At 38.4% G+C, this 288,358-nt stretch overlaps 4 protein-coding genes and 1 long non-coding RNA gene across 14 annotated transcripts; 2 read left to right on the plus strand and 3 right to left on the minus strand.

Moving 5' to 3' along the window:
- Nucleotides 1-3,779: 3,779 nt before the first annotated feature.
- Nucleotides 3,780-13,916, minus strand: FABP2 (fatty acid binding protein 2). 2 transcript variants are annotated; one of them, XM_075751047.1, is made up of 4 exons: nt 13,365-13,916; nt 5,886-6,058; nt 5,200-5,307; nt 3,780-4,241 (listed from the first exon to the last, which is right to left on the minus strand). In XM_075751047.1, the coding sequence occupies exons 2-4, from the start codon at nt 6,048-6,050 to the stop codon at nt 4,191-4,193; spliced, it is 324 nt and encodes a 107-aa protein (XP_075607162.1). In that variant the 5' UTR covers nt 6,051-6,058; nt 13,365-13,916; the 3' UTR covers nt 3,780-4,190. The 2 variants fall into 2 exon arrangements, with proteins under 2 accessions (XP_075607162.1, XP_010301872.1); XM_010303570.2 differs by lacking the exon at nt 13,365-13,916 and adding an exon at nt 6,743-9,767.
- A 158-nt stretch (nt 13,917-14,074) lies between these two features.
- PDE5A (phosphodiesterase 5A) lies at nt 14,075-150,647 on the minus strand. Of its 8 annotated transcripts, XM_075751039.1 has the most exons (22): nt 150,066-150,647; nt 87,575-87,677; nt 64,034-64,616; nt 62,409-62,498; nt 52,848-52,919; nt 51,936-52,025; nt 50,561-50,698; nt 49,172-49,239; nt 46,913-47,021; nt 43,659-43,743; nt 39,357-39,532; nt 37,839-37,898; nt 33,164-33,310; nt 31,224-31,349; nt 29,055-29,149; nt 25,655-25,742; nt 24,420-24,520; nt 24,248-24,325; nt 23,320-23,383; nt 22,640-22,714; nt 22,026-22,109; nt 14,075-19,453 (listed from the first exon to the last, which is right to left on the minus strand). In XM_075751039.1, the coding sequence occupies exons 2-22, from the start codon at nt 87,655-87,657 to the stop codon at nt 19,316-19,318; spliced, it is 2,550 nt and encodes an 849-aa protein (XP_075607154.1). In that variant the 5' UTR covers nt 87,658-87,677; nt 150,066-150,647; the 3' UTR covers nt 14,075-19,315. The 8 variants fall into 8 exon arrangements, with proteins under 8 accessions (XP_075607154.1, XP_075607153.1, XP_075607152.1 ...); XM_075751038.1 differs by lacking the exons at nt 87,575-87,677; nt 150,066-150,647 and adding an exon at nt 78,601-78,990 and having other exon boundaries at nt 37,848-37,898; XM_075751037.1 differs by lacking the exons at nt 87,575-87,677; nt 150,066-150,647 and adding an exon at nt 78,601-78,988.
- LOC142601642 (uncharacterized) lies at nt 55,197-179,705 on the plus strand. Of its 2 annotated transcripts, XR_012835173.1 has the most exons (4): nt 55,197-55,989; nt 65,791-65,844; nt 166,412-166,531; nt 179,386-179,705. It is a non-coding gene; the product is annotated as an uncharacterized LOC142601642 (long non-coding RNA). The 2 variants fall into 2 exon arrangements; XR_012835174.1 differs by lacking the exons at nt 166,412-166,531; nt 179,386-179,705 and adding an exon at nt 76,308-77,462.
- Nucleotides 179,706-180,830: 1,125 nt separating this feature from the next.
- RPL7L1 (ribosomal protein L7 like 1) lies at nt 180,831-186,342 on the plus strand. The gene is made up of 8 exons (XM_075751045.1): nt 180,831-181,038; nt 181,242-181,876; nt 182,021-182,129; nt 184,083-184,246; nt 184,417-184,554; nt 184,823-184,932; nt 185,157-185,369; nt 185,626-186,342. Exons 2-7 carry the CDS (start codon nt 181,824-181,826, stop codon nt 185,363-185,365), a joined length of 783 nt encoding a protein of 260 aa, XP_075607160.1. The 5' UTR covers nt 180,831-181,038; nt 181,242-181,823; the 3' UTR covers nt 185,366-185,369; nt 185,626-186,342.
- Nucleotides 186,146-189,593, minus strand: MAD2L1 (mitotic arrest deficient 2 like 1). Its single transcript, XM_075751046.1, has 5 exons — nt 189,441-189,593; nt 189,156-189,302; nt 188,886-189,006; nt 188,221-188,324; nt 186,146-187,646 (listed from the first exon to the last, which is right to left on the minus strand). The coding sequence occupies exons 1-5, from the start codon at nt 189,514-189,516 to the stop codon at nt 187,474-187,476; spliced, it is 621 nt and encodes a 206-aa protein (XP_075607161.1). The 5' UTR covers nt 189,517-189,593; the 3' UTR covers nt 186,146-187,473.
- Nucleotides 189,594-288,358: the final 98,765 nt, after the last annotated feature.

The raw sequence follows: 288,358 nt of genomic DNA on the forward strand, positions 1-288,358 counted from the left end.
CTCCCTCCCGTCACCCCCAGGCCAACGGATGGGTGGAAACCCAGGCCCTCCCCGCCGAGAGCCGGCCCTCCCCGGGCGGTGGGTGGGAGCCTGGCCCGAGCGCACCCTCTCCTGGCGGCGGCGGCTGACCTGGGCCTGGCGCCCTCAGGGCAGCAGGTAGATGACCACGAAGAGCGCGAAGTCGAAGAGGACGAAGAGCCACAGGTCCAGCCAGTAGGACTGCCCCGACAGCGCCCGGCCGCCATCCGCCGCCGCCGCCGCACCCCGCTGCTGTTGCTGTTGCTGCTGTTGCTGCTGCTGCTGGCGCTGCTCGCGCCTCACCGCCGCCTCCATCTCCTCAGCCGTCGCTGCGCGGCGGCAGGCACCAGCTCCTCTTCCGGGCGGAGAGCCAATCAGAGCGCAGCGCACGTACTGCCGCCACGCCCGTGGCGGCACCGCCCTTGCCGCCTCACGTAGCGCCCCGCCCTGCTGGGGGCGGCGGTCGGTGACGGTTAGTGATTCTTAAGGCGCGAGCGGCGCTGTGGTGGCGGCTTCTCTCGCCACCCGGTGGTGACTCTGGTGCTTTCCCGCCTGCCCTAAGCACGGCTGCGCTCCCTCGGTGCGCTCTCGGCAGACAGCTGCCGCAGTGGCCCCTTTTACCGCTCGCTGCTGAGGGTCTAATGGCGACGCCAGGCCGAGCTCGTGTGGTAAAGATACTGGGCATGGAGGGAGCTCCCGCTTCTCCTGCTGGTGGGAGAAGTGGTGCGTGTGGAGGCTTGCTCCGAGCTGCTGACTGACATTTCTGTGGTAGTACCTGGGTACTACTGCTTGCTGCTCCCTGCTAGTCGTCAGGGTGCTTGCCCAGGTGAGACAAGGGTGTGGGGAAATGCAGGCAAGTCAATCCTGTCAAACTGTGTTGGCCTTGTCTTAAGCTGTATTGGGACTTGAGTGGCAATAAACATTCACAAGTTGTTTGTGATACTGGTTCTTGGAGAGCAGATGATGCCCTGGGAGAAAGTAAAAGACCTTTTGGGAAATTCTGTTGTGAGGAAGTTTAGGAAAATTGAAATTGTTTTGAGACATGCTCTTGTCCTTGAAGGTTGGTTGGAGCTTGTACACCCTAAACTATCATGGAGAAGTTTATGTAGGTAGTGTGTGCTGCCTGCTTTATTTACACAACACACAGCTGCATAAGTAATGAAATTAAGCTGCACAACTGGATGCCATACTTATAGTTGGGATATACTACCCTCAGTCCAGCCGGTTCCCTCAGTATTGAAAGCAGCGTGACCATTTTCATTGTGTCTAGAAGAGCGTGACTGAAAACAGAGTATACTGAACAAAAACTTCCTCACTGTAGCTATTAACCTGTCTTAACCTCCTATTAAAAGGTAATACTTGTTGCAGAATGCAGAGCAGGTGTAGCTGATCAGAGTGTAACTTCTCACAAGCATGCATTTAGGGGTAACTATTTTCCTTAACAAGTTGTATCATTAGCAATAAGGATGAAGTTGAATGTGTCTTTATATAGCAAGTATTGGTTAAGTATATGTGTGTTAGGTGAAGTATATTAGAGGTTTGTGGGGGAAACAAAGACAGTACTTCCCCTTTAAGTCTTGTAGCCATCTGTATTACCTCATTTGAGCAAAAGGAACTGTGGATTGTAGGTTTCCAAAAGCAATTTATTTCCTATTAGGCTGCAAAGTATCATAATTCTGAAATTCCTGCCGAGGAAACAAAAGTCTGCTAGTCAAATTTACTATGATATCTCATTCACATTCTAATACAATGATCTTATTTGTTAGTTAAAGAAGCTGTACCACTCTCCTCCATCCCTTTAATTGATGATCTTATCTCAAGTATTGGAGACCGAGTCTTTAAAGATTTTTCCTTATTTTTTAAGTACAGCTGCTAACCATATCTGTCTGCAGTATTTGGAGTTGTTAAATACTGTTAAGCTCTCATCTTTTTTTTCTTAAATAATTACCTGATTATTTTTCAGTTTGTGGCCTTATATGTAATCCAGAATTATCTGAAATAATTTCTCAAAATACTTGATAAAAAAAATACCCTACAGGTTAATTGTAGCCAATCAAGCAAACAAATCTGGTAACCTAGATCAAAATAACCATGAATGAGAGTGTTTCTGGGCTGGGTGTGGCAGAGGTAAGTGCATTGATACCAGGCGTGGGCTAGAGCTTGACTTTCTGAACCAGAAAGGTGCAAGACTTGAAGGGTTGGCATACTCAGGGAAGAAAAAGAGAACACATTTAGAAACTTAATACAGCTTTCATTCCAGTCAGTAAAGTCTCTAAAAAGATATAAAATGGCATTCTCCAATTTCCTGAAACCTTTGATATGTAATTATTAAGATACTTCTATGCAGTTTAGAAGCAATAATGACATGCAGCTGATAATGAAGGTCAAACTCTGTAACAGCATTTCAATGGTTAGGGCTTCTGTCTCCTAGTTTAGTTGGCTTTTTCAGCATGCATAGCTTAAAGAATCTGTCAGACAGCTTGCTGCAAGCCATTATTCCTTATCCCTCTCTCTTTTAAAGGCTTTAGTATCTAAATAAAATAGCCTAGAGATAGACAGAATTTTGTAATAGTCTTGTTTCCAGATTCTAGGGTGGTGGTTTGGGTTGGGGGGGGGTGGTTTGGGTTTTTTTTGTTTTGTTGGTTTGGGTTTTTTTGTTCTTGTTTTTCATGCCTTTGCTTTTCAGCTTTACATCTCTTCGTAATTAAAAATTGAAGGACTATTTAAAATAGTATTATTTTCATTGCGATGTTTATGGTTTATCTGTCCACGGAAAGATGATTATATAAAAAAAATCAACACTGAAAGTTGCATACAATCAATATCTGGGGAAGGAAATGCATAAAGAAGGGTGAGCTGTCCTACTAACTCAAACACAGTTTGCGTCATGAGAGCATTTTGACAGTAGAGGGAGCTATGAGACGCTGAAGACCACAGAAATACAGGCTAGGAGAGGGTTTAGTTGTAAAAATAACTAAAGGAAAAATGTTTTTCGGTTTTTTTCATTTAAGGCCAGCAACATGACAATCAAGGACAGCCAAGAAAACAGGGGAGTATATTTTGCGAGATATTTTAAAAACCCATTAAAATCATAATGTAAATATACCCGTTCAGAAGTTATATTTGAAATTGGACCTGTAACAGCACGTGAATAAACACAGAAGATTATCTAGCTGTTTACCTTCATCAGGGAATTCTGTGATGAAGTGCTGTGAGACTTGACAGATACGGCTGCTTCAAGGGGCAGTTTTACTGCAACCCTGAAGAAATAGTGCAACTCAAGGGAGGTGAGGCTGGGTTGAAAATAGTGTTTACAGTCTTAACAACATGAGCAGAACATGGTGTGTGTTTGTCACCCATCGGAAACACCAGTGATTGAAGTCAACATAGTCTGAAATCATTCCTTATCTTGTTAAAATACCTTCAATATTTTTAGTCATGTCCTGAAAGAAACTCAATCAGAGCCTGCTCTAATACTTTTCCTGAAGCAGAATGATTTGAACGCCTAATAATTTGGAACAACTCAAAATCTGCGTGTTTAAAAGTATGGTCATACTTTTAGAAACAAATACTATGAAATACTAGTTTATGTGAGATATCTGTATATCATCAGTACGTGCTTTGTATTATTTCTCTTGATATGAGCAAGGTATCAATGGGATATCATTGAAGTCCTCCAAATTAGCTGTATTATCACACCACGCTTTGTTTATTCCATATTTATTTTTACACAGAATAGTCTTAGAGACTTGGGCGTTGTCAGGTTTATTTTAGGTTTTGCCTTCATTATTACACAATATTGAATACACAGAGAAACTGTTTATCAATATAAATATTATGGTAAGGAAACTAAGTTGTCGTTTGAGAACCAGTGCAAAAAAATATGTAAGTTCTGCTTATAGAAAATAGTTTCTGCAGCCTTTTACAGTATGGCACTCAGGTAGGACTTGGTACAAATAACGGTTTAGCATTTGTATCAAATTATAATTGGAGTTTGTTTATTCAAGGCAAAACAATAAACATAAGGAATTAGCCTTTGTTTTCAACAGGTCAAAGTAATTGCAGCTTAGGAGGTGCTGTGAGGGGATAAAAGGGGGAAAAAAAGCCCTGAGGATATGTAGGAAAATGGTCTTTTTTCATTGGTTTTTGATTCTGGTGCTGTTCTGGGTGAATTAGCCCCTCCTGAAGATTCTCTTGGCTTCAACTCCTTCATATACATAGGTCTGTTAGGAAATGAAGAAGAAAAATCATTGGCTGCTATTACAAAGTTTTGTTTCACAGATGCTATTGAGAGATGGTTAATAGTGATTTAACTAATCGTGACTGGTGGCCCTGTGGGGCCTACCAGCCCTTGTGCAGGCTCTGAGGAAAAAAATGTAAGAAAAGCAGCCTGTTGTCAATAGGCATAAATTTTCTATGCAACCATTTAAACCCCTGCGGGACAGCTTTTGGGGGCTCCAGAAAAAAACCCAAAGTGTTGAAGTGCCATATTCCCAATACCGCTAATTAACAAGTTTCATCTATGTGACTGCTTTTATTAGAAGTGTGAAGAAGTACTGAAGGGTTGGACTGTATGTTTTTGACATCTCAAACCTCACACCTGTCCGTAAAGTTGGTGGGTTTTTTTGATTTACTCTTTTAAGAAGCTTGTGACTCAGTAGCTGAGAGGATCTTAAAACATTGCAGGTCAGTTCAGTTTCTGGCTTTACTGCAGGGCTGTGAAACATTTTCCTTTTGTCTCAAATGGATGGCCTCTGGGCCATCATCCTCTGCCCCAACCCCAAACTTTGTTTTAAAAGGGTGTTTATCAGCCATTGACAACATTACTGTGTAGTAAGCTCCTCTGGTAAGGCTTTCACAGGAAAAGGGCCTTCAGTCAGCACACATCTATATTGTGTGTATATATCTATCCTCATATATATATCTTCCATGTACAGCTTGTATTCACAGGCTTCAGAATGCATTGATAAGATACAATTCACATGGATAGAAAAACATAAAACTCACAGATTGTGAGTTTTATTTTAAAGTTTTAAATTTTGATACATTATTCAACTTGAGAATTTTAACTAAAGATAAATGAGGTTATTTGGCTTGATGAAAATATCGCCTACTTTCAGAACAGCTTTTAAATTTTTTTTAGACCATTATATTGTAGTTTTATGTGACTGCTTAACTCACCTGAACAAGTTCTTCACCTATGATTTCTCTGTATGCTGTGAGTACTTTTCCATTATCTTTTCTAGTAAATGTTCCTACAAGTTTATTTCCTTCCATGTTCCAAGAACCCTATAATGGGAAAAAAACCCAAATATTTTGCAATAGATATGATATTGAGTTGATTTAAAGACTGCAGGAATGCTTAAAAGTGAGAAGAGATTATAGCAGTGTAATAATGCTTTTTTGGACATTGATGGAAAGGCCGCAAAAATGAAATTTTAATAAAACCACTAGTTTAATTGCATAATAGTCAAGCTAGATTTTTTTTTAGTGCTCAGTACACCTTCTTTTAGTTAATTTTATCAACAAAGTAATTTCTTCTCAATACCCACTCTACACTCTAGGTGGTGTACTTGAGTATTATAAGAAGTAAAATTAATCACCTAGATTTCATCATCTGAAAATTGCTACATCCTCTGCTTTTTGGGCACTCTATGGAACCCTGAGCTTCACGGTGCAGAGTTGAACCATCAGCAGTTAAGACTACCTTGCGTTTTTGTATATAAGCTGAAAGTATTCCTGAACAGTCACATTTTAAAAGTAAAATTTAAATTACAAATTAGGAAGACAAATCATTCATCTTGAAACTGTACTTCATAAAGTTATTATCATATCATAAATATATACTTATATAAAAAGTCTCTTACAGTAAGTTCAGTCCCATCAGCCAGACTGTATTCAAAATTGGCTCCCAGAGTGAATTCAATATCAATGGTACGGAAGTTGCTTGATTCTTTGACAGTAAATTTGTTTCCATCTTGCTGAATAGTGATCTTCAGATTATCATGGGCTCCTAACTTTCTTTTCACCATGTTAACACCTAGAAAAATCAATTAACATCAATCAGAAAAAACCAAAACCCTAGAGCATCATAATTGTCTCTCTTCAGTGACTTTTATGTAGTCAGGTGAGTTTATTCCAGCATTCTGACCTGAATTTTTTTATTTTTCACTTTTTATTGAGGCCATATTTACCAGTACAGATATAATACAAACCACTATCCAACTGGAATGGTTATGTTTATATCCGTATAATGCAGTTTGTACAAATTTAATGTAAATATCAGGATGTTAAAATGACTTGAATTGTGTGTTTTTATAAAATTGAAGAATGCTGATTTCCTCCCTATGCAATTTTTAAACTAGTTTCATGTTACCAAAATAATCTTCCTGATACAGAATTCTGCTTCAAGTTTATCATTCAAATTCTCTGATCCTTTTCTTCAAATGTAGACCTAGAGAGTCTCCTCTGCTGAAATAAATCTGCTGGAATTAGTTAAGTTTCTTAAGATTAACATAATGTAATTAGAATCAGAACATTTCCCAGTATTTCCCTCCCCTGCCCTGTGGAATCTTTGGAAAATAAATGCAGTACACTACACAAGGGCAGAGCAGCAAACAGCAAAAGGACAGGCTGGCTGGAAGGTAGTTCACCCATAACTCGAGTTCGTATTTAGCTGTAGAAGTAGTATTCTTGAAGAAGGCATTGGAAAAATAAGACTTACCCATCGCCTCCATGAACTTTTCATAGTTTTCATTTCTCTCTATTTTCCAAGTACCATTAAATGCCATGTTTTGTCTGTAGGAGGACTACTCTGAAGTAACAGATCTTTGCAAAGAGAATTTATGTACTGGCTTATCTTGAAAGCAATTTACAAGATGATGTGGCTGACTAAAGCTCAACTGATGCACTGATCTTTTCAAGGAGAAGTTTACTGTAGTTAATCAAATTTCCAACTGTGACCACACTGCTTGCTGAATTTCTCCCTTGTTGCCCCCAAATCATGACAGTATCTTTATTGCTCATCTTAATAAAGGATTGCTAAGCCATTCACTTTGTTCACCATATTTGAGTCATAGTAAAAATCAGCTATCTAGTGAAAGCAATAATTAGACTAAGAAAATTTCTTGAGAATTTTCAATATCTGTGTTCTATCTTCATGCTTGACAGTCTTTATGCAACTGGAGAAAATATATTTATCCAAACAGCCAAACGCAAATCTCTGCCTTGTCTGTTATAATTTGGTAGAGATCTGTTCTGCTCAACGTAATAAGCATGGGGCAGAGGATTTACTGAATGTCTACAGGTTGTTTCAGAAAACTATCCACTTGCTTCTTGTCTAGTGCCGAGTAGTGAAAATTGGGATGATATTCTGTACTCATGTGCTCACTGTTTACTATATAGTTTAAATTCTGAGCAGTTTCTACAAATTCTGTTTGTTATAACACATTCAGTGAATGCTATGTGCATCTAACCCATTCCTAAAACAGGAAAAGATAAGTGAATTTACCTGATGTGGTGGATTTCCATAGGTCCCAGATTTTGTCGGTTCAAGGATTATGCAGAACATGAGTCTTCCCTGACTTAGCTGCTTCTTCCCCCACTCCCCTTCCCCTATAATTGGTGCTATTTGAAACTAAGCAAAACTATCGACCCAGCTGTTGTCTTCACCAAGTTTAGAGTTATCATTATTCTGTTCACGTGGATGGCATCAGCTTTCCTGTCTGTTAGCTTCAAAATGTAACTGTAAATCCTGATGCTGAACTGGATTTTTCTTAGCACACAGGTGATTGGTTGTGCTTTACTTACCAAATTTTAACAGTGTCTCATGTTATCATAATCTTGTACATCTATGCATTGCAGCCTGGAAGAGGTTTTACTAAGTGTAACTATAAATTCAGAACTTTGCTAGCGATACCAGAATACTGTGGCTTTTCACTCCAGTCAGCTTTATTTTGAAATCAATAGTAATCTAGCTAACAGACTGGAGAGGAAAAATAGCTCAACAAGTATTTCTCACTTGATGAAAAGAAAAAAGAATGTAGGTTCATATTGTTGCAAGTGATGTAGGGGAAAGTGCCATGTACCTGCAGCCAAAACAGGGTGCTAGAAGCTGACCATGCACTAGAGTTAATTTTGTTTCCCTTTGGTCTTTTGAAAGATAGCATTTGGTGCAAACTAGTCTGTTGTAGTTGTGAATGCCTCATGTTCCAACTACGACTATTCCAGTTCAAGAAGACTGTCCCAGCAGTAACTTGCAGAGGTTATCTCAGATCTGCCAACAGAGTTCCTTCTGTGAGTGTTTACTAATTCATTTCATTTGAAGTGAGCCACCTCCTCTTACACAGCAGATGTTTGAAACCTGTCGTTTGCCTTCCTCAAAGCCGCGGTCTTCCTTCTTAGAAATGCTTTTTTTTTTTTTTTTTTTTTTTGCCCCTCTAAGGCTAGGAAGAAGCAGAGCCTGCCATTCTTCCTGTACTAGCTACCTGTTCTTTCCTCTTTCCACCTCTTATTTTCCTGTCTTGCAGGGTAAAGGAGCCTCCCAAGGAACGGTGGCCAGGCTATTTAGTCTTAATGGCAATGAGGGAAGCACCTCACAATATCTATTTAACACCACCATTTAGGTCTCGTTATGTAGTTTTTACATGTAGTTTCTTCATGCAGTTTTTTATCATCTTGATTTACATAAAAATTCTAAAATAAAATTTGTACGGAAGTAGGGATAATTTTGTTAGGAAAAATTCCTGCTTCTGTAAAAATATTAGAATTCCAGAATTACCATCTTTTGTGAAGGACAAAATTGAAATACTGCATCTCACTGTGAACTGGAGCATTGTCAGGTACAGGCAAGACATTTGACTTTGGGAAATACATACATGCTAGCTCCTGTAATTGGAACTGGGCAAAAATCAGCCAACTGTAAAATGGAAGATGAGTAATTGTGTTAGCATGGTGTTGAATCCAAACTCAGAGTCTCAAAAAGTGTCATAGCCCATGCCCAGCGCTGTGCTAATCATGGATGCCTATCTTACCCCTCAGCCAGCTCAGAAAATGGGCAAAATGAGTTTCTGTTAGAGTCAGATTATCTCTTTTTATTGCATTGGAGCGTATCTTTATAGTTATCATTGTGTATATATATTATTTATTCAGTGCATATACATAAATAAAAATACCTGATGTCTGGTTATAGTTCATCGAATTTATTGTTGTTTAACAAAATTATTAACTCTTTTTACAGTCTTAGCAGAAGGGTTCTTTGTGACAGTGATGTAGTGCAACTTTTGAACCATTTCTGTTGTATCCAGTAGAAAATCGAGGCCTGAAATAATGGGAATCATTCACGTTATTTCAGGCATGTATGAAATCTAACAAATAGGAAATGACCTTTTATTTTGAGCATTTCAGCAGAGCTTTTCTGCTTTTTAGGCGAGTTCTGCATTCTCTCCAAGAACCTGCTGATTTATTTCATTTAAGAAATGTTAAGGTATCTGAAGTAGTGTTTATATATTTAAACAAAACTAATGTTACTGATTATTCTCCTCATTTGAATCCAGTCCATCATCTTAACCTCTGAAAAAATAACTGAGAGTAGTAACATTCTGCAGGTTAATAAGAATTTCTACATCAAACTTACTTCAGCAGTTTTTCTGAACCTTAAAAAGGGAGGACGGTCTTTTAGAGCAAGTCATCAACTAACAGGAAACTCTCTCAGATCTGCTTTTCCAGTCAGTTGTCTCACAATTTACCTTTTCACCATGGGAGCAGTGACTAGCTGGGCCCTGAATTGCACATCAAAGCTTGCTGCTCCATATCTGTCCCATTTTTCCCTTCCTTAACATTTCTTTTCACTGGGCATGAATCCTTAGGATCCTGTTCAGATCAGGCCCACAGATCTGTCTGTTAAGTAAGAATCTCCACAGGTGGTCAATATTTATGAGTTTCATGGTGTCTCTACATTGGTGTAGCACTGACAGCATAAAGAACTGTTCTTCTCTGAGGTCTGATGGAATGTCAGTGGTAGCACAAGCAGCCGTCTTTTTGATCTCTCACAATTTAAAGGAGTTACTTAGGACTGTTAACGTACTAAAATCTGACTTCAGTTTTCTTACATGTGCTAGAATCATATGATATACACTTTATTCAGAGTTCTTTTGAGTTCCTATAAAAGCTGAGTTTTGTTCTAAAATTAGAATTAAAATTGTTTTTATAGGTTTTTTTTTAATGTTGGAATGTTCCACCACCTTTTTCCTTCTTCTGTCTACCTCTTCCTTCTGTGGTTTTCAAAACTACAATTTTTGCTTAGATGGTGCATTGAAAAAACTTGTTTTTTCAGTATTGCTGGTTGCATGAAAGTCATGAAAGCTAAGGGTGTGTATTCTTGGCTTCGTTGCTTCCTTCAACGTGCCAGCTTCAGAGCACTGAAAATTGACAAACTTTGAAGTTTGATCTTTATATGAGGTGGATGGAAATAAATTATTAACTTTTATAGTTATGCCAATCTCATCGTGCCAGTCTGTGATAATCATACCGAACTGTATTATGATGGTAACTGACAATGAGGTTCCAAAGATCAGGGTGAAAAAAATGCTTTTGCAGTGGGTTATATTTGTCTGTCCTATTTATTATTTGGTATCTTGTCTTCAAGTTGTTCTGCCTAAAATTAGCTAGAACAGTAGAACTTACCTTTGCCATGGAGTGATAATGACTTGGTGCCAGCCTAAACATAATATACTTATGTCAATGTTGTTATATAATATTATATATTGAGAGATTAATCCCTGTTAAAACCATGCAGATTAACTGATTTCTGTCAGGTAGTTGTGAACTGATTTATCGGTGTTTATGCATGTTTCCTGCTGCACGATTCTTTTATATGTCTTGGGATGGATTGCAAAGTTGGTTGGGCACTTGAATCATTTAAGTGCCCCTGGATCCCTTATTGTGAGGTTTTGCTAAACATTTAAACCACAATACTCTAATTTATATCGATATGGTAAATAGGTATTTCTATGCCAGTAAAACCAACATTAGCGTAAGTATGGGTGGCCTTGATGTTGTAGCTCGATGGATCCTAACTAATACCATCTCTTGAATAAATAATTTCAAAGTACATATTGCAATTGGATGTTCTATTGCAGCAGGATTAGATCGTACTTGAGCTAGATTTTGTCCTGCTCCAGCTGCCTGTTTGCTAAGTTTCTGGTTTTATCTTGGTTCAAGGAGAATTTCCTGGATGCTGCTAGTATGCAAGCTGTTCAACATGAAGATTCAACATTTGGAGATTACTGAGAAATTTCCAGTGAGTATAGATCCATTTGTCTGATGAGTTAATAGTGGGCTGTGGATCTTAAAACTTGCTCTTAAGTGTCTGTATACACTCCTTTTTAGTGTCTGTGTAATAGTTCTGATCCATAAAGTGCTGTGAGTTTTTGAGAGTTGTTTATTGGAGAGAACTGAAGTGCATGAGCTAATAAGCTCCAGGTTAAAAAAATGTAGAAGCAAAATGCATGATTTTCTTTAAGCAATAACAACTCTGGTATTTACTGCATGCTAAAATGAATCCTAGGATTACCTAGAATAGTAGAATCTAGCCTAGTTTCAATGAAAAGAGGCTGACAGTGAACAATTGCCAATAAAAATGTGTGCTTTTCCAGTAAAGGTTATATGAATATCTGAGTATTAGTGCCATTTCTCACTTTTCACATAGAGACTGATATGTCAGTTGACCTGTAAAGCTTTGTGTCAGGCTTATCTAAAGTATTTAAATGTATATCTTAATATTCTTTTCCTGTATTTTCCAGGCAAAAACTTAGTAGCAGGCAAATTTAGGGAAGTAGTTTCTTTTTGTTCAGAATATGAAATGTGATCAAAAGGTGGGGTTGAGTTATAGTCCAATGAGCTAATAATGTACAGTATTGAAACTCTGCATCAGTTTTTTCAGTTTCTCCAAAATTTGAACTGGACTTCTAGTTCATTTCAACATAGCTATTTGCTGATCATACACTTCTGCTCTTGATTATGATATAGCTCCAAACTCCAACAAAGATTATTGTGATTATCTGGATTAGTGACTTGAATCTAATCTCATCTGTAAAATAGTGAGCTTCAGAGTTCTTCTGAGCTCAGCATAATAGCAAGAGAGCACCCTATGAGACCCAGATATTTAAATATTTGTATATCCATAAAGAAAAGATGGCTTCAAGACAAAACATTCTTTTCTTAATGTCTCAGATAAAGCAGAATGGACACCCAGATCCTGGTTCTATTTCCAACTCAGAAATGGACTTTCTATGTGACCTTGATCAAATTAACGCCTTCACTTATCCGTAAAATGAACTTCCCTTCCATAAAAAAGCCGTATATATCATAAATTAATGTGCCGATGACTTGATTAACTACTACAAAAAAGGATTCTGAAAAATGTCTATATGTGATGTATCGTGTGTAAACTAATGGTATGATTTAACCATGGATTTTACTCCTAGTTTTTGTTAAAGATCTTTGATGATGTTAAACAAAAGAAACCGGTGTATAGATCTATTTATCAGACATTATGAACCACTGGGTGGGCAGTAGCAGGCTACGGCTGCATTGATTATCCTTATATTTCATCAGGGAAGAGGATTTTATCTTTAATTGATGGTACAGATTCAGAACAGAAAATAACGCAGCTATTTGGAGAACAGTTCAATCTCTCAGGAAGTGTAAAATAAATTTCCGTGTTAAATAAAACAAGAGCTTTGGAATAATGGGGGGGAAACATGCAGCCGGGTATTGCAAGAAATTCTGAATTGTAAATAATGGAGTCAAAATTTACTGTTTATAACTTGTGATATTTTTCAACTAAAATTGAAGTTTTAAAGTTCTGTATGTGCTAAGAAATGCTACTGTCCTCTGAAGGGCTGAAAAACTTAATGGCTGATTCCATAAATTTAGATACAAAAGCTTACTACTGTAACAAACTCGCACATTTGAATGATTTCCAAAAAATCTTAAAGGGTGAGATTTCACAGGAAAGTGAAATGCATGTCAGCAATAGCTGTCACCACTGTTACTAAAAATATGGCAGGAGGAAGGAGCTATTGTCTTTTCCATTTGTTAAAAAGTCATCGTAGTTGTGCAACATGTGAGAGACCGAGTGTAATATTCTTTTTCACCTCTTAATAAAAATGCCCTCATTCTTTTCTGGGCTGGGTAAAAATGTATTCCAGTACTGTTGAAAACCGTGCCATTTCTCAGAAATGAATTCAAACGTTCAATAGGCCAGCTTAGTCTTCACTAAGCAGAAGCATGACTAGATTGGTGAGTGGGCTGGAAAGATTGTAGTCCCAACAGCAAATGGTTACCTGATATATGTAGATATCCATAGACAGTTGTTCAGTTGCAATCATAAATTGCAGTTGGTTTGAGCAAACAGTGCTTGTGTTTTGTGCTGAACTAAATCTGGCCCTTCATAACTTTTTGAATGAGACTGTTGTTTGTCAGGGATGTACATACTTTTTGGTTTTGCCTAGAGCTAAAAAAAGTCGAGCCAGAAGTGTTGCTGTGGAGAACCTAATAGGCAAAGAACAGAAATTGCCAAGAAGCCCAGTGGTCTAGAATTACTTCTAGGATCAGCAGTTCGCACATGATGAGGCTTTTGTTGTCAAAAATATTCTTTTCACAGTTTTGTTTGATGTCATTGGGTTGACTATTTCCATCTCTTACATGCTACCCCAGGAATTGATATCTGGGGGCAAAGGATGAGGGTGGATCTGAGTAACAGTTGTATTTGCCAGTTCTACTTATCCAGTAAACAAACTGGTTTCTGACAGCTTCTACTAAGTGAAGCTGCAGTGCTCTCTAGTGGTTAGTAGCAGTGAATTATTTCTTGCTGGTTTTAAGTGAGAAGTACTTTACCACTGTTGTAAGTATCTTGATATTAATCGTGAAGTTTTTCTCTTCAGGATTTCTAGGGCCTAGAGAAGTTGTTATAAAATATCAATTTACAGAAGCAATGATCTGAATCAGGGAACAATGAAGTGTTGAAAATTCAACCTCAATAATTAACAAACAGTAAAATTTGACATTGCCCTTTTTATTTTAAAAAGCATGAAAACAGTATGAATAGAAGTATGAGAAAATAAGTAATAAGCAGTTTGAGCATAGAAAATAACCTGACTCTACATTCTCTATCAGCTGTACAGTAATTAGGACTAATGATTCTCTTAAGTGATGTATCTAGTTTTACTACGTAGTCATAGGACAGAAGCAAGTGAGAACACATAACATTCAGAAGACTTTAATACTGCTTAAAGGCAAAACATAATATACAGAGTAACCCCCTTAACCTAGTACAAAAATACTGTGCCCAGAAACTATATATTTGTTCAAATATTTTTAAAAGATAAAAGAATACAAATGGACAAACTCAGTGGCTAGTGACTGATTAAGAGTTTTATTAAACTATAATAGAAATGTATACTAAAACTATTTACAGTGCATTTCACACTACATTCTTTGAGACACACGAAGGTGTCTGTCATGTGAACACATAGAGGGCTCAAATTCTAACTTCAGTTACATCTGTACAGCACCTTGGGCATCAGCAGGAATAGCTGAATACAGCAAAGAGCAGGTGAGGCAGGTGTTACCAAGGGTAAGAGTTTGGTCCCTCTTTATAGCTAAAAAAGGTGGATTTGACCCATTCTTTCATTTTCTATACAGCTCAATCCAACTCCCACTGAGGTAAATGGGAATCATATAATTGACTTCAAATGGGCATTTGGGCATGCCTCAGGCCATGGCATGACAAGCTCATGCTGTGAAAGTTAGTGGAAACTAGCTATTATATAGCATTGTCACATAAATATACATTTACAAACAGTGGTACTTAGATATGAGTTTCTCTATGGAAACAATCTTCTTTATGTGGAAAATAAACTTTCCCATGCAATTTCCATTCATCTAGCAATGACAAAGATAAAATATCCTGCTGTCACAATTTGCTGTATTTAGCAAGTGTCACTAATTACCAGGCCAGATTCTGTGATGTTTCTTCTTCCTGTGAAAGTCCAAACCAAAAAATCCAGCCCTCATTATTTATCATACTCTGGCCAAACTAATTTTTTTATTCAAGCTCCAGTGTTCAGGCTTATCTTTCAAATTAGTGCAAGTCCCTGAATAAGTACAGCAGGGAACTGTGAAATAAAGCTGAAACCTTGTGGAACGTAAACTGCATGTGATTTGACATGAAGAAACTACAGCATCACAGAGGCAAGACTTCTAACTAAAGCTAATGTATAAATTTTCCTGAAATCCTAGGCCTCTATAAAACCTTTAAAAATGTATGGATTTATGGAGTGAGGCGTTTTTTCCATCAAAACTCTCTACTGTCTTCTCATGCATAACTGCAAGGGGCACCAACCAGACCACTCAGGCAGCATCCCCTAATTTTAAGGGGCTAGATCTGACTTTTCATAATCTTTCTGTATAATGGGTTGGAAAGTCAGTTACCTAGTAATTTTGAAAAATCTTATGTATGAATTAATGTTCTGATTTTGTCAGTTAGTGCCGCTGCCAGATAAAATGCATTGGATTGGAGTTCAGAAGTTCATCTGTACATACACACAGTTGTCAGAGGGTGATGCATAAAATCAGGCTTCAGTCCTCTCTTCTGAAGAGAGATCAGCTGGTCATCAATGGAATAGATTATTCACTTTTATTCACTAGCCCACTTGTATTTTATGAGATATGACAGTAATCTCTTGTTAACTTTAAACTACTACAAATTCAAAATCAATACCATCTCCAAAATCAACATCACATTATTTTCCCCTCCTTTCTTTTATTGTGTGAGATAATAGAAAATCTAGACAATCTACAGCTAACATTGGACGTGTGACTAACTTGTTGGAAAAGCAGTACTACCTACAGCTTAAGAGCCTCACTGTTATTTTTAATTAGAAGAGGTAGGGTTAATAAGTAATTTTGTGTATGTTAATACATATGACAACTAATTTTTTCAGACAGGGAACAAAAATAGAAAGAAAAGTGTACTTTAAACATTAAACTGTGCTGTGGAGTTACTTTAAAAGAAAATATGTCCGTGTCTGAGAACAAGTGGGATACTAACTTAGATGTCTTCATTGAGACAAGTATTAAAAATTAGGAACAAATTCTGTACCCGAAGACTTAAATATCAGATTTCACAATGGCTTTAATGGACTTTAGACAGGACTGACAAAGTGATAAGATCCATTTCAGCTTGTTTCTTGTATAATCCACACTGATTGCTTATACTAGACAATATATGTTGGGGAGAATATGTTTGAGACCCGACTAAAATAATTAGATACACAACTCGTGATGAAATTAATGGCAGCTGCATGGCTGTAATCTACTAGCTGCGTGTGAAAATGTTGAATTCTGAAGGCAATGAATTTCAGGCAGAAAACAGCATGGCTTTTTTTCCCTATTGTCACTTACCTACATTATGAAACGAATGAGCAATTTCTGCAAACAGATCATACAAAGCTATGACACAAAACCATCACACTCTGACTATATAAACAATTTGATCACAATCTAACATTTCATGAAGTACAGCAATCTATGCTTTTAAGGTTCTTAAACCAGTCGTTTAAGAGATTTGATTTTGTAGAAATATATACAGATACAGGTGTATTATGACATTTAAATGGTTTATTTACTAGGAACTGTATTTCTATGCATGTTCCAATCTTTGTAGTGGAAGAGATTCTGTGGGATAAATGTGTACAGACATGTAATTAAATATACGCACATACTTTATAAGTGCGTTGATTTTAAGTAAACCTTTGAAAAAATGCAACATCATGTCCATTTTTTTCAAGTCAAAGATATGAAACCAGCACTCCTTTAGTAGTTATAAATTTATGTCATAATAAGGGTTTGCTAACACACAATATAGCAAAGAAATACTGGGATCTTAATGTGAATGATAAGTCACTGCACTGTAATATCACCATAGATGATTTGCTGTGTTGTCACCATGAATTACTAGTCTCAACCATACTAGCAAGAATACACCTTTATATACATATACTTTATTCATATTTATATTAAATATGTATCTCATCAGCGTAATAATTATATTTCAGTATCTCAAGCATTCAAGGAAAAGAATATACAAGGACTACGTGAATCCTGAAGCAAAATTTCCCATTTATCAAAAAGTACCTAAAACCTTTTTTTGGAGGGGTATGTTGGCGGGGCAGTCTGCTGTCATTTTTCTGCATAGTTATGACATACTACATACATATATTGTACTTTATATGCATATAAATACACATTTGGAGCACTGCAGAACAGTAGCCCTGGAATTCTTAATTATTGTGAATTCCATAATTTTTCTGAAAACCTGGAAAAAAAAAATCAGGAGAAATACTTTTGTAGAAAAAGGTTTTCAAATTCAGCTGCAATAATATATTATTGGTACTCATTAGAGAAGTTTGAGATAGGATTTAATCATTGACAAATAATTTAGGTTGGCGGAAATGCTGCAGACTATCAGAATACCTTATTCTACATTTTTAAAAAAAGTGACTATGAAACTCAGTATCGTCAAACATTTTGAAACATTTGCTTCATCTTTTGTTAGCTTTTGGCATTATCTAAATGCAGAGACTGATAAAAAGAGGTTTTTGTCACTGTCTTTCTGACCACCTCTTACAAGGAGGAATTGATAGTCTCCTGGGAAGAAGAATGTATTGCAGTTTCCAACTAGTATTTTCTGGATTACTGTAATAGAAATAAACTCCCATGTTTCAAAGTACAATCCCAAATGTATTACTTTTGCCTAATACTATTGCTGATTTTAACTGAAAAATCATTACTACAGATCAAAAAAAAAAACAAACCCAAAAACATTTTCTGTGTCTCTGTGCAGCCGGAGTTACACCTACTTAATCTCCCAATCCTGTCTACCCAAAGAATAGTATACTCTCGATGTTACCCTTTTGGGGTTCTCTAATGTGTATAGTTTCTTGAACTGGTTCCCAATTCAAAACAGTTTTTATTAGTCATCTTCATTTACATAAAATATCAATGTTGGTTTTTTTACTAGTGCAAGTTAATCGATTTTTTACTTTTCTGAACATTAATACCTCATATACAAATGGCAAATCTCTGTAGCATTCTTGGCTATTTTTGCTTTCAGTATTCTTTTTTTCCTATTCCTTTAAGATGTTGTGATTAATCATTGTTAATATTAACTAATACTAAAAATTATTTTTAAAAGATGTTAACAGAAAACTTTCTTCAAAGTGGTCATAGCCATTTCATAATAGCACTGGCCTAAAGAATCAGTCATTGTTAGTCACCAAAAGTGTGCCATTCCTGCATCATTCTGATTCAGATTTTCATCTCTTGCTCTTGCTGTCACATTCTCTTCTACTCTTCCTGCCTGTGATTCAGTCTGTTGGTTATGATGATGTTAAATTCAACTTCCAAATGAAGTTAAAACCAGCATATAAAAATGATTGTGTTTAGTTTCCATTTCTCTGTGCAGCTTTCTATGGGAGCCATTCTTCCATGGCAGCCTGTCAGTTATATTGTGACATTTCATCAATCTTCACGCAGTGTCCATTATTCATGGATAATTATGACACTTCCACCACAAAATTCATAAGACCCCTGTTGCCTAATAATTCAAAGGGGTTTTAAAAATTTGTCCAAATGTAAGACATTTGCTAAGACATTCCTCTAAAATGAAAAAAACCTACTGGGTGCAGAGATTCTGGGGCTTTTTCACTTTGAAGCCCAATTCTTTCTCCTGAAGGAGATTAGCATAGTATATGCTGGATTAGGCTCCTCAGAGTTAGTCCTAATCTTTGCTCTGAACCTCTGGGAAGAGAGCAGGCGAGACTGCTCATTACTTTTATAACATAACACAGCAAGATTGGAAGAGGAAAAAAGGTGCGAAATGCAGTAGTCTTTAAGATACTGGCCACAACATGATCGTTAAACAACTATATACATCTATAAAGTAACAGGCTCTCAGGGACAGTCGAGTAACTGCACTCGTACCTTCTTGTGGAATAGGTAGTAGCAAAAACTACCCTCTCAGATCTTTTTCCATCTCAATCAGATGTAATAAAAGAAACAAACTATCTTTATATAACTTTGGCATATACATGGTCGTGCTATATCTTGAAATGTGGAAAAACAGCAGTGGTAAAACATAAGCCAAATTCGTACAGTGTTTAGCAAAATGCAGTACTCCCCTATTACTATGTCTTCTATGTGAACTTAAGCTTGTGGTTGTTAAATCAGCATCTCAGTTCCGTTTGGCTTGATTGCTTTCTCCATTGATCAGATTCTTCTCTTGTTGTTCAGCTAAGGATTGCCATTTCTGCCTATTTTTTCTACAGCCATCCAGTAAAGGGTAGCAGGCCTCTGACACATGCGTTAGGGCCTGAAATAAATTAAGAACGTGTAAAACAGGTTACATTTTACAACAAAGTAAGTGTTCTTAAAGATGACCATGACAGAGACCAGAATGATTGAAATACGAGGTCTATCTATAATTAAAATCAAACTTGTTTTTTTGACCTTAAAGGAAGGCTTTCTGCTGCACACCAAATGTGAACACTATTACCTGGCACTAATGCAGATTCAACTGAGTGGCAGTGTTCATACAGCACTTGATACATAGGTGCAGAGGGAACCACGGTAAGAGTGTTGTATTAGACACAAGTAACCTGTCCAGTATTCCTAGTGAAGTCCTGTGCACGGGCTTTGTTTGCAAGCTAGTCTTTTGAATGTATAGCAATTTAAAACTTGTAAATGGTACTTTTTTCAATTAAAAAATGAAGAGAATGAAACACATTTTTCTTATTTTTTCAGATTTCTGAACTTAAAGGGAAGACTTGTAGCTCACTCAGTTTAACTGCACTGGTTACCTAGCTAATACAAGCCACAAGACTTCAGTTCATTGGGATCTGACCTACTCCGAAGAACATGGTAAGTCACATATTTGCAGTGCTGCATTGGGAACTCATCTCTGTTTGCGTTGTGTGTCAAACTCCTACTGTCTGGATGAAAGCTAAGAAAACAGTGAAAAGGCTGTCGTTACAACCCTGTTTATTGTTTGCTTTTATGGCATTAGAATGTTGGAGAGTGCTTGTTCATTTTCAAAGTAACATTTTGTTTATATGTTTTGCCATTTATTACTCATTGAAGAAAACAAAAATCTGTGTAAGCAGGTAATATCCCCTACTTGTACTCCAGTCAAAATAAACACTGGATCAGCTCAAACCATAGCCCCTTCCTTGCATTTACCAGCACTGTTACGGGTTTTGTCACTTCCTCATAGGCTCCCCATCCTCTTTAGTGCCCCTGCAGGTAAGTCACGCTCACTTATTTCTCAGGTTAGGAGACACGTTAGCATACTCTGAGCCTACATAAAGTCCCTGACACTGTCAGCCTGCTACACGCTGTTCCAGTTCAGGTCAGACTTTGAGACAAGATGACAAGTAAAAGTGATACACTGAAAGCTCTAAGAGGCAACATACTCTGAACAAAACAATGCTGCTTAGACCCCCTCTTGTGGACATAGCATGTCCTCCTTTCTTCCCCAATTAAAAGAGAAGGGAGAAGACTTGAAATATTTGTAGGTGCTTTTGGCTGCTAACCAGGAATGGCTTTGTATTCATTGTGGCATAACTAAGCTGCAGTTACAAAGCAGGGGCACAGTAGGTAAAAATTACTCATGTACCTCATTTCCTTGCAGGAACTGTACAGGAGCTGGGTACAGTTTGGACTAGTATCACTTGGTAACTGTTGATGTAAACTGCAGTGCACATTTCAGACTAAATAACTGAAAATTTTCTGGTCTTCTCATAAATGGGAAGGTAAAGCCTTCTCCCAACAAGAAAAAGTATAGACATTCAGGCTCTGGAGCAGTGAGCATTCAAACCTGCTCAGGTGTATTGTTCAAAGAATTGTCTGTATAGTCTGCACCTTTCCACAGACATTCAGTCTTCTTTCAGTGGCCTGCCTACCTACTACTGGAGACAGTTTTCTGAGGCTTCCCAGCAAATGCTGCTTTATTTTCCTGACACACAGTTTCTACAGCACAGAAACATCTGAGTTTCAGAGGCAGCAGCTAGTATCTCCCTCTCCTTCCTCTATCCTGTTTCCTTCCAATTGGGGGGTATGAATTCTTTTTAGAAAAGTTTACTGTGTAAGAGGGAAAAATTTGAGTAATCGCCTTGTTCCTGCCACTGGAAGATTCTTAAGAGTTAGGCTATCCATTCCTCAGCTTGCTTTTTCTCACCTCAGTTCCTGTAAAATACTTGCTACAGTCCCTATGAACAGGCTTTCACTCTACTGCTTTTCTGGTTTAAAAAAATCAGAAATCATTATGTTTTGTATCACGCTATATCTGACCAAGTATCTGCGTATACAGTGTGTGACCAGGATGAAAAACATTTCAATGAATTATCTCATGCATTGCTTTTGTGTGTGATGAAAGAGAAATTAAAAAATGGGATGGGAAATGTTAGACTCGGATAAATTTCCCATACATAAAACATCACTTTTCACATGAAGAATACTGAATTCTTTAAAACTCTTAAACAACACTTTTCATCGATGCACTACATGGATACCATTCTTTTCCTAGATAGCAAAACATTAGTTTTGTGACTTTCCCTGATGATCATAGCAGCTCACTGGAGCTGCTGGAATCCAGAATATAACCTAGGGATCCAACACCAAGTGCACAGAGCACAGCAATTACCACTAGGTTTTAAAAAATTATAACAAAATACATTAATTGGACAAACATTAATGATAAAAACTAAAATAATAATTTCTTCAACTGAATAATGAACCATATGTAATATATAACAAACAAAATATTTTTTAACTAAGGGACTAGTTTTTTCTTTGATTTTTATTCTAATTTTACATGTGCATTTATTAGAGGCTACAGTGAGCAGTTCTGGTTTTAGATATTTGCAATTCTCTCTTAGGCACCATACCTCATACAGCTGCAAACAAACAGCATCTATGAATCCAACCTGCATGCTGGGAATTTTATTTTTCTTCTCTCTGTTCATTAGATCCTGCAGATAAGAAGTAAACAAGCTCTGTGTTTAAATACATTAAATAAAAAACCCAATCAAAACCAAAGAGTTTTGGAATTAAATTCCGGAATTAAAAAGCAGCACCTTAAAAAGCACAGGAAGCTCAGCACAGCAGGGTATCAGTACATGTGTTACAGTGCAGGTAATTTGACTGCATGCCTTGCCTTAGGAGATTGTCTTTGGACTGACAGAGCCCAAATAGCTAGACAAATAGACAAGCTTACTGGTTTTGGGTAGGTTGCAAATAGGTCCTGATTTAGGAATGTACTTCCTAGGCAATTTAGTAATACTGATGTAGAAGAAATAATGCTGTCTGTTCCAGCTCGGAGATAAAGACACACTGTTGGTGTTTGGGAACCACAGAAGAAAACTGACTACTGGGAAGGCAGGGAGGGAGTTGGTTCTGTATTCTGGTCTGTGGGAGAAACTGTGGCTTTTGAAAGGAATGCAAAGTGCTGTTTGTAGAAGCCATTTTGAAAGAGGCGATTCTGCATGATTCTGCCACTTACTGTTGGTTCTATGTTGAGTTCCTTCCGCTCTTTATCTCCTTGATCAAAGAACTCCGTAGCTACAAGCTCAGCAATCTGTAAGAGATTTCACACATTGAGAGCTCTAAAAGTTTGCATGCCACCTACAATCAAAACTGATTCCTGTGTTTCCTATCTCTCCTTAGGATATATCAAATTGAGACCCCCCATAATGTGACTCTCCAGCTTAACCACTAGCTTTTAGAATTCTTCATGCCCACATGTGTGCACAAACAAAACATGTGCGTGTGCTGATATTTACTCTGACAAAGCAAAGTGAATAGAAAGGCATATAGGCATCTTACCACTGATACCAGTTGGGATGATAAACACGTATAAAAAGGTCATACTAGAGTGTTGTATCAATTGATCAGATACTAGTGTGTTGTATCAATTGACTGCCTTGTAGTAACACAGGAGTGTTGGAAAGAACAAAGATTCCTGATTTACCTTCAGATTATTGCTTAACATGGTGACATAGCTAAATGCACAGATCTTGCTACAAAGACCTGAGAAAGTCTTCAATCCACATACCGCACTTTGAAGGACTGCTTCCTAAGGCTCTGCATTCCTCCACTGCCTTTACAATAAGGACTGGATGGAGGAAGCAGAAGCTGTTGGGTGGAGTTTGTATTTAGCAAATCTTAAAATTAAGCATATACCCGTTGCTGAACTGGCCATGGTTTGGTTATGGCTGATAAATCACAAGCAGTCATCAGCATTGCTCTGTAGAAAAAAACAGAGAGAAATCTATGAATTACTGTATTGTGAAATGTATGTAGCCACCAAGTCAAGTGATTAGGAAAATAGAATATAAAATTTCAAAGAATGTCAAAGTCAGAAAAACAAGTGAAATTAAAGCAAAGTTATAAAGGTTGCCACAGCTCGATGATGCGGTAGACTTTCACCTGTGTGAAATGAGCAAATGTGGACTGGCTCATTTGGTGGATTCATATCAAATGAACTGTTTCATTCTATTTGCTATGGGACAGACAGCACATCTATTTCTGACATTAGCAGTGACTGCCATCTTTATTGACAGTATAAGGGCCAAGGACTGAAATAGAAATAGACATAGAACATGACTAAATTAGACTGGTTTTTAACGGCACTGAATTTGAAATACGGCATCCTTCCTTTCTGAGACAGCCTATGTAAGCCTGCTTTTCTGTAGCCGTGCATTACAATATGTGTCTCTATTCTTAATCTTCTTTTTTCTTCACTGCCCGTAAGGAATTAGCTTCAAAACAAACTGCCTGTCCTGAATCTTTAGTTATTGGTTTCAGCAATTCAATATTTAAGTACAAAGTATCAACAGCAAAAGAACATGGTACCGAAACAGGAACCCTACACTCTTTAGGAAGGACAGAAATACTCATGTAACTCCAGGTGCTACTTAACAAAGTTTATTATACAGGTTGCAGACTTAGTAATTCAGGCCCAGGGAGTCATTCAGTGACCTATGTGCTAGTGCCAGTTTGTACAGGCCCAGAGCAGAGAGATCTACTGGTTTTAATGACATTCACAGCAACATGGCATGGAAAACTGGGTACCTAATAATATTAATGGACTTCTTAATCATTTACTTACAAAAACAGCTCCTTCTGTGTAGGATCTTCCCAGTTAAATTGTTTCTTCCTTAGAAGTTCAAAAAATTCTCCTCTCCTCCTTTAAAATAAGTTAAACCAAAAGATTTTGCAGCTTACTGACACAATCCAAACATCCAGCAATGACTATCCAGCCAAACTTGCCCTTGACTTACTTTATGTATAGTGCTAGGTCTGTGGCAAGAATGGCTTGCTTTATCATTTTCAGTGTGGCCTTGTATTCTTCAATGGAAAGGCTGCTGAGAATCTGATTTCCCTTTACAAAAAAACAAAACCAGTGTTATCAGTAAAATGGGCAACAGCACACCAGTTTGGTAAAATGTCTCTTAGATACTAAATCATTATGAGTTGCTTGCTGATGTCTGATGTCATTCTTTTACCCTGCTTCCTTTTGCAGATTCCCCAATTTAAAAATAAAAATTCCAGTCTTCTTGAGTAATGGCAAAAAGCCGCACAGCAACAGCATCATAATTGACTATTACAAAATGAAACTGCAAGCAGAGCAACATCAAAGCCTTTAAGTCCATTTCATTCATCAAAATTAAATTTGCCACTAGCTGTATCGTAGCATTTCTCTTTCCTCTTCCTCCTCTTCCTGAAGCAGAGGAACTCTAATAGATTCCAGTACCTGCCTATACACCTCACGTAAATGAAAATATTTTCCTTTTATGAAGCAATATAAATAATAAGCTATTACATAAAAATATAAGCTCAGCAGCCCACTGTTAAACCAAAGCGCTATGGAGCTGGTGAAATGGCAACTTGCCTCCACTTTTCTTCCGTATTTTCCTGTCTGAATAGGAAATAATTACAATACAAAGGATGCCAGAGGTACCATGCCCGTGATGTGAAATGAGCAGTGAAAATATACTGCTTTGAAATGATTGTGCATGCTGAAGAACTGATCTTAGAATTAGTTAATAATATAAGCCAAGAAGAATGTATTTTTATTTGCATATTTACTTAACTTAGGTTTGGCTTCACTTTGGAATGTCAACATTAGCAGTGTTTGGTTTGGTCTCATCAGGACTGCTTTGTATATGTGTAGGCCAGAACGTGTTTTTGAAATGAGAGCAAGGACTTGGGTTTGTTTGGTAGTTCATAAGAGGTCATGAAAATGGCAACAAAGCCTTTTGTTTCCTTTGGTCCAAGGAAGCAGGTACTCAAAAGGATATTAGCAAGGCTTCCCTTATCAGACAACACTTGGAAAGGTTTGGTGGCACTCAGCAATGGAACTGTGATTTCAAAACTGCTGCATTTGCTTTCTTTACCCAAAAAGGAATAAAGATCACTTAGGAATGTATAAGGGTGGGAATCTATCCAAAAGCTAAAAATAAAAAGTAAAATAGCAAATAGTTTCCTTCAGCATACGTGAAAATGTGGCACTCACTGGACTATTCAGGATCATAAGGCATTGATCAAAATGATGATGCTCCATGATTGAGTGGCAATACAGTTGAGCCAGTGGATGTTCGCTTCTGAGGAGTAAAAAGACCCATCAGAGGAAGAAATCAAACACTCTACTAATCCAGAAATAACTTCCCTTTTAATGTCCTCTTCTCATTATCAGTTTACCCCCACCCATCCACCCGTGCTTGTTCTTAACCAGTTTCTTTCCCCCTTCTGTGTAACTGGCCAAACAAAATGAATACATTTGGAAGGATGGAGGGGAGTACAGACAATGCTGTTACTTTGCCAGAGCACTGACAACTCTGGTTTTCTGCCTCCTGTTACCTGTACAGACCAGCTGCACACAAGGATTGAGAATGTAATACAAGGTTTTATAAAGAGTGAAAGTTCTTGTAGGAAAGGAAGACAACAAGAAGGGTTCATTCACAAGCAAGATTTAAGTGACAGTTCTGGGGTTTGTAACATTTTAAACACCTGCCTGGCTTATTTAGTCAGCTTAACTACCAAGCTTGTAAGTAATAATGCAAACCTAATTGGAAACTCACTGATACCAATGGAAAAATTCCTGCTGATCTCAGTGGGCTCTGCTGCAGGGCCCAAAATGTTGATCAAGTAATCTTCCAGTGTTAGCAACTGTATTGGTACTTCATTCATCAGCACTCTCTTCATGGTCAAATTACTGCAATATCGTTACCTACCTTTTGCCCAGGGTAAAAATCCAAAAGGGAAACAAAACGTTGGTTGTACTACAGGTAGTGAAAAACTGCATGAAAGCAACTGTGTGGATTCAGAATTTAAAGTTATCTTAGTCTAGAAAATAGAATTTACTGTTTGAGTAGCTTTAGACAAAATACAGAAATTACTCTTCTCTGAGGATTTCTAATTTCCCCTTGTTCCTCATTACATAATACAGTTCTTAGCTTTTGCTACTGTATCTTCATTTTCAGCCCCTGGTCCCATGTTGCTTATGTCATGTCTTCAACTAACAGGATTCATTTTGAAGTCTGTTCTGCTGATGATCCTGAATCTATTGCTCTAATTATAATCTGACCTACAAATGTTTAATCATGTAAGAAATTTTTTTTTAGCATATAGTTTCCTGGGACTTTTTGTATGGTTAGAGATCATTCACATGAATTAGTGGCTGCAGGACTGGGTTCCTATGTAAGTCAATGCACACAGAGACTCAAATAAAAGTCGTAAGACGAGATTCTGGGGATTTAAGAAGCACAAAAATGTGGAGAGAAAGATGGAAAGACAAACAAAAAAGCGGAAAGGGAGATTAAAGGATGCGAGCCCCTGAGGATTATGGGCTGGCTGCCCAGCACCTCCTCTGAGACCACTGCAAAAGGAGTATAGAGCAAATACGCTTGCGTGTTTCTGTGAGGAAACCAATTGTAGGATGGTGCCAACACACGCTGGGTGAAATTCCCATTGAGTTAAGTGGGATGCATACTGTGTCCCCTAAAGTTCATCCTGACTGAAGAGAGAAATATGTGAGAAATATCTGAGGTTATCTTCCCAAGTACTGCACCAAACTAGAGCTTGCTCAGTACTTACAGACCCTGGCTGTCTGGGAAGACACAAGTGCTGGAAATAAACTCAGGTCCTACTTCTGCAGTACATAGCGTTTCTGTTAAACCACCATGCCAGGCCAAAGGACACCATTGCTTTCTGAACACAGTGCTTTGGTTATGCAGTTTTCATACCCTGTGCTTGCCTACCTTGCATGTGGGTTTGAAAGAAAAAGAAAATAAACCCCCTGCCTATCTACCAAAAGACCTTTAAGCATTTCATTTCTGGTAATTACTACCAGGACCATTTTAATTTTTGAAACCCTGTTGCTTAAGAAAAGAATCTCTCTGCTTTCAAGGAAGAAACAAAAGGGATCTGTTCCTGGAAAAAATAACTTTAAATTTAAATGAGGGATTTAAAAACAAAATGCATGGAACTTTCTATTGAGAAAGAATTATTAAGCTGTAATCATCTCCGCTTTACAGCATGTGTGAATGTTAGATTTTGCTGTCTATGACACTTTCCCAGGACATTTTTGAGAGGAGATGACGCATCTCCAGATGTCTTCCAGGAAATTTATTTTTAAATAAATAAAGCAAAAAATAGCTAACCAGTTCCAATCACTGCAAGGCTACAGTTACTGCTGGAATCCCCTAGTAAAGAACTAGAAAAAGGTTACTCTTTCAATTTTGTGGGGTTTTGGGGTTTGGGGTTTTTTTGCTTTACACATCAGTCTTAGTGTTATTCTGAACATGTATCTGAAAGGCAGGAATTCCGCTTCAGCTTACTTATTTTCTGCCTTTCAATATTCTCTGCCTCAAACAAACTTTTCCTCCCCTAGTATCTTACTTTACACACAGCGAGAACAGCAGATCACTTCTTCCAAAGGTAGCTTCAAAACCACTCTCCAACTCTGCCAGAAAAAGATACAAGTATACGTTTCTGGGTATCTTTTCCTCATCTCTGGTCAGATCAGGACACATTGCCATATCATAGTAATCACATTATACCATGTTTTAAGTCAAGCTATTTATTTAATCAAAGAATCATATACTGTTATTTGAAGTGAATACTAAATTCACTGAAAAACACATTTTGGACAGATCTGAAACTATTAATAAATTCTAAAAAACCCCAAGGTTTTTTAGTTAAAATATGGAGAAAATTTTAGAAGAGTTCAGATGCTTCATTTTGATAACTTCAAAGTGAAATAGTTTGTTAGTAAAAATATTTTGTTTCAAGATTGTAAAACATATTTTGACTTTTTGCATTGTAAAGGTTTTTCTGTAGTTCTAGAATTGATCAAAGTTAAAGAGTACAGATAACCCCAAATAATGCAAAGCAGTCATATATTTTTAATGTCATTTTAAATACGTATCTTATCCAAATCAACTTAGAATTCTGGAAAAAACATCCCTAATTCATGAGTAAAACAATCAGAGTTCAAAATGGTAGGGAGACACCTTTGTATCAGACGGCTGCAGATCTCAGCTCTGTGCTGGCCTGGGGAACAGCTGGTTGGGCAGAGCAATCTGAAAAGCTGCACGTTTCCCACGTGCTGTCCCGGAGAAACTGAGACCTTTTGCTGTCACTGTATGGGAAATAGAGAGTGGGACATCCGAACAGGAGCAGGAAGATGCTGCCCTTGCACAGCCTACAAAGAGTTCACTTCATCTGCCATCGTAGTTAGTCAACAGCTGAGGTTGTGGATCTTTGGACTCTTGAATGTTTCTGGCTGTTCTTGCACTTTCTGCTTTGTAAACACCTGCGCCTTTCATAGCCTCACATCATCACGTTGTATGTTATTTAGCTCTGTGATTTTGGTATTCATTTGGTTTTATTTAACTTCTCTCAGACTTACTTACCTTTGTATGTAAGAGTTGTTCACTCCCCTGTGATCCAAATCATGGCTTAGAGTTGCTATCAGCAAAGCCAGTGTTTCTAAGTCAGTCAGTTTACTCTACATGTAAAGAGTAACACAAGAAGTGAGTTAGCTTTGTGATGGGGATTTATTTTGCACAACGTTTTTTATATCTGCTGTCTTGTCTTTACCAATATAGCAGATACAGTTCTGGCCCAGGGAAGACAAGGACATAAAATGGAATGCTGAGAATAAGGGTTATCTCTGAAGTTGTGGTACACAGTAATAGTAATTCTCCACAGGCCTCAATGCAGTTTTCAGAGGGAACATCATCTAGCCCTATATATACTGATGAGAAAACGGATACAGAAGAAGAGGAAGTGACTTGCATAATGTCACCTGGCAGCCAGAGAAAGCATGAGGAATTTTTTTTAAATTCTGGCCCCATGACTTTTAGCTCAGCTCCTCTATTAGCTCAAAGGAGTTAGGCTACATTCCCTAAGTAGGTATAATATAAATTAATTATACAAATGTCCTTGGTATAACCAGAAGGGGAAAATGTCATGCTTTTCATTAATTACTGGGCAAATAAATTAACAGAAGTTTAAAACCATGGAAAACAAAATTAACCAACATCTGACTCTTTACTAATGAGTTTATTCTGGATCTCCAACAATGATTAGTGGAGAGGTTACAGTTTCTCTTTTATGACTATTTTGTATCTTTAATATTGTTCAATAGAATGTATAGAAAATTTATTTAACTCTGCCCAGTGAGAAACAGAGGCTGGACCAAGCTACAGTATTCAGGCAGCATTTCGTAATGGGACAAGAATAGCAGCCCAAGAGTCAGGACAGGAATGGGAAGAACAGCTAGTGACAGCACTGCCGCTGGGGGGCTGTACCCTCTGTACAGTCAAATCCAAATTTTCTTTAAGCAGTTACAACTTCTGTAGATTTGCATCTGCTTTCTAGATGATGAAACCTGACCTTAGTCTAAAGACAAATCAGTTTGGAAATGACTGTTATGTTTCTTCTAGGAAGATGTGTCCCCCCAGTGCTTGCTTTTCCTCTCAAACTAGAGAAAATTGAGAGACACGTTCAATGCTGTTCTGACTGTAGAATCTAGGACATGAAAATCAGTGTGGAATGAATCCAATGTAGTTAGGAATAAAACAATTTATGGAAATTGCAGTGGAGACTGACAGGATTCCAAAGATAGCAAGCAAGCCATCAGGACCATCAGAGATTGCTAGACCACACACAGAGCAAAACTACCACATCCATTTCAGTACAGAAGGAATATGAAAGCTTTGTCTCTTCCAGCACCTTTTGTCTTTTTTTTTAGTGAGACAAAGTTTGTAGAGGAAGGGCATGCCTCTTTCTTTGTTATTGGTATTGGGCTTTGGTCTACAAATAGGATTTATTTATTCTCCTAGAAGTGCTTACTGTAAAATAGTATAAACAAATAATAATTGTCTGTATTCAAACTGAAGAAACATGTTAATGTAGAATGAACAGAAATATTTTGTTTTCTTCAAGAATATAAACCCAAAATCTAAAAAAATATTTTGGAAAAATCTTGAATCAATCTCGTTCTTATTTTGGAGTTCATCTAGCCCTTCAGTATTTGCAATAAAGAATGATTAGGTTGTTTTTTAAGTTATTATGTGTCTTAAGAGGAAGGTTGAAACATTGTTCAAAAGCACTGAAATAAGCATTTAAATCTTTATTTCCAAAAAATGTTCTATTGTTTGTCTAAAGCTGTATTCAGCTCTACGTTTGAACTTAAAAAATTTCCTGTTGAATATTATAAGGAAACACCCTGGAATAGGGTCAGTCCTTTTCTTCTCCACCTTTTTGGCTTGCTTGTAGCAAAAGCATTAACTTTTAAAAAGGACATAATCATGTACGTGCCTTATTTGAGATGTTTCCATTGGGAACATCCACCTGATCATTTCCAGAGGATTTAACTGAAACTGGGTACATTAACAACATGACAACAATTGCACAAACCAAGTCCTTAAACCCAGAAGTCTTCAGCAGAAATATTTTGATTTCACTAGCAATACCACGGAATGATGAACATCTTACTGACGGGACAATCATAACTATGCATCATTATAGAATTTGTTTAGCCAGAAGATTTTTAATGTAGAAACAGCAAAATGTACCTGAATTTTACCAGATTTTAAAGCAGCAAACATGCACTGCGCTGTATTAAAGGCATGTCTCCAATTGTGATAAGCAACATTTTTCCGATAATTTTTCTTTACACTTAAAATCCATCTGCAGAGAACCTTTAAGAAACAGCATCACATAGTTAACTGTAAATATATTAGAAATCTATTCTTTTTATGAGGACAAATCTTTCTCTAATCCCACTGTCTTGAAAACTGTCTCTCTTACAGAAAAAAAATAAAATCCTTTTAACTCAACTAAGTTCAAATATAACATATTTGTAACTCTGACCATAGATAAGAATATGCTTACAGCCACTAGTTCAGCCTCTCATTGAGTATATAATACTTGTGGGTTTGGGGTTTAATTACTAATGGCTAAACATTAGTGTCGGATGCACTGCTGTTAATTCAGAAACTGAGTTATTCTGGGCTAAATGGGAGAAAAAAAATCCTTGTTTGTAATGACATATTTGATAGAGAAAATTTATTTTTTTTAATTAGAGTTCTCTTAAGAGCTGTTTTGATAATCAACATGTGGCTTTTCCCTCATATCAGCTTTCAGAAGACAAGCTGAATTGGACTTTGGAAAGCAAATAAATATGATAGACAGCAATTACTATATTGCTGGGTAGTATTTTTTTATGCAGGAAGAAAGTATGTCCTGGATGTTTTACATAACAGTATTACAAGTTGTGGATTATACTTTACTTCAAAGAAAGTGAAAGGTATGAAGGTCAGATAGTAATTGGATGTGTACTAGAACAGGTCCCTTGGTTTAAATGGATACAGCATACTGTTCTATGTTAAATGCTGGCTGAGAATCCAGACCTTGGTTTGTTCAAGAAAATTTTTAGTGTTTCTAGTGAAAGAAGTTGTACTGACAGAAATGAAAATCCAGTATCATTCACTCACATAAACGATTCCACACAGACAAAAGCAGCAGTGTTCTCTGCTTTTCCACTGTTAAAAAAGGAGTGCTAGCCTACTGCCAGTTTTCTTTACCTCTAGTATGGAAAGTTGAAAGTGTAGCTTCAAAGCTGTCGATGTTCTCTCACCTCTGTTGAGATGTGTAATTATGTGTCTATTGTCATGGTGTTATTTTAGTTTTGCAAATCCATTTCAATCACTCCACTAGGAACTAGAAGCCCACCCATTACTGGGCTACCTGACACTCACTCTTCTGCTAGGACTTATCCCTTAAGGAAGTACAAGTTCTTGGCTTTATGACAAAGGTGAAACTAAGTCCTGGGATATTCAAGAGGTCTTTATAACAGTCCTCTTTATAACAGTCTTTCACTTACTGAAAAGTTGCTATCATCTCCCTCCTCAATATTCTGTTTTCTGGAGAAAACCAGCTTAATTCATTCAAGCTTTGCTCCATCTCCTAAATTGCTATTTTTTAAAATTACTTTGTATCTCTGTGTGTCTCTTAAACTATAAGCTACAATATAATTACTCCAGTAAAAAAAGAAATTTGCCCCTTTTTGCTACTATGGCACATTATTGATACTTACACAGTTTCCGATACTAATAGCTGTGAAATGTTTTTCTCTGTTACCACTAGCTATTAGTTTGTTCAGCATTTTTAATTTATGCTGTTTTCCTTAGTCTTTATATATTTATTCTTGCTAGTTTTGAAATATTGCTATACATTTTCATAGTCATTTGAATTTTAACCAAGTCCTCTACCTCCACTCCCCAAGTTTTCTAAAAGCATTTTACTGTCCATTAACCAAATTCTTAATCATTCAGTAGAACCAAACTGAAGACAAACCCCAGTTCCACCCACTTTATATACCTTCCTAGTTTGCTAACTACTCTGTAATACAGATTTACAATTATATTTACTGTAAGCTCATTTCACTATTCTCCTGATTTTCTAATAATTAAGTTGTCTTTTTCTGTGAAGCAGCATTTGACAGCATTCATACCTCATGTTTCATTTGGAAATTTTGCACCAAGTTGAGGTCTGTGAACATTCGAATTGTACACAGTGTTGTTTCAAAATCCGACAGCTCAAAATCACTGAAGTTGAAGTCAGTTAGGTTGAGAGATTGTGCGGATGGTACTACAGCAGCCTAGAGAATAAGAGAACACAACTTAGCATTTGGAAAGAGAAAGCATAACATAAATATCTGCTTTTTCAATGTTATTACCATAACATTACCTTATTTGCTTAGATTTGACACACACTTTTCCATAGCTCAAGGGAACAAGAAAAGGATTACCTAGTCAGTCAGTTATCTAAATCACCTAAGTACTCTTGGTTACAATTTGCCTTATGAAGTTGGGAGATTGAGAAAATAAGGCAGTGGAGTTATATGTTTGTTTTTACGGATGTGCAGACATCAAAATCTGTAACTGTTGGACATTTTTCTAAAAATGGTGAGGAAAGAGATGTCAGCAGAACAGAATTCCTAATAGAATCCACATTCAGCACTATGGTAGTCTGAACGTGCCCACAGGCAGAGCTTTCTCAGGCTAGAAACCTGAAAAAATAGAGTTAACCTGTGATGAATAATCTTTAAAACCTTTGGACAATGTTTTTGATGTGATTTGAGTACAATCATAAACCTTCAATGTGAAATTTGAAGTTATAAAGTAGACAAAAACCCCCAACTCTATACTTTTGAAAATCTGTGTCTTTTATTATCAGTAATATCTCCATATATTATATGTATTAGAACTCTGTGTATTACAACTCTACTTCTAGTTATAAAATTCAGAGTATAGCTATTTGTTTCCTTTCAAAACACAGATGTTAATGTTGCTAACAAAATAAATGGTAAGTCTTACATGATAGAACGAAAATTAGTAAACAGTTTTTTTCAGTAAAAGAAAAGGTGGAGTTCTCAGTGCTACCTCTTTACAGTTGTTTCACCTCAGTATGAGTGTGGTTTAAAAGAAAATCAGGTAAAACTGAAATGGTGAAAGAAATAAACTATGTGTTTATCTTCCTCTTTGTAATTCGAGGAGAAAACATTTCTCCAGCATGGGGAACTGTGTCCTAGAAGGCTGAGACACTTAAAAGAAAGCATGTGTCATAATCTACAGTATTATTACAGGTAGTATGCAAATCAGCTCTCCCCATAACTATGTCTACCAATCTCTGCTCCATATAAGATTGCTCTTATCTTTCCTGTGTATCAGAATCAGAAAGTCATGAAAGAATATAAAAAATAGTATCTACACAGGAAAAAAAATCCAACATTCTTACACATTTCTTGTACTGGTGATTTTGTGTCCCTCAGTTTGGATTCATGTGGTATTTCACCTCTGAGCATGTGAAAGAACCACTAGGCCTGTATGTTCAGTGGAAAATAATGCAACCATTCAGGAACTCTAATGACATAATTTTGAAAAACTGCAACTGCAGTTTGGTATTTCATGAGGAAAGGGGCTGGAAGGACACAGTAGGAGCTCAACAGATCACCTCATGCTTGTGTTCTGACTTCATTCATAATTTATCTTTCCCTTCCTTGATCTCCTGCCTTTGACAGCCACAACAAAATGTTTCATTTCAGCTGAGACTGCAAAAACGGCGCTCTGTAGCTATTCAAGTGTTATTTAACTGGATTTGATATTTCCTCTTTCACTTACTGAAGCCAGTAGAGCTATCTGCCCCACGTTTTACAGCATGAAAGTTCATCAGCTATTTTAATTTCCAGTTATTGAACTATGGTCAGCTTCTGTAAGCACTGAGCAAACTACAACCTCTTGTTTGATTTCTCCACCTCAGGAATATTATAAAGAGCATGAAATAGTCAAGAAAAAAAGAAAATGTGCCAATTAATTCCCCTCTTTGCATAACTGTGGCTTTCTAATTACTATTGCTTACTATAGGCACTGTATTAATAGTAATTAGTAGCAAATAATTAATTAATTACTCCATTTCATTACCTGGTTAAGTATAGAAAATAATTTTAAACCTTGTCTTCTATTATGAATGAAAAACCTACAGATAAAGCTTATAACTTCATTTCATACTCCAAGGCATTATCTTCAGGGAAAGCCTAAAGCACAAGAACAGTCCGTTCTGGCATGCAGGAAGTCAAGCGAGCATGGTAAAAGGCCAGCATGGACAAACAGGGAATCCAAATGCAAAAATGAAGTACACAGGAGGAAGAAGTGGGGATGGGCTACCTGGGAAGAATGTAGAGACATTACCGAAGAGTGCAGGGATGAAGATGGGAAAACCAAAGCTCAGCTTGAGTTGGAACTATTGAGGGATGGGAATGGCAACAAAAATGGTTTCTGTAAATACACTGGCAGCAAAAGGAAGGCTAAGGAAAATGTGGGATCACTGTGGTAACTTGGGTGGCAACTATAAACAGTTGTGTTTGTTTCATTTGCTTTGTATGACAAAACGCAGGTTGCAGAGAATATCCAGGCTCAAATGAGGTGACTGATGCAAAATGACATTCTGTAGTTTGTGGAAATGATGATGAAAGTGAAAAAATTGACTGCAGCTTATTACACAAGGCAGATAATAAATGGAATGGAATAGCTCCAGTTGGAAGGGACCTACAATCCTCATCTACATCAGGCAAATAGTATACTGGAGATCATATACATGGTAGTAGCTAGTAAAATCATTTAACATGAAGACAATCCACAAAGAACAATTTTGAGCAACTTCTACCATAATAGTAATAGCACTTCCATAATGCTTGGCATGTGAAGATCTCAAATTAGCTCACAGTCAGTAACTGAGAAAGAAAATCAAGGATCGATGTTTTCTTTTGTACGACACGCCCCATAAATTTCATGTTGAAATCTAAGCTGGTCTGTTCTTGAGAAGAAAGAGGAGTGACAACTATGAAGAAATTAAATCATTGCAATTTACAAAGAAAAACAAACTGGAAAAAAGAAGAGAACTACTTTCATGAAAGGCAACACAATTAGAAAGTCCATATGCCATAAGGGAAGTTCTGAGTAATGAAAGTGGTGGAAACTGGCACCAAAGAAAGAAATTAAGCTTTCTAAAGAAAAGAATAATGCCTAAAAGAGCAATTTTAGGAATGGTCACTGAATTAGGTATCTTGTACACAAATTGTCAATGAGGTGGTCAGATCTATACTGCTATATAAAACAGGATAGGGATCATTCTCTAGCACTGAGACGAAATACCACAAACTGAGTTGTCCATACTACACAGCACTTGGTCCACGGTTTGCTTTGGGATCTATGTGGTGCCCTGAAGTTCTAAGATACCATTATTTTTAATGCCTATTTTCTTTTTTCAGCTCAAATTATCTAAACTAATCTGATTGCTCTGTTAAAGTTCAGAGTGATGGCTTCATCGCATGAAAATAAGGGTATTTATTTCATGCCTTGGGATGTGACGTGAGGATATGTGATCCTCACATATCCAAGGGTGCAACCCCTGCTCAAATAGCCCTCCAAGACAGTAGGCTAGAGGAAGCCAAATCTGGTGCACTCAGCCGCACTGGCTATTGCAGATGGCCTGTGCTATGTCCTCTGGTATTGCCTTGGAAAGTGGTGGTTAACATGGGCCAGGATTGTGCTAGGAAGCACATGGACAGTTAAGCAGTAGAGGTGGACACTGGTTCCGTGCTAGGTTTATTGTGGTTCCATTTAATTTAGCAGTAAACATGTAATCACAGAGATTACAACACAAGCCCTGAAGAGAAACCATCGGAGATGTGTCACATGCTGGTCTTGTCAGTGCCTCTTTATCAATGAGCAACAGCATAGTAGGACTGAGGTTCAAAATCTGTGTGACGCTAACCATTCTAGAACTTAATGATCTTAAAGGTCTTTTCCAATCATAACAATTCTATGATTCTATGATTCCAACCTTAGTCTTCTGCCTTGTTCAAGCAAGGCACCTTGCTTGTCCAGTCCAGTCCCATACTACCCAGCTTGCGGTCCCATATGTCTACCTTCCTCTCCATTCCTCCATCCCTCCCTTTTTTTTTTTTCATACAGCAAGGGTGATGCTATTTCCCCAGAATGTTCGCTCCAACAGAGAGAACTGGAGAGACTAAGCACAGGCTGCGCTTTGAACTACACTTGAAATCATAGCTATAGTTATTCCTTAAGCAGTGGTTTCTAAACATAGAATTAAACATGAGCAGACCAGGACACTGCACAGAAAAGTAACCATAAAAATAAAAAAAGATGTTCCATTAACAATTAAATACAGAATTTCTGTGTAAGGCCATAAAGCTGCTCCCATACTTAGGATGCTTGAAGTGTACCAAAGATACAAAATACACAACAGAGTTAGCTGCAGAAAGAAGGTTCTCAGTATTTTGCTTCTAAAATACTTCTTCACTGTGAGTTGATACTAACATTGCATCAGCTGTTACTATCACTTAAACTCATGAGAAAGGCAGTCAGTATACTTCTGGTTCTCCTGTAATTGCAGCTCTCTGGCCAACCTGTATCCCTCATTGTAATGTTTGTCTTTTATGTGATGTATTGATTCAACTCAGGAACCGATCTGTTTAAGCTTCACTATAATTTTTATTTCTGGAAGATGTGCTTCTGCATGTTTAGGGATCACATCTGTGTAAAGGATTGCCCTTTGTTGTTCTATTAATGGAATATTTCTAAAGTAATAGTAAAAAATTCAATTACCGCTGTTACCTGCAGCTCCCTCGTTTCCTCCTCAGCAGCAGAAGCATGGTATGAGAGAACCTACATAAAGAGAAAAGTGGCCCTTAGTACAAACAAAAGAACAATGTGATAAAAAGATATTTTCCCTAAAGCGGAAGTTTCAGCTTGCAGCTGCACTGCATTACATTGCAGCTGCTCATGAAATCTAGTGCCCATGCAGGGCCCGCACTGGTTTTAAGGGAGCTCTCTGAAAGCATATGGGGAGATATCTGTAGCTTTCACCTATCTCCCACAGCACAGAATCTTCTTGAGATAATTAGGCCAAGAAAACGTAAATAGTTTCTATAAAAGAGCAAAGAACTCTGATTTTCTCTTTGGAAAATTTTCATGCCCCACTTTCAAAGACAAATAATATGTGAAACAGCTATAATTATGAGCCTGACATTGTTGCCATTATAATCCTTCCAGTTTATTCAAACATGAAAGAAAGTTTTGCCTTAACTTAAACTTGGCAAAAAAGTCTGAAAGACAATATATTTGTTTTAAATTAACAAAATAAGCTCATATTTTTTAGCTATTGAGAACACAGGACATGAAAATGTTACGGTGTTTTTTTAGCAACTACAGACTGACTTTTTTTTGTAAAGAAGCCATCTTATGTATGAACCTATAATCTGTCTGGACTTCCTATATTATCTATAAAGTGTTATAGTATGAGAGAGAATTGCTAATTTGCCATGTAAACAAACAGCTCTTTTTTTTTTAAAGCACTGAAATTATTTTGACAAAAATTATACCACCTTTTTATTTAATATGACTTAATACAGATTTATTTGAGAGTTGTAACATTTCTTTTAGAGACTACAGGGTACATAATCCCCATTTTAGGAATTCTGCGAACACTCTGTTTACATAAGGCATGTTAGGAGATCCAAAATCTACAAATTTTTCACTTTCAGCTTCAAGTTATCACCTCTGAGTAATTCAGCTTCTCAGACTAAAGCCCTCTTTAGCTATTAAACTTAACAGTAACCAATTCAAAGGCTGAGACCAGATGACGTTCATCTTGATATGGTTTGATGGAGTTTGTGGAAATTGCTGAAAACCTACAATAATGCTGCTGTTACTCCACAAACCGGTTTGTCTAAAGGACTGAGCCAAAATCATCACAGAAAACCTCAGACAAGAAAAGGAAGCCCCTAATCCCCCAAACCATTTCCTCTTCCTACGCAACAGAACAAACCCGCTATGTTGCCAACGTGTAGCCTCATGTAGTGGAAAAGATGCATTCAGCTCACCACTAAATCTCATGAGTAAAGTTAAAATACAATACCAAATAAAATAGTCTGCTGGCAGATACAGAAACAAGCAGAAAAATTCCTGTGCGACTCAACAGGCCAAACGCCGTTCTCCTGGGGGAGAACAACTTCTGTTCAGTATCCATGTGAGTAGCTGCGCTTATGTGTAGAACAGTCAGGGTTTGGAGAAAATTAGGATCTGTCTGGGGCTAATTGAGGACCACCTAGATTTTGAGCTCACCTCTAATGTCACCATCTGTTTGGCCATGGCTCTTTCTACAGCTTCGTACATCTGTGTATTCTGGATCCCCAAGCCACAAAAGATGACAAATGCTTCCAGGAACTGTTCATCATTTCTGTTGAAAGCCTTGATTTTGCCTGAGTTTTCTTCCATCTTGTTCACAAGCTGGCAAACCCCTATGCCAGGACACAGAAATTAAAAGAATTAATAGAGAGAACTGCCAAAATGTCACGTATTGTATGGAACATCAACAGAAAAATTAAGTTTAGGATAGTTTAGCCCACAGTACAAACCACCAATATACATAAAAATGACACACAGCAGTGCTGTAGGATCTTCCCTCAAGTTTTTTAGAGTAATTTCACTATATTATGGAATAAATACTAAAATGTTATATATTACTTAGTAGACTCAAAAATATTTATTAGGATGTGTAAAACAAAAATACAGGGCTTTACAGACTTGATTATCTTGTGAAATTCCAGGGTAGTTTTCATCCTAACTTTTATTATTAATAGTATTCTAGATTGATTTAATCCCTAAAGACAATTTGTCCTTTGGAGGCTAATTAAATTTTTGTAACCATGCCAAAAGAACATTTATGAAAGTCAGAACAGCGGTACACAGAGTTTTCACTTCCTTATTTAAGTCAGTACTGGATTTTTTTTTTTTTTTAATAAATGAACTAAACAGAGAATACCCAAGTTGAGGCTCAAAGCTTAAGTATACTCACTGATTCTATGAGGATGTGATTGAATTACAGCCTGCTCCAAAGACTGCTGAAGTCACTGAAAAGCATCTTACTGAATTCAGCTTGTTAATAGTTGCATCTGTTTATTTTCGGTGAAGAGTTTCTGACTTTTCTGTGCACGTGCCATTGAAAGGTCTGACAGGTAACTTCTAGCAAACCTTGCTGCAGCTTAAAGCCCTGACACAATTTTAAGCAGAGGGCAATTCACACATATACTTCTCTTTAGTTTTACCTAGTGGATGGCAATTTCTACTAAGAAATCAGAATATTAGTTAAAGCAGCTGCATTGTAAGTATATGTTGTCTTTGGCCAAAACTGCTTTGGGGTTGATTGTTGTCTTAAGTGAGTCCAAATATTTTCTCACTCTCATGAGTGTGAGTACTAACAGATTTAAGCATAAAAGCTAGCATTTTCCTGGCCAACTGCAAATAATTATCCCAATGAAAATAATAGTTGCAAATTAAAAATTCTGAAAAAAATTACTAAATGAAAAAGTCTTCATTTTCTATAAATTTGTATTGCGTACCCATTTGTATACTTTGTGTATTTTATGAAGAACATTTTGCATCACAAAGAGCAAAATATGTATTTAACCAGCAAAGAGAAGATAAGTATTTAGCATGATGTTTTCAGAACACTCTTAATTTTTAGGTTTTCTTGCGTCAGTAGAGCTACTTCTAATTTACACAGGATCTATGAACAGAATCTGGACGCCTTACACTTCACCACCATAAGGTCAGGGAGGCTCTGCTTATGGGTAGGGAAGAAATTATAATGAATACTATTTTACAGCAATACCAACAGTGAACATAATCAGCAGCTACTGGAAGGTCTTGTCAGTGATAATAATTTTTATATGAAATTATTGCCAGCATTTTAGTACTCCATATTTACAGACTAAAAAAAGCTCACTGGGGTTTTTAATTAAAAGGAAAAAAAGTCCGTGAGGGAGAAAGCGTGCATCTTCCCTCTTACAGTAGGTAGAAAAACTGAGGAAAAGAGTGTACCACACACAAGCAAACCATGTTTTTTGGAGAACATTGGCCTTGCCTGTAGAAGTTTTAATGTCTGGCGACAGTGTAACACTGTCCTGTTTCCAAATTAGGTTCTGTTTGGGGAACTTATTTTAGTATCAGAGTCTCCTCTAGAGAGATCAGTAAGAATCACTGTAGCTCTAAACTGTTGTGGCAGGGGTTGTGGTATCTGAATATTGTCAACAGGATTCTGAACCTTAATGGAAAGAGATGACTTGGTACTTGAATGATAGTAAAAATACATAATCCCAGCAAATAAGGATTCATGAAGAACAAGATTAACTTTCTCTGGGAAAAAGAAGCTGACTTATAAACCTTATAGGAAAATCTCATGGAATTCACTTTCAGATCTCTGTTTAGTGCTGTTTATGACATTATAATTATTTCCATAGCAACTGTGGTGTGATGAACACAAGAGTAAGAGTCAACAGTGAATAAGCCGCAAAAGCAAATGAATTCTTAAAAGACACAGCATTTTGATGCACGTTAATGTCTCTTAAAAAAAGAGAGAACTGTAGTAAATATACTGTGCAGTACATAAGATTCTTTAACTGTAACCTTTTTCAAAAGCTCCCCTAAAGCATTGAGGGGTCCATACATTACAATTAAAGGAATTCAAAATTCTTTTATTGGGACATACTTATAAAACCACAGAAAGATTCTGTAAAGCTTTCACCACATACCTGAAAAATGCACAAGTCAGGAGACTAAAAAAGTTCTTTTCATCTTTCTTGCTGGTAAGATTTGCTCGGTTTTGCTGTGGACAGTTTTTTCCACCCTACACCCATCTGCACACCCCACTTCCCAAATTCTGGTTTGGGCTATACTAATCTTAAAAATAAAAAAGTAGACTTATAATAATAGTCTTATATAGTATACAGTATGCTAAAGAAATTTCTGAGTATTGTCCCAAAGACAACTTCTTGACCTTGCTCTATTAAAGATCTGAACATTAGGCAGGCTTTGAAACCTCAGTGGACTTCAAAGAACATTTCCCAGTGAGAATTACTCAGATTTGAAAAACCCACCTAAGTGGGTGGCCTGACTGAAGCTTTCAGTTTGAACTTCCACAGAAAATAACAATAGAAAAAAACTATATGAGATCAGATGCAACTGTTTTATCAGTAGCTAACAGCATAGTGAAATATCTCTAATCAAAACGCAACCCAGCTCAGGGTCTGGTAGAATATTTACAACCAAGTAATAAAAGAACTCATTAAAGAAGCTGATATCAGAAGAAATTTCAGATAATTCCTTTAGGTAAAGATGATGTTTCTCTTTCTGCTTCAGGAGTTAAAAAAAAAAAAGATCTGTCTTTATGGAAAAGGGACCTCATATTTACTACATACATTGGTAATGCAGTTTTGTCATACTTCTCAAGGAAAATTATTTTAAGACCATTAAAAAAATTGTATTCTTGGAATTCTTAACATTTACTTGCCAAATTTTGTAAAGCTAAGGAAGTTGGATTCATGCTGCTCTTTAGAAATCAGTATATTTTATGTTCTGTTTGCTTGTGGAACTTACTGATACCAGGAAAGCAGGCTGACACTCATTCTGCTCTTCATGGGACAGGGAAGTCCTGGTAATTCCCAAAAGCATCATCATCCCTTTGTTTCAGGTGAATCTGAAACTCACTGAAAGACTTAAAGCTCCTTAAGCTTACTCCCTGACCAGATCCTCAAAACTATTTAGGTGTATTCTTATCTTTGAGCATCCAGGCCGTGGCTACCTAAATATTTTTCGGGAATTATAGATAACTAGGCTCCTCATTTTCCACAAGCATCTAGGCTTATGTGGACCTATGTGTCAAATTATTACTGAAAACGTTACTCCAGGAAACCAGTGCTACTACGGCTACTCTATAAAATAGAAGAAAAGCAAAGGAGATGCTGCAGAGATATTTACACTGGGTAGCTTTAGACACTTAAAGTAGTGTCTTAAGATAGGACTGTAATCCACAGATAGAGGCAGGCATCCCCACAGGGCTATTCGTAGCACCAAAATTGCACAGCAGCTGGCCTTCTAATGTATGAATCTTTCCATAGCTGAGTCTCGTTTGAGGAAACTGTCAATGTCTGTGCAGTTCGGCTTGCCTTTCCACACGCCACCACTGTTGCCTGAAAACCCAGCACTACTGACAGCTCAGGCCTGAAAAGCTTATTTAATGATTTATATCTTCTCTTCTTTTCACTGCCTTGTAAAAAATCTACGCAAGCAAGAGTAGTAAGTGACCCTCTCAACAGGAAGTGTTATTTTATGAAAATAATTTTACTTACAGAAAATTTTCAAATGCAAAGAAGCTGTAAAAATGGTGAAGTATCACAAAAGAGCATTGATACTTGGTAACTTATTAGGTAAGCAATTTACAGTCAGGGTTGCAGTAGACTTATAGCTGAAAACATGATTATTAAGGATCTTTTCCCCTGGGTTGAGATTCCATGTTGCTGAGATTTTACTGTTGAGCACAGAAATATTTCTATGAAATGTATAAAAAATTTTTTTAAAGATACCTACCTATCACCTTATTCTTTTTCCCATTTTTTATTGGTGTACACAGCAAACTCTTTATGTGTTGACTTACATTTTCTGCATTGTCATTCTGTTAAACAAACAAAAAATACAGTTACAATTTTAAAGACTAATGGTCAAGTGGCTGAAGTGAAAAAGCTGTAGAGCTGGGGTCTACAACTATCCTTGGTTTACGTACTCTTTCAAAAAGCAACCACATCTTGAAAGAGTTTGCACATCTTTGGCTGGATGGTATAATAAACATTGTATCTGATACAAACTTTGGTGAATAATAATACAGCTAATGACGATAATCTTAATTCAGTAGGAATTTACAGTGACTTGTGTAATTGTGCTAAAAATGTGTTATAATAGGTTCTTTCATTAGAAGGTACCACCTCTATGAAAATGACAAGTTTGCACCTTCCACTGGGTGCAGTGGAAAAGATCAGCTGGGCTTTAGGACACTTTTTACTCTTGTCAGGTGATGAGCTGTAAAAGGAACTGACTCTCCCCTTTCCAGCCTATCCCCTCACTTGCAATACGGCAATGTAAGGAACAAATGTCAGAAACCAAGAGTAACTACCTGGCATTAAGCTAACTGTGTATTTTGTGGCACTAAAATTTTCATAAACTCTTTGAGATGCCTCGATTAACCCAGCAACGCAATGAAAGGGGGCTTAGCGGAGACCAAATTGCGATCCGAAGAACAACAGGCAGGAAAACTACCACCAACTAGGTCAACATTCTGCAGTCTTCCAAAGACCTTTTATCATTGCTAGGTTGGATATGTTTTGCTATCAGTTTGTCTCATACTCCAAGAGAAGGAAACTGAATTTTTGGGGGGAGTGAAAGGCTGGAACGGTAGAACAAAAAGAGAACACATCTTTTCCAAATATCTGGTGAGGAAAGGATGTCGTTCTGCTCTGACTGCTCCTTAATAACCTGGCAGTTGCTGAGAAGTAAATTTGGTCCAATCTCTAATTGTATGCGATACAAAAAAATGGGTACACACTAATATTACAGATGAAAAGGTTATTTGGGTTTTTTTTTTTTTTTAACTACTGTTGCTCTGCTCTCTGGTGCTGTGTAAGGATTGAAGACTGTTTCTTTACAGGCAAATGCACAAACACTATAATGCTTATAAGTGACAATAGGAAGTGTGATTCTTTAAGAAAACATTAAAGGATGACAACATGCCAGATATTTGACCCCAGGAACTTAAGTACTACTACTTAATAGTAGCCCATTATCAAGACAGTATATGGAATAATTCAAGAGTAGGATTTGCTGGTTTCTGAACTGTGTCATACCTGTGAAATCAGCTGTAAAAAAAGATATAAGAATTAGCATCTCTCCCTCAACCTCTCTAGCAAGGGCAGCTGAAAAACACTAAGTCAAGCTTGCAGGAAAATTGGTTTATGGCTACCCTAAGAAGAACCTGCTGTTTCACGGTAATGTTCAGATCCACTGAAAGTCAAACTGGACTGGATAGGAGATAGGACCACAGTGCATAGTGCTTCATTAATACTGGGTCAGGTATTTTTATTAACAGGAAGGAGATTAAGCAAAAACAGGCTTAAATTGCTTTAAGGAGTCTTACAGATATTTGAACTTTGTCTCCACTGCACTAACTTTGTTGGTTCAGGGAAGGACCTGTACACACAACTGCTGAAGCATAGCATTTGGCTTCCATACTGTCCTTGTAGGTAGCCTGAACCTGAGGCAGGCAGCATCAGTGCTCTTCCACAAATAAACCCAAGCTGTTGTTCAGCCTCATGTCACTACCTAGGTAGTTGAGGCCACCAAAGCATTTAGAAAGCACAAAGTTATTTTCATAAGGTGAGGAAGCATGCTGTTGAATGTCCTCCAAAGAAAGAGCCAAGCCAGGGTTCCTAGGGCACTAGGTACACCTGGGATTTCCCTCATGTCAGGGTTCATCAGATTTCAAAACATTTAGCCTACAGCCCAGCCTTGAGACTGCTCCTACACAGTGGTGGAGATGCAACCACTCTGTGTTGAAAAACATTATCCAAAATTCCTTCTGGCAGTACTATTATTTTCTTTTTATGAGTTTCTTTTACATGCATAGGGTGTAAGTCATCTAGATTCCGAGGAAAAATGCAAAAGAACTCCTACCCTACTGACAAAGTGAAAGGCCCATTTCAGACAAACAAGTGGTTGGATGACTCTCAAGGTATTACTTTTATTTTAAAATGTCTTCAAAATAATCACCTCTTTCTTTATTAACCTAATACAGTATATCTGTCCAATTCTGGTTTTACTTCCATTCCTGCAGTTAAGATAGCTTTGAGCTCTGCAAAGCGTTGAGCACTCAATTCCTGTGTTGCTCAACCCTTCACAGAAACCCACTCTAGAACATCCATGAAGCCTTGCACAGAGAAAAAGGGAAGCAACGCAGCTCCCCACCATGAGCCTGCCCCTTCTTTCCACTTACTGGAAGGATCACGTTGAACACTGTATCTTCTGACCTTTTCATTGTGCATCTCAGAACAAAGAGTTTGGTAAAAACCTATCTGCTGATCGTAACTCCTCTCCCTCTTATTACCCTCTCCCTGAGCCCCTCTAGTCAACAGGCTTAAATATAATAGGAGCAGACATCTTTCTAATTTCTGCATTGACAGGAAAATACAGAATTACAAGTTTGCTTTTTGTTGACGATGACTTTGAAGGCAACCTGACTGTAATCTGAGTCTTGCCAAGTGACCTTCCCTCGTGTGTTCAGTAGTACACCATACCACAAGCTTACACTTGATGAAATGTGAAGCAAAAGCTTCCAAAGAAAAGTGAAGTTGTTCCTTCTCAAAGCAGCAAAGAACTTGCACCTATAACATTAATCTTTGTCAGTACAAGAAGGGAAAGGAGAGGATAAAAGGGAAAGACCTTCTGAAAGCCTTCCAACACTCACAGTAAACTACAGAGGGTTACTGCGAAAACCTCCAGCTGTTCTTCACTTAAACGTTTTCCATAGAACATATTGCAAGCTCTACACATCACACTATTTATTGGCAAATAAATCTCAGACTTTTTTAATAATGGCTGCTCACTGTGTGTGAGTATTGTGCGATTTCTTCACTGATAATGAACTTTACCAAGCAAATGTACCTTCCTTTGTGTTTGTGTAATTCTGTGGCCATTAAATTAATGGAGATAATAAGGGGAAACCAAAAAACGTTGAAAAGGTAAACAGAAAAACATTTTCCATTTCTCAATTTTAAATCTAAGCTTATTTTACTTACTGTCCAGGGAAATCTTCTGTCTTTGCAGACGTCTGGGATGTTGAGAGGCTCCATTGTATTCTTGACATACTGAGCATACATATAATTGATTTTGTTTGTATCATAGTCCCTGAAGGATACATGATTATTATTATTAGGTGCTTAGTATGACAACAGGTCGTTTCATTATGCAAAGCAGGTAATTGTAATATTTTTCCTGTATGAGGAAAGGATATAACCAGTAGCTATATAATGGAATTGAGTTCAAATCCTGTATCTTAATCCAGCTGTCACCACAAAACTGCAGAGTGTATTGTTTTATACATTCCACCATTTCTTTAATATTCAACAACCTTAACACTGAACACCAAACTTAAGATATAAACAAATCAGTACAGTTTATGCAGATGAAGGATAAAGAATGAACAACTGGGTTTATATTGAAATAAACAGAACTTTTTTTTAAACAAACTCCATTCACAAATTTGACACACTTGAAAAATCAATACTGGTTGAAATTCACATGTTCTTTAAATGGAGTTCAGCAGGTAACATTTGTGAATTTTCTGCTTCTAAGTTAATTTTAAATTCATTCTAAAAGTAAAGGCATAATCAAGTGCATGGGGATTCTGTTACTGAAATAGAACTGTTTATTCCAAATCAGGACATAAGATATCTTTACAGAATTAATAATCTCCTGCTTTTTTAGCCAAGATGTATTTAAGGCATTTGAATTCTCTTGGACCCTTTGCCTGCTTTGAAGGACATAGGTCCTAGTAATAAACCTATTCATATCAAACTCCTGTAGTTTTCCTCCATTTGACTTGACTTTACTTATCTTTCTGGTGTAAGGAAGTTCACAGTGCTGGAGGAAGGGAATTATTCTTTTGTTATTTCACAAACTTGGTTATACAAGTCAGTGCCCCAGAATTCTGAAAACCAGTCTGATTTGGGGTTTGATTCAGGGGCCTTGATTACATAATAAGCCTGAAATTTTATTATGTAAAGTAATAACTTCCCATCTAATCCATGTCATTATATTTCTGCTATTGCCCGAAATCGTGCCCTTCAAGCACAGCAGAAGTTCTAACTTCAATGGTTGACTCATAGTACAGTCCTTGGCATATAATTGTGCTGTCTCATGAACAAGATTCAGATATGGAATTAAGCTTCCGAGATTCTTTCCCTATCAGTTATGAGAAATAATTTACTGATGGCTCATGTAAGCAGTAAATGACATTTTGAGTATTTACTAGTAACCATGAAAGGGATAATGAATAGGAAGGGTAAAGTCTGTTTACCATTCCCATAGTGTAGAAGAGGAAGTAAACAGGAACTTTCTCTTTCACCCTGTGATCTTACTAGCCTGTTGTACCTCTGTACTTTCTGGTTGCACATTGTCTAAAATCATAATACAGCTCAACAGCTTTGAGTTGCTCAAGCCACACACTTTGGACATAAGTTTCTAATACATGGAATGAAATTTAATATAATGTTCACTGCAAAAAAGATCAAAGGGGTACAGAAATCTTCATTTTATCTCTGCACACTATATCTATAGTAGTACATTTTATATACAACCGTGTCCCACTCTTTTGACGTTATTTGAAACAAGTGTTTTTGATGACAGAGAAAGGTAACAGAGAAAGTAATTTTCAAACTTCAATACAGAGGTTCAGACTAAATTTAGAAACTAGTTAATATGGGCATTTTAATTTAACTATTTCTACATCTTTCCCTTCCTCCCAGTTGAACCTCTTAATTTCTCAAGGATGATGGAAAGTTTGAACTTTAGAACTTTATTCTTGGTTTAGTCAGTCATGTTCTTTGAGTCAGCTTCCCTATCTATGAAGTAAGACTAATGATTAAAATAATTGATTAAAATAATAAATAGGATTAGTATCTACTAATATGTCTACTCTACAATATAGTAATCTACACAGATTTCTTACAGATCAGTTTTAGATCAGCCCACCAACTTAGATTTTTACTTCTCACATTTTGTACATTTCCATTGCTAGCCTTGCAATACAACTATGTACTTAGACCTGACAAAGTGAAGAGTTCAGGCCCTCCTCTCCTATTCTGCTCAGTGTGACCCTTTTAAGGCAATCAAATTTGTCTATGTACATTTCAGGGCAAAACCTGCTCTATAAAAACAGCCGTCATACATGATACCCAGTGGAAATAAGGTCTGTTGTTATGGAAAAAAAAATATTAAAAGCATAGTTTCTTCAACATTCTCCTGGGATGAATAAAAGTCTGAAATCATTGTTTTACCTCTTCAGATTTTCAGCTGAATCTTCTAATTCCTCAGATTCCATGTGAAACACACTAGAAAATGAATCCTGGAATACCGAGATGATATTTTAATATATAGATGTATAAGGTTGTTGTAAGTTAGAATAGTAGTATTCATTAAAAGCTTGTTGCAGTTACCAAAACCTAATCTCTAATAAAGACACGTATAAAAGTATTTAACTTCATTTCACATTGAGCAGCAAGCATACAGGATCCTACCACAAAAATTTCTTTTGATACAACTTTAAATATCATTGAAGTGTCTTGAATCTCTACTGATCACTCTGAGAAGAAATGCCAGTATTTACAAACTGTGCCAAATTTATCTGTCAGCACAGAACTTTAGTAACATTCATCCAATTCTAGACCTGCTTTCCTTGGACAGGTGAGGACATCAAAACCTTTTAAACATATTCGCTGATCTCTCTGTTGCTTTTCATGCAGCTTTTTTTAACAGTTGAGAAGCCTAAAGGTAGTGAGAAATTAGATTCTCTCTGTACTAAAGATTCAAACTACAGACTGCAAACTAGGTGCTGGAGTTTATCTAATTTGCAAGGACCGTGAATATGAGAATACAAAAATTATGGAAATTCCTCTTCTGTATTCTTGTGTGCAGGAGTGACTCTTCTAAATACAGGGAGAGATGGGATTGTGGTAGATGATCACAAGTGCTGTGTGCTATTTCTGTGCTACAGAACCTGGAAATGCTTCCTTACTTCCAGATCTTAGTACACCCATATCTATAAAGAGTAGTAAAGGTAAAACTAGCAATGCCAGTACAAGACTGAGGCATGCAACATAATATCCTGCTCCTCCTTCTGCAGCCTATTTTCAATGGGAAGGAAATACAGGTGGGCAGATTGGAAAGGAGTTATGCTTTACTTCAGTGAGCCAGGATCTTGGGACAGACCATGACTCTGTTCAGATACCTTGTTTAGATACTCCCTGCTTAGATAAATAAAATAATAAAAAAATAAAAAGTGCCATCAAAACTGATTCTGCACAGGCAGCAAAGGCCACATAGTTTTTCTCCCAGCCTTTTTCCTTTTTTCCATCCTACATCAGTAGCCAAGAAAATGAGTCATGAAGGAGTTCAACATTCAAGATCTATGCCACAGGAGAGAGCTTAGAGCCATAGTTTACCAACAGGTAATGCAAAATGGCTGCATAAAATGGCAGTCTGGCCTACACAAAGACCAAAGCCTCCCAAGTTAATAACCTGAGTAGATGTTGTAGAAGAAAAGGCAGAGGATGAAAAGGCAACAGAGCATACTATGGGTTTGAAACACTATTGAGTCAAAATGGAGGGAAGCCCTCACTGCTTCCAGGGAATAAACACTTCTGCCTTTAAACAAAAACCATACTCACTGTACAATCTTCATCCACTATGAAGATGGTACACCTCTGCACTTGCATGAAGGATATTATAGTGGCAGCTATCTTCTTCAGAATTACTTCCAAAGACTGCTGCTCTTCAAAAATCAGGCTGGCAAGATCAAGAAGCACCTGGGGAAAAGGTCTTTTGTGAAATTTCAACTAATTGTGATTTAAGCAATAATCAGCATTACTACAGTCCTCGATTCTTCTCCTCTTCCCTGAATCAAGGGAATCAACGTGTATATCTGTGACCAAAACTAGGTTTTGGCTCTCACACAGACTGCAAGACAACAGTAAGCAATAGCCAGTTTGACACTTTTGATGGAAGAAATAAATAGCATATTTAGCTGTCTGATGTTTTCAGTTAGAGAGACAGAATAGATTTAGGCATTAACAGTTCATCAAATGAAACCTGAGAAAACCAGACAACACGCAGTTATTTCTCCTTAGGAAACCTAATAGTTTCCTATGGCTCATGTGTGCATTCTAAAACCAGTGATATTTACATTTCTTAAGACTTTTGAACCCAATTATTATCTGTTGTAATTCTAACAAATCCTAATAAACTCATTTGGTGAAAACATCATTTAGATACAGCTGCTGTATTTCAGAGCTTCTGCTGAAGGACTTAGCTGCTTAGATGTGCTCATATTATATTCCTTTTTCCCTCACAAGCAGCATAGAGCCAATTTGAAAAAGATTATCTAAATTTGTACCACTTTACAAACACAGATAGTCACTTGGAAACTCAGACCTACCAGAAAATTTTTAAAACAACTGCTGCCTAGTTGTTTCTCCAAAACCTTTTCATACCGTATATGGCTGACATATTCACCCATAAAGGCAATGGCAATAATAACTCATCAGTTATAAAGATGACTGCAAGATACAGTAACATTAATCAGAAGGAGATTCAGTTTTCCATCTGATCATTACTGAAAATATGGTTAGTGACTATTTATAGTTGTAGTAGACTAAAAGAGCAATCTGTATAACCTCTACTGTTCTGTAGGGATAATTCTATCTGAAATTTCTGGAGTATATACACCTCTGGTTGTATAATACATACAGTGAGCCACAGGAGAACTTCAGGCAATATTGAGTATATTGACATGGAATGAGTTTTCTGACATGTAGCTTTACCTTCCTCCCCTGGATACTCCACTTCTCATAGCCCAAGCTGGAATGTGCCCACCTGCTTCTCAGTGCAGTTAATTAGAGCTTTATCAGCAATACACAGCATTCAATTAGAGTAATTAAAAATAGCTAAGGAATAACTACCATATGAAAAATATCAGGAGCAGGCACTGATTACTAGCTAACGATTGTAATTGCTGTATTCTTGAGACAAATGTGTTGACCATACCTGATTACGCCTGTTCTCAAGCAAAGATGTCTCATACAATTGAGCGTTGTGAAGAACAATTCCACAAAATGCCAAATACGCGGCAAAATCCTGAAGACAAATGAAGACCAACACCTCATGAAGATAATGTCTCACAGCATGTTAACTCTGTTCAAAAGATAAGCTACTACAATTTTTTGTTTTCACTTTGAAGTATTAATTGATAGTTTTAAGTTATCTTTGGCAACCACACATTTAGGTTTGGGTTTTCTTCAGTTACTGATAATTTGTTATTATTCCCTCAAGAATCTCTTCTCCCTTTTTTAAACTAATGAGAATTAAGTCAACATCATCAGCCTGAGTGCAGCCTGTTTTTTGCTATACCAATCTGAATGTGAAGTCTGGAAGTGTTTGAAAAGCAACAGCAGTGTGAGAATTAGGAATCAAGGTGCTGTCTGCTCTACTGATTATCTCATATATTGTCCATAATTTATCCAAAGCTTTTTCTCATCCTGCAATTGCTATATTGAGAAGCGATACAGTATTTTAAAAATAATCACCACACAAAGTTTAATATTCAAAATATGTTTGTTGGGGATACCAGGAGAGTTAGAACCAATTAATAAAAAATTATATTAATAAAATATTATTAAGTTATGAAACCATTTTACAATGCATTTCAGTAGAGTAAGCCTGTGTTTCAGAGATGTATGAGAGATACCATGCTGATCCAGAAATCTAACTATTTCACATCCACCTTTCTCATAGCCTCATAAAGAAAGAAATTTGCAGTGTTACCAGGAAATTTGACTTTTTCAGATGTGTTTAATTTTTAATAACTTTCAAATTTCTGATCATCACAAAAAGTAATAACATATCCATCCCCCATTCCCCTATGAAAATAGAAGAGACATAAATGTCCAGCTTTTATACCTTTTCATCTTGTTCAGTGAAAGTGCCACCAATTCCAGATTTCTTATTGATTGCTTGAGCCACACCAACAACCTAGTGCATTCAAAATGGAGTCATTAGATAATTTTTAGGAGTCTGTTATTGGATTCTATTTCTGAACATATTTATAGAAGATAATAAATTATAATTATAGGTATTCATTTGGTTGACCTTTGGATAACAGAAGATATTTAAGCCTGTTTTTTCCTAATTTGTTCATATTACAAATAGCTGAGCATGAACCTGAAATATCCTAAAATATAAGTAGCATGAGTCCTGGATGCTCTTATGAAGAGGGGTTGATATGATCCAAAATTATTTCTATGAATTGGAACAATCACCTCCCAAGAAAGACAACAGTCTTCCCCTCTGCAGTCATGAGCCAGACCGCACAACAGCTCTCTCTGAAGTTCATCTGTCTGTGTGTGTAGAAAAAAACGTTCCTGCTAGCTCTGACGAAATTTCCAAAACACAGCCTCCTCACCGGATCTAGAGTTTGGCCACAGTAATCTTTTTGCATTTTGTATCTCTCTGAATCTGACCGGATTAATTTTCATATGCTGAAAAATAGTATACAAAGGTTGTGTTCCTGCCAGACTCGAGTTTGTTACTCAAACTTAGTATGGAATCTGTGTAACAATAAACCAAGCCAGATTACACATCTAATTTTATTCTTATAAAGTTCTGTCTAAATTATGTTAAATTTCAGATGATGGTTTTTTTAGTATAGAAATAATCTGTGGTAAAATTTGATTTCAAGTTTCTGGACATAATTCCAGAATTGACAGACTAAAACATGATTTCTTACAAAATAGAAAACGGTCCCTTTAAGGACAGTCAATTCAAGTCCAAGCTACTGGTGCTTTTGTAACTTTCTACATAGAGGATAGTTAGCCAATAAACATAATTTCTCAATACAGGATTTTGGTTTAGATTTAAAAAAAAAAAAGTAAAATGAATGTGAGAGAACAACACAGCTGTTTAAGCATGATGCTTTTGTTACTGCCACTCTTTGTGGAGTTTGCGTGCTCCCAGGAAACCAATCTGCTCTGCAAACAGCAAAAGTCCTTACAAAAATGAAAGTGGAGTTCAGATCTTTGCTTAGTATTGATTCCAGTTTCTAGTGCAGGCTCTGACTCTGACATTTGGAAAGAAATGAAAATTGAGTGGTTGCATTGGACTTACTCTTACATATTCAACATAGATGTCTTCTCTGGTAACTTGGGTCTGTTTTTCAGATTCCAAGGAAAACAAGAGAATTTAAAGAGACCTTCATACAAGTCAGTATGAAGAGAAAGTGGGCATTTCTTTAAAAAATTAATTCACTGGGATAGTATTTCTGTAGATTCCGCACTGCAGTTATTCAAGCTGTGTACTGGCAGTTACCATTCTGTCCTGTAAACTAGTTCAAATTTCTTCTGGATTCTGTGCTTATCATTGTACTTCCAGGCTTCTGCTCTTCTGAGTCGTAAATTCACCATGTATTTTCACAGCACAATAAAATTGGAAGGCTTTCAGAAGGAGAGGTTAATGTCAGTTGAGATACTTCTGACTTTCACTGTCGATAAGGTGAAAATGAGAGGTTTTCTAACTCAAATATTTTGTCATTCCATTAAAAAAGGTTATTTATTTGTATTATTATATTGCACATTACTAATACACAGTCTTGTTTGCTATTAAATCAAATTGTTACTATAATAAATGCTTCTCTCTGATGCATAAACATTTCCTAGATTATAGGATTTCAAGGCCTTAACGTTTCCCTAATATAATTCAGTATGTTTCCACTCCTTTTGACACTTTGCAAATTATTACTAATCTGATTTTAGCCTTAAAAGAACTGGAAAAAGTACAGTTTCCTTGACCTGTGAAGTAAAAAACAAATGTCCTGACTGTTAGTGAGTAATGACTGGTTTCTGTAATTGATATCAAGAGTAGGAGCTATAAGGTGGTGAACCCAATGCTGTTTATCAGGATGGATGAGAAAGCCACCAAAGTAGATGACCTTCTGAGGAAGGTGCCAAGTGGAGGGTAGGGATGCTGATGTCTGAGCCATTACTTATATTGGTACCCAGAAATGAAGTCCACAGTTCATGCTATCAAGCTGAATAGCCACTAGCAGCTCCTGGAATGGATTTAAATTAAAGCAGAGCTTAAGGAGAGGAGTAGCGCCAGAGCAACAGGGAGGAGAGGGAGGCTGGAAACTGGGAGGAGCTGGAAGTCACTCACTAAAAACCTGCACTTCCTTAAAGTTAGACCGTTCATCTATTTAATGGCTAGATCTTATCTTCTGCTAAACTCAGTAAATCTGCTGTGCAGTAAACTCAGATGAAGCCCACCTAGCCAAGTACGGTAACATGAAAGAGTGTGTGGTAAGAAGCCATAAAGTATATGTAAAGATTTTGATTCTTTTCATATTTTTTTGGCACACTTACACCAAATTATTGACAAAGCTGCAAAGAACTTCCTGTGTTTGAGATCCAAATAGTGTAAGACCAGTACAAGGTGTTAATGATGGTATTTTTTTCATCTTGTTTTTTGGGGATGAACAATATCAGAAGAACTGTGTGATGTGCATGTTTAAAAAGTTCTACTTAACTATTAATAATTAAATTTATAATTGCTAAACTGATGGAAGGCATACAGTTTTATTTTTGTAATGGAAGACAATTTACTATCTCTCAGCCTAGCCTTCCTAAAATACTGATGTTACAAATAAGGTCATTGTTCTGCAGCATGAATCCCTGCCAACTGTGGGCTCAAAAATGTCTGTCTGAAATAAAGCTTAACTGTCAGCTCCATTCCATACAACCCAGTTTTTCCCACAGTCAACCTCTCATTTACTTCAGTGAGGGATGTTTCTTATCCAGTGAACTTTCTTACTGTAATAACAATATACAACTAGTATTATATACTTCTATAGCAGACTGAATAGTAAGCAAATCCTTTAACCAGGCAATATGCTTTTATGTTAACCTACATGTGCAGAGATTAATGGTTAGGCCTTTTCTCATACCACTGTCTTCTGTGGGTATTTATTTTATTTATTTTTTTTTTCAGTTTTGATCCAGCATGAGCTAAGACAACTTTAATGAGGTCAGAGGCTTTTTAAGGCATCCAAAAGGTGAGTACTTTCATCTTGTGTAAACATATCCCCTCCATGAAAGGAAAGCCTGTGCTTATAGCTTAAAAAAGCTATAAGAAAACAGTAAAAGGAACGTATTAACATAGCAAAAAGACTATTTAGCCTCCTTTTATTAGCACTGCAAGTTTCTGATAAATTAACAAAGGCATGTGTTCTAAGATGAATGCTCATTTTTTAGATCTTTGTTAGGGCCTTTCAGTAAAAGCTTTTAACTGAAGAGTAACAAGGAGAATAAACCTGCTAAAAATTAATGGTTGTCTTGATGATGATAAAAATTTTGTGCAGATGCAAACTTTTGTTGTTGTTGTTTCAGTGGCATTTTAAGCTTTTAAAGACAGCTTTGTAGTATGTGCCATTTTTTCATACAAAATAAACAGTTTTAAAAATTAAACTGCTCCAAATTCTGGCCTCATTTATATCAGTACAAATTCCAGTCAACTTCACTAAATTCTGTAGAATGTGGTATAGAGACAGTAATGAGAAAAAACTCAGATGGATATTATTCAGCCATTGGAGTCTTGCCGGCAACCAGGTAATTAGGAGGAGATGTAGGAAACTCAAGAGGATCTGTTTCTGTTACTAAAGTAATTATGTAATTAGGACAAAAGTAAATCATGTGGTAGCATTTTAGGCCATGGAGAACATATGCCTGCATTTTAGAGAATACTAAGCATAGTATGAAACCCAAATCCTCATGTTTAAAACTTACTATAAATAAATCTGAAATAACAATAGGCCTATCTGTGATCTCCAGCTGGGAGTTATGTTCGCACCAGCAGAAAAATTGAATCAATTGCTCTGAGCTCAGCTATACAGAAAACTTTTTGAGATAATGGGTACATTAAAAGTATGAAATCTTTGTGGCAATAAACAAGACCTATCTGCGATAAAGCTAATTCTTTGTAAAGCTTGGAGAATATTGTAAAAAAATGATAGTCTACTCAAACACTTGTTCATGAAAGCACTGTTCTGGTCTAACAAAAAGGTAGTTTTTAAGTTACTTAGGCACAATATTTTACATTTATATTTAATTTTATATTTAATTCTCTAACAGGCACGTTTCTTTAAAGTCAGTTGGAAAAATTCCCCTTGGATCAGAAACCAAGTACTTTGCTATTTTCCATTCAGATCACATAAGATAGACATACACTGTGAATACAAAAAACGATTTTAATGACGGAATTGTTTTCTTACTTTCAGTCCTAAAAAGAGGGGAAGAAACCCTCCAAAATTACTGGGTCAATATTCACACCTGTTTTACCACATCTGAACACAGCTTTCCAAATTGTGTTCTTGCTGGCAACACAGGTAATCTTCCAGTGCTGCTACTGGGTCTGTAACCTTTCTTCTACCAGTTATCCCATTTAATAAAGCCTGATCCACGTTACAAGGAAAGATTTCTTCTAATTATCAGGGAGAATTATTTTTACTATTTTCTTGCAATAGCTGACTCCTGCCTCTAAAAGTAGCAGGCTACCTAGAGTATTTCCCAGTAGGTGACGACTGATGACTTCAGTGCTGAGGACTGTGCTCTGAATTTTATCTGGATTGTTTCATGCTGCAGTTTATGGCACATTAAGATTACAGGCCTAACTCTGTGAAAGCTGTTCCAGTTCTACAGGCAGCTAGTGCCCTTTTTACTTGGTTCTTACTTCAGCTGACTTAAGAATATAATTAATATAATTTTGCTTCCTAAGAAGATATATTTTTTTATTTACTTTGCTGGCACCTGTAGAAAAATTACATTAAGCCAACAAATGGTAACAGGAAGAGGGAAACTCAACTCCTATCTCATTTTAAAGATGGGAACACATCCACTTGAGAAGACAGACAAAGTGGTTTTAACCTTAATTTGCTCTCTTGGTCTTGTAGAGGTTTGGTTCAGGCTTATAAAATTATCCTACGGGGACAGAACTGTATTTACAGACTTTCATTTTTAATCAACAAAACTTTCACATCCTCTTCCAGCATTCATGCCAACAGTAGCCTGCATGATTTCCAGCAGTCTAGCTACTGTAACACATGTCTCAGCATAAGCTGAAAATCCACCCAAGAAGCAAATTACTGATCTCCATAATCCTGCAGCAAGACTGCTACTGGAACTTGAGTTAGTTTGTTTAAAGTTAGCTTGGCTAGACCTACACTAGACTGCAGCGACTGTGATATATTATACATAAAGTGTTCACTGTGGGAGAAAATAACTTAGCTGGCTAACAGTAACATGCCTGGTCACATCTTACACAATAAAATTCAACAGGACATTTTCAAAGGCAGTTGTAAATAGAGTAGCATCCCTGATTTGTTGGGAAGGGCTTCCCAGTGACAGGAGATAGGGCAAAGTAAACAACAAACTGAACGATTGGAGTGAGCATTGCCAGAATAAAACATTTCCCTAGCCAATTAGTAGGAAGTTCATACTCAGAGCCTGGGAGATAGGCCTCAGTTAATTCAGCTTAAAACTCCTGTATGAGAAAATCCTACCGATTTTAGTAGAAATTAAGCTGAAATAGAATTTTATGGAAATTATTTTGCACAGCTGAAAGAAAAAAATGCAGAAATATCAGAAAATTATGTAATTCCTATAGGTGTTCTATGGCAGCTGTGATGACTTCATGCATCAGAGACCATTCGTTCCACAGATACTCCAAACCAGTTAGAAAGCTGTACTGAGTCTTGTGACAGTTCTGGCTAACTCTGCAAATTGGTTTAAGCTAAGGACTTCAATTCTCTATTCAGTTCTGTCAAATTTTGTCAAAATGACTGTTTGTTTACAAATGTCTACAAAACCAGATGGAGAAATGCAAGGTGATAATTATTTGCAACAACTTCTGTAGTCCTTTGTCTGCGTCTCTGAATCCAAGACCAAAGAAAATCACAAGAAAGTGCCACTGCATTTATTGACTTTATTACGGGAGCTCTAGAAGGCAAACCAGTACCATTTCAAGCTTCTGAAAGAGTAAAGGTTTAAGGACACAGCAGGAATGAAAAGCTGCTTTTTGAGATACACAATGCTGAACTGCCACAACCTTAGGTCTTCTGCCAGTAGTGGTAAAACCCTGATTTCTGTATAAGCACAGAAATGGTTAGCATTAATAGCTACACCTAAAGCCTGTGGCCAGCAATACTAGTGTTCTCTTGCAAAAGAAATAACCATGGTAACTCTGTGGTACAAGCTGGCTAATACTAACTTTTCATTGGTGGCTTTTGTGCTACTGAGGATAAAAAAATCAGCGTTTTGAAGGCTTTGATGTGTTCTCTGATATACATCAATAATCCAAGTAACGAGTCTTACATACTGATGTCTAGATAACTGTGTATCATTATCTGCTCTTACAGAAGAATCACCAGAAGGCAAAATCTTTCATGATCAAAATGGAATCTTTGCTATAGGTTCACATTCACCTTAGGACAAATTCAAATACAGAAATAGATGATTAAATTATTTGACTTAGAAAGAAAACCAAAATGGTTCTAAGTAGAATACAGTTCAGGTTACCCGAGGCCCTTCTTCCTCCTTGTTTTCATCAGTGGTGATAACCAGCAAATGATATAGCCTTGTATGCCGGAAAGCATCATGTGGCAATACTTTTGAAGTATGATGGGATGGAAAGAATTTCTGTTTAGTTATTAGAGATTGTGTAGCAAGGGTTTACAGATATCAGAACTTTGTTCAAAGCCCCTGAAGTCAGATGCAAAGCTCAGTCAGTTTGCATTTGAAATTTTTCAGGGGAAAATGAGAGCTCTTCATAAAGCTAACACTACACAAGCCTCTATGATTTGATACCAAAGGACATAATCAGCAGAATTTTATGAATCTGAAATGCAGTGTTTCTGTGGAATTTCAGTCAGCGAGAATAGGTTTGATTGAGAAAAGTTCTATTACTATTAAGTGAACATAATTCCATTCATCATGTGCATCTGAGCAGAGGTAAAGTCCTCTTACTGCACTGCTTTTTTCTCATTGTTACCAGTTCCTGGGTCCTTTTTATGAGCTCTTCTGTGAATCAAACTGTTTTCTTCTTTTCATCTATGGAATTTCTTACTAGCTGTTATTTTTAAGTAAGACTTTGGTTTCTCACATGCCTCATGGAAATATAGGCAAATGTGAAAAACATCTACTGGAAAAATCTCCATACTTCAGCAGGCCCAGAGGATTTAATAATCAGCATGAGATTTTCTTCCTCTCAATTACTGACTCTTCTGTTTTAAAAAAATAGTACTAATATTAAACAAACAAACAGAAACCCCCAGTTGCTTCTCTTTCTCAGTGTTTATTTTTGGATGTCTTCCAGAATCGTCTTTTGACTGTGGTTGCTGACATCCTGGGCTAAGGCAGCATTCACTATCCTCAGTATTAATAAACAGACATTGGGGACTTTATGTTGTTGGTTTTGTGGTTTTTTTAATGGGGAGGAGCCAGTATTCTGGTTTTGTTGTTTGGTGGGATTTTTTTAAACAGAAAAAGCAGCAGAATGCAAATGGAAAATTAAGGACTGATTCACTTACTCCAACATCTGTCCAGAAACATGTCAGTCATGTGTTATGGTGAAAGGGAGAAAAACCTTCTGGTAGAGACTTTAAAATCAGAAAGAATTAAAAAGTGCCGTCGTTCACTATAAGAAATCTTATAGTTTAGCCCCTTCAAATTATTGCATATGAGTAGAGTGTAATACTCTCCTTAAACTTCAGGTTGGCTGAACTTTTCAAAATAAACAAATTCCTGCTTCATTTCCACTTGCTGATGCACTTAGGAGTGGAAAGCTAGCTGAAGATACGGCCAATTGCAGGTTTATTCAGCCTGTAAGTCATGGTGTATTGGACCAACAGACTACACTCTTACTTCTTCCCCCACCTGCCACCAGGACCCAGTGAGAAGTAAGCACTTTCACACTCCCTGGCCAGCAAGATTGCGTAACTAATTTCTGATCCCAGTTACACAGAGCATACCATTTTTTCCATTCAACAAAAAGAAAATGGGATGGCTTGAGTAAAATTTAAAGCGTTGCACCAGCCTGACATGGACCACTGGTCCCTGACAGCTCTTCGCACAACATCTGCTTTGCTTATTGGCTGGCCCAGGGCCAGCAGTGGCTGCTGCTGGTTAGAAAGGGGAAGATTCGTTAAGCGGGAGTGGGAGTAGGAGAGGATCAAGCGTTGTCCTTGGAAGAACTGAAAAAAAAAATTTAAACCAAAATTAGCAGTAGGTGAAGAAAGGAAATCCTGGCTGATCATCTGGGTTAGCTAGAGTAAGATTCAACAAACAAGTTAAATCAAGAATTTAATCAATTTATTTAATGAAAAAAAAGGTTCAGTGCAATAAGAGTCAAGGTGACACATTCCATAAGAGGAATAAAAGATGGAAGAGCAAGAAAAAGAAGGTATGATGTCTTCAAACCAATCTTGGCAGCATTTCTTTTTGGAGTTTGAGTTTTTCTGGAAGCAAATTATAAATACTCTAAAAAATAAAGGAATTTCAGGAGAGAAAAATATCCATCTTAAAGCTCTGACACACTCTATAGAGAGCCTTACTCTTTGTATTCTAAGAACTGGTGATGTGGCTGAAGGCTACTACATTCAGGATAAAAAAACCCCCAAACATACTTTACTTACTCCCTAAGTGAAACAGTGGACCTCACTTTTTTTCCATTCATTTGCTTTCATTGACTTTACTGAATTCACTCTTCAACTACTCAGTGCAAGAAGAGGTGGTTAGTCCATAAAATAATTCTCCCTATTGCATTGCATCAAACAGGAAGACAGAACTTCTGTGAGAAGTAGCATGGATCGGAAGTAGGTACAAGAGTTCAATGAGCAGATTCACATTGTTTTAAATTAAGAGTGATTTAAGTTATATGACTTGTGGATAACTTTTCTGAATCACATCAGCACCATGTGTTTTCAAAGCCTGCTGTTAAGCAGGCTTAACATGTTTCTTAGTTTATTACTTATGAGCTGAGTTAATAGAATGTAAAAACCAACCTTTTACACAATGATAAAACTCAATTTGTGTCCTCTGAAGAAAGTAATGTAGATACAAGCTAAACTGAAGTACAGTAACTCTTAGTTGCAATCTGAACGTGCACTGAGATAGACCAATGAGTGTGCAGAGAACTTTAATGCTGACAGATACTTGGTACAGGAACCAGGAACAGCACTTGTAGAGTTAAATACATATATTCTACTTCTGCATCTGGGATTAAACTCTTCTTGACAATTCCCTTTGGCTTACATTACTGAACTAGATAAGAGAAAATTAAAGTCCAAGCAAACATAAACAGTCTTTTTAAAAAAGACATGGTTTTATACTATAAGATAATGACTGCCAGCTAATAAAAGTTTAAAGCATTAGCATAGCTGGAAACAGTATTACATGAAATTATCTCAATACTGCAACTTACCTCTTCCCTATGATTCTTTATTGGCATACAGAGAATACTCTGAGTCTTATACCCTGTGATCTGGTCAACTTCTGCATTGAATCTTGGATCCTGATACAAGAAAAAAACCACAATTATTTGACTACTTGCCTAAAGACCAGTTCTTTTTCTTCCCTGGTTTAAAGGTTAAGAAAAGTACAATATTTGACTTAACTGTTACCTGGGATAACAAAGATTCCATTACTAGCTAATAATTGTATAAAGTTGTTACTATCAGTGTGTTAAAACAACAACAAAAAAGCATTTATGTGGAACACGAGTGCCTGTCGATAAATACTACTGCCAGAAAGAACAAAAAAAACCCCAAACCTTAGGAGAAGCCTTTCTTGAGCCTAGACCATCATTATAACAAATGTATACATGGACTAACCATCCTTAGTACAGCTTTTATCATCAAGAAGAAATTACAGAAATATACTGAAAGACATATGGCCACAGAGGAGCAAAGTTTCATGAATGTGGTTAATGTTTTTGCTTTTACCAGAGAATGCTTGTTTCAGCTGAATTCAGCTGAATATTGTTATAAAACTCTGATTTTTTTAAAATCTTACTAAAATAAATCAGACTATTTTTAAAGGCTGCTGTTCTTTCTCTGGTAATTGATTTCAAGTTGAGCATGGTGGACCCAATTCGAGAATGAACTTTTAGACTATAAGGACAAGTGGTGTCCCACTGGAAACATGTACTTAGCAAATGTTTAGACAGTTTCTGAGGCAGCAAACAAGTATTTCTTGAAAATGAAACCATGTGAAATCATACTGCTCTTTTTGCTTCTGAAAAAAATCTACTCAGTAATGTTACCTAATTATGTAAACATGCTCAGATTAACTGAGAGGTGATCAATCAGAAGCAGTAATTTTCAGCTCTGTATGCCTTTGTTAATTAATCAACTAAAAGTAATTCATTAAAATTTCCATGTTCCCTAAATTCAAAGCACAAAATCATCATATCCAAAGAGCTTGGAATGACGAGACGTTAAGCTGAGATGTAAGAGATGTCCTCTCCCAGTGCTGGCTTCTCTTCCTTTTTTTCATCTGGCCTTGTATTAAATAACTGGAATTGCAGAGTATCATTTCATTTAGGAGACCTCTATACAGTTCAAACCCTCATCCTGTTCTTGTTCATTCAGCTCCTACTCCTTGTACCTCAGGTATGATAAAATTCTCCAAAGTATTTTTAGTCACAGGACTCCACTTTTCAGACAATTACACGCACAATTTCATTCATTTTGGTGCAGAAGTATCTTACGTCCTTACACAAGCAGAAATGTAAACATTTAAGTGTCCAAATCTAGAAATGCAAATACTGATGTTCACATAGCTGGTTAAGACAGGGCTGGTATCTGACTGCTACTATCAAACTTACATAATTTATTTTGATGTTAGCATTCCTCTAGCATTAGCACGTATATGCACGTATCTGTAATATATGCATTATAACCAAAACTGTGTCATCAGGTTTGCATCTTGACTGGTTTAAGTCAACATAGCTCCAAATACATATACTAAAATGGCAATATTACAACAGCTGCTAATATGCCTTTTTCTTTTTTCAAGAGTTGTTCAAGATAAATTTTCTCTGTTTACCTCATACGCGTTCTTGATGTTCAGAGGCTGACCTATAGCTGCTACATGACCCACAATGCCCTTGTTCCACTCCAGGCGAATGCAGTTGTTAGAAGCTTCTTCCAGGGTGGAGCCTTCTGCCACATCAAACAGCCTGCTTACAAGAAACTTCTCATTAGAGCTATCCTCACAGACCAAGAAGAGGGAATAGCGATCAGCTGCTATAAGCTCATGGATATGTAGGAAAATTTTATGGCAAAGCGCTGTGACATCTAAGTGACTAGAAATATCTTTCACAAGTTCTAATAGTCTTGAGCACTGATCCCCTGCACTGGTCTCAATCCTTGGAGATTGCAGAGGCATCTGTTCCTTCTTTTCAGAGCCGGAGAGGAAGCTCACTGCTCCTACTGAGTCCTTGACAAAAATAGGCCTTAAGGGTCTGTCAAATTCAGAAGCAGATATTTTCCTCGCTGGCGTCCCGGAGTTGGTGGTCTCAGCACAGGCAGGCTGGTGACAAGCACAGGATTCACTCTGGGACTTGGTTCCCTCCTTGCAGACTGGGATGGTATGAACTCTCTCAGCAAACCATGCATTAACCATTTCTCTGTAGAACGAAAATAGAAATACAGTGAATGATGTAAGTTAAAAATTCTCAGGAACTAATACATATTTTGAAGAGGACTCTGCAAAGAGGGTAACTTTAAACCTTTTCATACAGTGGACGAGAGTGCACCTTTAGTGCTCATCTGTATCAATATCCTTCAATTTTACACAGCACTTAGCCTAGATTAAGCAGTAATGTTTTATGCCCCATAAAAAGGAAGCTATTTCTGCCTAAAGGAAATACCTGAACAGGGCAGAGGAAGAGTGCTCACGCTGTGGCTTTCAGAATATTTCAGATCAGAAGTTTACACCATAATTTGTGCTTGAAAAGTTCTGGTCCTTCCCATTCCTAAGTTTTGGATTTCTGTACAAGATGTATGTATATTCATATGAAGACAAAACATTCTCATTTAATTCTGTTTTTATAGACCATTTCTAACTTTTAAAAAGATAATTTTGAACTTTAATTCTCTCTGTCAAATCACCTGCAGCCCCTCCTATTCTTATGTCACCTATAGACTATTTTTAAGTTAACTTCCCCTGTTCTCTCAGAGTTAATGAAAAATGCTGTTTTGACTCAAAGCACAAAAGCTTTGCTTAAAAGCTGTCAGAAACATGAACATTTCTAATGCAATCCCCTTCAAAATAATGAAAAGACACTGTTTTCATGCATCTCTCCTATTTCCTTTCCTTGCAGGTGAAACTTATTGCCTAACTCAACTCAAAAGACTGAATACCCACAAAATTGTATTTTTGAAGAGTTTACCATTAATTAAAGAATGTTATGCATCTCTAGGATTTAACTGTTTCTCAAATTAACTTAGCACTAGAATGCCAACCCTAATAATGTTCTCACTCAATACAGCAAATCTTGAATTATCCATAAGCACACACTTTTTCTTATCACTATAATATTTTCTTGTCCAAAATCTATTGGGTTTTATTTGGGTTTGTTTTGGTTTGGTTTTTTTTTTTAAATACAGGGCTTTTTATTTCATTTTCTCAGTGTCAAGGATTCCTCATAGCACATGATCTACTCTCAGAAGAATTTTTTTTTTCTAAATTACATAATGTATGGACCTATGAACAGCAAAAATCCTATTAAAAAGTCTGATCTTTTGGAAACCTTTCATGGTGGTCATGTTTTAAATTTGGGATATTTCTTATTTGCTCAGCAGACCACAGGAATTTCAAGAGTGAAGCTGAATGAAACCATGGAAATTAGTCAGGTTAGTCAGTCGCTGATCGGTTACATGCATCAGTATATGTTATATATGAAAAGCACTGTACGTAGCCTTTTTTTCCTTACCAAACAGCTTCATTTGTGTCGTAGAATGCAATACTGCAAGTGTAATTAACCATTAATTCAAAGTAAAGTAATCAATTAAAATCTAAAGTCCACCAATATTATTTTTATTAGCAAGCAATCCTCCAAGGAAACTTATTTGTCTTCTGTAGGGAAAGTTTGAAAGAGTTTTTCAGATTTTGAAATCACATATCATTTAGAGACCTCAACTGTAGGCAAATACGCTATAAAAAATTGTATTGATTTAGGAAACTGTGAGTGTAAAGGGAGCACTGGGGCAAAAGAAAGTCATTATGGTACTGTACCCATTCCACTTCAGTGCAAGCTATAATTTTTTTCTCCTCAAAAAAAAATGTCTGAGGTAAGTATCACTCACTGTAGCACTGTAAAACCAAATTATCTTATTCACACTAGTGCAACTCCAAATAAATGCATGATAAACTATTCTTTATTTTGGCTTCTGTTTGTGTACTGTGGTCCTGATGATGCAAGACCTTACATACATGGTTAATATCATTTATAGCCCCAGAGATCTTCATTCAAGGCTGAATGGTTAGTGTGGTCACATGGCACATTTGTGAATCTTCTGATGATAAAGAGTCCAAAACCACTGAATGAAAAGTTGGACACAATTAAGGGGGTGGGAGTTTTGTCTCTGAGTTCCACAGAGCTAGGATTTCATTCCATGTTTTTATATTTTCCATGAAGCTCCTGGAACAATGCTTGCCGTAGCAATAATATACCTCAATCAACATCTCTTATAAATTTCCCAGCAATCTAAAACTAGTCCAATTACTGGAAACGTGGTGCCAGAAAACACAATGAAATTCCATTGTTATTCTGAAAGAGTTTTGGTTCATTGCTTAGTTACTTATTTTTAAAGGAAGTAAACTCTGGTTTTTAAGTATATTAATAAGAACTACCAATGGGCCTTCTTTATTACAGCAGTGATACGTATTTTTTGTGGAGTTACCTCATCCAAATGTTTCTTGTAGTGAAGAAGCATAAAGAACAATTAATCTATTATTAGAAGTTTGACTTTAACAAGATTACTTTATAACACTTAAACAGGATAAATATTAAATGTGGGAGTCGTGACCTTGTATTACTGAAATGCATAATAAAATTTGCATAAGGCAATATCACATTAGCAGAAGCTGTTTCAATGAGAGTCAAAATAAGAAGCTAGGATTCGATAACATTTGGAATTAAACTGAATGAGAGAACAGAATAAAAATTTGTGGTGAAAATGACCAAAAGTATCCTTAAGAAAAATAAAAAGCTGAAAGTGCAGAAAATTTGTAAGTAAACACAGTATAACCTCTAAAATCAGTGCTGATAACTCTTGTCATCATATGTATTATGTTATATGTGGGTTCTTTTTGTTTTACTCTAATCTCCTCAAGAAAAGAAATTGCCTGGAAATTTTATTTTTTTCTAAACAAAACTTAGCATCTAGCACTAAGGCTGCAGAAAAGAACCTGAAAATGCGAGTTGGGTGCATTTAACGCCTCAGACACAAGAAAGTACATAGGGAATAATCAATAGTTTTAAAAAAAGGCTTGTGACTTGACCAGTTTCATAATTGTGTTTGCTGACTTGATTTTTGAACATTGAGGACTGGCATTAATGTAAAATAAGAATTAAAAGTAACTGTAGTAACTTAGTATCAGTTGGAGAGCGTTCCTAAACTAGCAAGTGGTTAAGAATAGGATGCTGTGTACTTGGTCTAGGCATGTTTGAAAACACACAGACATGAACCTGTACTATTGCTGAGTGACAGCAATTTGTAGAGCAATCTGATTCACTGCTTGTTTACACACGAGGAGAGGACAATATAAAATGCTATCATTTCACCTAGCTCTGTTTTACACTGAATTTACATACACGGATGAGTTGACGTAAGATACAAGGCAGAGAAAGAATCAGGTACCCTTTGTAGACAAAGCAAAAGCTAAAGCAGAAATTTGGTTTATCAGTTGAAACCTGACATTTTATTTATTCTGGAGTGCTGTGGAATGATGTCGCCTGGCCTTAATGGTGTAGTAATAGTAATCAGTAAGAACAATGTATTCTGAATTCTAATACCAGTTCTCAAACTGTGGCCATGAGATAATTTAGTTTGTACCTTCTTGCCTTTTTGCTATGTAAAATAAGCATTCATTTCTCTATCTTGTGGAGGTTATTGAGTGATGTGAAACATAACTGTAAAATCTTTCACATGAAAGTAATTACATTTCTTTAATAAGAAACTTGTTAGGTATCTGCACTATTTATGAAGCACTTTGACATTGAACAGAACTATATGTGGAGCTGTGTGATTATGAGTAACATATTCCTGTCCCCTTTAATGTCTCTTAGATGATGGTCCAATAACTTGCCAACATAGTATGCGATTCTCAGAAAGCTCTGTATGTTAACAACAACAACAAATCCTTCACTATACTGTTTAAAGCATGGTTTTCAACTTCAAACCATTTAGGCATTTTTATTTGGGCAACAGGAAAGCCGTTCAAATTCAGCTGGAATAAGAACAGTGTTCACTGACCTTTACTGAATGCCTCTTCTAACAAGGAAACTATTTAGCTCCTTTTACTGACACAGCTATGCACACGGGTAGAAGAACTAGCATTGCACATTAACTGACGTATTCTAGCTCTATTTAAAATCTATCAAAGTCTTGACTTGCGTTTGCTTGTTGACGCTCAATCCTAATTAACAGTGCATGACAAGAAGAGTATTATTACTAACACAACTACTTTCTCAGCACAGAATTAGCTCAACAGATACGCAATACCAGACACAGACTGAACTACAAGTGAGGTTACTGGAAATTAGTGACAAGTGCTATGTATGATTAAGACGTCATTTTGAAAGGACTATGGGAAGAAACAACCTCTTGTGACTACTCTATTCATATGTATAGTCTTCAGTAAGCACTGGCATTGTCAAGAGCTGATTGTAAGGACAAGACCCTTGCTGTAGAAGTAAGTTTAGAGGTTGCAGCAGTGTATTAAACAGGAGCAGATACGGATGCATAGTGATCTACGCAGATAGTTAAAACCAATGCAATGTCTCCATTCCAGCATAGCAATGACTGCATGCTGAGGAGTTACAGGCATCAGCATCCATTCCTCAGGAGCAGCATGCATCCTTTACTGCACTACGATCCTTTACTGCAGTATAAGCCTCCACTCAGGAAAGGTGTAATTTATCCCAGAGTTCATAAACAGGAATAGTTGCATATGTCACCATTTTTTAGTCACTTCTGTCAGCCAAATCCAGTCTTTCTTCTATAAAACACAATTTCAAAGGAGCATGACAATAGTGACTGCTGAATTTGGCTGGTGACCTCATTAGCAGATGACAAAACTGGAGAGGAATTTTGAAGAGATAGGGATGAGAAGGGGATAAAAATACAATTGCAGGTAAAACATGTGAAGAAAAAAAAAAAAAGATTGTGTGATCCTCCCCTCTATAATCACTTGTATACAAGTACACATTATCTGCATTACTTGAGAACTCAGAAACTTCAGAGGAATTAAGACTCTTTGGCCCTGATTTGTTAAACACTGTACAGAAAGTTGACCTGTCTCTAAAGCAAGAAGTTTTCAGTATGAATAGGCAACAAAAATAGAAAATCACTGGGTGAGAAAACACAGGCACAAGGAAGCGACATGGCTTGAGCCAGGTCATGCAGAAGGGCACAAGTAGACCTGAAGACAACCTCGGGTGTAAGACCTGAAGAGAACCTTGCTTTATTTCCTGTGCCGTATGTATCAAACCATGCTGACCTGGTACTAATTACAATTCTACTCATACACTGGGAATATTAAATAATTTATTGTATCCGTCTTTGCTTCATTATGATTATCTACAAAAAACACAGCATACTTCTCAAAAAAGCCCCAACCCCAAAAGCCAGTGAAGATTGGAGATGTTTAAAGAGTAACAGCCAGATTATAATTGTTTTGCTCATGCATTTACCATGCTACATATATATGTAAGACCACACCAGTGTGACCATTCAGCAAGAATTTGGTAACTTTGGACAAAATGTGCAAAAACAGCACAAAAGTAATACCAAGATGCAACAATGATAGCATACTGCATCTTCCTTATCGTACACACAGAATGCATAATAATTCCTGTACCATAGAAGTACTGAGTTATGAGTCGCTTTCAGTGAAACAACAAATAATTCCCCATTTTCTCTGTTGCTCGTAAATCTTTCATCTACACAATGTGTAATGGTTTAGTAGTTGTGTGGACTGTTACACTAATTTTTCATTCAGACCAGCAGTTACTGATAACGCACTTCAGGAGAGGGATTCAATCCAAACTTGCCTACTAGAGAATGCCAGCTTTCAAGTATCTGAATTCCTATGGCCTAATCCTGCTAGTGTTGAAATCAACAATATTTCAAGCCAAGCTTTGCAACTATTTTCTCAATTGCTTTCCTTTAAAAAAACACTAGATGTCTTCAAATTTCTTTCCTGCGTCATGACGTAATTTAGACATAGAAATCATTTAAAGTATTAGCAACAACTTGAAAACTATTCAGTTTTAACAAATGAGTTTGAAAGTCAAAGTCGCTTGGATATTATATTTGCCTTCCCATTTTCTTTCCAGTACTTCCTATTTCACAATCATGTTCTAAGTGGTTTTGTCTCCTTTCTGGCCATGGAACGGTTTAAATAAACTGTATTTATCCTCATTAGATGGAAACAGTAAACTGACTAAAAGTTTTAAACTAACTAAAAAAGTAGATTGACAAAGACAATAGTTGTTTTTCCTTAAATTCTTTCCAGTTATAGTTACTAGAGATGCTATTTCTAACAGTGGTAGACAAACAGTTTTTGAAGACTAAGTATGACTTAAAGTTGGTGCCAATTTTTTGGCACAACTCAGTCAAATATATAAGCATACATTTAGCTTTAAACATGTTAAGTAGCCTGACTGACTTCTGTTTGAATACAGATCTAAATTAAGAACTCTAATTCTTGATTCAAACCATGCTTGTGGAAGAGTGAAATAACAACTTTTTAGAACTATGAAATAATGTCAATCTTGTCTGAATGCTCATATTATTTTTTTAAAATAGGAGGCAGAGGTTGCTTTATTATTTGAAGCAAAAGCATTCAAAACGGAGGACTAACACTAACAGGCTGTTCTTGGCTATTTTCAAGTTTTCTTTAACAACAAAACTGCAAGCTTAACTTTTCACAAGAAAGCTTTCCTCCATAGAAGGGACTTTCTATTCACACTATAAAGAAAGACAAAATGAATCCTCAGGGACTGAAGATCACATTCTAAGACATGATCTTTATTTCTCCTCCAAATGTTTACTTCTTGTTCCAAGCTCAAAAAAATTAAAAATAACTATGCACCTAATGATTTTGTTGTGGAAAGCAACAGGACAATGCCAGTGACTTTGGTCAAAGATGGATTAAAAGTTAAGTTCACACCTGCCTGGAGACCTCCTAAGCCTTAGGCACCACTTCAGTTCCACTTAAATTCCTAAAATAGGGGTTAAGTAGGACTTAAGTGGTGTAGAGGCTTTGGGATGGCTCTCTGTGCTGGGGTGAGTTCACCATAATGCACAAATAAATGGGAAAATACATATCTTTTACTAAGCAAATATATTTTGTGGGTATATTTTCAGTGCCAGACCTAATGTGAAATTACAACCATTGAGTTATTCACAAGGGCCATTTGAGTAGGGCTTCTTTTCTGGCACCTCATAAATACCTCCTTTTGTATTTAATGCCTTTTTTTTTTTCTTTTCTTCAAGTAAATCATATAAAAGCAAAAGCATTCCTTGTAAATTTATGTATGTTTCTTTGACAGTAAGGAAGAGAAAGACTTGTATTCTGTGGGTTTATTAATTATATTTATTCATGACAAAAGCAAAATGCTTCCTCTTTAATGGTGAAAATGAAAATAGGTGGTAGCATATTAGTTCAAGTCAAGAATGTATTGTCTAAAATGGCTTTATTTGTAATTCTTGATCTGAGTCATATATGCCCACACAATTTAGCTTTAATCTAGTATTCAAACAAGCATGAACATAGGCTATGATGTATTTTATTTGATCTGAAGACATCATAGGTGATGTATCATGAATTTTATCCTTGTGCAGGGAGCTAGCACAATGTCTGCACACCATGGAAGTCTCACTTCAGCATCAAAATTAGACTGACTGGTATTTTTACTTTGTATATGTAGTCTTTGTCCTAATCCTGTACAAAGACATGAATTTCCTCCTCACATGATGATTCTTCAACAGATGCCCAACAGAAAACTTCCATGAACTCCTACAATTAAGAAATAAAAGAATCTAACTTTCTTGTCTCCCACAGAGGCAACGTATGCCTCAGCTCCACTTTTCATCTGCCAGAAATTTGACCCTGTTCTCTAAAGTCTCCCTAGTAAGAGCAAAAAAAAAAATGGAAATGAGATTTCAAATGCCTATGGGCATTATCAAAAGTACTGTAATATGATAATACAGTTACCGTGAAACAAAAGAAGGCAAAAAGAGATGTTAACTGTTAAAGTAGTTCACCTCATCTTGTTTTCTACCTGTCCTCTAAGGTTTACCAATTGTATTTTAATTAATGGATTGCGCATGCCTGTTTGTGTCATTATTACCTAGGGCCACCAGTATGTAGTAAAAGCACATTCTCCTTGTAGCTGCTAGTACTATCTGCTGACCAGTTTATCATCACACCAAAGATTCTGTATAGGAGTTTACATTATGGCTTTTTGGGAATTAAAAATGCAAGTTGCTAGTAAGTGATTTCTTATCGTTTCTCAAATGACAGTTTCTTCAGTCTATGGTAATTGCCGGTTTAGACATTGTTTCCAAAATACTCCGGCACACACCTAGCTTTATTTCCAAGAATAAATGCCAAAAATACTTAATCACATTTACAACTTCATGAATGTGGGTAATATTCCTTACCTTCCTGAGTGCTTTTTGAATCAGGAGTTTAAAATATTTTGGGATGATCTTAATCCTTTGCAGTTATGAAGAAGGGCATAAGGATATGGATACATTATTTATAAGTGGGACAACTATGGAGATCATTAGACCAACAAGAAAACTTTCCAAGATGTCATAGAAATCTTTTTTTTTTCTGCACTTCATTCTCAGAAAAGCTCTGTAAACATCTAATAAAACCAAGTAAGTGGGAGAAAATATTCTGATCCCTGCATTAACACCACTACTTCCTGTGGTTTTCAAGCCATGGTCCAAAGAATCAGTGGGTCTGCAGTCCTCTTGTAAATGTTCCGCATCAGGTAACTTGGAAAAGCAAGTCCCCTTTCAGCATATTCAAACAATTTGCATAGGATTCTGTGCCTCCGCTGGAAAACTGTTAGGTATCCTTCAATCATAGAAATTTAAAACCCACTGCCTACTTACCAAGGTCATGTCAGGGATGAATATGGCTCATACCTGTGTATTTTTAGGATTTTTTTTTTTTTGGTATGTCAGTAATATCTGTTTAAGAAAAAACACAGGCCAAAGCACATTTCAATGCAGAAAATCTTCCATAGCTCTGTCTTTGAAAATCTGAATTTTCATACACTTTCCCTTCAATTAGAAAAAATTAAGCACTCGTATATTAGCAAGCAAAACAACAACATAAGGCATATGACATATAATATTTATGTGATTAAACATCAAATAGCCGGCTCAAAATGAAAGACATTTTTTAAAGCCCTCTGGACACAGAGATTAGAAGGCAAATGCCCTAACTAATTTAGTACTGCAGGCAGCACATTACAAACTGATTGTCTACCAGCCATCAAGAAGGAAAAAAACCCAAACAACAGTACTTGAGTTTTTTCAAACTAATAAAGGTAATTGATATATTCAAGTTGTGCGATCTCTGAATTCCAGCAAAGTACAGTTTCCCAGTAAATGCCACTTCTGGAATCCTCAGTGAAGCGCTATGAAGTACCATGCTGTTAAGGACATTTATTTTTCCAAATACAACCCCACCTTAATTCATTTGTAAATATTTCCCAACCCTGCTAATAAGCCAAGATGTATTTATAACAAAATAATCTTATTTCCAGTGAAAGGCATATAAGACTTGAGTTAATAATTTGTATCTATCATGCCATACTTTTAGGAAACCAGGGAAAAACTGCCTGGAACAATGCAGTTGCCTCTAACCGAGAGGAGAATTTTTACTTGGGCTGTTTTGGCAGTCTGCTGCTTCTGATCGCAAAGAGCATTAAGATGGAATCACTCCCGTATTTTTAAGAGTAGCGACAAACAGGAAGTCAGAAATACAGAAGTATTCCATAGGGGGTTAAAATAAGTATGATATTTGAACATCACAATGCATGGATTTTATTTTTTAAAGGAATATAAAAAGATAAAACTTCAGGAAGACAGAAAGGATAACAAATTCAGCCGTAAATGCAGTACAATTTTGTGACAAAAAAGGCTGGAGATTATAACTTTTTAACATCTAGGTAGAACAATTGTATTCATAGCAGCAGCTACAAAGAGCCTTTAAAAACAGTATGGGTAAAGATAAGACACAATCCAAAAGAAGAATCATTTTACTTCAAAATGTTTCTGCTTTCTGGGAAGCCAGAATATGATAGGCAATTCTAAAACTTTGACAGGGGAAAAATACCAAGAGGACCTGAAAAAAAGGAATAAAATAAAAAGCTTAAATTTAGTAGGAGCTAGGCATGTAGAAACTCGTGAACCCGTAAGTGTGCAGTAACAAACTCTCCAGCCAGAAGGTTTGTCAACCAGCACACTGTATCACTAAGTGAACCAAATTCATCTCTTTCACGCTTTCCTTTTCTTGTTCTGCACTTTGATCATACTGTAACAACACTTCATGGAGAATAGCTATTTATATTATATCTGTATACCACTTGTCTCCCTGCTACAAAATAAAGTCACAAATAACTGATTCTGTAGCTTCCTACTCATGGGATCACAGTTTATTCACATACTTAAAGGAGGGAGCAATTCAAAGCTATTCACCTGGATTACATGCTTGCAGGATTGCACCCTTGCGCTGTACAGGTGAACGTCAATCACCATAGCTTTGTCGCAGAATATGTCAGTCCATCTAGCCGTCAGAGATTGAGGAAGGCAGTAATGTGGCCTGCCTGTAGGCGCTATCAGCCTCAGGGCATTGCAGGATCAAAATACAAGGTGTAAGCCATTTGTATATATTTATCTTCTACAACACATTTTAGGGGAGAGGAGGAAAGCTGGTGCAAATTTGTTAAGTAGATGACCTGCAGCCCTTCTCCCCAAGAATCCAGAGTATGGATTGGGGAGCCTAGTGACTCTAACAGTAGTCACGTTATGAACAATACTTAATACAAACTGATTGTGAATAAAAAGAAATGTTTTCTTTTAAAGTGCCACCTTACCAGAAAATAGAGTTTTTATTTAAACCATGAAAACAGATATCAAACTGACCTATGCAAAATGGAACAAGAAGTAACTATTCAATGACTATATGAGATGATGAGACTCCCACACTTTAAAAAGAAACAACAAAACCAATCTGCAGGCATAAGACCACCCAAAGCCTTTATTTTGTAAGTATTACTTAAACAATTTTTGTGGGAATTACCAAAAGAACTACTTTATAAACCACTATGGGAATTAATTAATTCCAGAGGAAAAAAAATAAAATTTTTAATACCTATCATAAAAGTGCTAAATTAGGTTCTGATTCAAAGCTCATTACTATCAGTGGAAAGGGCTTGTATTAATCTGTAATAAATGGTTGAGATGGTGATCTTTTCTTACTCCTGTGTATAAATATTTGAGAAACAGATACAGAAACTAGCTTTATCCATTGGCAATTATGCCTCGCAATGTGAAGTAGAATATGCCTCTGTGCTCCGCAAGATACCAAATTAACTAAACTTCTTGGTCTGTTGCTTTTAGGAACTGTGAGAACTTTGGCATATCATGAAGCAAAACAAAAAATAAGCAGTAGTAAATTAAGATTAAAAAAGAGTTGCAAGTAGTTCAAGGAACGCCGCTTTACTTGACAAAGTAAATATAATGCTGAGTAACAAAACATTAACAGCATCATCTTTGTTCAATGTATTGCTGTTGTACAAAGATTCAACTAAAGCAAAGCATGGCATTACATTTTAGGGTTTTTCTCTTTTCAAGCTCTAAATAACACTACCATGTAGAACATTAAATCTTTTGACGAAGTACATCAGTTCTTTCAAGCTGCTCAGTTTTACAGGATGTCATTTTAGTGACTAAAATTTGAACCAACATACAGTCAAGTAACTTGTCATTTGTCTTTTAAAATACAAGCTTACATATAAAAGAAGTATTCCTTATTATATAGTTATAGTTTTCTATTTATACAGTAAAGACAAAAATTCCCCACCAACATTCCATGCAAGACAGCAGAGAAGAGTTTTGAGACAAATGCAACGTTTCCATCCCTTCAAAAACAACACAGAATTGTTGCCAAGCAAGAATTCAAAGTTAACAGTTTTTCTGCAAAACCCTCTCTAAATGCAGAGGCATTGCTATCATAGAGACATGACTGAATTGTATTTTGTGAACTACTGCCTATTTCAGATCCACACAAACACAAAACTGTGTCTCAGCATGAAAAAAAAACACCAAAAATGCACGACTAACCAAACCTCTCCATGGGGAAAACAAATCTGACAGAGCGGTTACTTTTAATTAGCATTCCTATTTGTTCAATACTACTTCCAGTTTCCAAAGGAAGTGTGACAGGCTGAACTAATAAAATGCTACTTCTCAAAGCTGCTAACACCCTATTTCCTGGGCAAACAAGCTACCCTTCAGTTACGTACCATGCACTAGTGTTCTGGAGAATATCAAGGTTAACTACCTCCATCTATGCATCCTACACCTATGCATAGCCTTTTTTTAAAAAAAAAAAAATAATCAACATTTAAAAGACATTTTTAAAGGCATTTTTATTAATTTTCTATTAAATGAGCCTAAGAAAGAAGCAGCAGAAGAAAGAGGACTGCATGACAGATGGTCACAAGAAAGCAGGTGACCCCTGAAGCTTTCTAGCTTGCTGCAAGTCAATTATTAATGGGGATTTCTCTTCTTACCGCCCCATCCCATGCAGAGAGGAGCAGCAGCAAAACCTCATTCAGAATGCATCCATCCCTGCTAAGTGACTTGGGAAAGAAGTAAATCAGCAGCAGTGAGCAGATGGTGCAAGCGGCTCAGGAACAGGAGAGAGTGGAGAAGAGGAGAAGCGAGCCCGCGGAGATGGCGTGTCCGAAGAACAAACCACAGGACTTACTAACCCGAGCTCTCCACTAAGATATATCGTGGGAGTTGCAGATCGCCTCTGCTCTGCATCCCCACTGCTTTGTTTATCGGAAAATATTCAAAATGGAAACCTGACTCCACTTCTAAAAATAGCCGAATTTACTCGATTTCAACTTGAAGTCCCGCTGCTGAAGTGTGACAACGGTGAGCAAATACCTCGTCTTATCTCCAAAAGGCAGCATGTCAAGCCAAGGGGGGGGGGAAAAAAAGCCCAGACGAGCTCTTCAGGTCTTTACATGAGATTCTTTGCAAGAACCAACACCAAAGCAAGCCGAGCGCGGAGAAGCCGCCCCCGACCAGCGGCGCGGGGCGCTCGCCAGCTCCGCGGGCCCCGCGCTGCCCCCTGCCGGGGAGGCTGCCCCCTGCGGCGGGGGGTGTCCCCCTCCCGGAGAGGCTGCCCCCCTTCCCGGGGAAGCTGTCCCCCTCCCGCAGAGGCTGCTCCCTGCGGAACCCCTGCGCTGTACGGCCGTCCCCGCCCGCGCTTCCGAGGGCAGCGATCCCCTGCTTGCTGCCTTTCCCCCGGCGCTGCTGTTCCCTCCCACCCTCAGCCCCGAGGTGCAGCGCGGCGTCCCCAGCTGCAGGAGCCCGCTCCCCTCAGCATCTTGCGCCCCACCGGACAGACCCCCCGCGCCCCCCTCCTCGGGCGGAGCTCTGCTCTCAAATGCATCACGTACGGCTTTAGCGGCCGCTCCCGGCTCCTCAGCTCCCTTGGCACTTAACCCGTCGCCCTCTCCGTCCGGTTACCGCCGAGATGTCAAAAAGGTGACAAGCCCACAGGGCGACTGAGGTCCTCAAGAGCAGCGCTTTGTTTCGAGATTGCTAAGTAATGACATAACCCGACCTCCCGAAGAGGTTAGATGTTATCTGAGGCTTCGACATATTTCTATCTAGTTTGCAGGGCAGGGAAAAAATACATTGCTTGCTACTCACGAAAAGTTGACTGTGTCTGTTTTAAACCAAGGAGAACAGAAAGAAATAAATAAAAGCCCCGGGCAGGGCGCTCTGAGGCTGGGGAACAGCTTCATGGGTCTGCGAGCGCTCGGCTCCCGTTGCCGGGCGGGCGCGTCCCCGCAGCCAAGCGGCAGCGGCCCGGGGGAACGAGGCGAAAACCCCCGGCGCTCCGCGGAGAAGCGCCTGCATGTGCAGTCCGGTGGCAGCCGAACGGAGCTGCTGCTTGTTGCTTTCAGTTTTTGCTCTTTCGAGCGTGAGGGCGGCGGGGGGCGGGGATCGCTTTTTTTTTTTTTTTTTCCTTTTATTTTCTTTGGAGACAGCAAAGGGAAATGGAAGAGCGGGGAAGAAAGGATTTGCCTCTATCCGCCGCCGCTCCGGTCTTACCTTGTAGCTTTCCTAACAAAGTAAGAGCGGGTAAAGTCGCCGTGATCGTCCAGCCACGCTTCCACCGCTTCCTGCTCCAGCGGGGGGGGGCAGCTGCGCTCCATGCTCCGCGCCGCCGCTCCCGCCGCCGCTCTGCCTCCTCCTGCCGCGGCTGCCGTTGGTTTCCCCCCTCCCGGCCCTCCTGCCGCCGATGCCCTCGGCCCGGCGGGGGGCCGGCTCCCACCCCCTGCTCTCGCCCCTCTCCCAGGTGTGCGGAGGGCAGGAAGCCCGGTGTCCGGCCCCAGCGCCGCGCCGGCGGTACCTCAGCGCATCTCCGGCCCGGCAGCCCGTCCCGCAGCGGGCAACCGGCTCCACCTCCGCCACCGCCCCGCAGCGCCCCGGGGGGCTGCCGCACCCCTGCCCCGCCCCGCCGCGCCCCGCCCGGCCCCGCCGCGGGGCACCGGCGGGAACCCCCGGCCCCGGCCCCGGCGATGCCCAGCGCGGCGGCGAGGGAGGGCAGGCGGGAGGGAGGCAGAGGGAGGCGTCTGTGTGCGCGGCCCCGGGGCTGGCGGCTCTTCTGCGCCTACGCTGAGCCGGAGCGCTTGGCCCAGGCAGTCCCCACGGGGCTGGGGAAAAAAAGAAAAATGATGAAAAAGTAAATTGTTCTCCCGGAGACTGGCAAAGGGATTTTTTTCTCCCCCGCCCCCACGTCACGGTTAATTTTCTTTTCAAGGTATGGCCTGTTTCAGCCTGCTTTGAAAAAGTGGTAAATCAGACGTCACTTTAGAGTATTTCACTGTTGGGTGTCAATATATGATCTTTGATAGACCTCAGCCTGGGTATAAGTACTAAAGCCCTGGCGTTTCCATCCTTAATGCCCACAGAGAGGCTTTTAGATCCATTTTCGACATTTAATAAGCACAGCCTAGCTTTGAAGATGCTCCAGACTCGCAGCTCTTACTTTCTCTAATATTAGACAGCCAGCATTGAAATTTTGGTTAATGCTGAGCATCGCTTTCATGTATTGTAGTTCCATTCTAAGATATACATATGCAAACATTTATAATAATTTATAACCTGCATTCACAAAAGACCTTATGCAAAGTACGATGCACATGTATGGTTTCCTGTGTCGTCACGTGCAGTATCTTTGAAGGTAAGATATCAGTAACAAATAGCAACATGTTTCTGGGGAAAGGGATATATATAGGGTCTTTAAAATTATTCTCCTCTGTAATCAATTGAGAAATATAATATAAAATGTTTTCTGCTACCCTTAAACCATATTCAGTGTATGCACGGCAGCGTGCTTCACTTGGAAGAGACATCCCTGCATATCTTAGCAATTTTTTTGCCGTGCTTATTGAGGCTTGATTTAGAGAGGTGGGACTCTGCAGCCTGAGAAGGGGCAGCAGCAGGAACTACACAGCAAAGTGATTAAGAGCCTGTCCATGAGCTTGGGGGAAAAGTTTTCTCTTCTGTGTCTTTGTGTCACATCTGTGCGTAACACTCACTTGGACATGTGTGTCTTTTGGCTAGAAGAGTTTGTGTTGTAATATGAGGCACACAGAAAGGGCAGTTTTACATGAACATTAATCTGTTATAAAAGGAATCTCAGGAGAAATGTGCATGGTGACCAAGGAGCAAATGTGAAGATAAAGTATAAACCAGTTAAGACATGCTGCAAGAGTCAAGCGGCTATTGAAGGCAAAGAGAAATCTTTCAGCAGGGCAATACAGAATTACCATAATAAATAGACAACATGGCAATAAATGAAGCTGATATTTAGTGTCAAAACCTGGAAAATGTGGTGTGTTAGAAAAAAAGAAAATAAACCTGTCATGTAACTCACAGGTTTCTAAATTAACCGTTTCATTTCAAGGGTTACAGTAGACATGGCAATAAAAGCTAGGCAAAGCTTTTGGAAAATAACTCTATGTTAGAATGCTTACGAAGTATAACAGAAATGTAAAACATACAATTATAAAATGCAGATTTTATAAATGTCTGAAATGCCATTCCCTGGTCTCATATGGAATATTGATCATAGTACTGCTGATCCCATATCAAAAAGCAATCACAGAATTATCAGAGGTAATCTAAACAGGAAAACCAAGAATGACCAAACACATGGAAATATCTTTTCTGTAAAGAGGCAGAAAGAGTTTGTTTACAAAAGGATGAATACCAATATATAATTTAATTACTGGTATTTAAAAAGTAAGATAGGATTTTCTCTCTGTCTCATAGGAGAATAACAAGGTAATGGCCAATGAAATTATGTCAGCTGCAATACATAGCGTCTCATTTCATGTAATTAGGAGTAGCACTAATAGAAATAAGCATTTATACTGTAGTAACATCCAGTACGGCCCAGTCAAGAACAGATATTGTACTGAGCACTGTAATCATGTAATATTAAATACTAGGCTAGCTGAGAAGCATACAGCATCCCTGTACTTCACATCACAAGGTACTGGGACCCTTGGGTGAAGCTGCCTTTACTGTGGACAGCTGCCCAGGCTGGGCCAGTATATGTACAACGGTGTACCAAAGGAGCGGGAAGTTCGGCAGTGCAACAGCACCATGTGCTTTGCTCCGGCTTGACAGCCACACTATTATTTAGCCTGCAGATAAGAATCAGTAAAGCCAATGCAAATGATTATCTTCCTGTGAATTCAATGGCAAAGCAGCAGTTCAAAGGATTGCTACCCAAGCAAAGAATAGCATAGTCCTTCCCAAAAGAAATAAAAATGTAACAGTTGGGGGAAAAAAGGGATACTTTCTCCGTATCCGATGAATTTCCATGAATAATAATGAACATGCTGTTTTCATTTTCAAGGTGACAGGAGGGGATGAAGGCCAAGCATAACAAAGAAGTGAAGGGTAAAAGTGGAAAAAGTCTTCCATAATTTTGGCTTCCAAAGTGCTCTGAAAAAGCTCCGTGTATCTTAGCTCACGCCCAGCTTTCTAGTTTGTTTCCAGAACTCAGATGACAGAACTGATGTGCGGTAGCTATAAACCTGAAAAGGATTTATAGTAATGATACACAAATTGATTTGTCCAGTTCAAGTTTAAAAGCTGCTTGTGGCGAAGCAGTATGCTTGAGAGCTCAGTATAGAAGCCGGAATAGTTTTCCAGCAGTAGGCCATTCTATAGCAGGACTGGGTGACGTAAAAGCTTTTTAGCTGAAGTCTTTCATTTGTATGTTTTGCAAATATTGTCAGGTAAGGAGATAAGAAAGGTGAGGGGTTTTTTGTATGTCCAGGGCAGATAAATTAGAAATGCTGCTAACTCATGATAAGTAGTAAGAACAAATATGGAAGTATGTAATCAGAGAAGTATTTATGTGATATTTTATGCTCAAAGAACTCTAGGTTTATTTAAACTTATTTGAAAGTAATTTATTTCTATATCATTTCCCTTTGAAAGAGAAGAAAATAAGGTTTCAAATGTCACCATAGTTGACTTATTTGTCTGACTAACTCATTAGATGAATTGGAGCAGCATTTAGCTTTGCTAAGAAGTGGGAATTGGCTGTCTTTCTACCATCCCTTAAATCTGGAAAACAGTCGGTCCATTTTGGCTCCTAAAACAAGCTCAGGGCTGTGCTATATTGCCAGTGAGGCTAGAATATGATAAGGTAGAGGAAACTATTCCACTTCTTTATTAGCCAGCACTTTTACACACACATGCAAACACACACGCAGTGGAAGAATCCTAATATTAGTAAAGCAAGTTTCCATTTCCCTTCCATTATTTAAGTTGCATAAAGAGAGTGAAATAGCAACCAAAATCAAATTAATTTTAAATCTAATTGTTGCTTTAGTGATGAAAATACTAAATCATGAGAATGTCTTATCAGTTTATTCTCTCAGTCCTTTACAAATAATTACTGGAAATGCTTCCCAAATAAACATAGCTATGCAGAGCTGCTCAGTCATTGCATAACCTGCCTTCTCCTCTGGGATAACATTGCATACGTCCTACAGGAAGCCATGTAAAATAGTAGCTTCCTCCTATTTTGATTTGAATGTGATTGAGCATGTGCGTCAATCAAAGTAGCATGCAAAATTATTGTTAACCTCAGGAAAAGATCAGCTTCTCAGACTCGTTTGTAATGCACAGATATTTGTCTGGAAAATACTGTCTAACTTTATCTCCTGAAAAATGTAATTTAGAATTTGAGTTTAACGTGTCAGCCGACCAGTATGCTCAAATTTTAACCTTTTCTACTTTCTGTTGGAAGTCTCAAGACTGTTACAAAGTCTCTCTCTCTGTCTTTCTCAGCTTTCTCTCCTTTAAGCTAAGTAGTGCCATGTCTTTCAGTTCTTCCTTGAACGTCATGTTTTCCAGCCCTCTGATCATTCTTGGGACGTTTCCCAGATCATCTCTACCATTCCTGCGGCATCTCACCGAGCTAGAATCAAGTAATCCAGTTGAATGCATATCAATACTAAATGAAGTGGAAGGGATGTTTTGGGTACCTTGCAGGCTATATTCCTGCTAATACAGTCACCCTTGGATATGCCTACTTAGTAACAGCCTGATATTGTTGACTTGTGGTGACCGACTGTACTCTCTGTTCCCTTTTTCGAAATACTTGCCATGTAGTCAGGTGTGGCCTGTGCACCTCCTCGCTTCAGCTTAACTATATTCTTTTGCTCTTGGACCTTTTTAATTTCATCCTGTGCTTGCAATCCATTTCTCTAATTTATCAAGATTATTTTGAATTCTATGGCTCACCAAGCTTAGTGCAAATTTGCTGAAGGGCAATGATTGGGTATGATGCAAGTAGGTGAAATATTGTAGGTGGATTTCTCAGCGTCATTACTGGTTTAAGTACCTAGAGCTTCTGGTGCCTACATGCTAGAAGCACATCTTCAGTGAACATGAAGACACAGCCCTGATCTAAGGAGGGAAATTACGCCATGGTTGTATTGTGTGGGGTAACAACAAACGCAATACATCGACTGGTTCAAATGGGCTACAATCCCCAGTAACTGTGCACCCACATAGTCCATTTCCAGTTGCATTCAGCAACATGTTGAACATTGAAGCTGTGATCAACCTGTTCTTTCTTTGAATGTATACGTGGAGTTTGGCAGAGTTTAAAAACGAGTAGGTAAGTAGGAAACTTGTGTAGGTCAGATTTCATTCCAGGCCCTTCTCAAGTGCATAACAAACCCTTTCTTTATTTACATGATACATAGCTTATTTTTAAACAGCTTTTTAGTAACTACTGACCAGTTAGTTATTTTCAATTAATAGTTGCTCTTATTAGCACTTTTACTAGTAATTGTGATTTTGAATTGAAGTATTGGTTTTGTACTTAGACTTACAGATAATTATGAGGTCAAATAATAAGGGGCTTTTTTTCCTAATTGTGGTTGTTGGGAGAAGGATAGAGTGATGAACTATATAAAATAAAAGATCAGTCAGATGTTTTTTCAGGTACACATCCTTGCAATTTGGACTGCGCTGTTTAGGATTGTATGGGCTGCTTAAGCATGTGTGAGGAGGAGAACCCTGGCTCCACTGGAATAGCGCAATAGCTTTCACCCATGTCAATGGATCCAGAATTTAATTCAAGTCACAGCTTCAGCCTCTCTTGGCATTCTCAACTGACAGTTATAAAGAGTTGCCCCAGTGCCCAGTAGCTAAAGGCATCTTTCCCAGCACCATGCAGCTCAATGCTATTCTACTCTTTATTTCATGTTTTATAAACATAATGCTGCTTCACTCAAGGCTTTGTAGCAGTTAATTCTGTATCTGCAGAAGAGAGCAGGGTACACATCAAAATCTGTTGAGGATCAGACCAGCATTGGCACAGTGGGCAGCAGGATGTACAGCTCAATGTTTTCTGCCGTGAGTATTTGCATAACATAGCGTGCCAGGAACGGAACATGGGGGGAATGCTCTCGCGGGGGAAAACAAGAAGTTTTCAAAACCTCAGCAGTTTGAAATACATTACCCTTACGATGATCTCCTCATGTTTTCCTAATAAAAGGTCATGGAACCTAAACCAGCAATTCAGCATTAATGCAAGGTTTTGGAAAGACTGTTGTTTTTATATAGGGATTTGAATCCAACATGTCCCCGAGTATGTTGTTCACACAGTTAGTTTTCCTTGCTGCTGAACATTTCTGCTGGTTTTGCTTTGCATTTATCTGTCTTCAGTAGCGTGTATGGAGCCTATCACGTTTTTTTCCCAATAGATTAGAAAGCCATCTACTCTCCCATTTCTGTATTCATAGACCATAATTCTCTGTTAAACTTCTCACATATTAACCTAACAATTGGAGTTTCTGAAGGTTTCCTATCATCACAAATTAGTAGTATCATTTATCTCAGTAAGGCCCTTGGTTTACTGGAGATGTTTTTTTCAGCACATTTTCCCAGTAATGATCTCTCTGAAACCACAGAGAGGTATAATAGCACCAACAACTCCTCCCAGCTATCCCCCTTCTTGTATAATAAGAATAACTTTTGCCTGCACTATGCTCTGAGAACACGTCTGCTTGGGTCTACTATTACTGTTTGTTTCTTTTCAGAGTCACTGCTTTTCACAAAATCATTTTCCATCTTGGACATGAGACCAATTTTCTTCTTTTAATGAACAACTTTGTCTTCTCTGTGTTAAAATATACCAGACCTTACTAAGTGATCTTGGTTGGCCTGCCCTTCCTGTTACTTATCACTTTATAACTTTTTGTAATTTTCAGCTTTTTCTAGAAATCATTTTATATTTTTGTTCAGATCATTCAGTTTGGTTAGCTCCATTTAGTATTGTAACCCCATATATTGCTGGGGTTTTTACCAAAATGCTGACAAGTTGTGAGCCAAAGCCCTACAGAAATCTTACAGAAGTTTCCTTTACCAAAGTAATTCATAATCTCATGGGAAAATAGGAAGTTGGGGGTTTTTTTCTGACAAAACTAATTTTCTATGTTGACTGGCGTTAATTGTACTATCATCCTTTAATTGTACACTGATTGTTTCCTGTACCAGCCTTTCCATCAGTTTTCCTGACATTGATGTCAGGCAAAATGATCTGCAATTTCCTTATTAAATAATGGAACAATGCTTGCTTCTCCTCTGTCTTTGGGAACTCGTGTGGCATTTCAGGACACACTTTTCTTAGTTTGGTTCTTTTTAATTTTATCTTTCTGAGGTTTAGGGTTAATACTGCTAAACAGGTATTATTTTACTTCCTGATATTTTGGAATCTTAGTAGTGAACATATGAATTTCTGCTTCGATAGATCACATGATGAATATTTTAGTGGCACAGAGCTGGTTAATCTTTCTAGTACTGTTTGTTACTATCACTATGAAATCTTCATAACCCAGGAGACAGCATTCACAAAAGTGTATATGCAGTTAATTTCATTGTTTTCTATCTTACCATAATGAGTAAACCTGCTGTTTAGTCATTGCCCTGGAAACTCTGTGAAGCATCTGCTGTACACTGCGTAAGGTGCCCAGAAAATTTGTATCACAATGCAGTCCTGCTACAAATAGATAAAAGTAATAAAGTTGGCTAGTGCCAAAGTTTTAAAGCATTTTATGAATCTAAAATGATACTCTCTTACTGACATTATTTACTTAGAGTACTAGAAAACTTGATCTTGACCAGAGCTCAAAGTAATTAAACTGTTGAACATTTCCTATTGATCTACGTGGAAGACATTTTTGAAAGATGAGGTGTTCCTTTGACCCAGCTTGCCCTGTACTTAACTGAATAAATTAACTCTTTTTGACCCATTAGGAGGAAACATACTTTAGTAAGACTGTGATCTGATTTACTCATGAGAACAAACATCATTTGTATTCTATATGCATCACTGGTTCTGGAAAAAATAATTATGAATGAAAATCATCACTATACTTTCTAAAGACCACAACTGGAGTCAGGACTTCTTTGCACTGGAAGCTGTACCACAAATATATCTCTTGCTTGGGGGGGGTATGTCATCAAATATTCACATATTTTTTTAATTTATGGAAAGGGGAGGGGGCAGGGAATGGAGGTTTGTACCCAGTCCAATACAGAGCCTACAAGTACACACAGAATATATGACTGAAGTATTATGCAGTGGGCATAAAAATTGTTTTCAGGGAATTTTAGGAATGTACAGGCATATTCTGGTAATTAAGTAAAGCGTTAATCTGTGATTGTGAAAGATCAACAAAAAATTAAACAGTAAACAAGTGAATAGATTGATTACTTATGTATAACATATATCAATATTATATCAGATAACCTAAAGGTATAACCACAAAATCTTTACTGTTCTGAACAAGCAAGGGAAACGTGTAAGAGATTAGTTTGTAACTAAGGCTAACTGCAGCACTGCTAAATGAATATATTGGGCTTGCATGGCATTTTGATTATACGCAAGAACAAAATGTATGAGAACAGTCAGATTGAAAAGAGGTTGTTGTACATGAATGTGTGTCTATTTCTGGATCCCATTTGATTTTTTTCGGAGGGGTATGGCATGCTCAGGATCCTTCCATTTTCTCCTTCAGTTTTCATGCCTATCCCTCAAGACATCTGTGGTGTAGACATTTGTTCAGCCACGGGAGGCTGAATGAGTGTATTCGTAATGAACCATTGCTGATCCCAAATCAGCTGCAATCTGATGAAGAGATAGTTCCCCACAGCGGCTGTTCCTGCTGCCTCATCTCTTTATTTTTTTAAGCTTTAAGCCTTGGCTGACCTGAGGACCTGGAGACTTGAAAACCTTTTGATACTAGGTAACTGGTTTCTATCTAGTAAATAAAAGAAGAAAACTATTAGAGCATATCAGTGAAATGGATCTTTAGACTCGCATCAAATAGCTTAGGGTCAGCACCACCCTGCCTTCCTGAAGAAGTGAAGCTGTATTTCTCAGGAAAATAGTGAGTGATCCAAGAGCTACCAGGTCAAACTGTCATGGCTACATATCTTTTCACACTTGGTGCTCCATTTCTGAAATATTGCTACTTACATTTCATCACTGGCAGGTTGCCCACTGTTATGTTTCTCAGGCAGGGGTTGTCCATGGCCGTGTGTTTCTGCAGCATTTAGCATAGCTGGTGCTTCATGTGCTGCTGTAAAACCAATACAAATGACAAAAAGTAAAACATTTTTTGTTGGAACCCAAATACCATTTGCATGTCTTAAAAGCTTTTCTATTAATCAGTGTCTCCCCATTAGATCAGTGAGGTCAGCAATAGTTGTCACTGGTCCTATACTACAGATGGCCATAACAAAGTGGAAAGATTATGTGATTTGACTTAGGCTATACAAAAAGTTTCTGTCATAGCTAAAATTGCATCAGATGAGTCATTTGTTTTTAGTATTGCATTTAGTCTTCTAAACCACTGGGGAGCTGTTTTTTAATCTACCTGTGCTTTCTATAGCCATGGGGGTTACACAGCTGCTTCTGGCAGCTTATACCATGCCCTAGAAGAGACAGAAAAAGTTACAGCAGCAGCGTGTTGTGGGGTGCAGGTGACACCGCCCAGTTCTCAAATGTGACACACCCCATTGGTGTCTTTGCTCCCAAATGGATAATGTGAGCATCTGAAAACAACATGTACCTCACCGGTGACTGCCTGATCAGCTAGCCTTTGGGCTCGTGGTGAAGGATAAAGTCAGCCACTCAGCCCTGAAAACTGGTAGCTGGCTCATCCATGAGCGGGGCCAAGCTCATCGGGGTGCTCTGAGGGAGCTTGGCAATAGGCATTTCTGGAGTGTAACAGGGGGTTCGTGCCTGAATGGGACACCGGTGTGGATGTAGGTGGCTCTGTTCATGTCTTCAAGCAGGCAGTTAGATACGTTGGGATTTAAAATGCCGGCAGTGCCACATGTAAGTACTCCTAGAACGCACAGCCAAGCACCAGTGACCAGCTACCTGGGATTTTTCACTTTAAAGATTTAGGCATAAATTTATTTTAGTAGAATATGAAGATGTGAACTGTGGCTTTCATCCTTCAAAAGCAAAAAATTTCATATCCAATAAAGGAGGTGAGCACCTGCATGTCAGCTGTTGTGGCACCCCACTCTTAAGGCCTTCAGTGTAGATTTTAGACCAGGGGAGACTCAAACTGTGTGAGAACAGAGCTGCCAGAAAGAGCTAGGTACACGGGGACAGGGATACAGAAATAAGCACATATTTTGCTAGACTGTTCCAGTTTGGAACAGCAATATTAAGGAGACTCTTGATGAGCCTAGAACTCCTTGCAGCTGCTTGTGAGCTACTGGCTGCGCCTGATATTCCTGCTTTCCGGCTGCAAAGTCTGGTCTCTTTTTAGAAACCTGAAGAAAAAACATTTAATTTTTATTTGAGCTTATTGAATTCATTTTAATTTTATTTATTTCCCAAGTAAAATGGTTATGTGGAAACAGAAGTTCGTGTGGTGTTCTCACGGCTCAAATAATAATAATGATAATAATAATAAGAGCACCCTTGAGGAAATGAAATGTGACACAGCATGGGCCAGCCTGTGAGGACAGCTGGGTGCTTGCAGGCTGTGGCCTGGCTTCTCCGTTCATCTTCCACTGAACACATACATATCCCCTGCTATTTTCCTCCTTTTATTATGAGACTGCATGACAAGAGGTGCAAAATGGACTGAAAGGCAGGAATTTTGTGTGTGTGGTACATGGCCTTTATCTGTCATTTTATTTTCCTTTGTTAATTATATAGAAGAGGGACTTTCTGGTTTTTTATCAGAATTTTGTGCTACCTAGAGCACATGGTAAACACTGCCAGTACATGATATTAACAGATAAAAGCATATGCAGAAATTGCAGTACTCGACTTCAATACATTTACACAGACTTGAGCTTCATTTATACTGCATGATCTGAATTTGCAGTGTACACATTTTGATTATAACTGCCAAAATCTGTTTTATCTTTGACAGATGACTTTCTGGGTTTTGTGAGGAAGAACCACTGCTGATAAAATTTGTATTAACAGGATTGGATTCTGTATTTACAGGAAAATGGTTATCACAGCCCCCCCGAATCACATCTCTTCCTCTGTTCTTACTTTAAGGTCCTGAAAACCCAGGATAAATCAGGAAACATTTGCCACTGTATGTTCTTTCAGTGTAAAGGAAACCAAATGTGTTATTGATAATTGACCAGAAGAGTTCTTTTGATAAATTTATGTCTTCCATCAATCTGCTGTTTAAGTGTCTTTCAGATGTGGATTGATTAATCCTTCCAGTAGTTCTGTCTTAGGCAAAATCTTTTTCTTAGTTAATAGGAGATAAATCACAGCTATTCCCTTTAGTTACTTAGTGGCTGACTCAATTTCTTGATGTCTGTCTGTGTGCGAATAAAAATATGACCTTCTTTTGCTACTTAAAAGTAGTTCAGGGAGATAAGAGAATACAGTTGTATGGAAGGAAAACTTGCAAAAGGAAAAAACCCAGATCAGTCTTCTTCATGGTTTCGAATTTTTTGTGAGGTTGAAAGGTGTTAATTTTGTTTGGACTAATATTCAATTTAACTGATGCATGGAGTTTAATATTACTACTAGGAAAAACAAATGTTGCTATTGCTGTAATCTTGTAATTCTATTGCTTGCTATGGTATGAATTATTTAGAATGGAAAATGTGTAACAAAAAGGATACAAATATATATATATATAAACAAAAGGATCAGAAATTGGAATTCTGTAATGCTTATAGTTGCTAACAAGGGGAGAAAATAAAGAAATTACGTTTTTCTTAAACTAGTCAGTAAAGTTGAAAGTGAATGCTGCAAGTTCTCCCAAGTGCTTTCCAGCCATAAAAACTTGTAGAATGTAGATTTTAACCCAGACACAATCCCACTGAGCATAGAGCTGAAACATGCACAGTACTATTGTTTTCATTTGTTAACAGTCTTTACTTGCTGCAGTGGTCCCTGAAGGTTCAGGGTTTTTTTCATTCAGAGTGGCTCAAAGCATTAGGACAGTTTGGTCACTTTACATCTCAGTAGGAAGCTTCAGATTGAAACAACCTCCCTCATTCCAAAAGAGAGCTTCTTTCTTTTTTCTTCCCCCCCCCCCCCCCCCCCCCCCCCGATTCTTGCTGTTTCTGAAGAGCTATGCTCATGAATAGTAATATAAAATAAATTCTGAACCTCTCACTACAAGTTAATAATAAAAAAAAGTGAAACGTCTTTCAGTTTATGTGTTTATCTGTGTCTTTGCATATCTGTCAGTTCCTTTAACTCCAGGATCCTTCAAATCCACTAGCCAGCATCAGGCGAATTTGGTGGAAAGATAAAGCTAATAAAATAGTGTGAACATCTCAAAAAATAAGAGCCCCATTGAGAAGAGGCACAGTGTTTACAGCCTCATTGAGAGTCAAGGTGTCACTGAACATCTCAGGAGAGGACGGTGACCATGCAGCAGAGAGCTTTGCAGGCGCTGGAGCTTCAGCTGGAGCTCTGTACAGTCCCAGATAGGTGTCAGACAGTGAGGTCCTTCCTGCGCAGGCTCTTCGCTGTCTGCAGTGTTAGTATAATTCAATTAAAAATCTGTCAGTCACAAAATACAAATAGAGAAAACGCAGCTGGATTTAGTCTGATGCTCCCAGAACAAACAGCTCTCCTGCTTCAGGCTGGAATGTAGCTGCTCTCTTGCTTCTTTCCCTCTGCTAAGGTTGAGCTTAAACATTTTTTTACCCACTACTGTGTGGAGACAGCCTAACTTTCATTTGCCCTCCTATTTTTAGGAGGAATCAGTGAAATGTCCCTCTCCATATTGCCCATCATCCTATAAAACTTCCAGGTCAAGAGTAAAGTTCTCTGCTGGTATCTCTAGTATTCTCACCATATTTCACTATATTCCTTTTCATTTGCACTCTTACCATCAGCAGTGATTGAAAACACCTTACACTCTAGTGCAAAAGCACAATATCCTCTCCTATTCAAATCTCCCTCAGAAAACTCTTCTTTTGTAGCATTTAGAAACATGGGTTGATAGCAATAGAGAGCCATCATTATCTGATCACGCACACTGGTTCTGGTTTATCGCTGTCCTTTTGATCTCACTGTATTCTGCTCACAGATCCGTGCTGCTTAGGAAAGGTCTTTGGGACACGGACCAGGCCTTTGTGTTTTGTGTGTAGTGTTGTTTCTGTTCTCTGGCTGAACTTCTTGACCTTTAAAAGGCAACTCTGAGCCTGCCAAAATGTGTTTGATTTAATCAAGAATCTAATTCAGAGAGAGCAAACCTCTGTTACAGGCCTGAAATTCTCGCTGCGTACTTCTCATGCCAACCCAACTTTGCCCACACGAATGTTCACGAAGCTCAGATAAAAACAGCTGTAAACACAGAAGAAAAGGCCTTCAAAAGGATGAGCAAAACTTTTCTTAATATTTACCTTTTTTCTTGTTGACAAAATGGGCAATTTGGGTTCAGCTTAATCTGCTTTTATTCCAAAAATGAGAAAAATATAACCGATATTTTATTCCTCAGCTAGCAGATTAGTCAGTGAGCTAAGCACAACACAATGAAATGAAACAATTTAAAGAAAGCCATTAAAGATAAAAACATTTGTGTAATCAACAACAATGTTCCCTTCAGTACAGGACATTACAAGAAAGCTGCTTGTGCTGCAGGCCTTGTTGATTTTCACTGACTACAAGGTAGAATGGAAACTTTCTGCAGAAATCCTTGGGTGCTAATGCAGGAAGGTGGCTGTGTAATCTGAGCTGTCTGACCCTGACAAAGCAGCAGACTGTAAGCAAGCGCACTGCCTAAAGAAATTATTTTTAAAAATTAGTGCTTGGAGGAGAACTTGCTGTTTTATTAATGTTTATCAGGTTAAAGAAGTGAAATAACTGAAGCAATATGAGCAGTGTATAAAAGCAGGGAAGTGAAAGGAAAAAACGCTTTTGAAGTGTGCCATGGCATCTCTTAGAGAGCCTCTCATCCATCTCCCTTCCAATTCACCCTGTCAAACAGCTGGCACGGTGTGTGCTCCGCAGGCAGACGAGCAGCATCATTCATACAGCTGTGCTATCTGGAGCACAGATGCTTTCACTTGCACTTGGTAGTTCCTAGCCAGCTTCCAAAGTTTTGGCAGGATCATTCACAGATGTTTGACACACAGAGACGAGACAGAAATTCATTGAAAAGGGATATGAAGACTCATCTTACTGTTGTCTTTATCAGACTCTAGAAAATCCATCTCTGTGGATCTAGTAGGATGAAATATGCACATTGCATTAAAATTCCTTCTTGAAAGTTATATATCCCAGAAATTAAGGAAAGAAGCCCTTCTGCTTTATTTGATGTACAAGTTTTGATGTGCTTGTGAAAGGCACCGATCTGTCACCGCTAGGGCCGAGGTCCTTACCCGCAGAGCACAGTGCATGGCTCGCTCTTCAAAGAGCCTTTTAATGTGCCTGAACAGTGGCTTAGATTTCCTTGTCCTAGATGAGTTTCTGCCTGTTCACATCCCTTGGCTCGCTTAGGTCACTGCAGTTTTGCCAATAGTGAAAGTAGTAATGACTTTCTTATGCTAACGCGGTCTTCTGGAAAGTGACTGGAATAAAGAACTTCACTTCTCGCACATTGCCAAACAGTCTCCAGATGGGTGTTGGGCTTAGTTCCTGCTAACTAGAAGATTTCATTGCAAGAAGAAAGCTTGGGGCAGCACATACATGCTATTTACTTAAGTGTGTGTTCACCTACTAGTTGTGGTTTAACTCTTTCACTATGCCTGGCTGCTCTGCAGCCTCTGATTCTCTAATTCGTTGCTGCTGTTGGGCATCTTAGCAGCCTAGCAGAGGCATGAGGTTGGAGTAGCATCCTTCTCTTCTCAATAGTGCACATTTCCTGTGGTTGACTGAACCTCCACATCAAGAGCTTTTACCCCCAGGGCAGTTCCACAGAATACTGCCATCTCCCCACTCCTCCTCAGCGTTGCTGTCGGAGTGGTAGGAAACTTGCTTGGGACTAACGCCAGTACATGAGAGCACAGAATTTAGACCAAAGATCTTTCTCCTTATTTCTAGGGACTAAACTTGTCCCAATAGAAGTCAGTGGAAACTGAGGTGGTCCTAAGTGTGCGTTTATAGGAAAAGAGAAAAACAAACTAGTGACAGACAACAAGTATTCTAACAAGAGAATCTAATTTTTCCATTTTCACTACATGTTATGCAATGCACAGTGAGCGCTGTATTTGCTGGCAAAGGAGGGAAGTCTGGGGAATCTATTCATTTTCCTCCACATTTAAACAAACATTTTCTCATAACCATGACCAAGAAAGGAAGCAAAAGTACTTAGCAAACTTATATTAAGTGTTCTAACTCAATGTTTATATTTTGTTCCTGAAAAATATACTGACTGTATTGATAGCATAGTAGCGTTCAGCTCCTGCAGTCTGATGTGGGAGAGGGCTCAGTGAATATTTTTAACCTTGTATGGAAACTTAATTTTGTTTTCAAAATACCTGCAGCTCAGAACAGTCTGAGCCATTCTGAAGCAAAAATTGTGGCCTTCAAAGAAAGTTCATACAACTCCCACAGGGTAATCATGTCTGGGAGAAAAAGCAAGTAGTGTCCAGAGATGGGACTCCCTCTGAGGAAATCTATCCCTTTCCCTAACTTTCTAGTATTTTGGTAATGTGATTTTAAGATAGAGGTCTTGTGAACACCAAAGATACTCCTGTAGGAAGATGATTTCTTTCAACCAGATAGCGCTCTCAGATTAATTCCAAATCATTATGTAATGTCCCTACTAGCTAAGGTTTTATAGATTTGCATTTGATGGATAAACCTGTGATTTCACTTACTAATCTGGAAGCTTCTGAAGATAAATACCAATATTTATGAAATCGTACTCTATTCCTGTAAGTCTGTATTTTCAGGTATCGTGCCAGAAGTTCTTACTTTGGGAAATGTAAATCAGATTTTAAATATGTGATTGCAAAGACAATTTGGTCTCAAGAAGCAAAAATATTTAAATTTTGTTTACTTTTTATTCCCATCTCATTCATTTTGAACATTTCATGCTACAGTTCCCTTGTGAGTAAATAAACTTTTACTAGTTAAGGATGAGCTGCAGCTTCCAAATGCTGTCTCCAAAGAAAAACGAAAAATAATGAAGAACTATTGTTGTACTTTAAGAATACATCTGAAGGATTTGGATAAAGGATTTTGATTTCTTTCCAAAGCTTATCATCTCAATCATCAAAATAATGGCCCTCCTGCCACAGAAAGGATAAGTCATAAACTGCATTGCATGACAGATCTTGCATTTTTAATGAACAGTATTGTCATTGTGTGCCTTGGTTTTCCTCAGGAAAGCCCCATATCTTTTGCGGAGTTGAAAGAGAATGCTTTGGTTTTACTTATTAGCTGCCTTAAGATAAACGAAATTAATTGTAATGACGAAAAAAGGATGAATTGTGAAAGACAGGAATTTTAGGGCAAGGAGTGGCTCATTGTTTCATATTTCTATGGTAATGACAGGATGTGATGCATGGATTCGTGCCCATCAGTAACCTCACCAAATGCAGTAATGCAATAGCCGGCATCACAGGCTTAGGATGAGAAACCGCTGCAGTGATAACTGGGTTCATCTCTGCTGTCCACTTCACCGTCATATTCTCATCACTACTGCAAACTAAATAAATTGGAGAAGCACAGTCACTCTTTATGCAGTGGGTCAAATTCTTCTTTTTACCCTGTACTGTATGTTTTGAGTGACTCATTTCATTAGCGTTTATCTAGATTTATGCCAATGTAGTGAAAAGTAGAAGCTTATTCAGTCCTCTGTGGGACATTTGAAGTGGTATTTCTGTCAGAACTCTAAAGAAGCGCCAAATCTGGATGATGGTAATGCATTTATTTCACCTTGGTAATTTTGCTTTAAAACCATTACTATTTTTCTTTACGCTACCAGATTCAACTTTTTCTAAAATAACATTTTTACTGCTTATGTACCACAATAGTATACAGAAATGTTCTTGTCTCTGTCTCCAGTGTTGTCATGTGAATACTTAGTACTGTCCATCAGTCTGAATATCCCTGAGTGACTAATATAGTGGATGAGCCAGATCAGCCCTACGAATTTTGCTACCACACAGTAAGTACAGTAATGTTCAGTAAGAGCTCAGTGTAGATATAGGTTATCTGTATGATCAAATGAAATATCCTCTGGATTCACGAATATTTGTTCTGATGCTTTAAGGACTTTATTCTTCTTAACTTTGTGAGCTTAATTCAGATTTATATTGGTAAGGAGAGGAGATTCAGGTAATTTTTGCTCAGAAATAACAGGTATAAAAAGAAAAACAACAAAGGGTCTTGACGATTATTTCTTGGCAATTGCAACTTCCCGTTAGAAGCAAACACACATGCTTTTTTCAAAATGACGCAGATGTCTCCGCACATCCATAGCTTGGGAAGACGCAGATGGACTCATGTTTTGAGAAAAAACAACCGGCAGTCAGTTTGGAGAGGAAAAACAGTCTTTGATATTTTGTGGCTGTTACCTTTTGATAGAGGCATGCACACACAGTCAGCCTTGCCGTAACAGAGGGAGACCTGGGTAGCACCGCCCAAGTGCTTTGCCCTGAATCTCCACAGCTGCCAGTGCCTATCTTAGAGTCAGAGTGCGTTCTGCCGTGCACGTGTGGGATGGAGGGAGTGTGCAGCGGGCACGGGCAGCCTGCGCTGAGACTCTGCTCTGTCCCCACGGTTGTGCTGCCAGGATAGTGGGAGGCGATGCTCAGGCACAGCCAGAGGTATGCGATGTGGGGGGCTTAGCATGGGCAGGGAGCACAGCAGTCTCGCTCAGCCTGCTCTTCTGTTTGAATTGGCTTCTTCATGGAAAAGAAGAATTTCCATTTCACAAATTAATCTATTGCTGCAGTGCAGAGAGCAGCAATAAAATCCCTCTGGAAAGATGGGTGGAAAGCTGGAGCTATGAACCAGAGAAAGACACTGAGTACCTCAGCAGCTCAAGCTCTCAGTTTCATAAGCAAGGCTTCCAGCGGTGCAATTTCTCCCCATATACAAGGAGGGGGTTAGTTATGCTTTCTTCTGATTTCTGCCATTTTTGTCTAGTTGGCTAATTTTTAGTGGCTTGATACAGCAAAAGGTCAGAATTCCTTATCTCCATTTCTGCCACTGTCACCATCAAGGATTATTTTTGTTCTAACTGATTATTTGGTATAACTAAGTATTAATTTATTTCTGGACATAAATAAATAAAAAATAGTCCCTGACCAAAACAGTTCATAGTTTCACATGAACAATAATTTACATTATTTAATTATCTGTGTCAGATTACTCCAGCTGCGAACCAGGTATAAAATATTTATTTTAATTTACAAAAGCATTGCGAGCTTTCCTTCATTAACACTTATAAACATGTTTATGTAAGAGAAAGAAGAGGTGCTATATCATGTCAAAATATTACTGAGGAGAGAGAAAGATGTGGTCAATTCATAGTAAACATTCAGAATCCCATATGGAGAAGTACGCTGAGCATAGGCTTGAAACACCAGCCTGCCATTGTCATCTAACTGAATTTGGCCAGCAGGTACACTGTAAATACATGGGATCTGCTTTGTCAAGGGTTACATTTTGCTTGCCTTCTACACTGGAGCATTGATCTCTGATTTTGAATCGTTATTTTTCCACATGTCAAGTCATTTGATAGATGAAAGTAAGTTAGTGACTGGAAGTGGAGAAAGTTGCCAATTTATCTTTTCTAAGAGATCATTTAGGAATCAGCAAACTGTCAAACAAGGGTTTATTCCTGTTGCAAAAATCAGGATTGCACTGCCTGCTTTGACATTTCCAGCCAGGACAATTAAAAGTCTGCCATCCACCTACAGCTTGTATAGGAAAGAATTTTGTCTCCTTTTGAAGTTTCCTGTACTGTAGTTGACACCAGGCAATGCTCTGGGTTAACCACTGTAAAAGAGTATAACGGAGATCAGAGAAAGAGAGAAAGGGGTTTGGTTTGGTCTGTATCAGTTATAAACAGCAGAAGAGAGGCTGTTATTTCATCATTGGAGTCTCTGCCAGTGAGTGGATACTATTGAATGTGATTCCTGAAAGTCTTCTTAAGTCTTTTATCCAACCAGACTGGAAAAAATCTTATTTTTTTAATATATATATATAAGATAGATAGATAGATAGATAGATAGATAGATAGATAGATAGATCGATCGATCAAAAGTTTTCACACACTACCATAAAGTGCTTGGTTATTAGGGAAACTTTAAATTACTTTTACCATTGCAAGAATAAAATTGTCACTTTGGAACTTGTCTTCTATTAAAAGGAAAAAACCTACAATTCTTTCCAGAAGCTTAATCAGAAAAAGTTTTCTGGGAAAATTTTCTTTTTAGGAGAAAACATCCCCTTAAAAGCTCCACGTGGCACAGATTCAGTGTATGATTACATAGCAGTGGCTGTACAGCAGTGCAGTGGGTACTCACAGGCATGTTGTTTGGCAAGGTAGGACAGACAGTGTTTAACTTCAGTTATGTCAGCTCTAGTCAATAAAATAATTGCTATTATTTAATAACCTTAATCTGTGACTGATTAAGATTATGGTTAGGATTATTTTATTATTAAGACTTATTAAGGTTATGGGGAATTGCTGGGAAATAGCTACAGTGGACAGGCATTTTGACAAATGACAGTCTCTTGGGACAAATTGTGGCTGCCTTGTACGTCAACTAGGGTTTTGCCCTTTAAAAGAGGAGATGGTAAACTCCACTAATACCTTATCAGGGAACAAAATGGATCAGAGTACCTTAGTACTCCTTCCTTCACTGTCCTAAGGGCTTTCTATAGTATGGCAGAGTCATATTCCTAGTGGCAAAGACGACTTGTTATGCCTTTGCTTGTCATAAGGCTTTCATTGTCCTGAGCAGTGACTTTACATTCAAATGATTTCCCCTGAAAAATGCGTACCTAATTCACAGCAGAAAGTAGTGGGTTGAACTGAAGCATTCCATGCTAATGAAATGGTTAATGATCTGAAATTATTTAGGGGAATATGCCTTATTACATGCAGCATTTCAGAGAAGGGCACTTTCCTGACGCATTTCACATCCCAGATGCAGGACTTGTTTGTCAGCCAGTCGTTTAGTGAGGTTGCTGAGCTGGGTCCTGTTTGGCTCCAGCTAACCGGAGTGATAAGGTTAATGCCCCTCAGTGCAGATTAGTTAAAGTTTCTCATGAAGACTTGCCCTTCCTCCAGCAGAGGTTACTGATCCCTGCAACTATTCATGAAATTTGTGCTAAACATCATTCATTTAGAGAAAAAAAAAAAAGGCAACTCAAACTACTCTTAGTAATACTTACTTAAACTAACCTGGATTATTTTGATATGTCTGTCTTAAGGACTTAACTCCCTGTGAATTATGTCAACAAATGTAAGAAGATGGTAATCTACAAGTGTGATCATGACAGAAACCTTTTCATCCAGTTGATTTGCAGACAAAAGAAGACAAGAGGCTTCTCCCTGTGTCTTCTTTTCGAAGGCCTTATGGTACTATTTATTTGAGAAGTAAGGCTTCTTTGAAACCAAAGAAGGCCAGAAAAAAGAACAATTTAATTTACAATATAATTTACAATTTAATTTAATGCTGAGAAGGCATTCTGAGAAGCATGGTAGTAATATAGCTGAGGGAGAGTGAGATAAATAAGCTTGCACTAATGTCAGCACTAATAAGGATCCTGTTTTCAGCAGCTGAGGTAGTGTGGTCAGAACTAGCTCAATTATGTCTGTGCTGTACTACAGCGTGCAGTGCAGATAAAACCAGAAAAACATTGCAGTGTCTGTGTTTGAAGGCTAGCTCTTGGGGCAGCAAAATATTTGAGACTGTTCCAGATGTCCTCATGGGGAATTTTCACAAATTCTTATTTTCAACTTGCAAGGAGATGATACAAAGCTTTCTTTTAGTGACTTAGAAGAAAGTTTTAAAGAATGACACACTAGTATGAGAGTCTCATTTCAAAGGCTGCTCCAGTTTTCATGATAATTTAAGCGTCGGGATCTTCTGTTGTGTAATGCGCTGGATTGGAAGTCAATAGAGGTGGTTTCTAGCATTTCATCTCTCGGAGCTTATTTCTCCTCCTACCTCTAGTCTGTTAGGAGCTAGCAATCTAAATCTACAAGACAGCCTCATATTACAGATATTGCGCAATTCTAAATGCAGTGGGAACACATCATTCAGATTCTCAAGTGCTATTGTAAGACATATAAGAAATAATATTAAACATTACCTTGAGAGGTCACTTTTCAGTTTTATGGTGAGAATAGAGATGCAAATGTGGCATTCAGCTGTGGGGGTGAAGACTTTGGGGGCTTTAGAAATGCTAGTTGTTCTAAAGCTGTAACTTCACCTCTGAGCTTGCAGGCATTTCAAATAAAAGCTTTATTCTTTGAAGGCGCGTGTGCACGGATATAGTTGGTCAAGTATGTACCAAAACCCATCTACAGAACTTGCCTCTGTACGTATTTAGGGAAACAGAGAGATCGTTTCTATAAAGTATAATAAAATGTACAAATTGTATAGAAAATGACATATATTTTAAAATGTTGACTGAAAAGTTCAACCAAGCACTAGATATGAATTGACTTTGAATTACAAGATTCCAAATAAACATATTTTTGCCTCTCTAGATTTATATAAGCTGTTCTAGTTCTCTGCTAATTTCCTCTTAGTTCTCAGAGCTGTGTTTATATTTGATTCATTTGGCCTACTCAAGCATCCTTTTCTACCGCTAGTCCTTAAATTTGATTTTCAAGTTGAGTACTCTTCTGAGGCGCTCAGCACATCAGTCCCTTGAGGGCTAAATTCGGAAAGCAGAGCATTAATTGTTATGATTAACTGCCTTTTGAATACATTGTAGTAGTGAGTTAAGTGACGGATTTCCCAAAGCTTCCTAAAGAACCATTTTCTACTTTAGGCCAGGGCACATGCTCTGCTATCTGTTTAATCAAGTGACAGAAGGAACAGCCATAGTCAAAAGCCAGAAGAGGAACGATTATCTCATCAGACAATTTGAACATCTTTAAAAATTGACTCCACAGCACAGTAAAGTATAATCTCATTTTCCTCCAGACATTAAAAATATTAATAACAAGTCACTATGAATTATGAATAGTAAAAAGTGTTCAAACCAACTCAACTGTAAATTTCTTTTGGCAAAATTCCAGAGGTCTAGTTTAGTCTTACAGAAAAGATTTTTGGCCTGATACTGTGCTGCTTTTGCAGTTCCTTTTTTGTAGTACCAGCAAAGAGAAGCAGAAGGCTGGACCAGCCATTCTTCAGGGCAGAAGCTTAAAAGATCAAGGCCTCTTGATATTATCTTTAAAAAAGAAATAGGCTACTGGCTAAGGCCAGGAGTAATGGGAGGTGAATTATTTCATGAGTAGTTTGGATATCTTCCATGAGTTGGTTAGAGAAAAATCATATAATTCTGAAACAATAGCAAAGAAAGCACAATTAGCAAATTATTCTAATGAAACCTTTTGTAGGCAAAGCCTTTCATTATAGCTGTTCAAAATGTGCAAAAGGGCAAAGTAACAAGTGTAAAGACATTCTGTTTTTTCTTTGAAGCAATGCCCAGTGTCACTTGAGCTTCATTTGTTCAAGTAAGTAGGAATATAGTGATACAAAACCAGATGGTGTTTGCTGTTATCAGATGACAGATGTTCTCTTATCCTTGAGATTATGCAGTTAAGTGTAATGCATTTATAGCTGGGTTATGCAAAGTACTGAGCAGTCTCAGCTCCCATTAACTGCCAGGGCAGCTGGAGGGTCTCAGGACCTCCCAGGAGGTGCATAGCACTTAGGAGTCAGGGACCTCATCAGCTGAGCTCTGCACCTAAACACTTGGTTTTGAGATGTCCTGATCATAAGTTCCACTGAAATCAGTGTTCAGCATCTTTGGGATCACTCTCCAGTGACCCTCTTTTGGCCTGAAAGCAAAGACCTTCCCCTCTTTTCAGGAAATTGATTAAATGCCGAGGAACCGTGTCTAAATTAGTCACTTGATTTTTGCAATTATGTGAATGTAGTAATCCCACTAAATGATAACCTTATTGAAATGCACATATATACATTGTGCAGAAGTATTAAAGAGAGATAAGGTAATCTTAATGCTCAGTAGAAAACGCTTAGTAAAAACTAAAGAGTTCCATATGCTGGACAACCTCCCCTTGAACTTAACACCGCTGCAGTATAAAAGTACTGGGCGAACCCTCTAGCCAGCCTAGATCCTAAGTGTGTCTTGAACATGGCCATCCTAGAATTATCAAAGAGATTTTTTTTCCTTCAAGGGAGGTTTCCTTTGAAACGGCAAGCAGCATTTTTGGATTTATTAATATGGACCCTGAGACAAGGCTGGCAAATGTGTAAAAGTCAAAGTCGGATTTAAAGAGCCACTGTACGAGTTTATAAAAGGGAAATACAAACATTGAGTGTGCATTTAAATATATTCTTTATACATAGTGCACAAATAAATGCACCTTGCAAAGTGGGGCTCTGACGATCTGCATTTATTAAACACGAGCACTGGAAATCAGGATCACAGTGTGAGAAGCGTCTGTTAAAGTTACTGTTCCCAGACTTCGTGATCTCAGTTTGAGGTTAATGCTTTTTTATTTTCAGGAATGGTGGAGATCTACACCTTCTTTTGACAACACTTAGAGTTTTGATGGCTTTGGCAATCTGGGTGTTGATCATTCTAATCCAAGTTGGGCACTCCAAAGGGAGGCACACAATTTTAGTGAATGCTTCTGAAAGTGCTGGTTCTTTTGTATTGTATTAAAGCACAAAGGCACATTCCAGAGTTATGGAATAACTCAGTGTTGTTGGGTTTTGGTTTGGTTTTTTTTTTAATTAGCAAGAAAGACAATCTGATGAGCCTAAATATTGGTTTGGGCCAATGTGTATAAAGTGTTTTGGAGGTAACCTAGGAGCAAGGGAATCTTAAATTTATTTGTGATAAATTGAATGAAACAATAGTTGTAAATGAAGTAGCAACCCCCCCAAATTATCGTACGGTGAGTTCTAGTAACCTATTTAGGTTACTCAGGACTAAAGAGAATGATAAGGAATATCAGAGACATCTAAGAATACTTAGTAAGTAGATAATGCAACTGAAAATTACATTGATTTCTTGATTAATGCAAATAATCTATGTTAAAAGGTGACTTCTAGAATCGGGAATATGTCCAGACTGGCTTCTGACTATTTTGATGGCATATATAGGGGCTTCAGCACACATGTAGATGCATGTCATCTTAAAGCCAGAAAACACTCTGTGTCTTGGTTACCTGTTTCACCCTGTCATTTCCAGGCACTGTTACTCTGTAATGCATGGCTTGTGCCACAGAGACCCCACACCTCTACTGCTGCTCCTTATTGCAGAGTTTCCTCCCCTGCCATTCATCTTACAGACACTGGGACCAGAGAGAGCTCGCTGCTCTACAGAGCCAACATTGCTGTGACACGTAATGTGATGCTTAGGTGCCTTCTCCAACTGCTGACGCCCTTGCAATCCCGCTAGCTAGCACTGCAAACTCCTGATCCCTGCTGCTGCGGTATCCAAGCACTGCATGCTAAGCTCCACGTAAGAAATTCCCTGCTAATGAAAATTTCATTAGCATTCATTAGGAGGAGCTTCTCCATAGTCATCACTTAGCAATTTAAAGTCAGTGAGAAACTAACCTCTTTGTTATTTCAGGGCTGGTTGTGTAGTCCAAAGTACAATTACCCATTCTTAACTTCTGGATGTTACCGCATACTCTCAAAGGATATAGTTACAGAGCAACTCTAACGTAATTTAAGAAAACACGCCCCTGGGGCTCATTCATCCTTGCCTTAAAAGTTTCTAGATTCCTGCAGAACCTCAGCTTTGACCTTCTCTGAATAGAAACAGGAGATAGTGACTTCAAAGTTAATACATTTCCTGGGTAACGGAGTATGCTACCAAGTTTATATTAGCACGTTAAAATGATTTTTCAACAGTTAATTCCAATATTATTTCATTTTATATTTTAGTGCTACAAATATGAGGATTCCTTTGCATAAAATTGTAAATTTGATTTCACTTGACAGTTCTTTGAGTTTTGAAAAGCAGATGTTTCTTGGTAGCCTATGAAATACTGTCTTTTAAAAAAAAAAATTAATCTCCAAGGAACTGCTGCTTTTTAAAAAGTGGATATCTTATACCAGCTCCCTCTAAATTTTTCTCTCTTTTTAAACAATGTTGTATTTTAATGTAAGCAATACACATGCCAGACACTTGCATGAAAAATATGATGTGTATAGTGCACTTCATTTATTTCTTGACATAACAACATAAGTTGTAAAAACACAGCGGTTTGTAGGAATTAAGTTATGACATAAAACAGACTATTTATGTCAAGAGAAGGAGACAATTTGCAATTAAAAACAGAGAGACGAGGACTGGCTACATAGGTCATGCAAATCTTACGTGAACTGTATAAAAGTATGAAAGTGACTCACTGCATCCATGTGACAAAGTGCAGAGCATTGTCATTCCAGGAGAGATTACACTAGCAGTACAGAATACCTAGATACTAAATCTAGGAAGCGTGCAAAACCCATTGCTTATGAAAGTCCTGGATGTGCAAATGCCTGATCGCCTCTCGTGACCTGGGAAGGGCCTGGGGCAGTACTCACTGGCAGCACACAGTTTCTTGCCCACTATCTGCATAGGGAGGAATTCAGTCACTTTGGGACTTCAGCAGGCACTGGTAGGAGTTATAGCATCATGTTAAACAAAACATATTGTCTGCCTGAAATTACAACATAATTTCAGGAGGAGCAGGCCAGCATGAAATAAATCTTTGAGGTTCAGTTCACTTTAGGCAATTTGCCCGAAATAATAGATGATGGTTAAAAATTATATTTGGTTTCCAAATACCCATCCAAATGCATTCCACTTGGCAGCTTGACAGAACTGTCCGTTTTTACAATTTTATGCCATTAAAATCAGAGGTCGCATAAAGTGTAACTATTCAAACATTAGACTAATTATTACTACCCTGTGTCTGTAAAGGCTTTGTTCGATGTCAAAACACCTTGACATTTTAGCATAAATACCATAATTCTCCTCCCCTACTGTCCCTCTCTTCCTCCACCCCAACCCACACACCAAGTGGCATTTAAATAAGACTCTTCACACTATGTCATAAATATTAATGACACGAAACTCAGGGTTGGCATTTTTCATTAATGGCCCTCTTCATCACTGTTTCACACCTGGACTGCAGCCAGCCCCTATGTAACTGGCTGACATTTTTTTAAAACAATGTTAATATTGAAGTGAAACAAAATACGGAGATAATTTTTCACAAATTAAAATTGTTGGCAAACTCTCTCTCCACATTGTGTGCTTGGGATGTCATTTGGCATGATTTCTTGCACAATGCCCAGATTGGCTTGGCATTATTTGACTTGTAATTACAGTTTATGCCTTTCAGCTATTCCCTACAATACCTGCAAATGAGCTGTGGATGGAAATTTGATCTAACACTTGGGCTGGTTTTGAGAAAATTAATACATTTTTCCCTACACTCCAACTTTTCTAGTCATCTCCATAGAAGAATTGACACCATTGTTGGTAATACAAGAAAATTTCTTTCTTAGTTTCTATGGTCACTTGCATCATTTCTGTCCTTTCGATTTGAGCTGCACCAATTGTTTGAAGTTGTAAATTAAACAACAAACGATGTTTTTGAGGTATTTATGACAGCGTTCAAGATGTAATTTGCTGGTTTCTGTCTGCCTGAATGAAATACATGCAGCTCAGTCTCCTGAACAACATTGATGGCTCAATCCTACAAGACAATGAGCCTTCTGGACAAACTGCCAGACACTGGCACGCTTCCTTAAACAGCAAGTATGGGTTTGGCTCCTCTTGCCCTTCATTGTTTATCTGACTAAGGACCGAAATGTTCATGTCTTACAGGCTTGAGCCTTGAAGTTTCTAGGTTGTCACTGAGAAGGTGACATTTCAGTAAAACAATTGGTTCGAATGAGAACAATAATAATTCGTCTTTTGCCTTCAGTAGAAAGTGAAAGTAAAAGGTAGAGAAGCAAAAACACATACCGGGCTTGTTCAAATAAAATGTATTTCGCAGTGTGGTGTATATCATAACCTTTAGTGCTTTGAATTAAGCAGGATAAAAAGCAAACAGAAACTATAGGATCATAGGGCTAGAAGGAACATGAAGTCACCTAATCCAAGGCAAAAGCAACAACTTTGGAGTCCTTCATGATAGGCACTTGTCAGCCTGCCTTGAAATCTTCAGTAGGGATACACAGAACCTCAGTCAAACTCTTCTATTGTTTATGACCCTTTCATTATAAAATGTTTCTGAAGATGTAATCTGAATCTTCTTGCTTGAATTTTAGCCTGTTACTTCCGTAGACACATAAAGCACCCTTCTACGTGTCTGAAAGACTGTTACCAAGCCTTCCCTCGGCCTTTTAGGCTAAAAATCCCACTTTTCCAATATTTTATTGTAATTCATATTTTATAGACTGTTTATAATTTTTATTGCTATCTTTTGGACTGTCTCTGACCGGTTCATAATTTTCTTGAAGTATGGTCCCTGACCTAGGCATAATAATCCAGTTAAAGCCTTATCAGTGCTGAGTAGAGCAAAAGGGTTACTCTGCAAAGTTGCATGCTATCTGCATTCCAGAATGACATTTCTGTGTTAGCAGCAGCATGTCGTTGTTAACTCACGTCCGGTCTGTGGTCAACTATAATTTCTGTACCCTTCTCTATTTGAATTTCTTCCTCCTCAGCTCCTCCTCGCTCTGTCTCTGTGCAGGTTGTTATTCCTGAGTGTGGTGCTTGCACTTGTACAAGCTGAAAAAGATCTGAAGTTTTCCATTCATATCTCCAGTTTATCACAACCATATCGAATCCTATTCTTGTCCTCCAAGGTACCAGACTTCATTTGTCTCTAAATCTAACGAGCCTATTCTGTGATCTGCCATTTGGGTCAGTAGTGAAAATATTGAATAGCACTGGACTGAGGACAGACCCCAGTGGAAAATCCATCTGATACATCCTTCCATTTTTTATAAGAAACCTGACTATTCAGCTTTACACTCACATTTGAGATCCTTTTTCCCTAACTAACTGGCTTATGATGAGCGATGTGGTCACATGAGACAGTATTACAGACATAACACTAATGAATGCTAAATATTTAAGATTCATACTTTTACTTTCCTCTTTTCAGTGATAAAATCTTCTGCAAAGCATTTAAATCTGTTCTGACTTATTTTTAAGGATTTTTTAAACTGAACACTGCAACTGTAGCATCATTACAGGCTATGTATCTCCTCAGGAGCTTTATTTCTCAAAAATAGAGTTCTGAAAAATTTGGCTTGATATGCAGTTAGCATACATGTTTTGTATTGCTTTGTTTCTTCTTTGACATCTAGAATTAAAATAGCAAGAAATAGTCTTTTGGTCTGAATGTTCTTAATGTACTTGCTGTTATCCTGCATATTTTAAAAGTTTGTATAATTTAATGGATGTATACCAAATGCAACATAAATTATCTCTACTCCACAAAGAGAAACTCCTGACATATTTCAAATTCAGATAAGTATTCAAGTTTTAGAAACTTTGAGCATTTGGCGACTGGATTTCATCCACTCTGAAGTCTCCAGCCATTCAGTAAACTCGAAATCAGTGTGAGAATGCTTGGATCCAGGATGCAAGTTTTGTTAACATCTCAAAGTTCTGAAAATTTACAGGTGTTTGCATTTGATCTTTTGGTTTGCCCCATGTTACTTACATCTTCGGTTTAATATGCAAAGTGTTTAAAAAAAAAATGCTGTTATGCAGAGGTGTTTATCAGATGTATGCCCAACTGTATATAAAATGTTAATGGACCAGTCGCAAACTGATTGTGGAATGGGCTGTGATGTCCTGCTGTTGTTCTAGGGCTTGAGGTATTTTATAAATGCTTACTTTTAATTTATACTTGTACTCAGAAATACGGAATGCTTTGATTCTTAATATAGAACATTCATACCATATTTCGACTCCAGAAAACAAAGGCAGATCACCTAGGAGTTTACGACTTGGAAAGGCTGTTCCCTTTCATCGCTGTCACCATCAGTATTTTCTACACAACAGTAGCTGAAGTGTGAAGTGTAAAACTCAGAGTGTTCTGTAGTTTGAACGCAGAACCACTACTGTACTCAAATTTTTTATAAGCAGAGGGAGTGGAGAATTGTCTTGGTGAAATAAAAAATGCAAGGAAAAACCTATGATATCTGGTTTTAGGATCTTATGGAATAACAGTGAAACAAAGTGACTTGTAAGGAAATTGCCACTTTTGGATGATAAAAGTAACTGCTCTCTGAAAATGATAAATAGATGTGACCGTAGAGAACAAAATGTTGATAAGGATGCTAAGAGATGCTAAGGAACAGGCTAAAAGCCAAAGTAATCAACTACTTGCCAAATGCAAATATTCCACTATAAAGGGATCACAGCCCCCTTCATTTCTATGGTGCTTAGTTTCCTGAAACCCTAAACCCTTTCTAAATGTTCACTTTGTAACGCTCCCTTCAGGGGAAAATAGTACTTTCAAAGCTTTTTTTACAGATGTTGAAACTTTGTCTCTGGAGGATTAAGTTGCTTACTCCAATTCCAAGTAGAAACACAGATTTGAGCTCCAGGTTTTCTCTTATACGCATATCAGGTTTAATTCTACAAGTCGCAAGCCCTTAGAATGGCCAAGAAATGAAGGAGTCCCAGACTTTGTACAGGTAGTATTTGTAGCCCTTTTACAATACTTGACTTTCTGTCCTACAGAGAGATCTTGAAGTGATATTAGGTGACCTGAACTGTGTACCTGTTGAAATCTGTGTAGAACTTGATCTACCGTCTTCACAACATATTTTCCTGGTGCTCACCCAGGAAAATCTGTATGCAAATGTATAGATTCATAGTACTGTTCACATTACACAGGTCTCACGAGCTGAACTGGTGAGCTTTGCACTTCAAACAGAAGTGAACTGTGTGTGTCACCATCCTTCTTTTGATGCCCTTGCAAGGAAGAACTCTTTTAATCTGCATTTTTTTCAAAGTTGTTTGTGCAAATAAATTCAAAACCATTCTGGTGTGGAAGGGTAGGCTGTCAGCATGGAGTCCTGGTACCTCTGAAAATACATCTTCCCTATGGATGTCTTGAGGGCCAGGCTATTCCAGTGAAATTCAGACCTGAAGCCCATAAGACTTATTTCTGTGAGCCTTCAGCTAACTGCAGTTTCTTTAGAATGAGTTGAAATCTGTGGGCTTCTAGTGTGGCTGGAGTGTACGTAGTTCTTGATAAGCATATGTGGAGTTTTGGTGTTTGGGGTTGGTTCTAGTGATTGCTATTACAGCCCAGGAGCCTTACAACATAACTGGAAGCCTAAAAACACTGCTTTCAGGTCCACATAGATCTGTTTTCAGAGAAAGGTGTAGGCGTAAGGAGCTATGGCTTGATACCATGCCAAATTTACTATCACAAATAGAAACTAAAGATGAGATCTTCTTGTGTGGCTAGATAAAAAACATCCTCTCATACAACTGAGGACATATGCAAAGTTTTAGTCTCAAATCTTAACTGAGAAACTGTTTCCAAATAAATGGATATGCATTGGTCAATTGTTTATTACTTTTTTACTGCTAGTATATTTTACAGAAGACTCTATGATAGGAGCAAAGCAACAAAAACTACAAGAAAATATTCACTGTTTTTCTAGCAAATGCTTGCACTCATTTTTTATTTGCTTGTTGTGACAATATGTTTGCAGAAAGTAAATGTTGGAGTTTAAATTGAGATTAATTTAATGGTGAGATAGAGTTTTTGTTTCAAACAAATTTGGTCAGGAAGAGGAAACAATATCAAGGAACTAAGTTGAGCAAACAGCTTAGATACTGAATTGTGAATATTGAGCACTCTGAAAAATTTCATATGGGTTGACATTGGTTATCTTGTCGAAATGAATAGTGAGAAACTTTTTGAATGAAAAAGCCTGGGTGGTATGTTGGCCGTCAATTCCTCCATATGAAATTCAGCTGACTCCACTGCCTCTCTGTTCTGTTCTTCTCACTCATGTTTGCTACTGTTATACTTCACAGAGTATTCCATTAAAACTAATTGTTTTTATAAAACAAATAACTACCTAGCTAAGTAAAGAATAAAGAACATGGTTTTGACACTACTTTCATTCTTCATGAAAGAAGAATGTCTATGTCTATGTGTAGCTCTAACTGTAGAAGTATCCTATTTTCTCATTTTTATGTAAATGAAACTCAAGTAAGCAATGTTCATGTGGCATATTCCCTTGGTCTATCTTGCAAAAATCATTAGGGCCTGACTTTTCCACAAAAAGGAATGCAGAATGCTGTCTGCTTGTAAGTTTGTGATTCATGTCTCCTGTCAAGGCTACCAAACCAGTAAAAACACTGGAATGTAAAAAAAATAAGCATGATTATGTATTTCAGGAAAACAATTTTCTCAAGAATGTTTCTGGAACAAATCTCCAGTGTTTAGCTATTTCTAGTTGATATTTCAGTGATGGAATGCCTACTGGCACCAATTTGTACTATGGAATTGTCCCACAGGACAATGCTTTGCTTTAGTGTGTTTAAGGTGTCTTTTTTCGGATTCTTGTAGCAGCAAATCCTTTAGCAGCTCATTACTTAATGGAAACTAAACAAAGCTTCTTCCAGGAAAAAAATGTTGATCTCTATCACCCCACAGTGAACTTATTTTCTTAAATACATAACACATGCTTTTGGAAAATATCTTCAGTTTAATCTGGACACTGTAAACTCCAAAGACAAGACTACGTCCTCATTCATCCATCTTGCATAGCTCAAAACTCAAAACTTTCTGGGGAAAAGAAAAGGAAATGCAGAAGATACTTTTTGTGTATAGAAGTCTACCTGTATGAAATGACCAGACCTTCATCTATCATTCCAATTAAAAATATAGCAACCTACATAACTAAGAACTCAAGGGTAGGCTCTTATACATGGGTCTTCTAAAGGCACTGACAGACCTGCTTTGCTCTCTACTGACTGATATTTCTTTAGGTGTTTTTCCATTTTTGTATGGAGACTCATTCTGGTTTTTATTGTCCAGAAAGCTCAGCACTAGCTGACCCCTCCATACATGGTGACCTTATCGCTATGTCTGTTTCTGTTGGAGGAGCTTTTTCACAGCTTTTCCTTTCCACTAGAACTGCCACTGGAACACCAGTATTGATTGTGCAAAAAAGTAGTATAGTGTGTAATTCAGGCGCAAAAGCCATGACTTTAGCAGCTGATAACTTAATCATAGGTTTTGAAATATATACAATAATGACACTGATCTTTCATCGCAAATATCATATACTTCATGTACAATCTTAAATCTGTTGGAGCAACACTGGATCAGGTGGCAAGATCTGTATCAGATTTAACTGCTGCTCTCATTTGCAAAGAAGCAGTGCACTGTTTTAGTGGATCCATGACGGAGGTCGTCTTCCACATTGGCTTTTGCAAAAAAAATTTACTATTCTTTCTGTAGAAAAATGTTTCTGCACAGAGTTGAGCAACCGTAAAACATAATGCCCTGAGTCTCATGGAAGCAATGAATGAAAGAAAAAGACAAGCTATTTTGCAGATGTATTTTGGAAACATGCTTTCAAAATGTTTGTTCTTTCAAAGCATTAAATGACAAGACTTTATATCTCGTCATTACTGTTCTGACTTTACACTGTAGGAAGACATCTTGCTCCATTTGTCCTCACTGTATCAGTGAGCTATTCCCACTGGAGAAGTCTCAGTATGTGGAAAAAAAACTATTGCTGAAATCAGTGAACTCTATTTTAAACTGCCAAAGCAAGTTGCTCCTGTTTCTCTTGCCACTTAACCCATAGTTCCTGAAAGTACACAGTTCCCAGATACAAATGTAGAAAACCTAAAATTAAAAACAGATTGCTTGCCTTTTCTTTTGAGGATTGTGAAATTGCATACTTTGTGTTTATAGAATAGCTACTATCCAAATGTAGAATATAGAGCAAAATACTGCTTAGTCCTTATGCCAGGTTTATATTTGTGACTTTTTTACTTTAAAGTAATCGCTTGTGATTTTTAGCAATATTATAATAAAATAGGACATAATATTGTCTACTCTAAAGCCTCTATGCTTTGAAATAAGTGAATAAATCAAACAGTTAGATGATGCACAAGATCTGCTATCCGAAGTCAGCTTCATTCAATTCTGAAGTTCTGTACTAGTCCTTGGATTATATTCAGATAACTGGAGGACAATTTTCTTAGTACCTCTAGCAACTGTTTGGTTTTTTGAGGAGAGAGTTTTCTTTTTTAAACATTACTACATATAAGCCCAGGTTTCCCAAGAGGTTATGTTAATAATTGATGCTATTTTTGATTACACTACTTTCATTGGTTTAACATTGATAGGTTTTGAGTTTATTAAATTTAAATATAATGTTTATATTCATGCTATGATTATTTGTAACTTGTGAGATGTACAGAAAGTAAGTTATATAGAATTTTAGGGTTTCATGATCATATGAAAGTCATAGTGACATAAACAGGATGACAAGCATTCAGCATACACACACAAAGTCATAAAATATCCCCCCAAACTCAGAAGATGTGATCTCTTTTCCATAATTTGTCTGCAACATCATTCATGAAGGGCTTGTTACTGCTTATGCCATGTTATCATTGGAAAAATCCTATAAGTAAAGGGCCAGAAATAAACTCTTTTAGCTGAGTAGCTCTACTTTACAATTAATGCACAGTTGTTCTCTTTTTATTTCATATTCCTTCCGTATTTTCTCCTCTGGTTTTCTCATCCCTCACATTGCTTCTTTGACCCTCTTGCCAATTTACTATACCAAAACAAATATCTATGTGTAAGATCTTTGCTAGTAGGACTATGTATAGTGCACTCTTCCTGCCTTCTTTTTTGAAAGAAAAATCTTCCACAGGGCACATTTACACCAAATAGCAAAGACAGCCCTTTCGGTCTGGCTGGAAATACCCAGTAAAAAACAATATTAAGCAGAAAACACTAGCTTGTCTGGCAATGTCAACATTATAGCCATCTGTTAAGAGTATGAGAACGGAGTGTCCAGTTTGCATATTTAATCTACCAGAATGTAACTTAATAGTAACTGATTGCTTCTTTCATAACTTTCAGTAATAGAAGGTATTGAAAACTATACTAAATTGGATGTCTTTCACATAGATTTCCTGCTTGCTCCTGTCCAGTGACAAGACCTAGATTCATTATTTCATGCTCATTCTTATGGTCTTGGGCACAGATTTAAGGCCATAGTTATGTGAAATAATGAGGCATGAAAACATGGGAAATTACCATGAAAAATTAACCAATTGGTCCATAAGGTCAATTCTGTTTTATAATTTTTGTATTCTATGTGCCTGGCTTGCCAAAAATCTTAGGATCATTCTATAATTTATAATAAAGGATTATCAGGTTGGGGTTATAGACTTTTTAGTATTATGGTGAACTATTTTGGATTTGTTTCAAAAGGAACTTTGAATGCTGATCAGGAACAGGTCTTGACACTTAATCTTGCCTTACTTAGTCTATGAATCTCAGTATGATTCCACAAAGTTCAGGGAGATGTCTTCAATACAGAGAGGCCTTACAAAAAAAACCAACCAGAGATAGCCCCAACAGAATAATAATTGTCCAAAGCATCCAAAAAGAATGACATTTTTCATGGATATTTCAATATTTTTTTCAGATTTCTATATTTCTCATTTTTTCTTTAAAAAATAATACCAGTAATCAGACTCCGTGACAATAATAGATATTAATAAAATAAGGGCATAGACTGCTTTTTACTGTCACAAATAGGGTTTTGTAATTGTGAAGTTAGGTTGCTGAGTGCTCCCTGATAGCTGGTGATGAAGGACAGACTGTCAGGAATGTGTGATTAGAAGATCTCTTATCAAATCTAGGTCTAATTAGTTGGTGGCCTAAAATATAAAGAAAAATTATTAAACCCAAAAGAATAGAAACAGCTGATACTTCAAAAAGAGTAACAAATGGGTATTACTACAGAATGAAGTCTTTGTTCTTCAACATCTTTGATTCAAACCCATTATTAAAAAAAGGGCATCAAACTGCTCATATTTCAGCGCTTCATCATCCCTATAAAAATTCCAGATGCTGTTGTTTCTTAAAATACATGGACAATTTGTTGTACAGCATCTGCGCTGTTCTGCAGCACTCGCAGTTTTGCTAGTCACACTTACATTGTGCGATTACCTCATTACTAAGCTTTGGGAAACGTGTTGCTAATTCTACATGAGTTCCCCATTGGGCAGGCAATAACACAGTGCATAAAGAGACTAAGATACATCAGTAAATAAATATCTAAAGAATTATTACTTTCCTGTTGACAATGAATGCCTTTTGGTTTTCCCAATGCAATCCTTCCACAATGGTTTGGGGTTTTTTTTCAGAATACACTTAAGGTGGGTATGGAAACAATGCCATTCAGACACCGTTATAGAGAAAAGCAAAAGCTGTAATGCTCCTTAGAGCTGTTATCTAAATGCTCCAATTACCCAACAGGCATCACATTGAAAAAAATGTCAAATTAGTCCAAGGAAAATAGTGTGAGGAGAATACAATAAGCGTTCTGTGTTATGGGGGTGAAGATGCACTACAGCCTTCATTAGATTCTCTGGCTCTCTGAAGGACTTTGCAGCACGTCCTCCCCCAGTGCCATAATGCATTGCTGTGCCTCAGGTCAGGTGAGGACTGCCGAAACTCAGGTGATCCCTGCCAGGATTCCTGGCAACGGCCAAAATTGGAGAAATTTAATTAAATCTCTGGAATTTCAGGTGAAAGTTAATAAAAACCACACGGCAGCTTACTGTTACGTCTTTGCCAGATCTTAAAACTAGTGATCACTCAGACCCTTTAGTAGCAAAGACAGAGAAACTACATTAAGAGTAGGGAGAATAAGGTTTGCTCAGGAAAGCCGGGACAATCGGTACCAAACCTTCCTGCTCTCCTACATGCTCTTCAACCACTAAGGGGGCCAGTCACCTGGCCTCAGGACCAGTGCCACTTTTTGAAAACTGCAATAAATACAGAAGTCTTATCATTTAAGCCCCAACTAGTCCATTTTCCCTTCTTATATCCTGATAAAAAGAAGGAAGGAAGCAGAAGGGGGAAGAAAAAACAGCAGAAGCACTGAGGGAGTTAGAGGGGAGAAGAGACTGATGCATAAGCTATTTCTCTTTAAGAACTTGCTTAGCTCAAGCCTTGGTCCCAAAAGTATCTTCAAAAACCCTTGATCCATAAAAAGCCTAGTGTGGTTAGTGGTGAACATTTCTATTCTCACATTGCCTGATGGGTTTATGACTTCTTAAGGGCATTGTAATCTATCGAAGTTCATCTCTATGCAAGTAGTTCATGCATGTGGCTGGCTGGCTGTGGCTATGTCTAGCTTTTGTAGAAAAGCAGGGAAGAAACCTAAAGTGCTAAGTCACTTGTCTCACCGTGGTTAGCCATGTCACTCGTCCACTTCAATAATAAATACATTTAGGGTAAGTGTCATGAAATGGACACTACATTAGCAGCAAAAATGTTGATTCCAATTATTTGCAATTCTCTGTTTGCTGTAAAAATAAGCCTTCTTTAGTAGATAATCAAAGTAGTAACTAATCCTTTACCCAAATTTAATTTTAGTGCAGAGTTCTGGAGGTTTGTACTAGTGTAAGTAGTAGATTTCCACCTCAACGGCTTCTTTACACAGGCTGGGCCAGATGTGCATCTGGTATAAATTAACATTGTTCTGTTGATGCTAGGAGAGACAGGAAGATTTCTATCAAGCAGTGGGCAGTTCTGTATGATTAAACTTATATTATGTCATGCATTTGGGTATAAAATGCTTTTGAATCAGGATTGCTTTGCAACCACTCTGCACTTTATTCGCCCTGTGTGTAGTAATGCTTATAGAAGGGGTAAAACACTGAGCAGTCAGGCCTGTATGACCTTAGTGATACATCCTCAGCTGGAATACGGAAAAAAAAGAGTGGCAGTGTCACAGGGTGCTCTAAAGGCATCTCAATGGGAAGGGGACATTAGAAAGGCAAATAGATGGCTAAGAAATCGGGGGACCAGTTATTTAGTGTTTGTGACGAGAACTAGCAAGGATTCAATGAAAACAACAAAAGGCTGGTAAAAATAAATAAAAAGGAGCTGTTTTTCACACAGCTGTGGGAATCATTGCCACTGCATGTTGTGGAAGTCAAAAATAGAAAGGGGCTCCTAAAGCATTAACAAATGGCGTGAGGGTAGGACTATCAGTGGGTACAAAGTATGATGAGCTGGATGCAAACTGTGCCTTGAGAGGTCACTAGCTCACTCATTGCTCCTTGTAAAGCTGGAACCCTACAAGAGAAAGCTCACGTGATACGTTCATGGTTTCTTACGCTTCTCTCCTGAGTAGTGACTGGCTATGCTTGGGGATGTGCACTTGGGCCAGCTGTCCCTGTGACCCTTTTAATGCCGTTCATGATGCGCTGTATTGGTATATATATGGATGCAAACACATCAGGTATAATGTGATCCAGTGGAACAGATCGTTGGCTGCTGTTAGTGTCATTGCATTGGTTTCAACAGAGCTGTGCTGGAACGCAGCAGCCGGGGAACTGGCTCGTGGCAAGCTCGTCTGTTCCAGGACTTAGCCACCAATGCGCTATTTAGTTACATGCTGGTGTAGGGCTGTTAAAGTTAATGCAATTATAGTAATGTAATACTGGAACAATACAATCATGAACTGCAATCTTTATGGATTATACTTTGTTCGTTACAGTAAGCTCAACTGAAATATGCTTTACTTTGCTTTAAATATTCTCTTACTAATGCTATTGAAGCATCTAAAAGCAAAGTGAAACTAAACAGTTTGTTCAAAAAAGAGGGAAAATTGAGATTCAAGCTGATTCCTACCTGGAACAAGTAATGAATAGTGAGAAATAAACAATGTTGTTTTCTTCCCTCTTCTATAACACTTTTAAAATATGTATTTATGGCAAATGTGTAGCACACATCAAACTTAGTAGAATGAAAAGTCTGATGCATCGAGCTACATAAGTGAAAGTGGAGTTAAACAGTAAAGTCACAGCCTTACAGCTGATAAATTATTCTAAGTTAATTCATGTGTATTAATGCAAGCATGCTACTCTCAAGAGAGATGATCTATCATAAAGTTTGTCCCTATGGAAGTTTGTTTATGACATTATATTCTTCCTAAGTGTCTGATGCAAAGAATAAAAAGGCCAAGTAATTAATATTACTGTCTTAAGACAAGTAGTCTTTCCAGTGTTATTATTTCCCATTTTTATTAGTTTTTATTTCCAATTTAGGCCTTCTAATATGCTACTGGCAACATCTGCAATATTCTAAACTGTCAGAAGAAGAAGCTGAAGTTGTGAATGCAGTAATTTATCTATTAGATCTGAGGTCTGTGCATAGAAAAGTTACTCTGGAATTAGGAATGAGAAATTAATTTGTATTTTTGTATTTTATGGGTTCTATGGACCATCCAACTATAGATGTTGTTTGGCTTAAAGAGTATGTAATAATTTTCACAATTTTGTTAGTGCTTCAGTGTAGGATTCCTTCACAATTAAGCTTGTGTGAAGTACACAGTGTAGAGAAACACATCCAAATCATCGAATACTTTTATAGACATTTCATATGCTTTCAGACTTTACAGTTAAACATTCATAGTTTCTGTAATGGGTTTGGGAATTCTTAAGCAATAGCCTAACTACAAATAATTTTCCTGCTGTATCAGCTTTTCTTGCATTTTCTTTTTAGAACTACAATAGAAATATGTATTAAATCAATATTTTTACCTATTCGTGAAGCTTATTTCTCAGAAATACTCATGATTATGGCAGGAAAATTCCCAAGTATGTTTACAAAACATTTATTAAAAAAGAACTTGTCAGAAAGTAATTCTCATATTAAAAAATCTGCAGCGAGCTAATAATATCTCATTAGTCCTTCCTTTCCCTTCAGTCGGTGAAAACAATTTCTGTTTTCAGAAAAATTCATTCAAGATAAAGAAAAATTTCCTATGCTATTTAATGGAGCTGACAAACAGTGAAGAAAAAAAAATTTCTTCATGGATTGGTTCGGATGTCTGTGGTAGGTGCCATTACATCAGGCACTGCTAAACGTGTGAAGAAAATAAGCTTCCTATAACTACTAGAAGATTAGAAAATGGCCTTAAGCTGAAGGAGGGGAGATTTAGATTAGCTATTAGGAAGAAATTCTTTACTGTGAGGGTGGTGAGGCACTGGCACAGGTTGCCCAGAGAAGCTGTGGAGGCCCCACCCCTGGCGGTGTCCAAGGCCAGGTTGGATGGGGCTTTGGGCAACCTGGGCTAGTGGAGGGTGTCCCTGCCCATGGCAGGGGGGTTGGGACTAGGTGATCTTTAAGGTCTCTTCCAACCCAAACCGTTCTATGGTTCTATGATCATACACATATCTTTTTTTTCTCCTTCTTTTGTGACCAGTAGAACTGGGTTTTTCTTTGGCCTATCCAAACTATTCGATTGTAACCATTCACAATATTCAGTTGCAAGGCACCAGGACAATTCTAAGAAGGAAAAAGGAACAGGAGGCTTTGTCTTTATGAACTCTACTGTATAGTTTTTACTTGTAGAAGATGCACGTCTAGGGCTTTAGAGCAATCAGAAGTAGGAGGTTGGAAATATGTTCAAATATATGCCTTGTGCACTAAAAACACTCAGTGCAGGGCAGTGAAACTATTAAATAACCTCAGGCTGTTTTTTCAAATAGTTTTCAGGCGAGAAAGATTTCTCTGAGACTGGTCAAAATGTTTCAAAATTTAGAAAGTGTCATTTTGAATGTGAAACTATGCTTGAGATTAAGTTTAACTATATTCACTTAATATTTCAAAGTCACTAGGTGACATAAAGTGTGATTAGTTGGCCAAAAATTCAATTATTTACGCAAGCTGTTCAAAAACTTGTTTACTTGATATTAATTTCTACATCTTTTATAGATTATCTAGTCAGTGGCTATAAATGGGCATTGCTCAGCTGAGACCTTGACCTTGACTTTTGAATCTGATCTAGAGCAGTGATGTCAATCCACAGCAGACAGAGACAGTCTTTGTTTAGGGCTCAGTTCACAGGGATTTTCATTATACCCTGAGAACGGAGAAGATTACTGTAAAATATGGCACAACTGTGCATATAAGATTGACAGATTTGTTGAGATCTGATTTATAACAAATTCTTACGTGAAGAAAATTTCACCTGATTTCTGGATTTGTAAGAGAATATTGTGGAAGGGCTACAGTCCACACCTTTCCACTGATTTCACATCAGACTTTTGAGGTCCCTTCAAAGCATCATCGGTCCTTTTCATTAAGCAATCTCAGGCAATAGTTTGGGTCTAAACTTTTCCTCTGTAATAACTAAATGTAATTTTAATAAATAAATATTACAACTAAACATTAGACCACTCTTCTAAAATACTCTTGTGCCTCTCCCTCTTTTTTATGCTTAATGGTCTTCTAGACCTTGATTTAATCTTTTCATGTTTTTCATTAAACGATACCTACTTCTGCTTCGTTTCTTGTTTTTCAAAGCGTGACTGGTGCCATAGCACATTAAGGGTTCCCCTAGCAACACAAAAACACACTTTCCCTTGGAGCTGCATCTCTGCAGTCTAAAGCACTTAAATCTTGACCTTTTAGCTACAGCTTGTTCTGAGATTAATTAAGAGCATTTTAAAATAATAATGATAAAGTTTAACACATTCTTTGAACTGCAGAAAACTGAACTAAATGCTTGTATTTACACTCATGTAAGGGGGCCAGATCTTGAGCTTTCTACACCCAGATTAGCAATGAAATACTTGCATCCTGGGTTTATATAATGTACATTAAAATGGAATTAGATCCTTGTTTTGGACTTTACATTCAGTTTTCTTAAATCCCGTCTTTACTGTGGTCCGCACTATGTGGATACACGAAAGTTTTATCTAAGGACTACCAATTGCAATGAAGTCTGTTTATACAGCTTTGTATTTATTCTCTGTCACAATATGTCAGCTCTTCCAGAGTTATTACACTCTCCATAAACAGAAGGATGTGTGTGCACACACTTCAATTTGCTGACGTTTACCCAAGCCTAACAGCAATGAAACATAACAAAGAAAATGAGTTGACATTCAAGATCTGTTTAGCTTGCTACTAACCCTTTCCAACAGCAGCCTGCGCTAAAGCCTTTTTGGGACATTTGTCTCTTTCCCCCTTAATGGAAAAAAAAAAAAATCTTAGGAAAAATATCTAATCTGAATCATTTTACCATAAAATATTAAAACCACAATGAGAAAGTGCAAATAGGGAAATGTCGTTTTTCTTCATTATGATAAATTCCTGAAAAGTAGCTTCTCAAAACATTTGCAGCACAAAATAAAAGCTCGCAGCTTTGCCTCTTGCAGCTTTGCTCGAGTTTGTAACAGAAGAACTTCACTATGCTTGTGCCAGTCTGTGATGGGACTCTCTAAATCCCGGTAGAATACTTGTTTTTCATTACTTCCCTTCGTCATTCTTCCTGATGTATCATACTATTTATTTACAATAATCTATGCATATCTTACCCTTTCATTAGTTCAAGTACCAGATTTGGCAAACTTCTTCAAACCAAATTTCCAAGCGCTGATTTCAGAATGAGGTCTCAAAACCACAAAGTAATAAGCAACAGTTGTTTGTAAAACTTTCCAGGATGGGGAAAAGGTACCGACTATCAGATAACTATGAACTGCTCTCTTTTTTTTTCTCCTTAGTCTTGTCCTGTGTTACTAGGCAGTAAATATTCAAAGCTCTGGATATAAATAGTCTCTGATTTACTTCTATAGTAAGGCAGATAGATAGATTTGTGGTGATCTCATTGTTTGAGGTGGGTAAATGTAGCTGAAAGATATGTTTTCTTACATGAAAAATATAAAACCTCCCAATATGGTTAACTTTTATCTTTGGTCCCTTTCTGCAGGTGAGCCCAGTTCATTCAAGGCCACCTGATGAAAAAAGGCTCCTAATCTTACGAATTTGGGAGGTCTTTCAAATTTGGGAGAGCTATATATGTCTGAGTCCCTATGCACACAGGTCCAGTTGTAGAAAAGCACTCTTGTGAACTTTTGGTGATCAAGTTTTTTATTTGCAAGTTTGCGTGCTAAAAAGCAAGAGAACTCTGGATTCCAGGTGGAATGGATGTGTAGGGAGGATATCTGCAAAAGCAAGCTTTCATCTTTGCTTGAAATGCTGGTTTATTTACACAATAGATTAATTGAACAGACATAGAGCTGCTGAAGGATTTGTGAACAACCTATGGAAATCCTTTCTCTAAGAAAGCTCAGTCCGTTCAGTTAGAAAAGAGATGAGATATATAACTAAGAAACATAACAGGAAAAATTACAAAATTAACTTCTATGAGTAAATGTTAAAAGATTGTAAATAACAAAATAAATAAAGACCACACAGAGGCCACTGAAAGTTCTAGGTGATAATTAGATTTTATCTTTCTGGTAACATTTAGCTTGTAAATAGCCCTCGTGTTTCTGCTGATTTAATTTTAGAATAATCCATTACAATCACAAACAGAGAAATTTGTCTTTTAAAAAAATAGATAACATTTGTTTTTGTTTTACCTTCCTGTAACAGTTTTTTCTACGTGAAGTTTTTAAACATAACTGACTGAATTTTGAGAAAATTCATTCCTTTTGGATTAAATCTCTTTGAGAACTCTGTTTGGAATTTAGGATTAGAGGAGTCAGTAGAAATAACTGAATGTATCTACTCATCTATGACAAATATGACAAATGTTACTATTAAATCCTACATTTATTTCTGCTGACCAGTGTTCAGGCTCCCCAGTGAATGTTTTTGTGATGCTCTGTTGCAATTTTCTTAAAAAAGGATGAATGACTACATTCTGAATAACTTCAAAGAAAAGTAAACCAAACTTTTTATTGTACTATACAGTTACCATGGTATGGAGGCAGAATAAATAAAGTAAAAGTTTTTAATATTAATTTACCAAGTCTGTTCAACAGGCAAACAGCATTTCCAGATTCAATTTGTTATGGATATTTCCCAAAACACTCTTTCATTATGATGCAGGGTACTTCAAACATTAAAAGAGCAATGACAAGTGGTAGGGATCTCATCCGCTTATGGTGAAAGCAGTTCTATAAATTTGTGAGGTGGAGAATGAATAAATCCTGATGTTTGTAGCTGGTGCTAATATACTGTTATCTGTAGACTTGATCCAAGATTGACCTAAGTCAGGGAAAGTTCTCCACGCACTCGTGATTTGTGATACCGTTCCTATCATGAATTTTTATCTTGGTTAGACTCCTTTCAACTGGTTGGTGCATAGTGCCATTTTTGTGTGATGAAATGGGCTTTCTTGCATTTTCTTTTGATATTGTTCCTATTGTCTGTGGGAAAGCTAAGTTCTGGCCCTATGTCTGAAAACTAGCTGCTCATTCCCTTCCAAAACATTGCCAGTGCTGCAAGTGTGCAAAGCAACTTGTGCTTAGGATCACCTGGCCATTCATGGTGTGGATTTAACTCAGCTCCCATCGTATCTGACTTCTCACCCCCATTAGTATTGGGTTTGTAGGTGTAGAATTGATTATATGATTGTAATTCTTTTCTTCAGCCTGTACTCATCTATACAACGATGAGTTGTCGGCTCTAGAAATTAGTTCTACATTTGCTCTTGTACACTTTAAGTCTTTTATGATGCCTGAATCTGAGGATGCTTTAAAATGTTATGCAAGTACCAAAGCAGGCCGTTTCATCTCTGAAAGAATAAACTGAGGTAGAAGTCAAGAAAGTTTCCAGGAGAGGAAGCAAAAAAACTGGCTGTTTATTCATAGCCAGATGTACTTGTCTCTCTCTGTTTGCATTAGTCCTGGCTCAGCTTTCTCCTTGTTTGTGGTTTGCAAGTATGAATGAATATTATGACATGCTGTCTCCCAGTGGTTCCATGTAAATAATTATGAGGAAAGGAGAGGTAGACGGACTTACACACCCATTTTGCATTTTAGCAGATATTCTGAAATTTCTTACCAAGACAAAACATGGCATACTGCTTAATAGGTGTCACTGCCTTCATTCATCCTGCTGAATTTCTGGTGTGTATAACAAGGGATTGCAGCAAGTGGTTCCTAGCTGGAAAGGAGGGATTATATCCTGGTTGTCAATATGAATGAATGAATTGTTTAGAAAAAACAGAAGATGCAATTCCAGTTGCTCATTGTGAAAAGAAGGCATGAAAGGCTATGATTAAGAAAAGACCAAGTTCTGCAGAAGTTCATAGCTAGACAATAAATATTTTAATGAATTAGTAGAGAATGTCAAGCTTTCAATTAGGAGCTCTGAAAGGTACTTGAGAGATAAATGGCCAAGCAGCACTGAACTTTAAACACCAAGAGGCTGTTTACCTTCCTAGAATTTTCTGGAGTAGAAGTAGCTCCAATCAAAAGCGAAATGCCAACATGCAATTATGGCCACATTGCATGACAGGGACTTTCAGTGGGGGCAAGAGGACAATAACCCCTGCACACACCTGGTGAATTTGTGCAGGTAGCGCGTACATACCTCTTTCTTCAAAATCTCTGGCTACCTGGGAAGTATTTGAATTCATGCTTCTCACACCTCTGCGATGTACAGAAACACCATTTTGCAGATGAGAAATCTGAGTACAGCAAGTTCACAGCCTGGTCTTCAGAGTTAGTGGAAGAGTCCGGCCTAATCTGGAGAGAATGAGGCCCATGAATATTCAGGAACTTTGCAAACGGAGAGCCTGGGAGTGAGGAGCAATCCTCACGGGCTGGCCTGGGAACGGGATGTCGCTCTGGTAATACGCAGTGTTTTAATCACAAAGCATTTCCACTTAAACAAAATGAGACCCAGGGGGTGAACAGGAAAAAAGACTGGCTCCTTTATTCAGCAGATTTCAAAATTGATTATGTTTATGTTTGACTGAATTATTTATCCAGCTCTGGAAACTCAGGAAAGACTGAAGAGCTCAGTAGATAGTGTGACTGAATGAATTCAGCGAGTTTTTCATTGAACTCAGGAACACTTGGGTCACGTTCTCACAATCCAGTTTCATCCAAAATTGCTTCTTGGGCCTAACCTCCCTGAAACTGAAATCCTTGAATGACAGGAAGATGAGCTACAATCGCTTAGCAGCTCTCAGAATTTCACCTAACAGTATTGGCAGGGACTGGACCAGTTGCAAATGAAGGATGAGTTGAAGTCAGGAGAAGAAATACTTTTTGCCCTTGCAGAGGCCAGTTTCAGTGTGAAACTTCAAAACCGCAGAGGCCTGTAGTGACACCGAGGTGGTGGTTGCTGTACTCTGAGGAGATGAGAATTTTGGTCAAGTGTTACTGAGGTTTGGCTGTAGTGCTAAACTTATTATTAAGACTATTAAGGTCTATTAAGAGCTGTCCCACTGGAATGAGATGGAGGACCCCTCTAATTACTCAGCATAGCAGGCAACAAGATCAACTGCTCTTCCTGCCCCTTCTCTCTGGGTGGCTCTGCCTCCTTTAGATGCCATCTCTTTGGCCGGTGCAAATGAGCGAAGTAATGATATTAGAAGAGTCTTGGCTGATTTCACAAGGTGAGAATATAGTCCCCGATTGCTTAAAGTCTTCTTGTTGTTTGACACAAGAACTGTGTTCTTTACACATTAGTAATTCACCTCTGATGAACTATAAAATCTTTTTTCCTCAGGAGAATCAGAGCTCAATTTTATACATTTGGAACGGTAATAATTAAAAATATTACACACTGATTGCATTGGAGCATCATGAAAAACATGTTATATTACAGGGAGCAGCTGTGCATGTTATGAGAATGTTTCATTTTTAGTACAGGGTAGCTGGATAATGTTAAATAAAGTGTATTTTGATGCAAACCTGTGCTAATTTTACCTTGTAACTGATTCATCAGGTAAAATGAAAAAAATATTATTTTTTAAAGCTTGCTTATAGGAACTCAAGTATATTTGAATAACTCTAAGATAAAATATCTCTCTACACAAAAGGAAGAAAAATATCCCTAGAGCATACCCAGACTTCATTTACTATGCCTCCAAACAAAACTTTTCCTCTGTGCACAGCTACGTAGCTGCACATATTCATGTTAATAGTGTCATTAATCTTTCCTGCAGTAATCTCTACCTCTCAGCTTTTACACATTCACCACCTGGGTCAAATTTGACCTGACAAGTTTGTCCTTGAATACTATTATTTACAAAGTCCATGTTAAAAAAATCCATGTATTATCAGAACTGCTGCATTTTATCAAATAACTGCCACCAGCTCTTGCCTGAAATAGTTCATTTGCAAAGCTGTTGCCACCGAACTGTGGAAACCAACCATCAGTCAAAGGCTTGTTTTGCACTTTTTTTTATAGCGATAGCAAATGAACCGCAGATGGAGCACTGTTTATATTTTCCCATCATCTCTGGAGTGCCTGGAACTGCTGCTGTGATGTCATTACGTTTGGGCAGGATATAGAGAACGCAGCAACGCTGGAAATATTTATTTACTGGGTTAGGACCAGTTTGACTTGTACTATAGGAAGAACATCAAGGTGCTTGAAATGGAAGGCTACATGACCTCACTTTTCACATTATAGTGGTAACACCATATGGAAAAAAAAAGTTTGATACATCTACTGATCAAACAGAAAATAGGAAGAACTTGTTCTTAGATTTTATGTAGCTTCATGTCAGAAAGAACTTTTGTTTGTTTGGGGTGTATAGCTGAAATCTGTGTCACTGAAATATGGCCTTTCTGGCCGTGAGAGATGAATTCTATCAGATTAAGACAGATTAAGTTCCCACTCTCAGGTGTCTACCCCATTTTTCTGCAGAAGTCACGTTGCAGGAGTTACAAAAGTGAATAATTGCAGTTGAATTTGCCAACCTGTGAATTACAGAAGCTACAGGACTGGCATGTGTTCGTCACAGGGCAATCACCTCTGGCAAAGAGGCGAGTGGACAGCTGAGAGTAGTAATGTTGTAAAACATAATAGCTACATCTATCAGCGCCTGTCTGTCCCAGACAGAGATGGAGATAGCAGATGATGATTCAAACATTCCAGTATTATTACAATGTTTTACTGGAGTACAAAAGTCCAACAAACCACTGTGATTGACCTGTACAGGGAGTAGGCAGTGAGGATAAAGCAGAACTAAACAGGCTGGTGCAGCAAACCAAACTGTGCAACCAGACAGAATTGTGTAGCAACAGTTCTCATCAGCACAGCGTCGCTGTTGACCTCAAGGCAGGCATAAACTTCAGGCAGAAATTCACAGGAAGACAGTGCAATGGCTTTAGCTTCGGGGGGATTGTTTCTTAGCGTTGTATTGGTAAAATGTAATTGATTTTATGTCTTATCATAAAGTTTGATCCTAGGTACTGCACATATAGCAAAAAAGTTTTGTATTCCACATGGTGCTGCAGCACCTCTACTACCTTGTGTGTTCTCAAGCATTGTACTGGCCATCGCTAACTTTTATTTGAACCACATACATGCACGGATGAAATGGTGATCTTTGCTTGATAGAGAATATTGTGATAGACTCACATGGTTTGTTTGCAACTTTTACAATTAGTAGTACAAAACACTTGCTAGACAATGAGGAAGTAATATTGTAGAGAAACCCTGTTTTCTAGCCAAGCAGACAAAGTTCCTTTTGTGATACCATAACCTTGATTTGTTTTCTTTATCATTGCCTGTGCGCTTTTCAACTCTCTGTTATCAGGCTTTCACAATGGCTGTCTCAGTCACTGATGTGACTTACAGAGTTTCTGCTGCAAGTACAGATTAACGGATAAAGCCTGGTATAGAAAGTGAGCAAGTCTATGATTAATTTCCTGAATTAATGCCACTTTGCTTTATGCACAACAAACACCAGCTGGCTTAAATGACTACTTCCAAATTCTCCAAACAGGGAAGAGTCCCCTCACAATGTAGATCCAGGATGACCAGTTCCATACAAGCCCATTTGCAGTCCTGGCTTAAAGTGCTCTGGCTCAGCCCTGGGAAGAGTGCTAATAGATGGATTAGTGCTGACTGTGAAGATACCTGGCAGGTGTCTGTAGTTTAGATTAACTATAAAACTGACCTCTCTCTGGTCCTAAGGTCAGCAAATCTGTGAGGATACAAGCAGATTAGCTGAACTGATTGGGGGTGCTGGTTATTTTGCCCCTGAGGTATTTTAGCCAGTCCTATGTGGCAGAGATGTGACCTCCGACAACAGCAAGGAAAGGCCTAGTCCTAGGTAAGCAGTTAAAACTGGTCCAGTATGAGCTGGTAAAACAGTGAAAGTTTCAGTAGATTTTATTCCTTTCTCTCTAGCAACTTTCAAGAAGCTTTATATCTAATTCTGCTTTTCCTAAGCATAGAGTTCCTTTCAGCTCAGTTAAGCCAGTTTGTAGTAGAAATGTGGGAAGAAGTTCTTCATATGGCAACCTATGTATGGTGGAAAAATGTCCTTTGTTTTTATTTTAATAATGAAATTTCAAGGCATCTATGCTAAACTATTTTGCTCTGACTGCAGGGTTTAGTACACAATTTCATTTCTGTCTGTATGAAGGTGTATTATTTTGTGTTTAATAGTCACTTAAGACTCACTTAAAGGTTTTATTACTGCATGCTTTTTTAATAGTGCACAGCTTATTTCTGGAGAGGTTCTGTTCCTCTATTTGTGTTTAAGTGATGTTTAAAAAAAAAAAGTGAAATTTTAAAGATGTTGGTAGTATCTCTGAATATTTATGTTGGAAGGGATTTCAGGAAGTCATTTAGTCCCATTCCTCTGCTCCAAGCAGGGCTAATGTCGACATTAGAGCAGGATGCTCATGGCTTTTTTCAGTCATGTTCTTTGTGTCTGAGCCTGGAGGTTTCGCAGCCTGTCCTGTTCCTCTCAGTAGGAGCCACAGCAAAATGTGCTCAGTGCAGCCACTCAGTTTGGCTCCCAGGCGGCCTTGGAAAAAGCTTGCTAGAGATCCTAGTCCTGTGACTAGGGATTGTGGATCTGCCAGTCTGTTTCTGAAAACCTTTTTTTTAGCTTGCTTGGTTCTCCTGTATCAAACTTATGCTTTAAGGCAGAGGGAAGTAAATGTTCAGTGTGGCTCCACAGGGAGGAAGAACAGTGTGGGATATAATTTACTAAAGGTCAGGAGAGGGGGAGATATGGGAAGGTATTTTAGCAGCCAAATCACAAACTTGTTTTCTCTTAACTTGATCTAGGTTGTTCTGCTCCTACTTCATCATCACCCTGTCACTAATACAGTGTCTCCTTCCCTGAATAATTTGACTTACATTAGTCCCTCTGTCCTAGCAGGAGGGGAAAAAAGCCTTGTTTTTAAAGAACACCAAAGTATATACAACTTGTATTTTTTTTCTCTCATTTTTTACTTCAGGACTACTCATTGACTTTCAAGACTCAGAAAATGTAGGTTATCCTGTCCAGTGGGTTTACTCTAGTTCTGCCCAGCTGTAGATGGGTGTGATTAGAAGAGAATGCAGATAAATGAAATCATATGAGAAGGCTGGGAGAAAAGCTCCCTTCACTGAGCAAAGTACCATGATTAACTATGACCCTGAGAATCCCTCCTATGCTGTGGTCAGAGGGAAACATGAAATACTCCAAGTCATAGGAATAGGGGATATGAGGAGAGAGCCACTGTGGTGCAGCTACAAACCTGCCCAGGGGGATGACTAGCCTGGGTAACTTAAAATATGTTTTTATCCTTGGGCTAGATTCTAATTTTGGTTATCCTGCAGTGAATTAGGCATAACTTTACTGACATCAAAGGCTCTGGTCAAGATGATCTAGCTTCATGCTCTTGAAACTGAGGTCAAAACCACTAACTTTTCTAGGCAAGTTCTGCCCAAAATGAATGGGTGGAGCAAGGTCAAGCCTATTTTATTCTCTCCAGTGAGCACTTGACAACTCAGTATTCACAGCTGACTTTGTCTTTCAAAGGGCCATTTTTTGGCATCTGAACTGGCAATTGTCTGGCCACAACTATTCAACTGCCTTGTTCTGATGGGATGGGTTAGGGGTAGGCGGGCTTGCAAAAGAAGGATGCAAAGGGGTATGAAGTGATTTTTATCTCTCAACAGTCAAGTATTTACTGCATTCACATGCAATGTGATGGTAAGGGACTGATCTGAAAATAGTGAGTAAATTAGAAAAATACCCTCCTGAAACTAGTTATACCCCATGACTAAAGGTTGAATGTATTGAATATTCTTAGCCACTAGATGGCAATGAGATGTGGCATTGTAGCTGGAGACATGGGAGGACCATCCACAGTAATACTGGGTACTGGATGTGAGAAGCCATATTCCTATTAAGGGACCAGCACTGTGCCTTGGGGCTTCTGGCAGATCTCAGCTTACTGACAGTGACTGCGGTTTCATTTAAGACCCAGTTGGTATGAATCAGTTTTCATTCCCTTGGTTGTCTTTTGCCACTTAGCAATGTCATCTAGAGCATGTTTTAGTCTGTGTCCTTTGGCAAATGACCATGTTCTGTTACTTCAGCTGTGAGCCTGATAATCTACTGAAGTGATGGTGGCATTTTTAAGACAATGCCAGTTATCTTGTGCAGTTATGCTGAGCTTAATCTGCTCAAGTTGGTGTATACTGTTTCCAGCAATAAGAAGTAAGAGCATGTGAGGTACTCTGCTTAACTAGGAAAGAGCTGGTGATAATTTAAGAATGAGTTCTGAGAGAAACATTTGTTCCTGGCCTGTCCTGTGGCTGTAACTCTTACAAAGAAAAGGAATAAAAATATTCTACCAGGATTTTTTCCTATTGAAGCAAGAAGATAATCCTCAAGAACACCAGCAGCACTCAGCAGCAATTGTCCCAAGTTGCAGTAAGGTAGGCATTAGGAAATTCTCATTTGAGTGGGTGGCTTGGGAACCCTTTATCTGTTTGTGGTAAGGCATTGCTCTGTAGATATTACACTTAAACTGAAGCGGTTTCATTAGTAGTAGAATAGAACACCAATAAGGGCTTCATAGGCATTTCCTCAACATCTGAGAAGAAATGGTTTCTGAAGCAGCCCCAGGTTGTGTTCTTCACTTACCACTTTTAGTTCCTAATGGGGCAATGTGAGTCAAGAGAAATGAGAAACATGTTCTGCATGGGGTATAGTGTTTGGTAGTATGTGCTGCAAATGTCTGTTCCAAAAATTATACTAAGGAGGAAGTTGCTGAAGCAGTCAAACACTACAGACAGAAAGCAGCAGTGTTATAGATGTTCATGCAAATTTAATTTCTTCCATGTCTGTTATGGTATCAGTCTTCAGTCACATGATCAGTCCTATAGTTTTCTCCCTTTTCTTGCTTATTCCTTTGTGCAGGAAACAAAAGTGTATTCAGCTAAAGCTCTGACTAAAACACCTTGAGATAATGACACTTTAATAAGCATAACTTCTTGTGTGCTCAGGTTTGGTTCCAGTCATCGCTTTGTATGTACATACAATAAAAATATACCTTCTTTGGTAAAGTGATGGTGTCCCTGCCTGCGGCAGGCTGGTTGGAACTAGATGATCTTTAAGGTCCCTTCCAATCCAAACCATTCTGTGATTCTATGATCTTAACAGGTACAGATGAGAGAACCCCATACAAAGTTCAAAAAGGGCAGGGAGTTAGAAGCCAGAAAGGACATGGTAACACTGGAAAGATTGAATTTCATATAATAAGAAGCAGTCTCAGCATGTACATTGCCTAGCCAAGGTAAACCACACAATAAGTTACTGTATAAACAGAGAATCATAAAGTATATGATCCTTTAATCTTGAGGTGGCATCAGTGCAGTTCTGTTGTAATTACCTTTATGGATATAACCTAATGTGGTTTCAATTCCTGAAAAGGTATGGTAACTTCTAATTGTTGGAAAGTAGATAAAGACAATTCTACAGTTTCACACGCATGCTTCAAATTCAGCTGTCAGGCATATTTCTGTTTAGCTATGGTTTGGAAGGTGTTTAAGGAGAACAGCGGTTTAATAGAGCATCTGGATTTCATTGAAGACCTGTTTTTTTGTTTTTGTGTTTCTTAATTTATTACCACGCTTTCCAGCTGGGCTGATAGAGGCATAAAGAGGACAAGACATTGCTCAGTCACAAAGCAAATTTGTATCTCAGCTTACACTTGAAAGTAGTCTTTTGCTTTTTGCTTTGAAAATTAAATGTAAAAGCTTCCAGTACTACTTGATAGTATTTTTGCTTGTCACTTGAAGTTTAACTTGAGGAATGTTATTACATCTTTAAAAAATTGTTTCCAAAATGTAAAAGTGTTATAGAAGGCTTTATTTTCAGCTTTGTTTTGGTCCACTGATGCTGTTTTGTAGAAACAGTTGTTATCCATTTTCTTATTCAAGAGCACATGGGGAGTGCAGTGTGTGTGATTTGATAAGACTCCTGGTTGTATTCAGTACTGCTTATGTGTGTCTAGTGTGTCAGCACATGCTGAGGTCCCACGTCATTACAGATGTCCTTGCGCTTGAAATGAAAAATAAAAACCCAAACTTGCATCTACACTGTAAAATGTGCTGTGTGTTCAAGGTAGTCAATACTTGATTCTTAATACAGATAGAGAAATAATGGAACATGCCAGCTATTGACTGTATTGGGTTCTATATCCTAGTTATGAGTCTTCCTGCTGGCTGTTCGTCCTCTCGGTATCCATTTTCCAATTATTTCTGACTGAAACTTTTGCTTTGAAAACAAAGCTGCTGTCACAGCCATGTTCTGATTGTTGCCTGCTGTATTCCTCCCTCACAGAACCATTTACATTTTTCAGTTTGTCCTCCCACTCTGTTAAACTATGCCAAAATGCAGAATGTAATTGAGAAATAATGTATTAGTTGTCTTGTAAGGAAGTGAGGAAATACAAAAGGAAATCCCACTTGTAAGCCTCTTTGATTTTTAAGGCAAACTATATTGTTGTTTGTCTACTTGAAGGGGAAAACCCAACTCTAGCCATTTAGTTGAAGATGTGTGTAATCTAGGCTGTACTGGCTGTTATCCACCTAGATAAGTTAATGCCATTTCTGATATCTGTAGATCATATCATTTGGACTACTATGTAACCCAGCCAAATCACTTCTATGGGTGTGAAAGGGAAAGGCAAGAAACTTATCTTAGGGTTTAATCTGAATGCAATACATAGTTTTACAAGAGAGATGAGAGGGCTCTTGAGACAGTAAATAGAAATACATCAGGAAGCAGCCATTTGGGTCTCAGATCTTTAGATTTACATTCATGCTCACAGATCTAATTACTACTAGTGAACTGGAAAGATCCATATTGGCTCAACTCTTCTTTAATGCATTGCTGATCACAGCTATATAAGCCAATAAGTGAAAAAACAGAAAGAGCTTGGCAAACCTCAACCACTGTTTGGTCCAACTCCTTTTTGTTCATGATCCATGCAGAAAAAGGCATGGGTGATTCCAATTTGCTTTTTAGCACATAAATGAGATCAGATCATCTCTGACTTTTGTGGAACAAGATATTTCCTAATGCGAATTACAGCAGTCACATTGCTGTTTCATCAGAGGAGCCATTGTTCTAGCTGGGATTATTGGAGTGCTTTCTGTTCCCTTTCCTCCTGCCTTACCTTTGAACTGCTCCTGTGCTCAAGGGGTGCAGAGGTAGAACCACAAACCTGCAGGAGCGCAAAGAAGCCTTATGAGGGCTGTGGATTTTATCCACTTAGTGTGTGACAAACCCTGAAAGATAAGATAGTACCTCATCGTAAAAGTGGTACCTAACCTGTGGTTCTCCTACATGCAACTGCAAGTGTGACAGTTCCTCCTCAACTTCTTGCATTTATTTGGAGGCATATGTATTACTGCAGGTCTGAAATCATCACGATATAATCCCTTTTGCCTGTATATCTTTGTTCTGACTGAAACTCTCACACCCTAACCAAAGATTCATGTGTTTCTCTCTCACCTGGCAATACTTAAAGCATTGTCAGGATTTGAAACTCTCCAAGTCATTGGATAACCATCAGTAAATGCACAAGGTCTTGCTTTGGAGAGTTCCTTGAACACAGTTTGGATGGATGTCAGCAATTCTACCTGTATCAGCCAAAAGAGCAGTAGGCAAATACAAAAATAAGAGCATGCTAACGAGTGTTGGAAAACAGTAGACTTGGCAAATGAGAGTATACATAGCGTAGTGCTTTCTAGGGTGGTGGAATTTGTTGCTTTATTCTAATTTCCTGTGTTTTGAAGGTTTTTGTGAAGCCGTGATGGCACTAGAGACAGTACTGATGGGAATCTAGAGAGAAACATAGTTTGCATGCAGTCTCTAATCTCAGAAAATTTTGAAACCTGAATTGTTGTCTTCTGGGAAAACATTTAGTGCCAGTTGTTATGTTCCAACAGAATTTCTGAGGTTGCCTGCCCATCCAATTTCTCTCTTTCAAGCTTATAAAAATCGCAAACTGATAGCATGCATCCATCCTTTTGACTCTGTAGAGCATAAGGGAATTGAAAAGTCATACGGTTGTCCCCGGAAGCTGGGTTATGAATTCTAGCCAAATGCATGGAAGCTGTAATTGGTGTGCAAGATTTTTCTTCTCTTAATCATGCCTTCATATTTGATCTCTTTCCAGTCTTCCCAAAGAACAAGTCATTAGCCACTCCTTTGGAAGAAGAAAGACTTTTGAAGCAGCATAGCTTGAGATTTGTTTGACCTTTCAGCTCTGCTTTCCTTTGAAACCAGGATTACTTCTGCTGCATGCAATTTGGATTACACAGGCATTCCAAACATCTGAGAGGTGCAAATGATAATTTTAGGGTCAGATTTTCAAAGGAGCCTAGCTCTAGTGACTGAGACAAGGACTGAGACTTTAGGGGAACCCCTGTATGTTGGCTGGTATGTTTTTTTTAGAAAGCTTGGTAAGTGTTATTGGAATAGTTGAAGCTACTTGCATGAGCATCTGAGGGGCTTGAGTGGGAGGTGAAACGCTGAAAATTCTAGCTGATAAGGACAGGGCTTATCCTGTGTTGCATGTTAAAGGCCTGCTCGCATCAGAAGATATTTGAGCAAAAATTCAGTATGTAAAAGGAAAGGCTAATGATCAAAAAAACCCTAAAGAAATGGGTTAGCTATCTGCTTTGACTGTCCAACAGAAAGAGCATGCTGCTTTCCCCAGGTTCCAAAAGGATTTGCAAGAGTGACTTTTGAGACAAGCTGACCCAATATGTCTAGAAACAAAAGATTCCTGAAGGAGTGGCCTTTGGCAGAAGTGGGGATGCAGAGATGTTCCTAAATGAAATGACACCATACCGGAGAAATCCAATAAAATAGAAGCCTTACTAACCATGCTATAGAATGGCTAACATTCTGAATATTCAACCCATTTGTAACCTATAATTAATATAGCCAATGCATACTTTATATAAGAACATTCCTTCAATTACTATGTTTGTATTTGTTTAGTGGTGGAAACAAACTCAACTGTTGTGCTGCTTGTTCAAAGACATTGAGCCATTACAGTATGCTCACTGTCCTCAGGAACATCTTGTGTAGGAATGAAAATCTGGGACTCAAATCACTATATACTGATATGGAAATTACACCAAAACCTACACGATGCAGTTCTGCATGCAGTTGTTTCAAAATATCCTCAAGACCAGATGCACACCAAGAACAAAATGCTGCAACTGAAGGCCAACAACACTAATTTGATAGGCATATAATGTCATCCAGTGTATGGAAATAAGTCAGGACAGCTGATTTAATCAATAGAAACTATTGAATTTGGTTAATATCTTTAGTGATGGTGGGACTTGTTTGATAATATCCAAATGTAAATACTGTTTGTACAATGTAACTCTAAGTTACTGTGATTTCCTTCCCCTGCCCCCAGTCAGGAGGAATTTGGGTTTGATCTTGAGTAACTGAGACAGAAGTACCAAAGTACAGTAAATCCAACATAATACCTTTTTACCCCAAAATACACATTCCAGAACACTGGAAGAACACAGCATTTTTTCTGAATTATTTACTCAAGAAAACAGATGAAAAATAATAGCTTTTCATGTAGCAAGGAAAATACAGTTCAGGAAGCTCATGAGTGAATGTACTGTGTGTACATCTTAATATACACTCTACATATAGTTCCATCTTGCTTCTGTATTAGTGCATGGAGTCAGAGAAGAGATCCCTAAAGGTAGAGCAGGAGTTATTCCAGCAGCCCAGAAGCCAAGAGGAAGATAGCCTGAAAAGTAACTTTACTTGCATTTTCTTTCTACTTTGCATACAAGGTGATAGTATGTTGAAATCTCATATGCTTACACATAATATTTGTCTTTTAAGCACAATTAATCTTCTGAGGAAGAGGCATAATATGCAGTTGGAGGCTTAAAGAATTTAGGGATCCAGCTCCATGGTATATACTCTATTCTGGAACAAGGGTAACTTTTTTCCTATGTGTAGCTAAGGAGAGTGAAGCTTGAGCAGTGCTGGTTGTTAGGGAGATGTAGTAGCTCTTGGTGTAGAGCAGGCAGGTGACCCTGCCTGTTTGTCCCTCCCAGAGCTGCCAGACTGCTGATGTAATTTGCTCTGAATATGTTGCTCTTCTCTACTTTTTAATCAGTTTGAAGGGATCACAAGCAATGCCAGACATCTGTGAACTGTTAGGGTGCACAACTTTTATTGAATTATCTGTTTTCAGCTTGCATTATCACGTTATTTTTCTTTGAGGCATGTATAAGAACATGCCTCTGCCTAGGAGATTTAAATCTCTTGTATAAAGCCTATGACTAGTGCCAATTATAAGTGAAAAAAATAGCCTTTTTTGTTTGGGTTTTCCTTTGATGTGTATCTAGAGGAAGCACGCTAACCACATTTCTGGTTTATCTGACCTCTGTGGTAAATTCCAATCAGATTTAGTTTTCAATTAACTATAAAAAGTGCAGGACTTTAAAAGCTGTAATTCCAAATTACTCCCAGCACAAACCCCAAACAGCTGCACTTTGTGCTGGGAAATGCCCTGGAGGCTGAAGGAGGGAACCTTCTCTCCAGGCCATGTAGACATTTTACAGCTGTGAATATGGCTGTGGGGTTAAATAATTTCCCTGGAGAGTCCATCTGTAGGTGGCCTGGCCAAGCAATTTTGTGGTTATGAAGCATGACCTTGGCCTGTTTTTCCAAATGCTTGTTGCGGAGGGAAGAATGATGATCAGAGATCTGCACATCTTCACCTTCGGAGGCCCTGCCTTCAGCACGCTCTCTGTCACCTCTTTGCCTGTACTTGCTGCATTTTGGAGCCCTCCTACGTATGGACAAGTCTGGCTAGCCCCAAAGTGAGTGTGCCTGTGTCTGGGAAGCAGCGTGTACCTGCCTGGGTGTGAGGTGCTGAGTGGTCTTATTAACTGCGTGGGGAAGCAGAAGAGTCCTGGGCTGGAAACTGTGCTGACGCAAGTGCCCTGCTTCTAGTCATTCAAGTAGTGTTTGTTTTATGTACCCTAAACTTTCTCAAGCAATCCGATAGCCCCAACTCCAATGTCTGCTTTACAATTATCTAAACTAATTTAATAAAAACTCTGCAATTAACAAGCTGAATTAATGCAGCTCATGTTCTTCAGGGCCTCATCTGAAGGCTTTGCAATTACTAATGGGCAGAACTTTGCAGATGCTGCACTGATCTGCTAAGCTCTGCTCTAACGTTGTTAAAAAAAAAAAAATAATTACCCTCATCATGTTTCTGCTTGGCTTCCTAAATTTGCATGGTTTAGAAATAGCAGTCTCTTGCACATGATTATAAATTGCTGTTTGGGGTAAGGTATCTAACAGGCAGCTAAAATATATTAAATGCTTTTTCATATTGTATGCATTATGTTTATGTATTATTCACTAGAGACTCTGAATTTGGTTCAGAATAATAAATGTGAAGGGGATAAGTTCTTTTCTCAGTAACAAGAGCAGATACAGCAGAGAAGGTACTTGGCCTATAGTTCTTCCCTTGAGGATCTCTGCCTGAAAAAGATAGGAAGAAAATCTCAATAAAATATCAAGATTTGACCTATTGCTGATTATGTGAGAAAGTCAAAGCAGGAATTTAATAAGAGGGGAGAAGGAAAGTAGGGCGCAATGCGTATCCTTAAAAATTAGAATTTTCTAATTTATAAGAACAGCAGATTTTATTAGTGGCTTATAAACAGCACAAACCTGGAAGTGACAATTAACAGCAGCCCACAGCTTAAGTCCATGATAGATGGTTATAATTCATATGCCATCTGGATGTGGAAATTTTGTTGGAAGCAGCTCTTAAAATGAGCTCATTGCTTGGTGCTGAACACTTTTCTGCAGGAATGTGTCTCAAAGAACAGCAATAGAAATGGAGGGCAACAATTTCTAAATTCTGTGAGAAGAGGGGGACTTTATTTTCGTCTTTGACTTGTCAACATTATTCTGAATTCAAGAGTTTCAGTTAGATCCAGAAGTCTGGGTGCTCCATGGCAGTAAAGGAACCGTATTTAGCTAAGAAGGGACAGGAAAGGTGGATAGCAAATGAAGAACTAATAGATATTTTTATGGTAGAAACCCAAACAAACCAAACAGATGCTATTTACTGAAGAGACACAAATGAAGGTTGGAGACCTAACTGCAAAAGTTGTTGTTCTCCTTGGGGGGGGGGAAAAAAATCCTTGTCTCTATATGTTTGTAAACTGGTGTGGTTTTTTAGTGGTCTGAAGAGGATGGAGAACCTGAGAAGCCAAACAGCATGGCATTTCAGTAAACAAGGCATGCTACAATAAATATGTAGATGAGCTGATCAGTGTAACAAATATTAACTTAAATATGTCGTTGCATGGGTTGCCTTAGACTTGCAGCCTAAACAGTAGGGAATGTGTGCTTTGAGATGGCATGCAGTTCTCTTCCTTGCTGAGACTGGTGATCTGGTTAGACTGTACCATGTACCACAGAAAAAAAGTCCTGCCGCAGACTTTCCTACAAAAGTTATTCTGAATACCTGGCAGAGAATTGAGAATGGGAGAAAAATATTAAAAATAGCTTGGTCAAATCTATCAGCTGTTCTGACACACATGAAAAGATGACTAAAATTGTTTTATTTAGACTACAAAACAGGTAGTGTCATACATTTTACAGAAAAAGGTAAATGCTAGTGAGAAATTATTTAAGCTAAGTGATAATGTTGACATACCAACAAATTCATGGTGACTTAAAGCTATTTTAGACTGCAAAATAGAAGGGGCTTTTAATTTTTAAAGCAGGGAAAGCCTGGAGCAGGTCTTTTTACTTGACTCAAGGATGACAAAAAAAGCAAGCTACTTCTATGGTGGAGTTTGAGCTCTTTGAGATTATATGACATGGTGCCTGTCATAGCAGAGATCAGATTTAATGACTCAAGAAATCATCTCTTATCTATGTCTTCTGTTCCCAAAAAAGGGAACCAAAAAGTTTGAGGGAGTGTATTTGGCTCCAGTCTGTGCATCATCAGAAATGGTAATTAAATTCACAGTAATCACCACTGTATAATTACTTAAATCAAAGGGGGTGTGTAGGGGTCTGCCTTTAAAGTCCCCATGCTCTAAAACCCAGAGTAGTAATAAATTGAATGGAGATCCTAAAATAGCTTCCAGAAATTTAGCCCCAGAAATTGTCTGAAGCAAATTGGTTTTATTTAGTATTTTACACAGAGAAAATGCATATACAAGTGGCAGCAGTAATTAAACTTTCAAGAGTAATTACAAGTAAAACTGAAATCACATATGATAAGCTCAGTTTAACACAGCACACCACTTCAATATGAAGATACATGTCATGGACCAGAAGCATCTGATATGGATGTGAATTATTTTTAGCAGTTCTGTAATTAAAAATCAGACTTTTCTGACAGTCTTTAAAGGAAGATGTTCCTTTAAAGTGTTTGACGTTGAATAATGGTTGGTGAACTAAATGACCACAACTACAGTCGGTGCACAACATATTTTGGAGTTGTGGAAAGATGAGCTCATAAAGAGTATGCACAACCCACAGCCTGGTCCATGGGCAGTGATTACTGCAAGCCCAGACAACCAATTTTATTTTCATGTGTACTGAAGATACTCTCTGCTTGCATTTACATTCAGGGATGCTTCTGACAGGATAAGTCATCAGTTTTACTACTCTGACTAGTCATCTTTATAGTGGTGCTTTGCAAAGATGTGCAGTCAGCTGAAATTCATACTATTAGTCATATTGTTGACTCAGCTAGTCATTCCAAAGTCTGGGCTATGTCTCCTATCGGTTTCTTCCTTACGTATTCTCTTCTTAGCATTATTGCTGATCTAGCACTGTATTCTGTGTACAGATAGTATATTTTATAGTTATATATGTATTTGCTTATTTTGCTGGAGATCTTCAGGAATAATTTTTGATTTTTAAAAATGCTATACTTATTAAAATTGTACTTGCAACTGAAAACCCTGGGACTGTCTCAACAGACCATTCAGTTCTATGAGATTAAGGTACTGTAGGATCATTCCCTTAGCATGGGAAAGATGTAAGAGAAACCTTAATCTTAGTTTAAGCCCAGTTCAAAATGACTCACTACTACACCTGATCCACAATGTTGTTGCTTATAGAATCAAAAACTATTAAAATCAGAGCTATGAGGACCTGAGTCAAACCATTCTTGAAGATTTCATCATAGCATTTATTTAGGAACACTGACATTATTAGATTTATGAGGATCTACTGTGGGAATTGCAACTTCAGTCATGCCTAAAACCAAACCTTATAGAAATATTCTTTACAAACTTAAAGCCATGAAGCAAATTGATTTCATTAGAGTTGGGAAGGCATGATTCTGTTTCGGATTCCATTTTTTAAAGGGTTGTCTCAGAAACAAGTTTTCCTCTTAAATTTGACAAGAAAATCACAAGTGTATTAAATACTATTCTTTTTAGTATTTTTTCTGCTTTTTGTATTCTGTTTTGTGGTACATGATAAAGCACAGTCTGCTCAAAGAAATTCATTTGCAGAAATCAGTCTTAAGTGGTAAGCTGAGAATAATTTCTGATAAATTGAAAATAGTTAACTTGGATATCTGGTATCTTCTCCTGAATGAAAAAGAGCATGTCTCTCTTGATGTGCATTCTTGCTATCTGCTGATCTAAGCATTTAAGAATGTTTTAGAATAGGACAGGACCAAATGAAGTGAACTTGGATGAGTAAATTCTCATGTGACTCTTTAGGAAGTTATAATCTGTAAAAGAACTTCAGTTGCAAGGAATCTCTTCTACTTGGAAAGCAAAAAGGAAAAACTGAAATCCCCTATTGCACGAAGCTTGCTATCTGATTTCCACCCCCCATATGTAGCCAGGTTTCTCTGAGGAAAAATCTTACATGGTCATTGGTTTTTTTTTTCCCATAGTGGTGCAAGAATTTTGTGAACAGATGCTGACTGATTCCCTTCTGTGCAATTGGACTGCTGGCTCTCTGAGTATTTGTTCAGGGCTAAGTTATGAAATGTTTGAGGTACAAGCTGAGTGTGAATAAAGGTTTTATTACTTTGAACAAGACATGTTGGCTCAAAATTCGCTTGCTTACATTTGTGTTGATATTAATGACCTGTTAGTTATATGTGGATATAAAAATGTCAGAGGGACTAAAACAGATCAAATAATATTTCTTCTTAGTTTTGCTCTTCAAATGTTTTATGGTTAATATCACTGGGCTTCCCTCATCTTGTCTTGATGTGTGTTTACTGGTTGTTACATGGTCACCTTTTTAAATACAAGATAAACCCACAAATCGTCTGGCTGCTTTTATTGTAATTTATGACCAGAGTTGTCTCTGCTTTCATAGATGATGGAATAGTTTCTAAACAGGGTGTGTGCAGAACTCATATTTACATTTTCCTTTATATTTAAAATAGCTCTGCAAAATAGCAAGCTTTCCATAGTCTAATATCTTTGGAATATGCTAGGAGAAGTTTATGCTAGGAGAAGTTAATATGCTAGGACTAATCCTCTTTCGGTCGAAGTCTTAAAATACTAATCTTGGTGAATTTTTAAAATTCTAGTTCGTATCTCTACTCTTGCCTGTCTTTCATTTTTGTAAAGAAAGATTTATTATTTAATCTGATAATTATTAGTGATATGATCAGGTTTTAGTTTACTTACATTTTTTCTTCTCTCAATGTGTTTTTGTAAGTGAAGACATAGGAAAGGCAAATATGAAGAGTTGTGTGTTTCAGAAAGGAAACTGATCTGTTAAAGTACAGTGAAAGAAAATGAAGTTTCAATGTTTTGTATTAAATGATTTTATTTTCAACAAGATCTAGTTACTAATATTTAATCATGATGTTACTTAATTACATAGCATTTCAGAAATAATAACTAATGCTAGAAATTGCATGGTAAATTCAGATTACTTTCTTTCAAAAGGGATGCTTCAATCATGCTATTGCAGTGCAAGTCTGATCTAGACAAATCTCCTTATGTCTGTAGAAGAGTTTCAGGAAAAAATGCTTCTGGAGGGAAGTGGCACTAAACAGTAGTAAAACTCTGATGCCCAGATTTATTTAAATTCATGGAGCTAATATCTAGCTGCCACACCATAGCCAAATGGTATTTAAAGAAGAACTTCAGTAACCTCTATGCATAGAAGTAATATTGCAGTTACCCAAAGCCTATATATCCTTTTGTCATCCTCATGTGTGAGAAAACTAATAATGTGAGAACCAATCTAATAGTTGATCCGAAAGACTTCGGAGAAGCAGCACCCAAGCCTTGCTGGCTCCTAAGCAGTAATGCTGAACAATAAAGCGTTACATGCAGCATCGTGTGTTATTGTTCTTGTCAGCTAAGCTTTCCAAACACTGTAAAACTCTTCTGTGTTTCTGATCCTTCTCATAATATTGTAGTATGATACTGCAACTGTACAGGGCTGTTGTCAGCCTGTGAGCCCACATCTGGAAACTATTAAAATTCTTCACAGAGCGTAGGGTGGCACAGGAGCAACTAATGCATCTGGAAAGATCAAAATCTTCCTGTTGTGCTGCGGTAGGGTAAGTGATTGTCAGGTTAAGGCTGGGAATCTCTTGGGATCCTTCAGACAGACTTCTAGTATATACAGTGTGATACAGGGCTGCATGTATAGCATGGCCAGGTACCTAAATGCTCCCTGTGAAAAGGATATGGAGCATTGCTCTTCTGGTTTGGTTTTGTTACAAGCAGCTAGTGGCAGTCCAGTTTTTAAAAAGCAACAGCTCCTTGTATGTGGATAAGCTTTACAGATCTGAAACCAAGTATTTTGAATCTAATTGCATGTCTCACATTTGATTTGTACATGCATACAATGCCTCTGTGGCATGAATCATGGGTAAGAGACCTTGTCACGTGTGACATGAATTGTACAGTAGTATTTTTTCCATGCTGATGTGGTTCAGCTATTCAAACTTAAGGAGCTCACTCAGCAGGGTGACCTAATTCTTCATCTTTCTTTTCTTCTGTTTTACTGGTAGCTTAAATTCATTATTCAGTTCCAGTTCAAACCCAAATATTTTAAATTAGTATCTTGTGAGATGATTTATGCAAGGCCATTTGTGTCTGGTTATTATATATTTTCCATAGAAATTATGAAAGCTCATTTTAAAATTCAAGATGAACTATAGCTTTTCATTACTACTTTTTTCTGGAGTCTTTGTTTTATTAATATCATAACTGGCAACCCTCATCAAGCTCCCTTGATTCTCATGATTCTACTAAGAGGCTGAAAGTGCATGTTCTAAGAATAGGAAGACAGAACTTATTGCTGTTAGAGAAACTGGTTTTAGGCAGATGTTCTGCTTAGTTTGGTACCAGTTAAATGATTTATAAGCTTCAAAAATGGTTCCTGCAACTTTACTTAGGTCACACCTATGAAAATACAACAGGTGAACTAAAAAAAGGATGTAAACAGGAATAGCAGATCATAAATAACATTGTTAGGTGGCTTTCTGAGAGTCTCAGGTAATTGTTACTGTGTCTGGGGTCTGTGCTGAGTAAGGAGGAAGATGGTACATAAAACAGTGGCATGAGACATTTAAAAAGAAAGATGTTCAGTGTTGGGTACACGTGTGTATATATAGTACAACCCTGTATATATTCTAATAGGGTTAATGGATCAAGTCTTGCAGAGAGCTGCATGTAACATACTTGGGCTGGATGAAACCAGTTCCAGCACCCAAATAAGTAGCTTTTGTGGCGACACACAAATAAAATCTTCTGGAAATTGAGAAACCTTTATTAAAAATGCTTCTTATTTTTGGTCTGAGATACTTGCAGGTGTATGTCATCCCTGCTTGTAGAGGGAAGACCAAATTACACTAGAACTTTGCTGAATATATTTGAAGTCTTTGATTCTCTTTTGCCTTGGAAGCCTGTTCTAGTTTATCCAAGCCTCAGGTACAGAAATAAATGTCATATAGACTTCTGCAAAAATCTTGTGTCTTACTGCTTTAGACAGTCTCCTTAACTGTGTAAAATGTATGTAAGTCCAATGGTGCCATTTAACTTCTTACTGAAATGTTAGCATGTGTCTTCTGCTTAAAATCACTTTTGGGCTGTGCTCATACACTTTTTAGGTTCCAATTCTGTCCCCTGGACCAAAAGACTTTGCTCTGGTTCATCTATCTTTGCTCCAGTGAAGGATGAGGTTAACAGTAATTTGTTGGTGCTGGCATGTAACAGTGCTTCTCGGGCTTTCTTTCACCTTTCCTTTCAAGGTGAAAATGCTGAGGCTTTTGGTTATAGGGCCATAATCTAAACATAAGCATGTAGTTTTAAGTTAAAAGATTAAATAATTCAATGCCTAAGAGACAGGATTGGATTCTAAAGAAATAGGTAATGAAATAGTAAAAATTCACGGGAAAGGTAGGATGCAAGTGAAGCTTGGGGACGTTAAAGTGACCCACTAGCAGAGCAGATGGACATAAAAACTAAATGAGAACTGACTGGGCTGCAGTAAGTATGAGGGAGGTATGAAACTGGGAAGGCAAATCCCAAATCAGCCCGGACAAAGCCAGACTGTTGCTGACCTTTAGTAGCATTTCCTAACAAAGAAAAAAATATGTTTCTGAGACATTAAGAACAGTGTCACTCTTACGATCATTAACACTCTTCTATGAAAATGGAACAACAAACAGAATAAATCAATTTTTATTTAGGCTCTAGTCGATCTCAAAGTAGAGACTTGTAAACCATTTCTTTACTGCTGGTACTGTATAGCTATTAAGTTACATGCAATGATGTCAGGTCTCAGACAAGCCTCTGAAATTATCTAGATGAGCTAAATACTCTTTGTATTTCTCTATGCAACTAAGGGCAGACATAGCAATGGGAGCGTAAGTGACTTTGATGCAGCATGATGTCTAGGCAGTAAGTAGCACTAGTCTGTAGGAAGCTAGCTCTGTCCTGCGTGCATCTTTGCCCTCTCTTCATGCCGAGGTAGAAGACTTAGTGTTGTTCCTGCTGTGTCTGCACCCTTCTCTAACAAGCAAACTACTACAAGCTTGGAACTACTCAACACTGGGTTTATTCCTCTGAAATATGACAATATAAAAATATTGTCTTATCTGTCAGAGCTGCCTACTTGAGTATAATCACATCTGTTTGGTGATAAATATAAAAACTGGTTTTTGTTCTACTAGCCCTGCAAAGCAAGGAAACAAGGAGATAAATAGTATTTTCACTGAATTCCAACCAACTACATCTACCTGACACATTACAACTCTACATGTCACTGAATTTGTATTATTGGTGACAGCATATCAACCAGAAGGGATCAAGCTTGATTTTTTTTTTTTTTTCAGAATCCAGGCTAGAATCTTACTGGGCTGAAATAAAGACATACCTTTCAAGTTGTAGTTTAAATATATAACAAAAACATAAGACAGCCCCTAAAGCACCAAAGGTACATACTTTGGAGAATAAGATCACACTTTAAGACACTGAGGCTAATATTGCTGTCTAAATTAAGAGTCCAGGTTTGCTTAAGCAACTGGGATTTTAGTAATCTGAGGACACAGGTGTACTCCATACTATAAGGAAAGGCAGGAAATCTTCATGGTCCCTGTCAATCACAAATAAATTCACCTTTTTTCAAGTCTGGGGATAAGTTCAACCCTGTGCTTTTGAGAACCACCCGCCCAAGAAGCTGATGTGTGCTACCTTGAAGTGCAACCCTATGCAAATAATCCATTTCTAGCTACTGCTTAGGAGAGGAGACCAGATTGTTACAATATAAATGACTAATTCTACATGGAAAAGGAATGGACAAATGGAAAAACTTATTACTGTCTTGCAAGCAATTAGCTCAGTTCCTGAGGAAGCAACACAATGTATAGTTCATCTCTTAATGCTGATCTACTATTGTCTTGCAGTACTGAGGGCTGTACAGACATGCGTATTGTAGATCTAACAATTGAGGTGAAATTAGGCTTTGACCTAATAGAGAAGAAAACCTAGCAGATACCCTGGTTTCTGAGCCACAGGCTGGCGTCACTGGAAAGATAAATTACATGTAACTGATTTGTGCTAGCTTTTCTGCCCAGGAGTTATAGCATTGCACACTGTTAGAAAGTGTTTACAGGCTAGAGGAATGGACCAAAAGCAACCTCACACAGTTCAACAAGGGGAAGTGCGGAGCCCTGTGCCTGGTGAGGAACAATCCCAGGCACCAGCACGTGCTGGGGGCCGACCTGCTGGAAAGCAGCTTTGCAGAAAAGGACCTGGGGGTTCTGGTGGGCACCAAGTTGAACACAGGTCAACAATGTGCCCTTGCAGGGAGGGCTAACAGCATCCTGGGCTGCATTAGGAGGAGTTGCCAGCAGGTTGAGGAAGGTGATCCTTGCCTTCTACTCAGCACTGATGAGGCCACAGCTGGAGTGTGGGGTCCAGTTCTGGGCTCCCCAGCACAAGAGGGATGTGGAGCTATGAGGGCAGAGTCCAGTGAAGGATGACTAGGATGACTGTGGGATTGGAGCATCTCTCCTATGAGGAAAGGCTGAGAGAGCTGGGACTCTTCAGTCTGAAGAGAAGGCTCAGAGGAGGTCTCATCAATGTGTACAGATACCTGAAGGGAGGGTGCAGAGGGGATGGATGGAGCCAAGCTCTTTTCTGTGGTGCCCAGTTCCAGGACCAGAGGTGATGGGCACAAACTGAAACACAGGAGGTTCCCTGTGAATGTCAGAAAACAATTTTTTTTACTGTGGGGGAGACTGAGCACTGGCAGAAGTTGCCCAGAGAGGCTGTGGAGTCTCCATCCTTGGAGATATTCAGAGGCCATCTGGGCAGCCTGCTGTGGTGGACCCTACTTGAGCCGGGAGCTTGGACCAGATGACCTCCAGAGGTGCCTTCCAACCTCAGCCATTCTATAAAGTTACACTGAAATGAAGCTTCTGCATATGCTTAGCTTTTAAGAAACAAGTGCTTCTAATGTTTTTCTGCTGTGAAACTGCTATTAAAAATACATCTGAGTATCAAAATATCTTTGAGGCTAAACAAGAGCTTATTGGCACTGAATATTAGAGTTCAGAGATGTCATATTTTCCTATTGTTGTGCCAAAGCTATTAAAGTTGCACCTGAAACTAACAACTCTAAACAGGCAGTCTTTCTCTGGCTTTACTGTAACAAATACAAAGTCCTGTTCTTCAAAGTCAGTTTATGGATTGCTGGTTTTAATAAAAAAAAAAAATCTGATTTTGCACAACTGCAAAGTCATCTTAACATGCACAGTTATAACTTGTTTGTGCTCTGTATTTAAAACAAAGTGCAGAAGACAAAAGTAGAAGTGATACTGGCTTTTTTTTTCAGAATGCCCGCAGCCATGATTTTCCACTCAGTAAAGATTTTTCATCTAAAAGAATGAAGAGTAGGCAGATGCTCAGAGAAAAGTGATAAGGATCTAGGAAGATTTTAAGACCTTCAGCTCAGGTCAAACTAAAATCCTTTACAAACAGATTTAGAATTAGCTTCTTAGCTATGTTCTGATGAGTTTTCTGAGGACTCAAGGAATTCTTGGTGGTTCAGAAAGAACTTAACCTTCTCCTAATATGCCTCATGTTCTGTCAGCTATGCAGAGGCAATGGAAAACATTTGTCAAAACAGATGGCAGCGCTAGCCCCCCGCCATTGAATACAAATGGTGAGTTCAAGGTCCAGTTAATGGCGGGTGAGCCAAGAAACATTTGGAGATTTAGTCTAACATTGAATATACCCCAAAGAATACACTATTACAATTCCAGGACTTCTTGGCTATGGCCAAACTCTGAATACTGCAAGAACAGTAATTTCATAGTTTACACTTCCAGCCAGAACAGAGAACTGCTGAGGTGCACGAAAACTAAGATGTAGCAGTTAGCATGATTTTCAAGATTTTTTGAAAAGACATGTTCGACAGCTGGTTCAGTCCAGCAGAACAATTTTTTCCCAGTGCTTCATGATAGTCTGCTATGGCATTCAGTTGCTTTTCATATACTAAAATAAATATTATCTTAAAAGCAATTATGTGTGTAGAATATACTAAGAGACTGAATGTGAATATATCTGTTTTTTCTATTAAAAAAATGCTGGCATGTTACTCTGAAGCAAGTTCCACAGAACAGTTAGGTAAAACGTGGAAACTCTGATCTGTGTAGCTGAAGTGTTTGTAATTGCTGGTGGCATGACTACTAAAAGCAAAACAAAGTTGCAGAGATGTTGTCTTACGTGCATCCAAGAAATAGATACTGGGGTAACTTGTGCTGATTAAGTTTTAATGACAAAAGCTCTTGCTATGTTTTAAACAATTCACTGCTACATAAGCAGATGTTACTTGCCTTAGTTTAAAATATGAATATAGAAAAAGCTTCTACAAAGTGTTTGTAATAGTGACATCAGTGCTTTACACTGACCCTAATCAAGATCCTAGCTATTTACTCATGTATCATTCTGTAAAGGTAGCTTTGTTTTCTATGGAAAGGATACAATGCTACCCACTGCAATGCAGTAAGTGCAATCTTACGCTGCACTGTGTCTGTCTCTATGGATCCTTTGCCTGTGTGGTGGGAGTTGAGCATTGAAGGTGAGAAGCGCAGCACTGCTGAAAGCGTAAATAACTACTGAGTCTTGCGCACAAGTGCCTCTTAGCAGGCTCAGAATGTCTCTTCCCAGTCGTACCTCACTGTACTCCCTTCTGCACGCTGTGGGGAGTGTACGGCCTCAACTTAAAAATCAAGAGCAAGGGCTGAAAGATAACTAATGTGCCTGATAGTTTTCAGACTACCTGTATTTGCTTCCCTCAGCTTAACGCTAATGACTTCATAAGGATTAGTTAAGGCTAACAGACCTACTCTACCTTTTTTTTCTTGAACCTCTGGGATACTTCTAAACTGATGAATGAAAGCCAAGTTACTGTTTACTGTATCTTAAGGTAAGCTGTTAAACACCCAGTGTTGTTATTTTTTTATTTAGGGTTGTAAAACAAGGGTTCACATGCACTATCTATCCCCTGTGTAACTTGCGTGTGAGAATGGAATGATGGTAGCTATTTAATTTCTTTACCCGTGGTTTCAGATTGGACTTAGAGACCATACTTAAAATCCACCTAATCTTATAAAGATGTGAAATTCGTCCTTCTCAAAACCCTTGTGATCTTTACACAACAAATTTGGCCAATAGGTCACCATTACTTCCTGCAAAGCAGAATTGGGAGATGTGTCAAAATAGCTCTTGTTTTCTCTTAGGAATCAGGCATTGCAGATCAGTGCAAGAGCAATATGCAGCTGTTAACACACCTCACTTAGCAGTAATATTCAACTTTCAAAACACTGTATGTTCCAAGTAACTGTGGCAGATGTACTATAAAGCACATAAAGATGTGGGAGGTAATCATTAATGCTAAGGATCTTGAAGATCATCTTGACAGATAACAGCTTGCTGTTGTGGCTGTCTCAGGAAGATCACTGTTACTTGGAAGCAGTACAACTCTATGCCTCTCTTCTTGACGGTATCTGGGATTAATTAAGTCTGCTGTTGCCTAAATATCTCTGTAGACAAAAATCTATCTTGAAGGAAACGGCTGCAGAGATCCACATTGAATGGCAAAGAATTATGGTTGCCAAACTTGTTTACATAGATTATTTTTTTTAGCTGAGACTTTCACTGTAGTTTGATACTAACAAAAGTCATTCCTGGATTGAAGCATCTGGAAACAGTATAAGGGAATGAAAATGGATGTACAAATCTAGAAAACAACTTCTTTAAGTATACCCATCATTTAAAACAGAAAAAAACCTAAGTAAATTGCATTTTCAGAAGTCTGGCTAATGAACAAGGTATTTCTTGGGTTTTGTACTGTTCAGTACTGTACAAACAAAAGTGGTGTTATTTTTCCTTAATACCTCTATAAGCCTAGGTTCTTCCACTTTAATCTTAGTGACAATAATACAGCATTTTCTTTCATGATTTGCTATGGCTATTAATCCTATGAGCTTAGATCATTTTGTTAAAACACAATTGAAATTTAGGAACCTGCCTACTTTATCCTCCTGGTCAAACTTGTCCTCATTTGACAGGGCTCCTTTCTAATTTTGATTTATTAAATTCTGTGAGAAAGAACAAAAGTGGCCTCCTGTTTCTTATTACACAGGACCAACTGATCAGATAATTCATGGTCTGACAAAATATTTCAGTGAATTCACTGTATGCAGTAAGCATTGCTGTTATTAGGTCATGTTAAAGTAAGAATGCAATTCCCAATTCTTTTGTAAACAGCAGCAATATGCTATGCTTAGCAAGTACCTCTCTCCTGTAGAAATATGCTTTTGGTTTTGTTTTGAATTTTAAAATGTACCACGTCATTTTAAGTTGCTAAATGGTGTGATTTACTGACTGCCCTTGATAGATTGTGTTGGCATCTTGTGAGGACTGCATTCTGGCTTTCTTCCCTTAAAATACAGACAGTTCTAAGAAAGCAGCATTATTCTTGTGAAAAGAGTATTTATGTATTTCCCTTACATGCTTATCCGCCGCATCATCTTACTGGGACCATGTTTAATCTGCCAAAAGATCTTCTGAACTCTGACTGCAAACCATTCTGCAGTCCAAATCTCTCATGCAAATCCATATGACTTCAGGTAGGTGGAGGACTTCAGGTTCCCTAAGCACATTATCCGCAACCAACTTTACAGCTTTCTCAGCCTTATGACTGGTGCATATTCAAAGCACTGTTCACTTATTGTACTTGTCATCTAGTTAGACTGTATAACTTCTATCTAGGCAGTTTGCTTTCAATCTTACCTCAGTATTCACAATCTCATCTTGCTGAGATGCAAGGCTCCTTACCCAGGCTCCTTATCCTGAAAACTTGGAGTTTTTTATTTGTTTAACTTCCGTGGCTTGCAAGCAATCCAGCTTTCGTTCAGTCGGTGTTCGGTAGGCTCGTGCATGCCTCTGCACTGCTTGGGTTTTCTTTAATTAACGTATGGGCTATAATATATTGTTTGTTTTGAATCTGATGTCATGGGAAAAAGTGTTGCTTGAGTCAGTATGGAAACTTGCCCAGATACGTTCAAGTTGCTTCTTCCTTGACCGTAGTATCTGCTTGAAACTTTTCACTTGCCTTCTAATGGTTATTCCTGCTCATCCACAGGCTGTTTCCAGTCCAAATATAGTGCTACTTGATTGAAAAAATCCAAGAAGCGGTTCTCTTTTTGGCACGTGTTTAACAATCCCGACCGAATCCCTGCTGAAATGCCACGGTCCAGTTTGTCATAGAAGGTCACAGGCTTGCTAAGGCTGTCCCTCCGGACATTTCAGTGACTTCTGTGTCTGCACAGCTAGAAAAACTCTGCTGAAATCTGGAATGTTTTTCAAACCCTTTTTTTTTCCCCTCCCTCTGAAGTCGCTGTGAGGAAGCAGTGACCTAGGTACCCTTGTGAAACTCCAATTGACCCGCAATTTGGAAGGGGCAGCCAGTGCGGGGCTGTGCCCTACATCGGGGTACTGGGGTTGGGGTTTTTGCACTGAAGGAGCCTTTCAGATGGTATTTGGGAATGACTTTAAAAGCACAGCCATGGTGATTTTATTTGCTTAGTCAGGGCGAACTCCACTGATACTAAGAGCTGAGTTACAACAACTGAAGAACAAGCCCTTAAATTCTAGGGAAATTATTATACAGACTGAGCTTAAAAGGCTGTAATGCTGTCTTCAGTGTACAAATAGTGTTAAGTGTTTAATACCCAACTAATTTCTAATTAGCTTTTTCTTTCTTAACTTTTTCTGTTATACTTGTTTCTGTTGATGTTGTAGTTTTGCTGTAAGAAAACAGAGCTCTGCTCAAGATAAAGCTGTCCTGAGCTGTACCTTCAGATGTGTAGTACCTGCTCCCAACAAGAGGCTTCAGCAGGCTTCAGGGCTTGAGTGTTCCTGTTGAAACATTCAGAAAATCAAAATGTAACAGTTTGTTTTGTAAATACCAACTGGGATTTTGCTGTAACTCTTAATCCTACTGATCAAGAATGGATTTTCCTGGGGACAAAAAAGATACTGTTCTAACTCGAGGGTTGTCTCACTGCCAGATTTCAAGCTCCTGTTATAAATCATTATGGCTCTTCAAAAACAGATGAAAAATATGAATGTTGGCAAAACTATCCTTCACTAAGTTTGTTCCAAAAATGGCTGAACTATTTTCTATCAAACTTTAAAAAAAAAAATAATAATTCTAGTCCAAGAAGAAATTTCAACCTGGCTGAAATCTGACATATTTCATTACATACTTTAGTTATCAAATAATTAGTCAAACTGAACTGTCAGTGTCACAATGTGCTCTTCTATTAAGTCACATAAAGACTAAAGGGAAAGGTTGAGAGATGTCTGTTCTGTTTCTTTAATAAAAGATACCTTGGTAGACAGACAAGATCCTTGAACAGAACTGGATTATAAAGGACTTTATAAGTGGGTCAGAGTGGTGGAATTGAACACACTGTATGTAGTGTTTATTAGCTACCTGGATGCTATTGGAAGATAAGAAAAATATTTGTAGATCATATATATTTCTTTAAAGATACAGAAAAGGAATTCTGGAAAGTGTAACCAATGCTTTTTAAATGATATTAATTTTGCTTACCTCTTTCCAGGATGCTTCCCAGCATGTAATAAATTTGTATGGCAATTATTAAGCTATTAAGTTTCCTTCTTAAACCCCCTCCATCCATTATAGAATAATGGTCATGTTTTGCAAGTGCTGCAAAATATTTTCTGGTGTTCTAGGTTGTATTGCATGCTTTCTTAGTTTGATGTAAAGTGACTTTGTTCATATGCTCAGAAGTGATGTTGGTAATTATTAACACATTATGGAGTTAGGTCTATCTCAATGTCATTTGACTAACCACTCCTATTTTTGTCAGCATCTAGAAATATTATATTAATATAGTTGGTTGAGGAATTACATGTAGGGAGATCTTTGGTTGCTTTTGGCTTTGGAGGAACTGCTGGAGACTGCAAAACCTGAACAGTGAAAGTGGCTAAGATACCTTAGCTTTTCTGAGGCAGTGCTTATCAGACAGGGCAAGCTTGCAATTTCACCAAAGAATTAAAAACATGCTTATATTATCGAAATAACGCACATTCTATTATCTAAAGCACTTTGGATTTGAACTCAATGGGGAACTAGGTTATAAAACAGAGACCTTATTGAAGTCAGTCTCTTCTGGACACCCTTAAGTTGCAATGAAGGTGATGGCAGAATTAATTCATCTACAAATGGACTCAGAATAAACAACAACTTGAATGCAATCTTCCTTTTATTCAAAGCTAGGTTGGTGATTTTGGTTAGCTTGCCTCATCTATTGCATTTCTAGGCCATCTATCAATACAGTTATCCCTTTAGCTGCTCCTACCTCGATGACGATGAGAGAAACCAGGAGCCAGGCAGAGAATATATGGGCTATCACGACATCTTTGTTCATTCAATGTGTTTTGCTCAGAAAAAAGCACCTGGCCCTCAGGAACACCACTTGGCAATGACAAATGTGCACGTAGTCTGACATTCCAATTGAGGGATCATGTCCTGAGAATTCTTCTTAGTTACTAGTCTGTATGACCAGTGTTTTTAAAATAGTGGAGCCGATATCCAGGATATTTTTGCTATTTATAATTCCCATTGTTGCAACTCTCTGGGGATGATTAGATTGGATGACTTCAGTGGTGTGATAGCTATTGATATAAATAACTTTCCAGAAGATTTCCTCATGACTTCAGAACAAATTAGCCAGTAAGAAAAACATTTCTGAAGGAGTTTGGTTCCCTAGCTATTGTCTGAAAATCACACTAGGTACTGATCTGCATACAGAAATGCTAAAAACCTTCAAAAGCTAATCTTTGAATGCCTTGGCTTCTCATTAAAAAAAAAAAATCAATTATCAAACATCTAGGTGCAGGTCTCAGGCTCCTCAGTTTCTTCAATGTTTCTGAATATTGTGCTTTCTGATAAGTTTACAGAAAATGGAAGAAATGGTCACCTAGATAAAAGCCAAATAAACTGTATGTATTAATCAGTGATCAGAAACAAATAGTGCGGTTCAATGAGTTCAATGAATAGCTGGGGAAATCTGGCCAAGGGACAAATAAATATCCAAAACTCTCCACTTATTTGAAGTATACCTATAGGTCTGCTGTTGGAAAAGGTCTTTCCTGTGAGACTTCCACTGTTTCCTGGTTTCAGCCAGGAAAGGAATAGTGGAAGAAGTGCCTCTCACTCTATTTTGGTACTTCTGCTTCTGATCCCTGAAGGAAAGCAGAGGCATGGTGCATGTTTGAAAATAAATTAACAAATTTCTAATTGCACTTTCATGTGGGTTTGATTCCATGTTTTGGTTGCAGTTTTAAATCATTTTTTTTGTGGACTAATGCTGAGGAATTGTTTCACTCTTTCCTAGGAGGATCAAAGATTTCAGGCAGTCCAGAGGTCTAAATAACCAAAAGTCACCCTGTTTGTCATTATTTCCCTTTTTAAATCTGAGTTCATGCACCCAAATGCTCAAACTTCGTGTCTGTGCCTGCACATGTGTGTATACAATTTGGATAACCTCCTTAGATTACCTGCGAAAACTGAAATTCTTAGACCTGATTGTTAATTGACTGAGACACCTTGGACTTCCTTTAATTAGCAACAGAAAATGCTGAAAGCCTTTGTGTTTTCACCCTTGTGTTTTTCAACTATATGACTTATGTGGAAAGCTCCTTCTAGCCCATTACAGGTGTGCAGATAGCATCCTATAAAGATTTACTTGATGTATTGAAAAGACAGATACTACAGCAGCAAAACGTTGAAGGTGTTTGAGGTAACTGCAGCTCTTGACCTTAGTAGAATGAAGTTAGCTAAACATTATTGCATTACAAAATGCTTGCTGTACCGTGGCATGCAGTTTGCTATGTGGAAATGCAGATGTTCCTCAGCTCGGTAGTGTTCCATGCACCTCAAAACTTTCTTCTGAGTGACAGCTCTGCTTTTCTTGGACAATATTTTAGAAGTGTTTCAGAGCCATGTAAAACTGGAAAGCTCCAGAGAATGAGCTAATCCCTTGGCCAATGAAATATGAATATATTTGAAATTTAGTAAAACCTCTGAGACTTGCAGTCAGCAGGACTCTGCAGAGCAGGAGCAAGGCTGGCACCATGTACTCGCTGGTGCCAAAGGAGTACAATCCTTGCCTGTCACGGTAAAATTAGCATGTTGCTTAAGGTAAATGAACTGCAATGAACTTTTCTGGGGAAAAAAGTTATTCTTACTTATCTGCATAATGACAATGTAGATGATTGCTTAGTATATTTACAGTGAAATAAGCGTATTGTCATGCTGAATTAAATTGGTGATATGTTACCATAGATGGTGGTGACAGTAGCAAATGCTTCTGAAAAGTGTAGGAAAAGCAACTGTAAGATCACATGCAATAATCTACCCATAAGGGAATGGCAGATTCCATTTGGAATGATAGACTTGCATCTTTTTGGGAGTCTTCTTTCTTATTTCTAGTTTTAGTTGATATTGTTAGCCTTGATGTAAACACTAGGGAATGCAACCATATTTGGGGGAAAGAGGGAAGCTTAATTTTGTGAGACGTTATAGATACTGAAAAACAATCCTCAGGCAAACTGATTATAATATAAGCAACTGACAAAAGGAAAAGGTATCCTATGTAATATTCTAAAATCAGTAATTTTATCAAATTAATTCCTGCATCTATCGCAGACTGAGAAGCTGCTTGAGTTCTAGCCTATTTTTTCTAATCAAAAGTTTGTCTCTCTTCAGGACCCGGATAAATAGGTATAGGCCTTAAAAAAAAAAAGTGTATCAGTATTCATTTTCAGTTCTTCTAATTCCACCAACTAAATGTGTAAGAGCAGCGCTGTTCCCTCCATTCTTCTAGCCTTCAGTTGCCTGCAAGTTTCAGATAACTTGAGATGAGAGGGGAGCATGCAGTCCATACAAAACACTGAGCTAACTGCCTACTTTCTTAATCAGATCTTCTGCCAGGACTTGTTTATCAAACTGTCTTGCCTGTCAAACCAGGTACTGGAGGAGGGAGTTCAGGACCATCAGGTACTGCATTGAGCTAAAGCTGTCTAGTGGATCTGTAAAAGGATGAGGGGAATAGACTTGGCCAGTGGATTTTATTCCTAGTCAAGTGTCAGGCATATTGACTGGGATTTCTCCACTGGCAATAAAAGGATATAATAATCAAGAGAGATCTGAAGATACCAGGGAGGAATCTTTTTGCTTCCTCTGGTATTTTTTGTGTATTAGCAAGCTGGGACACTACTAAGACAGTTCTTTGCCACAGAAAACTGGCACTGAGGAAGCTGCCACCTGGCAGAGCGGTGTTACTACCTCCTTTTCTGTGCTGCTGCTGCTCCCTGCTGTGAGGGAGAGGCCGTGGTAGGAATCCATAATTCATTTAGCCATGTTAGGTGGTACTTTCTCATGTTTGCTCTAGATTGACTGTGATAATGGCAGAGAAAAAGACTATTCACTTCTTTTCATCTCTGTCCTTGTACCTGAGATTTTTAGTCCTCTACATGAAACTTCACACAGACTTATTTTTGGAGACTTGTTCTGTGAAACTATGTTCCTCAATTTAAAAAAAATCCTGCTTTTTGAATCTGAATCTCTGCTGTCCTGATTGATCTGGATTTACTGCTTCTAAAAATAAACACTTCTACAATCTATATGACTCTGCAAGGGGTAATTCCCTGTAGCAGGAAGGCAATGTATTTGTTCAAATTAAGTTAATTTTCAACACTAAAAGCTAATCAGAAGCAAAATATAGCAGAAGAAAGAAAAAAAAACCCTAGCACTATTTTTCTACTCTAGCTCCAATAAAAAAATTTATGCTTTCATGTCCTGACTTCTGATACAAGATACTTTCAGATTTGATAGAATAATTTGATTATATTGAGTCTTAGCTTCAGAAGAAAGTATTTTTCCCTGTTTTTGATCTGAGATACCTTTCTAATGAAGAAAAATAAACAGCAAATAAATCCTTTGTGGTCAATCTCTAGGGGGGGAAAAGCAAAGGCGTCTATTTGCAATTCAAACATCCTTTCAAAGCTAACGCATTCACAGTGCTGCCAGGCTTGAATTGCAGATGGCCACTGTTAGAAAGCTTATCAAGTTACCATTTCATCCCACTAACAGATGGTGAAGTAGCAAAAGGCAGGTCTCACTTTTCAAAGATCTGTCCTCTGTACTGTCTTGACCACAGGCTGAGAATGAAGGTCATCCTGTGGAAACATGGCAGAGGCTTACACTTCAGGATCTGGGTGTAACTGTGTGTGGGGGCTCTGACATTTGGAGAGAAATCACAAGAGGTTTGATAAAGGACCAGTACGCTGTTCTGGGAGGGTCTGGGAAGATTGTCCCTCATCTGAGCTTACCACCCTTTCTTCAAAAACTGACCCCTGCAGCGGAATACTCTTTGGCTTAAAAAGATATTTCTGAAGGAAAAAGTCTTTTGCTTTGTTGTATCTTAAACCACATATGGGACTGAGACCTTCTAGAGGGGGCATCGCTTCAAATGATGTTGACCAACAGATTTCACCATAGTACTTGTAATATACCCATCTGTGGTGTTTGCTTTTCTTGCTTCCAGTAAACAATTTTATTGTAAATTAGTAAGCAAATTAATTGATGTTTAAGTCCCTCATTGTGTCTTTTGAGCCCTGTGTTGTGGTGTGTGCGTTTGATTTTTCAGGCTTTTTCTAGGACACCTTACTAAAGCATTAATAAGATATCACAAACACCTCAACAGCTTCTAGGCTTTGATATTTATACTGGCTCCTGACACACTTCAGATAATAAGGTTTCTCTGCATGGGTTTACATTAAATTGTCATGTATTTAGCCTACAAATAAAATGTGCAAGGGGAACCTGTGAAAGCACTTGGGCTCTTGTGATGGACTAAAATGGCCACGCGGCCATGGGGGGGCCATGGGGGTGGATGAAGAGATAAGGGCAGAAGGGAGTCCTGTTACTAGGATTTCCACAGTGTGTATGAAAATTGCATCACCAGTGCAGAGAAGTGTAGACTTCTGGCACTTCTGTTTGTAGCTCTCCATGCTGCTGTGATCAAACAAATGTGGACAGGGTAGGATTTAGTGGCCTGCTGTCCCGTTGCCTGTGAGACTATTTACCTTCATGTCCACAGAGATTCACCTGTGCTTGAGGACATCAATTATCCTCAGCCTTAGACCTCCTTGGATAGCTGGGCACTTTCTCTAAAATAATGTCCATTATAGACCTGAGCTTTCTTCTCTTGATAAACAGGAGGTCCCAATAACTGACATGTATGTTCTTTCATTTATATACAGAGAAAACAACTATAAAAATGTTGGAATATTGTTTGAAAAATAAACTTCAAATTGAAGGTAATGATAAATTATTCCTTTTATTCCCACTATTATGTCTCTGGTCACATAGTTGCTATTTTTGTGTTATTCTGTGCCAAGACACTGGATAGTACCTATCAATCTGTTTAGGTATCACAGAAATCCTACGGTTTATTAAAGGTGACATAATTTAGTTGCCTTTTAAGGTCAGTGATAGCTTGGGGATTTAGTCAGGCACTTGAGCCCAGCTTCTTTAATCTGTCTCTGGTGACTCTCTGGTTCTAGCTTAGGTATGGAGTGAAGGAGAACTGGATCTAAGCAGGGGCACTGGTGGAAGCGGCTTGTAATTCAGCTCAGTCATTGCAAAGGGTATGGATGCAAAAAGCTGAGCCACCAGGCTCTAAGCATTCAAGCTGAACTCTGAGCATTGCTACCAGAGGTGGTATATGTAGTGTGACTTCTCTGCACAATACCTGTTGCTCTCTGAAAGTGGAGGCCCAGTGACTCTTCCCATTTGGCCAAATGAGCCCCTCGAGGCTCTGTACTCTGACAGGGAACAATAATATAAGATAATGAAAAAGAAAACTCGAATCAACTGCCTGTACTCAAATTTCAGGAGGGTCTTCCTAACAGCAAGGGTCTTTGGTTCCAAGTGCAAACTTTCAGGCCACAGCTGAGCAACATCATTTACATTTCCAGCCATGGCAAACTGTCTTCCTGTGGGAAGATGCTAGTTTGCTGCAAAGAAACTGGGGGGCAGGAATCACTTGAGCTGCTAAACCTGATTTTGAGGATGTTTTTGCTGTGAGGGAGACTTAAAACCAGAGCTAATAAATACAAGACTTCTTTAGTGCTCGCCTTTTTGTATTGGAGATCTGCAGCTGATATGTGATCCACTAGTCTTGTGCCTGTGACCTTACATAACAAAACAGCTGAATTCAAATGTATTTTTCATAGTTTCCTCTCCTGTTCATGCTGCAGTCTTCTCTTGCTTGAAGGAGCTGGCATGTCGTTGCATTTTTTTGAAAAAGTAATGAGTTCCTTGTGAAGGGGTAAATCAGAAAGTCATAATAAAACACAAGAACCCAGGCAGCTGACAACGTGTTTTAGCAGCTGAAAATGAAATTAAAAGCCCTTCAAACTTGTTGTTCTCAAACTGCTCATGTTAAATCTGTTCTGTAATTGCTGCCTGCACAAATGTAGTAGGAGTTAGCCTTTCTTTGTGTTAATTTAAGATAAACACCACTCGAAATGGATAGTTTACAACATATGTAGTGCTCTCTATATATGTATTTGAAATATTGCTCTTTAGACCCCAGTATGCACAGTAAACTACTCTTTCACTGTATTGATTATGACAGTTTAACACCTTTTCAAACTCAGTTGTGAATTAATTTCATACTTTCTTGAACACTTTTCCCTCCTTTCCTTTTAAGAGTATATTAGTTTATAATATCTATACATAATTCTTTCAGAAATTATGGAATGCTTAGGAGCTCTTCAAATAATTAGAAAAGGTTTGAAAATGAAATTAATGCAAAGTCAGTTATCCAGAATTCAAATGTGTGCAAGTGCTTTTAGACTCCAATGAGGTAATGGATCATCTGCAGCTCTATATGAAAAATCTTAGCGTACCTTTTAATTTCAAACTAATGAATAGCAGCCTTGGAACATCTTTTGATTATGATACCACTTCAAGTTATCTGCTTGCCCTACTTTGAATCCCATGGCAATATCTTTCAGGAGTTGTCTTGGTTAAAAGAAAAAAGGCTTTGATACATGACTAAATGCCTTAAGGTACAGAAGGGCGCTTCTGTCCTTGCCTAAATGGGGAATGACAGCGGCACGCAGGAGGAAAAAACCTCAGGATGAGTTGTAGGAAATCTCTAGATGCATTTTTCTTTTTGTGATTAGCTAATGAATTGATGGGAGTAGAATTCAAGATGGAGTCTTCGAAGTTATTTCTACAAGTGAATAGCTACTGTGCTTACACAAACAGCATAAAATGCTTGTGTTTAGGTGCTTTAATGGAAGTTGTTGGATACCGGGCTCCTCTCAAAATGTGCCCCTAAGTCACTGTAGTTCTGAAATAAGATTGAATCAATCAGGTGAATACAGACACGATTCATTCTGGTAATAAAATAACACTGCCTATCTGTGAGCAATCTGAACAGGGGTAACTTCATAAATAGAACTTTACAAAATGAATACAATAAAGAGTTGGTAGTTTGTCACAGGATAGAGACCTGTGTAGACCTCTGACCTCTCTGGAAATTAGAAAGCAGGTAGCGTGGTTCCTGTAAATGCTCTACCTTTTATGCTCAAGCATAACCTTGGCATTCACTACTTTTATCTTAAGGATCCAAAGAGATAAATATGATAGAATATAACTACTTACGCATTTGATAAACTACCACTGTGACCTTGATCGTAACCTGAAGTATCAGCTTCATGTGATACCAGTTGAGGCTTTGTCATGATTTGTCATTTGTGCAGCTGCCAGATGCTCGCAAATTTGTTGACTATGAAATTTGACAATAAAAGCATTGTGGGAATTTATTGAAAAGTCTTGATTTGTTTGTCGATATTATCATACATTATCTTTTTATACATACTATTTTTATGCATGACTGTTTAGAAGTTATTGAGCAAAAAGTGAGGAGGCGAACCAAAAGTAATTATTGCAATGGCTAACCTACTCCTAAATGCCATGTAAAAAACTGAATGACAAAGTTAAATTTCCAAATATAAGCTCAGTGTGCAAGGATTAATTATTATATTTGTTAGGAACCTGTAGTAAACCCATAATCACTTTTATAGATGCCTATTTAATAACTTAATGCACCAGTAACCTAATGCTTGGAAGAAAACAATATCTCAGCAGTACCTCCATAATTAAGACTTCAGTTCCCAGTGTCAGGCTGCCTTCAGGGAGTGTGCTGTCATGAGTCTAGACACATTTTTGTGATACCTGATAGTGTTGTTTCAGTGCAACAGGCGACTTCACATTCAGCTGGAGCAGTGCAAATGATAATATTATGGCATGACAATGTTATTCTTTTAATGGATGGTTTGTACCTCTAACAAGGAAAGTTTTATGAAATTTGTATTGGCTTGGTTTACAGAAAGCATACCCATTTAGTGGTTCACTTTGACATAACTTTTCTATTTTACATTACTGCTTGGTGCATAGGAACAGAATTGTTTAAATTTTTTTCCTTTCCTTTATTTTTCTTTCTTTTGTCTTTAAAAAGCTTGAAAGAATTTCTGTGTACAATGTGGTTTGAAATAAAAAAAGATATTAATTTTGAACAGACATTTTGTTTTAGTAAGTATCCATTTCAGGACTCCTGTGTATTTATTGGTGTGAATGGCACAGCTTCAAAGGACAAAGATAAATACTTCATTCTTCGTGTTGAAAACAACCTACTGTCAGCAGAAAAGCTTTTTGAACTGGTTGGAGCCTAGATCTGAAGTTGTTAATTTCTGACATCTCCTAGGCTATGTCTTTTCTTTTTAGCTTGCTTTACTGAACATCATTTGCTACAGCCAAAATAAATGGCACCATCTCGTCCTGCATGTGGGAGGCTTGGGGCAGGGGAGCATTGGCACTGGGTACGCCGCTGCCTGTGCCCGAGTCCCAGGCCCGGGTGCCCAGAGCAGTGACCTGCCTTTCAGCGATGGTGATATCTTCTGTTTTGTGGCTTGCTTGGAATCTGGTGTAGGGGCTAACACCTAATTTATGAGCTAAGGGACTTAGGTCTGGAAATTTTGACTTAACTTTTTTCAATAGTGGGAGTGCCCATTTGCACACAAATGTGAAACCTTAACCTTTCTGAAACACTATTTTTCTAAAAGTGAGCTGTAGATAGAGGGCATCTTTACAGGTCAAATTTCTATTTTATCAAAATGTTTTTGATGTTTTTTAAACACTTTGATTTTACCAAGCTTAGGCTACTGCATGAAAATCAATGTATGCTTAATCTGCCTGTTACACCCTCCCCTGAAAAGGAACATTTTGCAGCCTGTGCCAATAATATTGCATGAGGCAGAGGAGAGCCTCCTGCTTGTGGCAGGGAAGGGATGGATCTGAGCAAGTGACTGCTGTGCCCTGGTGGAAGAGACTCTTCCTGGTGCTTCTTTGATTCTATGGCAAAGACCGCCCTGTCCTCCACTTGGGTTATCTCATTGTGAGCCTAACAAGGGTGTCGTGTCCAGCTCAACTCGCAGTGAAACTGTGCTTTCTGCAAAGATTCCAGTCATATTCTTGCACTCTGAAATTCTCCAGTATTTCAGTAATATGGACCATATCTTAGGAATGCTGGTTTGTTCCATTCGCTGCTGTGACTCTTCTCACCCTTTACTTCCCAGGTGATGCAATAGGAATAGTGTATGTGTAGAGGTAACATTAAAAAGTACTTATATGTTGTAAATTGGCTGTTTAGGGGAGGGGAAGAGAAAGCATGGCATTTTATTTTGCTGATGGTTTCCTCTCTCCTTTCCGTTGGCTCCATGCCTCTTCCTGAGGGCAAGGAAGGACTGCCCAGCACTGTGTGAACTTGGCTGGGCTGTGAAGCATCAGCAAGAGCTGTATGGATCAGTGTTTGGAAATCAATTAAATATTTACATATTGGAGGTTTTGGATATTTTCTGTCTAGCTCAATTTTCAACTCTTTGAGCAGGATCCACAAAGGACCATGCTTGAAATCAAGCTCCTATACTAGATTTGACATAAAGATGATACAATGATAGTTTGTCCAAATTAATGGACTTGAAATCTATTTTTCTCTGGAAAATGTTTAATATTACTCCTTATGCTAGAATGAGTTGACAGACCACAGAAGTGAGTAACGCTTTCTCTAACATTGTTTTCTGCTTCTGAGGAAATACTGAAGACAAAATGTTCAGTGTATTTACCCTCAGAATCCCTACTGGACTTCAAATACTTCCACAGTGGAGGAGATAGGAAAAACAACTGTGGAAATTTAGAGTTCGGATTCTTTAATAAGAAAGTCTTCTGTTCATTACTTAATAGATTCTTAATCCTTACCAACATTTTTTAATACTTCAGAATAACTTTCATCATAATGCAGGTAGCTTACAAAACTGAGATATCACAATTTTTATTTTACTTGAACTAAAATAGTGATAAGAAGCAGGTTCATATTCCTGTTTTGGTGCTGGTTGGAACACCAATACCTAGTGTTTCTTTCCCACATGGGATGTTTTCAGCAGGTCAGAAGACAACAGGCTCAGGTCTCACCCCAAGACTTCAGACACAGTTGCATTTACTGCAGTTTGGTGTTTTGTTTTTTTCCTCCTAGTCCTGCTTTTCTCTGAATCTGAAATAATTTTCAGTTTCATTGCCAAGAATTAGATTAGCCTTTGTGAACTAGAGGTTGAAACATGTATTGATTTCATATTTCCTTTGTGGAGTATCCTTTAATCATGCATCAACCCAATTATTTTTTCATGAACAACTACTAAATGACATCTTTATTTGAATTTTTCATTATTAAGGGAGTCTAGGGTAGTTTATTTGTAGGTATATACAGAGACAAAAAGAATTTTTTGTGACTTGGCATTTCATAGGTAACATGAGTGGTAATCTTAGGAAAAGGTCAGTTAAAAAAAATTCATGGCATTTCAGAGTTACAATCAGGAAGAAAAAAAGCTGTTACTGGCTAAAGAATAATAAATGTTTAATCTGAGGAATGGCATTGTAGTTTGTGGCCTTGCAGAAGGTAGCCTCCATTAAATGCATACTCAAGAAATCACCAAAGGGCATTGATACACTAATGCCAGTGAGTTCCTGTGTTTTGGAAGACAGCTGCATTATTTAGTTCTCCTCTTGAATAACAGAGGAAGCAGATCTATTTAGGAAAGGTAAGGTGCAGTCCAAACTTGCTCCTGTGTCAGCGGCAATGCTAGATTAATCTATGGCAAATGCAAGTGACAGATAACAAAGAATGATGGGGACAAAGGGATAAGATAGCCAGTACAGACTGTCGGCAGGTCAAAGACTTCTGGCCATGAACCCTTTTACTCCTCTCTTGAAGGCTGCAGCTGTTCTTCCTGCTCAGCAGTAGACTGAGGGCTCAAACACTTCAATAGTCTTCCCCCCCCATCTACTATACTTTTGTTGTCGATGCACAAATTACATTATTTTGGTGTAGCTGAAATATTTAATGGAGATATTAACAAAATATTTAATTGGAAGGATCTAGGACAGAGTCTGTGGCCATATCCTGAGAGAGAGAATGTAATAAAAACTGTCTTCAGCTAGAAAACAGATGTTTCACCACAATTCTGTTTCATAGAAATGTTTGAAAGTTTGTTTTAATTCCTCATTGAAACAAAAACAGATTTTGAAACCTTGAATGCAATCACAAGATGGATTTGTTCCCTGGCCAGCTCTGCACTTCAGCCTGACGCCAGGTGTTTCTGCTGCCCCCAGCTTGGCTTTCCCTGCCCATCGTGTCCTTGGGTCGGCAGCCACGGGGCAGGGGTGGTACTGGGGAGCAGCATTCTCCATGCCGTGGGGAGGAGAGGAATGAGAGCTTTTCTTGTGCTTCTAGTAGAAATTAAGGAGCAACTCTCCTTACACCTTCAACTGAGTGTTTCAGGCTATGGAAGAGGGACGGTAAGGAAAAGGAAAGTGGAGAAATGGAAAGATGACAGTCCTGTGTCAAACAGGGAATCCAATGTCAGTAAACTGGGAGTAGCAGTGCCAATTAGCAGTTCTAATACCTGTAAAAGGATGAGACTGTATCATTCACAATGGAAATAATCTGTAAAGCACGCTCTCCCCAGGTATGAATTGCTGTGTGTCACCTAGCTGAGCACCTGCCCGGACCCCGGACAGGTTCTACCTCATTGGTTTTTTTTGTATGGAGGCACTGAAATGTGTGGTCAGTGAAACCTAACGTAAGGCAGGTGTGGGTGAAGAAGTCTTGAGCTGACATTTGACTAGATTTAGACTTGCTCCTGAGAGCAGCCAAGCCGGGCCCCAGGCCCGGTCATCTAGGCCCACTTTCTAGCTAAGTGCTAGGAAAAAATAGCTTGGTGTTTGGTCTTTTTCTCCTTTCCTATTCTGTTTTCTTTTCTCCTACTTTTACTAACTTAAGTCATCCACCCACTCTATTGCCCTTTTTTTACTTTTTTCTTCCATATTTCACACTCTTCTCCTGTATTTTCCATGTGTTTTCTTTCCTGCTCCTTTTTTCCTATGTTCTTCCCTCAAGCCATGACAGCTTTTAGTTACAATGAGAAATGACATATTGTGAAGGTGCTGTATTTTCCAACCTCTTCCCATACTCACTCCGAGTTGGGAGCAAAATGTTCCTGGTGTGCTGCCAGCTGAACCTCTTGCAGTGCTACAAAGCTGGCTCCCTCCCATGCATGTACTCCCGGGATGCACTCCCACAGCATGGGCTTTTTGTCGGCTATTTCCTACGTGGCTGGCCTTCTCTTCCTTTCCGGCACAGGACCGAGCAATTATAAATCAAGCTATTTAGGAAAAACTGTCCTTAAAGACCAGAGGTAGCAAATCTATTTATCATAACCTGCATCTTTCTGGAGAAAATGGCAAAACTTTTATTACATTCAAACCATGTGTGCTAATGCCTTATATTTAGTGCGGCAGTTAGACCTGTTCGAGACAGCAATATAATTACTGTATTCACTCTTTTGGATGGCCTGGGGTGAAGTGTCACTTTATTTGCTTTTTCTTTCAACTTCAGGATTATATGGGGATCTAACTATCATCTACTCGTATTAACCAGGCAACCTCTTACTGTCTGCCTTACAATGTATTAAGAAAAGGCTTAAGACTTTATTCTGCTATAACTTCTGGCCTCTTTGTTTAACAGCTGTTCACATCTTTTATTTTAAGCTTGTAGGCTTGTTACTTGACATTTATTTGCACAGAACAACAGATGCCATCTATTACCCTGCCTGTCTTAAAAAATACTTAAGCCTTTTAGTGTATTTCTCCAATTTGTGCATTTTTAAATTATAATTTTTTTCTCTCAAGTGCATTCTGAAACTGTGGAAATGCTACTGCTTTCAGCATTACTCTGCAAAAAAATGCAGAAAAAAATGCATATTATTTTGGGGGGAAAAGGTATGGTAGAAACAGTAAAATGGAACACAATGGAAAGTAAACGCTTTGCTCTGAATGCTAATTTGTAGTTCTAAAACATGAGATATTGGCCTACTTTCTGTCTTTAAAATTAGATTCCTTTCAATATAAAAAGGCAGTAAGATAAGATTTATGGTGTTTGCCAGCGAAGGGGAAGGCACGAAGCTCGAGGAGAAGTGTTACATAACATGCCCTATAAATGCTTCTGTATTTATAGTACTTTATTAGTACATCTTCCTCCTTTTGCTGAGACTGCAAGCCTGACGATCTCTTCCTTATATAGCAGGCAAGCATAGCTTTACCTTGGCTGCACTGCCAGTGTTTAGGCTCTCCCAGTGTGTCCTATTCTTGGCTATGAGCCTCAGGGAAGAGAATTCAGTGTGCAGAAGAGTCCCACATCTTTACTGAACTTTCTGCCACAAAAGCAGCTTTGTCTTTGGTGTATTTGGGGAAGAGCGTAACCATTTCTCTTGGAGTAAAAGGACATACTGGCAGTAAACACCTTATCTCTGTTTTTTTTATTGGGTATATGTCTTCAGGTGTGTTGTTTCTAGATGTGCAATAAGATGAAAGAGAATGTAAGCATGTGAGAAGCAGCTCTAATTTCCTCTTCCAGGAGTGAACAGCCCTGGTGTGTCTGGGCAGGACCTGGAAGAAGTTTCCTCTCCGTCACTCCGCTCACGTGCCCAGACTGCAGTGATACAGCAGGCCCTTGCTGTCGCACGCCAAGCCTGTGGTAAGCCAGCAACGCTGCCCTAACACCACCATCCTTCCACCTCCCATGGGACTCTAAGAGTCGAGCCGGTGGGGACTCCGGGCAGTGCTGTCCGTAGCAGAGCAGTCCAGCTCTCCCTGCTCTGCTGCAACAGCATCAGAGCAGGATACATGTCTTCATTGTCAACACTCCAGTTAAAAGTCATTGTTTTAGCACAAAACCCACAGAGGTGGAGTGTTTTAGCTTAAAAACTGGGTTGCAGAGAGCAGTGGCTGAGGCAGAGGAACAATTCTTGATCTGTCCCCAGGCACTGAGCTGCATTTACAGAAACATCTGACAGATGCAGCAAAATCCTCTAAGACTCATCTGTCTGGATCCTTCACCAAGCAATGCCCATGCCCTACATACAGCTACTCTTTTTCATTTGAGATTTATTCTCTTGGCTTCTAGAGATATTGGCACCTGTGACCTTTTCTGGCCTTGCGCTGTGCTAGAAATCTCTGCATTCTCTGTACTGCCTGTGGCCAGATCCAAATTGTGAGCATATGGTACTCCCCCTTAATCCTTTTAATTATTCTTTTACAAGCTTCTGGCTGCCTGGTTGGACAATACCTTCTCACAGCCATGTGTCAGCTCTAGTACAGCTATTTACAGTCACTAGGAAATTTTGCATCACAAACCATGATTTTAATTGTCCATTTGCTTTCAGGAAATTCAAAACAGAGGACACAAACACATAAAGCAAAAGTGCATGAAGCAAGAGGGTTTTAATTTGTTCACGTTTCCATGTGCCTGTAATTAATTTCCTCTTAAACAGAGGTAACGGTTCACACGAGTATGCTCAGACTTGAAATTTGGCTACTGGGAAGAGATGGAGGAAGGAGCTGGAACTGGGTCCTACTCTTATGCCCTTTAACTCCAGGCAGAGTGGGCACACTGCGGCCTCTCCATCTGTTTCGGATGTTTCAAATGGGACATCTACCTATCTATTGTTTTGTTCCATTATTTATTAGTTTCAAAGCATGCAATTCAGTCCTTACAACTTGTGATGGTTGCAAGTTAAGAGCAGCGGATTAGAGGAACTGCTCTTCAGTAAAATGTGAGGTGTTATTAGCACAGGAATTAATAGCTTCCCTGCAGATGTGGAGTTTAAATGTAGACAAGTACATATTTTATTAGCTGTTAGATTGTTAAGGAGTCATCCACTCCAAATAATAGAAATTGTAGTTAAATTTAGACATGTACCAAGTTAGCCTGTTAAATAATAGGAAAAATAGATGTGTTTAGAAACAGTTAAGTTATACTTCAACGAGCTTGTGCCTGTATTTGCAATGGCAGCAGTTCCAGCACCAGTTCGAGAAGCACAAGGACTGCCTGGGTTTACTCTTAAGAAAACCACACAAGGCAAAGTGGGTACCCCTATGCTGGCCCCAAAGGATTCCGATTATATTGTAGTGGGTGGATTACCACGGGGGTGTTGTTTGCATCAGGCAGAGTCTTTCCAGCATCCCTGATGGGTGTCATGAACGTCAGCACTGTCCCCCACCAAGAGGCATGGCTTGAAGTTGGAGCGTTGCCCTCAAGTCCCTGATGATAAAACAGAACAAAACAAAAACCTGGATGACTAGGAAGGAATTCCCCTTTTGTTCAGTAAGCTCCTTGGGTCAAAGGCCCTGTAAAAATCTCAATTATTGTTATTGTTTAGTATTATTCTTGGTAGGAGATATGGGCAAAATCCTTTCAAACTGGAAGTTTTTATGGCTCTCTTCTGAGGAACTCTAATTGCATTACATTTTCTCCGTCTTCAAAGATCCCAGAAATATCTCTGTTCATGTTTAATGTCTGGATATGTTTGTTATGTTGATGGTAATTTACTTGCAAAGCATAATTATGGGAAATTCCTACAGCTTGTGATAAAGCATACAGAACTGGTTACCACAGCAGGTTTTTTCCTCAGTTTCAAGTGACCCTGACTCATTCAGAGAAGTCAAGACCTTTTCTGGGGAAACAGAGCTCCTTGCCAGTGATTATTTTGTTGCAAAGATTTATTTTTTTTTCTACTTGTTGCAGTAACATTTGGGGAGTGAAGATCCATTTCTAAGGCTGCTCCTTCTATGCTTTCCTGGTCCCTTTTTGATTCTTAAACTGTTATATACTCATTACTTTTAACTGGTGGAACAATAACTCTTAGATATTTTTCTGAAACCAGCTGTGTAGTAGCTCTACAAATACGAAATAGTTGTATGAGAGTTCGGAAGAGTTAAGGCATGTTACAGTTTGTTTTGGACATACCTAGTTCCACTGTGGAAGCCAGGGGATCATTGTCATCAGCTGAGATGCTGATGCTGGCTCTGCATCCTTGCCAGGTTTCTGTGGACATCTATTCCTTCTCTTGTTCTCCCTTGATGTCAATTTAGGGTCTCTACCAAATGAAATGTCATTTCAGCTACGTGATGTGAAAGTGTTTCAAAATGTTGAGTAACAGTCTTGCTGTGCTATTGTCTGGGCAAAGTGGAGACAATAAAAGCCATATTAAGCCATAATCCAGTTTTAATATGATTGCGGGAAAAATAATAGAGCAGCGACTATGAAACTTGGTATAAGAAACATTTATCTACTGCGTGTGACAAATTTGCTCATACCAGGTTGGGATTCCACTACCTGCCACTCAATGGAAAGGGAGAGGAAACGGGCGGTTCATAAAACAGCACAGTCTGGTAGCTTAGCGGTCAGCAGACACACCTTTGTGGAAGAGAAGAGTCCTAGTTGCACTTACTAAGCATTAGAAAGACAAGATAGTTCATGGAAACACGAGAGAAATTCTGTTTTGAAAGCATTGAGCGCTGTTGAATTAATGGGTGCCAGTGCTGTTGTCACTGTTCCGTTATCCCTTACTGATTTTCCCATGCTTAACAGAAAAAAAATCCTACAGTCAATTTAAAAAGACCACAGTAATGAGCTTAAAGTGCAGCACTGAAGGCTATACATTGAAAAGACTTTATAACGATGAGCATAGCGGAAGTCCTACAATAGATTACATGGGCAGGCAGTGGAGTCTGGCATAAGACAGATCTTCCTTTATCATAGGGAAATGGACTTAAATTTATCTCTTGAGGCCCCTTCCAATCTTTTAGTTTTATATCTGCTGTGCTGCTACATGGCATCTCTGGTCCCTCACAACAAGCTGCCTCTTGCAAGGCTGTGCGTGCCAGCAGGAATGCAGAGGGGTCACCACCAAAGCCAGCACCTTATCTTGGCATCATGAACCTCAGCCTTATCTGCGCTGCATCTTTTGCTAGCCCCTTAAAGGCACTGCATAGACTTCTTTCCCCGCAGACCAGATGTGCCTTATTGCTTTTTGGACCAAATCTCTCTTAAAATTCTGGTCAGAATGCTGTGCAGTATTTGGCCTTCTCTGAACCTTCCTGGATTTTATACTAGTATTGAATATACTTGCATATGTCAGTTTATACATGTAGTCATATATCTATATACATATTCATTTGTTTCCTTATATTTATAAAGACTTTTGTATTGTAGTTTAGCCTATTTAATTTTCTTGCTTTTGTTAACACTTATTGACTTTTGTGTGTGTGGAAAACAAATAATATGTGAAACTTTCAGGTTTGGGGGTTTTTTTGTAATGTGCTAAAGGTGGCGTTTTAAGCTGTATTTTCAAGTATAGAATTTCTTCCATAAGGCAGGTGCTATCAAAAGATATTGTAGGTGATGGGATCTTTGTATCTAAAAGGCTTATCGATCATGAGATCACCTGTGTTATTTACACTTAATTTAAAGCAAACTAGAGCACCTATTGTGTTATAAATTCTCTCCTAAGAAGCTGCTTAACTCAGATTTGAGTAAAGTCAAGAGATTAAGTTTCTGAAAAGTAGCATGTATTCAAACAAACAAAATTAAAAAAAAATTCCAAAGAACTATGACTATCCTGATAAGTAACTGCTTTTTAAAAGTAAATAATTTTCAAGGCAAGTTTAATTGCAGTAATATATCTGTGGGGGTATTTTTTGCTTAAAAATTTAAGCTTAAACTTTTTTTTGTCATAATGAAAATAGTACTAATAAGTAACCGTAACTTTAAAAGTTCATTCTTACACAATTAGCATGGGCCTCCTGTTATGTTGGAAAGAGCACAAGTTCAGCTGAAATTAAGTTTTGGGCTAAAGGGCATGTTTCTATTTTAGCTGTCCTTTAATAGCTCCCTATTAAATTAGTGTTATATAAACTAAGCTTTAGCATAGTTCTATTTTTTTAATCCCTTTTTACAATCAGTATAATAAAGATACAGCACTTGAGGACAGAAAGTAACGAAATACAAGCTGTCAGAATGTGGCCAAATCTTCTTTTTCAGCTTAAAGTGCCTTTTGTGAAAGGAAGGGAGCTCTAGAGGATTGAAGAAATTTCTGATTTCGGTGACCCTGTTAGGGGAATGAAATAGGAAATCTCTATGAAGTGCTCAGATACCACCAGCATAAGAGATACAAAAAATATGAGAAGCCCAACAGCCACCAAGCCCCTCTGAGAAATGTTTTGTAATTCTACCAGATCAGACACAGAGAGAGGGGAAAGCTTGAACCCAAGGGCTGGAGAGGAAATGCCTCCCGGGGAGGTGCCGGAGCCCTGGGGGAAGAGGCCATGACCATCTTCCCGCTCCACTGCGGAGCCTGAGAAGGAAGAAGCAACCATTTTGTTAGACACTTAGGGATGCATCCAAAGAAGTTTTAAACCAGCCTATGCACAGCCAAATGTTTCAGTCACAAGTCTTGCATAAGCTGTAAAATATTTGGGAATAATCTTCCTCATTTGGGTCAGAGAACAGTATACTGACTCTTGCTTTATTAATAGCATCCTATTAAGTAATGGAGAATGGAGTTGTCCGTTTAAACATCCTTATGACTTAATGCATGGATGAGCTTACTCTGCTAATAGGCTGGTATTTTTTTAGGTACAAAAATGTGCTGGCTCACAATAGACTGATACTCTCATGTTTGTCATGTATAAACCTTCCACTACAGACAGCATGTTTAATTTCTGCCAGACACCTGCAGAAAAACTGCAGGCATAAAATGGATGGCCACTGAAGCAATACTTGCCTCACTTTCTTACCAATACCATATCTTCTCCAGCAAGTGAATTGGCATTGACATGTGCTTTGTGTTTCAGAAACCTGCTAATTCTAATTTAATGCCTTTAAACTGTTATGCTTGCACCAGTAGTAATTATTATTCTTAATGTATTCTGGGTATGTGTATTCCAAAGGGTATGCTAAAGCAAGGAAAGAGAATTGAGATGAATGAGGAATTATAGAAACAAAATAAGCATGTAAAACTTATTAAAATGGATTAAGCTCAGGGGAAGGGTAACTTAAGCACTAGACTTTAAAATAATTTGGAAGTGATGGAAGAGAATATTTCATACCTTATCAGCAACAGTTGTAGAACCTATCAAACAACAAAAAAAATACTTCTATTCAAAATCAAGTTAAAAAAGAACAAGAAGCATGTTTCCTATTGTATGTATTTTTGTGAAAGACACTTAATGACTACTTAGGAAGTAACTTGAAAAAAAGTTTCTTACTGGCAGGTAGTGCAGTTTCCCAAAGGACTGCATGGTATGGTAGTGGTTATTAATGCCACTGCTGTAGTAAAACTATGATATATTCAGAGAAAACTGGTAAAGATGCATGGTGCTTGTTCATGCTGCTTTTGTATAATAAGACTTCTGTTATTAAGAGAGGGCTGCAGGAAAGGGCTGATGAATTACACTTGATCTGAAGGAGCTGATAAAAGCACAAGTCGGGGAGTTATGTTTTGTGCATTTGGACTGAATTTTGCAAGAATATCTTGGTGTCTGCATTTGCAAGCAGTGCAGCAAGGAAGGGACGCTCTACTTAAAACGGCGAAGAGTGGCAGCAGTGACTGTTCCTGTGTGAGTTGGTGGCTGCTGGCTCCCACTGCCTGGAGCTGCGTGTCCTCCTGAGCTGCCTGCTCAGTCGCTGCCCTGAAATCTGGGTCTGATGGCAGCTCACGCCTCTGCTGAATGCTGCTTAGCAGTCAGGTGTTTTGTACCTTTTCAGCATGAAGGTTAAATTGCTGTTCATAAAAGAAAATACCTTTGTACTGCCAGCCTGCAGGCTTGCTGGCACGGCGCAGCGGAAGGCGAGTGTTGCCGACAGTGGTGTGAATCCAGGTTGTAAAGGCAAAATGACCTGAGTTACTAGAGGCGCTGTAATGACTGTGAGTAGAGACTATGCATAAGGGGAAAATAGACATGAGACAGCTAGTATTTCTTAGTTAAAAGTACAGTGAAATTGGGAAGTAAGTTAACAACAGCAAGAAGTGAGGCTAAAGCATCACTGTCTTTGCGTAGTTGTTGTAGCCCATATGGGCTTTTATTGGGAACAGTTAGTGATCACACACACCATATGTGCAGCAGCATCTAGCTTAGCAAGCTGGAAGTTTGAACTACAAATTTCCTTACAGTTAGTGGTGTTAGTATGAGCCAAAGTGATATTAATTTTAATTAGATCTGAAGAAAAAGAAATAATTTCCATTTGTTCCACTAAGCTCCCCAAATTTCCCTTTTGGCTCCATATGGAAAGCCTTACATTAACTTTCCAGTGAATTTCTTTCTACAAAGAGAAAGCAGTGGAAATGTCCACGTGTACTGGTAGGAGTATTCACATTCCACAGGTTGATGTGATTATTCTGAAAGCAGCTTGTAGATTTGGAGATTTTTCTCTCTCCTGCAAATTTAAGAGCCTTCTCTTCCTTGATAAAATCTACCTGGCTCATTAGCTTTGCCTCTTCACGTAGCATTAACTCTTACATTAGGCAGTGACTTTACAAAACTGGTTTAAAAAAAAGTGTGCATGTGTGCCTTTTTCTGATATAACTGCAGTGTGTCAGATGCTGAGGAGAAAGATACTGTTTTGAGAGCAAATATTCTTTTCAAGCGCACCTGCACCTGAATGATTTCTTTCACTGCTGAGGTTGTGTACTGACAGGAAGGAGCTTATTCTGACTATTAAAAACCAGGAAAAAATGATGATGAATCTTTTCCTTTGTCTATATAATGTATCAAAAAAATTTACAGTATGTGTATGGAGAAGATTGAAACTAGCAAGATGTGCTTGTTATCCTGCTGACTGGTTTAGGAACAGAACCCAGTTTTTTTGTTGTTAGCTCTTCTTCAGTATAGTTTCTTGAGTCAGAAACTCTCTCTTAGATGTAAGAATGCAGCATCTGATATAGAAAGGCCTTGATCCTGCTGGGGGTTGTGGAAAACTATCAGGGAAGAAGCAAGTCTTGCTGAGCGCAGTACAGTTGCTTTGAATTTTTGTGGTTTATTCCTGTTGAGGCATGCCCCTCTTCTTATATCCCTGTAACATTAGACTGAGCAATGCAAAAGCTTGTTGTCTTTCAAGATGAGTGAGTACCCCTGCAATCTCAGTCTGTCAGTTGATTGATCGATGTTGCAGCTGGAGGGATGATGGTCCAAGATGCTGGAACCAAGCAATTGGGCACTGCTTGCTGCAAGTGCTCTCCACAGCTGTGGTCCAGACCTGGAGCTCACTCATTCGTTGATCCCCATCTCACTAATTCCATCTGTTCTCAGGTTTTTGGCAAATTTTCTCATCCTTCTAGCTTTCAGACACCAGTGATAATAGATCATTGCAAGAATGGATTCATTTATCTAAGGCTGTTTAAAGATCTGAAAAGGATGCACTTCAAAGGCAGGAAAATGGGATGCAGTGCAGGTGAACAGGGGAGAAAGACGTGCAGTCAAGTTAAATTAGTCTGTCTTCCATATGCGAGCAAAGATATCGACTTCTGTCTGCCTTTTCAAATGTTTTGCTATAATAGCAAGGGGGGAATATAAAATGGGACTGATCTTGGTTTAAATGGCAAGTGGAGGTTGGCACAGAATTCCAGTCTGCTGCAAGGACAAAATAAAAATGCAGTATGTTAGGAAGCAGGAGCAGTCATCGGGACTTTCTCTGCCATGAGAAGAGAAAGGCAGAAAGCCCAGAACAGAATTGCCTCAACTTTATTGATTTTGTTCAGTTTGGTTTTCCTTTTTTTTTAAGACTTGCATATTGTTGGAGAATAGGGTTTTAGCATAGCATTGGTATTTTTCTTATTTCAGGTTCATTCCTAGGGCATTAATTTGTTCACTTTTGGCAACCTTAAGTGACTTACCTGTATTAGGATCAGTGTATGAAAGGTTTCAGACAAAACCAGACTGAATATTGTGAAAGAAACATCGGCACCCTTTGTAGGAAAAAATGGAGTCTTTCTCTCATTTCTTACAAGAAATGGAAGAATAGTTGGGAGTCTCGCTGCCTGTAGAGATAGAGAGAATATCGCAAAAGTTAACCTGTTCAGGAATTGAACCAGATAAATTTAATTATATAAACTCGAATATGTAAAGAAAAGTGAGGTATAAAGATAGTGAAAAGTGCTACAAAACTTAGGTTATGAATGCTGTAGGTTGTGTAAGATACTTTAATGTTGCGCATAAGGTGGTATTCCTGAATGATGTTTTGCATTCATCTGATAGCTGCCCACTGGAAAGGTATTTTGCCAAGAACACCAAAGGAGGAACTATCAGTATTTGAGAATCAATTATTTAATGCTGTATCTGCAGGCCACGTTGTCAACAGATGGAATGATAAAGATGCACTTCATTCACAAGAGAGAAGCGGCAATGTATTTTATTAATAACAAAGTTCAACAGTAAATGTGACAGTGGTTTAACAAGGTTCCATGGCCAGGTACACTGGATTATTTACTGCACAGAGAACAGGGTCAGGAGTCTAGGTGCAGCTGGATCCAATCCTAGTCCTAGACTTGGTCAGTGGTTTATGTCTAAAAGATTGTATGTGCACAATCAATCCTTTCTGTGACTTAGCTAAGATTTTCAAAGTTTCAGTGCACTTATTCCCAATTCACTTGCCAAGTATCTGACACGATAAGGATTTCCTCAACCTTGAGGAGTAACCTTAAGAGGCGTCCCTACTCAAGGGGAGATCCTGGCGTGCAGCTCACAGCTGTGCAGGAGAGTTCAAAGGGCTCTTGGGCTGCTCACTGTTTATGGGGGTAAGATGGTTGACTAATAGTTATATTTGCATACCGACCACACATGTCAATGCTCTTCTAAGACTCAGCAGTCTATGACAGGGTCAAGAAGGTCCTCTCCTTTTTGATTCATCTGACCTTTCTCAGAATGCGGTGGCTAAGAGGTCTGTGTCTTAACTGCAAGCTCGTTAGCTGGAAAAAAAAATGTTATTTGTTGTGAACCTGCCTCCTGCTACCTTCATCTGAAGTTCCCTCCCTCTTGTGCTAGAAGAAAGAGTGAGCAACTATCCCACCATTTATGACATTACAGACTATTTTATCTTCCCTCAGAACACCCTTCTTCGAGCCTGAGGGTGCAGTCTATTTAACTGCTCTGTAGATGGAAACTATTCCATACCTTTGATCTTCTTTCTCTGAACCTTTTCCAAGTCTGTCTTGGGGGAGGAGGTGGGTGGAGGTATGGGATGGACAGATAGAAAAGAGGATTGACCAAAGCTGTACCATTCAAAATGCAGGTGTAAGGGGCTACAGTATGCAATGCTGGCCTCTGCTTTGTTCTTTATCCCTTCTCTAGTAATTTTCAATTACTACTCTGTTGTCCTAAGCATTGAGCTGATATTTTTATTTATCTATAGTAACTCCAAAATCCTACTCATAATCTTAATTAGCCCAGAGCCCATCATTTCATATATAAATTTGTGAATCATTGCTGCATTTCTACTTACTGTTGTTTATCTGCCATTTTATTGCCTTAGCACTCAGTTTTATAAGGTTTTCTGCTGTGCCATGGGGAGAACCCTGCAACTACCTCCTCCCTTCCCTTGCTCCTGCTGTACGAGCAGCTCAGAGTAGCTGGGAGACAGCCCGTCTTGGGATAAAGCTGTGGATGACCACTCGCATCCTTCAGGCTCTGTCTTGCCCTGCCTGATATTTTCTGGTTGAATACGAATGCTCTGTTATCTTTATCTTGACTAGGCAGTTGTCACCAATAATTCTAAGCAAAATAAAATGTTCTAACCAAATTTCCTGCATAAATTTATTTGGGGGGGGGGGAAGCAAGAGGATCTTTATAGCCCTATTGCCATGCACTGTTACAGCACTCAGAACCACAATGTTAAGGCTTGACAGTGCAATCTACAAACCAGTAAAACTATTCTGCTGTGATTTTACAGAATTACTGCAGGTAAACTGGTTAAAGGATTCTACATAGTTGTGACAGTAACCAGAGCCATAAAATAAGAATAATTAAATTTATTTTTTTAAAGGTAAAACTCATTGTATCGCAGTCATTGACATTTAGGACAGAAAGCATATCTCTGTATACAACACATTTCCTATTAAGTTGTCTATGTTGAAATGATAAACTTCCTAATTAGGTTATTCCATTCCATCTCTTGTTATGGCTTCCCAGTCTGTAGTATTTTTATGAATAGTTCATGCTGTGGTGTACTTATTAATAAGCTTCCGCAACCTAAATGGCATAATTAGTTGCATTTTTATCTCAAAGGTTCAATTAAAAAGTAATCTAGTAGGAGGTAGGATTCCCAATTACTGAGTGTGGGAAAGACACCTATTCTGTTCTCACTGTCTTTCATCTCAGACATAATTCATTCGGTCTTTTCCCCAAATAAAATGCAGCTTTTCATCCCTGTGGAGGAAGGAGAGAGGTCATAGAAACCTGTGGAGACCATACATAATGATGTCTATTTTTATCTCCACTTTTCTTTAAAGATACAGTTAAATTTGTAGTACACTCAAATTGCAGTCACTCTGTACACTGTCTTGTAGACAAGACAGAAAAAAGAAATTATTTTCATTGCTGTTTATTGTAATTGAAAAACATTACTTTTTCTATTTCAGGTTCATTAATCAAGCTTTTACAAATATATTGGAAGTAAAATGAAATTAATTTACATCTTATTCTTACAAGTATGTCACTTTAGAAACTTGTAAATAGGTACCACCACTCTTTTAGAAAATGTTAGAATACTTTCACAGATGGAATCTGTAATTTAATATCCATAACTTAAAACTCCAGATACAATTTCCACGGACAATAATTGTGAATAGTGTCATGGGTTTATTAGTAGTCTGCTTTTCTTCTAATGAAGTATTCACAATAGTTATTGTATAATTGAGCTTTCAAAGCTAGAATATTTTCCATTAATGCTTGTAAATGAATTGCAGTAAAGAAAGTAGTAATGGCAGTAGCATTTATTGAAGAAACTTGGCCAGCCTCTCCACTGGGGCAGTGCCAGAGGACTTGGTCTTGTGTACATGGGAAACTCCCCACATTAAAAAGTATTTTATAGATGCCGAGTCTTTGCTTCTCACACAGGAGGCAGCCTGAAGAAGACAATGAAGCCATAAATGAGCCAGCACACTGAGCAATAATTTCATGTTCAGTCCTACTAAGTAGGACTCTGTGCCTCTTGAAAGATGCAGCATTTCCATCTCCCACTGATAGTTTTGGCCCAGCCTGGCAAATATTGCAGGCCAGGAGAGGTTTGGAGTTGCCTGTGGGGCCACGGAAACCAGGGGGATTTCTCATAAAAATAGGTGCTTGCAAGATGGGGTTGTTATGCTACAATGAGGGAAGCAAGCAACATGATCTTGCTGCGAGGGGTGTGTTATTAATTATCACCCTGTTGTAGTCAATGGAGAGTTATTTTATTTATGTACTTACTTGAATCTGTTTATAAGATGCATATTGCACAGTATTTAGAAGTACTGCTTTAAATGATACTGGGTTCTGGCTTGATCCTATTTCCTTTGAATTCAATGAAAATGTAAGAATAACGCTACGTTATTCTGAAAGGTTTTGGTGTTTTGGTTTTTTTGTTAACTAATTATAAATATATAGCCCCTTTTTGGATCATTTTTTTGCTGGTGTATTAGAAGGCTAAATCTAGGGTCAAATCATGAGAAGTCTTGTGATTGTACCTCGGTTATGCCCAGCAGGCTAGACTCACCATGGATGCAGATGTAGTAAACCCTGATACGCATAAGTTATATCCAGGAGGTGTATGTCCTGTGGCTGGGGTGGACTTAATCCCTGGTATCGTTTTATACAGGTACCTGTAGCTCAGTACAGTGATGCAGTTAGTTGTAGTTTTTCAACAAATTGTAAGGTCACAAAGTAGAGTTTTGAGGGGTTGCTTGTAAAGCCTGAATAAAGCAAATCCCTTCAGTGAAAAGACAAGGGCAGAAATATAAATGTTAAACATTTATTTTTAACTGAATTGATTTTCCCCACACATTTTTTTCCAGGAAGATACAAAGCCAAAATCTTTTTTAGCCCTTTCAATTTGACATAATAGGTGGCCACAAGCTGAGGGTACACACCCACATTAGTCTCACCCATGTCTTTGCATTAGACCCAGATTTTTGCCTTTTGAGGCATGAAATGGATTTGCAGGCTTTCTGACAAAAATGTTGATGTTAAGGAACCTTATTTTTAAAAGCATAAAAATATGCATCTATTCACAGCTTTTCACAAAAATATTTTTATTAAATATTAATCTATCTCCATGAGATTATTTCATGAAAATAACAAAGTCTTGGACCACCCAGCTTTTTTCTCTGTTAAGCATTGGTTTGAGTGTGTGTATAGAGTAGTTCCTGGGCCTCCTTCCAAATCATATAAACCTTTTCCTTAAAAGATCTGAAAATGGGCATAATTTAAGATCACAAGGTATTTTCCCCATTAAAATGTTCCCAAGATTAGATCATGGTTTCGCAAAATAAACGTAATTTAATTCTTTGGCTCTTTTTATAGGGAATTCATTACAGACAGATTTCAGATTGAGGCACGGTTCACTGGTGAGAGTGATCAACTTCAAACATGGCTCTCTTGCTGTTTGAGACTGCACACAATGTCCATAGAGATTTTGTGGGATTTGAAATGAATTTATTGGGGTTTTATACTCTTCTTTTAAAGTGAGATGATAAAATAAGGCAAGAACTTTAGTGGACAAGATGCTTCTAACATCCCACCTCACCTCCTGACAACTTTTGGATCAGCATCATCCCTCCTCTTACTTTGCACTATAGATTGCATCACAGGAGCTCTAAAAGTTTGCATGCAAAAGTGAGTTAGTTCTTGAAATACTCTTCTCTTAACTGTATTTACACTTATTATGTTTATATTTGTTTACACAAATTTACATATATACATTTTATATATTATTATAGACATTTGTGCTCATCTAGCAATGTTCATGGAAATCTCAGAAAATCTAAGGCCTTGTCAAGAAAAAAGGAGACAATAGGAGTTCAGAGTGCTGAAGGTCAGTTTACAACAGCTTACTGTCTAGGAAAGTGAGAATATATTTCTTGAGTAACACTGCAAACAAGGGCATTTGAATAGTCATTCATTAATATAATATAACCATTAGTTAAAGCTTAACAAGTCAGCCTAGGTATGCTGCTATGCTGTGTGACATTGCATAGCAACAGCACTTGAAATATTTATTTATTGTTTTCTTACCATTAATAATGAAATACCTGAGATCCTGTTTGCATTTCCCTTCTGTTAAACAAAGCACGTACATTTGTGGATTTAAATGGGCCACATTTTCTGTCATGAAATACCAGAGATTTCAGCTATTTTTATAAGGAGCAGCTTACCCTAATGTCAGAGTTATGTAGTTATGGATTTGCTTTTAGTTTCTTCAGTGAAAGTTTCATATGATTTATAAGCCGGTTGCTTTCTGTCTCATAATCTAAAAGGTTCCATCAGAGAATAGTTGATAGGAAGCTGGGTTTGCTCACCAAAGGGTGTGTTCTTTGTCGAGTGTATGCCTGAGCAGGTACTGGAATGCAGGATCACGATTCTAAGTACAAATATTCAAGTATTAGGTGTCAAAATAGAAGTGGCCTAATTTACAGTGTCATAAAGGTTTGCAGCTTCATTAAGGTGAGCAGTTAAACCCTGTCATCACTGAGCTTTCTAGTGAAAGGCTCAAGCACCCAACTGTTAAATTAAAGAGCAAACTATGGTTGGTGTAAATCAAATTGATTAGAGATGCAATAAAAGTAACAAGGCCAGTGTATAGGCATACATCCCTCTTCCACCCTACATGGCAAAGAGAAGGCAGCAGAACATGAATACGACCTCATCAGATGCAACCACATCCCCATAGTGTGAGGCTGTGGCACCATCTATGGGTGAGACTGCTGTCCAAACCACTTGTCCCAATCTCCCTGTCTCTCCAAGGCTTACAGTTCTACACAGCAACTCCCAAGCCCCAGTCCCTTGCTCCACAACTGCTCTGTCTCAACGCAGCGGGACATGGTGTGCTGCCTCCTCACACCACCCCTGCTCCCAGAGAGCCAAGGTCATCTTCTCTTCCTGCTCTACAGGACCTTGGCAACATTTGAGATCCTTTCTTCAAAAGTGGCTGTGACCAGCTGCTTGCTGACGCCTCAGGTGTGCTGTGTGCCCCATGAGTCCTTGCTTGGGTCTGCTTGGTCCTTCAGGCAGGACCTGCTGTTTGGTGGTGGGGCTGCTGCACCTGGAAGCCACCAGAGAGGGAGAGAAAATGGCCGGTTCCTCCTGGTGAAGCTCCCCAGGGCATTCAGGCAAGGCGCTAAAAGACAAGGTCTTTCTGAAAGGCTTTTTCTCCATTGCAGGTGTCCCTCATACCAGAAGTGGGGAGAGGGACGTGTCACAGCTTGAGAGTGTGTTCTGCACATGGCCGCACGTGCTGCTGAGGGCAGTAGTTAGATCTGGGGCCCACTGCTCTGCACGCCTGCTATTTCCATTCCTCGGTGCTCGGAACAGGGATAACGCTGCCCTTGATATCTTTAAGTGGGGTGGAGCAGCAGAGAGGGAAGGTGCCTAAGCCCTGCAGCGCTGTCAAATGTAGATACCGCCATGCTCTCCCACAAAACTGCAGCGGATGCCTCTGCTCTGTCACCACGGTGTGGGCAGAGGCTGCCCACGGGCTGGAAGAGCTGAGGGACTTAAGGAGATCGTCTTTTTTTTTTTTTAATTATTTTTTTTTCCCTTCCAGCATTCTTTGGGAGCTTTGAAGCTGCCACAGAACGGCCACCTCGTCCGCACCGCTCCCCGCAGACAGAGCACGGCCTCCACAACAAAGAGCCGTCCTTCCCCTCCCTGGCCAAACGCCTCGGGGCGCTTCAGGCTCTTTGGCGAAGGAGGGTGAAAGACGAGGAGGAGCTGCGAGGAGCCGGGCCCCAGGCACGACCGCCATGATACCGCCCCTGCGCATGCGCGGTAGCCCCGGCGAAATGGCGGAGGAGGAGTGAGTGTGGCGGAGCGGCGGGTCGCGTATCTGCCGCCATCCGCGGGGACTGCGCGGTTGCGGGGTCGGGGGCGGCGGCGGGGGAAGTCTCAAGGGGTTGGGGTGAGGTGCTGCTGGATGTGACCGGCTTCTCCCGCCCCGCAGGCCGAGGCGGCGGATCCCGCTGGTGCCGGAGAACTTGCTGAAGAAGAGGAAGGCCTACCAGGCCATCAAGGCCACCCAGGCCAAGCAGGCGCTCCTCGACAAGCGGAAGGTAGGAGCTGGCTGCGGGGAGGGGAGGGAGGGGGGGGGGTCCCTGGGGCGGCGGTGCCCGGCCCGGGGCGCAGTCCGAGAGCTGACGGGGTGGAGGAGTTGGCGTTGTCCAGTGGTCTGCGGGTCCTGGCCGGCCGGGAGAGCCTGGTTGTAAGGGGGTGAAGGCCGGGGCGGATTTGCAGTGCTGTTGCTGCTGTCCGTGCTTGCCTTTCTGGGGAGGGAATCGTCCTTCCGTGCAGTCCTACGAATGACCTGAGTGATCAGCGTCCTCTGCGAGGGGGGATGCTGGAGCTCAGCGGGTAGGCAAAGGAGGGAGTCGGCTCGTTGCTGAGACTCTGTATTGGTGCTGTGAAGATCCTGTGGGGTTTCTCTGAGGAAGCTTGAGTGCATCTCTTCGGTTGTTGAGCATCTTCCCTATGCGTCTCTGAGACCTGTAAAGAGGACAAAACTTTTTGGGTTCTTGTACTAAAACACAAATTTATTGAAGACTGTAAGTCGTTCCTCGTAGATCAGCGATTACGAGGGTGCACGTGTGTATAGCCACAGGTGGTACAGTGTAACGGTGCTGAGTTGTTTGTGCTACCATGGGATGACAGTGTCTGAAACCAGTTCACCTTTGTATTGTAAATCTTTGTGGAGACGGTGTGCTTTTCTGAGAGCGTGTTTAGAGTTAGCTATCTACTGCTAGCTAGATCAATCAGCTAGAGCACAGACAGGTCATCATGAAGCCTTATTCTGCATGTAGGGTGGCCCATGTTTTTAATGCAGAGACTCCCTGTGCACAGTGTGTGGTTTCCAGACCTGCAGAGCACAACAGACCTTTCTGTTTCAGAATTTGAGACCTGTTCTGCTGTATCTCAGCTAATAACGGCAGGTGCCTGTCTTGGAAGTGGCCTAAAGCTTTCTGAGTGAATCTGTTTCTCTGGAGTTGGTGGGGTTATGTGCAAAACTCCTGCCGTTTTTGTTAGATACTGTATTTATGTTTTTAAACATATCAGTGTCTTGCTGTATTTCCAAGGTGGAAGTAGAAGTATAAGCAATAATGTTAAATAGCCACCTCTTAAAATTCTCATTAGAAAAATGACTCTAGTCACAAGATTTTGATTAGGTTCTACCAGCTTTGAAAATTCAAACCAATTTCATGGATGATTGACAAGGTGAAATAGAAGACACATAACATTAGATTCTTTTATTTAAAATGGCCTAATAATTTACCCAGTGGTGTATCTAAAATATTATTGGGTAACTGCTACGCCTGTTCAACTCCTATTCATATGAGCACTATGATTTAGGTGGATGTACTTGTTTGTGAGCTAAGGATAGGCATTCAAACATCTTTTTCATTTTTAAAAAAAGCTTTAAATTTTCCCATAATTCTGAATTATTTTTTTCAAGTGAGCTAGATGTTCTGTGTTTAAATCAGTAATACTTAATAGTTACTTGAATGCTTGCATTTTTTTTGCACGTGTGCCCTTATAGAAAAGGACTTTAAACCCAGTTATTTTCTGTTGGCTGATAATTTTGAGTTGCACTAGGGTATTGCTGTAGCGTCTGTTTTACCTAGATACATATGTTGTTTCTGGCTTTCCCAGTGATTGGCTGAGCTGTCTATGTAGTTGTGAAGATCTGTCTGTGGCTACAAATGCTTCTGTTTGATTTCTCCTATGTCTAGAAGTATCCTGTGTCTTGCTCTGTTTTTCCTAATTTATTTTTTTTCTGGGGAAATATCTTTGTTCACTGTTCATAAATTGTAGCTAGCTGCTTGTAAATTTATATGTTGTCCCTCAGTTCTTGCTCCCTTGGGCTTAGATTATCAAATTTATTTTCTTCTTACTGCCTCCAAAACTGAAAGAGCGTAGTTCATCAAGTTCTGAATTTCCCTTGGCCTTTGAGATGCCAACCCCTAAGACTGCTGGGAAGGGTGATGGATGATTTCTTATCCTTCTGTCTTTAGCACCAGAAGGGGAAACAAATCCAGTTTAAACGCCTTGAGGCTTTTGTTCAAGATTCATGGCGCAAACACCGAGACAACACCCGGCTGAGGCGCATGGAGCAGAGACCTGAACAGACGGCTGTACCTCAGGAGCAGAAACTAGCCTTTGTTGTGCGGATTGTAGAGTAAGAAACTTTTATTGCTCCTTACCTTTATTATTGTTACCATTTGTAGCTGTCATATTATTTCTAAGCAAAGGAAGGGTGATCAAGCCAGACATGCCTCCTTGCAGGAGGCCTCTTGTTGCCATATTAGAGAAACGTGGTTACTAATAGTATTTTTTTTTGTGACTCAGTATTAAGGGAGTGAGTAAGAGGGTAAGAAGAGTGATTGAGTTGCTGCGGCTGAGAAAAAATTACACTGGAATATTTGTTAAACTGACTCCATTATCGCTGAAGATGCTGCGGATTGTGGAACCTTACGTGGCGTGGGGGTAAGTACCAGTCCCGTGACTTGGCAGTAGTTTGTATGTAAATGTGATAGCTTTTTGATTCTTCATCTGGTATCACAAATCCATAGCTGGCTTTTCCAGTGATGGTCAAAACTTTGTCAGCTTTATATCTAAAACTTGTTATTGTCCCTTTACTTATTGTTCTAAACATAATTTGGTTACTTTTCCACCTCTGTACAAAGAAGTAGGATGGGACTTCGTGCTGCATCATGTCTGTCTGTTACAGAATCTGATTTTTGTTTTTGTACAGACACCCTAACCTGAAATCTGTACGAGAGCTCATCCTGAAACGGGGCCAAGCCAAGATTAAGAAAAAGAGGTTGCCTCTGACGGACAACATGCTGATAGAGGAACATTTAGGTGAGGAAGAAGATGAGGAAATGAAGCAAGGAAAGAGGCAGATGTTGAGAGTTTGCAGTCTGACCTAAGGGGGAAAGAAAATCTTTCAAGACTTGTATATGGAGGACTAGGAATTCCAGAGTAGTACGAGGAAAGATAATACAGTTGTTCATCTCATGTATATGTTGTTTGTGGGGGGCTTTTTGCTGTTCTGTTGAGTTTTTTTTAATTTTTTTTCCCTGCAGGGGGTTATGGTATTATTTGCCTGGAAGACCTTATTCATGAAATCTACTCTGCTGGGAAACATTTCAAAAAAGTCACAAACTTCCTGTGGCCATTCCATCTTTCAGTGGCTCGCCATGCTTCGCGTAACAAAGTGGGCTTCCTAAAGGAAATGGGTAAGCCTGGCTGCAGAGGTGAAGCAATCAACCAGCTTATACGTCAGCTGAACTAGTCAGGTGAGGACCCCCTGTTGTGTAACTTGTAAATCTTACCCTTTATCGGTTTCCTAAGAATACTGCCGTCAAAGATGGGAGGGGTCCTTTGTTTTGATTGTTCACCTTGCAGAGAAGTGATCCTTGAGGTGGGGGAAACTTGGGAAGAGTGTGGGTCCTGTTTAGGTATCAGCAAACCCCATTGGCCACCTCTGTAAAGGCTGGATTCTGGGAGAGTGCGTTCATGCGTCTGTTTTTTTCTGTCTTTCCTGTTCTGCAGGGTCATTGTGAAAACTTCAGGATTTATTACCTGTTCCTTTTCACATGTAGTTTTTATGGACATTATACTATCTCTTGATTGTTGGTGCCTCCATAAAAGAAGAAAAATACATAGATGATGATGGACTTTGGGCTAGTCCTTCTTGAAGAAGAAGAAAAAAAAAATTGTGTTTGGTACAAGAAAGAAGTGACTTGAACTTTCTGGAGCAATCTGACTTCAGCATCTCTATAAAACAAGGGGGTTTTGTAGTTGTTACTTCTAGCCCTGTACCAGTCACCTCCTGATCTCATCTTTGGTCAGTTCCTGATGTAAATTTCTGTTACAGTTGACTTGCACTCACTGCTTTGATCCAGTCCTCCCCAGGGGAAGTGCCTGAAGTTGCACTCTTTGAAGTGCACCTCCTCCTAGGTGTAAACGGGTAGTGCAGTTATCTGTTTTAAGAATATTGCTGTCAGGCAGAAGAAAACACTAGGTATTCCTCTGTTACTGCAGTGCAAGCCCCAGTAGTAAATAATGTAACTTTTTTTTTAAGTACCTAAATTGTATTTATTTTCAAAAACCATGATTTTGTGCTACTGTTTTACAAAAGCCTGCCTTTTCAATTCTGCTAGATTGGGACTGCTGGAGAGAACTACTTCCTGATAGGAAAACCCAGAACCTTTGTAATACAGCAGTGTGTGTATAATCAAGATTTTTAAATAAACTTCTGAAATTATACTATTGTAACAGGAAGAGCCATATATAACTCTTAGAAGAGTAGGAAAAAAGTTAAATACTCTGGCTGAATTGGATTTGGTGAAGGAAATGAACAAAAATGTGGAAGAGCCTGAAAGTTCTATTAACACTTGAGAGTTTTAAATCCCTAATTTCTTCCAGTACAAAAATGTGTGGAAAATGCAGGGAGAATCCTATGCTATTTAACAAATAGGGAGGGTCCTGTGCTTAATCATTAGGTCACTATGACTCTTTGTACTGTTTGAAGACTTAAGTGGAGGCAAACTATTAATCCATGAATGGATTTCATAGTGACTCCACAACACTTGTTTTGAGATACAGGGGAAACAGTTAAAGTAATAACTAAGTAGGATGCCTTTAGCATATTATTGCTATGACAGTTATAAAGTAAGATGCAGCATTCATAAAACCATCTAAAATAAAGTACTTCAGACTCTGAATTAGAGAAAACTATACAAGTTCAAGCTTTATTCTGTAAAACAAGAATACAAACATAGAAAACGCAACAGACACTAGAGACTGAACACCCCCATCGCCAGTGCTAAAGACCAGCAGTCATTAATATACAAGGCTTCATATATTTGAAATTTTCCTGATAAAACAGCTGCTTTCATTATAAAGAGGTACAAGTAACTTCAGAATTGTTCTGTTGATTAATTTTAATTGTTTCTAGTGATAAAACAGCCCAGGCTTTTAACATAAAGAACTGGCATGGCAGGAGTGAGATTTTTATTTTTTTTTTAGTCCCAGAGAAAACTTAAGCCTGGTAATAGAAGGCAGTTTGTAACAAAATACTAAATTACAGAATCTGGACACAATTGTAGTAATTAATCATACATTTTAGGCAGTTTTTCTAGTCAATGTGGTAGTTAACACCGTTAGTTTAGCTCATACAGTCAAGTAAGGATTGAACTACCATTATGAATACTTTATTTAGACCTCTTTAAAAACAATACCAGCTTAGTCTAGTGTTACACCACATTATCACAGACAAACATGTTGCCTTTTTTCTGTATCATACTTAAGAGCAACAGTAATGGTGCATTCATGACTTAGCTGCACTATCACCAGAAACTATACAAGGTTACAGAATGTATACAAAACCCCCACTTCTTAGGGAAAGGAATCCTTTTTGTAAGCCACCATACTATTTACTTTGTGGATTGTAGTAGTGAAGGAGCGAAGACGAACCTCTTCTGAATTGGCTATGAATTGTGGTCCTGACTCTTCCCACTTTTCTGGCACTGCCAAATCTTTATCTGTGTATATCAGCAAGTCAAAGGCACCTGGAAGCAAGTAGGAACATATTAACATGCATTAATGCCTGTATAAGAAGATGGTGTGTTTGAAGTTCATCTTTTAAAACTTGAGACATGTACCAAGGTTCTCAGAAATTACGCTGATGCTAGTTATGTGAAAAGAAGTAGTAGTTAAAAAACATGAAAACAAGTCCTGGCTATATTCATGTGTACCCTTTTCAGTTTTCTAAAGTGAGTGTGATGTCAACTTTTCTTTAACCATGTTAAAGTACTGTGGAGCTGAGCTCTAAGTAACACTTCATATAAACTCAATGGTTATTTATACAAGCCTGTCCACAGCTACAGTCACAAAATAATATATTTATGAAAATTTAAACTCCTTGGAGTACGCATACTAGTTTCATTAAGTTAGTTAAGCCACCCTGAGTTCTGTCCTGATCTCAGTCTAACAAAATGCTGTCTCAGAAATGTGAGGGTGTATGACATGCAATAATTAAAAAGCCTCAAAAAATTAGCAGAAAATGTTTTCTAAAATGGAAAAGTTGTTGAGGTTTTCCAAAATAAAGCATTTGATTTCTTTAATGAAGTTAGGAATACTTACAGGCAGTTTCCAGCAGTGGCAGAAAAGTTACTGTGGCAGTTATTTGTCTGATAACAGATCTAATTTCATCCTGAATAGCTTTCTGAGATTTTTCTCGTGGTGCACTGGAAAACACAGGAAAACTGGTCAGAACGTTTCTACTCTACTGACAGTTTTCTTTTAATACAGTTCTCTCTATTATGCTCTGTTGGTCTGTTCGCTATAGGATTTTTTTATAGTAGTGACACTCCTTTAAGCCCTAGGTAGATAGGCTTAGAAAAGCGATAGTCAGTTTCCCTTTATTGTTGTTTGTGAAGCTTCACAATATTTGTAAGGAATGTTAAGATTTATTCTCAGTCTGGAATGAATGAGAACATTTGGGCATAACAAGTAGCAGTTATTCAGGGCATGTACCCAATACAGGACATTGTATACTTTCTTGAAGATTAAAAAGTTTTGATCTGATGCTTTAAAAAAAATTAAAAATAAGCATCTGAGGATTATACATGCTTCAGTCACATAATGACTGGTTTACAAACAGAATCGCAGTAAGAAAGTAAGTTTGGTAAGGTTTGATGCTCATACTGAGAAAAGGCTATTTCATCCACTTTGAGGAACCATGGCATTTATCTTGTGCCTGCACAGCTACTGGGTACATGGAAGAGCAGGCATAGAGGAACAGTTACCTGTCATCCTTTGCAGTTTTGTCACACTCGATGTCAAACTGCCACCGCTCCAGAACCTCATTGTTTTCGATACTCGAGATGACCACCACCAGGCGCTGCACAATGCACTTGTACAGCCACTCTGAAAGAAGTCAGAGCAGTTACTTGCCGTGCGAGAAAGATGAGGAACATCAGCAGAGACACCGCAAGGAGGGCGCGGCTGCCTCCCGCCAGTGGGGCTAACTTGGCAGCTTGAAGAACCCCCTCAGCTCCCCAGCCCGGCCCTCCCACCTTTCATCTGCTCCACCACGTTGTTGAGGTAGTTCTTCAGCTCGGGGTCGGTGGTGACGAGGAGGGTGAGCCCGTACTTCTGGACGCGGGTGAAGGTCTCGGGGGGATAGATGCCCCGCTGGTAGAGGATGCTGTTGATTCCATAGGCTGCAACACACAGAAAGGGAGGAAGGAATGCGTGCGTGAGGCGGCCATGTCGTCCCGCAGGAGGCCTACCACCCGCCCATCTTTCTTCTCCCCGCTCCCACCTCGGTTCCCGAGGCACCCCCGGCCGCATCCCCTTACAGAAAAACTCAGCGACGATCTCGGCGCTGCCCCTCAGGGTGATGCCCTGCTGGTCCCGGCCGAGCTGCTTGGCCATGGGGGCTGCGCGGCAGCCGCTTCCCCGCCGCCCGGTTCAAATCCAGCCCCGCCCCGCCGTGACGCCCCTTCCCGGCGCCTCAGCCCGCCGCCGCGCACGCGCGCTACTGAGGCCGCGCCTTCCCCTTCTCCGCGTGCGCGGACCGTTGAGGAGGTGTCTGTCTTGGTGCGCATGCGTGCGACGCGCGGGCGGCCGTTAGCGGGAGGGGCGCGAGGCGGGGCGCGAGGCGGGGCGCGAGGCGGGGCGCGAGGCGGGGCGCGAGGCGGGGCGCGAGGCGGGGCGCGAGGCGGGGCGCGAGGCGGGGCGCGAGGCGGGGCGCGAGGCGGGGCGCGAGGCGGGGCGCGAGGCGGGGCGCGAGGCGGGGCGCGAGGCGGGGCGCGAGGCGGGGCGCGAGGCGGGGCGCGAGGCGGGGCGCGAGGCGGGGCGCGAGGCGGGGCGCGAGGCGGGGCGCGAGGCGGGGCGGTCGTCTCGGTGGCTGAGGGGAGGACGCGGCGCGGAACCGTGCGGCACCCCGCTGGCCTCGGAGTGTCTTCCCGGGGTGAAGGGGGCTGCCGTGCCGTGCTGTCATCGGTCGAAAGGGCTGTTGGGTGCGGGTTCGGCAGCTGCCTGCTGGAGAGAAAAGGTGTTTCCACTTTAAACTTTCCACCAGTTCTAGGTGCCGTCGCGCAGGGCCGAGCCGTTACCTGCGGCGCGGCTGAGGGAAGCACAGGCTGAGGGTGGAGTGAGACCTCGCCGTGGAAGTGCTGTTGGAAATTCGGTTTCAGAGTTTGTTTAGATGCGTTCGTCCATACGAAGGCGCTTTTGAACTTAAAAATGATACTTTCCAGGTATGAATGACATGAAGCAAATTCCCCGTTTATGGGTGATTTTTGGTAGCATTCACTATTTACGTCATGTAGTAGCTATCTAAAATAAAACCAGTCTATTCAACAAGTGCTGTCAAAAAGCAGCAGGGAGAACCTGGGAAAGTGGGATGAAACAGATGTTTTCCCCTTAAATCCATAGGATGGTAGGGGGGTTGCAACTAGATGCTCTTTGAGGTCCCTTCCAACCATTCTATGATAGTGAGTAACACAAAAAGAAAGGGTGGAAGAGGCACGTCAAAAGGCAGGGAACCCAGGCGCTCACCACTCTGGACATACCCACCCCTGCCGTCAGGCTGCCACAGCGAAGGGCAATTGCTAGTTGGTCAAAGCACTTAAATCCTGTTATTACAGGGACACCAAGGAGACGTTCCAGCTAGCAGTGACTATCAAATGGAGGAAGCTCTGGCAGAGATTAACAGGTAAGAGAGACCAAGTGAAACAGCAACTAAATGTTAAGTGTTGAAATATATAAATAGTATCACGAAGAAGGGAAGCCATTGTCTACTGGGATAGTAACTAGATGGCCAGCTAGTCATTTGGTAAAATCAAACAACAGGCAAGTGAAAAGTAAATGGATTTCTTGGGCATGGAAGAACTGCAAATGAAATCCTTCCCTGAATATGATTTTTCTGAAGTGTCTGGGATGAATAGACGTTATATCTGAGATATACCCATATTAGAGGCTGAGATATACCCTATTAACCTTGAAAGAAACTGGTAAGAACAGCCTTAAAATGAAGGGACGTTCAAAACAGAAGTATTTTAGACCTAGGATAAAAACTCTATAGTCATTACACAGTGCAGTAGGCCAGCTGCTAAAAGAGTGAATCGATGGTGTGATTGCTTATTTTTTCATAATAAAATACTGTTGGTCACAGTTTTGCTCTAAGAGGAAGTACAGTTTGCTTCAGGATTCACACTGCTGTGATTAAAACAAATAGTCCTGAGATCTTGTGCTGAAGTTCTCTTTGGGTCTGAATAATTTAATTATTAACGTAGAGAACTTTATTCTGGGTCTTGATCACTAGTGATTGTGTTGTACATTATTCTTCTGAATAAAATATTTTCTGAGTGATGTATTTCAAAGCCTATGATAATTGAGGCATTTTTTCATCCAAGGCCCAGCTTTTAGAAGCTAGATAGCTGTGAATATCAGCTGGTTTGCTTCAAACCTGGTGTACTATCATGCTCTTATTCATCTATCCTGAAATGGTCTCAACCCCCTTTTTTTCCCACTTGGCTTTTCATCGATTTTGCTTCCTCTGAGGTTTTTGGAGAGCTGCTCATTTTTGTGATAAATACAAGTGCTTGAAAGCCCTTTTGCATGAGGCCAGGCAAGAATAGTAGAGTTTATAAGTAATATTTACAGCTGGTTTATTACTGTTAAAACCAAATGGAAGAAAAAAAATCCAAATGCCTCTGGGGTTACCACAAATTAATTTCACTGTATTTCAGTGTAGGTAGCTTAAAGATCTGTTGCTGCAGACTTAATTGCGTCCTCTTCATTTCTCCCAAGATTCATCTGGCAGGTATTGAGAGGTGGTGGTAATCCACAGTACCTCTGTTAAAACTCTAAGCTCCCTTCAGTGAACCTGGCGTGTGGTATTTCACAGAGTTTTGGATCACTTCTCTATCCCCAGTTCTGTATTGCAGTTAGCACTGGTTTCTGCCCTGAAGTGCGTGCCCCACTGAAAAAAAAATCACCCCAACAACCCAAACCAAAACAAAACCAACAAACACCACCTTTGCCTTGTGTCACTCCTTTTCTTTGCATCTCTTATATATGCTGCAATGTAATCTAATGGTGAGAGCTGCATATTTTCAATACTTCTCCTTTCTCATAAACTCCTAATATTTTCCTGTGTCTTTTAACACGTTATTTTTCTGTGGCCAATTCATTAGTTTAGTCTTTTAAGTCCGTGAAGTAGTATCTTTCATTTTCTTAACCGTTGTAGTTTTTTTACTGGAATGTGCTTCATCTTCACCTCTCTTTTTTTTCTCATGTCATCAAGATGTTCCTCTCCTTCCCCCCACCAATAATTCACTTGCATCAAGGTTTAGTTATTTGACAGTGTGTGTTTGCTACTTTTCCCTTCACATTCTCCAATTATCTTATCTTTGTCTCTCTGTTACAAGTCCTAAGCTCCACAATGCTTGTCTTCATTTTCTTCACTTCATTTAGGTCGGTGTCACTCAGCTTCTCTACCAGGTCAATCCAATATCCCGCAACCGAGGCACCCAGGGAATGTGTGCTTATCTGTCACATAACTAATCTGCAGTCACCACTTGACCATAGCCCAGTCAAGTGCAACAGGGACACGTGTACATAAATCTTTTTGTCATATTACTGAATGGGCACATTCCACGTGATGATGATGCCTATAGTTTGTGTTTCGGGCACATCCAGCTACATGACGAGGAAGGCTGCGGGGCTCTCGTAAGGGAGAACAGCAGGAAGAGTGCCGTGGGTTAGTGAATGATTTGTGTGGCTGACAGCCTGCTTCCTGACCAACTCCGAGAGACTCTCAGGAACAAAGATGACAGGCTGAGTTATATGTTCTGGCACACCAGGAACTGGCTATCCTTGCTTTAATTATCTCATGTTAAAGCATTAATTTTCACAAGGAATGTGAAATCCCAGTTGTATTTAATTTAGGTCTCTTACGATTCTTTAGTCATTGCTCTGTTTCTCAATTATAGCTGGATGTTACAACAGGTTTTTTTTGATTCTCTTTCTGTGGAAGGAAATGTCCCCTGTTTAGCTTGGCTTCTATGCAACATTTAATGATTGCTTCCCCATGGCAATTGTCAATGAGCTTGGGACAATCCAAATCACTGGTATGCCTTCACTTTTTTTAAGGCAACCCAGGTCACATTCCCATAGTCATTCAGCAGACTAGAAGACATAATTCACTTGTAGAGCTCATTCCCAATTTTTTTTTATTTTTATTTTTTTTTACCCTCAGGATGATGTGGACAGGTCTCTCCTTCCAGCCTAGTGAAATAATCTAGAAAATGAAAGTTCTGTTTGCTACAAAAGCCCTCATATCACATTAACAAATTGTCATATTAAGCCTCAGTAAAATCAGTTTTTCCTGTCCAGAGAAAGGAAGTCTTACCCTGGCCAACAGAGCCTTAGTGCTTCGCATTTTCTAGTAGATCTCAAGCTCTTTTCAATAATTTCTTCCGACATTTTAGGAGGAGATTCTATACATACGAACCCATAGAAATAGCTAGTCCTGTTGCATTCTTCCCTCCTATTTTCTGTGCATCACTTTGATTCTCCTTAGGGTTTTAGAATGCTGCCCATCCCTGTAGTTGCCAGCACTCATGGCAGATGTTGAGCTCGTTCTTGTCCTGCAGGTTAGACTTTTTGCTCCCTCCTTTCCTCAGCCCAGCTTTTGGTATTTGTAGGTCATATGCTGGGTGAGGCAGTTCTCAGTTGGCTGAGCTTCCATGATTTTTGGTGGAACTGTTACTTTTCTTTATCAGCTGTTTAGTTTCTGTGCTGTAGGAGGGTGTAACATTTCAGTGGTTCCCAGGAAAAGCTTTTCCTGGACGTAGGCCACCAGCACAGTCAAGTACCATCACTGTTCCTTTCTGTAAGAGTTATTTTAAGGTCTTCTCATACTTTAAATCACTTTCATATCTTTAAATCACTTTGATGTGTGTAAGGTTCTTCACTGCCTTGCATTGTGTCTTCATGGCTCTCGTCCAGGATTCCTTTGGTAATTTATTATTATCTGGAATTAACTCTAGAATTAATGTAAAATACTGCATTCTTTCACAGGCATTTTATTGCTAAGTTCATTTTGTTTTCTTTTTTTGTTGGTCAAGTTTGTTTTCAGTAGTGTTTGTAGCATTAAAGTTTGCAGGATAAGTACAGGTACCTTGAGTCAGCTGTCAAAATACTATAATGTTTCTTTTCCACTTGTCTAATGCTATGTTTTAAAACATAAACCATGAGATATTTGCAAATAATGATACTGTGTTCTTTCACCAACACCAATGAAAGAGTGGTACAACTGGGAAAGATTGTCTTGACTTTTAAGTATTAATTAAAAGAAATTAATTTTAAAATTAGCCAGTATGGGCTAATAAGCTGCACTGTAACTTCTAATATGATGAATAGACTTCTCAAAGGGACTTCCTCATTCTGGTTTTGAACACCATACAGAAATTTTTTAAAATTAATTTTCATTGTAAATGTTATCAGTGGTATGTATTTTAAAATTCAACTTACTCAGGTGACTAATTTCTTCTGGAAAATGAAAGAGATTTGATGTTTCCTTATTTAAGCCAATGTAAGAACACCATTTAGCTTGAAAGTAGCTACATCCAGATACCAGCCGAATTGTACAGTGAAATAACTTTTTGAGGATTTTGAGAGTTTTGAAAACTTCTGTGGAACAACAATGAATTCTCTCTATTTTTTTTTCCACTCTCCCCAAAGACCTAACATTTTTCTAAAAGATATGTAGGAAAAAATTTAGTAAGATATTTGTGACGGTTTTACCTCCAAACTACCAGGAGATGGCACCAGGCACATACGTTATCTGCACCCTGTCAGTTTAGTCTTGAACTACAGTGAGTTCATTTTACTGTTAGGTACTTTAGGCAAGTTTTAGATGCATTTCTTTTGCTAGTTTTTAAAACATTGTTCCAGAATGAAGGAAATAACTAACTTGATGCCCAGTTTTGAGGTTTACCTTTGGTTGCTGTTGCACTAAAGACAATTAAACTGATGAACAATTATTTTTAATGGTTTCAAGTAAAGACAGGACTCCTGTTTCAGAATCAGAAAGAGTAGAACTTGAATGAACTTGCCATGCCTTGAAAACTCCGTAGTGCTTGATGATGTCATGTTATAGTGCTAACAGGTAATGTGAAATCCACTCAATATAGCTCTTTACAACTTAATCTCCTTTACTACTTAATCCTCAACTTGAAGGTTGATAATTTGAAAAATGAATGTTAATACAGTTCATGTTAGCTCCTGTCACATCTGAAGTTCTCATATTAATGAATTAATGGAAACCTAAGGAGTTCTCAGGTAGTTCAGACTTACTAAGCTGGTACACTGCAGTTTAGCTTTAAATTCAAAATAGATCTTCTAAAGAACACTAGAACAGATTTATCAGCAGGGACTTAGACTGTCAATAGGTCATCAGATACTGAGGAGCAAAGGGTCCAGAAGACTGGTAGCATAGTACCTTGATACGTGGTACCGTATACCTTGATAGTACAATAAGGACTTTTGATAGCATCCTATTGTATGATTACAAAATGTTAGATGACAATTGTTATTTCATGATTGCTTTCTAATCGTGTCACTTTTGATGTATAAACATGATGGGCTTGTTCAATTAAGTGTGTTGCAAGGAATACAATACAGCTTACATAATGCCTAAGAATTATGATGACTGAAGAGGCAAATATATTGTGAAAAGCATATTATTAGCATTAGAAATATTTGAAGCAAAAATATGAATAATTCCTTAATGTCCTCTTGAAAATTAGAGGTTTTACGCATTTTTCTCTACAGTTAGATCTCCAGGCAAGTTGAGTGCCCTGTTGTCAGAACAATAATCATTACTGAAAATAGGCATGCAAAATATTCATATTCTTTCTCCTAAGTATCAGACAGCTTAAGAAAATGGTAAAGGATGACTTTCTAAATAAGATATCTCTTCCCTTATGGAAGGAGGAATTCTTTAAAGAACGTAATTTATTTCAAGAAAAACATCCTTTTTCATGTGTTTTGCAAAATTTATGCATAGCTTTCTTTAAAAAAATGAAAGAACAAATGGCCATCGATATGTCCTGACAGTGAGATGAGCTAAAATATTTCATGAGGCACACAGGCCACATGTGCTGGGACTATACCCTGAGCTGTTCCTCTCCACCTCCCTACCTGCACCTCTCACTGCACATGGATGCCTTGGGAAGTCTGATCCTATTGCATGGAGACAAATGCCTGACTTCTAAACTTTCTGTGATGTCTTCATCAGAACTCATCTGCTCTGCTGGTTAGTAGCAGAAGAAACACGAGCAGTCTAAGAGTGACGTGGGTTGTTAAAAATACCTTTATCTGAAAATCAGGGCAAAATTTGTTTACTAACATTGATAGCTTAAAAGCAATTAATGAAGATGTCTTTGCACAAGAACAACATTGAGCTAGGTATGGGAAGTATCAGGTACCAAACAAAGCTTATACAATTCTGCTTTAAGTGTAAAGAAGCTCCTCCCTCTCAATTAATCACATAGATCACATGTAAAGTGAAATGTGCTACTTTTTAATTATTTTTAGTGACTCTTATCAAGTAATAAATAAATATTTCAGTGTTTCTTAGAGTTTAGTTGTTGATTCATTTTCAGTCTGGCAGCCACTTAAGAAACCAGGGAAGACAATTTTGGAATTTGCCCTTAAAGTCACTTAAGAGTGGACAGTGGGACCATTTGCAAAGTAGCTAGGAAAACAAGTGAAGAAAGGATTTGTTAGTACAATTTGAATAAAATCACTTTATTTTCCAAGTCATTAATAAGCCCAGAAGGACATGCTATTCACTGCTTGTTGTGTTAGTCAGCACTGGCAAAATTTTTAGGAGAAAACTAGAGAGGAGTGGAACAATATGTGAAAGTTCACGGTAGTTATCTGTGTCTCCTGCACAATGAATGGCCTCATCCAGACCTCATGATTTGATGTTGCTAGGAGCATAAGAATGGAAACCAGATGGCTTGGTAATGTGAGTAGCAGTTTGATGCTAATTGTTCCTTACAGTCTCCCTTCCTTGAAATCTGATTTAAGTGAAAACATGGCATTATTGCTCAAGGTAAGCTATTCCTTGGTTTTAATCTGACAGTTAGTGGACAGGTAGACCACGAGTAGCTACTTACTCTCAGGTTCAGGTCACTCTTGCTACTAAGGAAAATTCATTGAACTAAAACAAAGTTGTACTTTGTTTGCATTAGCTGAATGATTTGCCACAGCTTTGATCTGATAAGTTTCTTTAAGCCTTTGAAGATGTTAATGAAGAAGTCCATAGATGTGAACTTACATGTAATGAAGTGGTAACCTAAACAATGATCTAACATTTGTCAGAGAGCAAGCAAAAAAATATAATCAATATAAATAAATGTTTTTATTAAATGCAGTGTTACTGCAGTTTTTGCAGAAATGTGATATAATCTGTTAGGAGAGAAAGGTTATGCAGACCTTCTGCTTGATGAGAAGAAATCACTGGGTAATAACTGATTACCCATTTGCATCGAGGGGTGGCATCATTGCTTTGCTGTGCTCTTTGCTTAAGCTACATATTGGCCCAGGGTTTCAGGTTTTTTTGTTAGAAGCACTCTGCAGGGACCGTGCAGCGTGACTATGCAATGTTTGCAAGGTGACACTGTCGCTTGTGGCTACTGCAGTTGGGAGTCAGCGCTCTGTTTATTTCCATCCTTGCTTGCCAGGGACTTTGTATGAACTTGGGCTAATCAGTTTAGATCAAAGTTTCTAACAAAGGATTTACAAATCCCGCAAGCTTGGGTACATTGCATTTCTGCAGCTTCTACCTTGGAGATGCCTTGCTCACTGCCATCCTTGTATTTTAAAGAACAGAGAGGTGGTTTTTTTTTTTTTTTTTTTTTTGGTAGAGATGTGACAATGGTGATGCCCACACTCACTTATTTAATACTATGATCTGCAAACTGTCATCTAGCATTGAGAAGATTGAGGGTCAATAACTTTTGCATCCAGAAGATATCCAAACCCTCATCTCCCATGCCCAGAGAAGTGTTCTTGTCATCAAACTTTAGGCTAGTTTGGCTGGGCAACATTCTTTATCCATCTGTTGAAACTGTGCCACAGAACAAAAGGAAATCGAAAATCCATTTGAAGACAGAAAGGAAAAGGAAGAGATTGAGTTTTAACGGTCAGACCTGGCAAAGAGAGTCCAGAACCACAGTCCAGCTGCCAAGTTATTTTGTGTTTCACATACTTTATTTTCCATATAATTTCACTTTGCATAAGCTTTTCAGTATCGGTAAAATCTAACCTTACTGAGATCTCCTGCTCCGAATTAAACTAATGGCAGAAAATCTCTTTTAATATTTCTTTTCGATGACTGATGCATTTGTTTATATAACAATTTCATTGTAAACAATGTTAAAAAACCACAAAACAGTATTAGTAGGAAACGATGATAATAAAGACGTGTTGCCCTAGCGATCATAGTAAGCTTCAGGGGTACAGGTCTCCTGTTGTTATTACCTAAATAACCTCCTAAAATGCTGCAGGATGCCTGTGCTAATTTGCTAGGTAAAATGCCCTGCATCTTTTTGTGTTCTCTTCAGCGTGCCCAAAGTTGCATGTAGCTCTTTCAACTCAACAGCACGACCAGATTGCTGAACTCTCTCTGCCAAAACCTTTATCTCACTGTGAATGGCTGTCTCCAGTTACTGCCACACACGCGTTTTGCATTACACTGATGATGTTTAGATTTCATCTCCCTAGCAGCCTTAACCTTGCTCTGTCCTTGGGCACATTTTGGCCAACCAGGTTGCACATGAATTTAGAAGTCATAATAATCCGTGCTGACCTGCAGGTTTTTTACACATTACCCTTGCTGATACTTACCAAGCAAACAGCACTGTTATTCATAAAGAGGGAAAAGGAACCTACTTAAATTCTCTGCAGACAGTAGAGGACATGCACATGATTACTCCATCTCCGGTGATAGCTGTGCTGATATTTCATGAAAAATATGAAAAAAATGCTGATAGTAACAAAACTGGACCTAAACAAAAACCCAGAGGGAAGAAGCAGTAGCAGACATGTTACATAGATATTCTCCAACATTAAACAGGATGCTGTAGGGCCAAAGAACATGATCTAATGGTGGGTATGTGTTGTAAACAAAAGCTTCGTGTAACACCTTAAAACATGGAGCAACAAAAATAGTTGGACAGAGATGACCTCCACATAGGTGCATTCTTAGGAGTAAGCAAGAAACTAGAGCTCAGGAAGCACAGGGTTTACGCTCACATTCTCATTCACCCATGACTTGCTGTGTCATGTTACCTCTTTTTTACCCCTGACCCCATTCTTCAACTTCACCTACTTCAAGGTGGGGTTGCAGTAGTCCTGGTACCATAAATAACACAGGCTCGTAGAAGATTCTGTGATGTTTGTTTGGGCGCTGCTCATCAGCCACCTCTGCTTAAGAGCATTGTTCTGGTATATGTAGTTAGTATAAATTGAATTTTACAGCTGATAAGCACAACCAGAACTGGAAAGTGATTGGCTTTAAATTTACATGGAAGTATCCCAAATGAGAAACTACCGGCTGTACAGTATTTTGACACTTCTTGAAGATTTAGGCAAACAATTTAGATACTAAAAAAAGGGCCTCATTTCTTGAGAAGATGAATAGTGATTAAGCATGATTTAGCCAACTCCGAATATGTTAAAAGCTAATAAAAATCAACTGTACCTACTTTATGAGATACAGAGCAGCTCATGTCCAAGCTGTTGTGACAAGGGAATAACTTGTATTTGTGTGCAGATGACAATGCTTGCCTTTGGAGACCTTCTGAGAAGGCAGTGACACGCTTTTCACCTTCACAGTTCAATTCTTGATGTGATTTTAAAAGCATTTTGGAAAACTTGATTTAGTTCTAATTCACAAACATCTCCCAACCCATGTATTAATGAATAATGACCACAAGTTATGAAAACCTAGCGTGGATAAAACCTAGCGTGTATTGGTCTGAAACAAAATACTGACCCACCTAGCGCTACCTCAGCTTTCTTTATACAGAGTATTTCTGTTGCGTTAAATAACTGTTGGTGTTCCTTAAAACAGGCAGTATCAGTCCCTGTTCAACCCTGTCATGACCTTTTTTTCCTTTTTTTTTTTCTGGTTGCAGCCCTATTCTCATTGTCTTTGAGTGGAGGAGGACATTGTCTGAGAGTGTGGCATTAGAACTGATTTCCTCTTGAGATTTGTAGCATCAAATTAACAGTATCTTTAACAGCATTAAGATGAGACTTTATGGAGCTGGTCTTTTCTTGTATTTGGTAAAGGTGCTGTTACTTATTTATATGCTTGAGAATTAATTTTCTTGTATTTGGTTTACTGTATTATGACATGGAACACTAGAAACCATGCTTATGTTAGAATAGGACTGCCCTTTATAACCGGACTCGTTTTTGTGAAGCAAAATAATTGTTCCCAGATAAACATGTTCCTTCCCCATCAAACCTCCATTCTGTTTGACACACTGACTGTTCATTCTCTGGGAATCTAAAAATCATTTTTAGTGATTTATAGACTGCTTTTGCTAATATTTCCATGATCCTATTAAAAAGTGAGTGTTTTTTCCTCAGTGGACAATTTTTATGTTTTAAATAAGCAAAATGTCAATTAAACTAAAACCAGGTCTAAGTTACGTGTATACTAAAATTGGCAGCAGTTTGCCAGCAGATTTTATAAATCATACAAATCTGTCTATATCTCAGGAAAATGAAAAACAAAGTTCTGAATAACTTAAGGAACCAGGAAAGGTGTAAATTTACATGGTGTGTGGCAGTGAAATAGTCACAAGTCAGTCAAGTTTCAAATATTCCTCATTTGTACTTAATGTGTTATATGCTTTTGTATTATTCTATCTCAGGCATGATTTTATGTGTATAAATATATATATGTACATCTGCTTTGGTGGATTTGGTTTCCTTTTCCTGTGATGCTTTTTGCAGGTAATAGAAATGAAAAGGTTACATATGTAATTCAACATGTACTTATGAATAACACATGTTATTTCTAGCACTTTGAAGGAGATAGAGACCCACAGAATGGCTGAGGTTGGAAGGGAGCTCTGGAGGTCATCTTGTCCAACCTCCCTGCTCAAGCAGGGTCACCTAGAGCAGATTTCCCAGGGTCATGTCCAGATGAATGAAATATCTGATATATATCTCCAAGGATGGAGATCTTCTCTAGGCTAAACAGTCCCAGCTCTCTCAGCCTTTCCTCACAGCAGAGATGCTCCAGTCCCGTAATCATCTTAGTGGCCTTTTACTGAACTCTCTCCAGTAGCTCCATATCTCTTGTACTGGGGAGCTCAGAACTGGACACACTACTCCAGGTGTGGCCTCACCAGTGCTGAGTGGAGGTGAAGGATCACCTCCCTCAACTTGCTGCGACACTCCTAGAGCAGCCCTGGATACACCGTTAGCCGCCTTTGTGGCAAGGGCACATTGCTGCCTCGTGTTCAACATGGTGTCCAGATCCTTTTCGGCAAAGCTGCTTTCAAGCTAGTCAGCCCCCAGCTTGCCCTGGTGCATGGGGGTTATTTTATTCTTCCACAAGTGCAGGACTTTGAACATCCCCTTGCTGAACTTCATGAGGTTTCTTTCAGCCCATTTCTGCAGCCTGTCGAGGTCCCTCTGGATGGCAGCACAAGCCCTCTGGTGCATCAGCCACTCCTTTTTGTATCATGAGCAAACTTGTTGAGGGTACACTCTACCCCATTGTCCAGACCATTAACAAAAAAGTTCCAGTAAAGCTCTGGATAAACAGCGTTACCAAACAGTTTTTTTTCTCTAGGGGGGAAACCTCAAAATCCTACTAAATCAGTCGGATCTTTGAAATTTTATCTCCTCTTTTCTACGACCCTTGCAATTTCTTTCTTTGAGCGTTGTCCACCATAGCCATCTTATGGGCTTTGGGCACAAAGGCTCTGGGACTGAGTGATCTCCTTTGTCTCCTGGCACTATTAAAAAGTTCACAGCTCCAGGCATCTTCTACACACCATAGAAAGACTTGGAGTCTCTTCATTTTCTCATGAAATTTGGCAGAACAGGGGAAACCTCAGGGATCCACAGAAGAGTTAAGCCTGCCAGATGCATCTGGTGTACTTTTTTCTTCAGAGATAGGCTCAGTGACCTCTTCTGTGTCAGTGATGGCACAGTGGTTCTGCTGCTTTCAGCACTTGGTGATGGGAAGCTCGGCAGCAAAATTTGGCATCTTTGTAATGTGAAGACATCTTTGCTTCTGTACAAGAAAACAAAACACCAAACAACTCTGCATCTTTCTGGTGTCTCAGTAGTGGCAAGAATCCTAACTGGTTGTATAATGGAATACGTGGCTGGGTGTCTGATAAGTGGGGTATTGGGCTTGACCATCTTCTGTCTCTAAGTCTCTCCTTTCTCCTCAATGCTTGGGTAAGTTAACACAGCCAATATAACATTGCAAGTGATTATTAAGGAGTGAAAGCCTTCATCCCTAGTCATGACATGACAAAACCCACATCAGAATACCTTCAGGAATGATGCTTAGTATCTCATTTCTCCCCTGTGGGATTGTTCAGCAAGGCAAGCTCAGTTAAACAATGAAACCAGTATAGTTACACCACGTTTACATTCATGTAAATGGGAACAGGCTTTGGCACAATAGCTATGAGGCCAGATGTCTCTCAGTAACTCACAAGAAGCAACAAGAATAGAGGATATCTGTAACATGATACTTCTCTTATTTTTTAATAAAAACTTTTACTATGTAAAAAATACATTTAGTAAATGTATTTCTTTTTCAATAAATTATTCTGGTGCTTATATAGTTTCTGTTTACAAATGATTGAAACAGCAGCTTTTTCTCAGTAAACAAGCCTAGCACATCAGCCTGCTTGTTTACAGTGAATGCTATAAAAGCTGCATTATGTATTTCCTGCAGAGCAGAGTATTTTCTTCCCCCTTTATGTTCAGCTTGTCTCAATGTATTTTATCCTAGAGGAGATCAGCTCATTGGTAAATCTATTTGGCTATTGATGCTGAAAGGGGGAACAGGAATAGAGGCATTCAGGTAGGAAGAGCCTCAAGCTTAGTTTTTTTTAATGCAGAGCACAGTCCTATAGAGTAAGTGTTGAGAATGAAACATCCCTTGCCATAGTGAATGTTAATGAAATTACCTACATTCACAAGGATAAGAGTCTAATTGTTTAAGTTTTCATGAGGTACTGTTTGTTTTTTAAATTCACACATAAATGAAATTAATGGAAAGCGTAGGAGAGTTTTGGAGTATGAAGTCAGTGCCTCTGAGACAGATTAAGATAGATTTAGCTGAAAATTTTCCGGCTAGATACCGTTTTACCAGAAAATACAATTATGTGAAAATTTCAGTGAAAAAAGAGAGATTTGAGATTAATGACATTGGAACTTCATAGGATTTCAGTTTTCATCAAAATGTAATGTTCATTTTATTCAGCAAGCGTTTTGACAAAAACCTTTAACTTTTTTTTTTTTTTTTTTAAATCTAATTATTTGCCATCCTGCTCTATTCATAGAAACAATAAGTAGGTAGGTAGGAACTGAATTGAAAACAAAGGGGTAGTTTCCTCACTAATGATTGAATAGGATTCAAGAGCATTCCAGTACAGTGCATTCCAGATAGGAATTGTATTTAAGAGCAGGAAAGGTAAAGGTTGTGTACACTGCCCAGCTGTTTGTGTTGTCTGGGTTAGAAGGCATTTGTCTGAGTAAGTGCCTTTTCAGAGCTACTAGTGTTTCAGTTGCTGGGACTGATGTAGTGGACGTTTTGTCAGGGGAGTGAGAGGATAAATTGTGGGAGTGCAACATAAAAGTCTACACACGATCCAGAACTGGGAGTTTTTATGTGGCACTTAAGAAATATGGAATAATTTGCTTTCTGCTGGTCCTGGACAAGTGACTTTATTAGCACAAGGACAGAAATACTAACATCTTATAATGGCATATCTTCTGTCCAGAATTTCACATAGCTTCCAAACATAGCTTGTTTGGTTTCTTCCTGCAGTTTAGAAAAAAATATGGAAGTGTAAATTGGTAGTTTGTCATTATTATTGTATTAGATTTTATTTTTATTTTATTTTACCTTTATAAGGCACTTTTAAAAAACCACAAAACATGACACTAAATTGAAGCTAATTCAAAACATATTTTAAATAATCATGTTAATGTGAAGAAAGTAGAGAAAAACCTGTAATTAAATTCTAGGGGTCGATGTCTTCTTTTTTTTTTATTAAGAAAGATAAAATGTTACCTATGAAAACTCTCATCCATGCACATTTTGGGCCAAAATAGCTGGTTTTATTGAAGGGGGGGGGAAGAACGGGAAACCTTTGATTCACCTTATTGTTCGGTGCCAAAATTATTTTGGGATCTGTGCTGCCCTCGCAGAGCCTATTACTATCATAGTGTGGTGCTAAGCCTCTGCCAAAATGAGCTAAGTAAAGTGGTCCATCCGGTGGAAGGTATCTGTAGTGCTGGGTGGTCCCAGCTCAGCACTAACCTCGTACCACAGGGTCCCCCTTCCCGCCAGTCTTACTCAAGTCTTATTCCTCACCCCATCCTAGCAGCCCACAGTATGCACAGCCTCTTTTCCTTGCATGCCAGTAGCTCGTTTACAAACAAAAGTAGATACCTGTCCCAAAATAGACTTGGAGATCTGTTCTGGATCCAGTTGCAGCTGGGGTTCAGAGGTAGTAGTACTGCATGACCCTTTGTTGAAGCACAGGATTGTGTTAGACTTGGTTCAAGGATCTCTTCACTGTTCTCCACCATTCAGCATAGCCCTTCTCTTGTGATCAAAGCGCTGTACTATTTGGAAACCTAGTTATATCATTTGGCTGATGCTGCTACATAATTTCTGCTCCTTCTAGTTCAGTTGTTCAGTTAATCTGCATGTGTGTATTTGTCTTCAAAGGGAGACTGTGGCTGTTCCCTCGCTGTTGCGTATACTTGAGGAAGGAACTGTATGTAACAAGGTTCTTTTGCAGACATGCTATGAGGCAGCGTGCTCCACAAAGGAGGTCTCCTTTCCCTGTGTGAATGATTTGTTTGGTAAACGTTAGCAAGTTCTGTAGTTCTGTTGTGTCCATATGTTCAGTATATCTTTCTTACACTGTTTAATTAATCCCCAGTGCCTTCACAGCTCTTACACAAGGGATGAGTTTGCTGTAAGAAAATTGAATTCCAGTGAGTGGGATTCTTTTGCTGTTCAGTCACTTTTAATGTCCATTTTGCTGTTTTGCTATGAAAAACTGAATTATAATAGTAACCATATCAAACAAATCTGAATGAGAATAATTTGAATTCCCATTAACTCTAATTGCCTTTTTTAAACTCAGTATAAAAACCAGATTGTCTCTAATTAACTTCTAAAGTACCCCTTTTTGCACAAAGGCTATCCCAGGAGACACTTGGCAGACCTCCCTGTTGAGCTCTTTTGCAGATTCCTGTATGCAGAAATGTAGTAGATGATTAGTGTAAAACCACACCATTTGTTGCTGTGATACTTCCCTTAAATGCAAGTGTTTTCATAACGATGCCACCGAGGGAGTGGAACTTCCTCGTCATACACTGAAGTCCAGAGTACAGTGTGGACCACAACAGAAGGATAGTTGTGAATATTTATTGAGACAAGCACTGAGGAATGCAGAATACATGAAGAGATGCTGATACCTCTGTATTTGAAGTAACTGCAAGTGAAAAATAGATTAGTATAGAGTATTGCCTCCATCAGATAACTAATTTTGAAAACAAGAAAAAAAAAACCAAATCAGTTTTCAGCTGTTATCTCTGAAGAGGACAGAGAGGAGCCTGGGTTCACATTTGCCTCTCCTCCTTCTTACTGTCTGTGCCTGTTTCCCCCTGCTTGTCTCGTTTCTGTCCATTTCACTTTCAGTATTGTTTTTCAGAGCTTGGGGTAGGCCACATGTCCTGTAGGCACAGATTGCCTGAATATGGGGTTTTTTTAGTTTGGAAGCTGATTAAAGGGTCCACACAAACATAACTTTAGGACATTAGATAAGCGACCTACAGGAACAAAAGCTGTTGTTGAATTTGCATAGTAGTTTTAAGTTGCTATATGCTGCTATACGTTATGATTACTAAAATTAAAGTCACTGTGAAAGAGATGATAGCAGTAAGAACTGCATCCTTGGAAGCACTGCCAGATAATCTGAACTGAGAAAAGGAAAGAAAATGAGGCATGTGGAATTGAAAAGGATTCTAGAAAATCCACAGGACAAAAATAATTCCTCAGAAATGGATTCACTGGTGTCTGCTAAGCTGCAAACCTCTTTCAACCTTTTTCTGCGCTTAGGACATTCATAATACTCTCCTGTCTGGATTATCTGATGTCTACCAAGGACTGAGAAACATCATTCCTTTCCCACATGGGCATTAGTAAGTTTTCTCCCCATTCCTGAAAACTGTAGAAAATTAACATCTTTTGAGACCTACTGTTTTGATAAATCTGTTTCAAGGGGCTGGCAGCGCTTTAAAGTTATTGAGAGGGATGGCTCAGACAGATGAATACACACACGATATGTGAATGTGTAAATCTTGCTTCCTAAGAAGGCAGCTTTTCTAAATTCTGATTTAGGTCTTCAGACTATTTATTTTATGACCACAGCCCTAAACTCTGTGAAGAGCTTTCTGCTACTGATTGATAGAATCAGGGAGGAAGATAATCTGAAATAAAAGGATGAGAAAGTGCAGCTATTTGACATAAGGAATGTTGATTTCTAAGGTTTGCTGTCCATAGGTGGAATATACTATCTGAGAAAAGTAGAATTGTCCAAACCACCAGATATCCTCTATTTATCTCTCTCTTTTTTTTTTTTTTTTCTTTTCCCACTTCCCTGCAGTGGTTTCTTTCTTTAAAGAAAAAATTAAGAAAGCCAGGCTATCTTCAAAGTACAGGGAAAATGGAGATGCCTTATTTTTTTTCCCTCCAGGATCTCTAGAGGAGGAGAGTAGGTAGAAATATGAGTTGGAATTGCAAGATTTTTTCAACAAAATTCTCAGTCATGTGCTTTTAATTCTGTACCTGCACATTCAGTTAGTTGGCTGTTGGCTGGTTAGGAGACAAGGCCTCTTTTTGAACACGTTTGTTTCCTTGTCTGTGGTTGCATTTCACTGTTCCTTTGGCATAGCATTGACTCGTGACGTTGCCAAGGTGGGCATAACAATGTGAGAAACAGTGAGCTTACCAGTTCTTTATTTTTACTTTTTATACTTTATTCAGTGACGCTGAACCAGTAGACTCAGGAAGACCTGTTTTTTTTTCTCATCAGTCTTAGAAGTGCTGATTGATGATGTTAAATACATCTGAGCTTTGATGTCTGACCAGTCTGTTCATCTTAGCCAGCTAACTCAGGAAGGAAATAAAAACTTATTGGTGAACAGGACCTAAGTTGAAAAGGGGTAACGCTGGTCACATTGATATTTCTGGTACAGTTCACAAGACATAGCAAACAGTTAAGAATATCTTCCCTTTCCAACCCAAGGTATCCAGGCTTACTTACCACATCCCAGTCATGCAACTGGTACCAACAAAATTTTCTGCATGTTTTTTGTGTTCTCCTATTCCTATTTGTGTTCTGCCTTACAAAGCAGAAATGTGCAGATGCTGCTGCTCAGTTCTTTACAAACAGTGATTGGATCAGTTTTTTTCAGTTTAAGTAAGATATGTTATTTTTACTTAGATGCATCTTAATACCTCTCTTGAATCTGCATATGTTCACTTTTGGAGAGTTGAATATTTTGTTTCCCACAGAGAAAATTATTTTATAAACACATACAATGTATTTGTTTACATGGAGGATAGACTATATGATTCTAATGCTTTTTTGTATCTTTCCTAAGGAGACAAAAATGTCAGATTTTGTGTGTTTTCTTATGCATGTTTTTCTTCTGCTGTCTTCTTTTTGTCTTGTGGGAAGCAGTGCTTCAGTAGAAAGCTATGTTAAAAATATAGTTAAAAGAAAATTGATCTTAAACTAATCCTTTGAGTCAATTAAATAATACTGATCTCAGTAGAACATCTATTAGCGTACATGTGATGTTGCTACTAATACAGCATGAATTCATTACAGCCAGGGGTAGCTCAATGAATTCCAGATGAATTCACAATAGCTGGATTCTTAAAATGCTACCAGGTTTACTTCAGGTTTTCTGTTTCCATGTGTAATTAATACCAGGACCCAGCACTGCTACCTGCTCCTATTTAAAAATAAAATAATCATATATATGAAATCAAACTGAAAACTTGAAAACATACGCCTAAGTCTTGGTATTAATAATCAAAAATAAGTTTTATTTAAGACACTGATTTTACATAATTGAAAGTTGTTAATGGTTTATCTCCTTCAGCAGAAATCCAAACAGCCAAAATACTCCAAACTATTTTAATGTAATTAGGTAGATTAGTAGCTTACTTGAGAAATTATTCATATCATATTTAGAGATACCTAAGTGTAAAATTGGCTACAAAGCTATACTTCAAAGATCTATGAAAATAAAACGTATTTTCAAAGATATGTCAGTCAGACATCCTAATCCCAGGTAGAAACCTAGCAGCTTCTTTTCATAAGAGTGGCAAAATCTGTTTAAATTGGTACTTGTTATAAAGAGACATGGAAACTTACACAGTTTCACACTGTCATGGGTTGTATTGGTAAGTTATTTTTTTATAAGTGTCATATGATTGTTAGAAGCTTTACCTAATGAAGTTCAGCATCTCATGTAGCATGTTAGGTTTCAGACTGGAATCTCCTGCTATGTTTGGACCCATGTAACATCACACATTTTTAATTACATTATCCAAGCTTGGTACTGGCTATTACCAGAATCAGACCCCCAAGTCTGGCAAATGTATTTAGGTTTGAAGATTTCACTGGTCTCTTTTTTCATCAGCCCTTACCATATGGTTCACACAATGTTTCCATAGCTTAATAGACCAGATGTGTGTTTTGTGCACACTTCATCAGAAAGCACTGCAGCAAGGACATGGCAAAAATCATCTCCAATAACTATTTAATGTATTGGTTATGTGATGATGTAAATCAAATCATGGTCCCATAAGGGCTGTTTCTTTTTTTGTAATGTACATGACATGCACTGATAATGGAGAGTGAGGGAGCAAGTTGGGATAGGTTTTTTGTTGTTTTCTGTGTATGGTAGGAGAAGGATACTTGTATCATAGTTGTAAAACTAGCCATTTTTTACTTGCAGCTCTCATCCCAGCTGAGCATTGAAGTCAGATGTGTATTTATGCCAGCAAAGTTTCTCAAAGTTTGCTTAACCCTGACAGTGAGGAAAGTTTACCAAGGTCCCCCCAGCTCTGAGATTCGTAGTCCGATGACAGCTTAGGGAAGAGAATGAGGATGAATATAAGATATACGTAAGGTATCAACAGGCCAAGAACAGTCCCCACTACTGAATAAGAACACATTTGCCACAAAGATTTAACAATTAGTTTGCAACTCTCAAGTAGAGAAAGTACAGGACATGCTTTTTCCTTAAGCAAGCATAGTATGAGAAGAAAGGCCACATCAAGGTCTGTGAAATAGTCCCGGATGACAAAAACTTTGTATTAGCACTCATATCCCTGGGACTCCCAAATATGCATGAAAAGAGAGTTCTCTGCTTTTCCTCTACTCTTGTTTGGATCCAGCCACCTCATGTGTGAAAGCTCAGGACAGAGCTGGGTGATGGGCTGATACAGGGCTGTCAAACATTAAGAACTTTGCACTGGGATGTGGTTCTCACAGGCCCGTATCCGTAACCATGATGTTCTGTTAACATCTATTTAAACACCTCCTGTATGTAAATGTTTCTTTGATTCCCTTAAGAAAAAGGCAATGCATTGACGGGTTTAGAAGAAATTTTTGTGGCTAATACATTTTGGTGTGGTCAAATATTCCATCATCTTATTCTTCACTAAGGCCATGCACTTTATGCCTTCTCCATCAAGAGCACTCTGGTTTCCACCTTCAGATCCAGAGGACCTTTTGAGACTGGTAAAGCAGTAAACCTTTTTTTTTTTTTTTTTTAAAGAAAAAGAAATCACCATCAACCTTTTCTAGATATACAGTCTGGTTTCTTTCAAAATACTGTGTTCATCATGAGACTTAGTCCTATTTTCCTGGTTTTAACATGCTTAAAAGTTGAAGTCTTATGAAAAAGGGGCGATTAATGGAGATAGAAACACTGACAAAAGATAAGACTGTAAGAGGGGAGTATAAAGGAGACAAAGAGAGAAGGGAATAAAGATGGAAAATAAAGTGAAATTTAAAAAAAAAGCAAATCCACACAACTACCTCAAAAAAGACAGGATTGATAATAAGTTTTATACATTCAAGGTTATATGTAGGGTTGGTGAAGCTTAGACCTAATATTGCTGGGAATAAGTCCAATTGGACTAGTGGATTTGTACCTGATTGCAACAAGGCACAAATGTAGTGCTTTTTTTTTTTTTTTTTTTTGAACAAAATGCTCAGTGATTTATGAGCTAGGCTGTTTTCAGAAAGGAGTTGTGAGTATCGGTGTTTCCCTGAGACTTTGGCTCCTAAGTGCCTATAGCATTTCGAGACTTAAGCTTAGGCTAAATTTTAGAGGTGTTTGTCAATGAGGAGCTTAAGTTCCACAAACCCTTTGAACATTAATGCTTTTGAGAACAGTATCCATTAAATTTTCTAGGGACAGTGAAATAACCAGGAAAGGATAATAATTGTTGGCTTGAAGAAGAGGAACTTAGGGTTACCACGCCTGGCTGGGACACTAAAGAGGGAGAATGTATTCACATTTTTGTTTAATACAGCTATTCAGTAAGGTCATTCTTATTCCACAGATTTTTAAGGATGGTCTTTGCTGTGTTCTGCAAAGAAAAATTTTATCACATTTACAACAGTAATATAGTCTGCCTGATATGGCAGGACTCTCTTACTAAGTTATGTCAGGACAGTACAGAGAGTATAACGCTGTAAAAGACCTCAAGAGTAATGTAATATAAAAGACTATAGAATATCTTTTCCTCAAGATGAAGCAGTCTGACAGTGCTCCTCCTGCTGAAGGAATTTGTGGCTGGCTCTGTAGAGGTGTTCCAGAGCGTCCATTTGCAAGAAAAGAGAAATACTGGTAGTTACAGGCTGCCCAACACATTCCTTCACAATACTGCTGAAAATGTTTCTCATTTTAATGTAGAAAACCCTCAGAATTAACTACTGAATATATCACTTGAAAAGACTGTGAGTTAATGATATTCTGGCTTAGGAGTTTTTCAGTCAAAACCACATGCACATTACATTTTCATGTGAACGTTGGGCCGCAGAGAGGATTAAACACTCACAAAAATCACTCCAGCAAACATAAAGATGGAAGAAAGCAAAGGCATCTGGGTTTTGTGCCTTTTTGCCTGTCAGGCTGGAGGAATGAGCTACAGCCTGTTGATTTAATTGTGCTAAGTGCTGCGGGCCCTCAGCTATGTTAGTCACGCTCTACGCGGAGCAGCTGTGCAGCACTGGGTGCTGGCTGGGAGGCAAGCCCTGCTGCAGCCTCCCTGTGCTTCCTGGGATTGGGCTGTGGCGGTCAGGCGAGAGGGCATTCCAAAGCACAGACCTTTGCTGCCTAAAGAAACAGCCTTATTTTCTTTAATTTTATACCCGCTGTAAAATCAATTCCAAATAATAATTTCTAACCTATTATTGACACTTTATCCTATGGGGAATAGCTAGTTTTGACTATTATAAGCAACCACTGATTTTCCCCAGGCCCTCAGGGCCTCCTGTTGTGACTGAGGCAAATGTTGCTAATAAACGCCTCCTTCAAAGTGACTTTTCCAGCTGAATCGGAGGGATTCCAGTCACCCATTTGATGGAACTTTAACCAGAAACGTGTTGGACAAATTAAATATGGGTTAGCCTCTTGCTCTGGACTATATCAAGAGCCTATAAATGCAAAATGTTTGAGTCACAGAAGACCGTGGTCTGTAATTAACTATTGTAACTCTCCTCGCAAATCAAAAGCAGCCTAACCTGTGGAGTTCAATATGTCAAGACACGGGCACTGAAATGGTTTAGAGAAGGAAGAAGAGGAAAGAAGAATAGGAGGGAAAAGTAAACAAGATTATGCATACATATATGTTGCTGTTAGCTAATATCAGGAGCCTTGAACTTCTAACCTTGTTATGGACAGGCAGAGCTGAAGTCCTTTAATGTATGGGCTCACATTTGAGTCCATATGTCATTTATCCTACTGGGGAAAAAAGTAAAGATCTTCAGACTTACCCACTTGGAAAATAATGATGAGCTGGAAACGTTTTGCAAACTAGATATATTGGGTTTTCTTTCCTTTGGGCTACTCCTGGAATATTTACAATTTGGTTTAAAATAACTAGTCAGTAGGCTGTTTGACAAGTTGAAAGTGGCAAGGCTGATGTCAGCAAGTATGATAGAGAAAAATTGGCAGAGGTTGACTTGACTCTGTTTTCAGATTTCAGTGCGGAAGGAAGGCTTTTTTGGAGCGGACATCAGGTAGCTTTTTTAATGTCTCTAGTCAGGAGTTCAGTGTGTCAAAACATGGGCTCTTAAGTAATTTAAGGAGAGAAAAATGATTTGATGAACAAATACTGAGCCTTATATTTTAATCTGGACCAAAGTACCATTTTAATCCAAGTACAATGAAATATTGGTAAATATACTTATTGAAGAACTTCTGTCTTAAATTCTATCTCAACATTAATTGCAAATACGCTATAATTCTGCATCCCTCTCTTAACCAGCCACCTTCTGGCAAGCATTTGATGTTGTTGATCTCAAATTAATCTTAAGTTATTAGGTTTCATGGAAAACTTGTGAAAGTGCAGTTTTCAGTGATGCTCTTACATATTATATTCCATCAGCAATAAATTTGAAAGAAGCGAGACTTAAATTTAAGCTGGTATGCTATGAAGCTGTTTGTGCAGAAAAAGCTATTTGTCAAAGATGATACCTCTTTGCTTATCTGTCTTAATTTTCCAGTAAAAGTAGCTGACAAAATAGTAAGGAGAGAATGACAGAATAATTTGCTTTTTGCATAAATATACTTTTTAAGCTAACTTTGACTTCCTTCATTAGGATATCTATGACAACGTTGTATTGCATCCAGTAAGAAATGAAGAGCTGCTTGATTACGCGTAGTTCATACATAGCTATAACTAGAAATGGAATAAATAATCTTTGCCTCTCTCACTTTGCTGTAGTGCTGGTATCAGATATTCCTCTGTGATTACATAAGACCTTGTATAATGTGGTGCTTGTTCATTGCTGGAGCTCCAAAATATAATTACCTTATCAAGAGCAATAATATCTTTACATTTCTATTATGTGCTCTATTAGTCTTCAGACCATCTCACTTCCTAAACTGGAGAATTAAAAACAGAGTGATTTAAAAAAAAAAAATTTCCCATCTTTCTGATATTATTTTAATTAACATTATTATTCACACAATTGTTAGGCCAAATGTATCAGCTAGCTCTCTTGACTTTGTAAACTCAAGCTGATCACAAGGGTAGCATTCCATAGCATTAGAGAGGAAGTCTGTTCTCAGAAATATGGAAGAATAACTTGATATTCATTTCATCTTGTCCTTCCTACTTAGAGTGTTTAGAGAGAGGGCAAGTGAAAGGCTCAGTGGGGAGATAAAGCTGAATAGCTTTTCCCTCCTTCTCAGTCTAAAACTGCTTCTTAGTACTTATGTTATACTACTTACAACACCAGGATATTGGTAAAGGGCTTCCTCCATATTTCTGGCTGGAAAATCATGGGCAGTAAATATGAATGTATGTGTGACATATGCAGGTGAATCTGGTGTGTACATACAAGGGCCAGGAAGATTCTCAAATGCCTTTTTTCTATTAGACAAAATTTAGGTTTATAATACCCCAGCTTTTCCATTTGGGAATACATCTAGGAGTGATAAATGTAAAACCAGGCTGGTTTTGCCCAAGTGCTGTGGATTGCAAGGCAGGACTTCTGCTGAAAACACTGTTGTCAACTGCCTTCCATCATGGTTTTTAGATGTCATCTTTGTCAGCATTGGTATCTCCAGTGAACAGGGCTGGGAGAAAAAGCAGCTGAGGAAAGACAGTTACTGTGGCAGACTTACCTGAATCTTTCTAAGTCTTCCTGGAAAGAGACTGGAACCTTGATGTGGATCAGGTATTGGACTGGTAGCTCTTGCAGGGCAGGGAGCAATGAAGTACTGTGTTCTTCCATCTGCCCTCTTCACATCATTGGCTCACAGCTAATTAATCAGTTGTAATTTCCAGATGGCCTTCCAAATCAGCCTAAGGCAAAGCAAACTTCAGCAAGGAAGCATGACAGAGCTCCATTATCAAACACAATATAGAGTTTCCTACTGTACTTAGAAGGCTGCAAAGCTAAGAGCTATAGCTTCAGAGAACACACATTGTTCAAATGTGAGTAACCCAAGTCTTTCAGCAGAGATACTCGTCATGAAACACTGTTTTCTGTGATGTGCATACTTTCATAAATAAGCTCCTCTATAGCACTTGTAACAAAGGAAAAAGACCTTTTAGTATCATAATAATACTACAAAACTTTTAGACTTTTTTTTTCATGCACTGCACCACACCAAGGATAATTTTGAAAGAGCAAACTACTCATAGTTCTGAGATTACATTTGGTAATTGATTACTTTGGTTGGATGACAAGTGTGATAGCATGTTGTTAACAAGTAAAAGTGCTAAACCCTAAGCTTCAGTACAGTTATAATTATTTGGAAACTGAACGTAAGCACCTATAAACTTTATCTTCATTCAAGTATTTAAAGAATATCTACTGCTTTAAGAAAAACTGTCAAATGTGGCACAGTATCAATGGGTGGACATTGCAAATAAATTTGTTTTGTTGTATATTGGCCAGAAATGAGAATTTGTTCATGGAAACAAAATCTTTTTGAACATTGTGTTCTATTTTACCATAACTATTTAATTTGATACAATACATAGAAGGCATTAGTGTGAACAGAGTTTTTTCCTTCCTTGCAAAAGGATGGGTTTATATCCTGGAATCACTAAGCTAATCTTCAAGTTACCTTTTTTTTTTTTTAGAACTATCATCATGCAAAGTATCATAAGACACCAAATCTATGCCTCTCTTTGTGCAGATGAAAAAAAAGAATTCTTTATCAGAAACCTTTTAACAAGTCTTGTCCAAATAATGATACTAAATCCAGCTTTTATTAAACTTAACACTATGGAAAATTTAGGTGAGATGGAGCTGAGGATGTTTATTACGACAATAAGGGTTTGTGTGAGTTTGTTTTTGAAAATTAGATGTGGGGAATGCAAACTCCCACAGATATAAAATTGAACAGAATGTTTGCACAAGCTCTTGCAAAGGAAAACCACCAACTCTGAACAGCTCTGTTGCATAGTCTGAATATTTCTATGATCTTCCTGTGTTTGCTATTTTTTTTCATGCCATGACTGTTAGGGGCCTTCATTTGCTGAATAATAGAGTTATAAGAAGACAGGAAACTGGAGGAGTTCTGGAAAGTAGCTTTTCCTTCAGCCATGATCTTGTAAGCGATAAGCATTTTAAGCTGAGTTTTATCTGGTTGGAAACCCAAAACTCTTCTAAAAAGTCTTGATTTTCAGAGCAAAAGTACCCAGCACTTCTGAAAATTATTTTTCGTAAGGCATTTAAAGCAAGACACTATAAAACTGAGCTTTTCTAAACCACTTTTAAACTTTTAAAACTGTAATGCTGAACAAGCACGGCAGCATGATTCAGGGAACTGAGCATTTTAGCTTGCATAATATATAGTATTGAGTATGTGGTCCTTTTTTTGATCCTTATGTAGTAACGAGGAGTTACCACACAAATAGTATCAATAGTCAGTGTACAGGTACCATACAGATAGCACTGGTGAGGTGTAGATCCCTAAAGAAACATGTTTGTGCTGATGCTTTCATTCTGACATAGTGGCAAACTTGAGGGAAAAATACAGGTTGTGAAAAAAAAGATGAACTGTCTTCTTGTGTCCTAGATTTAACAGTAGAAGATCAGTGCATGACCAATAGATAATGCGAAATTACAGAGTTGGTGGTGAAGTTTTCCAACTTCACTATGTAGCAAAGAGTAACTGCCAGGGCACTGTGGATTGCCACTGTAAATACTACCCAGGAAAGCGTGCTCTATGGGATACTGGGAATTAGAGACTACTGAGTCTGACTGTCTTCCCTGGCAAGATGGGAGGCTGTAGTAAGATTTCTGAATGCATGGAAAGCAGTCTGTTTGGCTAAGGTTAGCATGACATCTTTAAAGGGAAATCCTGACTTTTAAGCTTGTTGGAGTTCTCCAAGACTGCAACAAGGCACGTGGTTGAAGTGGATCTTACAAGGTCAACAGTCTCCTGGGCTGCATTAGGCAGAGTATTTTCAGCAGGTGAGGTCCCTTCTACTCAGCACTGATGAGACACACCTGGAGTGCTGGGTCCCATTTTGGGCTCCCCAATCCATGTCTCTACATGGACTTACTGGAGCAAGACCAGTGAAGGGCTACAAAGATGATTAAAGGACTGGAGCATTTCTTATATGCAGAGAGGATGAGAGAGCTGCAACTGTTTAGCCTGGAGAAGAGAAGGATCGGGGTCTTACAGATGTGTATAAATACTTGATGGGAGAAAATAAAAAAGATAGAGCCAGACTCCTCTCAGTAGTGCCTGCTGACAGGACAAGTGGCAATAAGCACAAATTACAACACATGATATTCCATCTGAACACAAGAAACACTTTTTAATGTGAGGGTGGTCAAATTCTGGAATAAGTTGCCCAGGGTATTGTGGAGTCTCCCTCCTTGGAGATATTCAGAAGCTGTCTGGACATGGTTCTGGGCCTGCTTTAAGGTGACCCTGCTTGAGCCGGGGGATTGGACAGGATAACCTCAAGAGGTCCCTTCCAACCTCAGCCATTCTGTATGATCTTTGTAGGCCACAAAAACTGGCCAGGTTTACCTGCTGTCTTTTAGTGATTGTCCAGATTAGCATACTGGACAGTATGGGCCCTTTGTTCTGGGTCAGTAGGACAGTCCTTACATCCTTCTGTAGATTCTGTAGGTTGAAACCTGCCTTGTTTCTGCACTTTCTGCTGAATTTAAGTTCTGATCCATTTCTGCTGTTAAGTACGTCTGTGCCACATAGAGCTTTGCTTCCTTTTGTCTTCTCTTGGACTTTGCTTGTCCCTAAGCCCTTTTCCCCATTTGGCATGAATTGTCCTTTACGCTTACGAACTGTCACAAGTAATGTAGTAAAGGGAGGTGAAACCTGGCCTGTGGTAAGGAGCAACAGTGGCGTGACGGATATGAAGGTTTATGTTTGTTTACTGTTTCTTAGCTTTTATCCAAGTCTAAACTTTCTGCTGTTATTGAGCCTCACTTTGAGTTAATCTTCTGTTTAGAAAGAATGACAAGTTGTGAAGGGGCTCAGAACTAGACCTTTATCTGGTGAAGTCAGCTGACCAAGTGTAATTTCACAAATTAAACTGCTGAAGTAAACTGATCTACTTCATTTACACTAGGCCTATGTTTTCTTTTAGGACAAGATGCCCAGAATTAACTGGCTGGGCTAGTCTACAAAACCATTTAATTTAATTTAATAGAGAAATTGACTATTTTCTCTGTATTTTCGGTATATAGTTTCTGAAATAGCTGTCCATTTTGGAACTAAATAACATGTTTCATGAAGGCTTTTGATGAAGAAAAGTTGGTTCCTTATGGTCTTGCAGCTGTCTAAGGAACTATTACAGATTATGAACTGTTTATGCATTTTGTGACAGCTGGCAACACAGCTCCTCAAAACCAACAATAATAACCAAATACGGGTTTGTATAAATTGATATGTCCACATATTTTACTGTTGTGCTGGCCTGTCTCTGTTATTACTTGCTGTCCACTACAGTTATTAGTAAGAACATAACAGTGAATTAATGGAAATCTAAAACCTCTTTGCATGCTAAAGAATATAGAAACATGTATGTTCTTGGCAGATGACGCTTATCTGACATGAGTTTCTTTCTTAAACATATACTATTAATGTAGACTATGCCTGAAATGATGAGGACCTAAATATTGAAATGAATTGGCAAGAAATTAATCCTGTGATCAAAAAATTTTGCATTCTTCTGTAAGTCTTGATAGTCACCTAAGAATTTTTCCTTCCTTAAAACTTGATCTGCTGTTGAATTATTTGTTAGATAACTCAATGTCAGAATGTGGGTAAGTAAATGGAAAAATATTTCAGTTCATTTTGGGATTATTCATGATGTTATCTGGAGAGGGCCTCCCACATAAGACCTGACTGTGGGCAAGTTGCTTGTTTGTTGTGGGCAAACATTTATGTGAGAAATCCCAATTTCCCTTGCATCAAACCTAGTCTCAGATTTGCTAAGCACGAGATGCAAACTTGAGTCTGTTATGTAGTTGGTGGCTCTTCAAATCTCTTTTGCATTTTCAAAAATTATAAAGTGTAACCAGGTGACATGTTAGCTGATGTAATTTTGTAACTATCAACACAGTGTGGTTTTTTATGTTACACTACTGCCGTAAATGTTATTCTGTCCCAAACCGTCAACTATCTATGGAAAAATTGGCACTAAAAAAAAAAAAGTATGTTTTTCATGAGCATGCATGGGTGTGCTAACACTACTGTTGTAAATGACAACCCCCCCAGTGTGGGTGAAGGTATTTGATGTGGGAGTGGAATTTTTTCTTGATTGTTTCCTCTGTAAGTAGAAACCAACAGAATTTGGATTTCTTTATTTCCCTACTCTTTGTTTGGTAACAGGAAGATAGGAAGTATAGAGGAGTGGAACATGCTAGACAGTGAGATTTTAATCTTGCTTATCCTAAAGAATCAAAACAAGAACATAATGTACTGAGTATATAGTCGTCTAGGATATTTAGTATGCATAATGAGAGAACATTGGTATTACTAATTAGAAAATGTTATAACACTTTTCTAAGCTCTTCATATATGGATGGATTTGATGTAATAAATGGCTAAGACTGCAAATTCTGGTTGATGGGACCTATAGAACTACATTTATCCCTCAGATGCAATGCTACAGTGAACATTCTCATAAGCTACAGCAACATGCTACAGTGAGCTTGTTCTCATTGCAGTATTTTTAGAGAGGAGAAAACTTCCCAGTAGTGTTTGTTGGGTTTTTTTCCTGTTACTGTTAACCGTTCTATTTAATTGTTTTTACAAATGAGTTATGTACAGAAAGTTCTAGAAGGTGGGGCAGAAACCAGTAAGGAGGCAGACTGATTAAGAGACTAAGGAAATATTTTAGGCCATGATATGACAAACAAAACCTGTGGTAAGTATTTAACTGGGATCTGTAGAAAAGGGTAGAAGAAAATGATGCCTGGCTTGCTTATGGATTTACCTATGGCACAATCAGTGGTGTGTTCACCTGTTTATTTCCAGTCCTCAGTCTTAGCTGGAGTGAAAAAAATTACTAAACTGTGTACGAAGATTTTTTTAACTCATGTCTTTTTGCAAACCAGGGTCCTACTGTTCACATAATTTCAATTGCTATGTCCTCCCACAGATGGACCATAAAGCTGTTCAGTACTCAGTCCTTATACCTGAGAATAACAAGAAAAAGAGATGATTTTGCTGTGCAGTACCATTCTGTTCTAGCGAGTCTCAATACTTATGGTGCTTATCTGAGCCAAGTCTTTGTTAGTGACTGTTACAGCTGCCTCATAACTCAGCATGACTGAAGCTCTATCCAGAGTTAGCGGCATCTCTGATCAGTGTCCCTGCTCATCCCCTTTGACCCATCCAACCACGCTTGTCTGCTTGAGATCATGTCTGGTCTGGCTGCTGTGCCTCTGTCTTCTGATTTCTCTTCTATCTCCCTATTTATTACCTCAGCACATCTTACAAGCAGATCCTCTCCAATTCCCACCTTGTTTTCTGTGGGGGTTTTGTGCCTCTGATTTCCTCCTCTTTTCCTTCTACATCTTAACTTTGGATAATCTCTCAACAAGGACATACAGTTGTCTCCTTCAATCCAGACTGAAATCTTTGTCATTCTCCATTCGCTTCCATTCTTGAATGCTTTACCATCAACTTGGCTCAACAGCTCAGTTCCTCTCCTCTGCTGCAGTTACTGTATGAGCCATGCTGCCCTATCACTGCTCTGCTACTTCTACTAAACTCTTGCAAACAAGCATCTTGTGCTTTCTCTAAGTTGTCCTTCATACTTAGAAGGATCTCCCCGTGAGTTAGCAAAGCCACTTCAAAACTGTTCTTCAGCCTCTGATGTTGCTACTTTGTCATGAGGTCTACAGAAATATTGAAAGCAAGTATGCAGGTGATGTGCTGAAATTATTGATCATACTGTTAACTAATCTTAGTTTCTTATTCTTTTTTTTTTTTTTTTTGGTAATATTATCTATTTGTCCATATTTGGGAGCAGCAGCTGTACACTTCATCTTTGTTTGTTTAGCAACTGAGTCCCTGATTTTGGACCATGTCCTAAGTAATACAAATAATTATTAATAATAAAAATGTTTTTTTATTATGATGTTGATTAAATACAACAGGAGTAACAAATAATAGAGTATCACATGAATTATATAAAATGGATACATTTATTTTCACCCATGCCAAAACTGAGTACATGCCGAACTCTTTTTTTCTATTCCACATGATTTTACGCTTCTATTTATGTTAGCTCTCATTGGATGCTCTCTGCTTTTCCTCCACCCTTATACTCTGCACAGTTCGGGGATACTCTCTGGGGAGTCACAGTGTATTGCTTTCAGGTTCTTTACTAATAGCTTTCACTTGCCTTTCATAGTGTTTTAATTCATTGGCTTGAATCTACCTCTGTTTTTCCTTAAGCCTTTTAAAGCGATGTCTGCACTAGTCTTCTTGTTAAATTTGTAAGCCAGTTGGACAATGAACTTTGCCAGATCTTCTTAGCTGATTTATAGAACTGAAATCTCCCCATCCTCCAGGGCATGCACTCTGATTTTTATGTATAATAACCTTATTTACATTATTCTTACTTACTTCTGGCCAAGGAATCCACTTATTCTCCCAAATGGAGTACTAGGAGTGCTGGAGCAGTGTATCTTTTTTAGTTGGCTGGCCTTTTCGAGATCTAGGAGTTCCTAATCACAAGGGTTTTCTGAATGATTAACAAACAACACATCTGTCCTTTGGACTCCTTTGACTGACGAAGAGCTGCTCCACTAAATGCATCTGGGTTTCCTCCATCTGCACAGGATTATTCCCATTGAAGTTTCTGTATTTTTCTCATCTACTTCATTTCAGCAAAAATAGAATGTGAAAGGAAGTGAAATTTGGACTAAATTTACATTAGCCTAACAGCTCTGTTGTTACAAATGACATAATAAAGAGCAGTATTCTTCAAGGTAGAAAAGTAAGTTTTGATCCAGAAAAATGGGCTATTGAAGACAGGCACAGCAGTGGTGTTTAAAGGAGAGGCTGAAACTGTAACTAAATGGAAAAAGCATTCTACAAGTAAATCCAGTGTGGTGGACTACTGGGTTCCTACTATATAACCCTTAACACAAGGTGGGCTCTTCTCAGCTTCTTTGTAGGCCTCAGCTGTCTTTAAATCCCCTTTGTCCCATCTTCTTTTGTAAAGGGATAAAGATAATAAAATTACTTTATTCAAGAAGCAAAGATCTGCTATGAAAATCACAGAAAACCTCTTTTACCTGTGAAAATTTAGCTTTTGGCAATGTATCTACCTCTGACATCAGCAGAAATAGGGAAAAATAAGAAATAGGGTAAAAGGAAGTGTTGGCAAGGTAGAGAAGAGCAATGGAAGAAGATGCAGATGTTAACTGTGGAGAACTAAGGGGCCAAGTTCCATATTAGTGGTTATTTTCACTGGTTAAGAAATGTGATGTGCAGTGTTACTATTATTTATATTGCTGCAGGATGCTGAGGTTCCAGCTGAAACGTGTTTCTGTTAAGCACCATACCAGTACTAGGTATGAGAGGAAACAGAAAAGGTGTTCTACCCCAAATCTCACAACAGATCAGTCTCATGTGGGGAAATAGAACTGGTCACCAGTCAGGAGCATATAATGCATGTCAGGCTATTACACTCAATGAAGACAAAGTAGATTGAAGATTGACAGACTTCACAAATGTCAGCATAGTGTCACAGAAAAATAAACTCCACCTTAAATCTACTTGTGCCAGTAAGAATAGAGGCAACTGAGTAGATGCCATCAGGTGTTTCTTGAGTGACTGAACTCCAGGACCTGAGAGGCCATCTAAGGGGAAGGATAAATCTCTAAATACCTTGTTTTCGTAAGTATCTGCTACTTAGCTAGCTGGACCTTTGGGTTGACCAGGGATGATTTTCTCATGTGTTGAGCAGCAGTAGATAATAGGAAAACAGGGACAAAACAATTAATCAGGCTTCCCATCCTATATTTTTGGCATTCCTTTTTATGGGTAACAAGAGCACTGTGAGATACAACTGATGAAGGATATGTTGTGCATGTGAACACTCATAGGACTGAATATTAGCGACTGAAATGTTGATAAAATAATCCTGGAATGTAATGTCAATGGAAAAGATGGGGCCTCACGTCACTGCCACAGAATGCTGCAGAACAGAATTATTTCAAACAATGATGTGATTTTTTTTCTTTCCATGAAAAATTATACAGTGACAATGAATAAAATTAAAATCAGTGACATGTAAGTGGGAAACTATAACAACCCTTTCTGTGCTGGGGCATAGATGATTAAAAGAAAAAGAGTAGCTAAAAAGTGACATTAAAACTGCACCTGGCATTAGATGCAAAGATGGTCTAGAAGAATATGGAATATTTTACACTTTCCAAGTTTCCCTTGCTCCACTGCAATCCTTTTATAGAAATAATGCTCATCAGCTATGTATGTCTACAAAGAGAGTATATAATCCATTCTTAAAATCCAAAAACTACATTAACACACTTTGCATCTGTGTACCTGTAGACCCTGAAAGTTGAATTCCTGAAATCAAGCCCTGGCTAACCAGAAACACTGGGCTCAAAACCTGAGCCCTGTCATACCACATCATTGGCTTTGGATGGGAAAAAGTAGCTGAGATGCAAATTACTAATTAGAATAGCTAATTGTACTATGTTCATGAGAAAGTCAAACCAAGAAACTCAAAATAAGTAATTAATCCATTCCTCCCTGCACACCTTACCTTACCCAACCTTCTAAATAATTTGATCTTCTAACTTGGCTTGGAGAAATTTTAGACAACTTCTAATTCTTTTCAGTCTGCATATTTCTAGCCTTTCAGCAAATGGCAAGGGCTCTCTTTGTCTCCTTTGCAAAGCAGAACCCAAAATTGCAACATTTATGTTCCTCCAAAGCTGTTTCCCCCACAGGTATACTCTTAAGGTCTCTCACATGGAATAAGAAGTCGTCTTTCATTCTTGTTAGATTGTGAGCTAAAGACACCAAGATAATTTAGGAAAACCAAGCATATGGTGCCCTTGCAAGTTTGCCAGAGGCAAGATGTACTTAATCTGTATATCATCAATGATCTCTGAAAATTCAATAGCAAAAATTCTCTAACACGTTTAATAAGCAATAGCAGGGAAGGCTGAATTTTATGTAGAATGTAATGAAGAGGTCCTAAGCCTCAACACTGACAAAGACAAACAGAAAACTTTCTGCTGGCAAATATTAAAAAAGACTGAATGTTTGGACAACATAAACATTCACAGATCTATTCTAGTCTTCCATCATTTGCAGGGACCATTCAACTTTACTGGTTGCAAGTTTATTGCTGTTTTATCATGAGGATTAGCATAGTCATGCATCTAGCCTGAAAAGTTATGAATAATAGCAGAAAGCTTATTTGTAACTGACAACAGGTATTTTGAGCTAAGACTGAGGCTTTTTGGGCTTATTCAGCAAACAAGAACGGAAATGTTGCATCTCAGCAGTTACAGCTCTGGATGCTTTTGGCTGTAGAATATGAAGGGTGCATTGGTGATTGATTGGACTTATACATAATACAGCAATGCCTACCTCAAAACCAGCCGATGGGTGAAGTGAAGGATTGCAACAGAGTACTTCATGGTGTGCCGCACTGGCATCAGAGATACAGTAATTCCAATGTTATTTGTTGTGCAGAATTTCAGAAAGGTTATTGCTAGAGTATAGATCAAAGTCCATGTGAAATTACATCTGATCAAATAAAAGGACAGTATGATTTTATGTTTCATGCTTTACGGGTTTTATCTTATCATATGAACTTCGTGTAACCTATCAGGGACAGTATCAGTCCCGTCCAGGTTTTGAGAACCACTCTGTTTCTCCCCTTATAAAGAGGAGTGAAGAATATGGTCTTTAGTCTGCATATTGCAATTCTCATATTAACATCCTCAATAATTTTATGGCAAGAGTTTTAAGGAGTCACTTGAGATACCATATACTGTTTGCTCTTTAGTAAAATATTCGGCCTTTACTAGTAAAAGGATACCCTGATGTTGTTTAATTGATGATCTTCCTTGCATTTGGTTAGGTGGTTAACCTGTGTACTTTGTGGTTGAACATCTGGGGCAGCATTTATGATGAGAAAGCCATAAATTTTACTTTTTTATTAGCTGCCCCTGTTAGAAACAGATTCTCATCTGAAGATCTAACCTGCCTAGGTCAGAGACACATAAATATTTTGGCAAGATTTGCTATCTCGCATTACTCCCAGTTTTCAATACCCCTCCTTTTTCCTCCAAATATTTGAGCCATTCTAAACTTCCATCCTCTTTTATTGTATGGGCCCCACTGGGCCCCACTGTAATTTGCTTACAGGGCATGGACTTTGCCTCTCCATTTTTTTTCTGTTAGTATCTGCCATGCTATCTGGAACCAAACTTACTACATAAGGTACTGTATTACCACAAACTCCTAAACTATACACCAAAGAATGCCTTTTGGTTGCTTAATGAAGAATGCAAATTTGACATCACAAATATCAATCATTCAGTCAGGCCTAGCTCCCTGCCAACCCTGAAGAGTATGGCATAATACTTTATCCAAGCAATTCTTCTATTGAGTTGGAAAATCCAACAGACTTTTTATGGAAACACAAATCAATTTTAATCATGTTTCAGACTAACATGGGTAAGAACTCTCAATTCTTAACCCAGTAAAATTACAAAAGGAATCAGTGTCTTACGCTAAGGACTGCTTCACTGGCAGCCCACGCTGCTTGCTTGCTTTCAAGATTAACTTTTCGTCAGCCAACAAGTTTCTCATAGCCGTGCTCGTGCCATTAATCTACTCTAACAGGAGCCAAAACAAACACCTTTAGTCCCTAAGAGGTATTGGACCAATATGTCCCATCTGACCTTTTTCTTTGCACAGAATTCCCAAGGTAGTATCATGCTAAACCTGATTTTAGGATGTATCATTCTTTCTAAGTACACATCAGTACCAAAAACGTGCCCTTCTTCCGTTATCTTACTGTATATGTTGTGATAACATTGTTTTCAATTTTTAAATGTCTCTATCATACTTTAAAAATGTGGGTTTTATCTAGTCTAAGTAGTAGACCGTGTCCTGAAAATTTATTGAAGACCTGTAATTTACTTCATACCTAGCTGAGATTACCAGATGGTTCAAAGTGAAAGTTAAAAATATGAATAGAGAATTCTAATGTTTCCATAGGTGTTTCTAGTGAAGCTGTGTAACATGAAGTATACAATCAAAAAAGATCTCTTATGTCAAAAGTACTACATTAGTAGTCCCACGTGCATTAATTCAGAGAAGAGGAATGTCTGAAATGTATTGTATCACTGCAATCCAGCCTGAGAATCATTTCATTAATGAAAAAGGAATCACAATTTTCTCGACTCTGTAATCCACTGAGGGTAATATTGGAAGTGTAAGTTGAACGCCCCAGCAAAAAGGCCATTTTGTTGTCATGGCCAGGTGAAAAACAAAGATTGAAAAGCTATGTGAAAAACTGAGTCCAAGTTCTGATCTGTTGTGGCTAGGTATGGAGCCATTGACTCTACTCCAGGACTTACTAGTTTACATTCACCGAGGAGCTGAGTCTATGTGGGGCTCCAGAAAGCGTTTTCAGACAGTGTGATACAGAGAAGCTATGAAAATTCTGAAAGACACAATGGCCTGGTTTAAGAGGTGGTGTCTGTCTGTGTATTGCACAGACCCATTGAGGAAGAGGCTTGAGCCACTGCTTTTTGGTTTCAGTCAGTAGGGTTAGTGGAAGAGTATTGTTCCTCCTCTTTGGATTTTGTTTATCTCTCTCCAATACAGCTTAAACTCTTTGACACTGGTGCAGTGTCCGTGTATTTATATGGCCATGTGTGAGGGCACAGACAAGAGGGCAATTTAGAAAGCTGAAGTATATAAACTGATTTCCTGTGAACAGACATTTCCTTGAGGGTTTTTTGCTGTTTATTGCTTTTCTGATTTTATTCAGTTGTTCAGAATTACACTTTAAAGCATTCTTTTATGGAATTTGGTTTTGTTATGTTTTTGTATCTGCTAATTCAAAATATATTAATGGACGCCTCACGAGAGAAACACCATAACTTTGTTCTTTTGGCACTTACTAGGTTTAGATAGCACGTGCCATACAGTCACGTATAACTTCCAACCATCTGAGAAATGCTTACCTGTCAGATCTTTTGTGACTGCATTGGCTTTTGCCAAGTTGCATCCACTCACACCAGGATTGAATTTGTCCTGTACTGATGTTTATGGATTTGGAAACTTCCAGCCAAGCAGTTGGATATGATACTTGGAACCAAATTTGGAACGGTTATGGCCATGATTGGGTTAGAGTTAATAATTTTGCATTTCTGAACTGCAGTATTACCTAGGGCCTGTAGAGAAAATGCAGGTAATTCAGAGTTCAAAATTTCTGTTGAAACTGAAGCTTGAAATATTTCTCTACCTTTGTTACAGGACTTAATATTAAGAATGTCATGGCATGTATCCCCAAGTGTGACTGACCTGTCTGTGTCAGTGCACATTCTCCATGGAGCAGTGAGCTGGCATTCTAACAGGTTAGAAATGGTTCGTTCTAGTCTGGCTGTATCTTCAAGGGCACTTTTAGAAAAAAGAGCTTGATCCTTAACAGTTTTAGTTGAAAGTTTGACAGTGAACTTCCTTTCCTCAGAATTGTTCTGGCCATGTGTGCCTAAGAGGTCAGCAACATTAGGATAAATTTGGTATCAGTATCCTTGATGGAGCAGGCCCCAAATCAGGCACAACAGGTGCACAAGTCAGTCATTTCAGATGCACAAGAATGCACCTTGATCACAAATATCTACTGCATATTTACATAACATAACCACTCATTCTGTCAAGTAAAATGTTCTTGTAATTGATTCTCTTTACCAAATGATTATAGTAGTAATAGTACTTCCTACAATCATTCTTAAAATACTAATGTCTGACTTGCATTGCAACATTGTGGGCAGGTACCATTTATATGTTGACAATTTTTGTTTTAATTTGATCTCAGGAGCAGCCTGATTATCAGACATCAAGGTGCTGTTGCAGCATGTAACATGTCTTCAAAAATAACTCTTGCTGGAGACTCTGGGCTGCAGTGAAATGGTTCTGCTAGTTGGGACCATCTTGCTGGATCTTAAGAGGAGGCTACAGGCCACTGCCAACAGTAGATTTTTCCCTTTGCTCTATACAGCTTTCTTAATGACAGTCTAAGTGCTTGATATTTTCTTTTCCTCCTCCTAAAAAAAAAAATAATCTGTTCAGTGCTTTCTCCTGATAAGAATGTCTAGAGGTGTGGTAACATTTGCAGGTGATACTTTTTAAGTACATAAGCTTGAGGATTTTGATAGGTTTGATATTATTAGATTTGAGGATATTGCATCTTGCTTTGTGTTGTTTTGAAAGACACTGTGAGCTCAGATTTCTTTGTTAACATTATCATCATCTGAGGCAGAATTTATTATTGCCACATTTTGTTCAAGTGCTGCTTTTAATTTTATTTTTTTTCAGTTTCTTTTTGCATAATCTAAGTGACACATCTTTGGTGTACAAGTCTAACCTACACCTTTGTACACTTATAAATCCAACCCTAGGGAATAAGGTCATTATTGCATGCCCCTTTGATCTGGGTTAGGTATGACAAACTAGAAGAGCATAGCCCTGTAGAAGAAGACACCTTGCTTTCTTCTGTGGTCTGTCAGGATCTTCATACTGGCGATTTCCACTCTAGAGCATAGACAGAGATTATATCCTCCATCTGTTCACAGTGATTACTAGATGGTACAGTGGTTGATGGTCCAAGTCTTAAATGCATTTTATAGGATATGGTCTATAAACCCCAAACACAGCACCAATCAATATGAATTTTCTTTCCTTTTACCCATATTCCCATTGATATCAAGAGCCTAAGTAGTACGTGTGGAACTTGTTCTCCCATTTCCCAGCAATTAGAAATATTGCCAGTACAGCTTGAAAGACTAACAAAAATAAACAGATTTTGAGTTAGACTATCTTTGAGTTTCAATTAGATGTTAGTCCATATAAAATGCAAATAGTATTCAGTGATTCAATGGAGTTATTGTAATATAAAAAGATGTGAGATCAGGAATCACTGTTCATTCAACCCATCATGATATGTGTACATAGCCACTATTTAAAAATTATTTATTTATTCTTTCCTGTAAAACACTTCTATGAAGTGACATTTGTGCATTATAAATTACGTCCAATGATTTCCACAGGTAGACGCTTAGCTGTTTCTTTTCTGCTGCTTGGAGATTTGGAGTGTATTAACTTTATGAACTTCATGGGAAAATTATTGCTTTTTAGAGGGATTATTCAATTACCCACTTCAGGCAAAATGCAATAAATCTTATGTTAAGCTAAAGCCGAGCGTTAATCAGCAGTCCCTGTGAGCGTGACGGCTCTGTTCTTCTGAATGTCCAGCAGGCTTAAGACAATATTCCTTGTCTTCATTTCATTGCTCAGAGGTACAGGTGATCAATTCTTATTATTCTGAAGTATTTTTTACTTACTAACCTCTGTCTTCATCTTCTGAATTTGCTGTAACCCCTAGTTGTCCTTATGCATTTTGATTGTAGTTTAAATTCTTTCCCCTTTTAGGTGAATTCTGTATAGACATAAAGACAGAGGCAAAATATTGCCTATTTTCCCCTTAACTCTTATACTTTGACAATGTTTAGAAGTAATTTTCAATATTTTTAAAAAATAGTTTTAGTACAAATGTTGTACTAAACATTTAGTTTAGTACATTTAGTTTAGTACCACTCTGTTTTCACTAGTGGCAAAAATTTATGAAACTCAACTTTGGTACTTTTCAGTAACCATAAAAACCAGATAAAAAGCTGATATTTGTTAGGTTTTTACCTAGAAAAATTTTCAACTTAAACGTTAGTCACAAAATGCAGTTCCTTATCATTTATGGTTTGCTTGTTAATGCATGGAGAATGTATTCTGTCTAGAAAGGGAGAATGAAATACTCAAATACTTTGAAAGACAAGAATAAGAAAACTCTTTTCTAGACTAAGCCTTCACGCGAGGTGTTTTTTTTGCATTGATATTTTAATGGATTTTGCACAGCTAAGAACATTCCTGGCAGTTACACTGAAATGGCTTGTTCCTCCTCAGCATCTGTGTGATGAAGAATTGCTTGCAAAGTCAGTGCAAGCAACTTTTTGTTTATTTGTACTGGTTATCTTACAGACTGGGAAGATCCTATTACATTATATCATTGCGCTCTGATGAATGTCAACAGTAATGAGAAGCTAAGAAAATATTTTTCAAGGATGTAAGTTAAAGACTTTTGGTGATGAGAAAATAGGGCGTATTTCCTTGATTAATATATCTTTTCTTGGTCTTGTAGTCCAGGCACTTTTATTCACTTTTCAGTAGATGGTGCCAGAGTCAAAGTAACCTCTCTTGACTCTCTGAAATACTAGTGGTGTTAAAATGTAATTTCAAAATACTATAAAGATGCTGTTAGTGACTATAGATATGCAATAAAGGTTTTGTATCAGAAAGCTCTTTTGGTGAATTTCAAGGTACTTGGTTTCATCTTTAAACCCTTGATAGAAGCTAAGCTTAGAAAGCAAAGAGCTGGTATGTCACAATTTAGGAATAAGCCGGTAGTAAATCTGCTTTACCTGCTAACTCCAGATTTTGCATGGGAGAGCAGTGGTCCTGGAAACAGAAAGAAATACAAATTATAAAAAATGAAACTGATTGCAAAACAAAACATCACACGGACATAACACTCCCAAAACCTCCTTAGCTTTGAACATCTTACAGTATTCTCGTGCCAACTAGTAATATTTATTCTCTGCCTTGGAAGAGGAAAGACAGATTAGCAACTCTGTTTATTGAGGTAAAGATTGAAAGTCCCCTTATTAGGGAAAAAAGCTGAGGTCTTTGATATTTTTTTTACTCAACAACATGGTAGTTATTAAACTTGCAAAACAATGGAATATTTTATTTCCCGATTCACAAAAATGTGTGAGATTTGGAACGATGCTTTTGAAAGTAGTATGTGAGGGTTAAAAAGAATAGGAAAGATAGAAATCTCATTTTAAGAAAACAGGCGATTTGTGAACAGGAACATAACATGCTTTAGAGGTTTAAGGTGAGAACTGAGAACAATGAAGAGCATTAGTCAAACCCATGTCCCGTAAGTATTGCTGTGGATTTCCAAAATAAATTATTCAACTAATTTGATATTTTTTTTTAATTTAAGGGGGAAAAAGAGAGAAAAAAAAAGTTATTGTCAGGAGTCCCACAATATAAGGTGTATGAAACATTTAAACCTGGCATTTCTTTATCTCCCAGTCTTCTCAACAGATGCTGGTCCCCGTGGGTTCTGGAGCTGCCCAGATCTGTCTAAGGGCAGCTCTTTTAAACTCACCTGCCAGCTTGTTTCTGGATTTGCTTGGCTTTTGGGACATCTGGGGTCCTCAGGATGAGGCCTCCAGTTGAGAGCCCCTGAAATGGCATTTTGAAGACTGGAGCCAGACCCAGTTCCTCCAGAAGAAGTAAATAGCCACCTGTGAGAAATTTCACTTTCAGGGAAAGTGAGTAATCTCTCAGATATATCCTCTGGCATAGTTTCTAACCAGCTCTCATTGGAAACATTCCTACAAATATAGTCTACTATTCTGAAAATCCTGCTCTTCATGCATGTGTTGTCTTTGCTCCCGGTCTAATTTTGGAATTTTTTTTGCTATTTTATTTGCTTCTCTCCCTAGACAACATACAGTCCAGTGTTCCAGCTCACTCTGTACTAGCGTGAATATTCCAACGAGAATGCAGGTCTGGATGCAGCAGTACTCATTGAGCTTGTCTTGCTGCCATTGCATATGGATGATGATCATCCCTTTACTTTGGTAAAAGCAAGGTTCAACTTGTTTGATTCTATTTGATAGCTTTGTTAAGGCAAAAGTTTTTTTAAACTACAAAACCAATTGAGGGACGATCGAATAGCTACCTAGGCTTTTTTTCTATGTGAGAATGTCAGTACTTCTTTCGTGGAGGAGTGTGAACATTTTTAGCACTCATTTGCCTGCCAGGCTCTTCTCAGATGGAGAGAAGACAATCTGTTGGCTAGGTCAACAACAGCACTTCAGCATGTTGGCTTTCTGCTATGCTTGCGATTAGTGATTGTTTATTTGTATAACCTTGGTTCGTATCTGTAAGGCTGCATACTTCTACTGTCCAATATTTGGGTTGAGTTAATGTAAGGCAGGACAAGCAGACGAAGACCTTCAAACTTGCTACATCTTCAGTCCTGTTCACCCAATCCGGGCAGCAGAGCTCTGCTACCAAGTATTCTTTCAGTGTAGTAGCCACAAGTCCAGTGATGTTTGGTTTACAATATCTCATCTGTCATTTCTGTGGTAAAGATCAGTTCAGGGACTCCAAATTGTTGCCATATTTTGGTGCTACATTCTGCCTTCAGGATGGGACAAAGGGATATATGGATTGCTGGCTATGGTCCAATTTTTATCTAGAACAGGCAATATTCTTTTGTCATCCATTTGGAAATACAATTAAGTGACTGGCCTAGTTTGTTATACATTGTGATTGAAATTTCAGTCTGGGAATTGACTAACAAAATGGATGACTCAGGTGGTATTCTGACAGCAGTCAACTGTCAACCATCTTCAGTATGACTTGGGTTGTCTAGAAGATTTCATCATATACCAGGCTGACGTAGTCCAGGTTCAGCCATGATTGTATGTTGTGCATATCTGACTCCCACTAAAAACATTGTTCAAATAGCCAGTCAGGAGCTTCCTCCTGACTTCACAGCTGTTTGATCGAGTGAATTGAAGCTGTATGCATTACTGCATATACTCCCTGAATGTCCAAGTAATGACTTAGGTGTATACAACTACCGAAGTTTTTGGTATCTTTCTAGTCAGACTCTTAACACACTAAGACAATTCATGCATCCCTCCAGGCATGTATGTAGCTGCCTAGAAAAAGTTAATACTTTTAAAGTTTGGCCACAGTTATATAAGATGACTTAGTTGGTGACGGGTAGAACCAGCTTTGTCCAATAAAACACTGTTTTTGACTGATTACAGCAGCACATTTTTAAACCTTCCTGCAGTCTAGTGGAGTGTGAAAGGTAGAGTATCCTTTAATAATAACAAGGGCTTTTTATGTACAGTACCCTTAAAAACCTCTGTACTTTGCAGATAGAAATAGTACCATAGAGCAGAAAGTGATAATCCAAGACTGTTCATTAGCTGAGCAGTGGTTCCTGGACTAGAACTCCCTTTCCCAAATCCCCTTGAGTTACCCTCAAGGCAGGTTAAAGTCACTGCTCTAGCCATAACCAGGTAGATTTATAAGAACTGATAAATAGAATATCCATGTGTTAATGGATATGAACCCATCAGACCATTTCCCTGTCTGAAGGGATTTGGATACAGGACTCTGTGATGTCTTCACATCTCTGCATTCAGGCTGCTCTTCCATTCTTTGCAGAACACTCAGAGGGAAGGAAGACCAATGCCTCCTGCATACATGTAAAGCCTTGCCCAAAGTAATACCAAGATAATTAAAAAAAACAATAGAAATATTTCTTTACTGGCAGGCTCCAGAGTCAATGACAGTCCAATTTATACAGAAAGGAAATCCCTTCATGCTGCACTGTAAGTTGCAATAATGAAGTAATATGGCTCCTCAAGCACATTGAGTTCAGTGACAGATTAGCATAGTCTGTTCCTGAGAGCCCAGAAAAGCCTCTAACTAGAAAGGACCACCCAGCTCACTGCCTGCAGTCTCCCCAATTGCAGGCGACCACTCAGAAGCTGAAATATTTCTAACATCCTCAAGCAAAATTTAAACCGTAGTGAAAGGTCAACGGCCAAACATATAATATCTCAGAGGCCTAGCAGGAAACAGAGCAACACAGATGATTGTGTACATTTCATCTTGTGCCGTGGCTTGTGACTGGGTATTTTCTTCAAGGTTTTGTGGATAAAATTGATTGGGCAAGAGAAAAAGTAACTGAAGAGCCATAATCACCTAAAACCCCTTAAGTCTCTGAGGCTTGGAACCTTTGAGGCTACAGTACTCTAATGGAAAATATTTGAGGATTGGTTAAATTTGTGGCTATTGTAAGTGAAGATAAAAGAAATATTTAATAATATGTTCCCACTGTTGTCCAGCACATTGCTGCCTGCATGAAAGCATGTGGAGTCCTCTCTGTAGACAGTGGAGGTAACTCAGTGCAATGGGATGGGAAAGAGGGTGTCACTGGTTATAATTCAATTGTCACAGAATGCCTGAGGTTATTCTTGCAGACAGTGTGTACAGCTTCAAGATCTGAAAGGGCTTTGGTGATTTGAAACATGCAGTTGCTAAATGCTGGATTTGATTTGTTTGTTGGAAGCTCAGAATAAAGAGGATAACTTTAAAAGGGGTGTTAATGCCTTAGCCAGGGACAGTTGCCATCTCACCAGAGGCACATATGTGTAGGATTAGCTCCTCTCCAAGGCTCTTGAAGCTGATCTGTAATATAAAAGAAAAATTTTGAAACGAGCAGGATCTGTGCTGACCTCCCATATGAGGGGTAAGACTGGGCAGTGTCCATGTGGGTGGTAGAGTGGAAGTTTCCATGAAGTGTGGGTGGGAGCTTCTCTAGTAATTTACATTTATACTGGTTCCAGTTGGAGAAGTTTAGCTCACTGGCAAGGTCAATGCCCGATGCACGACTTATTCCTGCTTGTTTGTTTATGTAACATTGTTTTGGGTACCTAGAAATAACAGCCCTTCTTAATACGGTTTGACTTCAAGTAGAACTGATATGAAGACTGGGATGAAAGTGTTGAAGATGCTAATGTTACTGTCAGCGTCACTGCCATGTTTATTCACTTGGCAGCCCTAGCTAGGTTAGGAGATACGGAACCAATATTTAAGGCAGTGTCAGAGATGGCCGTGTAGCACATCTCATCAGGACATGTACACAGCCTAGTGTAACAATGATCCATCTAGGAAGCAATAAGAACAGATTTGCAGCTCTGAGAAATGTATGAAAAGAAGGTGTGGTTTCATGAGTGTATACTGCTGCTTCAAAACCCAACATTGTTTAGTTATCAGAATGAAATCTTACTGGTGGAGCACTGCTTCAAAAGATGCAATCTACAGATGTTCTATGTGGGCTCAATTTTCCCCACATCACAATAAAGTTACAGATGAAGTATCTCCATTTGTTATTATCCATGGTGAAAATTAAAACAAATCTTTAAGGGATATATATCCTTATATAAGATTTTCTTTTGAAAAAATGGTTGTTTTCCTTCATCTGATTCAGGGTTTTGTCTCCTTAAGAATACATATGGGCATGGTCAAACTTATTCTGACTAACTTGGAACCTATTTGATATTACAAGTGTGAAATTGTGACCACACGTGTTATATTAACACTTTGCATAGGAGACTTGTGTGTATGTGAGAGAAAAATCAGATGCATATATGAGGTGAAAATGGAAGCAGTTGAAAAAGATTGGAAAGAAATGAGGGAGACAAAATAACAAAATAGTATTCTGTCTGTATGTAGCAAAATACATATAAATTTAGTTATTTAGGCCATCTTCTTCTAGTCCAGCATTTGTGAATACATCACAAAATTGCTCGAAAATCTATTTAAAAAGTAACTGAATTACTCTTTTTCATAGAAATACTGCAGTGAAGGCTTTTAATGTAGAGGCAGCAAAATGATGGTGAACTTGAGCTAGACTGAAAAACATACAAGTCAGACCTTAAGGCTATCAAAACTGTGCAAAGGTCACAATATTTTTCCATGTTTATTGCAATAGAAATGAAAACTTTCTATGTAAACCAAGAAGAAGTTAACTGAATTTCACTGAATTTTGAAGAATAGATTCTGTCTCTCTATCTCCTTTTGTCCATCTATTTAAACATACATGCACTTCATGCAGAAGTGATATATCTAGGAAGAAATAGTTCAAATAGCAGATGATCTCTTCTTTAGGTTGTGGGATACTTTCATACTTTTTAATTTTGCAGGTCATGTCTGTCTGCTGGTTTTTTTACAATTATCAAACTCAGTGCGTCTGAGAAAGGCTCCTACATACTCTTACAAACCCACATTTCCCACAATTTTTGCAACTTGATTTTTGAATAGATTTTACCAGTTGTGGTACTATATGCATTTTGAAATGCTTATAGTATCCAGAAATCTACTGAAGTCAATTGCTCTTTCCGTTCTGCTCCTAAAAAGTTTTTTGAAGATTAGCCTTGAGCATGGCTTAAGTTACATTTTCATTACAGCATTGCGGAGTACATGCTTGGAGTGTTACCTCACAACATAGTTGCACTCATGTTTTGCAAGCTGTCACGGAGCAAGGCTTTCAGAAGCCCTCAAAACCACCATTTCTTCATAAGACATCAGATATTCTGTAAGATTACTGAGAAAGGAAGAAAGAGAAAATCAATTAATGTCTACAGATAGGAAAAAATAAGACTACAAAAATCAATACTTTCAGTAATATTTTCCTGCTTATTAAAAAAAAATCTATTGGGAAACACGCAAACAAATGGCTTGTTTATTTATTTTTTAATTTCTGAAGGTGAGGTGATCTCATGTGTTGTTTTTTTTTTTCCTCCAAGGCTGTTAAGTAGCCATCTGATTAATGATAAGTTGATTAATACTGCTCACAGGGAGTGTGAGCACCTTGAAAATCAGTCCTGAAATTTGCTTCAAATTGAGCGAACTGAAATGAAGACTCATTTTGAAAAATGGTTGTCATTTTAGGCTATCTTGTGAAGTTTAAAGCCACTACAGCACTGAAAAACATGAAGATATCCACACTTGCCAAAAACATTTCAGCAGTGAGACATAGCTGTGCCCCAAGCAGAGATGGGCATTCCTAAGAAGCACACACTGCCCCTTCACGTCTATTTATTGAGAGGGAAATATCCAGCAGCCATCAGGCATAGACAAAGATGGCCCTTGGTCATCTCACTTGCTTAGAGCATGGTTCTAAGCCTTAGACAAGTCTGAGGTAGCCTTCTGCAGACCCTACTGCAACCAAAGAAATTTGTATTTTAGCATAGCTACCACATTTTGCTGAAATGTCCTGGCATTTATAAGCTTTCCAAATAAGGAATTTTAAGGAAAAGGGAGAACATGCAGAGAAAGGACTTCCAGGCAGAAGACAGGGATATGAATAAAAATGCCTTTCATTTTTTCCTTTTCTCTAAAATCCAGCATGAAGGAAGGGCAGTGATTGTGATAATAAAGGCAAATGATAAATGAAAGAAGGGGCACTTCAACATAATCTAGATAACAGGAAAATTTTAAATGGACAATTTAACACGAGGGCCTGCATGGAATTATTTTTCATTAAACAATCAAAGCTTGTGATAATGCAAATGAAATCCATTTTTAGCTGCAGGAAATTTTGAGAATTTCAGAGGAATAAAAAAATATGAGAATAATAATATCATGATGGTAATTCACAGTAATTATAGAAAAGCATAATTGCACAACACAAGCACTAATCAAAGCTCGGAAGAGTACTTTGGCAATCATTAGGATTTCAGAGCTATTAGCATTTACCTTTGTCATTGGGCACCACACAACAAGCATTATTAATTTCATGTCAATCTAGAGCATAATTTCCCTGATCAAATATCAGTTCATAATAACTAACCACAAAGATTAGCTTATCTGACATTGATTTTTGTGAAGGATTTTGGAAAGAAAGCTTTACTAGTGATTGCTTTAGAAGTAGCAGTGCTGTCCTTGAACTTAGATTATTTCTCAAGGTTTGTGGGCTATCCTATATGTGTACAAATTCCATCAATTTGCATCTGCTGGCCTAAAAAAGCTTCAGAGCATTGTCCGTGCTTTCCCTCTTGATATCTTATAGGTGTAATTTTCTGAGCTTCATACATCTGTGAGTGTGTTAATAATCGAAGTATTATTGAACTATGCATGTATTTTGTGCTGCTGTGGTACATATGTAACTCATCATTTGTGCTCATGGAGAAGGGATGATCAATCATTGGGAGAGGAGTTGGTTTTCAGTAAAAATGAAGAGATAAATAAAAGCACAAGTAAACGGTTGAAACCAAGAACAAGTAGTTTGAAACTGGTTTGGAGAAAGGGTATCCTGTAGTGAATAAAGTAATGAACAACATGGGTTTTTCCCAGGTGAAGAATTGAAATAGTGAAATTAACTAAAGCACAGTTATTTACACTAGTATTATATATAAGTAGTTGGGATATGTATAATGTTCTCTTACGTTCAGCAGAAGAAAGGCTGTATTTTGTGCAATAAAAGAAACAGCCTCAGGTCTCTAAACATGAAATGTGGCTCTCTAGGCATTCTTAGCTCTTTTTATAACCCTCTTTATGCAGTATTTTTTTTAAAAATAAATCTATTCTCTTACAGACATTTACAGACTTAAAAAAATTCTATACCATATGTATAGCTTTTAGAGGGAAGGGTTGTCAATAGGAGAAGGCAATGGCTGGTAAGTCAAATATGTTTCAATTTGTTGTTCAATAAAGCAAGATATAACTTATCAACATGCAGGTGGGGTCATTTCCCAGTGTTGGAAATAGTAAGTATTGAATATCTTTTCCTTTTCTCAACTGACTCACTGTCACAGTGCTTTTCTCTGGCTTGTGGCAGGATTGTTTTTCTGTTAGCAACTTATTTTTTAACACACCATTCTGACACCTTGACAGTTCATGTGCTAAATCAAACTTTACAATTACTGGCAGGCAGTTATTAGATGTATTGCACTTAATTAACTTTGCACCTAATTACAAGCAGTGCTGGCCGATTACAAAGGGCATAAATATATTAGTGCCCTAGCTGTCACATCATGAAAATGGCTGTTTGAACAAGTCAAGCAAAAGCAATTACCACATTGTGTGCATGGTGAAGTGTAGCAGAGTGCAGAAGGAGGAATGAACTAGTTTACTGTTTGTAGGAATTTAATTTTGCACTTTGCATTTCAGGTGACCCAAATGAGCAAAGAGTATGATAAAAGATTTCCATTCATTTGTATAAACATTTCAGGAGTACTTTGTGTTTGTGAAGGGAAAACAAAAGTTGCATGGTTTAGCTGACTTAGATTTTGTTAGATACCCACTCTGTGTGTCTGTAGATGATAAAATGTGAGGATTCCAGCATTAAGGAAAAAAGCAGTCTAACATGAGATAGATTCTACAGATCAAAAGCAAAACTTGTGATTCAGAATGACACTGTGCAACTGTTCCTTACACAGTAGTTTCCAAAATGAGAAGGAAAGCAGAATTTGGTCTCATCTGTAGAGGGATATGTTGTAAAGAACAAATGTTAGCACTCAGCTGGCGTTCTGTGGAAATCTGTCTTGCGTTAGCACAGGAAGAAAACATCTCTGCTGGAAAAGTAAGCAAGACAGAGCAATTTTTAAAATTTTGCAAGTGGCTTTGTAAACAGTCTGTATAAGAGAGATGTTTCCTTCTGTATCAAGTATCTGTTCTAACCACCACATGCTCTCTTATGCATAGGAAAATATAGCATGTTACAGCTGGCTTAACTAATTGTTATTGCACATATAGCTATAGAGGGATGATGTCTTCATTTTCCAAGAATCCTGGATAAGGAAAAAAACTGAGAACTGTTAAATACCATAATTGTTTTCATTGCTTAAAGATTTCAGTTTTTTGCTTTGCAGCAGAAAAGCCTCTGAATTAGCAATGTTTTGCAACAAAACTAAACAAAGTGTTTGTTTTCCTTTTCAACAAAACTTAATCCCACACTTAATTATTCAGCAATGCATAGACAAACCAACTTAAGCCCAGTCATAGGAATTTCATGGTCAAGAAACTGTACCATTTGCTTTGTACAAGATATTTAATGCTTTGTATGAAACAGTACCAAGGTCACGTGAACCAGTTTCATATATATTGGCCAAAAAAGGTCACTAGAACTTGACTTTGCTTGAGGCAAATGGAAAGAAACAGAGGGAGTCACAATGTGGTGCTAAACTAGTGGCTGTAGGGCTTGTATGCTGTTGTTATTTACAAGCTCTGAATAAAGAGAACTGTGAGGATATATGTAAACCTTTCCCAGCTCAGAACAGCCATTCATTGTTACTCATTTCTAAATAGCCTGCCTGTGTTGTTTCTGATAACTCATGGAAAAAGTAGGTGGTCTTTAACGAAAGTTTTCGATGCCTTTGCAATTGTGCTTGCATTACAAAGTCAGTTGATTCCTTTGTGTGCAACAGCATTAAGTAGAAAGTGGAGAGATAATGTGTTTTCAAATACAGCATTACATCACTGCTGAAAACATTGCTCAATGCATTAAGACTTTGGGTGGCCAGCAATTTTTACCGTCTGTAAAATTAGAGACATTGTGGTAGAAGAATAAACTTGTGCAGGAAAATATCCTGATGGAATCATCTGGGGGAAACAAGCACTGTCATTTAAGTATCCTGTGCAAGAGCACTTTGGCTCTTTGGACACTCCTTAATAGAAGAGTCAGGAGCTCAGCCCAAGAGAGATGTTAAGTCAGTCAAGGGTTCATGTAAAGCTCTATGATTTCAGTTTTCCAGGGCAAATTATATGCTACTAAGCTTTTCACTGATGAGGAACTGCAGGGTGCAAGAAATTAATGTGAAATAATGTGGACTTGACTCTTGCAACACACAAAGTGAGTTATGATCAACACAAAGTGTGTTAAAATGTGACTTAATTGAATGCACTGGAATAATGCATGAATAATGTTTAAAAAATAAAAGTAAATCTAAAGTTCCGTGCATTTGAGGAAAATCAGATAAAACAGCAATGAGAAGTTATTCTAGCAGTATATGTCTATATATGATGTGCTTGAACTTTTTTCTCATGCGGATAGTCATAGAATCATAGAATCATTTAGGTTGGAAAAGACCCTTAAGGTCATTGAGTCCAATCATAAACCTAATACTGCCAAGTCCACCACTAAACCATGTCCCTAAGCACCACATCTAGACATCTTTTAAATACCTGCAGGGATGGTGACTTGTCCTTGCTACATGGTTGCTGCTTTGATCAATTCCTATTAGTTAAAATATTCAACGTTAATAGTCAGTATAGATATCTATATATGCCTTCTGTTGTATCAGAAACCCATGGTGGGGGAAATGGGGATATATGCAAAAATATACATTACTGCTGCTCAATTTTGAAACAGGATATGACGACTTTTTTATGCAGCAACCCTGTCTGGAGCGGGACGGCAGGGTTTTCTGTGCATACAGGGCCAAGAGGCTGCTAGCTGGCTAGTGTGCGAGGGAGTGGGGGCCACTGCCTCTCGGCTGCTTCCTCCTGGACAGGCTGTGGGCTTTGGTGAGAGGCACTGCTCAGCGGGGCCAGGAGCCATGACTCTGCAGGACACAGGAATCCAACTTCTCAGGACTTTCAGAGTCTCAGCAAGAGCTTAAAGTCCTGCCTCTGAGAGCACGGACAGTCATTCAGCACACTGCTGGTGTCTAGTCCTTACACAAGGCAGGGACTCCCAGTCCCACTGAAGTTGTCTCCTCACTTGAAGCACAACCATTATATTAAGCATTGATCATGTGGCAACAACAGTTGCCCTGTTTTATTCCTTGCCACCGCTTACCACCATTGAGAATAGTGGAGAAAAGGCTGGGAAGTCAACTATGGCAGCTATTTTGGCCACTTGCATAATATTTCATTAGCCACTGTTGAGTCCTCAGCTTTTCCGTATTATTTGTACTAGTGGAACATTGACAAAACTGAGCTGGTTATTTGTTCTTTTTGTTCTGTAGATGAGATATTTCTCAGCCATGACTTCTGAAGAATTATAGCCCTAAGTGCGCTCCTAAGATGAAGAGCCTTCTAAGATCCAATGATGTCATCTTATATGATTTTTACCCTTTTTTGGAAGATCTAAAGAAAAACTGGAAACTGCAGTGATATACGAAGAATTGACAGGTATGTAAAAGCCTCCTGTTAACTTTTCCAAGTCTGCTTTGTTCATGAAACTGCATACTTTATAGTTTGACTTTTACACTCTGTTGTAATGACTCTTTCCATCTGAGTGCATCATACTATAGGAAGCTAATTGACTTTGACTTCTCTGCTTCTGTTCCCAGTGGGATAATGCCAGTTGTAATTCTTTTATTGATTGTTTAGAGCAATTAGCGGAAAACAAATTTCTGCAAAGAACAGATAATTTGGTTTTGTTGCTCTCTACCATTAAAGCTAAACAATTTGTTATCTGAAAAAAAAATTAATAGGAAACACATTCCATCTGTTTATTAGCTGAAGAGAGACAGGTTACCTCATCATTAATGTCATTGGTAATTAGCGCTCTTGTGCTGCCACCATCTGCACCAGTGCCTGGCAATCTGTCAGCAGCTTCAAATGCCAGGGCTGATTGTGTTTATTTGTGCCAAACAATGGGCAGACCGTATGTGATCCTGAAATTTGTAAACAGTAGTTGGCTAATGTAATTTAACTAGGCATTTTTGTTACATGTGTGACTGCTACCCTGGGAAGGACATGAGACTGTAAACCTCCAGGGCAATTCCCAGTCATTGGGTCACCAGCACCAGGCTCAGAATGCCACTCTCAATTAATCATGTTTCTGATGGTCACAACTGGTTTTTGTTTCCATTTGGGATAAGGTCTGAAAAGGCGCTGCGGTCAGAGTGCAGGACCTGCGCTCACATTCCATCAGCACGATAACCGACAGATAAACCCCGACAGTCTCACAGAAGTCTTGTTAGTAGGATAGGCTTCTGAGCCTATCTGTTATATAGTAGGTAACTTCTTGTTCTAATTCAGATTGAAAAGAATGGATTTTATTTTACAGCAGATGAAGTTTCTTCAAATTAAAAAAAAAAAACAGGAAAAAAGGAAGTAGTTCTGTACTATTTAGGCAGTAATCTTGTTGTTTTACTGCCTTTTTGTTCTGCTATTCTTGATATAAAAAATACACCAGATTTGAGTTTGATTTTGTTGTTTTATTTTGAGGAGAAAAAGATGTGAAAATTCTGACTGGCTAATAAAATAGCTTCCAAGGGTCAGAGACTCATGAGATCCTACATGCAGGGATTTGAAAACTTATGTAAGAATACATTTGTAGTGGTGGAGAGCTGTCTGCCATGCTTAAATTTGCATCATAGTTACTATAAATTAAAAGATTATGCATGTAAGTGGTTAGTGAGTTACTTGTTTAGTAATTTTTCATTGGTGCTGTCCTGTTCTGTGCATTCAGTCATGTGAATAATATATACAAGTACAGGTGGAAGTTAAATGCTTTCCTTGGCACATGGTTTTGAAGACTACATTAAGATGTATTACTTCAGGTATCATATCATGGAATATTACGATTAGTGAGTATCTATTAATAGTGCTTATTGCTAATACCTGGACATTCTCCTTTCAGGGCTACTGGAGCAGAAAGCTATTAAAAATGTGACGTCCCACTGGCATTGTAGAAAATCTGTTTCATAGTTGTATGGTAGCATATAATTTCCAAGGGACTGTTAGATGTTTGCATTTGGCACATGAAGCGTAAGCATGTTCAGGGAGTAATCTCTTTTTCTGATGTGAGAACATGGAGCTGCCATTGAAAACTCTGAATCTCAGTCAAAAGTGAGAGGAATCATGAATTTCAGAGAGTCCATTGTAATACATTTCTAAAGATCTGTTGTTAGCAAGAGGTGCAGTTGGATTAGTTGGTCTCTTAAAAATGGGTAGGAATAGATCATTAGGGGCAATAGCAAAAGAGGGAAGAGTATGAAGCATACTAAGAAAGCTATAATGTCTCAGTATGTTACGTCCCTCTTCTGGAAAAGGGTCTGTGTACATATATGTATATATAGATATATAATTTGGGAGGTGAATAATGTAAGGAAGGCGATATTGTAATGAACAAGAAAGTGGGAATATTTTATGACTTAATATTCTGAAATGTTTATTTACAAGAGGTAGTTTGCACTTGTGGACTGATCCAAAGCAACTTGAATTGAAATATTCATTTGACTTTCAATAGGTTTGAGGCCCAGCCCATCTTTTCCAGTGTTTATTTGGTATATTTACTGCATGCAAATTTTTACAGAATTTGCTGCCTTCAGATACCATAAAAAATGGTCTGTCCTAAGGAGTGTACACTAAAGACAGAATAAATATGGCATGAAAAAATCAGGTGTTTAATATCCAGTAGGAATAGTAATATGGTTTATAAGAATCTTTTGTTCCTCCATTTACTTTTGTGTCATTTCAGTGATTTGTTTATGTGGTGTGCCAATGTGGGTATTATAGAATATAATTTTAAAGATACATATCTTTTTATCCTGAGGTAACAGCAGATCAATACAGAAACCAAAGTCATTTTAGATTTGGGATTAGAGGAGGAAAAAGAGGTTTTAATAGCAGTGTAGGGATGCTCTAGAATTTAATTGTAACCCCTCTGCCACTTCTCTATGTGAAAAGTGGAAAAACATTACAGATACTAAAATTAAATACGATGCCAATGCTGTAAATCCAGTGTAAGGTTTTTATTGCATCAATGAGCTCGTTAAAATGTTAACATTCCTTGGCTTCATTTAGAAGCATTAACTAATTCCAGGTGAGTCACCTCAGACAACAAAGCCCACTGTTGGTAGACATCCATCACACAGAGCACGAGGTAACAATTCTCCAAGGGCATGTGTAGATGTGAGAATATTTTGTTATGGTGTGGTGACTAACATTCCTTTATTTCTCATTAGTTTATACTGCAATCTATTATATAAAAATTAATTTCTGTTAACTTCTTCATCCAGTGAATGCACACACATGATTTAAAGAACATAATATACCTTAAAATATTAAATTATAGCCTTTCTGCCCCCCAGGTAGATTGTCAGACATGGTGGTATAAATTAATACGTAATACTGCAAAGCTAACAAATTCCATTTAGCCAAGAGGGCTGAAAGCAGCTCCCAGAGGCAGGGCTGGAGGCTTCTGCTCGAGACCACTGAAATCAATGGAAAGACATTGACTGCGTTAATTGCTGAAATAAGGGTGGGGATGGAAGACAAAGATCTGTGGAGAACAAATAAGGGATGCAGGTTATATTTCTCCATTAGCAGTGGAAGTTCTTCTTCGAGATAAGTAAGTGTTCAGTCACAGGTTGCCTAAATAACTAGTCTAAGGTATTTCTAAGCGACTCTTTGCATATCAGTATGATTTAGCTGGTTTCAGGTATAAAATGCATCCATTGTTTTTACTAGAGCTAAAGAGGAAAGCTTAGCGTTGTCATTATCATCACAAGCAATGGGAGTCACGGTCTGAAGTGCAGGTGGCTAAAGTCAGCTCAGATGTTCATGAGTATCCTGCCTGGCCTATGAGGGCCATGTCAGAATTGTGCTGCCTGGCAGAAGGGGAGATGATGGAGAATGGGCAGTCCCCTTAGACCTTGCTCTCTGGTGTCCTTGTTATGTTACTTGCACTATAATTGCACTGTTATAGAAAGATCAGGAAGAAAGGGAATTTAAATTAAAGGAAACAAGATTTTAAAAAATAACCAAATGGAAGGAATCATTGCTGAAAATGGGGAATATAGAACTCAGCTCTAATCCCAGAAATTATGTGATTTCTGTTTGCAGACTAGCATTCATTATGCTGAAGTCAAATAGTTGCTTAGGTCTTTTATTAATTGGTCACATGGCAGCTGTGAAAAGGCCAGTGTATTTTTTAAATTCCTGTAAAGCAGAATATTATGTCTCTGATACTGAATCTTCTCCTTTTCACTCAGGGTGAATTTTTGTATATTATTTTTCAAAACACCTGTTGAGTTGGGATAGAAGAAACTAAGCAACACATTATATCATTTTTCATCTAGAAAAATATGATGTAATCGTATAAGATTACTATAGATTGTTTCATGATTGTAAATAATATACATACAGGCAATGGATAATTAATTGCAGGCAAAGATCAATTAAGAAAGGTCATCTTAAATGTGACTTATTTTATTTGTCTCTATGATTATCAGTGGTCAAATGTAATTACATATTTGTGAAATTGGAGTTCTGAAAAGGTAGGTTAAATGTCGTTGTAAATTACAGGTTTTAAAAAAAGTCATTAATGTATATTTTTTGGCTATTTGTAGGGGTTGTTTTCATCTGATGATACAAGCAAAGCTTAAAGCAATCAGAGCTGACTCAAAACACACTCAAAATATCCATTTAATTTTAATAAGACTTGGACCTAACTGTAGGAGCAGAAATGTCTTGGCACAGTATACAAAACCTTGCAGTTGGCAGTCTTAGGTAGATGCCACAGCAAAGTAAAATTTAATAACAAAAATACTACTGCTTCTGACAAATGAGCAAAGTGTTGTCAAAGAACTTCACTGAGTGCTCCTAGTAACTATGAGAGCTCCATTACAGGCAGATAAAATCTGAGATCTAACTTAGGATCTATGTTAACAGAGGCGAAAGAGAGACAGGATGGCTTCTTGCATGACTAAATGACCAGTAAAGTAGGAATTTGAGCCTTTTTAAAATTATCTCTGTGATAATCTAGTTAGATTGTTGCAAGAAGGATATTTTACTAGCTATACTTAATTTCTGATTTGCACTAATATTAGGCCTCAATGTAATGATCTGCTACTGAATTTGACTTCCAAAATACAGTAGGTATGTGAATATGTGGGTATGTACTAATAACTTTCCTGATTATCAGTCAGAATTTGCCAATGATGGAAGAAAATTTTCAGACCTTTCTCATTGTTTTCATAGCAAGACAACTTCATGCAGCTTTTTGGCATGTTTCATCACTCTAAGAAATGTAGCACTTCTGAATTTTTGGGTGATTTATTTTGAATTTTAACCCTTCCTCTTTTGCCCTATGGATGTTGTTCCGTACAGACAGAGCCAAGAGGAATGTAAAGCTGTAATTTTGTTGAAGTATTGCAGTGATGTGAATATGCTCCTCAAGACTCCCATTCTTGGTAACGTATTATTTGAATTTTGCTTTAGAGAATTTAGCAGGGTGGGCAATATCCTGTCTTTGTGAGTGTGAATGCACAAGCTTAGAATCATCACACCACCAGATGTTAAGAGGAGTGTCTGTAGGCAGTGGGTTTACTTGCCAGGTTGCAAGGTATCCAAGCATTTGGGAGTGATTTTAGTTGTCAGACTCTCTCTGACTAACTCTGGATGTGTTGCCTCACCATTACAGGTATGAGACTAAGCATCCTGCATGATCTGTGAATGGAGAGCTCTTGACAAAAAAATTAGGCAGTATTCGTAATAGTGAACATGAACTCCAAACTTTTTAGCCTCTTTTTTTTTTTTTCTCCCAGCTTTCCCCCTACCCTTAGCAGCTTTTCTTCATTCTGTGCTGCTGTTGGATACATCTTCTTCAGATTTATTGTATCAACAGTAAAGTTTTGAGATTCTTTTGAGACATGCTGGCACTGGCATTTTCAATCTGTAAAGCTGTCCAGAACACTTCAACATAACCCTCTTCTGGCAGTGCTGTGAGCAGTGCATCAGTGGTGGGTATCCGATCTGAGCTAATGCAGGTCAGATTTCACGGTGTCTGCCAGTATTTATGGGGATGGAAAGAATAAACCAGAATGTTGTAGCCTATTTCAAATGCAAGTAAAGGGGTCATGAATCTGAATCCCTCATCTATCATAACTGCTGGAGGTAGAGCATAGCTGGGACAAAGCCAACCCCATGCATCAGAGCATAGCTGTGAGCTAAGGAAAAGAGAGGTTTATTAAGAATCATCATTGATAGAAATCCACTGAAGTGAGTAGAGGTCTATTTCCCTACTCATGCAACCCCATTGCAAGTTTACTTTCCATCCTTTGACCACAGAGTGCAACGCTTTACTCTCTTTCTCCCCTTCATATCACAAAGCATCTCATTTTTAAGAGGGAACACAAGTTATACCCCACACCAAAGAAGAAAACATTTGGAAAAAATGTACTACATTTCCTTCAACCTCTTTTCTGCTGGCAGAGATTGGCCAACAGGGATATTAGATGCATCCCATTGATTATCTCATCACTAGTATTGACATGTGAACTGAGAAAATTAGCAAGGGTTTTTTACTTTTCTTTAAATGTTTGGATCATGACAAACAATTTGATTTTGGGTGCAGATCACTCTTCAGTAAATGTAGCCACACCTAAAATATACTTCTTTGGTATGAGTCAGAGCTGTGTCCTAGAGCCAGAATAAACTTGTCTCAGGTCCTCATGGACCTGAGTTGACAACCATCAGCACTCATTTTATTGACATCTCTGGTAGGATGGAGAACCGCTTCTTATTTTTGCTGACTGTGTTACCTCAAATAATTAAAATTTAGAACATCACAATCAGTCCTCAGTGATTAAAGGATACCTTATTTTGGCTCATATCCTTTGAGATGGGATGAGTTTTGAACACCAACTTGTGGGGTACAGTTTCACAAGTACAGGTCTTGGAAGATTTCATAAAATTCTTTGCACAAATATGCATGCTTACTTTTGAATGTTAGACTTAAAACTCAATATGGATTATTTTCAATTATGAATCTAAGCTTTGATAATGCTTTTTTTGGGGGGAGGGTTTAATCCGATAGAGGAAAAGAGGATAACTTTTCTAGTCTAGATGCATAGATTGCATATGCAAACAAGAACAGAAATTGCCTACAGAGCCTTCATGCTTCAAGTGCATTGTGGGATTATTTTTATATTCAGTCATGAACACATTCAATATTCCACTCCTTTGGTTTTACAGTATCGAATGAAGACTGAGACATTAAAAGCAGGGCGTAAGAGAAAGGAAAAAATGTCAGTAAAAGCAGCTGATGAAAACCTTAAAAAAAGCTATGCATGTCAGGCTGTGTTCCTTCTGTAATGTATATGTTTGTAATAACAGCACTGAATTCTGCAGGGACCTATAAGTAATGAAGAAAATTGGTCAAGCAAAAAAAGAAGTTATTGGAAACTTGAGTGCTGTTGAATCCCATAATATGCAAACTGTACATCTGCATAAAATAAACCTGTGCCCTTCTGATACTTTTATATTGTTCCCCTTGTATACATCAATTTGTTTGCTGGGTTGAGTTTACTCCAGTAAATATTTTATGGTGAGAATTATGTCCCCAATTTCCATAAGTAGCCAACATTCATTGTCAATTTAATATCAATAACAAGGCAAAATGTAAAACTGGGCAGGACGGTGTCTCCAAGGAGAAAGTTGCCCTCTCACCTAGAATGGAAAGCTTCTGGTGTTAATATATCTTTCCCAGTTGAGGAACAGAATAACAAGGGGAGAGAAGAGAATGATCAAAGCATTGCAGATATTCTAGGAAGGAAGCTACAGTGCAGAATCAAGTCAAAGGACACCAACATGAAGAGTACAAGCTGTACAAAAGACAAAAAAAGAAGGAAAACAAAACCAGTGACAAATCATAGTGAAGGGAAACTACTTATTTGTCTAGAAAGACAGAAACAAAAGAGACAGGAATGAAGTCTGAAATTGGAAAAGAAACAAAACCTATTGACTTGGAGCAAAAGCTGCACAAAAGGTATAATGTACCAGAGTACCAAAAATTATGTGTTTGAAACTCTTAGGGTAATGTGAACGAAGAATAAAAGGAAAAACCTGTTGCTCAGAAAGGTTTTGAGATGGGACAAGCATGTCTTACCAGGAAAGCCTTAGGCTCTTTCTTGGTTTCTTTCTTGGTTCCACTCTGCCAGAAAAAGGTTGTTGATCTGAGGGAGCTGCCTTGAGTAAACCTGATGATAGCAAGCTGTGGAAATTATGAAGCTAGAGAAGTGAAAGAAAGTGAAGACTTCAGTATTTCCTTGCGTATAGGAATATGGAATAGTAGAAGGCAGGAGGGAAGGGGTGATGTGGGAGAGTTAATAGATTACAAAGACAGTGGTCTTGGTGGAGGAAGTAGCATTCATTCGTCTAGATAGGTTGCTTGGCACGGTGAATGCAATGCCTGTCAGATACCTGTGAATTTGGTCTTGAGCTGCAGTCCTGGACTTCAGCCATGGACTTTTAGTAAATACTTTTTGAAAACGTGGTGTTACAGGATCTGCAACTCACTTGGCAAGAGGTAGACTTTATGTTGCCTACTCTGGGGGAAGAAAATGGTTCATGTACTCAGTAATCTTTCCTCTTCTCCCCTGTGGAAAAATCTTCAGACTGGCCAGCAGTCCCAGAATCAAGGAGAGTGCTAGGCTGCTGCTGGAGAGATGGTTTTATACTTGAGTACTGGAATTTCTTTTTTGGTCCTGCCATCATCAATATCAGCTATTTGTTTGTTTCTTAACCCATGCAAGGTCCTTCTTTAATATTAGGGTTGAGATTTAGTACATACATCTCTTTCAAAACATTAATAGGTTTTACAGAAAATGATGCATTTGCAAATCAGAACAATTTTTAATTCAATATTAACTATAAACTTGAAATCGGACTAACATTCAAACATAACTGTTAGCTTCCTATGCATCACTACATTTGGAATAGACTGGGGACATGACTAAAGTTTCAGCTGATCACATAAGAAGTGAGGAAGGGCTGCTTTTCTATGGGACTCACCTTACCTGCTGTTGGCCATCTGAGGGCTGGGTGTCTCACACAGGCAAATTATCTTAAGATCTTCCTGTGATTACTGGAGAGAGCCAGGACAGCGCCATTCCATTTATCTTATGGTGTCAAAATCCTCTTTGCTCCTTACAGTATGAGCCAGAGCTCAAGTCTTTATACAACCTGAATGGTTTATGAAACAGGTTCACTGTGAATTCCCAGGGGAAAAAAAAAGAACTGCCTGTATGAGAGCTTTCGTCAGGTTTGTTCAAGTATTAAGTAAAAAATTACAATCTGTTTGGCTTCAAGATAAGGAGAAGCAACATTTATACAAATATGCCCAAGTGCATGACACAAAAAGGTATATTTATTTTCTGGTCTATATAAAGAAAAATATCAAATGAACAAGTCTATTCTTTAGTGAGACACGCAAATTCTCAGTGTAATTCCATGTAAAATTCAAGTGTCTTCTGTTTTTAAATGTTAGTTTGACAGACTACAAATAAGAAATCTTAAAGCTGGCAAGTATTAAACACGGAAAAATGTGGCTGTATCCCTGAAACTTAGCAGCTGACTTTCAGAGTACACAGCCATTTATGTAACTGTGCATATTACCAGCTGCGTCTCCACACTACTAAGCTGCTTTATCTTCAGATGTAGCTGTGGAATAATGTGTAAACTTATTTCCACTTCAGAATGTCCTTGAAAGAAATCTCCCAGAAAACACCAAAGACCATTGAAAGAAGAAACACTCTAAGTTGCTTCAACTAAAAGAATATTGGTTTAAATGTGCTTTATGCGGGCATCATTACTTGAGCACGAGTTTTATTGCACAACAGAGCTGATAGCAATGATACATCTTCCCCCTAAACTTGTCACTCCTCCGGACAGCAATACTTAAGGAGGTGTAGTATGTCACATTTTATGGCTAGGATGCCCAGGACACTAAGTCAATCTCTTTCAATTTGGTGTCTCACATCAGTGAACTAAATACTGATTTAACAGCTGCCACAGACTCCACTGCACACATCATCTGAAGAAACGATGTACTAGAGATCATGCTAGGGCGGTACATCAAAATAATGGGCACTGGGGTTTTTTCAGTAGACTGGACACAGTGAGCAAGTAGAGTATGCTTCACACAATAGCATTAATTGGTTTGTCCATAAAGGACAAGACTAAATAAAAGCCATGAAGTTTCATCTGTGTATGGTATCAGGGTACATGCCACAATTGTAAACTGTGAAAATTAAGTCTTTTTTCCTTTATTTATTCTATTTGTCTCAGGGTTAATCAGCTGTAGCACCAAACTAGCTCCTTTCAGTCTTGCACAAAAGCCTATAATATATCACAGTATTAGGATCACAGGTGGCTTGTTGTCAGTAACGCAAGAAGTATGACATAGAGGTTTATTTTGTATTCCCTTCACAACTGTATAGTATGCAGAAACATGCAAATGGTTGAGGTCAAATGGCTGTTAACATTCTTCGTATTACTGAGTACTGGTATAATAAGGAAGTAATGCCATAAAAGTTCATTATAAAAGGTACATGGCATTCTCTTGGTAGTAGAGTTTTAATCTGTTAGCCACAAAGGCACTGGGATGGGAGACTAGAGAACAGTTAAAATGGATAGCGGTCCAGGTACAGCCAAAGGAAAAGTACGCTTTAAAATAGTGATTTTCAAATATTTTTTTGGCCGTTTAATTCTCCCATTTACTCATAATGCTTCCACATAGTATTATTTTGTTCCCATTTCCATCCCTAAATTCCTGCCTCTTTTCTACTGATGTTATAGTTCTCCTGTACCAGTTTGTCCTATTTCTTTCTCTTCTGCTCCTACCCTCTACTCCACTTGCAGCAGACATTGCTGTTTTAAATCTTGTTTGTTTGTCTGGGGAGCAGAGGATGTAGAACCTTAATTCAGTGGTGTCATATCTGAGATCTGCCAAGGCAGTCTGGGAAAATTAGTGAAATGCGTAGTGGCACAAATACAAGAACTTTGGTGCTCTTTTCACCATGTCTCCAGAATATCTATAGTGTGTGCTGCTTTGACTTAAAATATTTTTGAAAGTTAAATTTTCAGTTCCAAAAATCCGAACAACTGGCAACAGATATCCAAAAGTAGCCTCAAAAGAATAAATGTGCTTTGACATATTTCTTTGTTCTTTTAAAGTAAATGAAACATTAAAGTAAATGAAACAATTAGTCCAAATGAAGCACTTCATCACTGAAACCCAGAGGAATTTCTTGGCTGCTGACAAATCATGAATAATAATAAAAGAAGAGAGTGCAGAAAGGAAGGAGGAGTTATAAGAGTAGATAATCTATGGGTGATGAACAAAAGCCAATTTCAAGGACTCTTGAGCTGGGTTAACTTCTGCTGAAATGCTCAGTTTCTGTTTCAAAGTGTTCAGTAAGCCAAAAGTGTTGCAGTGGATTGTATGAGCTTCTGCAAAGTGCTTCGTGGACTCATTTTATTTCTATCTTAAATAACTAATTTTCCTCCAGTTTCAAGTAAAACACTGTCAGCGCAGATCTTTATTTCTATTAGTAGAAAGCGCACTCACTTGCAAATGTAGCTTGAATCATGTAAGGACAAGCTGAGCTTTCTACTTTTCTGCTTTTTGTTAAACCCTATTTAATTTTTTTTTTTTTTTAATCGTCTTACCCATCTCCACCACATTTTTCTGTTTGCTTAGCTTACTATCCTGTCTGACTGCACTTGCTTAGAGCACAGACTCTGTCATTGTTCCTGTAGGTCATGCTCACTTTATCTGCAGTCTTTCACTGAACAGGGCCTTCATTCCTGAGTGAGGTGATGAGACAGTAGAATAACATATGAACCATATATATGTGTGTGTATTGATATCAGTCTGGATCTATGTGTAATCTCAGTATTATCTGATGGCACTTACACTCTTCTGACCACGGAGGAAAAATGTCTGCCTTTAAAATCCTGAGATTCGTGGAGGTGTTGAGGTAGCTGTTCAGCTTCAGAAGTGAAGAATATTTTAAGAAAGTAAAATCTGTCTCTTGTGGAAGAAGATCCTGAAATACAATTAAGTGGCTTTGCATCCAGAACATTTCATGAAGTGAAGAAGGAAACAGAAATACCTATGTGGTCCTTCAACTCTTTCTAATTCCTATGTTAATAGTCTATAAATTTTACGAAAGATGTTAAACCCAGGTATAGTTTGATGAGATGCAGTTATCACAGATGGATTAAAAATTTATCTGACTACAAAAGAGCAGCTCTGCTGTTTTGCTACCATGTACCTCATGTAAAGGAGACAAAACAATTCATTGTTCCTTCCTCCATGCTCTAAAACTGTGTCCTTGATGCTTAAGACTTCAACAGGGGTGCACAAGAAAGTGTCATGGTTTGAAATGTGGGAAAGGGGGAAAGAGAGTGTACTACCATTCAGCTGTACTTTTGTCCATCCTTATGAGCTGATTTTGGTTTGCACAGATCAGGAGTCACCTCAGGATAGTGTCTATACTTGTCACCAGTTTGTATTTTTGGGGGATAGTTGTGTGGGTGCATAGCACAATAGAGCGATTTGTAGACTCAGTTACTCTGCCACTGAGCATGCCCAAATGGTTTCAAGCCTACTCACAGAAATAGGTCAGACTGTCCCAGAAAGTTCCAATATTTCAAAGGTACAAGCATGTCATTTTAGTGTAAAGCTTCCTAAGACTGTTTTGTTACCTCTTACAAAATTATATCCTACAGTAATGCTGCATGAAGTGTCCCCAAGAGCTGCTACACCAGTCACCCATGAGATGCTGCAGGCCAAACTCCCTACATTTGTAACTCCATTGACTTCAGAAGTTTGCATGAGGAAAGAATTTGGTCCATTTTAGCTAACTATAGTATAGTGTTCTTTGCAACTTCGCAGGTACATAATTCTCATAGCCTTCTTTCATAAAGGAGATTAAATTTAGAAAAAGCAGATTTTACAGATCCCAGGACATTTGCCCTGACCATTATTTTCCTTCAAGTAAGTAGGCTCTCTGGCTAACTTTTACTTGTGAGGAATTATATCACAGACATATTAACAGCTATACCCCAGTTAAAGTGTGTACCACTAGGGATTGTCTTCAAGTCCAATAAGCTTGCTATTATTTCCTATCTTAAAATTTGTGCTAAGTAATAAAAATAAATAAATAAATAAAAGGTTGAGGTCACACTGCAGCTGCAGTCTCATTGAGAATTCAGATGGAAAACACAAGCCAATCTATAAAAAAATACACCTAAAAATGACGCCTGAAGAATTGTGGACATGAAAGAAAATTTAAAAAGCCCCACAGTCTCAACAGTTTTAATAATATCTTAGAGTTGTAATCACCTTTCCTGGTGATGGGCAGAGAGAAGGATGTTTTGTTGGAACCTGGTCCTGTTCTGGGAAGTCCATAAACCCATTTTTAATTTTATGTATTTGATTAAGTCCCATTCCTGTCATGGCCAATTCAGGGTGTGCTGGTGCCTTATCTGCTTGAAGGATGAATGAAGACCTTGTTTGTTAATTCCTACAAAGAGCCATGGGTGTACCCTGTTCTCAGGAAAGGACTGTTGATTCCTGTCTTCTGGCTTTTACTAGCCAGTTAATCCTAAAGAGGTGTGTGGCTGGAAGCTTGTTTCTGTTATGCTTGCCTGGTGGTGTTATCCTCACCGGGTGGCCTGCTTTTAAGATGACTTAGCTCATGAGGACTCAGGAAATCCTGGATATTGCAAGTAACCAGGTGGTACCTTAATCAATTATAATTGAGCTGATCAGTATTTTGGAGCAAAATTTTAATTCACAATAAACTTTCTTTTTAAAGTAGGATCCCCATCACTGAAATTGATTTTAAAGTGTTGAAGATATTTCTGCAATTCTGAAAGTTAAAAAGTTATTTTTGCAATTTTATATGTATTTTTCCTGTGTTCACATTTTTCTCCTATATAGCCATCTAGCTAATTTTGAAAATTGATTTTCCCTGGGCTAGAATGAGAGTGAAATGAAACAGGCAAAACAGGGGGAAAGAGATGGAAGTCTGTAAATGAAAGATTTCTTTTAAAGTGCTAAAGCAAAAAAATGAAAGACTTGGAAATGGGGAAAGAAAATTTGAAATAAAGTCAATCGCAAGCAGGAGAAACAGTGTGGAAATTATTGATGAAATTGCTTTCCAGATTTTCTAACATTTTGTCTCAGCTAGCCACAATACCAAATTGTCAGCATAGTTCTAAAAATGGGTATTTTAGTGTCTCTTTCACAATTCCATTTCAGGGCTATGGAAGAGATATTCCAATTTGTATTTAATTCTTAGACTTACACATGTGCCTTTTCCCAATAAATAGAGAATCAACTATGGACTTTATTGTTTTTTCAGCTTTCTCAGCAGGGAAGATTGGCCTCTCTACATTGGAAGACCTCTGTGGTGTATGCATGCCAGAGCTTTCCCACCTGCTTTTGACAAGCTGAATGAAATATATCAGTAAGTAACATAATTTTGACATAAAAGGAAAATTGTATATAGTCAGGAAACATTGAATAAGTGAATTCACAGTTCATTTTGAACAAACCTATGACTAATAGTAATCCAGTGTTAATAGATTATTAACTCAACATTTATTAACATTTATGTGCTAACAGATGAAAATGTTTCACATATGAACTAGGTACTGTTCTTTTCATAATTAAATGTTTGCCTGTATAATATTTTAGCAGTAGAATAAAGAGTAGCTTTATGTTGAGCCAGGCTACTGATTGGAATAACTACGCTGTGTAAAAACAGTCTTACTCAAACCTTCCTGCTCCCACTGTGGGAACACATTGTTGCGTGCAAGGGCCATCCTACTACTTTCTCAGTATCAGCAAAGATAATAAGGTCAAATTATTTCATACACTGCAAAATACTTTCAATGGATGTTCTTGTAATATTAAAATTGAAAAGACTCTTAGGCAAATACTAAAACCACATATAGTTGTGTTTTCTAAGTTACACCACTGATGCAGTAGGAAGGAGAGAACACAGGGCTATCCGAAACTGGTTACTGGGTGGTAAGAAGCCGTGGTGTGTGTGCAACAGCAGTTAGACTGTAGGTAAGGTAATGTAACTGTAAGTCAGGCTTACAAAATTTCTGCTAACAAGTAAATTCAGGCAGCTTTCCTCTAACACAGTAAAGACAGTGGAAACCTCACAGAACATACCATGATCACGGAGTCTGTTCAAAATACCTTTCAGGTAGTGTTTTGATTCTGTTCCTACAGAGACTTAACAACTTGGTTAATTTTGACTGTCGCACATGACCAGAGAAGTCAATTTTAGAGCCTGCCTATTTGGCATGAAAGACATACTTTAACAATATATTTCCATATGGCCTGATCCAATTGGCATCTTTGCATTAATTAAAAAGAGGAGCTGTTTTCCATCTGGTGTTCATGCAGCACTAAATCCTCTGGGTAATGTTCGTCACAAGAAAGAGAGGGAAAGGAACAGTGCATACCAAGAAGGTAAAAAATGTTAATGCCCTGTGTGGCATGGTCTTCTTCTGTCTTTACTTACCTGGTTATAATAATGACAAAAATGTTGGGCTCTTCAGATAATAATCTGTTTAAAGCTCTTGGAAAGCACTTGGTTTTATCAGCATTAATTGCTTCCACTGGGACTAAGCATTAGTAAAGGTAAGTCTTCACATCATCAGGGACTAATTAGGACAAGTGCAAAGGAAAGAGAAGTAGAATGAAAATTGTTTTTATTTTTCTTAATCTTGGTATTTATTATGTTCTGAGCCTAACAGCAGACTTTTCTGTTTCTTGCTTGTAACAGTATCTATTAGTGTTATAAACATTGTCTAACTTGGAGGACTTTTTTTCCTTGATCCATCCTTATTTTTCATGTATTTACATAAATGCTACCAATTAATGTTTGGGTTTGATGCTTCTTTCAAGTGGGAAGCCACAATTCTGAAGATCAAGTACGCAAATAGTTTAGTGTCCTAGTCAAGGAATACAGCCACTGCTGAACAACTTGAGGTTGATTTTTCCATAGTGACTTCACCTGGACATGTATGGGAAAACATAAAGTATGCAGGAGCTAAGGAGGAAGTATATTATTTATTTCATTTTTTTAGCTGTCATCATGTTTACAAATTTACGTGGACTATACTCTCTCATTATTTGGCATTTTTGAAAGATCAGTTATAGAGAGATGAAAGAATAAAATAGTTTTAGTCTTGTAATATGTTCATACTGTATATAGTACACCAGGTGTATAGTATTAGGTATAGCTATAGGTGTTTTGTATTTATATTATATATATAAAAATAGTGTACCTAATAATATATTACCAATACTTAGAAAATTTGATTCTTATGTTTACTCAGGGTCTTATCTGACAATTTTATAGTGATATCCCCGCTGGCTTGATGTAGAAATCTGTTACAATGCAAACAAAAGTAAAAGGAAATTAATATAAAATAGAAAACTAGTTTTTAGCCCAGCTGCTCACTATTGCTTCTAAGAATGAGCAGGCAAGTCAACATCTCCAAGGGCGCAGCAGTCCAGGCATGAACTGAGTCCTTCGCCCAGAGGTTCTGCAACCACCTATCCTGTAGTTCTTCAGGATAGCAGCGTGAGCTGGTCAGTTTTTCTTCAGCGATGTCACAAGGTGAAATTTTTTGTTGCTGTTTCTGGATATTACAATTCTATAAGGTGTATGAGGGTCAGGTTTAGTAGCCAACTTATTTTCTCTTTGTGTAACATATAGGTTTCTAATATAAGCACTATTTAATCTCTAAAACAATGCAATTTTCAATGTTGTAAGAGTAGAGTACCTCACTGCAGTCACTCTCTAGGGTATTAGAGAATAATCTGTATGGAAAAAGCAGAATGTTGTGATCACTCCTCCTTATTCTGGTTCTTGATTACCTGACTTGCCAGTCACACATAGGATTTTCCTTAACGGAGGTAAGTTTCACTGACCACAGGACCAGCTGACGTAGTAAACTGTAAAACTTCAAACTTTATACTTTGCTGTGTTTGTTCTAAGAAGAAACAATCTGATCTGAAAAAAAAAAAAAAAGCAATAAAGAATATATTTTAAATTCAAGAAAGGAACCCCTGCCATCAGATTGTTTCCAGAAAATTATGTGCTTTGGAAGGCATTTTTGTGACCTTGTTTATTAATGTTAACATTGTAATTACTATTTGCTGCTATTGTAAAATACTATACTGTCCTATGTACACCATGTACCCAAGGTAGACTCTCCTGTTTAGTATCTCTTTGTATGCAAATGAACTACTGATAACAAGTTCTGAGTATTTCTTTCCTCAAACAACTATGCATCTGTTGTTTCATCTTGACCGTCTCTCTCAATTTGGTTTTGGGACTTTTATGTTGGACTGTGTCAAAAACTTTGTTATGCCATGCAAATTTACATTGTAATCCTCTCGCTCTTCACCAGGCCAGTTGTAAACTAAGGAAAGTAACTTAGGTAGGCATTTGGTTTTGATAAATCTTTGCTTTTCAGCTTACAGTGCTTTAGGTGCCTGTTAATTGATTGTAATAATTATTCCAGATGTTTTCCCAGATAGGCAAATTAGGTGGTGTGGACTATAATTTCCTGAGATGCCTCTTTTCCCCCTTCTTTTTTAAAGATAAGTAGAATGTTTGATCTGCTCCAGTTTCCTGGGTCTTCACTTAACTCATATCTACTAAAGTTTGAGTTAGCTCCTCAGCTGTTAGCAGTGGCATTACCCAAAATCATGATTCACAAGCCTGAGGTTAGGCAAATACTGTGATCAATTCCCACCTTTAAGAAAATGCCTTTCTGCCTCTGGTGTCCACTGCTCTCTAACCAGTCAGCCCTGTCACCCTTTTTCCAGCTATTTCAGCTCAGAAGGAGAAAGCAGGCCAGGCTGCAGGGAGTTGTGCTGGGGCATGCAGTGAATGTGGATCTCAGTAATGGCCAAAATGGCAGAAATTTGTGACCACACAAAGAAAGGACTCCAGAGAGGAGGAATTAGGGAGGAGAAGTCCGAGCTCTAAGTAAGAATAAATGGGAAAACACTGCTGTAAAGAAACAGAAAAATAGCATGGTTTTTGTGAGAGACCTCAGTGATTATTCTTTTACTAGAATCATTAAACCTTTCTGTAATTAAGTAAAAAGCCTGTAATGTTCACATACCCATCTCTGTAGGAATTCCTTGAATATTTTGTTTAGCATGCAGAGGCATAGCTTAGGTTGGCCAATAGTAAGAGACCATCCTTGGTTTATTTTTCACTGGGGACTTCTACACCACACAGGCTTTCTGTTTGACCTTTATATTTTCTTCAGAGGACAAGAGGTTGAAGTCTGCAGGATAACCAGAAATACCCAACATGGCACAGCTGCTCTGGAGAAAACCTAAACTGCTTTTGAGCACAAGAAGTAGTAAACATCTGGGGATCATTTGAAACTGTAGCTGCTCACTCACTATGGAAGACATGAAAGAAGCAGTTAATGTTTCTTTTCTGTGTAGGGGATTGATCTTTATCACCACTTTCCCTAAACTGTATTAATAACAATCACCAGGGACAGGAGAAGTACGCATATTTTAAAAGGCAGCAGTAGTTGCCCCAGGTCACAGAAGTAAAGGAGGAATTTGAATCTGAGTTTTACTTGTTTTCTATCCAGAAGCATGAGCCTCTTTTGTTGGAAATAATTTTTGTGTGAAGTTTGACTGAGGCTTCTAAGGATACATGCAAATAAGTCAAGTTAACAAGAAGAAGAAGAAGAAGAAGAAAAAAGCCTCCTGTAAGGCCTCCAAAATAATTCCTTCTCTTCCAAAAAGAACTGTAAATCTTGGAGTTTTGGGGGTTTTTTTGTGCAAGGGCTTTTAATTTTTAATTTAAGATAGAAGCGTATGAGAAGGTAGTTCTTGCTTCCTAGAACATTTGGTCTAGTATTTTCTATACCAGGTCACAGAGGCTACTTCCATCTGTGGAGCCAATAATCTCTGTAGCACCCAGAGGACTGTCTTCCAGCCACCCAACACGCATGGCTTTGTGTGGCAACCAAGTAGAGAAGGGGAGGAGAAGGGATGGTCTTTGCAAAGATACCTGGTGAAGTCATATGAGTCTGGTGATATGAAGTCTCACTGTGGGAGTACTTCCTTATACACCCACAAGACCATGTAAAATGGGACTGTGGAGTCCTTGCTCATGCCAGTTCTGAGTGATTCTGCATCTTCCTGTCTCAGTCCCTCCTGGCCAAAATAAGTGGAAAGGGATGGCATCCAGTTCCCTCAGAGCTGTCCCCTTTGTTGAAATATTCCCAGTACCATGGAGCAAGCTGGCTCAGGAGCTGGCCCATCTGTAGTATCTTCCTTCTGTAAGAGAGAATGTCTTCTCAATCATCTGTACCTCTTGGATGCTTATAATAAGGATGGATCAGCACAGGAAAGTCTGGTCTGCCCAGAGGGGCCACAGAATTTCTGTACCTGGAGATCCTCATAACTCGACAGGACAGTCTCTGACCAACCTGATCTAACTTTGAAGTTGACCATGCTGTGAGCAAGGGGTTGAACTAGATTATGTCCAGTGATTCATTCCAACTTAAATTATTCTGTGATTCTACTTTAAGTACTAGAAACTGTATACCTCAGTAGCAGATCTGAGGTCAGAAGCAATGAGGAATCCCGCTGGCTGCAGAAGCTGCTTAACTAGAATAGCCTTTTCCCCAGCCTCTGAGCTCACCAGCCTGCATTCCTGCCTGTCTAATAAATGAGTTGGTTTTCTTGGTTGGAGACTTTTCAGGACCAAGTAAAACTATCAGGCATTCCTGAGCTCAGAATTCATCTATGACCACTAATGCTCAACAGCCACCTGCTCTCCCATCAGTGAATCTCCAAGGATGTCAAGGTCTAGTGTCTTTCCCAAACTGGTGGAGCAGTGGAAGCTGAGAGCCATCCCTCAAAGCTCTTGCCCCAGGGAAAAGCAGCTGCTCTTCATTCCCAGCTACTCCTGGATATCATCCCTCCTCTTCAGCTCTTGGAAGATATTCAGTGTTGCTCCTTCCTTCCTTCCTTCCTTCCTTCCTTCCTTCCTTCCTTCCTTCCTTCCTTCCTTCCTTCCTTCCTTCCTTCCTTCCTTCCTTCCTTCCTTCCTTCCTTCCTTCCTTCCTTCCTTCTTCCTTCCCTCCCTCCCTCCCTCCCTCCCTCTCCTTCCCTCTCCTTCTCCTCCCATGATGTAAGATAAAGCTTTTGTAGTTCTTTCTATACACAGCCACAAGATCCAAGAGAAAGAAAAATGAGAATCTTTGACCTTTTCTATGGGTGTAAACGAAAATTTGGGGTTATGCTGTTAAATTCTTACTGAGGAAAATGTGATGTGCTGCTTGTAGTGGAATAATGCAAGTACTAGTCTATATTTTTAGAAGTTCCTCTATCTGGAGAATGAGCTAATGTGTGGAGTGAATTTGCCATCTCAACAATCTAACATACCCCACAGGTCTTTATGTACCTTGGGGATGTTGTCTTAGAAAAACTTTGCTCTTCTTAACTTTGAGAATGTAGTAATGTGCAGATATCAAAAGCAATGCAAGATAATGATGTAAGAGATTTTCTAAACTTTTCTTGACTATTTTTAAAGGAATCATTTCTGCACAACGATGGCAAGGCAAATTTCCAAAGCAGCATACTTGAGTCTTGCTGCTGTTACAGCTATTAATGGATGTTACTTGGTTGAGTCCCCCTGTGGCGCTTTGAAAGGGTACACTTGTGTGAATAATAAATTAGTTTGTTTCCTTGTTCACAGATTTTTTGAGGAGTAGAACTACAAAAGCATTCCTTCCCATAAGACAGAAGCAAGACCCACATATCATACTTCATTCCTTCCAAATGGGATATTTCTTTGCTGCACCTGGAAAGAATGCCAGGATCCCAGCTGATAAAAATTGGATTTCAGTGAAGTCAGAGGGGAACATGAAATCACTGAAGGAATAGACCACATATAAACCCAACAGCACAAATTAAGGAAAGGTTCTTATCTGTCAGACTAATTGGCTGGGGCCTACTGTTTCACATATCAGATCTCCCTGCTGCTCAGAGAATCTTGAGTAAAATAAATCTGTGCCAGAAGTAATTTATACTTATATGTGTATATCTGTTCATAGATCACAATGTGGCCTGATTCCTATACACCCTTTCCATTTGCAAGCATCACCACTGATTTAGAAAGGGGATGTATGCATCTACACTAAAGTAAACAGTGTTTGTAAAGTTGGACACCATGCTCATTCATCTTTATTGGGTCATATGTCGGTAAGGGTTTTGTTAAGTGCTCTATTATTTTGAAAGTCAGTTTAATGACTGCATGCTATAAAAGTTAAAGCAATTATATGTAATGCATAATGAACAATATGACTTCCAAATGTTCGCATGTAATGCATGTCAGATTTCAGTTGAAAAACAAAACAACCCCTCAAGGTTGCAGTCTGCTCTTTAGAAGAGCCACATGTTGTAACCTCAGAACCTCAAAATATCAGCTGGTTTGTGTGCATGATCAGAGCAGTGGAATCTATGCCATATTCTGCCCTTTATTTTCTTGAATCTGGCTGCAGTAATGATCAGATGTGTACTTCTGCCAAATGCAGTCAGTGTTTGATCCACATACATACACATCATTGAATTCATCCATACTTTTTTCCTCATGGCATATCTCATTCTAACAAAATTTTTGTACAGGATATAACAGAGACAGATACGTAAACAAGGAATGACCTTTTCTAAAATTCATCTGTGGTTGCTCTTCTTTACTTTTGGTAAAATGAAAATATCTGTAGACACCAAATGAGATCAAGACCATTGCACTCTCACACGGGAAGAGGTAGCCTTTTGTGAAACATTTAAAATCTAAATATTCTAGACAGATAAAAGAAGGAGATTTACACGTTCCTAGACAGAACAGCAGAAGTGAACAGTCTTGGTTGCCAAGAATGCCTTGCCTTTGTCAGAAGAACCTCTTGAGGAGGCCAGTTACTCTTGTTCCAGTCCTTCAGCACAGATTTCCACATCCCACACAGATTTCCAGATCCCACACATCTTTCCTATCCTATTTTCTGTGTACCTGCTTCTGCTGTTCTTATCCACTGCTGCTGCCGTCTTTACCATACAAAGTGTTAATTTTTTTCATTATCAGAACTGTAGATGTAAGTTACCATAGTAAACTGAGCTTGAGCCATTCAGGAACTGCTTACCTCTCCCTCCTGGCTCACCTTTTCCTTCCCCAGAGGCAGTGGCACACAGGAAAGAGGTGGGGCTAAAGGCAAAGATAGTAGCTGCCTCAGCTGTTGAACTCTTGTCTGTTTGTATTCATGAGCTGGCACTCGGAAATTATATGCCAGCTCAGTCAAAAGTAAAGTTCCAAATAAAGATCATTAAATATAAAAAGGACAGTGGGAAAGCCTGGCTGGACCACTCAGTTGTCCCAGACTGGATTTCTCCAATTTCCTCCTTTGCAGATGAGCCTATTTATATGAGAAATATGGCCTCAGGCCCTGCAGTTTTGAAGATGTTATGAAAATGCATTGATTGTGATTTTGCTGAGGATTGCAATATTTCTTGAAAAGCTCATATGATGGGTTTGGGGGGATTTTTGGTTGTGGATTTTTGGTTTTTGTTTTGTTTTGGGTTTGTTTTTTTTTTTTTTACCTACAGAAATGTTGTAACCTTCTGTTCTAAAGCAAATCAGCTTCCTCAGAACTTTGCAACTATTCAGATTAGCTTCATGTAAGTTGCTTAGGAATATTCCCTTCAGATAAATAGATCAACAATACCCAAACAAGGCATTTGAGTATCACATTTGGAAACAAAATATTTTATATATTGAAATAAAATTTTATCTATTGAATTTTATTTAATACAACATTAATGTGATTTTAGGTAAAGCTGTCCAACAGGGCAAAGCAAATGCTTGCAAGAATTTTTATTTTACTTCTTTGCTTATAGTGTGGTTGGTATAAACTGCTTTTGTTAGTTTAATAACAAGGGTGGGAAGAGGCCAAGCACTGGGATATTAATTTAAAAACTAGCTCAGAAGAATTAGTCACAGGAGAGCAACTTCTGGGTGTCTGGCACATATCAGCATTTTATTTCATTGTAACCAAAATATTGCACATGGATTCATAAAACACATTTGTTGGGTTTTCTTTTAAGTTTCATGGTTTGTTCTTTCTTTTAAAACCTGTGGTAGGTCAGAATTAATGGTAGCAATTTCCTTTGCTAATGACCTCAAATATACTCTTTTTAAACCCAAGTAGATGCCTTTTTGAAAAAAGGGCTGGAGACTTTTCTAGCAGTATCAAGACAGAACACTTCTAAATTATGTATCTACATTTGTATTAAAAACTGCAGTAAGCCTCAACAGAATTATTTTTAAACTACTACAAAATATATTTAGTGTTCATAGGCAAAACCTTATATATTTATATGGAGATAGTCTTTATACAATGATGCTAACATCCATCTGAATGTTATATGTGAGATCATAAAAAAAATACAGTGATGACTGGAATGTAGCATAAGCTTAATCAGTTGTTAGAGTTTTTTTAAAAAATATTTATTTAACTATTTATTATTACTCATGTCTTCCTTGTCAATCTTTCTCCCTTTTGACAGAGAGGAAGAAACATTGCAATCCATTCTTTTAAGTAGGATTTTGTAGGTGCATAAGCTGGTTCCTTCCTTTCTATATTTTAAAGTGCCCAACAGGGTACTTGTCAATGTTCTTGGCATGAACTTCATGTATATGTGTATAGGGGATATATCTCTCTGCAAAGCATTTGTATCATTGGAATGCTTGAAGGCATTTTCATACTACAAAGTTATGTTACTATAGATCTTACATCCGCTTATGTCACAGTTTAAAGTAAACTGTAGAGAAGTTAGAGGTTTTTTCCTATTTTATTTTCAGTAGTTAGAGCATATGATCATTATTAATCAGATTCAGACTAAGTGTCAATAAATTCCACAGGCCTATAGGCCAGAGATATATCAAATGACTTTGTCCTACAAAGATGAAGGAAGATTCATGCTGTGATTCCCTAATTGTTAATACAAAATCTTTGCTGATGTGCACAGTGATGCAAACGTGATCTGGATCAGACGCAGGAATACAGCTGCATTTCAGTTGCAGCTAGCACATTTAGTTTAGTCTTTATGCCATCTTTATGCTTTTAGGTATTCTTTAAAAACATGTAAACACCCCCAAAAACCCCAACTCTGTGGAGCAAGTCTCTGTCAGATTGGAAAGTTGTATTGCATGGCTGCAGCAATTTTAAGCCAGTAATAGAAGTCCATGAAGTGGAAGTTCTTGTTTGGTCCATGACTTAAGAGGGAAACAAATGCCTGGAAGGCTACCCAATTAATGGACATCTTATTCATCACTGTCTACACATGAGTGTGGACATACTTATTTTTATTTATCTTCCATGATAGAAAGGCACAAAATTCTGGCTACAGCTGACCTGTTACCAGCAACACTTGCACTAGCTCAGCAGATGGCCAAGTACCATGATTTCCAAGCTAGTAAAGAGAGACCCACTCTGATAAATCTCTTAGGAGGTGGGAGTGGGCAACTGCAAACAGCTTAATTCAAGTGAGCAATGTCATACATTAGAAATCAAAATAAGCATTTTTCTCTTAGTGAAAAGAGAGTCTCGGTGTGCTAGGTGTACTTTGGTGATGAAAATGCTGTATTTGAAACACTCTAGTCTCCTTTTTTCCCCTTCCAAATGGCAGCTTCACATTTCATCAAGGTCGCATCAACACTTCATCTTTCTAAGGAAGATTAATAGTGTGCCATAAAGTTTCCCCTGTGTCTGCATCTATCTGAAGACCCTTTAAAACCTTATCTTCTCAGCAGGACTTTTTTTTTTTTTTTAAACCCAACAAAAACAACAGTAGGGATTTGCCCCAGTGACCTCAGCCAGTCTCTTTCCAGAGTCATAGCAGCTTGTTTTCTGTGTGGATGTAGCACTGCACTTCAGAGGTGGCTGCTTTTTAATTAGTTTAGTACTGTTTGTGAAGGGAAGACCCAGATAAAGTTATTTGGTGAGGTTTTTTTCAAAAGAAGTGACTAATAATCAAACTCTTTGCTTACTGAAGCCAGTCACAGGCTTTAAGAGAACCTGAGGCAGGGCACCAGTGGATGTTTATGAAAAATCCATCCCTGCACTGTTGGGTTATTTTAAACAGAAATCAAATGCATCTTCCTTTGTTTACCCCTTCATTTCTCCCGTAGGGTTTCTAGTTAATGATTTTCCAAGCATGGAAGTGTCAATGGGCTCTTCTCTTGCTGTAGGTGTTAACACATGGAAATACTGTTTCTACTTTATATCTATAGCATGTTAGTTTCTGGCATGTGCACAAAGACTGGCTGTGTTTATTTTCAGGTACTGTTTACATAGTTCCTCTGATACTTGGTTTAATGATATCCCTTTTTGATTCATCTGCGGAACAAAACATTTTTTTATGGATTTGTACAAATGACTCAAAATGGTTGAAAAGGGAAATGCCATTTAAATGCATTTTTTTACCTTCCTTTTGCCAGTGTCAGTTTTCTGAATCATCTTTGTAAAGGAGTGGCAACATTTTTCATGCATTTCTAGTTAGCTCCACACATGCAGGTTTTTATTTAAATATATTTGCTGTCAGATGTTTTGCACAAATGCCATCCTGGGGCAGCTTCGTTAAGGCAGAATCTTTAAGACCACAGCACCTACGGGCAAGTCATGTCTATTAAGAGCACAGCTCTGATTTCTGAAGTTTATTTCTTGTTCTCAAGCACAACACATATCCTATCCTAGCATATAATGTCAAAGGATCCTATGAACAAAAACCATACATGCAGAACTACTGTTTTGGGTCTTTTATTATTTATTTTTTTATTAAGCTCATTATTACTGATGAGAGCCTGATCATAATCCTGGAAGCTTTAATACTCTTCATTTGCCCTTTAAACCTGGAATGAACAAAAATTTAACCTCTGATAAGCGGGAGATTTGTACTTCCTTGTCAAATGTTTTTACACAGAGTGGTAATCAGTCCATCTGCACCACCCTAGTTCTTCCAATCTTCCCATCTCTGCAGTGTCTCAAGCTTTGATTTCTGAAGTATTTTCCTCAAATGAGAAAAAATCTTAGACAGTAGCCACTACAGGAACAAGCTTTAATGCTTTAAGGATTTCTGCCTCACGATGGGCATGAGTATGTATTTTCCATACCATGCTTCCAAGACCCAACTAACGTTCGTTTGTGTCCCACAAAGGCCCACAGACGCACAGCACACAAACAGAGCAAAGCAGGGACCAAGCAGAACAGCATCAAAGGCCTTTTTGTGAAAATATGGACAATGCTATAAAACTAACCTTGTGTTAACCTACCGAAGAACAGAGGACAAGAATTCTGAATGCCAAAATATAGAGAGATGTGTGAAAGGGAAAACTTATACAAAAGTAGGCAGACTGAATAAAACTATTTATCTTTAAGCCACACAAGTCATGGTAATTAAATTAGGTCAGGCTGGCTATAAAGCTGCAAAAAGCAGGCTGTAACTAATTTAGAAAGAGACAGAGAAGACCTGAAAAGAAAACAGATTGACAGCCCCCTATTATTTTTTTATCTAATCAAGGCGACAAAACTTAAGAAAGAGGAAAAGGGAAACACCCCCCCCCCCCCCCCCCCCCAAACCCCACATTGATTTATCAAGATTTTCTCTCAAACCATTAGGATAGACAAAAGCACGTAGTCACATCTTTGATGTGTGAAGGTTTTCACATTGTTACTAGTGCTAACTGAGGGTTACATGCATACAGATTTTACCCCTGAGAAAAACAGAATAATTGAATGCCTTAAAGTTCAGAAAGTGGTGGAAAGTATAACAAAGAATAAAGCTGATCAGAGCTTTATCATTACAGTATCATTTCACTGAATCATTCTGAGCATCTGTATCATCTGCTGCTATGTGAAGACAAATCCTAAACATCTGGGAAAAGAGGATGATTAGATTTTTATTTAAAGCTATTTCTTCATAAAACCCACCTGCCAGTTCGTATTAAATCAACCCTTTTTGAAAATGGTTTCAAATATTTGCTTTGAATTTGAATGTGTCAGGTTGTATAGGATGTGGGAAGTACCATTCTTGAAAGTTAAGAAGGGAAAGATTAGGAGTTTATAGGTGTGGATCCAGGCTCATTAAACAAGGTTTAAAATAATATTTCTGTTGATTTCTACAATAGTTTTCATTCTCTAAGTGATTAGAAAAATTAGCATTCTAAGGCTGTCTGAAGGGTAAGGAGGACTGTGTGAACAAAATGGGGGAAGGGAATAGACAAAAAGCCCAGCTTGGTTTGTGTTTGTGTTTAATAGCAAATAACCCTTTCCCACCCTGCTTCTCTTTTATGCATGTTTTAGTTTTAAGTAACTTCTAAAGGTTTTCCAGCAGCAGATGACGCTCAGCCACTACATTCATCTGAAACAAGGTACGAACTTTGCCCTGTGAAGAAAATATTTGAGGTTTTCAACACAATTAAGGAGTTGCAAATTCTCTGTGAAAATGGAAAGTCCCTCCTGTTTCTACCAATAGGTCCCTGAGGGTGAAGTTTTGACCCCGGCAAAGTCAATGGAAGCTTTGCTCTCTTTCATTAATACAAGAGTCATCCCTCATCCCATCTTGCACGTGCAGCAATTAAATGTGGATAGCAAAGGAGAAACTGACTGTTTGGGGTATTGCCGTTAACACCTTTTCCAGACAATGAGAGAGAGAGACAGACTTTGAGAGATAATCAGAAAAGATACACAAAAATGCATAAAGTCAGAAAGGGGGAACAGGAAGGGGAAAAGTGACATTTCTCCTTGCAGAACCTGGCCTCGGTCTGGTCTGATACCTTGAAGGTAAAGAAGGAAGATAAGATACATCATTTGAAAAAGGCTCTAAGAGGGAGAGTGGACTCGGTTCATTGCACAAAAATGTAGTATAGAGAACATAAGCAGTCAGAGATGGCTTGTCACTTTTTCAAAGCTGAACTGGCACTAGCAAGCAGGGTTTATTTCTGTTTGGGAGAAGAGGAAGCTCTCACCCTTCAACTTGAAGAGCACTCAAAGCTCCTCATCAATAGAAAGATAGAATTTTAGCAAGAAGTTGCAAAATTAATTAATAGAACCCCAGAGCATTGGCCCAAAATTTGACCTGAGCACAGGCTCAGAGATTCCTGGTGTTCTTGTACCACAACTTGTTCTCTTTCCCCTTCATGCCTCCCCTCGTCCACCTTCCTCCTCGTCCATCTTCTTCCTCCCCATCACCCACTGCTTCTGACTCCACACTGCTTTGTGGTGCTGCCCGCTCCCCACCGCCTCCTGCACATCTGCTGTAACTGGCAGAGGCTCCAGGGATGGACCTCTGCCTCCATCCCAAGCTGAGCCAGATCAGGACAGCAAAACTTCATTTCTCGCTGAGCCCCTTCTCATCTCTACTGTGCAAGTGTACAAATGTTAACACTGCAAGATGTTTTTTCCTTGTCTGCCACTTTAAGTTGCTAGCAGAATGGGTCACCTCCAAGGACAGAGACATTTCCTCAGACTTGTGCAATATTGAATTAATACATTGTGGAGAGGTCAAGATCGCAACCCTTTTCCTCCTAATATTTCCTGCTTTAAGAACAGAACACGTTTGGGAATGGTTGTTGTTGTGCTTGCTGGAACAAGACACAGAGCAGAAACAAACCTACTTGACCTTATTACTGAACTTTCAGTTTTACCTTGGTACACCCTGATTTGAAATGTCTTAAAGCCACTTATGATTGTCATAAGCTCACAAGGAAGATAGGCCATCATTTTCAGAAATGTATGTCTGACATTCTGTCTTACTCCTTTACTTGAGATCTTAAGTAATCTCTTTGCATGCTTAATGTTTAGTGAATACAGCAGAGCTCTGGATATATCAGAAACTGCCAATGCAGATGGGCTGAGGCACCAAGATAAGAAAGAGCTGTTACCAGATGCAGAGTCCTGCTAAAAATTACTAGCCAGAGAGTAATATAGACCCAGATTTTTAAAGATAAACCACACAACCAGATCTGAACTCCAGTATTTCAGTGTGGCAATTTACTGCTCTGTGCAGTGTTAACATGTAGCCAGTATCAACCAAGAGACTGAATTAAACCTACTGAGTTTTGACAGATTGGCTTCATTCTTATTGTGTATAGGTAAAAGGGGACCTGCCAACCTACTGTAGATTCTGATTTACAGGATTTGGACCATAATATCTTCTGGTTTATTGTGTTTCCTTCTCCTATTTAACTAGAAGCTGTAGTTTCTGTTATTGTTTCTATTTTATACTTAAGATAAATTACAGATGACACAGAGCAGTGGAAGAGCAACAGCCTTTAGAAGCACTCTCCAAAATTACAGTTTGTGAAATACTTTCCAAACATCTGCATGAACAGTGCTACATCAACCTTCCAGCTGACTGCTTAAAAAGAGCATCCTTTAATCTAAATCATCTTCCTTGGGATTTCTTAATGTAATTAATTATTCATCTTCTTTTTATACTTTGCCAGTGAGAAACTGATTAGTGGTAGTTACCTCTCAGTCCTTTCCACTAACTGTTTCTTTCAGTTTTGGCATGATGCTGTACATTTTTATTGCATGGAGATCTCCTCAAACAAAGGAAAATTATGAAACTGTCAGATCAGATTTCATATATTACTCTTGGCATTGCACTCACTAGACCTGGTACACATTGAATTTTGAAAGCCTCTGATCTTTTATAACCATTTCCAGTCTTATACATACATTTTAAAGTTCCTCATTTGCAGTCACTGGGAATATGATTATTAAAGCTGAGGTAATTTGGATATTTTCTTTCTGTAAGGATATATAGAGTGATCCATTACACCATAAATCATTTCCAATGTTTCATTATCCTTTCTGCTACACTTCTTATTGTTTTATTAAGACTCTGAATTTATTTCACCTTTTTTTTTTTTTTCTCCTGCTAGGGATATATAATGCTTTAGAACTTAAAATCAAGGTGCTTAGATGTAAGAATAGATTAATCCAGTTTGTTGTATTTTCAGCACCTTTGTTTTTTAAAGCAGATTCATGCTTCCTTTTATTATGTTTTTCACTTTGTGATTTTCTAAAAAGTGTCCTTTTATCTGTATGTATCTTTGATTTAGTAGATTTACAGGCTTATATAAATGGCAAAAACGTTCAAAACTATTTCAACAAAAAAGGGTATTACATTTTTCTATATCTCTGATACACAAGGTGGGATAAAATCAGTGGCTTTTGCCACTGCTCTTCTAGAAGGGCAGAGTTAAGGTTACTCAGGTATTGGTCAGAAACTGTGCCTATGGGAGTGAACACTGAGAATGGGTTCAGAGCGGTGAGCTCCTCCTAGATCTTACGGTACCATAAATAGAGACATCAAGGACACAAAATCTTTTTTTTTTCCTCTTAGACTGCTGTGTCAATCTGGAAGCCTAATGTTCATGCATTAGCACCTCAATTATTAACCATCTTGTGGGTCAGGATGAGTGTGAGTTCTCTGCGCTATTGTGGTCCTCCTCAGCTCAGGGAAATCAACCAAACTGAAGATATGTTCACCTTTTGAGGCTTAAATAGAAGTTCCCTTGACACACAATCCTTTAAGCCTATTTATACAGTGATTCCCTTGGCCAACTCAATGGTCCACACAAAGGATTTCCAGAGCTGAAAGCAAGAGCTTTGACAACCACAGTCTAAATTAAATGAAAAGGCTAAGCTTACTGGAGAACATTAACAGACAGAAATTCTATGTTATTTGTGGGATCATAACTCAGCAGTTGCTTCAGAAATCAATCACACACAACATCTTTAGGAAAGAAGAGTAAGTTTTCTGGAACAATTGGCTGAGACGACAGGTTATTCAGATGTCTTTTCTGAATGTAAACAAAACAAAACCATGCTATCTTTAATGCTTGCATTATACACAACTTGCATCCACTTCTGAAACCCCTCCCTCCTTTCCTTCATTCATATGAGCACTTAAATTTAAAAGGGGGAGTTATTTTGTAAATCTCTCTCAAACTTCTGATTGTACTTCCCTTCTTACTTGTACAGCTCATGGACAAGTCAGAGCAGAATATCTGTGTTCCTTTGTTATGAATGCAGTAGACTTTTTGATTGCGGCTGCCACTATTTCCAAAAGCATTTCTTAGTAACCTTTTCATCCTGTCTAGGAGATTAGTAACTTTCTTAGAAGGATTATTTTTATCCTTTCTGTTTTTCAATTCCTTTCCATTTTCTTGGTCATCTAGTTGGCCATGGAGCCTACTATTCAAGTTCCATCTGCTTTTCTTAGCTTAGATGAAAGTCCTTCCTTGTCTACATAACAAATGTTGGTCTCCTACCCCAGTGTTTCTTTTGACTGTTACCAGTTTCATATCCTGATCTTTTGAAATTTCAGGTAGTATATTCAGATAGCATATAGTATTTCAATATAGCTACTTTCAGTTATGTTTAATACTTCATACATCATCCTGAATTGACAACACTAAATCTGTCATCTTGCTTAGTGAAAATCTCTGCATGAGGCATGAGTACTTTCCTTCACTTTTTGTCTTCAGCATAATAAACCTTCTTACTTCTGTTCACTATTTGTTTGGGGTTTTTTTTAATCAGATGAGTATTGCTTCTCTACATATTGAAATACCATTGTATGTCAGTGAGAGTAAGTTGGTGTTATTCTTGCAAGGTAAAGAGCTTCTCCAGCCCAAGGGTATGGCTGGGTTGAGTTGGGACATCTTGGAAACAAATCATTTCCAAGCCTTCAGGGAATAAATCCTTGTGGATTCTTCTTTTAGCTGAGTCTCTGTCTTATTTCAGAGAAATTCCAAATTTAGCTCAGCTATTTTTTCCTGCACTGGGAAGATATGTGTAATGTCTGTGAGAGAAGGCCATTAAAACATTTTTCCTTAATGAGGTTTGTGGATAATATTGCCTATGCAAGGCTTAACAACAAGCATAGAGAGCCCATTGCCTAGAGAAACTCTGCAATTCATTAGCTAGTTTTATCTTTCTTTCAAAGAAGAAAAAAAAATATCTGACTGATATGTCCATCCAACACTCTCTGAAAAGAAACAATTCTTTAGCCAGACTATTCCCTTCCCTAACTAGAAAGCAAAACAAAGAGAACTCATGCATTAACATTTTTGATTCTTAAAGAAGAAAGCCTATAATCTAACCAAGAACTGTTTTAGATTTAGTAAATGTGATTGATGATAGATTTTGCTTTTGGAGGCAACTATCAGAACACTAAAGAAAGGACAATGCACAGAAGTGAATGAGAAATATGGCAAGGTTATCAGTAGAGTGTAACGTGGTGGAAAGTAGTCCGTAATGAATAAAAAGGAAAGGGGAAGGTTCCTGTGTTTAACAGAACCCTAAGTTTTGCTCTAAGTGGTATGGGCAGAAAATCTGTGAGGTTTGTTCAGAGTGGTTCACCTTGTGACCAAGCACATTAGGGAAGCTGCTATATAGCACCAAGTTCAGTATGGAGATTATTACACCACTTAACCTTATCCTCAGGTCAGGCCCTCCTAGATCCATTAACTGTCATTTTGTTTCCTCCTGCTTTCAAAAGCCCTTGAGATGGTCTGAAAATAAAGGGCCTGTTTTACTTCAAATCATTTAGCATGGATGTAGCTTTGATCTCCTAACCTTTAGCAAAGCAGGGCAGCACAAGAGCATTGCGGCATTGCTGTGGTACGGCATAAGCAACCCCGTGTGACACTGGTAACCCCAGCATCTGAGATGATACCATTTCCTATTATTGGGACTTTCATCATGTTATTAGCTGGTGGAGTCAATAATCTCAATCCTAGAGATAAGTAAGTTTCTCACAAAATAATGAGTGAAAAAATCTATTTCATTGTTCAACATTCCTTGAAAATGCTCAACAACAGTTTAGGAAAAGAAGGAAAACATTCACTCATTCAAAGGAAAAGAAATGTGACTCACATTGGGCTGAACAACAAGGCAAAGGAGGACACATAGCTAACACACATTGAAGTCCAACTGTTCTCAGCTGGAGGATGGTCTTCTGGAGGCTGGCATAGGTTTGACTCTCCTGATGGTGTCTTATTTTACCCTGGGATCCTCATATAGAATTTTAAATTTGGCCTTAGGCAAATAACCTTAATGATGGCTCCCCTATAAAGAAAATGAAACCAATGGGACTTGTTAAACCTAGAGTGAAGAGCTTTTAATTTGTAAATACATATGAAGCATTGAGATTAAAGACAGAAAAGCATGTGCAGTACTATAACAGGATGACTTATCATCTTATTAACCAAATTAATCAGACTTTCTTAAGTGAACAGTGAAAGGAAAAAAGCTTTTCTTTAAATAAAATACTGGTTTACTTTGCTATGATGGTTGAAGACATATTATTACTAGAGGTGGTCTTTAATACAAGTCTCGAGTCATAGAATTGTTTTGGTTGGAAAAGACCTTTAAGATCATCAAGTCCAACTGTTATCCTTCAGCCATAACTCTTGGGACCACCTTGTTCCTTATACCTCTTCCTCTGAGCAGGAATATTGCAGCAGAGCACAGTTCAGCACTACATGCTCCATTAAAGGAGCTTATATAGCATCCTATAGGCCTGTAGGCCCAATGGGAACCTTTGGCAGACACAAAAATACTTTGGAAGACTGTGGGAATGCTGATGACCTGACAATGATTTATAATATTGCATTAGAAAAATAAATACCTGTATAATATAGCAGAACCTGTCAGGATGGATAAAACAAAGATTTGGCAGTAACTATGCTGCACAGCTTTCCTAAACCACTGAACCTGCTGGTTCGCCTAGGCCTCTATTTTCTCCAAACCTTCATAAAAATTTATTGCAGATGAGTACTAAGAAACTACAGGAAAATCCTTCACTGTTCTAACAGCATCTCTGCCTTACGATAGTCTTGCAGAAAACTTTTTTTTTCCTCCCCCAGCAAGAGAAGTTTTCTCCAGCATAACATGGATTAATCCTCTCTTACAAATGGCAAAGAAAAAAATTTATCGGCCTATCTGGGATAGCCAAAGGATGAAGTACCAAAAAGCTGTATATGAACAAGAGAGATTTAAATCACACTTGCAATTGCAGGCACAGTTTCAGCTGCTGTGCAAAGAGCCCCGATACTATTCTAAGCCCAGGTATTATTTTGCTCTGGGGGCTGATGGTAACTAACTGCCCAATATATCAGAACAAGACAGTTTTGTGTAATTTGGCTTCTCTCCTGCTATGTATTCATCAATACATCAGGAGCAAAAAAAGCCCAACTGAAAGCAAACCTGGGCAACAGTGTGATTTGGAGCTGACTGCAGGCAGGAGTAATGGGGCAGTGTACTGGCACGCCAGGGACCAGGACTTGGCATGTGCCGCGTCCTTTTGTACTGCTCGCGGAGCAGAAAGGCATGACAGATCCAGCTTCGAGATCCAGCTGGACATGCCGTACCAGTAAATCTCCTCTCATGCTGGCGCATCTCGGCGTAGCGCAGACCTGGCACTGGTGGCTGTACGCTTGTACACCATTCATTTGTATCATCCTGAACGCAACGGGTTTGCAATTAGATACTGGGAGCTGTGGGCTGCAGTCACCCGCTATGCACAGGAAGCCTGTCTGTCCCACCCTGCCGGCAGGCCCTGCGGCTGGCAGGAGCCCCGGCTGCCTCCCAGGCTCTGCTGACCTGGAGCAGGAGCCGAGCAGAGCCCTGAGCTGTGCCAGTGCCTGCAGCAGCTCCAAGGGCTGGGGTGAACAAAAAGTGGTGGAGAGTGTCCTGGGCTTTTCTGCACTCACATGTGATGGCCCGGCTCTACATAAAGACAACCATAGCTGTGTATAAAACACAGTGCTGCTTATTTCTGACCAGTATACAAGCCACCCAGGGTCTCTAGAGGAAAATAGTTAAGCTGTGTATTATCTGATGACAAGAAGGCAGTAGTTGAGAGAGATGTGGTCCCAAAGCTCTGATGCATCCCTTTGACCCTGACAGAACTACCAGTCTACTTTTTAAATTAAAGATGACCAGTGTAAACCTTACTGACTTCAAAAGGCCTACTGCACAGATTCAGGATGTGCACCTGAGCAGTTTATTTGCAGGACCATGCTCTTGCCTAGCCAGATGTTTGAAAACAGATATTCTATCATCACAGAGATAGGAGTTAAAGATTGACAGGGTAAGTTAGTCTGGGATAACCTTTTTTTTTCTTTTCCTGAAGTAAAATCTGCTGTATTCAGATCTGCAGGTTACTAATGTAGTATGTGGATTTATTAAAATGTTTCTCCGTGCACACACATTTTGCAAAAAAATGAACATTATCAATTTTTCTTTCCACTTACTGTTATGTGCTAGTGAATCTACTGGGGAATTTAATTCTGTGGAATTTGGGATCTTACTCCTTAACCAGGAAAGTCTGAGAACTGAAAGCTGCATTTGCTGAAATATCAGGAATTGGGATGTGGAATTCAGGACATATGGAATTAGAAATACCAGTAATAGATGTCTGTTCAAGCTGTCTTAATTTTTTCCAAATACTTATTGGTATGGCTTGTCTGATCACATATATCTCATTTATTTCATTGGTAACAACTGTTCTTTGTCATGAAATGTATATGAAATTTAAGTTTATCCTGTATATTGTTGTTAGTGCTTTTTAAAAAAAAAAAGCAAACAACAAACAAACCCAAATTATTAAGCACTGAAAAATCCAAAATAGATAAAAGTCCAAAAGAGGACTTTTTAAACGTGAAAAAAACATGACAAGCATGTACAAGCATTTTGATAACTGATTGGCATTCCATTATGAATAGCATGAGAATAAATTATAGCAACCCAAAATCTTATTAAAGGAAGTTGAAAAGCATAAAATCTCCTTATTAATTAAAAAGCAGGCAATAGAACAAGTGTAAGACTTAACCAAGTATCTGATTCAGTTATACATGCCCTGAATCAAGATGAAATGTGTAGAGATGTGTTAGTATGATTTTGATATTATAACTATTTTCATTCATGAAGAGGTTACAGATACAAAGAGATAATCTCTTATCTCATAAGAGAATACTTTTGGCTGTAATATTAAGGCTATAGATCTAAATAAGTTTTACATTGACTATGAAGCATGCTTTGTGCATTCCTGGCAGCAGTAGGTTAAATCTCAAGATAACCACTTCAGACTGGCTGCATACTTTAGTATTTTTCCTCCTTCACAGTTGTTAAAACTTTATAGAGCCTCAAAACATATCCAGATGGACAGTAACTGTGACTGCCACTTATGAAACCAGTATAATCTAGCACAATACACAAAGTAGGGTAAATGTGGAAGGAAAACAAGTTCTGAATAGAGGACCTCCTTGGAATATTGGATCAGCCATCAGACACACCAATTCTGTTTAGACAGGCCTGTTATACACACCCAAATGTTCTGCAAAACAAAGCACACCCCCAACCTTTCACCACTGCGACTCCTAAACACTTCTGCCCAAGGGTGGTCTTCACCCTGCTTGAGGCAGTATTTGTGCCTACATCTTTATTCACAAAATGAAGCATTGGTTTCCATAGTTTTTTGGCAAAGCTGAGACACATAAACCATGTTCTTCCTCTGAGAGGAATATCGTATCTTGGCAGTTTTATTTGGGTCTGACCTTTTCAAATATGCAATAGCAAAATATGAACAAATAGATCACTGTGCCATTGCACTGCCATTCTATCTCTAGCGGATTCCCCCACTCACCTCCTTCAGCCTGCTGGTGTGAAGCCGGGATTGTCACAAATAACGTAACCATAGCTGAGAATTTGGTCAAGATAAAACTATTGTTATTTGAAATCATAGTCTTTGTTCACTTGTTGGATAATGTCTGCTAAACACAACAAATAGCAATATATAGCATCTTCTATAGATTTTTTTTGTGCTGAGCACAAAAATAATACATACTTTTTTGCATACAGTATGCATGTATCACAATAGGATGATTAGGTAATGGAGCCATGAAATAAGAAAAAAACCCCAAACCTTGGCAGATTTACAGCAACTAAATCTATTCCTTCATTCCTCACTTCAGCTAGAATGGGTGCTTAATTCAAGTGAACTTAATTCTGAAACCTATTTCTACTTGCACATATGTTGGCAGACACACATCTGAGTGCAGCAGGCATTCTCAATTATTTCCTTATTTGTTCACAAATTTCCAACTTAAAAGTTAGCAATTAAAAAAATTGTTTGGGAAATTGCAACTTTAATTCATGGTATTTCATCCCCTTTCCTGCCTTTCTCCCTTTCCTTTCAGTTCATTGTAGTCGCATTATGTATTAAAACCCTGGTGCAACTGTTCAAGTTGCATACCTGCTGCTTGTGCAGAGAGTGTGTTTTTAAATACATTGTGCAAAAGGACAGCGTCTCTTAACACATGGCAGTAGTGCTGTGGTTTAGTTTGCTGTTTTGCAGAAAAGATTGCTTGCCGTATGTCTTAACAGAACCTGCTCTTTTTTCCAAAAAATTGGCTAAGGGAGTTAAGATTTTTCAATTTTTATTTTTTTTTTTGGTCATTTTGTATGACAATTAGAGATTGGCACATGAAGCATTTAATTAAGCTGTGAATATTGCTGTGTATTGCAGAGTTAAACAAATGCTGTGGCATTCAGCTATCTTCGACTAACAAACTTAATTAAAAGTAAAAAAAGGTAAAACGTAAATAATCTTGGAGTCTTTTAACCAGCTGTAATATATCCATACAACACTATTGTATTGACTAAGGAAGCTATCATTAAGGCTTTTGTCAAAGAAAAAAAAAAGTTCTTATATTTTTGTTTGGGTTTTCTTCATGTTGCAAACAAAGCTCCAGCCTTTAGCATTTCAGCTCAGCTCCGTTTTGTACCAGAGGTGACTGAGCCACTTGAACAGTCAGTTGCATGTAAATGTGCTGAACAAGAACCAGATCATAAACAAAAGCACGCTGGGGCTTCAATAAGTGAAGCACAAGAGCAGAATATTAACCACGAATCCTGCCTAGGTAAAAATTCCTTTTGCTTGGTCATGGCATATAACAAGGTTTCATGCCTCTCTTTCTGGCTTCTCTGGTGCCACAGACTCCCCAGGAATCTTATTTCATTCAGATGTCTGCTTCTTAATGAGCTGATCTTCAGAGGAACAGCTATTTACTGATTCATTGCTGGGTTACACCTTTAGCACATGATTTTCTCTCACAATAGTTCATGAAATAGGAACCTGACTGCATCAGGCAACTCAAACCAGAAGCAATTGCAAGAACGCTCACGCAGCCAACATTAGGAATATGGGATTCCCTCATTTAGCTGCAGAAATTATGTAAAAATTGTATTATCTCTTCAAGTGGCTTAAGCACTAATTAGGGACTCTAGGGTGTGCTAGAAAATATACTCGTTCATTAAACAATAATGTTTTAAACATCAGTATATGCAAAAAGTGATAAAAAGTGATTTAAACATGACTCTGTCTTCTTCACGCCTTGTGGCCGTATCTACTTCACACCTTTTAATTTTTCAGGCTTGTACCTTTGAATAGACAGAGACCACCATGTATGGGCTAATTGTTAAAATACATTTCCTTCACCCCTTCATTCCATCCAAACGCTCGCAGTTGTGGAAATGTTCAGAACACTCCTTTAGTCATTATGGCTGTATGACGAAGACTAGGAAAGGAGAGAAAGAAGAGACTTTATGACTTGACTCCTACCAGCAGTTTATGTCTTTTAATTTTTCAAGTCTTGATTTTAAGTTTGACTGTTTTCGTATCCAGAATGTTCCCTTGAAGGCCAGCTACCTCCTAAATTTACCATGTTAACAAAAATAACCAAAAGATTGCTTTGTTATATAGACATCAACAATTACTAAATCAATTTTAAAATATTTGTTTTCCCTCAGTATTTTTGCACTAAATTTGCTTCTTGAAGCAAAAATAGCACAGTTGAAGAACAGTTGGAAGTATTGATCTAACTAAGTATGAAAGGTATGCATGAAAGTGTTAACTCTTGAATATAGTTATTCAATATTACCATTATTTCATCATGTCAGCAGAAAACAGGATGCATTCCATTTGGGAATTAGTATGCTTAGCTGGAGGGAATGTTTTTCTAAATTTCATTCGGTTGTTAGTGAACTTGAGGAGCTAGATTACAGTATAAAGTTGTATTTTTGCATCAGATAGATAGATCTGTTTAAATCTGGGTGGTCTCAACTGATTTCACTGAAATTGCTTGACTTTCACAGTAATTGGAAATGGTCTATGTAATGAACAGATTTTACTATGTGTAGTACCGCTAAAAGATAATGTAAGAAAAGCTTGGCTTGACATGGAATATAGCCACAGACTAGTGGAAATAACACATTTGAATATGCAAATACTATTCTCTAACAAGTTTCTGAATTAGTAAAATGTGAATCTAAAGTCATCATTGGTGTAATTTTTCCAGATGAAGGAGAAGGATTTAGGATTAATGAAAAGATGGATTAGTTTTGTCTTCATCATCAGACTACAAAAATAAAAAATTAGAAAGACAGAGAGGAGAGAGAGATTTTCCTGAAACATAGCTACTCAAACACCTTCCTGGTCCTCTCCTTCCAGCCTTTTCTTCTCCTTTCAGGCCCATTTGGACAAACATCAGTCAGTCTCATTACTTTAGTCTTTTTTGCTGATGTTCTGTGGGTTTCCAGTTTATTTCTGCATGACCTGAAAAATTCATATTTGCATCACAAGCTGACCAAAATGTTCTTTAATTATTTCCCAGGAGCTTTGCTTCATTCTCTGAGTGGGCACCACTGCATTGCTGTACTAAAGGGCTTGTCAACACTCCCATTATAGATGTCTAATTTTGCAGGATACTATAATCCAGTTGACTTAATTGTGTAGAGCTACAATTCATTTTACAAGATTTCAGGAAAGATGCCAGTTATTTAACATTGAAATGGGGGGGGGGTGTGGGGTGTGGGGTGTGCATCTCAAACGTGATAGGGGGAAAAAAAGACAAATCACAGCAGAGTCAAAACTTGCTAGGTTGGTTCTTGTCAAGGTAGCCCCTGATTCCCATCTATATGTTGCCTTTCTTAGCTACCAGTTTTTAGACTCGAGTGTCTGTCAATCCTAATGCCTTCCAGGGGAACTTAGTACCCAGCTGACTTCTCGGTAATGTCTTTGTTTCTCTCACTTTTAATCCTCCTGTGACCTACAATCTCAAAATTAGAGATGATCAATTTTTTAATGACTTACTAGAACATAAAAGTTTTACAAACAAGCTATCGAGGGACACCCACTGTTTCAGCTGGGTACCACACACCACCCATGTGTGGCCCACATGTGGCCTCTGTCATTATAAGTAGATACTTTAGATACTAAATGGATATTGATATATTTAGCCCTGCGATGTCTTCTACCAATGACTGGAGAAAGCACACATTAGCTTCTTGTGAGCAATGCTATTGCCGCTGCCAGGAGTTGTCCCCTCCTCTTAGTGAAGGTAAGAAAGGTATCTTCATACTTGTGAAGCCTTCAGAAGTTTTCAGAGCATTTGGATTAGGTTCAGATAAAACTGTGGCTTTCTGAGTATTTATGTATGAAAAATCTTTGAACTATTTGAAAATTGTCAATAATATCTTCTGCATTTGTTCAGTCCAAAGGGATTTTAAAAATTCAGATTGGAGCAGCTGAGGGTGAGAGAAAGTTCACCCCTTATCGGTCATTCAAATTTGCCGCAGCAGTTTTTTTATGAAAGCAGTGAAATGAATGCAGAAACGAAAACCAGGGACCACTTGATAATGCTCTAAGCCAAAAACAGTACAGAAAAGAAGAGCAAGCGTTGCTACTATAGCTTACATCACATGTTACTTAAATGAAAGGGAACAGGATCAAAATAAAGTGTGTGGGCAAGGGAGGCAGACACATGGTGTTGGAGATACAAGGTCATACATGAAACTCATTCTTCCAAATTGAAATTCAAGGAATTGTCAACAAGTCCCCATCCGTATGGGCTAAGTGAAGATGTGATTGTGAGGAGTCTGATGATAATCCTAGGACAGGTGCTGGTCTCCTTCAGTCTGGCATCAATTCAGAAATCTTCTGGCTGCGCTGGGACTGCGTTGCATTGTCGTTCAATAGAGCTGGAGCAGAGTTTCGCCCCGTATCATAACACGTTTATCCCCATGGTGAGCGTATGCATCTGGTTTTGTATTCAAGTTTTTTTCTTATGGAGTTCAATAGTTTCTTGCTAGTAGCCTCAGGGATATTTAAATAAGATGAACCCTTTTACCTACAGGACCATAAAAAGAGAAGAGCTAACAAGGGGCTATGAGGTGTTACGGCAAAGGAGATGAGGTGCCTTTATGGGACCTCTGCAAAGTCCTTGACACCCTGAGTACAACAGGCAGAATTCCTGTTCCACCAGTGTCTCAAGGAAGGTGGAAAACCGAAGCTTTTCCGAACCATCGCTCCTCTACGCACATGTGCACAGGAAATCTTGAGGCACCGTCTGCGGTACGTTAAACGCTCTGTGCTCAGCCAATGTTCCCAATTCCCAGCTGAAAATGGATGGAAATCCACTGCTGGCAAACCTGAGGCTGTCAGGGACTTAAGCCATTACACTCAGTCATATTTATATTCTATTAATGGTAGATCAGTCTTAATAAAGACAAGCTCTGCCGCTCGTTTCAGTTACAGTCTATGTGGTATAACAACATCGACTGCTATACAGCGAATATGGAAATTTCCCACCAGTGGGAGGGCATGGACAAATTCTTCACAGCCACCTTTTATAAATGATGGACGTATTAGCCTCTTTTCTTGCCAACGAGATCTTAGGAACTTGGCTTCCAGACTCTATAAATTTGGCTTGGGCAAATCATTTAGCGTTGAAATCTTGGTACGCAGCACTGTGGCGATTTGCTGTTACTACCCCACCAGGCTGCTACGTGCAGCTCACATCCAGCACCCCCCTCTGGGAAAAAAGATCCAGCATCACCAGTCACTTGCATAGGACTGGCAAGATGACACAGGCAAACATGATTCTGCCTGTATTTCACTTTTTAAAATTAGAGCCTTATCTTCTACATTAAAGCATATTTTGATATTTCCTGAGGTCAAACAGAGAATACTGAGTTTGCTCTTTTCAAATCAGTAATCTGAAAAAAAAAAATATTAGAAGAATGAATAAATACTTCAGAAAACAAATTTTATATGGATAGGTAACGTGCAATTTCTATGCGGATTTCTAATTTAGAAGTCTGGTTAAAGGAAAATTTGTTAGACCCTCCCTCCTGCTTTAACACTTAGAGGAATATTTTGTAAAGTTTAGATCTGCAATTCAGAAAGCAACTTTGCAGCCTCCTCCCCGCCCCGCCTCAGCTTCAGAGTCCAAAGCTGGAGAGAGTCTTCCAGTCTAAGGCTGCAATATCAAAAATAAGTGTGTGTATACCTGTCAAGGAGACATGCCTAGCTCCTGACCAGAGCATTCCCTAAGAAAAGATCTCTGAAGAGTTTAACCCATCAGACTGTTTTGGGAAGTATGCGCATTTTCCATAGATCACTTCAAAGTCATGAAAGAAGAAATGCTTTTTTCTAGCTGAGGCATTAGCTGTTACCAAGAAAATGATTTGGTGGGCACAATGTAAAGAATGAGAGGTTTAACGTGGTGTTTGAGTGCCTAAGGATGACATGGGAACCATGGGTCAGGTGGCAATAAATATGATGTACTAGTACTATGTACTGTCCCATATTTCCCAGATTGCCATCATAGAGTTGCATTTGCTCAGGGCTTTGTTTGAGAGATAAAAAAATATGAGTAGGGGCTCTCCAGAGGTTTTTTACATAGATGAAGCTGTGCTATAGCAACCCTAAGCATTCAGTGCTCATCATGTGCCTGTGATCTATGGGCAGAGGTTTTTGGAGCTCATCTGACAGTTTCTACCCTAGGAAAGGAGCGGTTTGATACTATCACAACACGAATGATGAATTATAATCATCATAGGCATCAGTTTGTTTGTTAAAGATGGAGGCAAGATGGTGATGGGAGCATTTCACCCAGTCTTATTTTGGAATTCCAAAGACTTAATCATCTATTGGGAAAAAAATCACATTATCCAAAGTCAGAATTTCTTTTACTATAATAATTTTAAATTTTAAATTAAATATTTTAAGATTATAAAGTTGGGTGGTTTTTTTTTTTTAAAAAAAAACTCATTAGACTTTTAAAGGGCTATTTGTAGCAACGGGACAACTGGTAACAGTACAAGGTGGAAAGTATGGCTAAAACTCTATTACATATGTTTTCAGAGCTCTTTTCTTCTGTGAATACTGGTTATGGTACTGTAGTTAAAAATAAACTACTGTGATCAGGGCTTTCACCTCTTCTGACTTATGGTCCCATCTCTCCTGGATGAGCAACAAGGATAATAACTTTACACTAGCTCCCACAATTTCCTGTATACTATTTTTACCCAGCATTTACAAAATCCTTCCACAATTTATGATAAAAATGTAGTTATATGTTTTCTCTTAAGTGCGAGGGAACAATTATATTCACTAGCATGAAATGCTTCTTGAATAAATAGCAGGTAACTGGGAAAAATAGTGGCTAAAGTTTTACTGAGAGAGTGGCTCTGCTGGTGTGCAGAAAGTAATGCCAGGTTTCCAAGGGGTTTCCAACAGTACAGAACTGTGATGAGTAGTCCTCTTCTGTGTTTCCTGATTTGCTTTGTAAACATCTGTTAATTCAAATACAAAATAAAAGCAAAAAAAAAAGTAAAATAAAAGACAATACAAAATACATTAAGATGGAAACATTAGAAAAGAACAATAAAAATCTGTAAGTGACTGTTAGCAGTTTTGCCTGGCAGGATAGGTGTTTAGGGTGCCAACTTAAGGTAAAAATTGCACTTAGAGGCACACCTTATCAGCATTGGACCTATAGGCATTAGCCAAGATGGCGTTCTATTTGCAGTAGGTCTGCTACTCAGATCAGTTTAGGTGTGCTATCTTGATTAGGACCTGAGTCTCCAACGCTGCCACAAGGCCTGTACATGAAATGAAATATGAATTATGACCAACACATCTGTCAGACAGACGCTATCTCAGCACCTCCATGCATTTCACCAAACTCAACGTTCCTGACTCCAACATTGAGACAGACACACAAAAGCATCATGGAAAAATGTTGGACTTTTTTTCTTTGAAGTGATCATAAACATATCTAAGAGCATGCTATACCAGGCATTTGTATTATGGTGTTTGAAACTGTGTATTGTATTTGCAAAAGATAATGCAACAGTTAATTTTCTGCTTTAGCTATAATGCTTTTCCTCAGCATCCGTTGCTACTAAATAAGTCCCTATCATTTTTCAAGGGCATAACTTGCAACAAGACAGCAATAACAATTACATATTGTTTTCAAATAAGATGCCATTTTCCTTTCTGGCAGGCAGCAATGGGGTTTTAATGCGTAACATTTGTTTAATAAAACTCACAGATGCTTCCTTGACAATTGCAAAGGAAGAAAAGAGAGGAAAACAAACCCAAAGACAAGGGCAGAAAATATGAAGAGCAAATGAAAGATTCAGCTTCCATCACAACTATTCATCTTGTGTCCCAGGCTGACGATACACATTTTGGCTGGATCAGACATCTCTGGTGAACCTGTGCCTGGCAGGGAAGTGCTGTGATTCGAGTCCCTGCTTTGCTGAAGCCTTGCCTCAATCTCCCACAACTGAAAAAATACTGTGTGCTACCAGGAGGCCCCAAATTCACAAAAGTCACAGCATGTTGGCATTTGTATTTCTGTGAGACAATCTGGCCAAGCAGGACAGATTTTTCTGCTAATTACACATGGCTGCTCTATCTCCAAGGTCTGCCTACACTTTTTAGTTAATAGATTGTGTGACTTGCAGTGGACAACATTTCTTCCTTTGGAGCAAGAGATAACTTTATATATAACCTTTCACTGGTTGTCTCATTTTGTGATAAACTGAAAAAAGAAATATTCATTCTGATTTTAAAAACAAAACAAATGGAAACTCCACTTCTTTGCAATGAAATGCTTTTAATATAAAGGTAATGGATACACCAGAGAGAGGGGATACAGATACACTGCAGAAAGCAGGACCGCCTTCCAGCTGAGAATCCTGAGCCCTTTTAAATATAAGAGGCCAATCTCTATTATTATCTCTACAACTATAAAAGGATGTGGGGCTGAGAAAGGAACGTCCCTTGGGTCACCCAGCCAGCTGCAGAGCTCTACTAAGATCTTGGGTCTCCCACTCTGTGTAGCCCCCCTGCCCAGCTGCTGGCTAATCAAATGCCCACTCTGAATCACGATGGGAAATACTGGGAGTCAGTTACCATGAAGTGGGGCCAGTTAAGTAAAAGCAAAAATCACAGAGGATAAGCTTTCCAAAATATAAAAATAACAAACATAAATACAAATATAGAAGATAAATATTCAATATTCCAATTTCATTCCAGTAGATGAAGTGCACTGATGAAGTAGTCTAACTTGAACAAATAGAAAAATCAACATCTACAGAAGAACCAGGAGAGTTGCTAAAAGACCATTGCTTTTTCCATGTCTAATTTTTGAGCCCTCCAGCATAGCTGGTGAGTTGCAATAGGAACGTTTTTCCTGAGCAAACCCAAACAGAGACTTTGAAAAGAGTCTGTCAGTACTGTCTCATGGCTGGTGTCAGGGAGCAAGAGACAGGCAACTGCGAGTGCATTGGTCTAAGTGGTTGGACAAAATCCAGGGTCTCCATGTATTCTGCATTAAAAAGACAAATTGGTATTATCACCGTGTATCTTTGAAGCAATCCTGCTTACCTACAAAGGTCCTGTTTCCCAGGCCTAGGAGAAGTCAAGCCAGGAGAGATGGTTTTGTTCACACATCTCTAAGTCAAGTTCAGCCAGGACTCAGCCCACCAGCCCTCTCCCCCTCAGCTTCCCACACTTGCTCCATCTCCAGTCTGCTTGGACTGTTTCCTCACTCTCAGCTTCTCTGCTCGTTTCTTCTTCTATGCAGACACAAAAATCTCCAGACACATGGGTCGTGACTAGTGTCTCTTCGTGCCTTTGTTTTGGGTAGTAAAAATCTCTGTATGTGGAGTGAGGTGTCTGAGTGTTATACGAAGCAGGTTCAGAGAATTTTCCCTCATGTGACCCCAACACCTTTAATCTGAATGACCATCTGTGCAATCCAGTATTTACTAATCGTAGCAGGTCCAAGAAATACGGCAGCAAAATAGTTACCTAAATTTAGGCAAAAATGTGCAAGTTCAACTTGTATCATAATGTGATACCAGCACATTATAATTTTTAATTAAAAATTGTATCCCCTTCTAATGTCTGCAGCTCTTTCAAATGGCTGTCATCCAGAAACAAGGCAATGCGGGCTAATCTCCATAGAGAATGGGACATTGCATCCTGACCTTGGTACACAGACAGGGTGTTTTTCAGTCATCGCATAAACATTTCACTGGCACAGAAAGTAATTGGCAGGCATCATTTTGTAATGGATGGCAAACTGGAAAGGGAGCAGTTCCCAATTGACAGAGCAGCCATGCTTCCACAGATAAGCCTATAACTTGTGATAATATTGTGCTCAAAAATTCCTCTAGAAAAGGGACTCCCCAGACAGCTATAGATCAGATGTTTCCTCATTATCCACCAGAAACTATGAACAAACTCCCTGGGAAAAAAGCAAAATAAAGCATAACAAAGAAATGCATCTAATTCTTATTCTGCAGCAAGTCCAGTTGTATTTTTCACTTCCTCCAGCAAGTGAGAGAAATGCTTTTGAGTCTCATTTCCTACCTGTATGTATTACAGCTGAATACTAGAGATAATTGTAAAAGCAAAAGGAGACTTTTTTTTTTAAAGCAGAAATTTCCTGTAATAACCACTGTCGTAGTTTAACCCGGCAGGCAGCTAAAACAACCACACAGCCGT

The sequence above is a fragment of the Balearica regulorum genome, chromosome 4, assembly GCF_011004875.1.
Source record: "Balearica regulorum gibbericeps isolate bBalReg1 chromosome 4, bBalReg1.pri, whole genome shotgun sequence".
NCBI lineage: Eukaryota > Metazoa > Chordata > Aves > Gruiformes > Gruidae > Balearica > Balearica regulorum.

Bases quoted from the DNA above. Each gene is read 5' to 3' on its own strand.
- RPL7L1 (XM_075751045.1), top strand. From the start codon at position 181,824: ATGATACCGCCCCTGCGCATGCGCGGTAGCCCCGGCGAAATGGCGGAG. The intron at 181,877-182,020 runs GTGAGTGTGGCG...CCCGCCCCGCAG, and splicing joins GGCGAAATGGCGGAGGAGGA to GCCGAGGCGGCGGATCCCGC. The intron at 184,247-184,416 runs GTAAGAAACTTT...TTTGTGACTCAG, and splicing joins TTTGTTGTGCGGATTGTAGA to TATTAAGGGAGTGAGTAAGA.
- MAD2L1 (XM_075751046.1), bottom strand. From the start codon at position 189,516: ATGGCCAAGCAGCTCGGCCGGGACCAGCAGGGCATCACCCTGAGGGGC. The intron at 188,325-188,885 runs GTAACTGTTCCT...TGTGTTTTCCAG, and splicing joins AAAACTGCAAAGGATGACAG to TGCACCACGAGAAAAATCTC. The intron at 187,647-188,220 runs GTAAGTATTCCT...ACTTGCTTCCAG, and splicing joins GCCACTGCTGGAAACTGCCT to GTGCCTTTGACTTGCTGATA.
- PDE5A (XM_075751037.1), bottom strand. From the start codon at position 78,704: ATGGAGCGCAGCTGCCCCCCCCCGCTGGAGCAGGAAGCGGTGGAAGCG. The intron at 62,499-64,033 runs GTAAACAGAGAA...TTCTTGTATCAG, and splicing joins ACATCAAGAACGCGTATGAG to GATCCAAGATTCAATGCAGA. The intron at 29,150-31,223 runs GTACATTTTGCT...CTTTACATGTAG, and splicing joins TAAAATCTGGTAAAATTCAG to AGTAAACTGACTGACTTAGA.
- FABP2 (XM_010303570.2), bottom strand. From the start codon at position 6,809: ATGGCATTTAATGGTACTTGGAAAATAGAGAGAAATGAAAACTATGAA. The intron at 6,059-6,742 runs GTAAGTCTTATT...TGATTTTTCTAG, and splicing joins AAAGTTCATGGAGGCGATGG to GTGTTAACATGGTGAAAAGA. The intron at 5,308-5,885 runs GTAAGAGACTTT...TTCCCATTATAG, and splicing joins CTGATGGGACTGAACTTACT to GGTTCTTGGAACATGGAAGG.